Genomic DNA, 248,932 nt, shown 5'->3' with positions numbered 1-248,932 from the left:
AGCGCCCCATTCGCGCTCCCAGGCTCCCACCTAGAGGACGGACCCGGCGGTGCAGCCCCGGCCGCGGCTCAGCCCGCAAAGATGCTGCCGCGGGGGTGGGGGGTGAGGGTCCGGCAGCTGTGCAGCCCACCCTGCCACCCCCAAAGAAATACCTCCGAGGGGCTTTGGGGGGAGCAGGAGCCAACCTGTCCCGCTGCGCACCGCGCGGGGCTGGTCCTGCGCTGCTGCGGGACATCCCGCTGCAAAGACTTCTGAGCTACGCTTAGCGCAAAGCTGCAAATACTAATCCATTTAAAATTAATATTAAAAAAAATGCACGTTAATAATAACCTGTTGCAGCTTAAGGCATTTAGACAATTCTCTGTCTTTTGGTAATTCTTTATAATAATAATTAAATGACCTTTAAAATGGCAGTGGGTGGGGAAAAAAAATCAGTAAAGCCGAATAGCAATTCAACAACTGCTAACGCACATTGAAAATCAAGAAGAAAAAGAACCTCGCTTTGATGTTAAGGGATGAGAAAAAAAAAAAGTGGAGGAATCAAGTGCGAAGCTGGAAGTTTGGTCTTTGTTTGCACCGATTTACAGATCTTGTTGGGCAGAATAAATAGGGGGGCACTATAAGCCCAGCAGATCAGTGAGCAGGCCCCAGTGCACGGGAACTTCACCTGGCCTCAGCCCCCTGTGCCGGTTTCTTTGCGCCCAATGGCCAAACCCCCTGTCCCAGAGCCCGGGAGGGCAGAGCTGGCCAGGACACAGAGTTTGCTTAACAGGGAGCTCTGCCAGGGCCAGCAGCGGTCAGAGAGGCTGGGCTGGGACTGCTGAGGGCTTGTAGGTCCTTCTGAAAGCCCTTCCTGGGAAGCTGGTTAAACCATCCGTGTGTGCTCACAGACCAGGTCTGAAAAGCCAGGGGCTGGAGGAAGGTGCTGGTCCCCCTGCCCCACATCCACTTGCCAAGCAGCAAACATCCCCTCTGCCCTGCTCGCTTTAGGCACTGGCTCTGCCCTCACATGTGCAACACCAGGGCAGCTTTGGGACTGACCCAAGGCCATGGCTCCATAGAGCTGACCATCAGCAGGGCTCAGCAACTGCCTCAAACCTGGACAAAGGGACCAGTGTCCCCCCATCAGCACTCCTGCTTGCTAGGGAGATGGTGCGGCCAGGGACACGGCTGGAGGCACACAGCACCGGGGACGCATGCGGCCTTCTGGGTGCTTTGCAGTGGGTCCTCCGACCGAAGTGGGGGTGGGTGGTGGGGGCAAGGCCAGGCAGAGCCCACGCTGTCCTGGGAGAGGAGCTAGTGCAGCGCTGCCAGCCGCCAGCCCAGCCTCCTCACCAGTATCGCTGCTTTGCAGCCTTGCCTTGGATTTGCTCCCCTACAATACACGGGATTTATCTCTCTCACTTTCATGTGCCTTTAAGGAAACACCACTTTTTATCTCATTTCTGCTGCTTTTTATCATCACAAAGAGTTTTTAATGAAATGAGAAAGCGTCTGTTTCTGCAGGCCGGAGTGGCGTGGGTAATTTCAATATAAAACAAACAAGGCGGCTTTCAAAATTAAAATTTTATGTGTGGCATTTTCTCATTTAACAGAATGCACAAAGATGAGCAAAACCAATTAACAGGAGGTTGAGACTCAGCACTCGGCAAAATTAAACAACGGGACTCTGCAAAAGGAATGATTTGTTCAAAGAGAGCTGGAGAAAGGGACAGTGAGGAGGAGAGGAAGCAAAGCTGCTCTTGAAAATTCGCCACCTCTTAAAACAAATAAATGCAAACAAATCTGTATCTTACCTCACAGGCTTCAGAGCCCCACAGACCAGGTAGAAACACTGGAGAATGGCAAAGAATGTCTGGGAATGGCAGATTTAGGGGAGAGCTGGGAAAGCCCTAAGTCAGGGCTTGGATGCTGTGAGCGGTGAGAGAGGTTGGCTCCCCAAATGTACCTGTCCCGGCCTGGCAGCTCACACAGGGTGCCAGCCTCCTCCAGAGACCCTTCAGCAGGGTGCTGCTTCCTTCCCCAGCTTTCCCTCTGCTTTCAAATCCCCTCCCTCCAAGAAAAAAAATAAAAATCAGTTCCAGCAGAAGTTAAAGCTGGAGACAAAAAAGGGAACAAAGGTGGAGAGGAAGAAGATGGCTGAGCAGGAGGGCAGGGATGCTGCCACCTGCATTGCCCAGGCAACTGCTCTGCTCCTGCGCCGGGCTGTGATTAGTGGTGCAGTTAGTAACACCGTGGGGGGCTCCAGATGAACCATCTTAAAAGAGAGGAAGAGGTGGAATTAAGGCTAATCACTCATCAACCTGGGGGCTGTGCCTGCAGAGTTCAAGATTTACAGTCCCCAGGAGCAAGCCTGGGTTGGACTATGATTGCTGCAATCACGCCAAAAATGGGGATGGGGCTTATTTGCCTGTTTTGCACATAATTTGTGGGGTGAAGTGCTAAATTCTTTAAGGCAGCAAGGTGTTGGGGCATATTTAACCAGTGATTTAGCCTTGTTGGCCAGAGCAGGGGCTGCAAGTCCTGCCTTGCAGCATCATGCAAGTAGATGAGTCACAGAATCAGACAATCATTCAGGTTGCAAAAGACCTTTAAGATCATCGAGTCCAGCCGTTAACCCAGCACTGCCAAGCCCACCACTAAACCCTGTCCCTGAGCACCACATCTGCACGGCTTTTAAATCTCTCCAGGGATGGTGACGCCACCACTTCCCTGGGCAGCCTGTTCCAGCGCTTGACAACCCTTTTGGTGAAGAAGTTTTCCCTAATACCCAATCTAACCCTCCCCGGTGCAGCTTGAGGCCGTTTCCTCTCATCCTGTCGCTTGTTACTTGGGAGAAGAGACTGACCCCCCGTACCTACAGCCCCCTGTCAGGCAGTTGTAGAGAGCAATGAAGTTGTGTGTCACCTCCCCCTCCTCCCCCGAGCCTCCGTTTCCCTTTCTCCAGGCTAAGAAACCCCAGCTCCCCCAGCCACCCCCCATCAGACTTGTGCTCCAGCCCCCTCCCCAGCCCCCTGCCCGGCTCTGCTGCAGCACCTCGGTGTCTTTCTTGCAGTGAGTGGCCCAAAACTGAACCCAGCATTCAAGGTGAAGCACTGCCCTTTGCTGGAGGAGCAGAGACCCTCAGCCTGGTGAATAAAATACGGAGCGTCATTATTTACTGTGCTTCCAGTGCTGGTTCCCACAGAGCAACTGATGCAGGAGGCAAAAGTCACTTGTAAAGAGGGACAGCAGCAGTCCAGCCCCAGGCAAGAGCTTGCTCCTTTCACATAGCAGCTCTCAGCTCCTTGTCTGGAGAGAAGAGGAGATTCCTGGAAGGAAGAAGCTGGGAAGGGATGTGCTGAGCAGCTGTTTGGTGAACTCACAGCAGCCTGGGCAGAAAGAGGTCAGGAGCACTTCACAGCCACTTATGTGTGTGACAGAGCTAATGTAGCACTATTTCAGCCCAAAGCTATTTATGACTGACAGTCTGGCAGTGCCAGATGGAAGGAGGGAGCCCCAGGCCTGGGATTTGAGGGGGACACCAGCTCCCAGACAGCCTGCTCACCAGTCTGGCAGGGCAAGCCCCTTGCAGAGCTGCCCACAGCTGGGCACCCAAGGGTGCTGGTAGCCACCAGTCCAGCCTGGCTGCAGGAACAGCATGGGGCTCCCAGAACATGCCTGGGCACAGAGCAGAAACCCTCCTGTGTCTGGAAAATGAAACTTCTCCCCAAAAGAAGAGAAGAAAGCAAGCCTGTGGAAAGAGAGGAACAAGCTGCCAAGCCAGGTAATCCATCTCTGGAGCATCTGCGTCAAGATGATTCATGTCTTCCAATTTACTCCCAGCTCAAATCTAAAGTAAATCAGCCCGGATTGTTCCCCACCCTGTGCAGCAGGACACTGTGCCGAGTTGTGGAGGAACATCCCATCCATCCATCTCCCTGGTCCCACAGCTCCTGACTTTAGTGCTTGTCCTATGTCATTAGAGCCAAGCTGTTTGCTTGTTGATAGGTGAAGGGAGGAGACGAGTGCCCTGGGAAGGAAGATGGGATATGAAAGGGGATGATGAGAATGGATTTTTTTTTTTTTTAATATGTTTTTCTGTAGCAATTCCTTCCACGTGAAAATAGCCCAGGAAGAACATTATCAATATTAGTTCCCATCTGTAATAGGAAAGTTGTCTAAAGTCTTAATTACCTTTTTAAACTACTTACAGTTCTCCTGGCTCCTTCCCATGGCCTTTCTACTGGCCTAAGCCATGCCCACAGTGCCTCCACCAGCCCCCGGTGCCAGAGGGATTTGATCCGTGGGGGTGGAAGGGAGCACGGGAGCAGCTCGGTGCGCTTGGGTATCCCTCTGCGGAGCTGCTGGTGGGGAGCTGGATAGCACCCACATGCCAGCACAGCCTTCCTGGGAGAGATGGCTCCCACCGCGGCTCCTCGTGCCTGTGGGGGACTGACACCCTGCCCAGCCCCAGCTGGGGGGCTCTGTGCCCACAATGCCACAGGCACAGGAGCGGGATCACTCAGGTGGAGAGCCAGAAGCCCTGTCCCAGCAGCTCCCCTTGCTCTCACCTCCCCAGGGAGCCTCTTCTGCGGTTCCAAAGAGCCACGGAAAGGAGGATCTGGGGCCTCCTTCCTACATGGACCGCTGCCGAGGTGATGCTCTCCCAGCCCTCGGCAGCCCTGCCCAGCACAGGAGGGCCCTGGCACAGCCCCAGTCCCGCTCCCACATTTGCCCTGGGAGATGGGAGGGTGGGTGCTGGCGGGCCCCAGCGTGACACAGGGTGCAGGACACACTGTGGTTGTTGCAGCACCAGCAAAACTCACCAGCTGCAACAAGGCTTTTACCATCCCACACCTCATCCCAGCATGGCCACCAATCCCCCATGAGGTTTCAACAGTTCATCTACTGCCCGTGCTGTTTCTTCACCCTCTCCAGGCCAGCCCACCCTGCTTCTTGCCTCTGCTGCGTCCCGATTTTTCCTTCTCCAGGCTCCTCTTCCAGCTGGCCTCTCCTCACCCAGGCCCCCTCCTCTCTGCTTCTCCTTGTCTCTCCTACATTCAGGATGCTTTCTCTATTCCCTCCACTTCTTCCAGGTCTCTCTTCATCTCATCCCTCTCCCTGCCCAGTGCTCCCTTTCCATCCCCCCTCAGAGCTATTTAACTACTTAGCAGGAACCAGCCACAGCTGCACCTCATCCTCAACCAACCCACCGCCCCTGAAGCCAGCCCACAGCTGTACATTATCCATGTTAATTAACCTGCCTTCATTCCTCTATAATTCCTTTATACGATGTTGGGGTGGGAGGGCATGAGCAGAGAGGTGACACAGGGGAAGCTGGTGCCACTGTCCTTGTGTCCCATCCCTGTACAGTCCTGGGTGGAGATGCGCTGCTTTGGTGAGACCATAAATGCCATAAATCCATCTAGGAGCTTCTGGAAAGAAGCTGCAAAACAAAACAAAGCGAGAAGGCTGCTCCCCAGCCCTTGCCTTGTATTGGCCTCTCACACGTCATTACAGCTAATTACTGGCAAAGGGTCTGGGCAATATTTTGAAGGCAAGCTATGAGGTGCCCCGATCCCACCTTCAGTGGAAGCAGTCTGGTCAGGTTAATTTCTGTTGATAATCAGTTTGAGGGCAAATTTAACTTTCAAGTTATTGATATCAATTTCATGGCGTTTGAAAAACACTGGGAAAAAGATTTTCTCTCTTTAAAGAAAAATGTTTCAAGAATATGTGCCTTGGCCTCAGGGCTTTTAAAACTAAGTTTGTTTATATATAAAGTGGCAATTTTGGCTAAATAGGAGCTGACTGTAACATTGGTAATTTTGCAGTATGCCAAATGTAAAATGGGGGGGCAGAGACACCCACAAGGGTCACGGGCACCACCCAGAATTTCCCAAATTTGTGGTGGGTGACAAGGAGCTTTTGCTGTTTTGCTGCAGGAAAGCCGAGCAACAGAAGAGGGTTTGCGGGGAGCAAGGGAGTTTCAGCTTCATCTATGGAACTCGCCTTCCCCTTTTGAGTGGTTTAAATAGAGTTGTAGGTCCAACTGTTCCCAGTGGCATGAAGCGCCATCGCTGCCGGGACCAGTCGGGCTGCTCCCAATCGCATTTTCTGGTTATCGGGAGTGATGGCGGCTGCAGAGTTTTGGGTGTAAGCGGCAATCGGCCACGACCCTGCGGGGAGCGCAGGTTGGAAGCCACCAGCAGCTGCCGATGGAGAGCGCCTGTGGCAGCAGGGCTGGGAAAAACCTGCGTGGGGCTGAGGGTGACCAGCCCTCCCCGAGCGACCAGCCTGACTGCAGCCCCAGTGCAGGGGGTAGAGCTTACCCTTGGCCCCCCGAAGCCCCCCAGCCACAACAGCTCCAGTGCCCAAAGCCACGGGCCATGGCTTGGCAGCGCTCTGCTGCCCGCAGAGCAGGCTCAGGGGGCCGAGGCAGCGGGGGGGCAGCGGGGCTGTGTGCCCCCCCAGCTCTTTGGGCTCCCCACAGAACCCCCCACCAGAGGTGCTGGGCCAAGTGAGTTGCAGCTCCGCTGCAGCTCTGCCCGGCTCCGCAGCCCGGGGGAGCTGAGCTGACCGGCTTTGCTGGGGATGCTGTAATTAAAAGCTTTGGCTGGCAGTCCTGGAAACAGTGACAAAGTGCAGTAAGTCTGCTAATGAGCCAGGCACACTTTAAACACCAATTCACTTTTTGATGAGAGCACCGTTGCTATTCAGATGAAGTATTTATCTACTTGTTTAATACAAATCAATAAATGAATAAATTTGATGGAAGTGACATTTGTGCAGCTCCGCAGCCATTTGTAACTCATGTTTTAATGTTTTTTCTAACGGGCAATATTAGCTCTACACAGCTCAGGCTGCGAACTGAAAGCAGTGAACCCCAGCAGACCATCCTCAAGAGCTCCCCTCGGTGTGGCAGCCCAGGGAGTGCGTCCACTTTTACTTTCCCAGTTCCCTCCTTTCCCTTCGGCAGGAGCAAGCCAAGAGGGTTGGGAAGCAGCCTGCCAGCCAGGGCAGGAGGCGAAGCCAAGCTCCAGTGAGGTCTCAGCTGAGTGTTGACACGGGTTGGGAATCGTTTTGACTTGCTCTGTACCAGCTCTGCTCTTTGCAGGAGCTGGAAGAGCTATCCCTTAAAGCCTTATTTTCATTTTGCTTCTATTATTTTGAGCCAAAGGATTTAAAAATTCTTGGAAAATGGGACTTGCCTGCCTGGAAAACGTTGGACTCTGTAGAGCCCAGCCGTGTGTCATGGGCGAGGCCAGCTTCTGGGTGGGAAAATGCAAGAAAGAGTCAGGGAATTTCAAAACCAGAGAAGGGAAGGACCCAGGGCACCATCTCGCCCCTTTCCCTGCTCCAGGCCCTGTCCACCCCAGCAGTGACAGTTGTTTTTAGAGCAGTTCCTAAAAGGATCCACAAAGGAGATTTTTTAGCTGCTCTTGGGCAGCCCCTATCATTTAGCATCCTGCAGACACGGTTTCTGGAGCTGTGCCTCCAAAGTGTCCTAGAAAGGGTCCCCAGAAGAAATAATTTCCAGAAGGGCTGGCCTTTTATGTACTCCAGCCATGTTTAATTTGCTGAATATTTCATGTTGTTGTGTTTGGTAGCTCTTCTAACTCCTCAAAACTGTGAAGGCAAACTTTTAAATCTATTATCTTGGGCCATTTTGCATCTGTTACCCCATGGCTCCGTCCCAGCGCTGGAGGCACCATATGGCTTGCATTGTTATTAGAAAAGCAGCACACACGCAAAGAGCAGCAGGACTGAAAAAAAAAAAAAGGGTCTGGAATTAAAATTCACCTTGTTGCTAACTGCAGACTAAATGACTTAGCCGGAGGGACCAGGTATCTCATTGCAGTACTTAGAGCTGTGTTTATTTCTCTTCTGAAAGAGCCCTGAAATATTTCTGTATTGTGTCTGATTTAAAAACATAGGAGTCACTTCCACTCCAAGCGCAGCACAACGCTTGCTCCTGTTGCTAATGAGAGTGGCACAAATACGAGAGTGGTAAAACAGGCTCTAAATAGCACTTACATCTTTCATGATGTGGGAAATAAGAGTGCCACCAAAGGGAGCTTCTGTTAAGTACCGGCATGGTGGAAATAATCCGTTCATGTAGCAAACCCGCAATTAGATACTACCTGGGTGAGCCGCCCGTCATCCTCCAGCAGAACATGCTGTGGCCCCAGTGTAACCAGGCTGCAAACAGGGGTCTCCCGGACCCCACCTCCGATCAGCAGCAAATGTGCATGGCAGAATAAAACACGTCCAGCCTCGGTCTTTGGGCACAGCCCCTTCCCTGGGAGCCGGAGCTCCCCATTGAGCTGGGGGTCCCTGTTCAGCCTCTGCCACGGGGGGAGCGCATGCCCCATCCGAGGAGCGGGCACCCCCCGCCACCAGGTCTGGTCCCAAGCTGCCACCTGCTCCCCCAGCACCGTGCAGCAGCACCACGCCAGAGGGTCGTGCGAGGGGCTGGGAGAGCTATTTTCTGACCTGTGAACACAAACAACCCGTGTGCACGCAGGGCTGTGACCCATGTGCCAAGACGGCTGCGTCCAAACCCCTGTTCCCCTTGGGTGCCGTTAGGGAGGGCAGCAGGAAGGAGGGGGAAATGCTTTTGGGATGAAAGGCAGGAGGGTCCCAGCCCCTGCTCTGTGGTGGGCAGGGACAGGTAGTTTTCCATCTCTGCAGCGAGGAGACAGGCAGCAGCTGCTGACACAGCTCAGCCTATGCTCAGGTCAGAGCTGCAGCCGGGACCTCTCTCATGGGAGGTAACGGCACCTCCCCAGCCCGGCCCGGTGCTCCCCTTGTGTGCAGGAATCACCTTGCTCCAGCTTCAGGTTGAATGCTTGAGCAGACCGGGGGTTTGGCAACCATAAGGCATCAGTTGGAGGATGCTTCCCACTAACGAGATCTCTGAGGGTTTCTGCCTTTACCTCCCTCCGGTCTCCTCTGTATTTGTAACGGCAGCTGGGCTGGCACTGCCATCAGCATCTCCTGCTACCATGCCGCTCTTGGCGCTCGCAAGGGGCTTTTGCTGTGGAACTTGCTCCGCAAGCTGAAATTTGGCGTTAAAGGGTCTTTCTTCCACTTTGAAGTTGAAGTTAAGAGCAGATTAGAAACATGAGGGTCTGGGGAGGGAGCATGGGAATGAACAAACTCCCAAAGTGCATCGTTGCTCTCTGCACTGGGCCAAGTGGATCCCAGCATCAAGTGGATCCCTTCCCACACCGCCCTGGCCCTGCACTCTCCCAGCCACTCCCCAGCATGTCCAGGCTGGGACATCCTGGGCTTGTGTAAAGCAAGCTTTTAGCAACACAGCAGCCCACAGCAGCCACATGCACCCACAGAAGCTGTTTTCTTTAGGAGCTGTGCTGGCAGTGCTGTCTGCTCTTTTTGAAGTAAGAATGCACTGCTGCCTCCCCTGTGCCCACCCCAGCCCTCCCCTGCAGCATGGAGGGACCTCTTTGTGTCCTTCCCTGGCCAGGCTCTGCCTCGACAGGACAGGGCAGGACTTGGATTTCAGCTCCGATCTCCTCTGCTCCGTTTTATCCCTCTGCATGGAGGTTTTTTCCCCGAGACTCGTAGCCGTCTTTGATCTCAGAATATTGATGTAAATATTGTATGATCCTGCCTCAGCCTCCAGGAAACCCAGATGTTCAATTGATTAGATTTTAACATCGAGTTCAAGAACTCTGAAAAGCACATGAAATAATAAACTTGTTCCAGTGTGATGTTTCTCTGTTCAGGATCAAATTCCGGGTTAATTCATTATTCTTGACAGCTATTGCAGGAGACAGAGCAGTTAAGTAAACTAATTGTTGGGTGGATTCTGCATGAGCTGAAGTCAACAGGTCACATACAATTAATATTCAAATCAATCTGACACAGAAAGGCGCAATATGCTTCTCGTATCTGTGGACTGTGTGCAGCCTGTGAGAAGGATTGAAACATCTCACAGGAAAAACCGGGAGGACTTGAGGACCGAAGCAGGGAAGCTGAGATGGCATCTAAAATTGCAGCTGCCCTTCACGTGCATCCCTTCACAGCCAGCAAGATGTTCTGTTGGACCCCACCACTTCTGCCAGCTGAGACAGACAGAGCTTGCTTGACGTATCCTTATGCATAAGCCCCGCTTATGTTTCAAAAGCAGGAATTCCAGCTTTGTTTTTAGCTCTGGAAGAGACAATTGATCATCAACACCTGAAATGCTCGTTAACTGACAGCAGCAAAAGCTGTCTCTTACCTGGATGGAGAGTGGTGAGGATGAAGTCCCAGTAGGGTTAACCCTTATGATGAGGGAGGCATTCTAAGACAAAGGAAAGTGGAAAAAATTAGGTGTTAAAAGTTACAGTCATTTTTTTAAAGCCCAGCCAGGGACGCCTGCCTGCAGGCTCATCACAGCCAGACAGGCAGTGAAATTACTTGTCCACAGCTGTAGCAGGTGCAGTAAATGATCTGTGGCAGGTCACGAGTGTTACAGAATTGGGAACCAAGTTACAAAGAAAACAACATATTAATGAAAGTCATCTCTGGTTTACGTTCGAGCGGGGTCTCTCCCTTGATGCAGGCGACCCAGTGCAGGCAGCTGCCTGCTCCTGACCCTGCAGCTCTTTCCCTGGGGCTCTTCCTAGCCTTCGTCCTCCCCTGTGCCCTCTGGGGTCCCTGCCCTTCCCCAGGCTCCCCCCACTGCTCAGTTCTGTGTATAATAACCTCCCACCCTGCTGCAGCCCCAGCTTTCCCCTGCCTTTTCTGCTCCGCGCTGGCATCGACACCAGCAGCAGGTCTGTGTGTGCTCTGGCAGGAGCCTTCCTGTCTTTTATTTAAGTCTTCAAATAACCTGCCCAGGGCCAGGATTTGGGTGTTGCAGCCCTGTCATGATGCCAGAATCCCAGTGCCCAAGTGCAGGATGTATTGCTGAGGATACAGGAGATGGAGGGACCTTTCCCCAGCTCACACGTGCTGTGGGCATGGGAAAGCAGCTGCCCGTTGCTGCTCTGACACTTTTGAAGACCAAGGAAGTATCTTCATTTGACTTCAGCTGTTGGCAGCAGGGACCTTCTCTGCGCTTTCCTTAGCTTGTGGCCCTGCATCGTGCAAGGCACTGCCCCTTGTGCCATCCCAGTGATTATGGTGATTAGAGAACTGAAATATCCCGGCTGGCAGCACAGGGCAGCTCCGTGGCTCTGCAGGACATGGGCAGCAGTCTGCAGGAGCGACTGCGCAGGGGGGTTTATGGCTCCTTATGCCCGCATCTGGAGATAGCAGGATGAGGAATAGCACACAATTATGGCAGCTGTGACAGTCTAAATTATATCATGTATTATTGGTTACGCGGCTTTTCTAATTACTGGGGAGCACTGGTGAGGTGCCGAGACAGGCAGAAGACAGGGCTGACCTCCGAAGTACCCGTTCCCTGGCTCACGCGAAGGGGCAGGTGGAGGTACAGGGCTGCTCCATTTGCCGTTTGCTAAGTGCTGAGGATGGGCTCGCCGGGGCAGCACTGATGGTTTCCATGTCCTGGCCCCGGGCAGCTGCAGCTCTTGGCAGCGCTCAGGGTGTTGCTGTTTCTGCAGCCCACAGCAGCGGGTTGGCTGGGGTGAGTGGTGCCAGCACAGGGACGCCCCTTCCCCACGTTGCGAGGGTGATGAGAGGAGCTGCTGAAAATGCTGCAGTCCCCAGTCCTGGCTGTTACGATGCCGAGCTGCCTCCCAGCAGGAGCACAATGTCCAGATGGGATGACGGAGGCATGGGGCTGCACGTGGCCAGGTCAGGGCAGCAGCAGCGGAGCCAGAGCAGGGCTGGACCCTGGCACAGCCCTTGGCATCCCTGGCCAGCCGGGATCTCTGGGTGGAAAGCTGAGTAAGGCTGAGCCCAAGTTTTCTTAGAGTTCCTCGTGCCGTTGTTTAGACAAGTTTAAATGAGCTGTGATTAAGCTAATTTCAAGCTAATTAACTCAGAAAGATATCCTCCACTTTTTAAAATTCTAAGTGGTTGTTCATTAGGAGTGAGTGAACGGGTAAAGGCTGCGTCACTGCAGCACGAGGAGCTAAATGCAGAATGAGCAGCAGAGTCATTACTGAAATATGAATATTTGTTATCTAATTAAATGGCATAATTAATGGACTGTTACTGTACCGCTGCTGTGGGGACATGTACCCTGGTGCAGGCAGGCAGGGGGGAGCGGGGTATTCAGCTCCCAACATCCCACTGCCCTCCCAGCCGCTTGGCACAGGGTCAGCACTGCTGGACACCCCTGGGCTTGGCCCTGCTGCAGTGGGTGAGAGCTCTGGGGGAGGAGGTGATGCCTGGGGACCAGCCCGGGGTCTAGCCCGGCCCTGGGAACCCCTGCCCAGCACACGGACCAGGAGCCTGCTTGGAAATACTCCCTTCTTAGAGGCTTGTGCCCAGGGCAGCAGGCCATGTGCACCCTTCCCACGTCAGTCTGCTCAAAAACCGAGATGGAAAACCCAGCCCTAGCCACGCTCCTGGGATGGCTGCGACCGGGCTGCATCCAGCACTGCCGCGCGATGAAACATGGATGAAAACCAGACTGGGAGAGGAAGCTGCGGATCTGTCCAGGGAGGCAACACTGCCTGTGGGCTGAGAACAATGAGCCTGGTCGTGTTATTGCTGAGATCTAATGGCTTTTGTGGTTCCGTTTCTGGCTCACTGGAGCGTCACTTGATTGAATGCATGGAGGAAGGGCTGGGCAATCCCCAAACTGTCTTGGCCTTCAGTTCAGGCTGAGCGAGCACAGCGAGCCGAGCGGCGCGGAGCTGTGGCAGCCTCCCTGCCTGCAGCAGCTGCCTGGGCAGGCTGTGTCGGCAAGGCCTTGCAGGGAACGTGGTCTGGAGGAGCTGGGACCCCTCACCCAGCCCTCCCGCACCCAATGGTCTCCCTTGCCATTGGCAAATCCTCTTGAAAATGTGGCTAAAGAGCTGTGGCTGTGCCTGGCTCCCATTGCGCAGAGGCTGAAGTGACAGCGGAACGTCGGTGGGAGTTTTTCTTGAGCAGCAGCAGATACTCAAGTTGGTGAACTCTGCATTAAAAAAACACAAAGCCATTACACAGTGGGTGCAGCAAAGATCTAAACTGCATATCATCATAACTCATGAGTTTTCCTTTCCTGCCTGGGTCATTCTGCGTTGAATGGAAACCAGAGAGCTCTCTCCTTTATTCTTACGTCCTTCTCTCCACCGGTCTTGTTCCTTCAAGTGAAAAACCTGAAAATTCCTGAGAAGGTCATGAAATACAGTTACAATGGAGTGAGAGGCATTAGAGTGAAGGATTGATCCTGGCAGCAAAGCCATTTCCCTCTGTTGTGCACATATAAATAAATCTGGATTGTGTGTTGAGCAATGAGCTGCCTCCGCAGACGGGCTCTCGGCACAGGGAGGGGAGCGGCGTGCGCCCTGCAGCGTGTCCCTGTGCTGCGGGAGTTGGCTGCGTCCTCAGCATCCTCCTCCCTCAGCCCTTGAGAAGGGTTGGAGGGACTGTGGTGCCCCTGGCAGGACCGTGATGCTCTTGTCAGGACCGTGATGCTCCTGGCAGGACCGTGGTGCCCCTGGCAGGACCGTGATGCTCTTGGCAGGACCGTGGTGCTCCTGGCAGGACCATGGTGCTCCTGGCAGGACCGCAGTGCTCCTGGCAGGACTGTGGTGCCGGGTGTTGCACCTGTGGGTGCCAGCCTCGGTCTCTCTCTGGTTCATTTTGCAACCTGCTGTGTTGGACCGGGCACGGAGGACCGCCAGTGCTGCCCTGGCTGATGATGCACAGTGACACCCCTGCAAAGCCTCAGCCCCCGACAGGTGTGGGCTGTGCGGAGGCGCCTTCAGGGCTCCTGAAGGTTAAGAAAGGGCTTTGGAAAAGAGACCTGATAGTTCATGTCTGATTCATGAATAAATGAGTAAAGGTAATTAGAGACACTCTCCCTGGTGCTCTGAGCTCTCCAAAGCGCTCTTATTCCAGCTGCTCCATGGCAGCGGGTAAAGGTGCTGCACTGGGGATGTTCTTCCACTGTGGGTATTCTTCCACTGGGGAGCATCACAAAAAGAATTTCTCCAGGATTCAATACCGCGGAGCCAAGTGAACAAGCAACATGGAAACAATCTGACCTTGGGATCCTTATGTAAATTCTGCCCTGAGTTTTCCCAAACCAGACACAAACCCTCTGGGTACCTGGGACGCTCCATTTCCCTGCTTTGTCTGGACCAGTTCAGGGCCACGTGCTTCTTCACTCATGCCAGGGCTTAGATCTCCCTCTTCCCCCCGAGCTCTCATAAGTGTGTCCCCTGGCAGCCCTCCTGCAGGAAACGTGGTGGCCCAGCCTTGGGTTTCCCACTGCCCACATTCCTTCCAGCACCCCTCGGTGATATTACTGACATTTCACAGTTGTCAGTTTCAGAAATTATTTCTGAACTTTCCACTGCTCTTGGAGTCATAATAATTTATTCCTACATTTTCCCCCAGGAGCAGGGGAGTGGGAGCCACCATCCCTGTCAGCAGCTCCTTCCTCTGATGTCTTTGGGTTGGAACAGACTTTTTTCTTGATAGGTGCAAGTAATAGTAACATTATCCAGAGCCTGCCCACCCCTTTTCTGCTCCCATCAGGGGCACAAGGACATGTACCACTGTGGCTTTCACAGCGGGTTTCCTTCCTGCATCGCCACCCAGCTCGCAACGCAGGGCCGTGCTGGAGTGGCACAGCTCCCATCCGCAGGCTGTTAAGCTCAGTTTAAATGGAAAAGCACAGCAAAACATCTTTCCAAAGGGGATGTTAAATCAATGCTAAAATCTGTTTTGCCTAATAACGCAATGATAGGTTCTAGCAGGAGAGAAGACACTATTGTGAACATGACCCAATCCAAACTGTTCCTCTCTGCCCTTGCTCTCCTCCAAACCTGCTCTGACTAATCCAACCCAAGCCGCTCGCTTTGAACAGCTAACGGCTCAGGTCAGGGGCTGTTTTGCGCGTGAGAGCTCTGCTTACAAGACTCTGTAGTTTCATGCTAATTTGAGGTAATGAATTGAGCTTAAAAATCATAATCTCCAGTTCTACGATCTCTCATCTGTGGCTTCAGAGGTTTACAAAAGGTTTAGGGCAAACTAATTCTTTGTAGAAACTTGTGATTAGCAGTGATGAAGGGAAACACCACATGGTTTTGTAACTCTCAGAAGTGCAAAGAGATCTTTTTCCCCTCTGTATCCTGCCTTCTTAAAGGAAAGCCAAAGCAAAGTTGTGGGGGAAGAACAAAAAAAACCATCCCAGTTTTGGGACCTTGCATTCTGCTCCAGCTTCCCCTGCCAAGGCAGCCAGGTTTGCACTTGCTGATGCTCCCATGCTGCCGCACAATTGCTGAGCTGCCCAGTGCCGGGACACCTTTGTGCCAGGTGATGACCATGCTGAGGGTCTCGCTGCCTGTGGGAGGGCTGTGATCTTTACTGTCCTCTCCTGTGAAGGAACAGCCCATCTGAATTTATGTTCTTCTCAAAAATGTAGAGGCTTCAGCCAGGGGAGGGGACCCCCACTCAGCTCCGCGCCGGCAGGGTGCCTGCAGCTCTCCCCTCCCTTCTCCCAGGCAATTTTCTTCACCTGCTTCTCTGCCTTCTCTCAGCCTCCTCCTCCCGTGATGCTGTTTTACTCTGATGGTTCAAAGTTTCTGGTAGCCAGAGGTGGATGGAAGAGACTCAACCTGGGGCAGGTCCCAGCCCAGCCCTGTTTCAGCCGGGCATCGCCAGGTTTCATCAGCCGATGCCATTTCTTGGCCAGGCGCAGTGCAGGTCCCGGCGGACAGGGCAGGGAAGACAATAAGTCCGATCTACAAACATGATATCACAGAGAAAAATACCCATTTTCTGGGTTACGAAGTCTGAATTCTCACTGAGAGAGCCTCTCTGCTACGAAAGAGAATGCTGGGAACCGGACAGGTTTGCCCGAATACAAGGAGGGTCTTAAGATGAAATTAATGACTCTGCTGACATTATCTGCCCCCCGCCCCAGCTTGGGACCCCCTGATGCTGCTGGGGACAAATGGCCACACTGGGTCCCTGACACAGTGGGTGCTGCTGGAGATGTGCTACCAGCACTGGCTGAGGCCATGACCTGATCGCAAAGGGGACCAACTCAGATGCTTAAAACAAAGCAGGTGCCTGGCTGGGCAGAGATGAGATTATTACTGGCATTTAAATGAGGGTGGGTTGTTTTTTTTTTTTTGGCATCCAGTGAAGTACAAAGGTCTGGCACTACAGATCTGGGAGAAAAAGCTCTTCATTTGAATGTATTTCATAATAATAATGGCAACATATGGCAAGTGACATTTCAAAGCATCTAAATCTCACCAAGGCACAGGTAGGCCTCCTAAATGTAAAATATTCAGCCTGCTGCATTAGAAAATGTGAGGGAGACAGAAAATCCAGCACTGACAATGCTGGGAGTTAGAAGAGAGCCCCTGGAAAATGAATTAGTAAATGATACTAAAGTTCACAAATTTTTAAGTGTCTGAAGAGCGCGCTCTCCTGACAGCAGAACATTTCCTTTAAGTCTCATCATCTTGTAACAAATTAAAGGCAAACAGGCATTCATCAAAAGGGAATATTCTCAATTGTTATAGCAAATTGACTTTAGATTATTGCTAGAGATTGAGTGTGTCATAAGGTAGGGGGCCCTGGGCTCTGGCTGCCCGAGCAGAGCAAGTGTGTGAGCAGGGAGGACACTCACCCGCGCAGGAGGGATGGGCTAAGACACCCGGTTACACCACTGTGACACCCCTGCAGTGCTCACCAGCTCCCCTCGCACCCCCATTTTCTCCCTGGGAGAACTGCAACCCTTCCCTGGTCACTGGGAGAGGCACCAACGGATTGCAGTGGTGACACTGGAAAGGGACCGAGGGACCACCAAGCTGCCAGCGTGCAAGAGAAGTGGGGGAAGTTCTGGGCTCCTTGGAGGGCATCAGCGTTGCCACTTTGCTTTGATCTCTGCTCTGACTCAGCCACGTCTTTTCTGGGGCTGTTGCTGTTCCCCAGGTGTGAGGACGGGCTCTGCAGAGCCAAACAGGTCCCTGGCATTGCCTGGTCTGGGCGGCTGATTTGGGCTGGAGCACGGTGTGGACAGGCCAGCTGTGCCCCCTTGCTCTCCAGCCCTGCTCTGGCCCTTAGTCACCACTGCATTACTGCAATTTAAATCGATTGCCAGGGAGGAATTATTGATATTGCCAACTAGAACACTTAGTTTTTAATTACACAGACAGTAAAAATGTCCAAACTGGTTTCTGCTCTTCCATTTTCACCATTGAAGCTATTAACGGCTGTTCAGGAGGCACACTGCAGCCCCAGCCCTGCTTCTCAGCATATAAACCAATACACACACACACACACACACACACACACACATATATATTAAAAAAAAGTCCCTTTGCTCACCCAAGTGAAGTGCTCTGGTCCCTGGGGTGGGCCCTTTTGCATCCTCCAGGCAGGACCAGGATGGTCCTTCAGCTTCCAACTGCAGAGACCCCCGGGCGCTCAGTCCGGACAGGGCCAGCAGCTCGCCCCTCGCTGTGCCCGTTCCCCTCAGCGAGGCACGTCCTCGCTGCAGTCGGAGGACGCAGTAATTAACACACACCTTCTCAACACTGACCTTACGTGTCAGTAAATTGTTTTAGGATGGGCTATGGAGGCAGATAGCAGAAGGAAAAGAGTGCTTTTGGATGAACCTGTAGGAAATGTTTGCTTGGACAGTATCTTTCAAAGAACAGTCAGGAAACTCTGCTTTTTGTGGGAACTGAGAAGTTGTTTGGGCTTCCTCCCACTGGCAGCAAGGGGCTGCGGTGCCAATCTCCTGCTCTGGACACCCCGCTGCGAGGCTCCCTCCCTCCCTGTCTGTCTGTCTGTCTGTCTGTCCACGTAGCTACTGGTGGTGATCATCGTCAGCTTTACATTTGTTAATACGGTTGAACAAATAAATGATGGGTTGGTGGGCTGGTTTTTTTTACCATTTTAAAGCAGCTGAGATATGAGTAGGTGAAAAATGACAGATGAGCGGAAACAAATCCTCCAGAATCATAAAAAGATACCAGAGGGGGAAAAAAAAAGACTTTTTACTGTGATTGTGCAGAAAATCAATAAAGCACCACTACAAGGCGGTGCTGCAGATAACAAGCAGATTATATCAGTTTTCATGGAACATATTGTTTGGCAGGCAGAATGCTCTCAGAGGCTGTAATGGTGCATCATAATGTTTAAGTTAGTGTTGTTGGCTAGGAGATTTAAATAAAACCTAAATGCTGACATTTCTGATGGTTATTATTTACTCAATAGCCTGAGATGTCAAAACTTGTTGTCTTCAGTTTTCTAAGCAGGAGAAGCTCCAGGCAGAGGCAGGGGAACCTTACACAGGTGATGGATAGCCATTTCATCCTGTGCTTCAGCACAATCCTACGCAAATATTCCCCCCAAAACAGGTCTGAGGGCAGCTACAGGGACACTCTCCCTTTTGACACAGAAACAGAAAGGCCATGCCCTGAGACGCACAGCCCACCCAGCCACACGCCAGCTGGGGGCTACACCGGCTGGAGCCCCCCAGGAGCATCCCCCCGGGGCGAGCACAGTGCTCCATCCCTGTGCCGGAGCTGCCGCCGCTTGCCAGCCCAGGCACCCTGCAAGTCCACCTCCTACCCGCCGTGGGAGGACAGACAGGCTGGGTGTTAACGCGATGGGCTAATTACTGCAGGACTCCATGGTTTACCCTGCAAATCAAGTTGATCGATGCCATGCCAATGACAGAGGAGAAATAAGTTCACCCTGAGCAGCTAACCTTCCCTCCCCACCTCTAGATCATCTGGGACGTCGGATCAATAGAAGAAATACTATTGGTGCTTAAAGTCAAACGGCTTCAATCTACCCATCTGAAACACCATTATTTTTTCTCCACAGGACACGTTTTTAATAGGCCCATTGCCAATTGCAGGCAGTTGCAGAGCGCTCACTCTTATGCTAATTGCAAAGCTAATTGTTCTTATTGCAAAACCCATTATATAGTATAGTTATATTGCAGTTAACGAGATGTTTGGATTAAATGGCTCACTAAAAGTCAATAAAAAGAAATTTGCTTGACTATTCCTTTAATTTTTCAGATGCAATGTTAATACACTGTTAATTCTGCCTAAAGGCCCAGATTCATTACACTGCTTAAAGCAGGACTAATATATATATATATATGTATTGTGCAGAGGCATTAAAGCAGAACGCCAGAGCAGTAAGCACAAGATATCAGTGAGACGTTTTACAGCACAGATGCCAAATGGGCACGCAGTTGCCCAGCAGAGCTGACCCAAATGATGGCATCAGGTAACTCCAGTTTCCTGGCAGGGCAGCATCGTATCACGAACTGGCTGTGCTGCACTCAGGGAACAGGACCTGGCAGAAAACACCCTTGAACAAGGGGGAGAGATTGCAGTGGGAGAGGGTGCGCCAGCCTTGCAGGGACTGGGATGCGCAGTGGGATGCAGCGTGCACAGGCTCTGCGCACCCTGCGATGCCCCCGGTCCGGCAGCGATGCCCCTGGCCAGCCCCATGGGCAGTGCGAGCAGGTGGTGAGCAGAGCTCAGTGCAGCTACTTCAGTCCCACAGCCTCCTCCGTCCCTGAGCCTGATCCGGCTCCCAGCGTGTGCCGGCATCATTCCGTACCGCGGAACAGCTTGGGGCCACGGCCAGTGCTGCTGCCTTACAGTAGCTCCCGTTTTATTTCAGCTTACTAGCACTTTGCCTGTAATTTCTGAAAGCAGATTGTCAGCCTTTTGGGACACAACAAAGCACAGCAGGAGCAACATGAATATATCTCCTTTCCAAAATTAGATGGAAGAGCTCATAGCATTTTTAGAAAGAATCCCAAGCATATAAGCTCTGAGCAGAAAAGCCTTGTTTCACCTGTAATGAACTATAAAGAGTGAATAAATGCCTTTCATACTAACTTGTCTCACAAACCCCCCATTCCTACTTCATTTTTCTCATTGTTATGTGCACTCCATGAGATGCTGCCCTCGGGTTTTTACCTGTTACTCGAACACAGAGCTGGAGCCACTCAGAGAACAGCCAGACCAGGGACACTGAAGCCAGGTGGGCAGAGATGGGGGAGAGATTTCTGCACAAGGAGCATTTTCAAGGGCAAATGCAAAACAATCTGGTGAATATGGAGAATATTTTAAATAGAAGTGAATGTGTAAAGGAAATCCTTTAGTCTCACTTCCCACTTTGCCTGGCACGGGCTCCTGACATGCTGCCAAGCAAGATATGACAGAGAATTATGTCTTTAAATGTGAACAGAGGAGTGAGAAGCTGAAAAACAGAATAAAGGGGCAGTCACACTGCTGTTGCCTGAAACGAGGCTGATCCTAGCAAACCGATGGTTTAATTAGCTAACCAGAGCACAAAGTGAAACAGGAGAAATGAAGGATGCTGGTATCACTGGTTCTGTTTCCAAAAAGCTATAATTACGGGGTTTTAAAAGGCCAAATGCCAGGCACTGGCTTTCCCATAGCTGAGTCACAGGGGTGGCATCAAGCATCGCAGGCTGTGAGTGTCCCCGAGCAGTGGGGCTGCACGGGGCCAACGCCAAGGCTCCCACTGCCACCCCCCAGCTCCCCCTGCTGCCCTCGCACTTCTCAGGGTGTTTCAGGGCTCCTTTGTTCTAGGACAGAGTTACTGTGGTTCTGCAAATGTGCTCTTAAAAAATAATGACGCTAATGCACATGCAGCCCATTATGCAGCGAGGCACAATGTGCAGCACGCACGGCTTAGGTACTTCAAAGTGTGCAGCAGAATAAACAAGATGACAAGGAACCATGAAAGGCACCACATGAAATGAGATTTAACGAGAGTTCAGAGTCATTACCTAGATCAAAGTTAGAGAGGACACAAGCATATTCAGAAACTGGCTGTAAGAGCTGAGAGCAAAGAGCAGAGCTCACCCGTGCCCCCGTGCCCACCGGTGAGGGCGAGTGGTGCTGCATGGCACCCACCCTGGCACCCACCATGGCTCTGCTGGCTGGGGATGCTGGGTCCCCACTAACTGTGGCTGGCCTGCCTGTGTGGCAGCCAGGCTGGGGGCTGGGGACATGGTGGCAGTGGAGGGACCAGCCCTGGGCATTCACGTGCAGCTCGGAGAGCGAGGGTCGGAGATAGGTGCAGGGGCTGGGGAGCTGCTCTGAAAAGTTCAGGGTGGCTGAACTGATCCAGCGAAGGCTGCAGGAGTGAGGGCACGTGGCTGCAGGGAAAGGTGCAAACAGAAAGGCCACGTCATGTTTGACCTGGCACCAAGCCTGGCATCGCCACGTGGCCAGAGCCACCAAAGTCCAGGTCCCATATGGTCCTGGCCAGAGCAGGGAAAAGAGGGGAAGGGAGGGCAATTGAGGAGCCCCTTCTTTCCCCCTGCCCCAGCCTGGCCCCGTGCCCTGGCCCTGAGGACTTTCACAGGACACACAAGTGGCTCGGAGAGACGGGAGAAGCTGTGCTGCGTGTCCAGGGTGTGAAAAGGCACGTCCGTATGTTCTGGGAGCAAATTACACTACAATTAAAAATCAAGAAATAACAGCAGGGATCTCCAACACATACTTCTGTGAACACAAAGGAGAAAGAAGGGCAGTGAAGGAGCAGGACAGCTGCCATGAATATGCTGTAAATCAATTTAAACCCCAGAAACCAAGATCTCGGTGCACCTCGCCCTTCACATTCATGATTGAAATTGCTGCATTTTGCAAGTCCTGATTGTTTTTCCAAGTTACAGGGCATCATTCAAGAAAGCCAAGCTATGAAAAGCCTCCCACCATGTTTTATATTTGTCTCTGGAACTTATTCCAATAGCAACAGAAAGGAAAATAAAAACACAACTCAAGGTTATGCTCAAGACTCTGCTGAAAACCGTTTCCAAAGTCCCGGTTCCTGTTCCAACTGGGAAAAGACAAGGAGCAATAAATCATGCCCAAAAGGCAAATGGCAGCAATTAAAGTCCTCTCTGTGAGCCTGCCCGTCTCCAGGCCCAGCTGGCCCGCAGCCAGTCACCCGCTGCCCACCACCGCGCACCGACACGGCTGCTCCGGCATCTCCGGCTGCCAACAGACGGTGCTGCAGTGGGCAGGGGCCCGAACAGCACCACAGCTGCCGGCAGCCTGGGGGCAAGACCTCCAGCATTGCCAGGAGCCATGCGGCCCCCATCACCATAATGCCCTTGTGAAACAGCTGGCAGGTCAGAAACACGGCTCCAAGGGAGGCAGGAGCCTTGCTGCCCTCTCCCGCGAGCAGCCTGGCCCAGGGGACACAGGCTGGTGGGGTGGTCGTGACCTTGGTGGCACCGGCTGTGGATGCACCACGCTAATCCCACTCCTACAGCTCTTACAATCATTACTGTGCTGAGAAGGAGGAGAATTCTTCCTTGGTGAGGATGCAGCCACGCTGGAGGAGACAAGGGCTATGCCCTGGGCAGGATCCTGGCCGGTGCCCAGGCAGCACCTGCAAAAGGCACCATGTCCCCTGCCATGGCACTCGCTGCAGCACCCACCCGCCGGGTGTGCTGTGCCGGGGTGGCGGAGAAGCAGCCGGGCAGCCTGTGGGTGCCACTGGGCTCCCCCCACCCTGGCAGATCGGGCAGAGCCGCTCGCAATGGGAAAAGGGCCGGAGCATCCCAGCCAGAGCAACATCCGTGTCACAGCAGCAGCTGCCTCCATGTGAGCGACCTTGCTCCAACCAAGGACCAAAGGAAAACATGGAGTAAATGAAGTCTTAAAGTTATTCTCACATTAAATTGCAGGGAACAGGATTAAGCAAATGTCTCTATTACTTTCCAGACTCAGATTTGCGCTATAAATTTACATTGTTCTTAAGGAAATGGGTGAGCTTTGTCTAACCTTCCTTTGTACAAGGCTCTGACTGCAGGGCTGGCAGGGCTTTCTCCATCAGTCCTCCTTCCCACGTGGGTGTTTGGTGGGTCTGAAATATGTCCCTGCCAACCTCTGATAACCCAAACGTCTCCAGCTTGCCCCCTGCCCCCGGCACAGCCAGCGCTCCAGCCATCCACCCAAAGCCAAAATGAAATCATCACATTGCTGCAAAGCTAGAAACCCAGCGAGAGAACATAATGAATAATTTAACGCCGGTCCCACCTCAAAACCCAGCGGTGCAGGGAGCAATTCTCCCTCTCGATGGGGAGCTGCAGGGGAGCCACATTCAGGCTCAGCCTAAATATTGGAAACAGTTCAAGACGGGGCTTTGGTCAGCTGCTCCTGACCCTCTGTAAGCCCCTGACCCATGCAGCAACGCTTGTGGGGTTGCACATGCCCATGTGGTGGGTCGGTCAGCCCAGTTACCAACACAGACACAGCCCTGCAGAGCGAGCACTCATGGGGCTGGAGGAGAAAGTTAGTCCTGGTTTTGCTTGACCCAACCTGGACATGTTTCTCCTACCAGAGCATCGCTTTGCTGGCCGGGAGCTGGCGGAGCGGGGTCTGACGGGAACCCCAGAGCTGTTGTGTTTGTCCAGGACCTGAGATGGGTCGCTGGCCAGCTGATACAGCAAGCTCCAGCAAGCAGGGACAGGAGCAGGAGGCAGAAGATGATGATACATTTTACCTTTCGTAAATAATGAAAGCAATCAAGGGACAATATGTTAAACCGCTCAGTGAGGAAAGCTTTACTGCATGCCCGAGTTAAACACAAAAGCCTGGTCTTCCTTTCAGGCAAAGCTGCTAGCTTGTACTCTTACTGCTCACTATGGTTGGCTCACTCCTTAATTTTTAATAAGCAGGCTTCTGTTCGAAAGAGAGAAAGCAGGAAGGAGGGAAGACTACTAACTGCTGCTGTAAGAGAGCACCCTAGTTTTGGAGTGGGGATGGCCAGATTGATGTGAGGCAGCTTCGAGTCCATGAAGGACACCAGGAGCATTCCCAGGGCCATGGTAATGGGCAGATCTCCTTGGCTGGGTCATGCTCTGGATGGCAAACCCCCTCCGTCAGCCATTCCCCGGAGCAGTAGCTGGAACGTGGCAGGGTGCTGGTGTGCCGAGTCCCTTCAGTGACATTTTTTTCCACTGCCTTTCAGCAAGGGGCACCACTCCAGCTTCTTGCAAACTTTTACCAAAATACCACTGTCACTAAGCCTGGAGAGCAGTGTTAGCCCATGCCCAAAGGCAGGAAGAACGCAGTGCCTCTGAGATCCCGCGCTGCACCATAGCTTAGAGAGCCCGCCTTCATTACGGAGCTTGCAGTTCCACTTTGCATAACAGCTAATTAATTAGCTAATGACGACAAAGCTCCATCACTGCAGATCAGTCACCAGGATGCGAGCCAGCAGGGACAGGAGTGTTCGGGTCCTCCCTGGGCTCCCGGCTCCCACCAGGGCTCCTGCAGCCGGGACTTGCCTTACAGAGGGAGCCAAGCGGCTGCCGAGGGGCGAGGAACCTCCATGCCCGTAGGACCTCGCCGTGCCTTTTGCATTTCCCCATGTTCACCTCACCAGCCATTATTGCCTTGCCAAGAAACAAGGTTTTGTTCTGTAGGACTAATCTTCCGTTTCATTAAGAGCCGGGCTTGATTACTAAATTTTTAACTAGGGGAAGCTCCCTAGTCCATTACTGCCTTCTTCCCATGTTTATTAAAGCAATAACTTTGTTTTTAAAAGGGACATGTTTCCCTTGAGCTCTCTCACACTTTGGTGCCCTGATTAAAATATATAAATTAGAGAGTGAGCAGGTTTCTTGCTTCAAAGGGCTGTAAATTGGGTGGCTCAAAATCCTGGGGAAAGTCAGACCATGAAACGCTCCAAGATGGGTCTGCAGATGATTGCGCGTGAGATGAGAAGAGGATCAGGGTGTAGGTGGAGCAGCACGCCAAGGCCCTTATTTACAGCTCTGTACACTTTGTGGAAGTTATGATTAAAATTTCATTACCTCTTTCTTTTGCAGAGAAGAAGGGCTCTGCAGGATGCTCTGCCGGATGGCACAGCTCTCTGCCTCCAGAGCCTTTCAGGAGCAGCTGCCTCCGCATCCCCAGGCTTCACATACCCTCCAAGCTCTGCTCCATGTCCTTGCCTTTGAATTTTGCAGCCTGAATCAGAGGGACAAGGAGCAACTCAGGGTGCAGGCAGGGGCTAATGGGGCAACAGTGGTGCAGATGTCCCGCAGCAGTACGTGTTGGAGCCAGGCTGCAGGGATTAACCTGGAATAAAGGTTTATTCTAATGTGGTTTCAGCATCCTATAGGGGATTTGTTGCTTTAACCACATTGGCAATCTTCTTGCTTTAATTTCACTTCATCAGCAAAATGTAATTCATTTCAAACGGCAACACAGGGGATGAGTTAGCCTGATCATCTCTGGAGACCCTTGCTTCTCTCATAGCATCTCGTCCTGCTTTCTCAGCGGAAAAAAAAATGGCACACTTAAGACTGGATGGCTTAGAATCATAGAATGATTTAGGTTGGAAAAGACCCTTAAGATCATCGAGCTTCGTAACACAGCTGCTCCACAGTCAGTGCCTTTGGCATACGGATGTGCTTTCTGCACCTTTAACCTGATCACCCTTCCCATCTTCCAAGATGAACAAATTATTTAGAATACGCCAGCAGCCTGCTCTTCACAGCTCGTGAGGAGCTGCAGGTCTCCGGTGCTCTGCTGACCAGACAGATCTCTATTTCGCTTTCATTGTCAGAAGTACGGGGAGTTTTGTTCGATCTGGAAAATGACGGTGTGGGAGCTCTTTTCATGTAGCGGAGCCTAAACGTCAGAATCTCTTTCAACAGCTTTTTAGTTAATTAAACGGGGCACACGAGGGTGGCCTTGCACGGAGGGAGACCAATGTGGCCATCCCCATCTACTATCGTTCCGAGTGCTGCAGGGTGACTTAGTTTTCCCATTATTTTGATGATCTGGTCTTTCCTCTTGGATGGTGTTGGCGATGTTCCAACAGCTCTGGACCACGTAGGCGCCTTTTTGACATGAAGAGTTTGCTTTCGGCAGGGAACAGGCCTGAAATCCACGGTCTGCATTTGTCCGTTATAAACCCTGTAAAGTTCTTTTGATTGCCATGGCACTCTGTTAATTTAATGAAAGAATTTCAGAACCTGGCATTGGCTCTGGGGTGGGACAGGAGGGGACGCAGTTTGTTGCTGCCTGCAATAACAGGAGGTTTTCTAATAGCTACTAGAAAAGCCAAAATGCCTGCACAGGGCTGAGTGATATTTATCTGATGAAGGAAGCACTCAAGAAAAGGCAGCTTTAGGTTGATTGAGATTATTCAGAATTTGGTGATGAATTTAGAAAAAAAATTCAGACAAAAAAGAATGTGATTTTGTTAAGTGGTAAAGATATCAACATTTTCTAAAGGGAGCTGTGCAATTTTTCATTTTGAAATGAAATGATTAGGGACTTTATTTCCTATATTTACTGAAGAAAGGAAACCTTGAATGCCAAGAGCGTAAAAAGGTTTCATTTCACATTAACTCTAAATTATTTTTTAATTATTTCTCTAGTTCGCCGCTGTAGGGAAATAGCAGGGATTCATTCACACAGCTTTGTTCTCCCCCTTTGTTCTTTCCCGAGCTCTGCAGCATGCTTCCCACCCGCACCTGAGTCCCAATGACAGCGTCACCCCAAAGTGGAGTGCACTAGTGCTGGGGGGACATGCACAGCTCTCACCGCTCCCCTGGGATGATGGGGATCTCTGGGGTCAGCTCTGCACCCCCCAGGTACCCCCTAACCTACAGTTCACGGCTGCTGGTGCTCCAGTTGTGCTAGGAAGGAAAATGTCAGCAGCGGTCTACCGGGATCACTAGAAAGACCTGGGTTAGGGGTGCCTCACCAGCAATAATTGCATTGATTAAATTGTTAATGTACTTGCAGACATGAATTCACACATAAAGGACCTCATATGTAACACCTACAAGGGCCTCTCATCTGCACAGTACTTACTGTTACCAGTGTGCGTCAAACTGCGTGGAAATAATTCTGCACGATAAAATCTTGCCTATTCTGAGGGGTGCGAATCCATCATTGGCATATTTCTTTACTTCTGCTTTATTTCTTACTTTTTAAAAGCTGTGTCATTATTTATTGCTCCTATTTCAACATTGTGAAAGCTTAATGGATACTTTAAGGCTGGTACTGCTCAGACCTACAAACGCAAGCTGACGCATCGCTGCCTTTGTGTTTGGTTTTTTTTACATCACATGTAAATATTGATGGACATCATAGGAAATTCATAAATCAGACTCCTTTGACTGAAACCTGCTGGAGCAGCCTTTCAGCCTGCCGTGCCAGGTGCTGCATGGCCCGAGCATGGGGCAGTGACCCTCTGCGTGGCTGCGGCCATGGGTTCAGTCCCTGACAGGGGGGGGAAGGCCCTGGATGTGATGCTTTCCGTCCCACCCGGGGAAAGGGTGGCAGCACGCACAGCAGAAAGAACTGATGCTCCTTTGCTTTGGTGACAGGTTCCCTGAACCCCAACCTGAGATGCAGAAGTTGCGTTCTGACGCATGTGCTGGGGAGCTGCAGGGGTGTCATGGTTTAACCCTGGGCAGCAACGAAGTACCACACAGCTGCCTGCTCACTCCCCCTCACCCAGAGGGATGGGGAGGAGAATCAGAAAGGAATGTAAAACTCGAGGGTTGAGATAAGAACAATTTAACAGGTAAAGCAGAAGCCATGCACACAAGCCAAGCCAAGCAAGGAATTCTTTCCCCACTCCCCAGGGGCAGGTGTTGGGCCATCCCCAGGGCAGCAGGGCTCCATCACGTGTGACAGTTACTCAGGAAAACAAATGCCATAATGCCAAATGTCCCCCCCTTCCTCCTCCTTCCCCCAGTTTATATACTCACCATGATGTCATATGGTACGGAACAGCCCTTTGGCTGGCTTGGGTCACCTGTCCTGGCTGTGTCCCCTCCCAATTTCCCGTGCCCCCCCAGCCCTCTGGCTGGCAGGGCCCAAGGAACCAAAAAGTCCTTGATTTAGCCTAAACATCACCCAGCAACAACTAAAAACTCAGCACATTATCAACATTGTTCTCACATCAGAGCCAAAACACAGCGCTGTACTAACTGCTAAGAAGAAAATTAACTCTATCCCAGCTGAAACCAGGATAAAGGGTTTTCAGAGCCTGGGACTCCTGCAAAGGCTTCACTGGGAAGCAACTATTTCTGACAAAGCTTTTCCCACTGCTATCAGGGAGAAGGAATGCGTACTTCTGTGTGGTTAACGCAACAAACTGCCTGGCTGTCCTGGTGGCGAGGGCTGCAAAAGGTGCTCCTCCATCAGCGGGAGAGCGGGTGGTGGCAGGGCTGAAACATCCTTCATGGCTGCAGACCCTGCAACCCCGTCACGGCTCAGGGTCACCAAGCCTCGCTCTGCCCGGGACCCAAATCTGGATCACGACAGAAAAAATGTGTGTTCAGTCTCTGCCTGAACAAGAGGCAATTGCTCTCTCATGGCCATGGCCATAAATTGTGCTGTTTGGGAAAAAATAAAAAAAGAAGAAAAAAGGGGAGAACCGCTGACACAATTTAATTCTCTGAATCCCCAGCTCTGAAGCCAGAATGAAAATATCATTTTCTTTGTCCTTCATGTCCCGAGCACACTCTGTGGGCCAGGGGCGGTGGAAAGCTCCAGGGGGGATGTGCCTGCAGGAGCGACCCCGGGGACAGATGGCCGGCACAGCCAGCGAGCAACGGGTCCTGTCGGTATCTTTACATTATTACATTTTGATGGATAGGCAGATCAGGCATTTATATGAACTCTTTTCTGACCCTAAACTGCTAATTTATGCTCAAGTTCCCCTCTTCTATTTTGTTTCTACAAATTCAGTCAAGTGCTGATGAGATGAAGATTTAATGTCGAGCAAGAAGGAACAACCGTCTGGAATAAAAACATTCATCAGAGCACAAGATTTACAGGGAACACGCAGGAGAAAATGAGTCACATTTGATACTCACGTGCCAGTTGCTTCCCTCTGCCCAAAGCTGATGGGCAACCCCCTGGCTGCTGCCCTGCCGAGCACAGACCTCAGTGCTATTGGGGGCATTAAACGTCCCCCATCCCTCCCCCCCCCCGCGTCCTGAGGCCACCTGCACCCCGCAGCAGTGCTGGACAGAGCCCTGGCCCTGCCAGAGCCAGACCCACAGATTTCCCACATTCCTTCAGGAAAGCATCCTTCTCCTCTTAGGAAAGCCTGGCTTTCCTTTGTGCTCTGCTGGCTTTTCTGCCCTGGTTTTTTGTTTTTGTTTTTTTTTTTTTACATGATTCAGTCTCACACCATCTACAAGTCTGGAAAAATGGAATTTGGTGTTTGGCCACAAACAGTTCTAGCTGTTTTATATAAAATTGTATTTTTTCTGAGGCTCCCATGTACATCTGTATACATGTATTTGCACACATACATGTGCATACATTGTATGTATACATGAACCCCTCAACCTCCTGGCTCCTTTCAGTCTTACCCAGGGCCAGTGGTGATCGCACCCGCTTCATACGTAAACATCATAGATATTTGCCTCCTTCAGCAGAGAGATGCGACTGGACTTTTGTCTATTATCTTTCTGTTTCTATGGTAATAAAAGTAGCTTCTGATAATGGCTATTTCCTAAGTATAGTGAGGTTTGGTAATTTTAGAAGCATTATAGCACAGACTTCAAACGGTCGTGTTGCACAGGGTCGTTCTGGCTCAGGCTTTTAATTGCAGGTGGATGCAGGCAGGTCCTCGGGGTCCAGGGGAGGATGCCAGGCTGAGGTTTTTCTCATTATCGTTAGCTCATTCCCAGTAAGTCTGTTCCCAAGGGTTAGAGCCCCACAAGTGCTCCACAGGACTTTGCTCAGCCTCTGGCACGTTTTGGGACCCGTGCCTCTTGTGGCGGTCAGTGTAACCCTGCAGGAAGCCGTCAGCTGGCTTGTCACCCAAACAAGCCTTGCAACCAGCAGCTGATTTATTTATTAGCATTAGAAAGAAATAATGCCTCATATTTCCCAAAGACTGTAATACAACTGTGTAAAAGTGATATCCAATTAATGTACTGTGGGATGAAATCCAGCTCTGCCTGGATCATAAAAACGCCTATTGATTTCTGAGCTCTGCTCCCGGCTCCCCCAGCGCCGCATGTTGGCTCCCACATAAGTTGCCGACTGGGCACCTACGCAGACACCTGACCTGGCTTTTCAGCTGTTGCTGCTGCTGAAGCCCTTTGCCAGGTCAGGGATTTTTGGTGGGGAGCACAAGACCAGGGCCCCCCTCCTTCCCTGGGGTGTGTGGGGGCTGCAGCACATCCGCCCCCTCCCACGATGCTGCCAGATGCTCCACCACGCAGCCCCCTGCTCCCTGGTGAAACAAACCTAGCATGGGGAATAGTCCATTTTTTTCATACTTTCAGCGCTTAGTTTGATGAATTAGGGGTGATTCAGTTCCTGGAGCAGGTGGGTGCCCCAGCTGCAGCCTCACTGGGGAGCAGAGGCTCTTCCCACACTGTTCCCAGGGACAGCCCAGGAACATCACCCAGGCAGCATCTTAATGAACCGTGTGGCAGTGTGTAATTTAATCAACAGATCTGCTGAGAATAATTCTGACCTGCAGAATCAAATTTCCCCTACCCTCAATAAGCCAAACTTTAATATGAAGTGTGAACCTTCTAATTTAGTGTCATATCAAATAATAACTGTCGTGTTTAAACTGTTGCTAATACTAGTCAATCACAGATAAGAACCACAGGCTCCTCATCTCTCTTGTTACTACATACTTGCAATTAATATTTATAAAGCATGAGGGATTTTTTTAAAAGGGAATTTTAAGTTGTCCTTCGTATTTTCAGACACAGGCTGCAAAATTTATAGGCTCTCCTTCACCTACACTCTAAGAGAACTAAGCTCTTCATCTGACGTATTTATAATTTTAGCCTGTAGGGATAAGTCTGAAGCAAATCCCGGCTAGTGATGGTGGAGGGCTGGGGAGGGGAGAAGCTGCAGCCCTGGCCCCAGGTTGGAGGGCACCTCGCCCGTGAGCAGGCAGAGCCTCCCTGGAAGGCCATGGAACACCTGAATCAAGGTGCTGCCGCCCCAGGATCTGGCCATGTGGCTGGGAGCTGTACCAGCAGTGATGGGCACCAAAGCGACGGGCATCAACAGTGATGGGCACCAAAGCGACGGGCATCAACAGTGATGGGCATCAACAGTGATGGGCATCAAAGCAATGGGCATCAACAGTGATGGGCATCAACAGTGATGGGCATCAACAATGATGGGCACCGAAGTGACGGGCATCAACAGTGATGGGCACCAAAGCAATGGGCATCAACAGTGATGGGCACCAAAGCAATGGGCACTGACAGCAACAGGCACTAAAGTGATGGCCACCAATGGCCACGGGCACCGGCTGTGATGGGCACTGACAGTGATGGGCACTGAAGTGATGGGCACTGGCAGCAACAGGCACCAAAACGATGGGCACCGACAGTGATGGGCACCGACAGTGATGGGCACCGAAATGATGGGCACCAACAGTGATGGGCACCAGCAGCGATGGGCACTGACAGCGACAGACACCAGCAGCGATGGGCAGCAAAGCGATGGGCACTGACAGCGATGGGCACCGGCAGCACTCACTGCGGCTCTGCTGTGCAACATGCCACCGGCACCTGATCGTGGGCTTGGTTTCACAGTGGGCACTGGAAGTGCGCCTGGAGTTGAGGATGGGAAGATAACTTTTGGAGCTTTTGTTTAAAAAAAGAATAAAAAAAAAAATCCCAAACTTTCACCCTTTGGTGAAAGTTTTAATAATTTCTCATTGCTCTATGTGGAATCTTTACAATTATTTATTCACAAGATTCCTGAATATCTCATTGTGAAACTAAAATTAAAATTTCCCAATAGACTGTGGCAGAAACCCTTGCATAAACCTGATAGGATTTTCCCACAGTAATAAGTCCCTAAGGTAAAGTAAATTACAGAAGAAAATGTTTCAAAGTAACTGTTCCCAATTAAAACTTCACCCAGGGTTTACACTCCACAAGTACTCTTTTCTTTTCAACATGGTAAGCATAAAAATGACACATGCCCAGCCAATGAAAACGAGCCAGTAAATCAAGTGATTTATTTATTCTGGCTATTTAAAACACAGGCGCTAGGGACATGGGCTGCTGCGCCCCGTGCCCACAGGACTCGCACTAACGCACATACGTGCTCTTCCAAAGTCGCCTATGGCCAAGGGGGCTCTTATGTACATAGGTGCACAGGGCACGCAGAGACATGCGTGCAGTGACACCAACACACACCCACTGGGCACACAAGGGGACGTGCGGGCACCGTGCACACCAGCTGCCGTTACAGGATGAGGCTTTATCTGCAAAGTCCTCCCCGAGGCAGGAGCCAGGCAGGATAACATGGGGGTCCTGCGTGGGGAAAGCACGCGGGAAGGAAGAGAAAGGGAGGAGTGATGTTTAATCATCTTTTCTGTGCCATCTGGATTTAAGGATGGATAACGCAATGTTTTTCCTTCTCTGAGCGCTCACAAAGCCCAGCCTTCACCAGCTTGCTTTACACGGAGCAGCTGGGCATGCCTCCCTTGCAGGGCACACAAAGGGCTACGGTAGCCAGGGTGGCAAGAGCCGCTTCCAGTGGCCACCCCGCTCAGCACCCACATGGCGAGGTCAGGGAATGTCACCTTAAGGTTGTCACCCCTCCCTGTGCCATGGCATAACGCAGGCAGGCTGCCCAGGAGAAAGGCGAGGGTGGATGCTCTCATCCCGATTACAGCTCTGAGTCAAGAAGGACGTGGTACAACCTGCCCAGGCTGCTGCCCCCTGCCCCGCAGCATCGCTCCCTCTGCCCGCAGTCCTGCAGCATCGCTCCCTGTGCCCCCTGCCCCGCAGCATCGCTCCCTGTGCCCCCTGCCCCGCAGCATCGCTCCCTGTGCCCCCTGCCCCGCAGCATCGCTCCCTGTGCCCCCTGCCCTGCAGCATCGCTCCCTGTGCCCCCTGCCCCGCAGCATCGCTCCCTGTGCCCCCCTGCCCCGCAGCATCGCTCCCTGTGCCCCCTGCCCCGCAGCATCGCTCCCTGTGCCCCCTGCCCCGCAGCATCGCTCCCTATGCCCCCTGCCCCGCAGCATCGCTCCCTGTGCCCCCTGCCCTGCAGCATCGCTCCCTGTGCCCCCTGCCCCGCAGCATCGCTCCCTGTGCCCCCTGCCCCGCAGCATCGCTCCCTCTGCCCGCAGTCCTGCAGCATCGCTCCCTGTGCCCCCTGCCCCGCAGCATCGCTCCCTGTGCCCCCTGCCCCGCAGCATCGCTCCCTGTGCCCCCTGCCCCGCAGCATCGCTCCCTCTGCCCGCAGTCCTGCAGCATCGCTCCCTGTGCCCCCTGCCCCGCAGCATCGCTCCCTCTGCCCGCAGTCCTGCAGCATCGCTCCCTGTGCCCCCTGCCCCGCAGCATCGCTCCCTGTGCCCCCTGCCCCGCAGCATCGCTCCCTCTGCCCGCAGTCCTGCAGCATCGCTCCCTGTGCCCCCTGCCCCGCAGCATCGCTCCCTGTGCCCCCTGCCCCGCAGCATCGCTCCCTGTGCCCCCTGCCCCGCAGCATCGCTCCCTGTGCCCCCTGCCCTGCAGCATCGCTCCCTGTGCCCCCTGCCCCGCAGCATCGCTCCCTGTGCCCCCTGCCCCGCAGCATCGCTCCCTGTGCCCCCTGCCCCACAGCATCGCTCCCTGTGCCCCCTGCCCCGCAGCATCGCTCCCTCTGCCCGCAGTCCTGCAGCATCGCTCCCTGTGCCCCCTGCCCTGCAGCATCGCTCCCTGTGCCCCCTGCCCCGCAGCATCGCTCCCTGTGCCCCCTGCCCCGCAGCATCGCTCCCTGTGCCCCCTGCCCCGCAGCATCGCTCCCTCTGCCCCCTGCCCCGCAGCATCGCTCCCTCTGCCCGCAGTCCTGCAGCATCGCTCCCTGTGCCCCCTGCCCCGCAGCATCGCTCCCTGTGCCCCCTGCCCCGCAGCATCGCTCCCTCTGCCCGCAGTCCTGCAGCATCGCTCCCTGTGCCCCCTGCCCCGCAGCATCGCTCCCTGTGCCCCCTGCCCCGCAGCATCGCTCCCTCTGCCCCCTGCCCCGCAGCATCGCTCCCTCTGCCCGCAGTCCTGCAGCATCGCTCCCTGTGCCCCCTGCCCCGCAGCATCGCTCCCTGTGCCCCCTGCCCCGCAGCATCGCTCCCTGCCTGGCACAGGGGCTCGCCGGGAAGTGGGACAGCCTGCCCACGCCATAGCCCAGCCAGTGGCTGAAGCAGGGAGGATGCCTGCACAGCACCTCTCCCACCAAACAGGGCAGCATCCAGCACTCACACCGACCCCATCCCAGAGGAAGACAACGGAGGAACAGCCCAATGCTAATTGCTCCTAATGACAGTGGAGCAGGAACCCCTTGCCACGCTCTGTGCTATCTGCCAAGCTGGAATGGCCAAACACCCTTCTGTCATTTCTCACTTCATTATTCCACTGCATTTTTAAATTAATATCAATAAAAGATACATTAGAATTGCAGAAATCACGGAAATGTCAAACATCTCTCACTCGCTTTGGTAAGAACTTTGTTAAGTACCAAATGCAAATGTGCAGCTGGTGCCTCTGACATTTTGGTTCCTTTGCTGGCACAGGCTAATCAATTCAGTTTCTAATTTTAATTTTATCAGCAGCAAATCTGTTAGATTTTTAAGGCTTTGATGTAGGCCAATTCATTTCTAATCAAATTACCTATATTCTTAGAGGTTTTGCCAGTGCTCTCAGCAGTGCCCTGAGTTGCAGTCCCAGGTCTGCAGCCCATGACCTTGCCGGTGGCAGATGGGAGCGATGCCTCCTCCGGCTCCACTTGGCGAGGATGCATTAATTAACCCTTTAGTGGTAATGAGGGGGCAGAGGAGGCCCCCCCTCCTCTCACCTGCTGCCAACACTCAGCTGCAAAACTGTGCAGCCCCACCTGTAAACCATGCTGGGACCGCAACCCTTTCTGCTGGCTCAGACCTGCCCTCGCCGCTCACATCCCTTTGTGCCACTCGAGCTGAGCTCGGCACTGCTGCAGCTGTCCCCCCTGCTTCCCATCACTTCTCAGCAAGCACAAATATTTTTAACTAAGCTGAACAACGCTTGCCCATGGGATCCATGGTCATCGGCTTGAAAGTGAGGGGTCCTACCCAGCATCTCCAAGACCTTGTGGTCCCCAGTGTCCCCTGTCTGGCCACCACCTGGGGCAAGGTCCCTGGGCAGCTCTCTTCCTGGTCCCTTCCCACCCATGACCCCCAGCAGTGAAAATTAAGTCCCGTTTTCCATTAAAAAAGGGCCCCCGAGCTGCTGAGGGTCCGAGGATGTGAGCACAGTAGCATGTGCGTGAGGTGTTTGTCGCTGGGAAAGTTTCTTAACAACAAAAAATTGAGTTTTTAGAACTGCTAGAATAGGGAACAGAATTAGAAATATGGTTCCTCTCAGTGTCAGCTAATCTGCTAGTTAGATGCTGGTTTTTAAAAATGTTAGGTGATGTACAGCAGGATTTTGTATTTATTGCCATTTTAATTTTTTAAGCTTTTTTTATTTTTGCCTGCAAGTCTCTTTGACGAAGGGTGTTATTAGTGCGTCAATTAATGAACCCGGCTATCAAACTTGTGCAATGCAGCATTAAATAAATCTCAGAATTGATTGCTTTCCAATTTTGAACAGATATGTATGTGTCTATGTGTGCATATATAGATATATGCAGAAATATCTGCGCCTATGTGTCTGCTTGATTGTCAAGTGGGAATGAATCACAGCTAAAACTTGATTTTGCTTAAAGATACCTTTAAAAAGAAACACTCTTAAATATCAACATTATCACTTACAAGAAGAATTTCCTAGAAAAATTTTTTTTTTTTTTTTTTACAGCAGGGCTGGCACACCAGGACAGACAGGCGGGGGCCAGGGCTCCCGCTCCGGTCACAGCTGTGGCCGTGGGGACCCTGCCCTTGGCTGAGGCCCCTCTGCCTGCACCTGCCCCCCCCCCCCCCGCCCCTTTCTGACCAGGGACCTGATTCTGACTCTCGGAGGTGATTTTCTTACATAAAGCAGAATAATTTCTAGGGAGATTTTCAGGCCCATTTGCTTGCTGAGCGGCAACAGCAGGAATGCAGAGATTTGTGGTCTGCTGAGCTACACCCAGGCTTGTTGTCCTGCCGAGCCCTCAGCCACTGATGTCCCTTACGTGAGTGGCACGGGATGTTTGCTCTGGAATTGGCTTATTCCCTGCACCAGCCACATCTCCTCTCAGTGTTGCCGCCACGGGAAGGAATGCTCTGGGGAAGCGGTGCCCTTCCTGCCGGTGGCACGCAGGCTCTCAAGGAAGCGGTGGTGACAAGGGTGGGGTGGCTGGCCCAAGCTCAGGTAGTTTATGCGTCACCCCCTGCTCTCACTCCGGGATGCTGCGCTCAGCCATGGTGACGCACTGAGCAGTGCCACACTGCTCTGCGCCGCTCCTGGGGCACAGCACCGGGCTCGCGCAGCACCGCTTGCTGCCCCAAAGCTGCCTGAGGGACCGCCTGATTCCCATTACACCGCATTGCCCACAGGACAAACCCGATGTGCACAAAGCCTGCTCCTCACCCACCACGGGAGGGTCCCTGCCCCCAGGGCAGCATCGGGACAGAGCTGGGTGACCCCGGCTGTGCCATGCCAGGACACCAGAAACTTTGCCTCTGGGATCTTACTGCCTCTTTGTGCCAAGCAAATACCAGCGTGACATGTTAAGGAACGTGGCTACGGTTAAGCAATCTGCAACCAGACAGCATCTCTCAGGGATGTCCCCATGTGCCCAGGCGGCACCGAGCAGCTGCCTGGGCTGCCCCGCGGGGCTGGAGGACCCCTCGGTGCTCACGTCCCTGTGGGATGGATCCATGCCCACAGCTGCTGGCCAGCTCTTCGCCAGGGCTGCGTTCGACTTAAGAGGAAGACAGGAGGAGGAATTAGAGAAAAGTCTTACAACAGCTCAGCCTGTGGAGCAGAAATCAGAGCAGAACAAGGGAAGGAGCGTTTTTCTTAATCAGGAGAGACACCAGCTCTTTGTAGGCAGATTAGCCTTTTAACCGGCTCTCGAACAGTCAGTCAAACCCAATCCTGTCTCTCTCCTGACAGTTTTGCACCGCCAGCCAGCTCTGCTCATGCACACACTTGCCCTGCTTGCTTCCACCACTGACAGGAAAGTTTGTCTTCCCTCTCCTTTCCCCCAGCAAAGGAACCCCAGCCATTGTCATGACCTGTTACGCTGCAGAGCTATACAGGCTTTAATATCACTGACAAAAATATCAGCAACTTGTTCATTTAAAAGCCAGAAAAATAATGAGTTCAAGCCTGAGGACAATGATCAAGGTTGGGTGATACTTACCTCCTGTGACAGCTCTTGGAGGATTGCTCAGGCGGGGATCATTTTGCCTTGTTGGCACGGCTTTTCTTAGAGTAGCTGTTTTCCTGTGGATGCCAAGTTTTGAAAACCAGCCCTTGACCTGCATGTGCAATATGGAGCGTGCATCTCTGCCTTCACGCATACTTGTCTACTCCCACATGTCATAATCTGCATGTGCAACAACTGATCTCAGTGAAATCAGATGGCTCTGGGGCTCCAGCTCTGCCAGGCGGCCGCGGCACTTCTGACCAAACAACTTTTGCAGACACGTCCCGTGAGAAGCACGAGTCGGTCACCGCAGCCAGGGCAGCCCTCCACCCTCCACCGTGACACCCGCACCGGCCATCTGGCCCCGGGGTCCCAGCCAGGAGGGGAGCGGGAAGGAGATGGCCCCTTCGCTGGCTGCAGCAGGCACCCATGGCCCAGCACCCACGGCCCAGCACCAGCAGCAAGAGTGGCAGCATGCTGGTGTCCCTGGGGTTCCAGAACAAGCCCCTGGGGAAGCGCTGACCTGCTGCCGGGGGCAGATCCCCCCCTTACAGCACAGGGACCAGTTTTCTGCTCCGCCAGCCAGCCTGACAGAAGGGACCTGCCTTCTGGGGCACATTCTGCCTGCAGTGCACTGCAAAAGCCCTGGGAAGGGCTCTAATACAGCTCTGCAGCTTGCACTTTCGTTAAGTGGCTTGGAAAGGATGAGCTTTATTCTTTCAAGCCCAGAGGGAAGCAGTGAAGAGCATGTCCTACCACTGCTCCAGGTCTGTATCTGCACCATCGTTATCTGCGGCCGTAGTAATCATCAATCTTTATACTTTAATTTGTAAAACAGACAAAGAGGTTTGTCAGCCTTTCATGTGCTGAATGACAGGCTCAGCTCCCTCCCCCAGCACTTCCTCTCTGATTCACTCAGTAGAAGCTATTTTAAAATGTGCTAATGACAAAAAATACTTTACTCTTAAGAGTAAATAAAGAAACTCCCCTTTGGGGTATTTAAAGGGTTTTTTTCTCTGTGGGCCTCACGCTGTGAGCCAGGCCGTGATGCCCTGGTGAGGGTGCAGGGCACAGGGGCTCCATCCGTGCAGGGGACCTGGCTGCTTCTCCTTGGCGGCTGTGCTGGAGGCCGAGCGAGCAGCTGCGCCGGGCCAAGGGCACTGCCAGGGATGCACAGCTCCCACCTCCCGCAGCCCCTCATCCCACAAAACGTGGGAGGGTAAAGCTTCAGGGCAGCCCCCAGGCAGGCGGGCAGAGCCAGGAGGCACCGTCCCCCTGCAGAAGTGGCTGGTTTAATGCATCACGTTTCCTGGCAGGGGAGGCAGCAGGGTGGGACTGACACAGCTCTTCTCTGCAAAAGGGTTTAAATTTTGACACGGCGACAACCAACACTCAATCTATTCACGCAATAAAGTTTTCACTCCAGCCAAGGTTAGGGAAGCATGCCAAAGCAGGAGAACCAAATTACTGATTTTATCACTACACAAATAATTTTTGCCCCTTTTATGAGCTGTCCTGTTCCGAGACTTTGTCCTCCTCCCTCTCCGTCTGCAGCCACAGACGAAGTGGAAGGAGAAGGAAACCTGTCTCCATCTCCCCAATTTTCAGAATAAGTGAGTGGAAGCACCGGAGCCAAGATGTTTAAATCATGCATCCTAATGCGATGTTGCTGCGCAACCACAGCAGAGCAGCAGGCGTGCCTGCGAGCGGGCGTCCCGGTGGAGCAGCACTTGCATAACTGAAGTTTCTCTATTGACAGCACCGATGCCGCGCAGGCTTGTTCCTCCTCCCCGCGCCTTTCCCTCCAGGACAGCAGCTGTTGCTTGAGCAAGCCCAGAGCTTTTTTTACTTCATCAATCTATCCTGGCGGGCCTTCCATACATTCCTTGTTATTCTGCCTGACATCTGTTCGCGGTTTGTTTCTAATTCCTTACCCTGCTCCTCCCTGTCTGACTCTGGCCGTAGAGCCAAGACAAACTTCTTGCCCAGACCTCAGGCACGTGCAGCTTGGTGGGAGAAAACTTCCGCTGCACACACCTTGCACCAGGCGCAGGAGAAGTAATTTCTCTCGGAAGGTGGATCTGTGCAGCCCAGCCCCGGGCGGTGGGGTGCGGTGGGGGGCGAGTGGGGCCCCACGGCAGCCTGACACCCACCACCCACCCTGGCCCACCGGGCACCGCTGCACGGTTCGACAGGGATGTCTGCATTTCAGTGGGCAGCTAAATAACCCTTAACATCAGCTTTTTAAAGGACAAAGTCAACCTTGAGTTATTCTGGACACATGCAGGTGCAAGCCAGAGCCAAATGTTGCCCAAAGTTTGCAGGATGCTCTGGATTCTCTGGAACGAAAGGAAGATATAAACTAATGGGTGGATGCCAGCTGGTAATGGTAAGCAGATGGCAGGAAGACTGCTGAGAGAGGACCGGTTTATTTACTTGCTTATTCATTTATAGACCGTATTTTGGGAAAAGAAAATGAACCTGCACTCAGAGAGAACCAGCACAGGCACAGCTACCTGCGCCTCTCCCCACCCCTCCTGTGGTGGGCTCGTGCTCTCGGGTATTTATCTGCTGGTTTTGAAGGCTGGTGGACAGGGATCGGGCCCGGCCAGTCTTCTGCAGTTCTGCAAAGCTGGGCCTGATCCTAGAGCGGAGCTGGGATGTGAAAACTAATACCGAGCCCATCAGAACTACAGAAAACCAGGCTGCAAGGGACCGCTTGCTTACCCCAGGCAGGAGCAGCTCCACCACGCCATCCCTAGAGATGTTTATTCACCCTGTTCTTAGAAATCAAGAATCCCACACTCTGTGCAGCAACCTGTTCTGACACTGACTGTCCTTGAAGTTGAAAGTCTCTTTTGTTACAAGCATTCACAGCAAGGACTTGCTAGGATGCTGCTCTTTCCTGGCTTTGAGCCCCACTCTGCTTGTGCCTGCCCGCGAGACCCTTCAACCTCATTCTGCAGTAACTCCTCTGTGCCTCAAAAATGTCCCCAATGTGGGAAACCCTGTCCCACCCCCAACTGCTTTAAAGCTCACCTCTGACACCGACACCGGAACATTCCTGAAACAGCAGGAGAGCCCATGCACGACAAATCCCATACCGACCCCAGGGTGACCCAGGTGGTCTCAGAGCAATTAGCCCTGGGCAGCAGGGTCCCAGAGGGCTCACAGCTGATGGCCAGAGGGATCTGCCCACAAGAAGGGCCTTTTTGGGGGTAAAAATCTTCACAGCACACAGAGCTGAAGCTGGAGCAAAACCACCATGAAACCTGACCTTGCTACAGCTCACTCCCCCAGAGCTGCTGTCTCAGTGGCAGCAACACTTTTGCCTTCCAACTTGTATTTAATTACAAAACAATTAACAACAATTCAGGAGTCATTTAACACATGTGCCTGTCTCATACTCTACTGCAAGAGCTTCCTTTTGTTGCTCCACTGGCTTTTGCTACCCATGCTGAGAAGTTGCACAGCTCCACACCCTTTCTCATTCCAGCTGTGTTACGTTTCTCAGATCGCTGAATAAAACCACCTCAGGTCTGATCTTGTGTTCAGCCATCTCCAGCCTCAGCGACCATCTACCTGATGCCTTTAGTCACTAGGTTTAACGGCGGAACATGGCAGAAGGAGTAGATCCAGCACCCCAGGCTTCCCCGGCCCCTCTGCCCTGTCCTTCCCGGAACAGCACAATGATGCCGGTGGGTTTTGCTTCGAACATCCAGGAGGAAGGTGGTGATGCCCTGCCCAGCCCTGGCACCACGTACATCCCCACCTCAGCTGGTGTAGCGGCAAAAGGCTGGGAGCATGCTTGCCACCGCTCAGACGCGCTAGTCCAACCTCGTTTGCGTTGTTGCTAAGTGAGCTTTTCTTCCTCTGTTTTTGCTGTCAGTAATTAGCATTAATAATTCCCCTCCCTTCCATGGGGAATATGAAATAAATCCTCCCGTGAGCGTACCACCTCCATACTGCTCGGCCCCGCTTGCGTCCCACAAAGCCAAGTCAGCCTCCGCATCCCCACATCCCCACACACCCGCCTTCCCAGCTGCTGTTTCAGGGTGCGGAGGGGAGGAACCGCTGGAGGGGAACCCCCCACCCCCCACCTTGCCTCCCTGGCAGTGGGCAGGGACAGCCAGGGTGGCAGAGCCTCCGGCGAGGAGCTCACCCAGAAAAAACAGAAGATTTCAGGAGCCAGGAGAGGAGGAACGCGGATGGGGAGGAAGCACAGAGCCTGGCGAGCCCTCAGCACCCTCGGTGGGAATCCAGTCCTTGGCCATGCGTGTGTGTGCATGAGCTGACCTCAGCCCTGAGAGATACCTGTCTCCCACCCCACTTTTGCTGTACATTTCGCCCTTCTTGATGAAAAGAAGTTCTTTTCTGATTGAACTAATTATGCTGATTGAATTTCCTCCCTCTCTCTGTCTCTGAGTGTGAAAGGTTTCCTTAATTTGATGGGGGTAATTGTTATGCACACACTGTCAGATGTTAATGCAATTTCATGATTGACAGGTAATCAGCACATCAGTTGTACAAAAAGAGTGAATAAGTCTGTAATTTTATTTCCCCTGATTCCACTGTGTGGGATGGCAGGAAAATCTAAATTAGCAATCAGGGAAGGCAACCCTGCTCCAGAGCGAGCTGCTAACAGCCCAGGTGGATGGCTGGGGCTGGGATTGCAAGGTCTCACTCCTGCTCTGAGGGCTTACCTGCAAACACTGCTCACTGCTGAGCCTCACACGGCTGTGTTTCACAGGAGCTCATTTGGGGTTCAGATCTGCTCCCACCAGTGCCCGCATCCCTGCTCCCAGGGCAGCACCCACGCACAGCTCCAGCACGAGTGGGAACGCGCTTCCTGCGGAGAGAGGCAGAACCATCCTCAGAAACCTCAAAGTTTTGGTACCCCACAGTCCCGCCAAGAAACCCGTGAGCAATGTAAAGCCCCGTGGGCTTTGCTAAGCTGGAGGATAAAGCCAGGTGAGGATGCAGGGCTCTCGGGCCATCCCCCAGGGCGAGAGCACACACTGCTAATAGCTGCCTCCAGAGGAACTAAGACACAGAGGTTGCTGATGAGATAATTGCTGGCTGGGTGCTCCCCTGGGCTTCCCACCCCAGTAGTGGGGAGGGAAGGGAGCAGCTTGGAGATATTTTGCTTTGCACCTTCCATTCAGGCTGGTGGAGCTAAGTGACAGAGGAAGAACTAGACCGGCGCTCCCACTAGCAGCTGACAGCGTCTGCCCATTTCATTTACTGCTTGTCAGCTGCTGACAAGCCCCAGACAGGCAGGAGGTAGGAATGCCAAAACATAAATTTCTCCAGAACATTTTCTGAGGCTTCTTATACTCTTGTTTTTCTTTCTTTAGTAAGTCCATGATGTAATTTCTTGCTCATCTCCTAGCTTGAATCCCAGGGATATCACTGCACAACAGCACTGACTTGAAATGCAGAGCCGAAACGTGCGGACCCAGAGCGATTTGCTTTTGCTGTCGAGGCTGAGGCTTTTGTCTGCACACACGCCCCGGGTACAGCTGTGGGTGTGCAAACAGCTGTGGAGGGGCACGAGAAACCACACTGTGTCACCTGCCTGGGGGCAACTAGTGAGCCCAGAAACCCACTGGCAGCTGGAAGAGAGAACTGCAGAATAAGTAAATCAGTGACCATTGCAGTGCCCTGAACAATCGAGCTGCTTCCTCCCTCCTCTCCCCTTCAGCTAGAACAGACCCATGGTGGTTCAAACAAAAACCTGCCCCCCAGCAAGCAGGTGTCCTGGAACTGCCTGGCCATCGCAACCTGGCTCCCCCCAGGCACTCACCATGGCCAGGAGCTCCCGGAGGCCAAGGCCCCCCCAGCCGCCCCTCCCCGATATAAGGGTGAGCCTCTGGCCATGGGCAGGACCACAGATGGGGCTGGGGGCTCAGGGTCTGGGGCTTGCTCGTGGCAGACGACGGGGAAATGGAAAGGCCAAATGGGATGGTGAACAGCATCCACTGAATGCTGGCATTAACATAATAAAGTGTCAAATCCTGTGTATGAAGAGCTGGGAGTGAATAGCTAGATTTACCATTAGTAAGATTTATCTGAAATACTTAAAATTCCTTTTAGAAGGATTTTAGTCTTTAGTGAGGCTGGTTTTCTTCCCCAGAGCATGCATAAAACGGGCTATTCAAGGCAAAAAATCTGTGCTGATTCAGTTGCACAGCACTGCCCTGTACTTCAATAGGATTGAACAGAGTATAAGCTGGTGAAGAGCTCTGCCCGTAACGGAGATGATACAGGGGACTCAAGGAGCTTAGTGGTTCTTAGGGAAAGAAACAGGGTGTGAGAGGAGAAGATTAGAGCAGGACCTCACTGTAGTCAATAAATCCCAGGAAAAGAGAACGCTATGCTGGCAGAGCTCCCCTCATATTGTAGAACACATAAAACACCATCTCCAGCTAAAAGGATATTTGACACTGGAGAAAATTAGACAGATATATTTTTTTACTCAATTGTAAGTCACATGCAAAGTAAATTGCAAGGGGCAGCAGCAGGAGCAGCTGGTAAAGACAGATTAAAAATCTGATTTAGACAAGCATCTTCAGGCAAAAAAGATCCTTAGGATTAGGCTGCTAATTTGTAATCACAGATGGGGATGGAGCTGTGTTGTCTAGGCAGTGTAAATAGGCTGTAGGAGGAGCACCAGGCACTGCAGACGTTGCAGGCAGGAGTGGGGGAATGTGCCAGAAGGAAAATACCCATGTCCACAGAGACTGTGCAAGGGGCCGGGGTCACCCCAGGGCTCAGAGCTGCCCGGGGACCTGAGCAGTCCCCCCACCACACACATACTGGGATGGAGCAAATTACCCCCTCACACCACAGCAGAGAGTTGCTACAACAATAAAACCAGCACGTGAATCTTAGCTTCTTTTACAACCTAGAATAAAAGATTAACTACTAATTAAGCCAAACTACAGTGTGCTGAGGGCCTGGCTGCGGGGCTGGGGCAATGTAAATACGTGGGAGCAGCAGAGATCCATGTAACTTCTCTTCCCCTATGTGAAGGTAATTTCCACTTCAGCACAGTCTTAATTTGTTTCTTTTTATGACCTGAATCAGAATTTTTTCTGCTGATTTGTGCCTCAAATACTCTGGAATATTTTTGAATTGGTCAGGGTCAGGACCGATTAAGCAAATGGTCTTGAACTCTCCCGGTTTATGCCTTTCCAGGCACCAGCAGTCCCAGGCTGGTGGCTGGTTTATCTCACCGCAGCTATGGGGTCCGGTGCAGTGTCCCAGCCGGGTGTTTGTGGCCCACTGGGACCACTGTGGCGAGAGCAGAGCGGCCGCTCGGCTACATCAGATGCTGAGGGGCTCAGTGTCTGTATCTGCAGCACCCAGAGAAAATGTGCTCAAGCTGACGTGTCAGATGAGTCCCACTTTAATCACGAGCATCAGAGAAGTGATACGTTGCAATCAAAGTCAATGCAAATAATAACTAATAACGAAGCAGAGGCACCCCCTGGTCCCAGCAGGTCTGTGGCTGCTGGATGAGGCTCGCACCCCGGGCAGGGGCAGGGGCAGGGGTGGGATGCTGAGGGATCCCAGGGTCCCGCAGGCAGATGGGGACGCAGCGTGGGGACATGTGCCCCTGGCTCCTCTCTCCCACCGGCCCTGGCTCTCTCCCCAGGCTGGGCTGAACAAACTCACCAGGCTTTGCTTGCTCTTGCTGGATTTACCAGCTCACCCCATCCCCGGGCAGCAGCAGAGCGTTCCTCCAAGGGGACACGCAGTACTGCCAGAATTGCTGCAATGCTGCGGCTTCACCCCAGCCCAGCCCAGGTGCGGCTGCGAGCGAGCCATGCCGGTGGCCATGCCAGTGGCCATGCCGGTGGCCATGCCGGTGGCCGTGCCCGTGGCCAGGTGCGGGAGCCTCCGCTGCCCAGCAGAAATGCGGGAGCGGGGACTGTAGGTGGCAATCACATCTTGCGAGCCGGAGGGAGCCCGGTGCTCCAGCTGCCGGCTCTGCCCGAGGGAGCGAGCTGGGGAAAGGGCTCCACGCTGGGGACCCCCCTGAGCCCACCCACTTGCTGGCAGAGCAGCTCTCCTCAGGCCGGCTGTTACATGCATGCTGCGCTCTAACGAAGGGCCAATGCCATTTCCTCAGCAGGAATACTTTCTAGACAGGAATAACTTCCCCTCCTGATGCTGAGCCCTTGCAAACCCTTTTCCAGCTGCAGGCCAGGTCCTGAGCAAGAGCCCCCTGCCCAGCTCAGGCACTGCTGTCCAAACCGGGTCAGTGCACTTGCGCAGGCTGAGGTGCTGCACCACTGTGCATCTGCGCTCGCAGCAGCCTGTGCTGATGTTCACAGCACCAATGCAGTCAGTGCTGCATGGCAGAGAAATAAATATTATTCACCCACTTGAGTGCTAAATCATACAACCTTATTCAGTGCTTCCAAAAAGCAAGAGGTGCTTTAGCCACAGAGCAGCTGGCTTGGAGTATCTCCTGCTCCACCCTTGCGCACAGGCGGCGTGCCGAAGCCATGTGTGCAAGGCAGGCACACGCTTAGAAGGAGCTGAACTTTGCCTGTTGACTCCTGCTCTGCAGCTGATCACCAGGCACACAAAACTGCCGAGAGCTGGGGCATTCCCAGGTGTGGGGCTGGAGCTGGCACTGGAGCTGGCCAGCAGCCCCCAGCAGGGATGTCACTGTCCTGGAGCAGCCTGCAGCTGGACCACGGCATCTCTGCTGGAGGCACTTGGATGGGGTCTGCTGAGGCGGTCATGCATGTTCAACACACATAAAACATGAAAGCTGGGGAGGAAGGGGTAGAAAATAAAAGACATGACCGGTTGTTTAGCAGTTATGTTACCGAGTGCTGCTGGAAGCCACCTCTTGCTGCCACCTTCCAGCAGCTGACACCTCAGTGCCCTGCCTGGAGAGGGGCTGGGAGGGCCAGGATGCCTCTGCACGACATGTGGGGCAGTGCCTGAGCAGGAGCAGTGTGTGGCACAGGGTCCAGCACAGCTGCAGCGGCACCGGCTCTGCCCCCCAGCCCGGGGGTATGTGCCCGGGCCCACCCCATGCCAGCTCCCCATGCAAGTGCTCCTGCGGCCGTGACCTGCAGCTGCAATGTGACATGCAGTCTCAACACAGTGCCCTTGGTGTGACAGCTTCGGGAGCGATGACAGCAACCATAAGAGCAGGCAGGCTGGTGACAGGCTTTTAGTGACACTCTCCTCTGGCCCCACATGCCCGGGGGGCTGTGACGGCTCCGTGTGCCCCCAACACCTCCTTCCCGGGATGGATCCCACCTACCAGCAGCCCGGCAGTGGCACGCTTGGCTGGCTCACGGGGGTACAGCAAGGCAATTACAGCAAACAACTGGTTATGATTTCTTCCTGCTCTCACACCTTTGTGCTTTCTCTCACATGCACATGTGGCATTTGTGCTGCTTCTCCACTCTGGCACAGCCAGACGTGTGCTGCTACTGTCACAGACAGACACTGCAGGGCAGCCGGGGGGCTTGGCCACATTTAATCCCCTTCAAGCTCCTCACAGCACAGTTTGTCAGCTAAGGCTTCAATTTAAAAGCGGAAACCCCAGTTGTTTCTGAGTGTGGCTAACACTGGGTTATCCCACCGCTGGAGTGGTATGCACAGCCCTCAGCAGAGATGAAAGTCAGACCCAGGAGCTACAGAGCAGTCCTGTTTGCCAAGCTCCCCAAGCATGAAATAGCCTCGCAGTGGCTTCCAGGGCTGCCAGACCCCCCGCAGCGGGACGCAGCTCTGCCTGCGTGGGCAGCTGACCTCCAGCCAGACCTGGCTCTGCTACGGATCACCTGGTCAGGATACCCACCGCCGTGCCGGGGCCACCCCTTCCCACGGGGATGGCAGCTCTGCCATCAGCTCCGTCGAGTTAGCCTGTGGGTGAGCAGCCAAATATTTGGTTCTGATCTGGTTCCCATGTCTATGGTGAGAAATAAAACAATTTCCTCAGAAATTATTTGGAGGGGGTGGGCAAACCCCCCTGCTTTCTTCATTCCCCTTCCCCTGTCATGAAGAACGACTGACGCTGAATCTTGAAGGGAAAAGCAAGCACCTAAACCCCTCTATCTCTGAGCTGGAGGAAGCTGCTAAGGAAAACACTGGCTTGAAAAAGTGCTGAGGGAAAATCTTCACGAGCAACAGCAGCACAGTGCTCACGTGCAAGAGAGACAAATGCTGTCAGCAGAGCAGAGCACAGGGCTGACAGCAGCCCCAGGAGCATCTCAGCTGGAGCAGCCTGAAATTGCCAAAGTGCTTGGACACTAAAAATATGTGTTCTGGGGCAGCTTTTTCATTTACTGGTGAAGAGCAAAGAGCTGGAAGCAGGCTGCAGGGATACCTGCTAGTCAGTGAGTTGCCTCCCCAAGGGCAGCATCGCTGTTCAGGCCATGGGACACCCCACCATCAGGGCTGTGCAATCGCATGGCGTTGGTTTATGCTGGATGTGAAGATCTTACCATGCAACATGCTGGTCTCACACCACTACAGCTCAACAAGCTCAGCATGAAGCAGCAAAGGCAGGGGAGAGTGTTAAGTCCTTACCTAGTATTTTAATAGCATCACAACACTTGCATACATGGATAAGAGCCTCGTGTGAGAGCCGAGTGTTATCCAGCTGATTTTCTCTGCCCTGCAGCCCCTCTTGTCCTTGCCATGCCTTGCTCTCAGACTTCTCCAAGCTGACTGCCTCAGGCTACTGGTTTCACTGCAGGCAGCTGCTTTTTGCTTTCCATTTCCACAGCAGGAACCATTTACCTCCCCTGCACCCCTCTCCCCTGGCCGGGACCAAGGTGCCGGCTGTGGCCGTGGCTGGGTAGCAGCTCCGAGCATCCTTCTGGGGCAGCCGCAGCACCTGGCAGGGCTCAGCAGCTGGAGGTGGCAGTGCCGACCCGCGGGCTGAGCCCAAGCCGTGAGCTGCCTGGATTGCTGCCTTTGCGCTGACACCGTGCCATGGTCGTCTGTTTAATTTTATGCTAATCAATGCACGCGGGCTTTGTACAGTGCTTGGCACTGACAGTGCTAAGCTGAGAGTGACTCAGGCCAAAACCAGACTGAAGTCTTCATTTATCCACAACGCTTGAAAATCAGCACTGGGTAAATTAGAAGAAAAAATGTCATACCAATAAAAAACCCAGAAGTAGAAGCAGAACTGAAGATCCTCCTCTCTAATCACGCAGCTAACCTGCCCTTTCCTGGGGGAGTGCCCTAGGGCAGCACCCCAGCAATGGTGAGCAGCCGAGCTTCACTGAAACCATGAAGGAACTTCTTCATGGCTGTCATGGGTCCAGGCACTGGTGCTGCAGCAGGTCGGGGGCACCGGCACAGCTCCCTGAGGGGAGTTCTGGGTCAGAACTCACAGAAAACGGAGCTGCTGAAAACAGAAATTCCTGGAAGCTGTCCTCTTTCTTCAAAATATTTAGAATTTTTGACAAAAAAAAAGGCTGACAACACCCAAACTGACTCTTTTGGACCGGCTTCTCTCTCTCTGCAGTTTTCAGCCAACATTTTTCAGTGGGTTTTGGCAGAAAATCTTTGGGTTTTGACAGTTGTTCTTTTCTCAACGACAAGCTGACATCTTCTACTACTTTTTTTTTAGAATACTTCTGAGGTTTGGTTGTTGGAATTTGACTCAAGAAAAAGAAACTGATTTTCACCAGCCCTCCGATAATAAAAGTGAAATGATCAGTGGCTCCAGGATGATCCCACACTATGGGTCACGGGGAGCCATCAGGAGAGCTTGGGCAGGCGCCAGTGGGGAAGGGGAGTGGTGGACAGAGCGTGATCTTCGCCTTCGCGTTCCTTACAGCTCAGCCAGGAGAATCAGATTTACTCATCAGATATCAAACACTTCTGTCACTGTCACCTTCTGCCTGCGAGGCTGAGAATTCACTGACTCCTGCCAAGGCCTGGATCGAAGCAAGCGGCTGACGCGGGTTTCCCAGCTGCTGCCCTGGTTTTGAGGTCTCCTCTGGCCCAGACTGAGCATCGCAGAGTTCCTCCTTGCACTGGCCTCCCTCCATAGACCGAGAAGGCATCAGTCAGCCCCATTTGATAAAAATGTAGCCTTATCCTCCAGCACACTCGCAGAAAAAGCCCTAAATGCAGCTTCTCTGGTTCAGCTGCACGTGACTGAAGTGTCCAGGTTTGTTCCTGCAGCTTCCTGGGACTCCCCGGTCCCCAAGCTCCAGCTCCCACCTGACCGTTCATCCTCACCAGCGGGAAGAGGATGACCCCAGCTTGGAGGAACTTGGCTGTCACGCATGCGAATCATCAGCATTAATGTTGCCTTGACATTTTTTTTTACATTTTATTATATGCAGATGGACTCTGGGAATGTAGTTGTTTTAATTACAGTGAAACGCCAGGCAAGATTGGTTATGCAAGTCAATAAATCACTGAACTGCACTGATTAAACAGGAGTAATATTTTGAATAAGTGACTGTCTCAGGAATGATCATTACTATATTACATTATCATTCTCCTCTACGTGTATATTGCGAACAAAATTAAATGAAGATGTCAAGTTGCAACAGAGACTAGACACTAATTAAAATGAAAGCAGCTAGGTCCTTTTCCCCCTTTCTTGAAAGGGGAGACTGAGGAGCAAGAACCCCAGCGAACACTGACCGCCGAGCGGCTTTTCCCGTTGGTTCTCTGGGCTCACCTGCAGATGCAGCCGGCGGCTCTGCTCCACTCCTGGGAAGCGTCTGCAAAACCAGGTGACGGATGGAAGGAGGATTAGAGGAAATGTTCGTAAGGCAGAAAAGAGGTGGATGGATGTCCTTACGCCAAATGAATGTTCTGCCCAGGGAAGGGGAGCGCTCTCCATGGCTGGAAGAGCCCAGCCCAAACACCAGTTCGACTTTAGTCAAGAGACGCAGTTCCGCGGACATGCAGCTGGGTGAAGTTTGATGGCCCACGTTATAAATGAAGTGGGAGTAGATGATCTAGTGGTCCTCCTTAGTCTTAAACTCTCTGAAATTATGAATGGTATCAGATATTCCAAGAGAACATTATTTATTTGATCCAATTTTCACAGATAATTAATTTCTCAGAAAGTAACTACTACTCGTACCTTTAGGATGCATTGACGTGTTCGTTATATTTATAGCTTCTTCCTAGGTAATTACTAATACATAAAGAAACTGATTATGGTGCCTGCAATGAGAGGCAGCAGTCTCTTGAGGGGAATATACCAAATGAGAGAAAAGCCTGTATTAAACTAACTTTCCGAATTAACTATAATGGTGCGTCTTAGCCAGTTGTCAGAAAAGATACAAGAGAATAGAATCAAGGTGAAGTACTTTTGGATGAACATCTTTTATGCTGCGAAGCCTCAGCCAGGTGCTCGAAAGCCTTCCAGCTGACCTGAAGTTAAATCTTGCAGCAAACAGCGGGCTTTTCTCGCAGAGCTCATCAGCTTGCTCCCGCTCTTCCAAATGAGGTGGAAGAAGCCGTGGGGCTGGCTTGGCTCCGAAGGCTGAACAGCCCTGCCGTGCCCTCCTGGTGCTGGCAGTGCCCTGCCTGCCCCACACCGCCGCTGCCGCTGGGGTTGGGCTGCAGACGGGGCTGAGCCCTGGGCTTCTGGGCGCATCCACCTGACGCTGCGCTCCAGATACATGTTTTGTCATCAGCTGCACTAAATTGATTTTTTAGCACCAGCTGGCAGATGGGGTGTTAAAAGTCAGAAGTGCAATTTGGGGAGTTTGCAGCAGTCTGGAATGTTGTCTTTATTTATTTTTTATTACTCCAGCTCTTCGAAAGTCCTAGCTGACATGCACGATAGTCAGGGCTGTTACCAGGGCTGGTAACTGCTGCCTGTTTCCCGGCTGCTTATGTTTTCTACACCACAAGCTTTTATGTGGGAATCAGAAACACACAAGTCAGCCTGATCCACCTTGGCTCACCTCCGCTATTGTCTTCACTGTCATCAACATCCACATCCACACGCCTCCCTGCAGCCCCCCAGCAACCTGGCCATCTCCTTCCTGCCTCTTCTGCAGGTGCCAGACCCGCGTCCCGGGATGCGCTTCTCTGCCTCTGCCTTCCTCTGCCCCGAGACACTGCCAGCGGTTGGAAACACCTCCTACATGCTCATGCAGCAGGAACGGGGTTTTATTTTACACCGCGGGAGTCTCAGCTGAGCTGGAGCGGAACACTTCTGGTTAGCATCAAGTTGCGTTATCAATAAAAAGAGAATTGTGAACAATAATTTGGCGAAAAATTGCTCTCTGGAATGAAGAATGCCCTAGGGACTACCAGCAGCAGAGGTGAGCTGCTCCTGCAGAGCTAGTAAAAATGCAAAACCGCAGGCAAAAAAAGCATCTCCCGCAGCACGTTCATTAAGATAAGGTGAATTTTACAGGTAATTTCTATGTTATTTTTATTGACTTCAGACCACGTCTTATTTTCCTTGAAACAGTATTCAGATATATCTCATATGTGCCACACGCTGAGGTTTTTAACGTTCATTTCCATCTATTTCTCCTTCCTTTTGCCTTGTGGGGTTTAGAAAGAACCAGGAACGTCTCTTCTATGTTACAGGCTGGGCTTGCTGCAGCAAGGGCTGCACTTCGCCAGGGCTGCTCCCCCTGCGTAAACACCTTGATTTCCACCTCTGCACAAGAGCAGCAGCAAACCTGTGACTTGTGCACGTGGGTCAGGGCTAGTGCTGCTGCTGTCCCACCACAATCTGCCCCCAGATGTTGGCCCTGCGTGTGTGGCGTGGCTCCTGGGTCACCCCAGTGAAGGATATTCCAGGCGAGGAGCCTGACTTGCACTACTGACGTGAGGGTACGTATGTACAAGTAGATGAAGCATTTTTGTCAGTCTGAAATTCATCAGAATCTCAGAATCAGAATGGCCTGAGGAGGAGCGTGGGGCTGGCAGGATGGCAGAGGGTGAGGGCTGAACGAGCTCCAGCGAGTGTAAAGAAAAGGAACAACTTTCTGGGCAGCACAGGCAGATCTGACCATCAAACCTGGCTTTGCAGAAGCATTTATCCACAGGAGAGGCTCGTTTAAGCTCTGCTGGTGCTAGATGCAGCAGCTTTAAAAACCTAAGTGGCACATTAAATAATTCACCAAGCACCCGGCAGCATGGTGGGACCCCTTGGAAGGACACTGGGAAAAGCGGCAGTTCATAAAAGCATTTACAGCCCTTCACCAGCCAGGCAGGGATCAACACAGCAGCTACAGCCAGGAATGGGATACAGGGAGACATGTCCTCGCATCGCTTGCGGCTGGACATGGCACAGGACCTGCTGGAGGTCTGCCCTGCCTGGGACCTCCCCTGCCACCGCTGGAACCACGTCATGGGGTGGCTGCCTTGGACAGCTTTTGTGCTGCCTCCCATCTAATAGGTCTTGGTTTACAGGCCCTCGGTCTCTTTTTAATTGGATTTTGAGGCTTATTCCTGATTATGTTAATCTCTTCAGAAAAAGCTGTTTTCTAGCCCATTTGTACATTTACACCCAAGCAGCACTTGGCAGAGCAAGATCTGCTAAGAGCATCACAGCGGCCAGGGGAGAACGTGGTGTGTCCTTGCAGATGGCTCCAGTGGAGATTTCTGGCTGAGCAAGGGGAGAGGGAGAGCGGCAGGGCTGGGTGCTGCTGCGCGGCCCGAGAGCCTGGGGCTTCAGCTCCTGGAAGGAGGTGGCTGTTTCCAGCATGGAAGGCTAGAAGGTACCTGAGCAGTCTCAGTCTTTGCAACAAAGCAGGTGGATCCGAGAGGCTGCTGCCACCCCGCTCGGTGCAGCAGCACCCGTGGGTGCAGAGGGGTGGGATGGCCGGGACTGGGATGGGCAGGTGATGGGGCAGGGGTGCAGCCCGTGCGGTACTGGGTGCCCACCATCTCCCCTGCCTGACCAGGGACAGAGGGATAAAACCTGCTGCAAGCTGGATGGGGTGGGAGCAAAGTCCTTGTGGAGCCAGGAGAGGAGACGAGCCGCGGGCCGTGTCGCAGGGATGCAGGTCACCACTGGCACAAGACAAGGCGCTGTGGCCCTGGTGAGCCCGGGTCTCAACATACGACGGCACGTTCCCTGTGCAGGGAGAGAGCTCAGACCTGCGCTCCCCCTCCCTGCTCCCCCTCCCGCCACCTCCCCTGCGCTGCCTCTCCCTCTGCCTCCAGCTTCGGTTCTGCAATGGTTAAAACGCAGATATTGCCTTTCTGCTCAGTGAACCAAGTGATAGAATTGCAGTTAATGGTAATTTGAACATGTTTGGTCAACTAGAAATACATAACTAGATTGAAACATGAAAATGCCCTATGAATTTATACAACTGATGCATTTGAACGCAGTCAGCTGTTAACTTCATTGCAAGAAGGATGGTAGAAATAATTTGCAACAACCCACACATTTTTTATTGAACCTTTGCAAATAGGAATAATGTATCAAATGTACCTATACGTCTGCCGCACACCTACATACTACATCACTGCTCAGATATTAGTAAGCTGCAGCATTCAGGATCAGATATAAGGGGTTTTCAGCTACAAAGGATCTCTCTCTCTCATCCGACCTTGCCGCTTTGATTGCCAGAGCTCTCCCGGTGGCTGCGGACACAGTCACGGTTTGCTTCTCCTCCCTCCTGCCTAAGTCATGGCCCTCACTCTTAAGTTTAGCTTTGAGTTGCACATCAGGCCACCCTGCCCATCCATTCTGTCATTTAAAGATGACTCCTCTGCTATCATGTTCACATGCAGAACCAAGCATCCCAAACCTTCTCCCTGCTTGCAGCTGTCAACAGACCTGGACAGGATACTATTGGTTTTCCTAAGAAATGCGTCAGAGAAATATAAGCCATGCCTGCCTATTCCCCAGCTTCCCTGAAAGGAGGTGGGAGCAGATATAGCTGGGATCCCTCCACGGAAATTTATTCCTGTACAGAGCTTGAGGTATTTCATGCTAGAGGCACAGACCTGGATGTTTCTGCCAGGAACTGTTCACGGAATGGTTATCCAAACCTCCCACCCCCTCCCCTCCCATCCCTCCGGGTGTCACTTGTTCCCTGCTAGGTCTTTTTCCTATCAAGAGATGAAGCTCTTGGGTGGCCCGTCTGTGTAGCCCCTCACTGGTGAGTCTGCTTGTACAGCCCCTCACTGGTGGGTCCGTTTGTGCAGCCCCTCGCCAGTGGGTCTGTCTGTGCAGCCCCTCACTGGTGGGTCCATCTGTGTAGCCCCTTACCGGTGGGTTCACCAGTACATCCCTCACTAGTGAGTCTGCCTGTGCAGCCCCTCACTGGTGGCTCCGTCTGTACAACCCTCGCTGGTGGGTCCAAGGGGGAAAGAGAGAGGATGGAGTCAGGGTGATGCTCATGCCCAGTCATGCAGTGGGGCTGGGGCTCCGCATCCCTCGCTCATGAGCCTGGGAGGCTGGAGCCCAGTGATTGCCAATAAACGCTCCAGCTTTCCTTATATAGGCTTCACCATTTTCTCCTCTCATCTTGTTAAAGGATGTAATTTATGTTGTGTGTGTCCATTTATGAGCCATTATATCCTAAATGAAAGAAGAGACGAAACATATTCTCTATTTAAAGCCTCCAAAATAGGCCTGATTAATATGTCCAATTGATTGTTCAGCTGTTCTACTTGCTAATCTGCAAAAACTAATTAGGCAAGTGGGAAACCAAAATACTGGGTCATTTCCATCGTGTGCTAATGAATGTTCTTCAGTTTAGCAAATGTTTTGTTTCTCCCATGGAAAAAGAATAACATTGGAGATAGATCTGGCTGCCATATAGAGAAAGCTGTGCTACCAGTTAGATCTGTAATTGATAACTGAGTAGACTGGCCTGCAAAAAAATACTGACTCGCGAGGAAGCCTGTGTTTTGGGCCAGACTGCAAACTAGCTTTCTGGGTCAAACTCATTCAAGAAAGGTGGTACTTTAATCAGATTCCTGAGCTAATGGCCCTTCTTCCCCTCTCACATCACCATCCCAGCTAATAAAGTCTTTTTGCCCAAAGGATGCCTTTCCAAAAGCATCCTAGAGGGACTTCAGATATTCTGGAAAGATCCTCTTCTTCCCTATCAGAATTATTGCAGAGACTGTTTCCTTCAACTTGCCATTTGCAATTTGCTGCCTGAATAAGTGGATTTGCTTTTGGTGCTTCAATTTTGGAACATCTGCACATCACATCCTTAATTGTCCCAATTGCTAATGAGGCTGGTGGGACCTGCGTGATTTCAAACCTTTGCTACCTTAAAATGGGCACCTAAAAATGGGAACGCTAAAAATGGATGACTCCGAGTCAGAATAAGAAGGCAGGGAAAGAGAAAGCTGCGCAGGATCCGGGAAGGAATTTGTCTGCAACCCAGCAGCCAGGAGAAGCCAAGTGCTCATCTCCAAGTTTCATTAAGCCAAGGAGAGTTAGTTGAGATGCAAATGTATGCAATTTGTAAACAACCCTTTTTACTGCAGGTTAAAAGTCAGTTTCTGGAATCACATACAGAGGAGACAATTAAAGCAGCTCCCAGCCTGTGACTCGCACCAGATCAGCACGTGTAGCGCAGCTCTCCGAGAATACAGGGCCCTTCCCTGATCAGCTTTATCCCCTCTTGTTTGATCTGCAACTTCCACGATGAATATCTAATGCCAGCATGCTCAGTACCCAGGACTCCTTAAAACTGAATAACTGATTCCATTAAAAGGGCATTAGCTCTGTACGCTCATAATTAATCTCCTCAAGAGAACTAATAGTTCAAAAGACTTGTACGGCACAAGGACATTTTACATCACACAGCTCATTTTTCCTAATTGATTAACTTAAAGCAACCTCTAGAGCTGAGTTTTGCGGCACAGAATCTTTTCACCCCACACACAGGGAAAAAAAATAGAAGCTATCAGCCAGCAACTCCACCACATTCCTCGAGTCTGGCAAAGCAGAGCACGAGCCCAGGGTGCTCAACACGAGCCAAGAAAAGGCTTTCAGGAGCCCTGAGCCGGTGGCGCACAGGGACAGTTTAGAGCAGCACCCACCTCCTTTCATTCTGCCGCTCTGCTCCATCCCCTGGCGTTCTCCTGCAGCGTTTCAAAGCAGAAAGCACATTTGAAATGCCCTCGCTGCTGACCCTTGCACTTCCTCAAGCATGTTTTGGAGAGTAATGGCTCTGTGCTTGCAGATGTGTCGAAGCCAGATGCTGAGCCCGGGCTGTCACAAAGAGAAGGAGAAGGTGACAGCTTTAGCCTGTCTTGACTCCCTGCAGCACTTTCCTGTGGCGTTTGCTCCTTTGTGTCTCCCTTCGTGACATTTTCACCGAGTGCCTTGTTCTTGCCCCACTGCCAAGTCACAGCCGGTGCTAGCACACTTGACAGCCTGCAGCTTCCCTGGGAGACCCATTTCCCTGGGGGCCTGGGTACCGCAGGGGTGCTGCACGCTGCAGGGATGCTGCAGGGATTTCTGCCACACGGCCAGCGGTTGCTCTTATTTTTCTGCTTGGGTTTCATATCAGTGAACTCAGTGCTGCCTTGATCTGAGCATTTGCCAGTGGTGTGATGAGCGAGGCCCATCAGGCAGCTGGTTTTCCCGGGTACCCTACCACAGCGGGATACCCGCAGAGAGGGATGAGTGACCCTGAGGCAGCACCACTGGTTGCTCTGCAGGATGCCTCTACCCGTGGCTCCCAGTGCTCCCCTGCATTCACAGTGCACACAGGGCTGACACAAGAGCTGCTGCCCCGCTGGGGCATGGGGGCTTCATGCCCAAACCGGCGGGGCTGGGGCTACTGCCGGGTCAGGGAGGTGGGGAAAGGGGCTGCGTGTGGACACCTTGGGCTGCTGCCCTGGTTCCATCATGGGCTGGAGCCCAGGCTCTGCGGGACGATGTCAGAAACCCAAAGGGCTATCTCCTTCGTGGGAGAGGATGACGTCTTTCACCACCCTGACTAGCAGGAGGAGCACAGGCAGGAGGGCACTGATGTTACCTGGAGGTGCCAGATGAAGCGTCACCGGCAGGAGAAGGCAGCAAAGAGGGAATTCCTCCCGATGCTCCTCTACTAAAGGGCTAAACTCCCGTTAATTGAATGCCACCTTGCTGTGCCTCCCAAGGCTTGCTGGTGAAAACTTTTATCGTGAACACAGAGCTCTGTGTAGCTGATTATATCAATTACTTTTCAGAACATGTTCTTGATCCCAACACTGCTTCACTGGATCAGTAAATAGAAAGTGCTTTCAGAGAAAAAATGGCTTTTTTTATAACTGGCAAAGTCCTATTGCTGCTGATGAGAGAAACCACCCAGAGAGCATGGTATAGCACATATGATACATAACTAACCACAAGTATCATCTGCTAAATTGAAAACCGTAATGTTTGCTGCTCAAAACGAACATTAACGTGGCATTCTGCCACAGCTGCTCCCCTGGGGATGCCCACTTAGCTGGATGTTGCTACCATTTTTAAGTTTTTTGATTAACTTCTTATAATTGGAATTAGATTATAAAAAAGAAAGGAGTCATTTTACTAAAAAAATGAAGCCACAGGAAAGACGAAAGCAACAAACCCTGACCCCCAGAAAAGTCTTTGCTGCTTGAGAGATCCTGGCAAGGTGTTCCAGCTGGATCCTGGGGAGATCCCCTGGCAGAAGCCGGGGCTGGAGGAGCACAGAAGCCAGTGTGTAACACCACCCCACCCCCACCTCAACCACATTTCCTCTCTGCTCTTCTAATAGGATAAAGCAAGTGCATTAAAATCACAAAGAGCTGGGGATTTTCTGCTTAGGAAGGACTCAGGTATTGCAAAACAGCACCGAAAGGGACTGGCTACAAGCACTGATGGCCCTCTGCCCGGGCTCTGGGGGCAGGTATGAACAATTCTGGCAGGTGCCTTCCCCAAACGCCCATGAGCCCGCAGCATGGCAAACCTACCGCTGCGGCTGCTGCCTTTGCCAAGTCCCTTCCAGCACATAAATCACTTGCAGAAAAGTTTGAGCAGAGTTGAAAAGAGGGTTTTAGTCTTCAGAGTCGCACAGTAGCTGCCTGACTACAGCGCTGGATGCTATTTATGCCATGTTGACTGTTGCATTTTTTGCAGAGCTACATGTGCTGATCTTGGAAACTGTGGTTTAGTTTCAAGCTGAAATAATTTTCTCCATGTACCTCGCTTTGCCCGTGCAATCTGCTGCCGCACAGAGAGCGACGGGCTCTGAGCGTGGTTATTTCTGCTCCAGAGCAGGGCTGCACAATTGGCAGTTATTATTGCCGTCAGCCATGCCTGCATGCCAAGTCCTGGAGTGAAATCTCCATTGCACCCAATACCTCCAGGTATCCCAGAGCTATAAATGAAATACCAGCCCCTCTCCTGTGAAAGCTGCATATCGGCACCCCCAGCATGTGGCCGCAGACCCCACCTCGATGGCATGGGGCTGGCGCTGCACCTTGTCCTTCAAGAGTTCAACTGAAGCCAGAGGGGCTGCTGCTGTCACATGGAGCTTAATACCATCGCCTCCTCCCCTCTGACAGCTGACGTGAGCTTCTCGGTTTTACCCATGACACCCCAGTTTTGAGGGTCTCCCAGGGACTGGGCATGGGTGGTGGCAGGGGCGCATGGGCGAGCAGCCCTGCGGGGATGCTGGCGGGGCTGTCGTGGTAGAGCCTCGATGCTCCGCGGCAGCACTGAAAGATGCTGGAACACGGCACGGGGGCACCCAGCCAACACCTGGCCTGGAGGGTGGCTTGGGTGAACAGTCCCACAGGGACAGGTCCCCCACAGCGCACAGGCGTCAGCAGGGGAGGTGAAGGGATGGGAAACTGCCTTTCTCATAATTAAAAGACATTTTGAATGGAACCAAATTGCTCATGATGCTCAGAACCAGATATCGGGTGAACACGGTATATGCTGGCTTACAAACACCTTATTTACAGTAGTGCCTAAAAGAACAGACAGTCTTTAATAGCTGCTGCAAATGCTACATAATGATTTTCCGTTATTTAATTCTCCAAGAGGTTTGATAGCTTTCCATAAGTCAAGGTTTATTTGCCTTGCCTTGAATGTCACACATAATTCTTGTGGAAATGTTTATTTGCCTAATGCAACTTTTAGCGTCCAGGTTATTTATTCCTTCTATTTGTCAGCTAAAAGGAAAGCTACCTTTAGCCTCCAGCCTGATTACTTAAAGTAATACAGTGGCTCAGTCTCTTTCATCTTCCCAGTGTGACTGAAATGCATTTACAGCTGAATGGTTTATCACAAAAAAAATATATCTGATTTTAAAAAGTATACTACGTTTTAATACACTTTGTATTGCACATAAGTAATCTGCAAGCTAAAACCTGATCAGAAACATCTATTTTGTTAACCGTGAGGATTAACCAATAGAGGGAACATATACAGGGAAATGCAGAACGAGGCAACTACCAGTTTTTCATCACCATTATTTATGTGACGAGCCCCCACGAAGCCTCACTCATTGCACCTCACTGCAGCCCTGGAAAGGTACATCAATGGTACCAGTGCGGTCCCACGCTCACACCAGAGCTGCCCAGCAGCTTCCCCAGCGCCCGATGTCACAGCCTGCCTTTGCAGCTGCCCCCCTTCCACTTCACCAGGTTTTCCACTACAATTGCAAAGGCTCTTCCCAGGTCTGAGCAATGCGCCCCACTCTCCTTCCCCCCATCCCACGGCTCCCAGGCTCCCAGGTCCAAGGCAGTCCATCCACGTTTTGCTCTGTGTTTTCCTGTTCCAGCCCCAGAGTCCCGGCTCATTGCTCCTGCTGCTGCAGGCATAAGTAGCCCGAGCTCCCAGGAACCCGCCCGCTCATCGGCCTCCAAAACACGGAGCTGGTAAAAAAAAAAAAGAAAAAAAAATCCCTCTAGAAGAAATTACCGCATGTCAAAAATAATACTTTGCCCCCGGACTTTCTGCTCCCACTGACAATGAATCATCATTCGGCATTAAGCAGCCACAGCTTTGTTATTAGCAATCAATACCATTAAAATACGCCTAAAACTTGACTAAATGCAATTAAAGCACATCAAAGAATATTATACAGCTTAAGGGGTTTCAAAGACTTCCCAGTGAGGATCCTGAATCCCAGGCCTCAGCTCCTTGCACCTGGATGGAGGGAGAGACCGGCTTTGTCACCGTGGCGAACCGGGGCAGCGGGACCAGTGAGGAGATGCTCGGTGATGCTCAGTGGCAGCACTGGGGGGGGCAGGGGGGTGGACAGGGCCGCTACCAGCCAAAGAACCATCCCACTGCATCCGGCAGTGCCGCCCAGCACAGGCAGCGGCCCCTCAGCACAGCGAGCTTAATTTAGACGTCCAACACTGCAGAATTAACTCAGTGCAAAATAGCAATTAGCATAACAATGCTTCCTGCAATTAAGTAAAAAGGAGCTCCGTGCAAGAGGAAATTATAGAGTGAGGTCTTCTGGCATTGTCGCCTGCGAGCGTCAGGCTGGCTGAAGGGCTTGCTGCTGCACCGCGTCCTTTCTTATTCCTGGACACAGAAGAGGGTGTTTTTTGGGATGGGGACAGATCCTTCTGTCCGTAGTCTTATTTTGATGTGTTATTTGGGCAGGCATTAAAAACACAGCTTTGTGTGCAGGGTGAGAATGAATTAGACTTTGCAAGCAAGCTGTCACCTGCTCTGAGAGGTGTGAAAAAATTATGAGCTGCATTGTACTGGAAACTACAAATAGTGCTTACTCCTAGGAATAAACACATACATTTGAGCTATGAAATTGAAATTAAGTTGTATACAGAATGTAGATTTATTTGGTGAGTTTGCGAGGAATTGGCATATTATATAGTTTCACCCATGGAAATCAAGGCTCCTGCCTATCATTCATAAAAATAATCACATCTATTACCCTGCTTCTCCCACAGCTCCCGGCATTTGTATGTCTAACCCTGTCCACCCCTTCCACAGCCAACTTTAAAAGCCCGGAGGGCACAGCCACCACAGGGGCTGTCAGTGCAGCTGGCCCAGGGGCTCGGCCACTGGCCCCTTTCATTTATGAGACCGCAGGGCCAATGTGTTGAAATGATGCCCCTGACATGGTTTGGATGGGCTGGCTTGGGCTGGTGGGCGCATCCTGCTGAGCACCTCAGCCCGGGCACGAGGAGCAGCCCCAGCCGTCCTGGGAGGAGACACGGACCCTTACCCTTCCCCCCTCCTGCCCCGTTGCCCACAGCCAGAGTGGTTTCTGCCTCGTTTGCTTTCTGTGCTCTTAACGCGAGCAGAACAGACGGAGAAATGTTACCTATTTTTAGCCTCCCACACCGTACGTAGTATTTTCCCTTGGATGAGGCTGTCACAACACCTACTGCTCCCTGGGCCAGGCTGGGCAGCCAGGGCTGTGGTCACACCAGGGGCATCCAGCAGCACGCAGAGCTTTACTGGGACAGCTCTGCCGGGGAGCTTCAACTGCAACAATAAATTAATCTGCCAGCAAAGTGGCCAGTTAATGTCGGTTGCAGACAGCTTGTTTTTTGTGATGGCATTCCCACTTGCTGGGTAAGAGCTATTTCTGTAGGGAAATAAAAGGCAGAAGGCAACATGTGAAACCTCTGAAGACTGACTAGTCTTTCTGCAGAAACCCACAATCCTTCCTTCCAGTTGCCTGTGTTTCCCCAGAAGGAATAGTAACATGTTTCCCCTAAACAAAATTAAGCGAATGCTGTTTTCATCAAGTCCGAGCTCAGCCGTGAGATGTAGCTCCCTGAGAGCTCACCGGGACTGTGCCCGCATCCAACCACTATCCTACAGCATCTCTGCTGCGACCCCACTGATGCTTCCATCAGCACATCGTGCTACATCACCGCCTGCCTGCTCAGCCCGCTGCAGGTGCAAAACCCCGTCAGCAGCCCGGGGAAGAGCAGGCTGCCCACCCTCCTCATCCTCTGCAGCCTGGCAGCGCTGAGGGACCAGGGATCCTCCAGGCTTTGGCCCAGTGACAACGTGTCACCCACGTGCAACAGGGAGGTCAGTGAGGTCCTTGGGTGGTGGCAACCACAGCTTCCCTGAGCCTGGGGCTCACGGGTTTGATCTCTCGAAACTCAGTGGAAAATTCGGAGTCCTCTTCAGTTAGTTCAGAACTGAAAGCAATTATCTGGTGTGACTCACCAGCGCCCGGTGGTGCCTCTCTCTCTCTCTCTCTCCTTTCCCAATGACTGTTATTATGACCAGCGAAATGGTCCTTGTGAAGGATCTGCTACTTCTAACAGACATTTAATTGCTGTGGCAGCTGGAGGAGGAAGGTCACAGCACTGTTTCCAGGATCTGTTCCTTCTAACAACTCATTACCATAGGTGGGAGGACCCTCGGTTTGCTCCAGAAAACCCCACTCCCCTCCCTGCACCAGCCGGGCCCCCACTGACGGTGGAGCAGCCGGTGACTTGCTTCATGGATGATGTTCAACCAAAAGTCTGGTGGCAAATACAGCGAGAGGGACCCTGGGTGCTGCCGGGGAAGAGTGGCACGGCCGGCCAAAAGGTCTCCCTTGTTTCTCACTGAAGGCATAGGAAAGAGAACCCACTCGTAGAAACCTCATTATTTTGATTTAAAGTACTTCTTTGCAGCCGGTTGGTTGTGAAGGAGCGCTTCAAATTATTTTTCAAATTGGAGTTGCTTTTTTCATGCCACAAACATGCAAGGAATGTGATGTGAATATCCTGCGTTTGCTATAATAAGTGAAATTGCCGAAATCAATCAACCAGTGGCAAATGTGTGTATCCACGAGTGATCTGAAGGTTACCAAATGCAAAGCATTATTATTTTTAAAATAACTCTTAAAAAATGCACCATCTTTAGCATTAAAATTGCTTCTATTAACACGGTCCTCGTTGACATGTTTTAACGGTTTATTTCCCTTGTGAAAGCCGCACGAGCCTGGAGCTCAAACTGCCAGGGTTTGGTCACGCAGCGGGGATCGGAGAAGAGGTGGGGAGGGAAAATCTTGCACATTCGCACGATTTGGAGATCACAAGATCCAGCCCTGAGAGCCGCCGGGCTGGGATCCCGCTGCACAAAGATGAACCTGGCCATAAACCTTCTCCCATGCCTTTCACAGGTCACACAGGCTGGACCGCGGCGGCAAGGAGGGACCCCAGGGATGTTTTGTGGGGGACAAGAGCCAGCCTCACCCCCTGTCTTAACTATTTAAAGCATCAAAATGCAAACAAGGGGAAGGAAGCTGAGGATCTGCAGAGGGGCTACTATGTAATTAATCTTTAAACATTAAAAACTAAAATTATATCTTCCTTATTGAAAACAGGCATTTAAGAGCTCACAGTCCTGGAAGCATCTCAAGGGTAATGGCAGCCACTCATTAAAGCAGACAAAGGAAGCATGGGCTCTAATTTGTCTTTAGTCAACTGTCTTGGGCTTGAAGGCCATGGAGCTGGTGAGGAATGCTAGTAAAGTAATGAAGAAATTAAGGGGCTTCTAAAATTAAGCCAAACGATTTTACTTCTGTTGCATGAGGTTGATCTAAATATAAACAGAAAGGAAAGAAAACTCTATGCTGCTTATCTAAAGCATTAGAGAAAGTCTTAAGAATTGATCCTTGCACTTCATTTTCTAATTTTTATTTGATAGTTCTATCTTAACAACCAAGTTGAAGAAAATTTCTTTCTCTTCCTCAGTTGTTTTTAATTTACTATAAGTATTTTATTTAAGTAGAGACTTTTATTCTTGCCCAGAAAAATTTACCCGTTACCTAAATGGGCCAGTGAAATGATGCCACTTAGTAGTTTCTTCTAAAAATAAAATCTTCCCAAGAACATGCATGTTGGAGACTCTGGGACAGAAGCTCCCATCCCACCCACAGCCTGTGAGCAGCAGCAGCTATCAGCTCAGAGTATTCACCCTTTAGGACTTCATGTTGTGCCCCAAGAAAGGCCATTGAAATCAGAGGACCATTTCAAAGGATTTTTGATTATTCCCTGATATCTCTGGAGCCTGAAAAATGCTTAAGGGCAGGAGACCCCATTAGATTCTCCAAGACCAGCTCTGGGGTCCCCGGTTGCTGCTGAGGAAGAGCAGACCCTTTAAACAACTCCCCCACTCGCTTCTGCCCTTGCAAGCACTGAACAGCCCCATCAGTGAGCATCCTCCCCCCCCGCCGCGGGCACTGCACAGGACCCCTTGTCGTGCCCCTAAATACAGGGGGAGCAGCGTGCCTGGCTTTCAATAGCAGACTTGCATTTTACTCAGCACCCCTAGGGGAATAAAGCTTTTGAAATCTATAGGGTTTAAAATGGCCTGTATGGATTTTCTATTTCCTTTGCATGTAAGGATGGAGATTACATGCTCATTTCTCAGAAGCCGAGGAGCTGCACACAAAAGCCTTAACAATGCCTATTGTCAGGGGAGAAAAACATTCCCCATCCATCTTCGATCAGCTTCATCCAAGCCCTTTGAAATTGTGATTATGCTCCAGTACAATGATGAGTACGTGATGATGGGGGATGACATTAGGGACAGAATCAAGAGGTGAGTATTTCATTATGATGAAAATACAGGATTATTTGCCTGCAAAAAGCAGGCAGAGAGCTGCTCCCGCTCCACAAGCAGTTTCCAGGGTGCAAATACCCAGGTCCACGTAATTCACAGAAGCAATTTCTCCTCCAGACAGTTCCCTTTCATGCCAGGTCCTGGGTTCAGCCAGGACAAAGAGGACCTACACAGGACCGTGTCGGAAATCACAGAACGTTGGCTTTTGGGGCTCTGGGAAACACCTGCTATCCTTTGCGCTGAACATCTCTCAGTTGCTTCTGAAGTATTTCCATTTTCCAGCTGTTTCCTCTATGTATAGCCTCTACACCGATCCCCTGTTCTTTATTTAGTGACTTATGGTGTACTTCTACCCGCACTAATGGCATATTGCATTCACTTTAGTGCTGCGTTAATTCTTCATTATTAGTATCCAGAGATTTAATGATTGGCTACTTACTTTAAAATAATTATTTTTATTGTCAGTCATGTAAATCTAGCGAAATAATGAAGCATCAAGAGATTAGGCACTTGGTACTAATAAAACATACCACACAGGTAATAATAATATAAACAAGGTATGGGAAATAATAAAATATGTGAGAATTTATTTCTATACTTAATGCAATGACCTTCATGACTCTCTCCTGAGTTAGAGAATGACTTATTTCCTTCAACTGAGTAAATGCATTGTATTGTGGGATGGTTTCTGTTCTTTTAATCCCTCGCTTTCCCTTCCCATTGAGATACGATGCTCTCGTACACCTGAGCGTGCAGCTGAGACACAGAGACGCTTATACTATGACTGCTGGCTACTACAAGTGGAATGATCCTTCCCATTGACAGTCACTAGCAAGGCCTGGTACGGATGGTCATGTCCCACCTGCCTACACATTCGTCCCAGTGGAATATGAGGGTGATTCCTGCTGCTTCTCACAAAAGCACCACCTCCGCTTGGCATCGCTCTGCCTGTCCTGGAGCCGCAGGCAGGACTGCTGTCAGGAGGAGCACGTGTGATGCTCTGGTCTGTACCACACCACCAGTCCATTGAGTTCAATCTCTTGTGGGTACCAGATACTGCACAGGAAAGCAGCAATTACAGGGCAATGCCCGTCTCTTCCAGCACCAGCGGTTCCTGATCCCACACTGAGCTGTGCAAACGACAGTTGGGGTACACGTGTTTGTGAATGATTCACCAGGGTGTGGGGCAAACCTTTTCCAACTCGGAGACACCAATGGAGACAACACCCCTTCATGCCAAGTGTTATATAAACCCCCACCAGGGACTGTCACCCTGGAGAGCTCATGGTCCCCACAGACAAGACAGACAAAGTACCAGTAAGAAAAACTGTCGCCTAGATGGATGCAAGCTGCTGTGGCTTTCCCTGTGATGGATGAGCAGGTCCATCAGCACACAGAGCCTTTGGGGCAGACAGAAGATGCTGTCAGAGCATAAATCCTGTCCCTCCTCCTGTCTGGGTCACTGCCTGGTTCTGAGTCTTTCCTGAGCCTAAAAGCCTACTGCACATCGGTTTTGTGCTGCTAAAACTCATGCTGGTGGCTCAGACCCAGGCCAGGCACCACTTTAACCTTCAAACCCTGACTCCCAGGTTGGCCTTGCATGAGAATGAGAAGATGCGATTTTCTGCCTTAGCGCCTGGGGCTGCACCAGCTCCACACCTTCCCCTACTGCCACTGACACAGCCCATCCGCCCACACCCCGCAACAGCCTCGTCCCCTCCCCAGCTCTGGGAGCAGAGCCCCCCACCTCAAAGTGCCCAAACCCCCAGAAGTCAAGCCAGGACCTTCTGTGGGACTGGGAATCACGTCGTGCCTGCTCCAGAGGCTGCTCCTGCTCACGTGCACCTCCCCAAGGTACGCAGCTTAGCAGAACTGGTACCCTCGGGGTGACAGCAGCTGTTTGTTATTTAACTTTGCCAGGGAGGAGGAAGAGTGGGTGAGTGTCATTAGGCGACAGTTTGAGATTGATGAAGTGGATAATGAGAGACGCAATGACAGTATTTTTGTACCTCAAAAGGCTGCGTGTGAAGCGATCGTTTCTCCAACACCTCTGCGCTGTGCAGCTGTGCCGAGGCGCCAGACCCGGGCATCTCCGAGGAGAGCCGAGAGCAGAGCCCCAGGTCTGCTGCCTCTTCTCCATGTGCCACGTTTGCAGTTTCTTTTAAAAATGTTCATTACCCTGGTAAATGACCAGACAATACAAAGTGCTGACAAACCCAAACCAGTCTGCAGTCCGATGCGCTCCTGAACACCCGCTCCGGCCCCTCGGGCACCCCGCGCTGTGGCACTGAGGCGGGTGCTTTCTGCAGTCGGCACACGACAAGAATAAAGCAACTGAAGCTGGAACTTAATGAAAACCCAGGTGCTCCTCTTAGTACCATTCGTTTACTATTCAGCTCAACCTGCACACTGGGAAATTAGCTGCAGAATTCATTTTCTCAGGGAATGTCAGTTCAGATCTTGTGCTTGTTTCTGAGAAACAATTTTATCTCCAACTATGCCAGTTAGAAGAAGCAGAAGAACGTTATTCCTTGAAAACGAGTTGACAGGTCTTTCTGTGGCTCATGTTAACAGCACTTGCTCTAACCACAGATGAGGTTGTAATAAATTGCGTGGGAGAATCTGTCCCGGTCCCCAGGTAGGGAGCTGCGAAGCAGCCTGCTGCCTGTGGCACAGCTGGACAACACCCCATCCCCTCTCCATCACACCTGGCCACACACCTCCGTGCCCCTGATCCCTAACCCAGAGCAGAACAAAAAGAGCAGCAATGGGCAGCTGGCAGGGCTGCAGCGCCGGCACAGACAGAGCAAACACGGTCCAGCCCCAGCCGGTGCGTTGTGTCCACGCCGGGGTGCGGGGAGCCAGCGAAGCTGCGGTGCCAGGCAGGGCACGCTCCAAGCTGGGAGTGTCATTGATCTCCTGAGCATCCCCCAGCTTTTTGCTCTTAAAATGTTCTGACCTGCTCTAACCCTGGCATCCTTAAAATACCCCTCTCTCATTTAATGAGAGAGACTTTGCTACAAGAAGCCTGACAGCCCCTTCATTCCAGCCCAAAGGGGTTGAGAAATTGCTGACCCCTAGAGTAAAATGCTTAAAATCATTAGTGCCTGCTTTGGTGGCAGACTATTACACGCAAATTTCTGCTCGGTGATTAATTTAATCACAGTAAATGGTTCCACTGTTCGCTTTGTGGGAGTTGATGAAATAAGAAAATTCAGTTCTTTTCTGAGTTACATTCTTGAAAAGCAGATTTTTGGCACAAAGTGAAACTTTAATTTAATTACAAAATTAAACTCACTGGTACTGGAAGAAGCAGGGCCTCTTTAAAAATGTCAGGAGACCAGCCGTGGAAAAGAAACAACTTCATGGTACCTGGGCTGCCAGAGCCAGAACCCAAGCCTAGAACAGTAAGCATCGAATAAAATGAGAATCTGTGAGCATTCGCTAAAGCTGAAGTCTGTTCCTGCTACTTACTCATCAGTTTAATACAACTGAACAATGGAGTAAATAATCCATTCCTTCATAGAAATCTCTGTAGAGGAAATCTTTAATTTACTCGATATACTACACCTTACATATTGTGGTCCTGTGCCATTTCTTTGAAATACACTATTTTTCATTCCCAGCTTATGAAGAGATCACAGCACCGTATAATTAGAATTAATTGTATTTTTTCATGATGGACATATTTTTTTAAGCCTGGACTGGGAGAGGGTTGCTGGAGCCCTGGGCAGCTGGATCCCAGAGCAGAGGGGACGGACACGCCAAAGCCTTGGCCCTCTGGGCAGCAGGCTGCCCCTTCTGAGGGGTCTGTCACCCCGGGGAGCTGGAGCCCCTCGGTACCTGGGTGCCAGACATCTGGGGGTGCCGCAGCCCTTCCAGCATTTCTGAGGATAGCAAGCGCACCCTGAGGTGGAGCCCTGGCAGACGCTGGTTGAGCACACCAGGATTAGCAGCTCTCTTGGCTGTGGGATCTAACCTGTGTCCCTGTTTGACAAGTGGCTCCCATCACTTCTGTCCTCTGTGTCCCACTGAAAAGATTTTCTTTTCTTTAAAGGCGTCCAGGCTCCTCCTTTTCTTATTAACCAAGCTGATGAGCTGAAAGCTTTTACCCCTCCACAAGCCAAGGAAGCTGCACTCCTTCCAAACATGCCTCAGAGCTACATAATACCATCACCAGAAAAGGTAAAAAAAAGTCACAAACAATTATTTATCGACTCATAGTTTAAGAAAATGTTGTTTCCTCTCTCTAACAGAATAAAAGGAGCTCCAGGCTCTAATGCTATTTCTCCCACTCTTCAATCAATAACTTCAACAATAATTCAGCCTCGCTCACCCCAGCCCACATATCCAGTCTCATTTCTCAGAGCTTTTGATGAGTCTGGGAGAATAAAAGGATGTTGAATTACACGAACCGTCTTATATGCAAGTTATGTGAAAAACGCTGCAAACCCCCATGCACCCAGCTGCTCAGTCAGTCAATAAATTCAGCGGCGGTTTCCACTTTACGTGAGTGCCATCTCGCACCTGGCAAAGCGGGTTCCTTTTGTCGGAGCAGATGTCTAATAGGAGGCAACAGCTCCTCCGTTACGAGAAGCAGCCCAGGGGTGCTGCGGGCAGCATCCCTCCCTGCGCCACGCAGCCGTATTTCTGTGCATCCAGGTGATGGCTGCGTTCGGTGCCATCGCGGCCCCTGGGCTCAGCCCAAGCAGCATTTTCCTCGCCAGGAGCCCTCAGCCTGGTGAGATGGTGACTTCTGCCTCTGTCACCTGGCTTTAAACCGGCTCCATGGGGGAGTCAGAAGAGCACAGCCTTGGCACGGCCGGGCTGGTGACGAGACTCATCACTGCTAAATGCCAAAGTCGCTCCCGCTTTGCTGCTCAATCTCATTTTCAAGCCTTTCGCTTTACAGCAGGCTCTTGGCTTGCAGTGACATTCACAGCTCTCTGCAGCGTCGTGCCTCCGTTACACGTACGGTTATTTTGGTGGGCTCAGATAATCAGCTCTAGGATTCACCAGCTTTCACCCTGATAACAAAGGGCCCATAGGGGATGGTGGGGAGAAACTTCGCTCTTTCCCCCCTGCAAAGCTCATCTTTGGAGACCTGTCAAGGAGATCACAAAGGAAACATGGAAGCCAATAATTAATAAGTCAATCTAATAATTGAGATATTCTAAACCAGCAAGCTCTGATTCTAGAGGGTCTCAAGAAGCTCCCAGGCCACGTCGAAGGCACAGCAATGCTGAGGATGCTTAGCACCTGCTCAGGTGAGGAGGGTGGGTAACAACCCCTGCCCCATGCAGCCCGTGGCCATCGGCCAGCCCCCCACGCCAGCTGAGGTCACATCGCCTCTCTACCCAAACCCTGCTCAGCAAGGCAGAACGGCTCCTCATCAACCTCATCCTCATCATCTCCAGTGATGAGCGTTCACACTCTATCTGTCCCCCTGGTATCCCTGCACTGATAGCCACAGCATCGCCATGGTCAGACTTCACAGCACCCTCTAATGAAACATCCACAAGCAAACAAGCATTGCTGCAGCAGTTTTGTTTTACAGAAAGACACATTCCCCCCCCCCCCGCCTTCTTTATTAATATGATTAATAATTAGGGAAAAAATGCACCTCAGCTTAGGATAAAATAAATATCTGAATACAAGACAGGTCTAATAAACCTGGACAGAATTTATGATTTCCTCAGACATCACTTTGCGAGAGATAATGTTGCACAGTAATGCTGATTTGCTGGATGAGAACCGTATAATTTATCCTGTCAGTGAACATAAGAATTCTTGTCTGTACAGGGGATGACTGACGGTCTCATGAAAACTGGCAGGGAAGCAAATAAAATAATTTTGTCCATTAAAAAATATCTAATTATCATGTTCTTGTTTATGACAATGCATGAGGGTGAGGACTGTGTCAATACCTACAACACAGATTTCTGGTTTATGCTGAAACTTGCTTTTCATTTCAAAGTTTTAGAATTTTTAAAGCTAATAATTACAGCTGTTAGTTCTTTGCTGTGATGTAAGCTCTTCTTCACAAGAACAGCTCAGACACCTGAGCTGACATAGCTTTCCTCAGCCAGATCTGCTGGTAACTCACCCACCTGAAAAGCACAAGCTCAGGTCAGCTCAGAATTATCAAAACCCTGTGAAACAGCCTGTGCTGGGAGGCTCGGGTGGGCTTTGGGGGGTGTTCTTCCATATGCCTGTACCAGTACCTGCCTGCACAGACACGTGTGTTTGGCTGTTCCCATCACAGACTCAACGGCCCCCAAAAGGCTTCTGTGTGCTGCTCAGTGTCGCACATCTGCACATCTGCCTGCCTGTCCCGCTCCCCACACCTCCATGCCCTGCAGAAACCACGATGCTGCCCGTAATTAACACCTCCCTTTGGCAGATGAGGGAGACAAAGCAGCTCGGCCCAGGGGAGCGGGATCCCGCAGCTCCCAGGGCATCCCTGCCGGCTCCTGAGGGCTGCTGGGGTGCCCAGCACCGCGTAGGGCAGCGCTGCGCTGCCAGGAGCGAGGGGGCAGAACGACGCTGGAGGATGCTCTTGGATGCACCAGCAGATAAAGATGCTGCGCCCGACTTTGCAGGCAGCACATGTTCTGCTTTGCATCCTTCACTTTAGTGGTCGCACACGAACAAAAGCAGAGTTTGCCTCTGCGGTAAGTCCTGCAAAGCGTTATTCCTGCACATATCGGCAATGGCATTAGGTTCTACGGCTGATGGGGGTTGCTGCTGCAGCCAGCTCTGGCGGCTGGAGGAGGAGCGGGCAGAGGACCAGGTGGAGGTGATGCTGCACGGAAGAGCTCAGAGAAGTATCTGCTGCTCCTGCGCTCCCCCAGCCACAGTGTCACCCATGCAGAACGATTCCTTCCCCACCTCCTTGGTGGTTAAACCAGAGAGCTAATTAACATTTTTCCCTGAGAAAACCTGGCTGAAAGCAGCCTCTTCTACACAAAAAGAATACTGCTTTGGATTAAAGTCTGAGAGCTTTGACAGAAAGTAGTGTTTTCTTTTGCTTTTAGATTTTTGGAAAAAATTAATCTGTAATTTGATTATTACTCTCCCCGGTTTTCCCCTCTGTTTATTACCAAAAGAATACACCACAATGAATAAGGTTAGAGAGAGAAAAAGGAGGGTTCCCATCACATTGTCCTGTTTACAGGAAATTCTATAAACTTAGAAGTTACTGAGTAGGATAAAAAAGGCATTTATTCATTTTACATTAGACTGTGGCAAGAGAGAGAAACCATCATCAATAAAATCCTGACAAATCTTAAAATAAAAATGCTGTTTCTTTTTTAACTTTCTGAAATGGGAACAATTTTTAAATTACAAATGTTTTTCTATGCACTAATGTTTCTATTTTTCAGCTGGTGCTACGGAGCCGCAGCAGGCTGCTTGTGCAGATCAACCCCCAAAATGTCAGTCGGTTCAAACCTCCAGTGACTCCTGCTATTTTGGGGTAAACCTGGCAGGAGACACCAAGCGCTGCGGCGCTGCCCATCTATGCTTCTCCTGCCCTTCCACGCATCTGGAAGCGATAGTGCGTCTCTCCCAGGGCTGGCGACAAGTCCGGAGGTGCTGGTCTGCAGGCGGGTCCTGTCACCGCCAAGCCACCACCACAGTCTCCAAATTACACATTGTCTCTGGGCTGCTGAGTGTCCATCCTCCCCCGTCCTCATTTAAACTCAGGTTTGACGCAAAAATATTATTGCCTTTGAAATACCAAGACGTGGCACTGGCGCTGGCTGATCCGCAGCCAACAGGATGGTGATGGGGGCTGCAGGGGAGAATGCCTGGCACCAGCTCCATGGGGTGGGAATTTGGGCTGTTGGATTGGTCTCCAGCCTGCTCCCAGAATAGCTTTGAGCAAGAGAGAGAGGAGAAGTAAACAGAAACGGGGAAGTCGAAAAGTGATGTGCTGACAAGAAGTGCTATAAAAATCACTGTTTGCTGAAATTCTGGGAAGAGAAACAGAAAATACTCTTACATCTTAAAAGTCACTGCAGCTAAAAGCTTGAAAGGTCACAGGTTTTGCATTATTCTTGCTGCTAGAAGGTCTGCTAATCGCTGTTTAAGCAGGGTTCATTGGTGAGGAATGGTTTCACTGGCAGGGCTTGTTCCTTGCTGGGAAGAGCGGAGCTAGGTTAATAACACCTTATTCCGCAGAAAATTCCACTTCACTGAAGCATGTGTGAAAAGGACTTTGATTTGAATGAGGATTGATATCAGTCCTGCAAAGCAGGGCAACTAAAACAGCAACAAAATGAAGCATTTATAACCAAACTACCGAGCTGTGTGCTAAATTGTAAACTTATCGCCCAGGCTGATTAATTTGCAATAAACTGAGGAAAAGGTTTGGGCTTCTCTGCCCAGCAAAGATACATTGTCAGGTCGTAAAGCCTTCCTGGAGCCAGGCCTGCATGCGTGGGCTAATTGGCATAATTATGTCTGATAAATTGCCAACAGCAACCATTGCTCAGAGCGGAGCCGCCTCCGCAGTCCTGGGGAACGTCCTCGTCCCAGGGTGAAGAGGCAGCCAGGCCCCGTGGCTGCAGCAGGATCAGCCCCTATCTCCCAGGCAGGAGCTCCAGGCTGGTTCAGGAGCAGCGATAGAATTGTTCAGGTTGGAAAAAACCTTTAAGAGCATCGAGTCCAAGCAGATGGCCCATCCCAGACAGCCTTGGCAAGCCACGCACCCACCACCCAAGCAATTTGCCCCCTCACTGCACCGTGACACTGGGGCTGGACCAGAGCTGCGCAACCTGGGGAGCAGCTCGCCTTCCCCCCCAGCCAGCGACGTGCGAGGGATGCTGCAGGCACCGTCCCAGCCTGAGGAGCAGCTCACCTTCCCCGCAGCCCCCAGGCCACCTACACAAGCAGGTGGGGGGGAGAGAAGACCCCAGGCTCGCACCGACCTGACCACCAACTCCTCTACATCTACTGGAGGCTCTGAGCCAGGGCATGGCCACTGCCTCCAGACCGCTTTGCTGCCAGGGCTGCTAAGAGCTGTAGCACTACATTTAGAACACATGTGCTGGTTTTTTGGCATCTATTTTCTCTGTAAACCCTCTCTTACTTTCATATCAAAGCAGAGAATGACATGGAGGTGCTTTGTTGTCCTCACCTGGAGGTCCTGATGCAGGATAAGAAGTGGCAGGTGCAGCGAGGTAAAATGTCAGCAAGAGAAATTGAAAATAATAAACAGGTACAACAGTGCAATAAATAAAGGGGATTAAATCAGAACAAAATCAGGTGACATTTATGTAGAGCATCTTCTTTGCAGATTACTCATGTAGAAAAAGGTACCCGTATCATCACACAGCTCAGTTTAGCTCCATGATTAGATAATACTCAGGCAAACGACTCTCATAATTCTGCATTATGTGTTCCAGAGTGAATCCTGTCGGGTTCCAGAAACACTCTTGCATGCAGCTGGGAGTGAAGACACAGAAATACGTGTGTCCCTGCAGGTGGCTGGGGGGCTGGTGGGTGTCCCGGGTGGGCAGGAGCAGGCACAGGACGGGGTCTGGGCACGGTGCAGAGCCCCCCAGCACAGACCCATGCTCTCAGCCCAGGTTACCTTAGTCCTGTAAACCAGTCACTAGGGCTCAGCACATGCTAATTACTGAAGCATTACTTTATGGTTTGGTAACATTGTCTCCATCTCCTATGGCATCAGTGGCAAGGCTCAGCTGTCCCAGCACTGCCCGCTGCTGCCTCACCGGGCACGTCCTGGGCTGGGAGCAGCCGGCTGCAGCCAGCAGCCACTTTGGCAGCATCCCTCCCCGGCAGAGCTACTGAACACAGCCACAGGTTTCAGCTGGTTATGATCTCTCCCTGCCTGGGTACTGGTCTCGACACCCCTTCACAGGGTAGTCCTAGGTGCTGCAGACCCTTACTCTTTAAAGCGAAGAATAATTCTTTGCCACAGTCATGGTTATGTCCATTAAATAAAGACACTGCCCAGCCAAGCCCTGCTTGGGCAGAAACCGATTCCCTGGAACACACATCTGCTTTATTGCTGTCTTCACTCCTAAAGCCTTCTGCCACCTGCTGTGTTTGAAGCTCAAGGTACGAGACTTCAGGAAGGCCAGCTTTTCATTACACATCTGCACAGTTTAATGAGGCCAGAGCCCAATCAATGTCTTCAAGCACCACCATGATGCTGAAAATCATGATAATATGTGAGCAGTAACATCACCATATCATCGCTCTCTGATTCACAGCAAGGCGTTCAGGGCTATTCTTCTTGGGAATCTCTGTGGAAAGTGTACTTTGTGCGTGATAAGGGCCATAACTTTGCTTTATTTTTCCCCCCGTGCTGTTTTTGGCTTACACCCTACGTGGTTCTTTGTGTCGTTTTTATAGTGACTTATAATAGCCTCAGTGGAGTTAGCCGTGATTTACTTGTGAGAGAGACAGGCTCGCTTTTGTCTGCTTGGAGCTGGAGTGGAAAATTTCCCATTGTTGAGACTTGTATGGCACTTAGCTAAATAAAATCAAGTAAAAAATGAGGAAAACACAGACATTCACTTCGTATTAAATAATTATTTCTTCCTCAGAACACTGCTACCACTCTGTACTTACACACTCCTACAGCAGCTATTGCGGAAGGACTTCAGAGTGCTGAAGCACGTCCAGCACCTCTCTGCCCAGGTGTACGTTACCCACGTTAAATGGCAGACTTGCTGCTGGCTGGCCATCCCCTTATGCATCCACAGCAATACTGGTGACTGCAGCAGTGGTCCCAACCCACAGCCAGCCCTCGCCACTCCTGCTCCTCACTGCCAGCCCCGGCTGCCCGCTGCGGGGGTCCCACCCTGCCTCGGGGCACGGCAGGGCTCAGCACCACAGTGCGGAGCACGGCCAGGCTCCAACCTGCCCTTTGCCTCCATAGCTTCAGAGCAGGAGAGGAGCTGCGTGGATGCTCGTGTCCCCCTTTTTGCATGGACACATCCCGAGATGCTCCGCTAATAACCTGTGACCCACCCAGCCGGCTCCCCCGGGAACGCCTTACCGAAGCGCGGGCAGGCAGCTGGAGCCAACACACCCAGAACAAGGGGAAAGAAAATCCAAATTGAAAGATCCATTTGCAGACGGCCACTGAGTCAGGGTTCCATAAATAAAAGCTCCGTCTCCTCCTCCTGACCCGGCTGCAGGCCCCAGCGTAGCTGTGACCCCCCATGGTTAAGGCAAAGGCACATCTTCCTTTTACCTCTGTCTTGGGCTGTCAGTCTCGCCCTCATTAAAGCCAGAGCAATATGTCAAAGGTGGCAGCTCCCTGCTACTAAATTCCATCCCTCATAGCACATGTTCCCCAAGCCAGCACTTTGTGTTCGTTAAGGTTCATTTTCAAAGACGCCAAAGCCCGTACTCTCGGCTAAAGTGCAAATGCCAAGCTTTTGCAAGAGCTGAGGGGAAGGTGGGGGAGATACCACCATCATACCCTCTCTAAAAATTGATAAAAATAAGATTAACAGATGCCTCTGGCTGTGAGACTCCACCACTTGAGCATCACCAGCACATCTCCATGGCAACTTGCTTATGTGGCCTGAATAGATGTGTCGGGAAATTCGGGGTTCGCCTGGACTCCTGGGCTGTTTCAGCCCTGTCAGACTTCACACCCACGACCGTGGCAGCACAGGAGTGGGCAGGGGATCTGGCTGTGTGGCCTCAGGGAGCAGTGGTGGGGCCAGCTGCTTTCAAAACACCTTCATTTTTGCTGAAATTACCTGAGCAAATCAGAATTGCAGGCTCTGAAGCAGTGATGTGTCTTGGGGACGAAGACCAGCATTGTGGGTAGGATGGGGCAGGACTGAGTGGCATCATCTGAGATGGAGACTTCAATTCCGGGCTGGATAAACAGGGCAGGGCAGGGTGAAGGAGCCACGGAGTCCCTTTGGGCTTTGCTGCAGCACCCGTCCAGCCTGCTGAGGTGGCAGGGCTCACAGGAGAGCAGACAACCCCCGCACCCCCACCCCCTTCACCTTCCAACACATCCCAATAGCTGGCTGCTATTCGCACTTGCATGGACCCGTCTGGGTGGCAATATCCCAACTGATGCTCCACATTCCCTTTTAAAGTTTTCATCTCCCTCCCTTCTGCCGCCCCCCGCAGCTGCAGCAGCCCCCGGCCCCCCGCCTTTACCACTGCTCTCCTCTCACCGGTTGCTTCACTTGACCTTTGGCCATGAGCAACCCTCACTCTTGAGCTGCCTTAGCTCACACCAGAAAACAGTCGTGGCGTCACATGCACAAGCAAGGTGAAGTCCCTGCTGCTGAACCCACGGTCCCTGGCTTTGACCACAGCAGTGATTTCTCTTGACCACATTTTTCTGACAATTCTGTAGCTATATCCTTACAGCACGAGTGCAACAACTCCTCTTTCGAGAGATATTCTATTGAAGCAGGGATAGTAGAAATCAGATGAGCCATTTAATTCTCATGAAATTTCAGGTACAAGACAGAAAGGAGGTAACAGGGCAAAGCCTTGGGAAAACATCCAAAACTGCCCTCCCAGTTCAAACCAAGATTATTCACTTTGTCCCAGCCTTGTCCAGTACTACTTTTCTTTGTTTAACATTTACCTTTGTCTATATTGCCCTTATCACCCCTTTTTGTCGGTTTTAACTTCCTATTGCTGATAAATGACATTTAGTAAAGCACATGCTAATAAGCTAAGATCCTTCATTTCACCCGTGAAAAGATTAGTTATTGACAATAATCAAAGAGCAAACCTGTAGCTGTGCAAGTCAAGTTAATTCTGTTACACAGAAGAACATTGATTTGTTGTCGCAAAGCATTTGTTAACCAAAAGGCACTTCCAGCTGAAAAGGGAAGGATGGAAAAACCCTGCTGAAGTTTAAAGCTCTTGCTAATTAGAGAAACTTTGTTTTACAACCAAGTATGTTTTCCAACGAGAGAAAGCCAGAGAAGAAATCTGCTGATGTTGGTGCATTTCTCCCCCCTATAATGATGCATCTTTCAGTGAACATAAGCATATAAAACCCAGCATTCTCACACCAGGTGTTGCTATTTTCTCTTGTCTCTTTGCAAAAATCATCACTAGCGGCTGCCTGCCCATCCAGGTCCTGTCCTGTGGCGACTTTGACGGCACTGGCCATCCCAGCAGCAACGATGGTCCCCTGGGAACAATTCCTCTGAATGCACCCTCCCCTTTCCAACAGCGTACATAGTTTTATCTACTGTCAGTCACTGAGCTAACAGGCAAAGCTGCTTCTTTCAAGATAAAAACTAAGGAGGGTGCCCGTGCCCCAGCAGCCACCTCCAGCACACCAGCCAGGTCAGACCAACACGAGCATCTCTGCTCACAGGAGCACGGACTGTGCAGGGGCATCCTCAGGAGGAAAGGGAACTGCTTCCTCCCACCCAGCCCCATGTTCCCCTGTGTTCTACGAAGTTAGTTTTGCTTTTCAGTTACATTTATTTAAATGGAAAATCCTCAGCTTAAATTGCAGCAGGTTTTGTGATATTTAATATCCAAAGCTAGGAAAGGTCATGTCTGTCTGAAAATAAAATGAGGTTTAATCTGGAGATTGTGTGTGGCAGGTTTTTTATGAAAATTTGGTTTAGAAATAGATCTTAAATCCATAAGGTCACTAAGAGGAATGTTCTCCTTTCTCAGAGCTTTATGATTCCCATATCTCAGAGGAACAGAGGATAATTCAGAGAAGAGGAAAACAAAATCCCACACCTTTCCTCCGTTCATTTCTGCACCTGCACCCTGAACTACCTCCTGCTATACCCGTTCGTCGTGCTCCTCCTCTTCTGGTTTCAGATATTTGCATTTAGCGTGTGCCGAATAAGATACCTGTGTGGTATTCCTCCAATATTTTAACACTATTTTTCAGTACCTTTATATATGTTAGGTTCACAAGAACTGCTGTTTCAGTGACCCTGTGGTTCAGCCTTACAGAAGCTGTTCTAGGTGAGCTCGAGAACCTCATCTTTCTTAAAAAAAGTCACATTGCGTCCCGCACTGTGGGGGACGCAGCACTGCACCGCTCGAGAAAGAGGATTTACCCCCCAGGAAATTTCAGAAACATTTCAAAACCTCATCATTCCTCCCTTTTTGGAACAAGAACAGACCTCTGGGACCTTTGAGGCAGCCATGGGTCACCCCACCTCAGCTGGGGACATCAGAAATAGCACATGGGAAGCGCGTGAGCCCAAGGCGAGCAGGACCTGGGCACTGCTTCTGCCAGGGCTTTTCTCCAGCACAGCCAAGGCAAGGCCATGCAATCCCTCTGCAGCGCCAGGCGCGCTTTAGCTCGTCCTCCTACACCCTTTCTCACTGCAGCCTTTTCAGGACACTTGTCAGAAGTCAGCCCTTGGCTGTGAGTGCAGGACACGTCCCAAGCAGCTGCCTCTGGGGCACTTTGTGTCCCGCCCTGGCAGCTCCTGGGTGGCCATGGTAGCAGCATCTGTGAGGAGCAAGTCCACCAGACCCCAGTTAACAAACTCCTGCTTTAATGAAGGGGATTTTTACTGGGATGTGGCTCCAGGAGGAGGCTGGAGGAGTCTGACTGCCTGCACCCACTCCACAACAGCTCAGCAAAGACCAGCCTGAGGGTGCTACCTCCTGGCAAGCCCCCCCCCAGCCACCAAACCCCTGTGCTGGGAACCTTGCCGTAACAACCTCCTCTGTGTAACGGGGACGCCGTCTTTATTCCTCTGACAGAACTGGGGAATGTACCACGCAGCAATCTGAAAAGCATTCTAACAGATTTTTCCGAAACCCCCATATGCTTAGCTTAATTCTTTGTCCTTAATAGCACCTTGAAATCCTCCTGCCTGATGTCCCCCTCCAGCAGGATCTGTGTCCAGCAGCCTCATGTTCTGACATAGCTATGGCACAAAATACACTTTCACAGCTCTGCTTTGGGTCCAGGCTCCTCTGCCTGCACAGCAGCTGAATTCCCCTGCAAGCTCTTCTTGCCTGACAGACTAACAGAGTGCTCCATGTATTTAATCATTCATGTACTTAGCATTAGAGCCAGGGAATCACAAAAAACGCAAGGCTAAATTATACAGCAGCGTGATAGCTTCCTACTTGTGCATGCAGCACTTGAGTAATTGTACAGTCTGAGATCAGATGCTCACCCCTGTTATGCTGCTGATGAGTTGTGTCGTGCTTAAACATCATTACTCTGTTATCCTTGCATTTACTCTGAGCAGACTTGTGTCTGCTCATTTACTTGACCTGTTTAATCTTACACACACCGAGCTAAAACATGACCTGGGGAAAGGCACGGAGAGGAGCGTGCAGCTCTGCCTCTGCCAGACGAACCTCACTGGCCGGAGCGGCTGCCCTCAGCCAGGGGCACCGCGCAGAGCACGGGCGCACAGAGCTGTGGGACCCACTTGGTGCTGGCGGCCACCTCGCCCCAGCTGAGGGTCCCCGAGCTGGGCTGGGCTGGGCCAGGCTGCTGTAACCCCCGGGGGGGTCATCTATCTGTTGTCCCAGTGTTTTTGTGCACATGCAGTCTCTAACCCATGCAAAAGCGCTTGGACAAAACCCTACACTGGCCAAATTTGTTTATCAGCATCAATTTCTGGGGATGCAGCCTATTGCCTCTTCACAGAGCATCACCCTGCAGCCAGCACTCCTTTTAACTGTGAGAGGTAGGTACATGCGTCTGTTCAAACAAGTGAGCATTTTACAAAACCTTTTACTGGTATTTCTGTCATTCTGTTTGATCTTGTTAAGAATCAAAGAAAGCAATTACATCCTTAAACTTGTTCTATAAAACTGTAACTACAGATAAAACCACCATGGGTAACATATACTATAGCACAAACACAAAACAAAAGGAGCAAAAATGACGTGTGATCTTTGATGCCTGACTTAAGACACGTAGAAAGGAGCTTCAGAACTCCCTAAAATTTCAGATCCCTCTAAGACAGCTTGAACGCAAGTTGCAAAGTCACAGGCTTTTTTTCTGGCACTTGTGTACCAAGAACAGAAAATATCAGCAAGACCTACAGATAAGGTTTTCTTCTAATTCTAGATACATTTACTGATATGACTGCAGATCTGTGAGATTTCAAGGGCCCAAAGGGGAAGCAAAACAGAAGAAAAGAAAAAGCTAAGAAAGGAATTTCAGCTTTATAGGTACAGGGAAGAGATGAAACTCAAGGAATTATATGCATAGTGTTTCTTTTGCTGAGAAAATATTTTTTTTTAACTTTGGGTGAAATCCACACAGTGGAAGCACTAGCTATGACTTAAAAAAAAAATATCTTTTATCACCACGATGCCTAATCTGGTCCCACAACAGAACTTGTATGGCATATATACCCTGTGTTGGCTCTTTATGCTTACGCGAAGTCACTCATGATAGAGCCCCAGTGTGGGAAACTGGGCAAGCAGCACAGATGATATTTACTTTTCACTGAGCACCCGAATCCTTGCAAGAACATCTGCTCTAAAACAAGAATTACTGCAAAATAGAAATTCATTGTTCCAGATGACCCCAAACACCCAGCGCCCCTGGAACAGGAACAGCCAGTACCAAGGAGGAGACTTTGCCTACAGCAGGTGGGAAGCTCAGCCCAGGAGATGCTGGCTTGGGGGGAAATTGCATTGGTACAAGAGAGTGGTATGGCTCCAGGCAAAGCACTCTCTTTTTCAGATGTGAAGAGCAGCATTGCATGGTGAGGCATAAGTCAACCAAATGCATCCCTTTGTGTAGCCTGGGCTGCCACATCCCTGTCCATGCCGGAGTTACAAGGGTGGCAGAAAGCAACAGGTTGTCTATTTACAGCGCAGAGCAGGCAGGGATAGGAATCTCCCTTAAAAAAACCCAAAATAAAACAAATGCAAATAGTTCTAAACCCATTCCTGCAATGAAAGTCATCATGCATAATTCAGTGATAATGGAGACGTTAAAAACCCAATGAAGTCAGCCTTTAAATCTCAGAAATAATCAAGTGGCTGCTTCCCAGCCAGGAGCTGTCAGCTGGAAAGTCTTTGCTGTGGCCGGCACATATAGACCCCATCCAGGGAAAACCTTGGAAACCTGAGGCACTTCAGCACATCCCCCAGCAGCTCGGTGTCCCCAGGACTGCAGGGACTCAGGTCTGGCAGCATCACACCCAGCTCAGCTACCGCATTTCCACCCCCGTCTCTGGGACACCCAGTCAAGCACCCACTTTCCCCCTCTGGTCCCCGCACCCATTGCCACCCTAATCTCCTCCTGGCAGCACCTGGGTCCCGCAGGGCGGAGGATGGACAGCAGCAGGACCCCCCTGTCACACAGCTAAGCCTATCAGACTGGGAAAGCATTAAAACAGGCATTTGGAGAGGAAATGTGACACCTGGATATTACACGATGTAATGGAATCAGTCAGGTGGTAAATGTAGCTTTTAAATAGGTTTTGTGTTCCCCATTAGCTTGTCTGATGCTGATTAGTTCTGACGGGGAAAGGGCTGGTCAGCAGCTTTTCCTGGTGAGGCTGCTCCCGTGCCTGGTGCTGGGGATGCCTGTGGGATCGGCCACTTGCCAGGGTGGCAAAGGAGCTGAGTGGGACCCAAGTGCTCCCTGCTGCAGCATCCCACTCCCTCTGCATGGGCGAAGGCTGCCCCGGTCTGTGGGCACCCCTGCAGCACGGGCACCCTCCTGCCCCAGCTGCCCCTGCATCCCCCAGGTGGCTTGGGGAGACCTGGGGAGCCCAGGTCTGTCACCCCACATTTAGCAAGAGGGGCCCAGTGTGGAGGCAGCGGTGCCCTCAGATTAGCAGGCACTGAAAGGTAACGGCAGCAAACAGCAGACACTACTTGAGGGAAACTTCTGAAATTGTCTAATTGCAAATAAACGAACACAGTGCTAATGCATGCAAACAGCAAACACCCTGCACGCCGGCTCTGGAGGCTCAAGCCACGTATTACAAATGCTTGGTCTCAAATCAGGAGTATGTTTAAATAAAACACCTAAATATTATTTCTTCGTTATCTCCAAAACACAAACAGGTGGGAAGGAAAACACGGCAGCAGGCGGCTGGGCAGCCTCAGCCTGTGCCTGCCAGCTTAGACCCAACGTGTCCCTGTGGCCCTCATGGGAAGTTCCGCTCTTCATTCCCATCCACAGGGACACCCCCAGCACGGTCCCCAGGGCAGGCATCACCGTGGTGGCAGCTGCAGGATCGGGTCCCTGGGGAGGGTCCTGCTGGGCAGCTGCCTGGTGGGGATGAAGGACAAGAACGGGGCCTGTTTTATAGCCCTGGGGCATCTATCCTGCTCAAGCCAGGACAAGGCTCGGGGGGCTGAGCTGTGGCCTGGGCAGCCAGAGCGCTGCGTGCCGCAGAGCTGGCCCTGGCTGTGGCAGGTCCGGACAGTGGCCCCTGCCCAGAGCTACGGCACATGGCAGCAGCCGGTGAGCAAAGGCAGCGAGTGCCAGGGCCTGGCAAGCATCTCCAGTGGGAGCTCACCCCTCACCGTGGCTCCTGGCCTCCTGCCCAGCCAGCCCCCAGGGATGTCCAGACTGGTGGTGAGGGCTGTCGATGTACTGGTGAGGGCTGTGGATGTACTGGGACCAGCGGGCTCAGCCCTCAGGGCAGCCAACTCTGCTCTGAGTGACTCAGTGCCACGCTTCCACCAGCCTGGGTAACATGGGCTGGAGACAGAAACTGTCTGCTGGGTACCCTGGGCCCATCTGTTCTCCTTAAAAAAAAAAAAATTAAAAATTTATACATTCTGGAGAGATCATCTGTATAACTACTTTCTCCTTAACAATCTGGGTTTATGTCTGGTTTTTGCTTCCTCTGTGCTTTCAACATTTCACACCCATCCAGTGCACTCTCCCCTCCTCCCCTGGGAAGGAGGGATCACTCAGTCCTGAACCTCAAAGCTCTGCAATTTAGGAAGAGAAAAAGCACACAGAGGTCTTCTGCTGTTTATTCCACTATCAGCAACACGTATGAGCACTGTCACAGGTTTATCTAGTGCTATTATTCTGCATTTTTTTCAGCCAGACAAGGTTTGTGAAAAGGTTTTATCTTCATTCAGTTTCTAATAAGAACAGAGAGAAGTTGTGGGTTTTTTTTTTTTCATTGCTTTGCTTTATACTATGAGCTTTTCAGTACTTAACAGATTTTTAGAGCTACACAGCAACTGCCTTTATTCTTTTCACTTGCAGTTAGCTCTCCCATGTTTTCTCAGGATAAAGCTTATTAAAAATGCATAGAGAATAGAGGCTTATGTAGAAAAAAAAGCTAAGAAAAAAATTTATTTAATTGGAATTTGGAAAGAGTTGTACTATCACAGGTTTAAAATCCAAACCAGATTTCCAAACCCAAGCTGGTTAGATTTGCTTTGGCCCAAAACCTGTTTTTAAGAAAAGTGTTTAATGAAAGTGTTAAAGGAAACATCAAGTCTGAGTTTCTTAAAATTCTGCAGTAAAGATGTTCGAAATGGAAAAAGCCATTTGACTCAACACGTCTAACTTCCAGCCTAAGTGATCTCGGGATAAATCTTTACTTTTTATTTTCCATTGTCAGTGCATGGGCAGGTTTGTCGCACCTCGCCTGGCAGCTGCGAGGACAAAGCACAACCCCCTTCCTGCTCTGAGGAACGGTTCCTGTCCAGCAGACAGCCTGGGGAAACTTTTCTGCTGACGGTTTTGGTAGAAGGTCGTGGGTTTCCAGTGAGGGGTCAATGCCCACACCAGGCTCACCTGCGGGGTACCCCTCGGCACCAGCAGTGCCACTGACGGCCCCGCACCGGCAGCCTGACTGTCACCAGTGACAATCATCAGGTCCGAGGTGTCCCAGCCCCTACATCCCCAGATCTCCTTCCCCAGATGATGAGAATACCCAAATGACAGTAACATCCAGCTTCATTGTGATTTCCCTTTCTCAATAAACAGTCCATCATTTCTCAGGAAGGTTGAGTAAAAGTCAATATTTTAATTGTACTATAAGGTCTTTCACAAGTGATCAAAAATTTAGACTTGTTTCCTTTTAAAATGAGAACATTTATTCAAAGTAGGTAAAAGCATCCTCCTTGCCTAGCATGTTGCTAAGGAAAGAATATTGTTTTTTTACTAGAATAACTCCTGCTATATACGCAAGCACTGATGTATTACTGATATGCTGGTAATTTTCATTGTCTGTTTATGAACACAAGCCTAAAATCTTTCCCATTCAATCTAGTAAGTAGTATTGCCATATGAGTGTGTACTGGATTCTTAATCACTTAAACAACAGCTCTGAGAACTAATTAAGAGTCTTCAACGGACAGTAAATGTTACTCCATAGCTCAAACAGCAACGGGGGCTTCCCCCAAGACACAGCCCAGCCTTCAGCGCCGCAGGCATGGACGCACCACGGGCAGACGTTCCAGCAACACCAAGTTCACTTCAAAATGTCTGGCTCGAGCGGAGCACTTTTGCCAGTGTGTACGCTTGAGAGACTCGAAAAGTACAGAAAACAGTATCAAATAGGCCATCAGTTTTAGTTTTATCCTCTCTATAAAATACCTCTAGCAAAGCTCTGCAAGCAACAACAAAAAATTTAATAAATGCACTGCACTTTTTAACACCTGCTTGTATAAAGAACATAAAATAATACATAGTACTTTCCAAATTTACTCCTGAGCATCAACAACTCCTCCGTGCTGCTACAGCCTCCCACTCCGGCAGGGCTCCTTGGGCAGAGCCCCAGCCCTGAGGCTGCAGCCGCTGCAGCCTGCCGGGCTGTTCACCCTCCCCACCAGTGCAGCCTCAGCGCTGCAGCTTCTGTTGGGATCCTCTCTGCTTCTATTTTAAATGTGGCTTATTTCCCTTATTTTCTCTGTCAGACATTCAGGCGTAGCTAAGTGTTCCATCTAATCTGTCCTGTTTATGCACAATAATCCCTATTCCCACCGCACTTAGAGAATTAGGAAGCATAAATCATTTATACTTGCCACAGTAAGTTTTTACACAGGAATATTTGGGTCTCCTGAAGTGCCAGTTAAGAGCTGCTAAAACACAGCTTAAATGTGCCAGCACAGCAAATCCAAAGCGTTGCTTGTAAGCGTCATAAATGCAACGCTGATGCAAGGAACACTGTTTTTAGCTAAACTGCTCTGTTCCTTCTAGCTTCTTCTAGAAACCCAAACTTTAAAGTGATTATTCCAGCAGCTTGTAGAACTGCACAAAAGAAATCAGAAGGACTTTTCTAGGCAGCGTGGCAGCCAGGAAACAATGGCATCCAGGGGAACACAAACAAAATCCTGCTTCACAGGCTCTAACGAAATTGCCTTAAGGGTCTACCATATCAATAAAATATCACTGCAGATGTACCTAAGCTGGAGCCTTCATTGCCTTTGCTTTGCATTTCAGGTAACATTTCCTGATATTTCCCACTGGCTCTAGCCAGTGCACTGCCACTGCGGCTTTATGGCTGGTGCTCGGCATCCTGCTGCTGTAATCCTTCCTGCTCTTGCTCTGCTTCGGTGGTTTTTTGGTGGTTTTTTTTTTTTTGCCTGTGCCAACACAGGCTCTTTTAAGTGTCCCTTAAAAATAAAATGCTACCAGGACAGTGACTCTAGAGATGTAGATATATTTGCGATGGTTCCAGGCTGTGTCCTAAGGGGGGTCAGGAACAACTGCAAATTTGGCAACACACGTGGCTCCGCATCACGCTGCCTGGCTTGGCACCAGGCACCTGGAGCCCAGAGCATCCCTTTGCTCGCTGCAGGTGTGAGGAGGCTGACAAGCCCCAACGAGCACGAACAATCAACGCACACACGAAAAAAACCACCAGGCACCAAGACTGAATTATTAACCAGGGAACCCTTTTATCCTGATTACTTTCTTCCAGTCAAATAATAAATAAAATGGTTTCTGGGCCTTGGTCCCACATGCACTTTAGAAGCCTGGGAGCATCGCTTCTGCCTTGGACCCAGAGGTCCGAGCCACCCCCAGGGGTCTCCATGAACATGCCAGGGTGGGGTCCTGGAGCTTGGCAGCATCAATCTGCTCCTCTGCTGCATCACCACTGGCACCTCTCCCTCCCAAAAACCTCCCCGTCCTCCCTGCTGAGGAGTCATTACCAGCCATTGCTCCTTTTGTAAGGCTGGCAACAGCCCAGCCCCTAATCCACCTCCCTGCTGCTTTTCCTGTTGTTAATTGAAAGAAAAATAAAACAGGCATGCAATTGCCCTAGAGGTGAGAGGAAGAGTGGTACCTAGCACGAGGGTTGCGGTTCCTACCATGGTCACGTTCCTATCATGGTTCTGGAGCGGCACCGGTGTCGGTGGCCACCCGGCTGTGGGCTGCAGCCCAGGGGAGGCACCGAGCCAGCCCTCGGCTGGGATGCGGGAGCAGCTCAGTGGGATGAGATAGGCACTGGGATGGAAGGGCCGGAGGTCTATGGTGTGGAGACACCCCGTGTTACCTGGGGGAGGATGAATCCTGACAGACGAGCACCCTGCCTGGGAGGCTGCTGGCAGGATGGCTCCCCTGAGCCGGAGTGGTTTTATTTTCCTGAAGAGAAGTCATGCAAGTTGTCATGGAGCCAAGTTTAGTTATATTTGACATGTGGAAGTACTGGGGAGCCTCATCAGACACCAGAGGCACAGGTGGTGCCCACCAGCACCCTGCCAGCCAGGCAGGGTGGCCACTGGGGGGGAGAGGGGACCCGCAGCCAGAGCCAAGCCCACCCCCTGCTCCTGGGGCATGAAAAGGCAACGCTGGGTTCAGGCAGCTCTGCCTTTGAACAAACCCTGCGGCTCCAGCCCAAGCGCCAAACCCCAGCCTTGCTTCGAGGAAAAACCCACCGATTCTCGACTCTTACAAAATTCTCCCTTCTTAACGTGTTTATATCAGCCACAAATTGGCTGATTTCCTGTAATATGACAGCAGTCACATTAATATGGCACATTTGGCTGAGACTTTATGCTCTTAAAATCTGGAATTGAAAAGTTCTGGTTCCCACAGCAACCACAGGTAGCAATTATCCTGGTTCTGCAAATTTCCAGAACAGAAGGAGTATTTGCCTTCTGCAGCCCTCTTCTAAATGCACAGCAAAGGACGTGTTTCTGTGCATCAAAATGAATTTGTTTTTCTTTTTCTGTGTTTGTATCTCCCTTTGCACCTCAGAAATCTTTTCTATATCAACATTTTAGGACAGTTTTTTGTACCTGCTACAGAAAATAGATCCTCCTAAACCACATCACGCTTAATTTATTTCCACTTAGCTCTAGTCTTTGCAACAAATACAATTCGTTGCACCTGCTGCATCACGTTTTCTCTCTCTATCACATATAATGAATATCACCACAATAAAATTCATAGTTTGTGACACTCCTTATTAATACCAGCTTCTCACAGGAAAGAAAGATTACTGCAGCCATTATGAATTCATACAGATCTTGCTTTCCCTATTAGAAGACATGCAGCGATGCACACCACTTTCAAAAGAGGAAAAAGCCTTTTCCTGCGGGCTGATGGCACGAGCGCTGAGGAAACATAGGAGCAGAAGTTGGAAAGGAAAAACACGCCACATTGGCGCCTTCCCGCGTGGTGGAACGAGCGGCCATTGGTACTTTCAGCAGATTAATGCACTCGAAACGCCGTGCTCTCAATAAAGCAAGAGAGGAGGAAAAGTGTAGTGTTTCTATCAGGATTTTTAAGAACTTGCACGGCTCCCTGAACTCCCCCCAGTATATTACTGTGATTAACAGATGAGCGGCTTGCTAGGGGTTTAGCGTTTTATTTTTTCTTTAATTAGCCAAGCTCTCCTAATTAGTAGTCCTTTATCTCCAGGACCCCATCTCCTGAATGCAGATCAGTTCTAGGAAATGCTGAGTAGAACCCATGCTGCTACCTGGCCTAGTTTGGAAGATGCTCTTTCATTTGGTGAAGTTCAGTAACGTTGCAATTGCCTGGAAAACACTTACTGTCGCTCCCAACTTAAGATGCAGTTACATGCTCACTCTGCCGCTGCAAATTGCTTTTGGTTCCCTCCCTAGCCATCCTGCATTACTGTCTAAATTACAAAGATTGAAGCCTGCTTTCTAATCTACTCTTGCTTTATGTTTGCTACCAGGACCATCAGTTTGCTGAGGCTTCGTTACCAGCCCCATTAAAGCTGTTTGTATCCGTCCAGGTCAGGCTTGCAGCGTGTCAGCGTTCCTGGTACCAACTTCCATGCCCTGACCCAAGAGTTTGCTTCAGCTCTTCCTCCACGAAGCTCAGCTTGATGGAAGAGAAGAAATAATTACTGTCTACAGCTCAGCAGCCTGCCTACGTTTAACATGTATTAGTGTTGCAAACTGTCCTGATCGCTTTAGTACATTCATTATGTACTCGGTCCTCTTACAGCCAAGAAGCAGCACTTGATTTAAATTTTTGCTGTCAGATCTGATTAAAAATTAAGTTGAACACAGCTGTAGGAAAACTAAATTAACATTCTTTTTGAGTAGTACCATATAATTTCATGCAACAATTAATAAAATTGAGTCATGCAACTACTAATATATGTCTAGCAGAGCCTAGGGTTGGAATCAGGCAGGGACACATCACTGCTTTTGCACTCTAAAGGAGCTCAGGCAAAGGTACAGGCACAAACAAGGGAGCCCACTGTCATTTCAGCACTACAAATTAGAGGAAAATAAGATATTTGAGTTCTACAGAGCTGTGTTTCAAGGAGGCAGCTCTTATCAGGCACTCCCTCCTTGCAAGGTGGGTGGAAATTTCCATGCTCACTTTTACTTTAGGATTTTTGGAGAAAGTCCACAGAGTCAACCGAACAGCAGGTATGTCTGGAGATTCCTTATAGCCCAATGCCAACTGATAGAATCTTGTTCATCCTTCTCCCTGTGCAGCACACACTCCCTCCAACAGACCGCGCATCCCATTGCAGAAGACTTATGTCATCTCGAGGGGATGAGTGCAAAGTAATTTGTTCCCCCTCACCCTGAGCAAACCCACAGTGGCAGAGCCCACACCCTCCAGAAACTGCAAACAATGGGAATTCAACCCAGAACTGTAACCCGGCATGTCTCGCCTGAGTCCTGGCTGCTGCTTGCTCTGCTCCAACACACCGGTGATTCCCGGCTTTTAGCGCTGAGCACTTCAGGGTTATCACGCGGCTCTGCCTGTGAGCACAAGCAATCCAGGTACCTCTGTCTACAGGGTGCTTGGAGCCAGTATGTGAGCTTGGTTGTTTTGGAAAGGAGCAGCGGTCTTTGCCGTTTGATTTTAATACGACAGGGCCCAAGCATGGGGCTGCCTGTAGCAGAGCATCTGCCACGAAAAACAGCGTCTGAGAAAGCAGAAAATAGGGTGAGCCTTGCCCCAGTCAGGAATCAGAACTGGGCTGCCTGGCACCCTGACAGCTTCTCAGTGACAGAATTGACAGCGTGGGGAAACCAGCCTGATGGAGGGACACCCTTCTGAAAGCTGCGGTACGTGCCCAGAGCTGTTCTGTATGTCGGCCGCACCAAGTATCGATATATATTCTTGCTGGTTAATCCCAAGCAACTATCAGTTACTGAATAATTCACAGTGCAATGTTACGGAGCTGTCTGCAGCCTCCAACTACCTGCGGACCTGTCCAGCAGCCCCTGGAAGGACAACTAGAGCATCTAAACGTGCCATAAGGGCTCGCTTTACTCACCCTGCTCTGCCAATGTTAATAACTCGGTTTATTTGGAACAGTTAAGGGCATTGGGATATGAGATTTGCAGAAACATTTGCCACTTACTGTTAGCAAATATGGCTTGAGGCAAACCCTGTACGAGACACCTGCAAGATGCCACCGTGCCCAGCATGCCGGGGCTCACCAGCAGCGCCTGTGTGGGGTCAGCAATGGGAGCAATGAGAGCAGCAGTTTGCAAACCATCCCCACACAGGGCCGGACCCAGGGGAAGCATCCAGAGTTTTTTCTTCTCCATTTGTTTTTTTAGAGGAATGAATTATTCAAACACTAGTGATGAGTTTTCAGCTGTGACTACCACCCTCCCAGTTCCCAAAGGGCAGCATCACACCTCCTCAGCCCTGCCTCACCCCTGCCTCCAGCACAATCTTTAATGTACTGAAGCCTCTCACTGGACCGTGGCAGGATCAGGCTCAGAGCGTTGCTCAGAGGGCAACAGCTTGTCTCCATGGGGTCCTGCCCTTCACCACCAGCGTACCAGCTGTGCCCGTCCTCAGCTCAGCCCTGCGGCAGTGCCTGCCAGATCACCCACCCGTGACCCCCCCCGTGGTCGCTGCCAGAACAAGGGGGACATGCCACGTGCACACCTCAAGACAGCGATGATTTAACAACTCATTCCTTAAGCGATGCTTCAGTCTGCTCCCCTATCTAAGAAATGGCCAAGAGGATCTGTGATCCAGTAGAAGAGAGAGAAGGAACAACACGTTTTCTGCCTAACATGACCTGGCTGCGCCTTGCCCACCCACCCAGGCGTGCACAGATCCGTGCTCAGCAGGTCCCTCCAGCACCAGGACCCCGTGAGCAGACACCAACCCCACACACGTTACAGGTTGGGGCCCGACACACTGCAAGACGAATTGTCCGAGGCCACACCGGGTCTGTGATCGAGCCCGATACGAAGCTCAGTACCCTTAGTCTCAATCTCATAACCATAAAATCATTGCAGCTTTGCAGCGAGTCATAGCTAAAAACATCTGTAAAGAAAAACGTCCCCTCTCCCAAGAGGCCCAGCAATTCTGGACAGTTTCTATTTCTTTGCAGCTTTCACACTGAATGGAGACAGCTCATACACTGAGCTTTCAATACAAGGGCCATTTAGGATTGAAAAATTGAGATAGGTTTATATACGAAGTGGGAGCATTTCACAAAAACTCCATCTCTCACTCTCTCTCCAAGAATTATTGTCCTTTATTACACTGCAACAATGGAAGCATTCACTTCCTCGCTAAGGTGAGCACGATCGGTTCTCTTGTCATTTTACAAAATGGAAGAGGAAAATAATGTTGACCTGAAACCTCAGCTACAAGGCCAAGGGTGCCATGAAATGCTGGAACCCCTTTTTCTGCTGATCCCCGTCCGTCCTGGGGCAGAGGAGCACCGGGGAGAGCGCAGCAAATGCACCGTGCGATGGAGGGGCCACCATTAGCTGAACTCACAGGTGCAAGGTTCTGCGTTGGCAGGACGGGAGGATTCATTCAGTGACAGGGACTCTCTCAAACGTGGCAGCAATTTTTGGCCATTAACAGCATTCTGCAAATGTCATTCAAACTGCCCATCATTTCTGTAGGTATTTTTGGCTCTTGTGAGTGCTGAGGTTTATTGTGTAACCTACTCATCCCCTTGACTCTGTGCATCTATTTATATCCACGTCCATGCAGGCAGAGAAAGCTCTGTTTCTACAGGCAGCCAAGAACTAAGAAGCTGCTGGTCAGCAGGCTGCCCATCCCTGCCTGCTGTAAAGTCACAGACTTGCTACAAAGCAGCTTAATTTTAGAAAACCAGAGGCACAGTCTGGGCTAGGCACCCTTGCTTTGATCCAGCTGGATGAGACAGATTTAGAAATGGATTCGGGAGCACTTGATCTCACTCTCCTGTTCCCCTCCTGCAGAGCAGCTCCAAGGGCAGCCGGACAGGTCCTGCCAGGCGGAGAGGGAAGCTGCTGGGAGACTCCAGGTTGTGCCCTGCTGACCCACCCATTTCTGCCAGCCCCCAGGCGAAGGGAGCCTGTTCCTGGCCCCAGCAGCAGCTGCAGCCTCGCTGGGCTGCGTTAGTGGGTCAGGAACACGCTCCGAGGCGCCGAGGCACATTAGCCAAGACCAATATGAGAATTACACCTGACACAGCTGGAGACTTCTGCTACGAGTACCGACGTGTGTCACTGGTTTCTCTACAGCCGTGGAGCCAGATGAGGATTGCTCTGATGGGACCGAGTGTTGTGCACAGCCCTCTCCGCTCCTTGTGCTCCCTGAGCATCCTCACAGCCGCAGCACAGACCTCCGGAGGGGAAACCACTCGGCAGGCAATGACTGGGAGCAGCTGTTCGGTATTCAAGCACCCGTCTCACCCATTAGTGAATGCAATTACTGTACAGGTAGCTTATTATGGGTGCCAGCAATGTCTTCCTGCCTGTACTGAAGGGCACAGAGAGACACTACAGCACTAACGTACTACAGAGAGAAAGCAGAAAGGAACCAGATTTGAAATCACAACCTAAAGCCTTGGCACAGCTTTTGGCACTGTCGCAGGATCACTTGACAGGAGAATATGCACAGAGAGATGGCAGAAACAGCAAATTTCTTTCCATGCTGCAGCCATAACAGGCCTTTTAGATCTATTTTACATGTAATTGGAGGCATCTATATTAACAAATACACCTGGAGCTTGCTAGCAAACCACTGCTGTGGACCTTCTCTGCAACATGCCTGTTCACAGCACAGTTCTAGAAGTGCCATCACAAGACTGAGCAGCTCAGGCTCATCACTGTGCTCCGCTGCTGGGAGCTGGGAACCCTTTAAGTAGCAGAAACTCAATATCCTGCTGTATTACCCACACAGGTCCGCAGCCAGCTAGCGAAGCTGCATGACTTTTAAGCGCCTTATTAGATTTTATTAATTCTTCTCTAGAAAAAGTGCTGCCAAAATAGGCGTTGGGCAATTATCTGCAGACATCACTGCCACCAGGAATAAACATCTGCAAAGAGACCTATTGAAAGCGCCCTCCTCCCTTTGAAAATGTTCAGTCATGAGAATTTACAGCAAATGAAAGGAAACTAAGATGGGGGGACCACAGCAATAGGGGCAGAACCAGGGCTCCGCACTGGGAACAAACTGGTATTAGAGTAGGGAGGGTGCTGCATGAAGCCTTCTCCATCAGCAGACCCCCATCTCCAGCCATCACACCCCTGTGCACTGGAGCAGAGTGCCAGGTGAGAATCACAGCGCTTCACCCCTAAACCCATAAAAGCAAACAAATCCCATCTCTTCATCCTCTATATTTGGGGGTTCAACCAGCATCTCTGCAAAACAAGGCTGAGGGCCTGCTGGCCAGTCATCCACTGAAGGAAAATACTTCATCCTGGATGCTTTCTACCTGTCTGCTCAAATTCTGACTCAGCTTTTCCCTTAATGCAGAGACTGAGATATTTTCAGATGAGAAGTAACAGGTTCTGTATCCAGAAGCATGGAAGATAATTTGGCCGGACTGGCTGCTCAAGACCCATCTGTGGCTTGGACCTGGGGCAGCAGCATCCAGGCAGGACTCGGGTCCTTCCCTGCTGCAGTTGCCCAGCCTGCAGCCCCCTGCCTTTCTGAAGGTAGAAATCACCTCTGATGGCTCCAGCACGCTGTAAGAGGCAGGGATGCCTAGGGTACGTCAGCTGGAGAACATTCTTCCAGGGGCTGCAGCCCTACCCCAGCCAAGCCCAGCAGCAGCCTTGCCTTGCCCAGGAGAGAATTTTTGTTGTGTGAACCCGAGAAGTAGAACGGCTCTGCCTGGCTGTAACAGGCATTATTCATTTCTTGCTTAACACAGGCGCTCAAATTCTTCATCCCTAAAATTAATGCCAGGCTCTTTGAATCTTGCTCAAGGTGTCTTACCCCATCTCCCTTTGCTCCTTGCAATGTCTCTGCCCCAGAATATACCAGCCAAACATTTTTGCCTTAGGACTTTAGTAAGGGGAGTTTTGCCATAGCTTATTATCGCTAAAATTAAATGTCACCTTGGGTTTTCCTCGCTCACTTTAGCACACTCTGCTGCTGTCTTCTAAATCTATAAAAGGAAACTTTATGGCTCTTTTCTCTCTGCTTCTTAAAAACTGCATGCAAAGAAATATCTCCTTTTCCTTCTTCTTTTTTTTTGGGGGGGGGGGGTTTGGGGGGGTTTTTTTGGTTTTTTTAAATATGCAGAAACAGTTTGTGTTGCATGTTCATTGCACAGTGACCTTCTGGGAAAACTGGGAAAACTGCACAACTTTTTATGATTGATGCAAACTAGGTTTTACAGGGGCAAGAAAAGTATTGGAGGAAATGAAGATTCTTTACCAACTTCTCAGACCCCTGGGGTTTTCGCTCCGCTACTTCTAAATGAAGGAAGTGTTAACCTGTAATGCACTCCATCCTGACCTGCTTTCACTGCCTTAACCCTAAAACCAGGTATGTCTGCAGCTGGTGGGGCAGGGGGATCCCAGGGGTACCTGCACAGGTTCGTAAGGTTACAGGGATGTTGCTAGACAAGCATTTCAGAAACAAGGAAATTCCTTAACTGTTTTCTGGTGAAAGTTGTCTCGTCCCACAAGACTGTTGAATCACCCTGCCTGACATTCCCTTCTCTTTGACTAAGGTAGCGCTGGGGCAAGAAAAGCCACTAAATAACAGCCCTGCTCTTGCTTAAATCCAAGGGACACACCAGGAAGAAAACTAAACAAACACAAACTCCAAAATACCAAAGGAATGCAGAGAATCACAGTATCGATAACCTAATACAAAAGTTACATTTTTTGTTCCACTCACTGCTCTTTCAAACCCAGAGACATGGCTTTGAATGATGTGGACTCTTCCTAGGTACCACCAGGATTTCCCTATCTCTAATCATGTGCCATTTCCACAATCTTACTTAAAAAAAAAAAAAAAAAAGGTGCTAAATCAGAATCCTAGCACTCCTGTGGGCAATAGCAGCTGAAATGGATGTATGGAGAGAGAATAAGAGCTCATGTACAGTGACATTTCCCACTCTCTACTCTCTACCCTTCCAGCTTTGCCAGAGATGGAGGAATTTCCTGGTCGACTGGGTTATCAATGTTATCCGCCACCCATGGAGCTCTCCCCCTTCATTTCATCTCTTTCCGTACCTGTTTATACTTGTAGCTCTACAGCATCCAGCAGCAAAGATCTCCACTCTGCAAACCCCTATTTCCCTTCATTTTACGCCAGCTGCCCAGTAACATCTGTGGGTGCCTCTTTGCGGGAGGACTACAAAATCCAAATTCCTGGTGCCAGGGAAGCGTTGCACAGGACATCACTGCTCCCGCTCTCGCCTTCCCAGAGGTGACACTCATGTCTGTGTGAGTTCAGGGGTTACACCCAGCCCTTATTTACAGGCTCTCCAGAATCTACAGTCAGATTTACTGATTCATTTCAGGGAGGATCCCCAAGCAGCCTTCCCTTCGCCTGGGGCCAATCCTGCCTTTAAACCATTCTCAAGTCGATCCTTTCATCCTGAGAGAACACAGCTCCTTTCCCCCAGAATAACCGGGATACTTTTGAAGTTGTTTTGCCAGCATCCAGACTGAGCTGGGTTCGTTTTTAATGACATCCTTATGCTCCCCTTACACAGCTACAAAGATTGTTTTGATACTTCAAGAATATTTGACTCCCTAGTCAAAATAAAGTACTAGAAATTGAATAAAAACTACCCTTGGATACAGAAATCACTTATTAGCATGAACTTGTCCTGTAGGATGCAATCTGGACTGACTTCCCAATTAGCTCTGATATTGGAGTCTGCTGTTGGAGCCAACTGCACAAGACACAAGGCTATTAATTAACCGCTGCCGTTTTCTCCGGCTTTTGTCAGCTCCTAAATTGACTTTTCCTCTACGCAACACGTTGCAGATATAACACGAGAAGGCAGCTGGGGAAAACAGGTAGCACTTCCTTGCCCCGGAGCCGAAAGCACCGTTATAGTCTCATGTTAGTCACAAAACTGTGCTGGGAATCACCTGCCCACGGGGATGTTGTGCCAAGCTCCATCCTCGTCTCGGTGTTCAGCATCAGGTCTTATCAAGTTATTTGAATACAAAGCCTAAGGAGCTGGTTTCGGGTTGACAAATTTTCCAAAAGATTTCATACGGAGTTACTCCGAGAAAGGTGCACAGAAGCGCAGCGCTCTGATGCTGCAGATTTGGAGTTGTTACCAGCCAGGTGCATAAGTAAACAGGCACCCAAGAGGCGGAGAACACATTCTGACTGTATCTCTGCACTGCTAAGCCAGCCTGTCTCATGCTATTTTTTATTATTATTATTATTATTATTGCTGAAATGCATATGAATTAGTTCTCTGGGGGCTTTGCGCAACTTTTTTATTTTGCTATGCTGCATTTTCTTTTCCAGAAACCTTATTTTGATGTAAATCTTGTAAACAGGGGACTAGCGCGTTCAAATGCTGAACACAAAAGCTCTTCCAAAGAAGCAGATCAAAAGTCTGCAGTTGACTTAATGAAGGATAGACTGACAATTAGGTTGGGAAAGTCTGCATGGATTGTGGAGAGAAAAAGACAGATTTAAGGGTCTGTTAATTGCCTGGGAGTAAGAAGGAGAGATGCAAAACAGCAAGAAAGAGCGTGGGGGATGAACCCTTCTTCATTTTTATTACTGTAAGTGCCCTCGATGTAAAATGTCCATTGTTAAGGCTTGTGTGAAATGGCTGCACAAACGCTAGGTGCTAAAGCAAACAGAAAATTTAGACCATTAGAAAAATTGTTCAATATTTAAAGTGTTTTCTTTGCAATCAGGTGTACCCGTTTGGATTTCTTTTCAGGTTGTGCGCCATTCCCGAAATGACTGCTAGGGGATAATTACAGTACTTCTCACAAATGAAGTATAGACTATACAAGAAAAGCAGCCAAGCTGTCAATATCATGGCAATAACGCACAGACATCGTCTTGCCGTGACACTGAAAGCATTGATCCTCCCTCTGCTGCCACTAATGACGCAGAAGAAAACGAACCGGGAGGGTGAGGCTGCCCGGAGCAGCCGGCTCATGCTGGGGGAGCCTGGCTTATGTGCACGGGCGAGGTGGCAAGAGGATGCTCTCAGCTGTGGTTTGATCATCCCTGAAAGTTGGTTTTGCTTAGGTTTTGAACTTTGAAGGGATCAGCCATTTCTTTGCAGGGGAAAAAACCCAAACCAACAGCCGCACCTCTCGCTGGTTCTGCCAGGTGCCAGCATTGCACTTGCACACTCACGAGCAGGAGGCATCTCCCCTCGCCGAGCCCTGCTGCAGGAGCTGCCCGTCATGCCAAGCCCCACGGAGTGGTCAGCAGCGAGTGCAGAAGGTACAGACTCATCAGCCAGGCTACTTTATCATACAAAAGGGAGTAAAAATAAAACAACACTAAACCACAAAAATTGCATAACACCTGAGTGCAAGTAAAGGCCAGCAAATCGTCACTTGAGACCATCCTGCAGAAACCTGTCAACGAATTACCACTGCCCCTAACATGCTGCCAGAAAATGAGCAGTTACTGCAGTTTACAGCTGGAGAAGGTTACTGGTGTGGGATGAGACTCACCAGCACCACCAGCACTTCCCAGGGGCTCCTGAAGTAAGAAAGTTCGCTACGACATTAGTAATAAAAATAAATTCAGTATGGGAGTATAGGAAAACCAAACAGCAAGATCACATCAGTTTTACAGAAAGCGGATACTCCTTTTTGAGGCTGAGTATTAACAATTTGAAACCAATGAGAAGCCTGATGAAACAAATGGGCTTTTAAAGATGCCCAGCATATGCAAATAAGCTTTGGTAATGTTTGCATGGAAGGCACATTCGTATTAAATGTGAGTAAATAAAAAATTTCAGCTAAAACCAAGCAAGAATGATGAAGGTGGACTGCCCTTGGCCAGCAGCTCTGCTTCGGGGCCCGGGGGCAGGTTGGCACAGGCAGCAGGACTGAGCACCGGCATCGTTTGCCACGTACACGGTTCTGCCCTGCTGCTCCCCTCCCAGCTGCCAAAAGCTGGGCCACACCAGAAGGCCATGCCCGCAGCAGCACAATGCAGCGAAAAAAAACAATCCCCAAAGATCCAAAGTTTTATCTGGAAGCAAAGTCTGGAGCCAAGAGAAGCATTCTGCATGTTAAGCTCCATGACCTCATCTCTGGATAAAGAGAAGCAAAATAGTTAACATTGGAAAGGAAAAAGGATCCTGCTTTTGCTTTTATCTAATCTTAGCTGGACACAGTGGATTATGCAGAAAACCAAGGAAAGCAGCATAAGCAAGATCCTTTGGTACTTGAAATTATCCACATTATCTTAAAAATAAATCATGCCTATTGCCCCTTTGAAGTTCTGTCACTATTTTTAATCGCAGAGCTGGGGCTCAGCTTTTTTAGGTGAATTAATCAGTAATTTATGCTAATAGATTTCTGTGCTAATGCTGTATGCGTATCTCCGTATCTGTCTAGATGCCAGTACCATGATAACCACAGGAATATCAGCACATTTACTGTCAGCCCCTGCGCCGGCGAGCGGAGCACTGGTGCTGCATCACGGCTGAGCGGGGCCATGACACACCAGCAGCACGTACCCATCCTTCACCCACACGTGCTGGCTCATGTTCACCATGTTCTTCCCAGAGCCAAAAAACCATCGTATAAAGTGCTTGGAAAACCTGGAGATTTTTCATCCTGACAGGTCTGCAGGACCGTGCCCCACGCCAGCCGAGGGACTGTTCCTCACTGAGCTGAGTCTGCTCTCGGGCCGCGTGAGTGCTCTCCATCACGCTTACTGCCCTCTGTAACACCAGCACTGCTTCTTTCTTATTGACATATAAAAGAGCTCCCTATAAAACGTATTAGAGTTATGGTGCTGAAAGGAGAACATTTCAGCAAAAACCTCTGCGCAAAATAAAGCCATTTGAAAGAGCGAGCCACCGTGCTGCACACACACAGCGTCGGCGCTCCCAGGGGGCAAAATGCACCCCCACGCCAGACCATGCAATTAAAAGACACAACTTAAAATCTGTGCTTTTTGTCTTCTCTAAAAGAAAGGCCATCTGAGGCCAAGGTACCTGTTCTCAGTCTCGGTAGCATTCAGACACCTGCACAGGCAGGTAATAGCACATGGTGGGTCAGGGTATGTCCCATCCAGGTGACAACAATCACTCGGAGTCATTCCTTAAGATGAAATAGAGTTTCTTCCAATCACCCACAGATGCTGTGCTATGAATGTTACTTTTGGGGTAAATCCCACTGGCATACCCTCCTCTCTTCAGAGTGTGGCGGAGATGCTGAAGAATGAGTTTTCTGTTATCGACCATATCTCCTCCAGCTTCCAGGCAGCCATAAAAGCTGCCAGGAGCAGAGTGCATCAAAGAGCTGCACTCGGTGTCCGTATCGAGGACCGTGACCAGCAAAGTCACTTTGCTCCCAGCTTTACTGCAGATTTCTCTCCTTCTCTGTTCCAGTGGCCCTGGTTTCCCAGTCACCTCCACTTACTGGGAGGAGAAAATAATTCCAGCACCTTTGCTGGTGTTGGGAGGTCTGCATCATCCCTTTACCTGAATCACTATCTCACCCAAATCAAATCCATCCGAACCCAATAGCTATGCATATAGAAATATTTAACTGTAACATCTGTGACGGGCAACACCAATGAAGTGACATTCACGAAAAATCCACAAAAATGTTATTTATGTATTTTTAAAAGGACAAATGAGCAGGCTTCAAGCCCAAATCACATGCATCATCATTTGTATTAGTCAAGCACAGAAGTACATGCTTGACCTTAAAGCCTGTAAATGAGTAGCTCTTTACATTTGATATTGGCCCGTAGGGACCAAAAGCTGATTTGGTTTTGTTTGCAGAGATCGTGATAGGTGAACTGCGTCTGGTAACGGCTCTCGTACATCCCTCCCTCCCCAAAAGGCGCAGAGCCTGTGCCAGCAGACACCAGCCATCTGCTGACACCAGGCAAAGGGCAGCTGCAGTAAGAGCTGCTCCGTTGTCCTCAGCGGGCTCCTTGGGTCAGAAGTTAAATCAAACCCACAAGAACCTCTCTCTATTTTTCCTTCCTTGGCTTATGATAAGACTAACACATTGAATTTTAGTTTATTTTTGAAATATCTACAAAAGCAACACCTCCAGGTATTTTTCCACTTTCATTGTCACTTGAATGTCACTGGCAGCAAATGACGATTTTCCCCCGCTCATAATGGCCCTGGCACAAGGCCGTGGCTTACTCAAGGATCATTTCACCAGAGGCATAACATGCTAATCTGTTTAGCTCAAATTATTTACCCATACGATACATGTAAATCTGACCAACTTGCAGCAGCTTCAGGCCTTGACTTGTTTGTAAGTAACTTTAATCCCGTGATTATTTTGCAGCTTTGAATCTTTACTGTTAACAGAAGGATCTGAATAACAAACCCCTACAAACCAGAGCTTTAAGAGAAGCCTGCTCCTCTGAGCGCTCAGCTGCAGCACACCTGGTATTTTGAGAAATCAGAAATATGTAGACATTATTCTAGATTTGCCTTATTACTTGGTACTTGATACCCACAGCCAGACCTCCTCCCCGAGGACCAGCCCTGGACATGGCTCCAGGTGACGGCCATCCTGGCCCCTATGTAAAATCTTTGATAACCAGCAGGATGGCAGGTGTAATTGGCACCCCTTATGTAGGGCCACATTGCCCTGCAGGTGATGCCAGGAAACAACAAATAAAAAAGATCTGGTTTCACATCGTGTTTCTATTGGCAGCAGATAAGTATTTTACAAGGAAAGACATAAACACTTCCAAAGGTAGCCTAAAATAGCTGCCTCTTCTTCCGCATTTTCGGAGCTGAGGTTTGTTTGGTTTAGCTTACCCCAAACTGTTGCTGTGCACTTCTCTGCAGCATTATTGAGCATTTGCAGGAGGCTAAAAAAGGAGGAGCAGGGAAGAACTCGCGTCCTGCGCTAAGCAGACGCTGCCAAGCCCCAGCCCGGGTGCAGCAGCACGTGCAGGCAGAGCAGGGGCAGGGCTGGCATCCCTGGGACCCACAGCTCACGCTGCCACAGCCTCACCAGGTTTGGAGAAGAAACATCAGCTAAAACCTACTAAATCAGCAGAGCCTCCCCGTGAACCAAAGGCGGCTTTGAAGAGTCTCTGCAAAGCCCCGTGTCTTTACTCTCCCTTGCTAACCTCCGCTTGAGCCATTTCTCTTGCAAAGAGATTATACAAATGACTGGCCAGATCAATTTGGGAAAATTACTATTCATTTCTGTAGAGTTCTCTCTTATTTTCTCAAAGAAATAATTTCAGTACAGATACAAGTGAGGAATCACTTCCACGGTCTGGGGAATCAGCACCCCGTGACGAGCACATCCGCGGGTACCTGGAGCAGCCCCACCACAGAGCGCAGCGGGCAGCAAGCCTTGCCTCGTCCCACCTGCCTTCTCCTAACAGCAGGCACTAAAAATTTACAGTGAACCAGTTTAATGTAGAATAATGCGAAATGAATCCCTCAGAATACCTCACCTGTGAAGGGTGATTACATCTCTTTCATGTAAGGAGGACTTTAAATAATATTAGGTCTTACAGGCTTCGCCTCTGGTTTTGAGGAGGAAGAATAGATGTGTAACCTTCATGGATGAGGGACTGTATATTTATTATCTAGCAATGGAGAGATGGAAGAGCAAATAGATCTGTTTAGAAGCAAGCATGGAAAATGAATCACACAAGTGGAAGCAGTAACATCATTATTTGGCACTGGGGAGGGAAAGCCAAGTGCACAGGGGAAACCCCCTGGCTCAAACGCTTCTCACGAACCTGTGTAAAGTCTGAGTCTTCGCAGGAGCATCCCCCCTCTGCCCCCCCACAGGGGGCCAGAGCAAGGACCACAGGTCACAAAGCCCCACCACATCTACGTTTCGAGACAGTGCTGAAGTGACACAGAAAAGTCACCTCGCAGCGTTATTCACCCACACGGGGCGTTGGGAACAAGGCCCTGCCGACAGCACATCGCAGCCCTCAGTGCCCTGCGGCTCCAGGCACCTCCATTTCAGTCCCACCGGTTCAGGCATCTTGTGAGTTTGCTGTAAAACAGGACGGCCTTTTCAGACACGGCGCTATCCGTTACCCTGCCAGGCTGCAGAGCTTTAGGATGCTGGTAAAGCCAAGCCTAAACACCCGTCTCATCAAACTTGTCATCCCCTTGTAGAGACAGGGCATCCCCACTTTTTCCAGGACTTGAAAGCAAACCTGAGAGCTTGTTGTCTTGCTAAGGAGCTGATCCTGAAGCTGTGCAGTGACAGCCCTAGCACCCCAAGCACCCCCAGCTCTGGGAAGGGTGTTGGGATCCAGATGGGCTGCAGTCCAAGCCCTGCGGAGCCCCAGATGCTGCTCTGCTCCCGCAGAGCCACAGCAACACGGCAGCACAAGTCAGCCTCTTCCCAGCCTCTTCCCAGCCTCCCTGCAGGCACTGCTGGTCCCCAACAGCAACTAATGGCAGGTTACTGGGGATTTCGTCAGGCGGCTGGGGAAGGAGCTGCCCCCACATAACTCTCCCCTTCGTGTGAAACCAGCAAAGAACATGGAGATGCTGGCAGAGACGGAGCGTGCCGGCGCAGGGGGCATGGGGCCAGGGAGCTGCGCGCCGCAGCCTTCCCTCGGGCTCTAGGGAAGGTGTCCCGTTTGCAGGCTGGGATGACTAACCAACCCCCTTGAAGCCAACACCTACGGAAACACTGTTCTGCTTAAAACAAGGGTATTTTCCCATAAAAGCCTAACAGTCGTCTAGGAACGAGACATCTGAGCTAGGCAGCACTCTGCTTGCAAATACGGGCCTGGTATGTCACAAATAAAAGGTTTAATGGTAATAACTTCACCACAGAGGAAGGACAGCGAGGAGGAACTGGCAATAATCTCAGTGTTTGGGCAGAGGATCAGAAATGAATTGGGAAGGTGGTGGTAGCACACCCTGCATACCTGCCAAAAAATCAGTAGCCTCTGACCTGTAAGATTCATATCGGACTCTGAATTTATCCTATTTTTTTCCCCCTCTCTAAAGAATCTGTGGAATAGCCAGTTTCAATGGAGCTTGTGCCCTTTGGTGTAAACTTTCCCCAAGTTTTACTTCAGCTCCCAGCAACCTCCTATAGTAACAGGGAATTGGAAGGGAAAGAAAATGCATTAATAAATCCTAAATTAAAATCAAATATCGAATTCTACTGGAATTTGCTCAAAAGGAAAGAGAATCAATTGCAGCCTGTTCTCAGTTCTTTAAGGCAGCCTTATATTGTTTCTAACGAAACAAGAATCAATAAGAAATGCCTCTTAAGGTTCATTTTATGAAACTCAATACCAGCTATGCAATTTGGTTGACAATTATGAATGATCTGTTATGTCATCCAGCCCTTTTTCTGCTACCCAGCTTGCCAAAGCCTGCAATCATGTATTATTGCTCGCAGGTACATCTTTAAATATTGGTTTGCTTTCCACTTTTCTACAATGATCATTCAGAAATAAACTGAATTTGCTGATCAATTCCATTGACTTGAAAGCAACAGTTATTAATGCCTCCAGTTTGTTGCTGGCTTCTAAACTTTTCTGATCCATTAGTTATGAGCCCCCATTGACTGAAAACACACATCCTCACAGCATCATTTTTCCAAGGAAAAAACAAAGAGCTTTCTGCAGTCACTTTTCCCCAGGAGGCACAGTGTGGTTTTTAAAACCAGCACGAGATGATAACGTAATTTCACCACAATAACTTCCTTTGTGAGTAAAAGTGACAAAGCTATTTTTGAAGCGCTTCATATTAAAGAGAACCTCATTTTATTTCCAAATCGTGCATTCTTCTTCATTTCCCGCTTGTGTTTTCCTATATCTATCCACCCCAATCTGTAGGTGCTGGGATCCACAGGTACACAAACATGGGGATCTCTCAGCTGTTCTCTGCAAGGCTTCCAGAAAGGCAACCGGTTCGCTTGCCCCGGTGAGGCTGGCGCTGGCCGAGCGGCACAGCGTGCTGTGGGAAGGCAAGCCAGGCTTTGCCAGGCTCTGCTTTGGGCCACGTCCCCCAGCCCCCGGGCGGCAGCCTGGGGAAGAGAGGGCTGGCAGCAAGCCCCTTCTGCAGGGAGCCCGGCCGCCCTGCAGCCAGCCCAGCCACTGCAGCAGCCGCTCTGCCCTTGTCCCTGCCAGCAGCTCCACGCTTCCTACTGAGATTTTATTCTGGAAATGCATCGTGATCATTTCAAATATAGATACAGCTTTCTTAAAAAAAAAATAAAAAATTAGATTAGTTCCCCCCCCCCCCCCCCCCCCAATACCAACATCCTCCATCCCCCAATCCATCTCAGACAACCCTTCCAGATCAATAGGAAGGCTAGAATATATTAATTTTGGAACAACACGTAACCAAACGCTACATGTTGCCAGGGAGAATCCTCAGTGAGTTCAGTCCTGGTTCTGGTCAGACAGATTTGTATCAGATGAGGAGGGCGAGAGAGGAAACCTCCTCCTCCTTGTTCAGAGGAGAGCATGAATTAGATGCAGATCACTGTTAAAGATGCCCCCATTACACAACACTGATTTTTTTTTTTCCCCTCCTTACAGGAAAATTACATTCAAGTGGAAATGTACATATTTAGAAAGGCACTGTTAATCAGTGCAGAGCTGCTGGAGAGACTCACCCAGTCCCTGCTCTGAAGTAGGTCGTAGCAACTGCCACAGCATCCCCTCAGACCTGTTTACAATCCAACAGACCTGAGGGGAAAAGATGCCCCATGGAAATATATCTCATTTGTGAATCACACGGGCTGGGTTCAATTCCGCAAATCATTTAAACATGTTCTTAACTTAAAGCTAATGAATTGGAGTCAAAAGATACTTGAAGATCTAACCTGAAGGGCTCAGCACCTTGCAAGGTCAAATTTGTCCTTAAGGATTGTCAAATTTTGACTTTAAGGTCAAAGCTCCTAGGGATGTTCACAGACCTTATGCCAACACGCCACACAGGCGGGACACGCACCCCCACAACCCATTCCAACAAAGTTTACCATGGAGATTTTTAAAAAAACATTAGTTTTTACTAATAAAAAAAAAAACCAAACCAATTTTTAATTCTCCAGGTTACAAACTTTGCCATTTTCAGTGCAATTTCCAAATGCTGAGAGTGGTTATTATGTCTCATTTGGTGAGGAAGAAATGAAATCACTTCATAACTCCCCGACAGTTAGATGCCCTAGATATATCTAACCCTGCCAGGGAAATCTTATGCTTAGAGCACATCTAACATCAGCTGCTTTTCCTTCCAATTAGCTACTCCTAAAAACATCCTATTGATCCCAGCAGAGGATCATTCATTCTCCCCCGAAGGCTGCGCTGCGACCTTGCCAACGTTATGGGGGAGCACACGGCGTGCGCCCAGCACTGAGGGGAAGGCAAACCTGCACCCAGACCTCGGTGCCCCAGCACCACGTTGTCTCCACAGCACCACACCAAAAGCCATGGGTGATGGTGCCCTTATTCCTGCTGATGTGCTGTCCTGGTTTCAGCTGGGGTAGAGTTAATTTTCTTCTTAGCAGTTAGCACAGCGCTGTGTTTTGGCTCTGATGTGAGACCAATGGTGATGGCACACTGATGGTTTTTGTTGTTGCTGGGTGATGTTTATGCTAAATCAAGGACTTTTTGGTTCCTTGGGCCCTGCCAGCCAGAGGGCTGGGGGGGCACGGGAAATTGGGGGGGGGACACAGCCAGGACAGGTGACCCAAGCCAGCCAAAGGGCTGTTCCGTACCATATGACATCATGGTGAGTATATAAACTGGGGGAAGGAGGAGGAAGGGGGGGACATTTGGCATTATGGCGTTTGTTTTCCTGAGTAACTGTCACACGTGATGGAGCCCTGCTGCCCTGGGGATGGCCCAACACCTGCCCATGGGGAGTGGGGAAAGAATTCCTTGCTTGGCTTGGCTTGTGTGCATGGCTTCTGCTTTACCTGTTAAATTGTTCTTATCTCAACCCTCGCGTTTTACATTCCTCTCCGATCCTCCTTCCCATGCCCCTGGCTGGGGGGAGTGAGCGAGCGGCTGCGTGGGGTTGGGTTGCCGGCCAGGGTTAAACCACGACACGTGTGCCACAGCACGAGGAGGGATGAGCCACCCACGAGGCTGGGTTTCCTCAGAGCACAGAGAGACACAAGGATTTGGAAAATAGGAGGTGGTGGTGGTTTGAACTGCTGCCCGATTGAGGGGAAATGAAACTCTGTGGTCTGTAATTTCAAATAATTGGCGAAGAGTACAGAGGCTGTGCCTTGCCCTTCTTGCTTTACCAGGTGGAAACAAGAAAAATTCTTGATGTGGCTAAGGGCTGAAGCCCTGAGCCCCCGAGGCTGGCTGCAGGCACACCTCGCACTGCGAGAGAGTCAACAAGAAACACAGCATAAACAAGGAGATTGCTTCACATTACAGGAAGCATGAAAGATGCCTCACTGAAGCATTGAATCATGACTCTGAAGAGAGGGAGAGCAGGGGTGCTGCATTACAAGGCGTCCTGCCAGCGGTCCGGGGACAGCCCCGGCACCTGAACCCAGCCAGCCCTTGCTCAGGAGCCAGCCTGGGCACACAGCCTGCGGGCCCATCGTCCCGGGCTCTGCCACTGGCCTGCCCAGCACCTCCTTCAAAGGCAGAGATGAACCGGTTAGGAAAGCAAGGCAGCCCTTCTTGGGAAAGGAGAAAGGAGAGCGTTAGTAATTTTCCTTTTTAATGGTTTGTGATCTGGAGCATGTGATGTGTGCGTTCAGTGGTGGACTGGAGGAGGAGGAATGAGAGAGAGAAATTCCCCGAGGCCATTTCTGCTTATTCTCCTTCTTGCTTTTGGAGCATCCTTGGGGATTGCCCTTCTCACAGAGGAGTAGGGTTTGGAGGAGAAAGAGGGTGACACATTCTCAAGGAGGTTATTTACAAGTGTTCTTTTCTAGAGATCAATGTGTTGAGCCTGGTGAAGAATGATTTCAATTTTGCCTTTAAAACTTGGATCAAACAATGCTGACAATGCAAGCTTCCCTGCCATCCAGAGATTAAACTTGTTCTGCTGTTTTTAATGGGGGCTTGAGTGCATTGCTTGCCAGTGGGCTCTCGGCACCACGCTCTTTGTCTTTTAGCAGGTCCCGAGAACACACTGCAGAAACAACCAGTTTGTGCCTGCATATTGCTCAGGATGCTTCCAATGCATCAGTGCTGTGCTGGACCTGGGAGTGCCCCGCAGGACAGAACAGAAAAAGCATTCCGAAAACTGGGTGCAAAGACAAGATAAAATTATGGTCGTGGAACAAACTGCATTTAATTCTGGATTACTGCAGGCTCTTGCTATGACCTTGAAAAATTCAGTGATTGAGGGCATGATGGCAGTGTGAGGACGCAAGTGTCCTGTGCAGTGCTTGAGTTTATAAGAGGTCTATATTCAAACATCCAAAGCAATTTATAGCAAGAGGTACCCTTGGCATAGAGCATCTCCTGGGAGATGGCTGTCTAGCTGAGGTTGATCACCCTTGACTTCACCTAGAGCTGTTTGCTCCCTGAGCCAGCAATTAATGCCACTGCCTCCCCACCCCTAAGACTCGGTTGCTAGAAGCATACACCCAATAAAAGCAATAGGCTGCTGCTGAGGTGAATGACATCTCTTATCTAGCAGTAGCTGCACCTGCTTCCATAAGGTTCATTTTCCCAGCCGTGTGATGGAGAGTAATGCAACAAACTGGTGAAACAACCCAAGGATCTGATGTTTCAGTAATCACAGAACCCACTTCTGCTGGGTATTTGCAAGGACTCCCTGCCATATATAAATTCCTCGCCCAGGAAGGACCAGATCAAAATTCCAGCCTGTTCTATTGAGCACCTTCCAGCTGTGCAGCTGTAGCACGTGAACACAAGCCAGGCTCACCAAAGCCTTTTCTTTCAGAAAAGTAAATGTGCTCCTGCTGTTATCCTGCACATGATGGACAGATCATAAGCCCCTGCGAGGATCATATTGTGATATTTTCTTTTCACTACGAAAGCGATACAAGGGGTGGGTTATGCTTTGATGCAAGTTAAGGAGCATCTACAGACACTTCACTGAAGGCAGATGAGAACCTCCAGTCTTAGCAGCAGCACAGCAGCAGCTTTCTCTCCAAGGAATACTTCCCAAAGGCTTTGACAGCTTATTACTTTCAGCTAACTAGTAAATTGCAGTAAATAGGACAAGGTGCGTTTGTGCTCTTCTGGAAAAAGCCAAAATCCTAAAATATATACTTTACTGGTTGCAATAATGGGTGAGCCTTTCCCAACAAACTCTGGGAACGTTTGCTTCCCAACTGGTCCCCACTGCAGACCACAGTCGATTTGACATTGCACCATGCTTTTGCCTAGAGAGGGGAAAGTCCCTTCACCCCTGTTTTGAAAGCCCAGCACTAAAAGGCAGCCTGTGCCATAGAAGAGTCCTAAGTCTTAGCTAACAAGCTAAAATTATAAAGCAAAATTACATATCCATCATCTTATTCCCTTGTGTGTGGCCCTAAGCTCTTCCGACAGTGCCCAGGCTGCTCAAGCACCGGTCTGTGACTGTGCCGTAGCGGTGCTGCTCATTGCTGCAACACAAATAACGAGCGAGCACATACAAGCAAAGCTCCAAGATTTTCCCCTTAATCCTAGATGCCTTCAGCATTTCTCTCCTTCACCCAGAAGGTCTCAGCCCAAACTCGGTACCTACTCGGCGGGGTGCTCCCCTTGCTGCTCTGCCTCCAGCTGGAAGGACCAAAGGGGAGCGGGTGCGGAGGGGGTCCCGGGGGTCACCTCGTCCACCCCCAGCCAAGGCTTGCGCTCATTCCCGAGTCCCTTTTCATTGCCTTCAGGGAGGTAGTGGCTGTGCTGCGCTCTCTTTGCTTGCTCTTCATTCAGCCTCTGAATTGTAAAGCGTTATTAAACCTGTCCTTAGCCACTTCGGAGTAGCAGACAAGGCTGCCACGCTTCACCAGCAGTTGATTTATTAGTCAGTTCTGCAAGACTTTAATCTACTTGGAGGGTTGTTCTTTTTTTCTCTCCCCAATTCATAAATGTGTATCTTTATATTTAATCTCTAGTCAAACTACTCCTTACTTGATCTTTAAACTGTTAACGTGAGGGTGTGTAATTGCATCTCTCCGGGGCCACATCCTCCCGCAGCCAGTATTGGAGCCCAGCGGGCGCCAGGAGGGCAGAGCTGGAACATTTCTCCCTCACCCACTTTCAGTCTGTATCTCACTGAAATATGTGAAAGTAGGATATGAGAATTGTGACTGCTTTCTGGGAAAGATATATGTTCACCTCCAATCGAAACATAAAGGCACCTGACTTCCCCGTTCCCTTAGGTGTGACGTGCAGACAAGTGCCGATTGATTGATTTCGTGGGACTTTGGCCTTCATTTATTAAAAAGTCACAGTCCAGCATACAGCCAGCCCCCCCGACTCCGCACCCGGCTCGGGACAAAGCAGGCATCGCCACAGCCAGCAGAGCAGTGCATGCACTGAAGTGCCTCAGGGATTAAAAAAAAAAAAAAAGTAGGATTTTGACCAAATAAAAAAAATTGTGCAGAATGCATAATTTTAGCAAGACCTTGCTCTCCCTTCCCCCAGGGAGTGCTTATAAAACAAAAATAGTTATGCAAAATTATTCACTTTTTGCTTTTATATTTTAAAAAAGCCCCCACAAAGTACTCCTCTATATACAAGCACTTTAAATATCGCATGTTTACTGGACACAGTTCTGGGTTTTCTTTTACATTTGAAAAAAGCAGGCATCTCCCATAGAAAGTTATGGAAATAAACTATAACAAGAGGCTCGTTATTTTTCCTAGGGTTTTTTCACACCAGGTTTCAATATGCAAGTCATGTTCCCACCACGAAGTGGAAGGCCACGCAGAGCACAGATAAAGTCTAGTGAAGATTTTTTGCGTACACTGTCTAAAATTAAGCAGGTCTTAGTACCAAGTAAAACAGAGCTGATGGGGCTTTAAAATATTATTTTTCTGTCTCATCACCAAACAGAAGAGATGCATAGAAATAGCAGCAATGAAATTTAAATAAGGTATTTCAGATTCAGATTTAGAGTCATGACAAGAAAATAACTAAGTCCCGTACAAGGCACCTCCTCAGCCGCTGCTGGGCGTCGGAGCAAGGGACAAGGTGTCCCCAGAGTAAAGTCAACAGAAAATTCACAGATAGGTTTGTAGCTTCCTCCTGCCCCACCTGCATTTGGGAGCCCCATTGGCTGAACTGGGGGTAAAAACCCAACCAGCAAGTGCTCACCCACAAACCCATGGAAATGTTTAGGCTGAAAAAGGCCTTTAAGATCATCGAGTCCGATGTTAACCTGTCACTGCCAAGCCCACCACTAAACCCTGTCCCTGAGCGCCACATCTGCACGGCTTTTAAATGCCTCTGGGGATGGGGACCCCACCACTTCAAGATGCCACAGCCTGGTCCCCCTCTGCTGCGCTGAACAGGATGCATCCGGCAATTACCGGTTCATAAAGGAGATTAATTTGATCATCTTTCCAGGTGCAAGACAGACTTGGAAATAAAACATGAACAAATTCAGAGCCACGTGCCTTGTGCTTGGTTCGTGCTGAAAGGCTAAAGGCAGAGCAGCCCTTTCCAGCTCGAAGGCCACCCAGTTTCAGGTCTCTCACTGCTTTTGTTTCCAGCTGGATCTTTCTCATCCCTCCAGCTCTCACAGCATGAACCATCGTGTTAATCTGGAAACCCTGGGTGAATTTTGAGCCCTGCATCTGCTGCACAGCCAAAGGAAGCTTGTGAAAATGGTTTACAATTAAAAAAAAAAAAAAAAAAACAAAAAAAACCCGACACACTCAGCATGGCCTGAGGCATGTCAGCTTTCAGCTCTTCTATGAAGTCAGCAGTTGCTGAAGTTGCTCGTTGGCACAAGCCTTCCAGGGGCGGCTGGTGCCCGTCTCCATTGGCATCAGCTGGACACCAGCACAGCCAGTCCAGCCAGTGCATCCATCACCAGAGTTACTGGGGCAGCTTGGACAAACTGGGAAAGCCAGCAAACAGCTTACAAGACACATTTCAAAAACCAGTTTGTTTTCTATCTTTTGAAATTCATTTTCTCTGTTTTCTTAACACCTTTAAAATATCAAATAAACATCAGACTTAAAAAAAGATAATAAAAAGCAGCATTTCTCTCCTCCTGCAAAAAGGACTGCAACGTACGCGGGAAGCCTCCCACACTCCCCTTTCAATCCACAAATACGATGTGCTGCACAAACCCCTTCAGCAGGGGAAAACACAGAGCTTTCATTGCTTGCTAAGCTAGAAAGTGCCAAAATTAACCTTGTGCCCAGGCACCGACAGCCATGAATAACGAGTATTTAACTAGTGCAATGGTCCAGTTTAGCATCAGTTTTAAAAGAAGTCTTGCATCAGCTTAAAAGGCGGCCCCTGGAAGCCCATGCCGCAGGGGCTGGCTACGGGCAGGTCTCCTCGCATCTCTTGACCCAGTCGGGAGGTACATGCTGGCGACGGCAGCCATGGAGAGGTCATCCCTCTCCGACTGCCTGCATCCGTGCAGACGCGTTTGGAGACAGGCAGCACGGTTTTCACTGGCACACAGTTTAGTCACATGCAGCAGCTTTGAAAAACCAAGTAGGAAGATTTGTGAGCAGATTCTCACCCCCTGCACCGGCCCCAGTGCTGCTGCCCACCCCCAGCTCTGCCGAGCACCCCCAGCCCTGCGTGGAGGGTGGGCACTGGGCTCACCACAGCCTGTGGTGGCAACAGGCAGGATACAGTCAGGGCCACGCGTGGCCTCATGAATTGCCAACGCGTTATCCAGGCAGCAGGGTGGGAAAAGCATGTTTTCCAAATGTTATGAAGCCTGGGGTTTTAAGCTGAAATTGTATGGCAATATTTGGGGGGCGCCAAGTGAATGCAGAGTTCAGATGTCCAGGTGCCAGGTAAATACCAGGATCATCACAGCCCCCCAGGTCTCCTCAGAGCACAACATGGTACCTCCTCCTCCCCCTCCCACCCCCTCCTCCCTCTTTCCTACCCCCCATCCCAAAGGTGAGCTCACACAGTAGCTCAGGGCCAGGACATTCCCACCCCACCCCCAATTTTTGCCTCCACACATTACACACACCTCAGTCTTTCCTAGCATCTTGCCCATGGCCAAGCCCGCTGCTGTGGGGAAGCAGTTTTCTCCCGGCCATCCCATGCCCTTCCCTAGGCAGGAACCTCCTCATCCCCTAGACACCCCTAGGAAGGTGCCTCGTCGTGCCTTGTTTTTTCGGACTAGGTATGGTCAGATCCAGCCACAGCTTCCCCGCCCAACATTTAAACTTCCTCTGAATGTGCTGGAACAACCAAGAAATTGTGAATTGGAAACAGGCCTGAACTTGCAAGGGAATTGGGGGGGGGGGGGAAGCAAGCCTGACTGCAGCTGGCCAAATTAATTCCCAGCATAATTCCACTGAAGTCCGATTTTAACAGGCATTCGAAATAACATGCTCTTTTCTTGCCCTTTGCATGCATAGAGAAAAAAAAAAAAAAGGTATTAACAACTCATTCCAAATCTTTGCATGGGTAATTAGACATGTGGGTAGTAAAGTGCCCTGTGCACTCACAGGCTGGCAGGTGACCAACCTTCTGCTCAGCCAGTTGGTATACTTGTACAGGAGAAAAGCAGAGATACCCTTCCTGGGATTCATACAACGGACCACACTTCAAAGCCAACACGTTGAAAACAAATCACGTGAGATTTTATCAGAAAGCCAAGGATCATACCAAATTTTTTTGTAAACTGGTTCCATATAAAGATAATTGCAAGCGGAGTCTAATTCTGCAGTCTCTAATTTTCTTGTCTGAATAAGCAGGCATAATTTACACCCATCAGTTGCAAATGGCTTCTCCCACCAATCCTAAAGATAGAGGGCTTTTCTTTTTTTAAGAAAGAAAGATCATTTTCTACCTTTGCAGAAAGATGAAAAAATACATGCAAAGGCTGCCTGCCACAAATATGTATTTCCACTCAGCCTAGTTCAAAAGATTATATTGCAGCACAGAAAAAGGAGCACTTGATGGAACTGACTGGCCAAAACAGCTTCTGCTGTCAGGAGACGAACATGTGGCGTGATAAAGATAATAATTTAAACTGGTCTTACTTATTCATTTGTTCCCTGTTGCCCTTTTCAGCCTATACAACATGCTTCAATTGTACAAATCTGCTGGCTGCTGTAGAAGGCTGACAAGCAGCTGGGGGCACACGCGGCTCCGTTCGCATGCCCAGCGGGATGCTTTCCCCCTCTGGGCACCGAGGCGGCTCCATCCCTGCTCACCACCACTACATCACGTCCAAAACGGCTGGGCAGCTCTTCGCCTTCTCCCAAGTTTCTGCTGCCTCGGGTGACTGTGGGTGCGGATGCTGGGAAGCGCACAGCCTGGTCTCTCAGAGAGAGTACCAGCCCATCTCCAGGTTCAAAACCAAGACCACATCAAAAGAAGCAGCTGATCAAAGGCGGCCCTGCCGGCGAGGTGCCCAGCGAGGGTCCCGCTGTGAGAGCTCGCGCAGATGTGGCTGCCCCAGCATCAACATGTTGCTGAACCCCCTCCCACAGCCTCCCACCAGCCAAGGGTCCTACATTTCTGCTGTCGCCTCCCAGGTGAAAGCAGCCAGACCTCCAAGAACATGTACCCCCCGTATGGCAGCGTTGGTGCTGCTGACAGTGCAAAGACCCAGCTGGGCTCCCACTGCATGCGTGCCACCGCTGTGAGACAGGATGGGACCCTCAGATAGGGCAAACTGCAGCGTAACCAAGTAAAAAAAAAAAAAAAAACAAACAAACAAACACAAGGTTCCCCCTCCCCGCTGCCCCTCCTTGTTATTTTCTCATTCAAAGAGCCTCCATTAGCCCTAGTTAAACCCAGCTCCAGGCAGGAAAGCCTGGCAAACTGCTCTAGTCGTCATTGCTTTATTAAGGGCTGCGCGGTTCTTGTCTCGCCCCTCAGCTCTGCCCCAGATGGAAAGGGGACAGTGAAAGAAACTGGTGATGCAAATACCACTTGGGTGAAGGAAAAGCCAGTTCCCACCTCCTGCCAGCCTGGGGACATCAGGGACAAAACCTCCTACCTGCTGCCGCCAGCTCTGGCAGAAACCAGCCAACAGCCGGGACCCACTGGGACCCAGCCCGGTGCTGGGCTCCTGCGCCCGCACCAGGCGCTCGCTGCGAGGAGGGGGCAGGCACAAGGGCGGGCGATGCCAACTGCTTCCCGGCCAGGAGGGAAGAAGCCTTGTGATCTGTTCAGACTCACGGGCCCCACACATGGTTCTGATCTGAGTTTGCCTGTAGCAACAGCCCCCTGTAAACATCCCTGTATGAGAGCAGGAGCTAAGCAGTTGGTACCAACTCCCTTCTCATTTTCACAGTTTCTGCAGAGCGTTCCTGCTCTCTGGTTTGACAGGAGCTCGCATTCTCCCAGTGCGTTTGCCTGACTTTCACAATAATATATTCAGCAGAACTGGATACATTTCAAACCAGCTATTACACCACAGTATGTTCCAACACAAATATATGCAGTGTAGAGGAGCAACAATTCTTCTAGGAGCATTACTCTAACACAGATTGCAGAAAAAAAACACGTTTCCCTACCTGCTCCGACGCCTGCCCCACCTGCCTCGCTGGCCGAGGCCATACGGAGCAGCCCATGCCGCAAAACACTCAAACCCCCCCGTGAAACCTGCTCGAGGTGATCCTGCTCTAGCACGGGGCTGGACCAGATGGTCTCCAGAGGTCCCTTCCAACCCCAACCAGCCTGTGATTTGGTCACGATTTAGAGGGAATAAACCTGATAAAAATTTAACAAGTGGGAAGTCTCCAGACTTCCAAATCATATGTCCAGCGTCATGTTGTACAAGAAACAAACAGTTTCTGGTGTTTTCTTCATCTCCCACCCTGCAGTGGGGGATGCAGAGGTGCCTGGTGCCTCTGTCGTCACCCCGAGCCTCGCCGAGAGCAGAGCATCGCTGCAGCGAGAGAAACCCCTGCTCGGGCTGCGGGCAAAACACAATGCTTTTCCAATTGTGGGTGGAACGCTGAGTAGGAAAGGGAAATTTTTCCGCTCCTCCCCAACAAGCAAAACCTACCACAAAATTACAATAAGCTTGGGGGGGTAAATGTGGTTTCTTGCTGTTTGCTTTTGCAAAGAGCTCCTAGCAAGCGGGTGGTATCACTGCCTCATCCCGTCCGCTTGCAGGGAGTTAATGTCCTTTGCAGTAACAAAGCCCTGAGCAGCCCCCAGACCCTTGGGGCAAAGGGGGCTCCTCCCTGTGGGTGCTGTCATGCCCAGCCTCCGGCAGCCCTTGGCACGATTGCAGCTCCCCAGATGATTATTTCAGAAGGAATCCTTACTGTATCTAAACTTGCCATTTAAAAAAAAAAAAAAAAAAAAAGAAAATCTACCATGACATATGTAGAGCTGCAGGAGGAGTCAGAATTAAAACCGGAGTGTTAAAAGAAGAGCAGGGAGAAGAAATGAGTGCATGATCAGACAGGGGAGGGAAGAAAGGAGGGATTCTTCATCACGGGTGAACTTGTGAACCGCAGGCTTAAATTTAATTTAGCAACCCATCAATCAAGCTGCTGGGTGTCAAAGCGAAGGGCTAGCTGGGACTGTTTCAGCAGAGGGCACTCAAGACCCAGGAATCTGCATTTGCCAGTCCCCGTGCATTTACTCTGCCGTATTTTGGCACATGAATCTCGGTAATGTGAGCACTGGGCCTCATAACTCACATTGATTGTAGTTATATTACACCTGATGCATATAAATCTAAACAAAATGCATGTGGATGCAGCTAATTCAAATGAACCAGTTTAGATACCATTAAAAAAATAAAGAGAAGCCTCTTTTTCTTCATTAGCATGGGAAAACGCCATAGCTATAGAAATGCTTACGTCTCTTTCTGCAAGGTTCATACTTCTGCTGCTGCTCCGAAGCATGAATCTAATTTGAAAAGGTCCTTCGTCAATCAGCATTTTTCCCTAGACATTAATAATTCCAACATTTTTTCCACTTTTGTAAGCAGTTCCTTTTCATACTCGAAAATAAAAAGTCTTACCTCCGTAGTCTTTAGAACATCCATAAATCTACAGCTTTATTTGTATGAGAGAACGGAGATCTTTATGTATATAAAAAAAACCATAAACTGTACACAATTATCAGTCCTACTTGTGTAATAAATGGAGCTCTAAATACCACATGCATTCACTGTGAAGAAGGCAGCACGAAACCCTAACCCTTCCTAACAGCTTCATAACAAACCAGGAATAACCAAACAACTTCTAAATGGTACACCATGCCCACGAGTTATAAATACAGCAGAGAATTAGCACTAATTGATATACTATAAAATGATGGATTACCACATTAAAGCTATTTTCACAGGGGTTGTGAACTGGGCAAATACATTTTTAGCATCGCTGTAACAAATCATGGAACACCACCAAAACCCTTCTGCTACATTTGATTGTCCTTCAGGAAGGAACAGCTGCAGGTTCCCGAGTAAGGACCAACTTCCCCCCAGCCGAGCATCCCAAGGACCCGCTGGCCACGTGGGCCAGCCCAGCATCCCACCCCGAGCAGCACCAGGCAGTGCTTACCTGTGTGGTTGCCCCAGGATGGAGCTCTGGTCCCGCCAGATGCTCTGTTAGTCTTAAGATATGTTCTCTCCTTTTTCAGCCATTTTGTCTTTGCTATAATTATATGCTAACGACCTAGCTCCACCACAGCTGATGGAGAGCCTGGCCTAATGGGTAACGGCCGTTGCTTGCAGGTGTGGACCCCAGTGCAGCACATCCACAGGGAATATACAAGGTCAAATAGTCTTTGTGGGGGTGGGGAGGGGAATCCAAGGCAAGTGTGGTGCAACATCTAAGAGTAGTTTACCCTCTTTTTAATCATGACAGGGATCCCCTTGGAGGGCAGCAGGACACTGCCAGGAGCATGGCCAAGCCATATGCGAGGGACAGGGCTGGGGAACAGCACAGGAACTCAGGAATAGTAAGGAAGGAAAACACAACCCACAGACTCGGGATCTTTGGCAAAGAAAGGCCACAGAAACACCTAAGAAAGAGACCTGCAGCTGCGGAGCCCACCTCTGACTGCTGCCCAGGCGCGCGTGGCTCCGTTTGCTGCCTAACTCCCAATAAACGATTGCTCCTGGCCTGCCCTTTGAGCAGCACAGACTTCCTTCTCTGACCTACATACATGACGAGGACTATTCATGACCTCCATACACCCATCAGACACTACTCAAATAAGATCATAAGAAATAAACTATTTGTGCCGGTACTGCATTAGGATCTGGAGGCTGAAGCAAAGGTTAGAGCCTTATTAATGCCCAGCGCCAGCAGAAAAGCAAGAAGCAGCATCTCAGCACTAATAAACTAACAAAATATATCATCCTAGCTACATTTTAATTTTAACAGTCTGCAAAATCTGAACCTCTTGTCCCAAGTTACTGAAAATCAAATCTCTTTGCTATGTACTAGAGTCTGCAAAAAGTAAAGAGCAGCCACAAATGAAACAGCCCTCTCTGCCCTCTCCCTCCCAGTAGGTTTGTGGGACTTTTTTTATCTCCAGGTGCAAAAATTCACCAGGTTGTGACATTTAATTTTGTAACAAGTTCACAGAAACAGCTGTCCTTCATTTGAGCAGTAAGTAAAGAACATTTCTTCCATGCCCTTTTGCTAAATCTTATCTTTTTTGGTGTCGTGAGGGATAAAAATATCCTTAACATGAGACTCCTTTTTCTGTACCTGCCTTTGACAGCTGGTAGGATTTCCTGGTGGAAGCTGGAGCCTCAGCCCTGCCCACAGCAAACAGCAACAGCAGATCTCCTCCGAGACCGAACTTCTGCTCGGCGCTTTGAAGATGCTGAGCAGCGCCTTTGCCGCTCTGGCCTGGCTCTTAGGTGGGAGTAAGAAAAAGCCTCCTGCGTGGTGCTGCAACACTGAGGATCCAGGTCATGCTCAGGGGCACCTGCCCACGACCCCCAAGGCAGCATGCATCAGGCCACGGCAGGGGTGCCCGTAGGAAGGGTCACACCAGCATCTCCAGGAGGGGCTGGGCCTGCCACGGGCGTGCAGACCCCCAGAGACTCTTCCAGCTTTTCCTTACCATTCTGTGATGCTGATGGTATCAGAGACCCTGGCCAAACCCCAACGTTCCTGCAGTACAGGAGACCAGGCACCACTGCGATGGGCACAAAGGGGGTCCCCCCACGCTGCAGCGGGCAGTGGGCAAGCTGTCTGCTGTCAGATGCGACACCCCGGAACTTTTTTGAGTTTTAGACCAATAATGATTTGCCCACAACCTCCCCTCCAGCTCACACACTGAGGCAAAGGGAGGCTGGCACGGGCTGGGCACAGGACAGCAGCCAGCTCCGGGCTCGCTGCTGGGGAAAGCGCAGGGCAAGGAAAATTAAAAAGATGAACAGATAGAGAGTAATAGCATGTTTGTAAGAAAATTAAAGATTTGCTCTTCAGATGTTCCAGGCGATGTAGTTAGCAGACAGCTGGCAAATGGGAGCGGTTGGAAATGATGGAATAGATCAAATTATTTAAATGAGAAAAAATAAATTCGCCCTAGCCTAGTCCAGCAAGTTGACAAAGCAGCCTACTTCTCGGCTTCATGGGCAGCCCTTTGTCTCTGTCACCGAGGTCATTAAACTCCCGGCTGCGGAGCCCGGGCTGGGCGCCCGTCGGGGGGACACACCGCCCGACCCCCGCCCGGCCCGGCCCGGCCCGGCCCGAGCGATGCTGCCCCGCCGCGCCTGGCGGCCGGGACACGGGGGCCAGAGGGGACATAAGGGCCAGCGGCACCCCCGGGGGCTCGGGAACGAGGGGGGGGCGTCGGGGGGGAGGGGGCAGAGGGACTGCCGGGACCCCCGGTGGACCCCGCTCCGCGCTCCCGACGGCGCTGGCCTCGCCGCGGGGGAGCGGGCGGGTGCAGCGTGTCGGTGCCGGTGCGTGTCGGGGGGGTGGGGGGTGTCGGTGTGAGTGTGTCACTGTGTGTGTCAGTGTGTGTGTGTGTGTGTGTGCACGCTCCACTCCGGGGCTTTGCGCGAGCCGCGCGCATCAGTGGTAGGAGGGGACAGAGCCGCTCCTGCGGGCGCACCGGCAGCCCCGGCTCCGCAGGTGCCGCCCGACCGGCACCGGCACCGGCACCGGCACCAGCACCGCACAGCTCGGCTCGGCCCGGCTCGGCTCGGCTCGGCTCGGCTCGGCTCGGCACGGAGCGGCTGCCGCGGGACGGGCCGGCGGGGCCGCACTAAGATGTGCCATGAGCGGTCCGGCCTCGGCGCCCACCGGCCGCTCCGCCTGAGCCCCGGGCAGCTGCCGCCCGCCCCCCCCGCTGCCCCTGGGGCCGTAGGGCCGCGCCGGCCCGCGCCCGCCCCAACGATGCCCCATCTCTGGCCGGCGCTCCGCGGCGTGCTCTGGGAATACTGGGCAGCGCTCCTGGTCGGCGGCTTCTGGGGGCAGTGCTCGCACGGGATGCCGCATGTCATCCGGATCGGTAAGGCCGCCTCTCCCCGCGGGGACGGGCCGGCAGCGGCGCGGCCAAGTTCGCGGAGCGGGGCCGGGGCGGGGGACGCGCTGCCCGGGGCCGCGTCCCGGCACGGAGCGGGGCTGTGCCGCTGCCGCGGGGGCAGCGCCCGGTGCCAGCAGCCGCCTGGGCACGGTGCGGAGGGGTGCTGGGCACCGTGCAAAGAGGAGAGCGGGGGTGCTCAGCCCCCGGAGAGGGGGGATGCTGAGCCCCTGGAGCAAGGGGATGCTGAGCGCCCGGAGAGGGGAGATGCTGAGCCTTCAGAGAGGTGGGATGCTGAGCCCCTGGAACAAGGGGACGCTGAGTGCCTGGAGAAAGGAGATGCTGAGCCCCTGGAGCAAGGGGATGCTGAGCCCCCAGAGAGTGGGGGATGCTGAGCCTCTGGAGAGGGGAGATGCTGAGTGCCCAGAGAGGGGAGATGCTGAGACCCTGGAGAGGGGAGATGCTCAGTGCCTGGAGGGGGGGGGGGGGGGGATGTCGAGCCCCCAGAGAGGGGGGATGCTGAGTTCCCAGAGAAGCAGAATGTTGAGCCTGCTACAAGGAGGGCTGCGGTGCCCGGTGCAAGAAGAGGTGCTGTGCCAGTGCAAGGAGGGGTGCTGTGCCACTGCGAGGAGAGGTGTTGAGCCTGCTACAATAGAGGTGCTGTGCAGGGGTGCTTTGACCCAGGGCCAGAAGCGCCCAGCACAAGGGACAGAGCCTGGGGGGCCCCACATCACCCAGCCCTGCTGCCGGGAGGATGCCAGTGGGCTGGCTCCACCGCAGCCGCTGCTGAGGGCCAGGCGTGTTTCATTAAATTGCTGAGGTTCCAGGGAAAATTAATTTTTAATAATGTTACATAAAGTAATTGCACAGATAAAAGCTTGGGAAAGAGTCTACAATCTTTCTTTTTCTAATTAAACGAGATACTTGTTTTAAGCATGTCATGTAAAGAACAGCACTGTTTTTCTGTTACACCCCATGTACTTTGCCATCGGTACACACTCCCAGGGATTTGCTGTCTGCTCACTAAAAATTATAAGGACAGGTTTACCTGTCTTTTCAGTGATCAAATTCTAATCAAGAGAAACTAGTGAAAACTGAATAATTTGTGAATATTTGAAGTGGGAAAATGGTTCTTATTCATCCCAGTGCAACTGCACAGCAGCAATGTTAAAGCCAGGGAGAGAAAAATGCCACTCCTGAGGGACAGCCGCTCTCTGAAGTGAGACACTGTCACCTCCAGCACGCTTTTGAGCAACTGTATGTCCCAGATCGTCTCACAGGCAAGGGCTGGATTCCTGCAGGGTCAACATCTGCTTTCCCCTGGACTTCTATGAACAAGACACTGCAGGCAGATGTGGTCCTGTGCATGTTTGTAGTACCAGAAATGTTGCTGGAAAAGGTTCCTGGACCTGCCCCTGGGCCCCGGTGGCCACGGAACTTTTACTGGAGCCGAGGTGCTTGGTATGCTCAGCCACAGCCCGGAACAGCTGGAAATGTTTTGTGCCACAAGAAACCCCTTCCCAGGAAAGCTCCCGTTGCTGCTGATGGGGCATGAGCAGGGGCGAGGCATCCCACCGAGCCGTGGCAGAGCCCCCCTGTTTATCACCAGCCTGTCCCCTGCACCCTGAGAGCACCGCAGCACCGCGGGAGCATCTCTCTTCCCAAGGGGTCCCAGGGTACAGATCCCTGTCAGGACCCTAAGCTGTGTGCCCAGGGGGTCCTGTCGCAGCTGGGGTGCTGGGCTTGCGGCTCGTCTTGCTTTCAGCTTGGCAGCAGCGGCCTGATGCTGGGTGGGCAGAGCCAGCGTGGTGCCGGGCTGATGCTCCGGAGGAGGCGTGCAAGAGGCTGCTGCTGAGCGAGCTGGTGCTGGCAGGAGAATGGGCTGAAGTTGCTTGGGTGGGTGGGTGCTGAGACCCCTGGGAATACCAGCGTCGCTCGTGGGAGCTGTTCAGGCCCAGGAGTATCTCTGTGGCTCTGTGGAGATGTTTAGTCTCAAGTCCAGGCGCTTCAGTTGTCCTGAAAATGGATTTTCTAGATGGCTCAAAGCAATTGCACAAAAGGATAGAGGAGCTTTCAACCCAGAAAGTGCTGCCAGCCCTTCACCGAAATCACTGCATTTTGCTGGAGCTCTGCTCCCCTTTCCCTGGAGCTCCCTGGCTCGGCTCAGAGGATGCCCCAGGAGCAGGGTGAGGGGATGCTCGTGCTGGGCTGGTGCAAATGTTGGGCTGGTGCAAACGCAGTGAGGTGGCGTGCAGGCAGGCAGGCAGGCAGGGCTGTCCGCCACGGGAGCACTGCTGTGCACCGCCTCTGCCAGCACTGTCGTGTCTTCCACAGGAACGGCCTTGCTTTAATTAAAATGTTATTCAACAACAGTTTGTTTATTATGCAGTCTGTAAAATATTTGAAAATACTGTATCAGAAAACACCATCTAGATCTGCTGCACACTCAAAGTGCTCGATTCAGCTCCAAGTTTATACCGGAATAAGACAGATAACCGTGACGGTGTGAGTGGAGTTGCTCCGTGTTTACACCACTGTGACTGAGAGGTAGTCTGTGATGCTGCCAGCCCTGACTGCGGATGAGATCAGTGAGATTATACCTGTTATTAAGTGCTGCACTGAGCAGCTGAGTATTTGCAATATCATGCCCCTTATATAGTAAAAGCAGTGAGTGCAAGATGATTAAGCTACTGTAGATAGCCTATTTATCTAACCTTTCTCTTAGATTAAAAAGCAGTAGTAGCACCCCTTCAAAGTGACAGATGAGAGCTTGATGCCATTTTGGAGAGCCTGATGGCACCGGCCCTAACAAAGCAACGCGGGATGACTGGAAACGGTGTCACACGTGGAGCCTGAAGCGGCATTTCATAGCAGACCGATTTCAATTGCCATGTTTTGCTGAAGCATCACCAGAAATTACTCAGAGTGATTATTTTGATGGATGATGTGTTAGCAACATATACGTGGCAGATCAGATGGATGCCAGCAGTTTGGAATTAATAAGTAATAGTCAAAAATAGACCACAGGAGCTGTCAATCCAATTTTAGTATTGCATTTGTTGATTAGGGGTTAGTTTCTATTCAAGTGCTGCTGAGGAGGTGGCACCAAAACTGTGCAGCCCCCATGCCATTGTTTCCTTTGGCCACCCCTGCTCCTGCAAGGAGAGCCTGCCACCCCCTCTGCCACCCCCTTGGCCACCCCCCCTGTGGGTGGGTGGTGACAGGCAGGGTCCCCAGCCTACCCAGCACTAGGGTCACCCCAAACCCCGGCTTGCATGCTCACCTTGCCCTTCCTCTGCAAGAGAAGTGCACTGTGCCTGGGAGGGGCTTCATTTTGCTTTCTGCATTTTAAAAGAGATCACCTTCACCTCTGGGTTATTCCTTTTGTTCTGGGGTTTTTTTTACTGATGTTATATTCCCGCTGATATTTGTGGGAATAACAATACCTCAAGCATGTTTGACAGTCCCACTCTTGTACCACTGAAGTTGTTGTGAACAGGATTGGGCTCCAGCTAAGCTTTTAAACAAACAGTCCTGCACGGAGGAATTTATTGGATTTTATTTCTTGTAGTCTCTTTCTAAGCTGTGTTTGCATAGAGAAGGGGTCAGGACATCGATCGTTTGTATGATTTGCAAGTAACACAGAAAAGACAATCAAATTGAAGTCTGCGTGGAAAAAAAATCATTGATTATTTTATATAAATACGTAGAAAACAAATTCTGTGGATAATGATCCTCCTCGGTGTGATTGGCTTTTCTGAGGCTTATTATGCCTGTCTGGAATTTTATTTTGGAATCACCTTCCCACACTCTGCAAGCGAAGTTTCATTTTTTAAAAATAAAGGCAAAAGCAGGCTTTTCCAAGCTGAAAAAAGCAGTGTCCGCCGGGCTGGGAGCTGCACGGCGGTGGGGTGTGTGGATGCTGGAGGGGGAGCCCTCAGAAAGGCAGCGTGCCCGTCTTTCTGCCCAGCTGACGCTGGCTGGCCGGGTTGGCCGGGTCCCTTGGGCCAGGGTGGCAGGAGAGCCCCGCGGCCGCAGCCGGGGCGCCAGCGCTGGACGGCACCGGGTGAGAGCGGGGCTGAGCCTGGGCGCGCCGGGCTGGGGGGCTGCTCACCCAAGCGGGGGACATGCTGGCCGAGACGGGCCTTTTCACCCTCTCCAAGACGCCTGCCCCGCGGGTTTGCGGGCTGGCCGAGCCCCCCCGGGCTGAGCCCCGCGGCGGGCGCTGCCTTGGCCGTGCCCGAGCCCCCGCCCGCGGCCTGGGCGAAGCCAGGAGGGGTTTCGGCCCTGGCTGCTGAGGTGATGAAACATGGCGGGGTAGGAGCAGGCAGGAATTGCACTAAGATCGATACGCGCTTCCCCCTCCCCGAAGCAAACAGCTTCAGAGAAGCAGCTTCACAGCACCTGAGACCAGCCCGCAGGCTCAGAGATCATTAATCGGGGGAATCATCCCTGCGGCAGCCTGGCTGCCCCCAGCCCCGCCGTCTGCCCCCCACTTCGGCGTACGAGCCCGCAGAAAGCCGCTGGGTTTCCCCTGGCCAAGGGGCACGTAGGCGAGACCCAGGAGCAGGCTCAGCCCAGCCCTGCGCGCTGCGGGTGTGCATCTGCAGCGGCACCGACGGCATCTCGCACGGGTGCCTGCGGTGAGGGTCTGGCCCCCAGCCCTGCCGGGGCCCAGCGCGCTGGGGGGCTGCTCCGGGATTCTGCTCTCTGCGTGTTTACTGTTGCAAATAAAGTGCTTTTGTTTGGTTTTTCTACCCGTTTTTAAGTCACGCTATTGCCTTTGTGGCTTCTGCTGCATTTCAATGCGTATTTCTGTGACCACGCACCTATTGCGCAAGCATTTAATGGTTGATAAAGTTATTTCAGGTCATGAGATGCTTTGCATGTCAGATAACGTATTCCAGTAATTTCAGGAGGATACAACGGTGGCAGTGTAAATTGTTTGGTGGTAAATTAATTCTGAATACATTTGAATAACAATGTTACCTCTTTATCGCAGAATAGTCTAATTATTTGATCTTGGCATCCTCTTGAGAACTTCATACAGGAAATTAAGATCAAACCACAAACCAGGAAAAAATAGACCTTCATTCATCATAGGGCAGGAGTACCGCCAAAATAAACAGACCTACTTAGTGCTGGGCTGCTTCCTCGGGGCGGGCACATTCCCCTGGCTGCACCAGCACGCTGGCATCCCCCGTGGGCAGATTCATGCAGGACTCGAGTGGGGAAGGAGCCTGCGTGCACCTTGTGTGCGCAGCCGGAGGCTGCTCTGCCCTGTACCTGGCACCTGCCCCTGCGCCAGGGGACACCAGCCTTCGCCACGAGCGCTGCCTGCTCCTGCTGCCTGCTCCTGCTGCCTGCTCCTGCTGCCTTGCCCCTTCTGCTTTTATCACCAGCAGGTGCAAATCCACCGCCACCGCTTCAACCTTCATTTCTCCATCTCTGCATGTTTTTATTGATGAAACTAAACGGAGGTTGATATTATGAAAAGATTTCTGTATAGCCTTCTTGACACAGAACAATACTAAATGTGATTCAATCTCCAGCAAAGCTGGGTCTCTCTTGTTCTGGTAAATAAAGTGCTCCTTTGGTACAGATCAGTGGTTTCACTAAATTAGCAATCCTAAATGAAATCTAGCTTTTCCTTCTCTCATCTCTTGTCAGTGTGATGCCCCAAGTCCCTGCAGGGCTGGCAGCTCAGCCTGCGGGCCCAGCATCAGCAGAGGGCACTGCCTCGCCAGCTCCCACCCTGCCTGGGTGTTCCTGGCCACCTTCCTCCTTCCCGCTCCTCACCGCTGCTTTCTTGTATTCGCTATCATCCCTAATTTCCAAGCATTTGCATGGAGCAGCTCTGCCAGAATAGCTATGATGCAGGAGTCTCTCACGGAGACACAATATCAAATAAAACCCGACACTGCACAGGCTGTTTGTAGCAAGCATTAAGCCTCGTAATCCAATGTATTGCGTTTCTCCACCAGTTGTGCTGTGCAATCTCCTTTCCCTCATTTTGGCTAGAGGTTTAATGTGATGCTGTCTAGACTTTTTTTTTTTTTCCTTCGCACACTTAGAAGGCAGGCTGGTGGAAGTCTCTGGGTAAGGCAGATAACGAGTTGAAAGCACCAGAACTCAATGGGCAAGGGGGGGAGAGAGGCAAATGTTGGAGAGGAGCTGAGGGCTGAACACAAGGATAAAAACTGCGCTATGGTGATGTTGCCAAAGGGAATAGATGTGAAATGAGGAGTGCTGGTTGTCTTAAAGCCATGAGAATAGAAGTTGCTGCGACTGCAGATGTTGCTGTTTGCCGTGACTGCATGGGGGATCCTGACACTCCACCAGCGAATACTGTGGCTTCTGTGCCCCTGAGAGCCTCCAGCTTGCTTTGTCAGGCAGGGATCGACTCTGCTTGGGCTGATGTAGAGGGGATTCAGCTGTGCTGGGGCTTCCTGCCTTACTACTGTTGTTCATTAACAGTAAAAACAGAGATAATGTGCTGGTATTTATCACTTACAATAAAGCCTAAAATAGATGCAGGTCCTTACCACAAGCAAGAGCTTTTAAAGCAGGTGGAAGGCTCAGTTCACTGCCTTCTCTTTGCTCCAGCACCAGCTTTTCTCTGCGACTGCCTCTCTTAACCCCTTTTGCTTCTGACTCCTGCTGACCCCCCTTTGCTGTGCTGTCCCGCAGGGAACCTTCCTCTGACATTACAGCTTGGTTTCTCAGGTTTGCACTACGAGACACTCGCCATGTCAAGTGCTACCTGAGTGTTCAGCAGCACCAGCCCTGGTGCTTTAAATCTGTAGCAAGACATTGTGCACGAACACACAAATATGGACACAGCTGCTCTGTTATTTCTGGGAGGGAAGATAATCAGGAAAGTGCCATTCGGTTGCAGACACCGCTGAGGAGAGCCGTGCAGTACCCGTGCGTCAGAGGCAATCCCCAGTGCTGCTCTGAACTTCCCCCTGCACACACCAAATTGCTCAACCTATGCAGCAGTGTGAATAAGAGGGAAGCAAATACTGGCCATTGCTGTATCTGTATTATTTAATATTTTAGCCCAGGGACCTGGTCAGACTTTGGGTTTTGTTGCTGTGTCCCAGCCAACAGCCAGCACCCCTCAGTGCGGGCTCAAATTCACAGAATAAAATCAGAATTGTGAAGCACTGGGGGAGCAACTGGCATATTTGGGTTTGTCTCCTGGGGCCTGGGACATTCAGGAAAGCATTGTGACCTGGAAAACAGCAGGAAGGACTGGGCTTCCAAAGGCATGGATTGTGTGGGTACGGCCCCCGGGTGATCTTGGCTAGGCTTGTGCTTCTCCATCACCCGAGCTCTGGGGCTCTAGAACGCAGTCAGTGGTCCTGCCACCGCTGCACGACATCTGAGAGCGGTGCTGTGGTGTGCAGCGTCACTGCAGGTCACCCTTCGCCGGCTGCCACAATACAGACTATCTGCAGCACACGGTCTGGGGGGATTGCAAACCCCTCGGTACTTTCAGGTTTTAAATCGCAAGCTGGGCTGTGCTAATTCACCAAGGAAAGTTTTTTCTCCACCACATCTGATGCAGTGGACCCATCAGTTATTTCACTTTATGAGGCTGTTCTCTGTCACTTTGCACTGCGGTAAATACTCCACCAGCACGGAACGTGTCTTGCTGGGGATGCAGGAAAGGAGGAAGGCAGAGGGATCTCTGGAAGCTGGGCAGCCTGAGCAGGGCAGAGGAGCGTGCTGTGGAGCCTCAGGTGGTAGAGAGAGTTCCCTCGGTGTTCACAGAATTTAAAATAATGAGATGAAGAGGATGCTGTAAGTGTGGTGGAATAAATCTACCACAATGCTTAATAGCACAAAAGGAAAAGGGAAGGAAAAAGGAAATACAAGATTTCTGGTTTATTGATTAGAACTCCCCTAAAGTGGGAGACCACCCAGCCTGGCATCAGGAGGGGAGAGACTGCACACAACTACGCCCTTGAAGTCACTTTGGTGAGGCACAGGGTGCTGCATGACGGTGATAAACTAAAGATCTGGGAACAGTAGATTTTGGGGATGGGGCTCTGGTTTTCAGCTGCCATTTGCTCCTGTCTGTGCCTCTTGGATTTGTAGGCAAAGGCCCTCCCAAGCAGCCTGAAAGATGCTGTAAGACATTATGTCAGCTGCCTGAGCAAAAGCATGACTCTGCTATGAGATGGCTCATTTCAGTAGGGCACAGCAGGGGCAAGTGGAGCCATCCTGCCAGCCTCCCTGCCAGCCTGCCCAGGCCAAGGTGCTCCTCCACCTTGTACCGGACACCAGCACTGCTCGTGATGGTCTGGAGAGACACCACTTGGTGCTTGGCCCAGCCCTGCCTGGAACTGATGCACCAGATTCACCCACCTGGAGAAAAAGCCCCCCGGTTGCATTTTTGTCTTTGAAGTACAGCCTGGCCTTTTGCTCAAGTCACACTAAGTCTAAAGAGTACACCGAAATAAAGAGTATTTGCACCTTGGATTAGGAGTTTAGTCTGTGTAGTTACTGAGTCAGAAAAACATCCCTGTTCAGGAAGGTTTTTAAGCAAGCAAATAAACCAGCTAATATCAAAGGAATAAAACAAAGGCTGAAAATTACCCAACTGCTCAAATTAAATCTTGAATTTGGGCCTTGCACTTTGCTCATCGCTCTGGGAACGGGGCACCCAGGGATCCCCAGAAGGGGTGTATAGGTTCCCAGGTGCCATGGCACTAAGTGCATTCCAAAGGCTTTTGAGAGTGATTGATTTAAATCAGCCTTCCATCCCTGATATCTGCAAACAGTGGCTTCAGGAGCACTCATTAGTGCCACTGCAGCAGTTCGGGTTAGAACGGTGGTTCCTATGTCCAATAAGGAGTGGGAAGAGGCCATTGACTGCTCTTACACAGGCCACTGGATACTCATTAGCTGGTAATGACATTCGATTGCTACAGCATGTCCTTTGTTCAAACTGGGGGCTTAAGAGGTGAACAGACCAGCTCTTGGAACTCACCGGTACCCAGGTGAATAGGAACATAAGCCCTTCTTAAAACAACAGAGCTGGTACTGCAAAATCCAAATTCGATTAAAGATGTGGAAGTGTATGGTGAGAGAACCAGCGTTAGCTGTGGGCGGCTTTCCCCCACTTTAATGAATAGATGGCTGTCATCTCTTACTTATCTCCCAGGATGAAACAGTAAATAAAGTCTGGTATAACCCCCAAATTTAGCTGAGTTACGGCTGTCTATTGGGACTGAGGTGTTAGACTCGTTGGTTAGTTTTGCAGTGCATGCAAAGCACTCAGGAGGCAGTCACAGCAGGAATTTTAAATTCCACCCCCTGCGAGACTGGGTGCATGGGCTGAGGGAGTTCTGCCCTGCTGCCGCAGACGCTCTGTGTCACAAACAGGGCTGATTTTGTTACGAATGGAGCAAACGGCTACAGCACATGCTTAGCAGAGGATCTGAGAAGGGATTTTCCCCAGAAGGACAGACCCGGCCTTTGCTCTGGGAGCTGCACGCCCCACACCTGCACTGAGAGCTCTGCTCCTCGGGCACAGCGGCTGCACCGGGCTCCTCGGGCTGCACTGCAAACTGGGACGGTGTCTGCCAAAAATGAACCGCTCTGCTGCAAAGTTGGCCTTTAAGTCGTCAGTGAAGAATAAGTGTGTATCTGTATTGCTGTGGTGCCTGGGAATTTGGAAAAAAAATGGCTGTTCTCATTGCCATATACATAAAGTTTTTCTTTAAATTAAAACAGGTGCTGCTCAGCCTGAATTTCTCTGATTCATGCCTCGCTGAAGGGCAATTATTAATCTCTCATATTCTGAGCAAAGGTGGCTGGTGTATATCTTCTAGTAAAAATTAGAGCAGATCAAGACCGTTTCCTAATTCCATTGGCATTGTTATATACCTGGAAATATTTCTGACAGTGTCACAGGACTGCTGCTGTTTGGGTGACCGACCACAGCACGGGCAGCGAGAGGGTCTGGATCCTCCGTGTTGGAGGAGGAAAGACAAACTATTCTTGAAGAGCACAGTGTCAGCTACTCTCTCATTGCTGTCTTTGCCTTCTACTTTACAGTGCAGGCAGCAGAGTTTCTTGAGCAAGAAGGTGGTTTCCAGAGGACTCATGTATTAGCCTTCTGGGGCTGTGTCGCACCCGTAGGACACTTGGCAAATAGCATCTTGCAGCAGTTTTCAATCACTGCCAACGCATGACTTGGAGCAGTCGCTCTGCTTTCTGTGTTGAGAGTCACAGGAACGTTAAAGCACCCGGATGTGACCCGGAGATTTTTAGAAATAACTCAGCTTGGCAGTATCGTAGCCATAACTTGCAGGAATTTTTGTATTTTTTCCTCCAGAATCCTGTTACAGGAAGTTTATCACAGACAATTTCAAGCACTTTTCCCCAGAGTAAGCATCCACCATTAGGTATTTCCTTTGTAAAGCATGCCTGTTAGCTTGGCTTTTGCTGTTATTTATTAATACTGCTATAAGGCATTTCAATGACATTCTTTGCCTGAGTTTTTTAAAAGCCTCTGACTTCACCTAGTTCCTGCTCTTTTCCTTCAAAAGCAGAAGTAACTTGCTCCCAAGAAAGAAACACGAGACAAACCTGCCAAAAGCAGGGCCAGAAACCCTGCTGGCCAGATCTCCAGAGGGACACTGAGGTGGATGGTTTCTCTGAGTCCTAGATATTCCATTTTCCATTTCAGTTTTCCTTTGATCTCCTTTTTTCCCCTGATTCTTGTGGTGTTCCTGCTCCCCCTGCTCTGCTCTCACGGCACAGCCATAGCTCAGGTGCACAGGCAGGTTCCTCCCCTCCTTACACCGATCATTGGATCGTTTAGGTTGGAAAGGACCTTTAAGATCATCGAGTCCAGCCGTTAACCCAGCACTGCCAAGCCCACCACTAAACCCTGTCCCTGAGCACCACATCTGCACGGCTTTTAAATCTCTCCAGGGATGGTGACGCCACCACTTCCCTGGGCAGCCTGTTCCAGCGCTTGACAACCCTTTTGGTGAAGAAGTTTTCCCTAATACCCAATCTAACCCTCCCCGGTGCAGCTTGAGGCCGTTTCCTCTCATCCTGTCGCTTGTTACTTGGGAGAAGAGACTGACCCCCCGTACCTACAGCCCCCTGTCAGGCAGTTGTAGAGAGTGAGAAGGTCCCCCCTGAGCCTCCTTTTCTCCAGGCTAAGAAACCCCAGCTCCCCCAGCTGCCCCCCATCAGACTTGTGCTCCAGCCCCTTCCCCAGCCCCCTGCCTGGCTGCCACCAGCACCGTGCGGCAGCATCATGGCCCGGGGGCAAGCGCTGGCCCATGGGGCTCTGCCGGGTCACCCTGCCCGCAGGCACACGCTGCCGGAGCGGGGATGCGAGGAAGGGTCCCTGCCAAGAGGCTTGGGGAAGGAAAAGTGGTCATTTAGCACTCAGCTCCGAGATGTTGCTCTTTCATTGGATGTGCAGCAAAAGGTACATCAGGATTACCTTAAAAGTATAAGCTTTGTCTTTGCCTGTGCAAGACAGATTTATAATATTTTCTCTTTCTTTTTTAACACTGGATTCTTAGTGCAGACAGTGATTTATTGAATAATCAATTTCCTTATCTACGTAATACAGTAAAGTGATCCATCAACGCCAGATAATCAATCCAGCTTGGGATTTTAAGTGTGTAAGAGTGTATGTATGTGTACTTGTATATATATTTTCCTTCTGTATCATTGTCAGGCAAAATAACATCTCCCTTTTTGTGCTCTTTTTTCAGTGACTTTTGTTTATGGTGTGTAAAAGAAAACCACGACATTATATTACACCTTGTAAGTTTTACGGTACTTGAGAGGTTTATGCGGTATGAATGTAAAGGGCAATGCAATAATGCAAAGGGCAGTGAGACATTTTTAAGTGCAGAAGGATACACACGGAGCTGCAGAGATAAATCTGGGTGGATAATCATCCCACAGTGTCTCTCCTATTTATGAGAAGAAAAGACATCTACTGCAAATCATGCTTCAGGTCACTTTTGCCCTGGTCTCTGGCTCCACTTTGCATTATAGGCTGCTTAAATTGTTCTTAATCTAATTTGGGATCTCTGCCCCGGTGCACCGCCCGTGCTGTGCCGCGTCCTGCGCCCTGCAGAGTGGGCTCACCCCTGGTGAAGGACGATTGCAATTCCCCATCGCTTACGTGGTGTGTTGGCCTTGTGCGGTTCAAGGACTTGAGTAAATGGAAGATCCTTTGACTGTCCTCTGTTGGTCTAGAGAATTAACCATGGGAAGAAATAAGAGTAATCAAAATTACCAAGCCTGAGGCTTATGGCAGTTTGGATGAGGAAGAGGAGCCTGGGTTCAGCCTCCCCATGGTTTGTGTGTTTGGTGCTGGAGTTTTCTCGCTTTGAGCTGGGCAGAAAAATGCCTCCGAGAACAAGCCTGGGAGTTGTGGCAAACATTGGCCATACAAAGAGAGGAACTTCATGGCATCTTGCTGTTGTTAGATTTCTTAAACAATAAGGCAATGAATCCTTCTCAAATGTGAACATTCAGAATTCAGCATTTGTAATTAGCAGTAGAATCGGAGAAAAGATGTCATTACTTTCTGAGGTCAAGATAAGTTTTATACATAGGTCACGGTTCCATGTGCTTCATTCAAAAACCAATTTGTTTTGTGGGCTTACGATGGCAGAAACACTGATTATTATGCTATCTCCACATGTTCAGTACTTTCTGTTGCAGGAAAAGATTTTGCCTTAATTACTTTCAGTTTTAACCGCCTGGCAGGGAGACGACTTTCCTGATTTGAACCATCTCAGCAGAAGCTGAATGCTTCATGGGAGACTGGAAACGCCGAGAGGCAGCGGAGCCCCGTGGGTCCCCAGGGTGCAGGAGCAGGGTGGCCCTCAGCTCTCTGGCACCTTCTCCCACCAGGCACTGATAAAACCTGCACTCGGCAGCCCAAACCACAGTTTGCAAACCTAGGGCCGGGCCGCTCTGGTGGCAGAATGTGCCTGGGATGAGCAGAGGGGAGAGGAAAAGGGGCAGGAAAATCCACTGAATCCCTGTCTGTCTCCTCCAGCCACGCATTCTGCAGAACCAGCAACTGCCCTGGAGCTCGCTGCGGGGACCCGCGCCTCCCACTGCCATCACAGTTCCTTTTTTTTTTTTTTCTTTTGCAGTAATGCTATTCCCATTTTAAGCTGAAACAGGGACCTGTAAAAAGGAGGTTCTTGGTTTAAATTTCTGGTCTATAAAATCTTAAAGACCTGTTCTTCCTTTATAGGGAAAGAAAACCATTTTCTTCCTCATTTTATGCACTTCTCTTCTTACCAATTTTTATTTCTGCAAAATCAGGTTTTGTCATCTTTACTCTAGGTAAAGAAATTCAAAATGAGTCCTTGGACGTTTAGCTTCAGGGTGATGTCTAGGCTTGGCTCATAATATTTGAATGGAAATAGGATCTTTAGTTTCTTTTTATATTCATCTATATCACAGGGAAAGGGTTATCCAGAAAGCGTGTTGCTGATATCATTTTTTAAAGCGTAGAGCTTTTCTTTGCACCGATTATCAACTTCACTTAAGATTAAAGTTATAAATAAAAGTGTCAAAAATAAACAATCTTCAGTTCTTCTAGCAGCTCCCTTCGGTCCCAGTGGTGGGTTTCAAAAGACAAGACTGACCTGGTACATGTGGCTATTTATAAAAAGACAGTTATAGCCATGTTTACTTAATTTTCCTATACATTAATGCAGCGGTGGTTATTTGAGAAAAAAACATGAAATATTTTCTTGTCTGCAGTGTAACTTTATAGTGAAGTGCAGCAATTTCAGTTGCTGCATCCATTTCCCCCACGCAGAGGGAGAGCAATGGCACACCGAAATCTGCAACCCCGCCTGGTTTGCGTACCCTTATCTTGACGCGATGAATTCACATTTAGCTTTAGCACTTTTCGGAGGCAATTCTAACCTAATTAACTTTCACTCTTTCCCTCGCTCTCTTACTCCGAGGATCCCACACACACACTTTGAGTGAAACAACAACTCAACCACACAGATGAGTCGCAGGAAAACCCCATGGATCCTTCCTCAGGATTTACCCTTGGCAGCTGCGACCTGCCACCGAGTCTTGACTAAATAACAGCCTCAGCCCCCCCGCGTTGCAGCTCCCCCCATGCTATCCTCATTTTGGATGCTGAACTCCAGTCCTCACCCTCTGGCCTCAAAAGTCGAGGGAAGAAATTAGTACAGTTCAAATCTTGAACAAGCTGTACTTTCTCCTATTTTAAGAAAAAAACTGCATTCACAGGCTTCCTCAGCAGCTGGTTAGGATTTTCGCTTCTTGCCAGTGCTTGGAAACAAGATGCTCGGTATGTTCCTTATTTCCTAAAGATCCTGCAAGGTGCCACCGGGCTGGGTGACAGCGCTGAGTACGCCACGCTGCCTGCACCTCCGCGTGTCCGACTCCACTCGGAGGAGTTTACGTGCGAGTTTTTCCCCCAGCCTGGTGACCATCTATATTTAGCACTGGCTCGGGAGTCTGATCTATGTTTCTTGACTGCATTATTAAGGTCATTCTATGGTTACATGATTCTTTGTGCTTTGTGAGCGTGTGTGGGGAACCTATTTCCATATGAATTATGAAAGTTTATGCCAACAGGACTGTAATTCGTAAATTGTTATGACAGCAACATTTTGCAAGAAAACACGGAGAAACCAGGGTAATAAAACTTGCCATTAAGGGAGTGGACTTGTGCGTCCTGGAAAGAATTCTTGTCCAAGGATTATTTATGATCATTACACACCAAAATGTGTTTTTGCATTTTTATTGCTAGCAAATTACTTGTAAACCCACTAGGGAGCTAATGTTTTTTCCTCTGTGGCCATACTACTTCATTTTGGTTTTTTATATATACATTTTTGCTACCACTTCAGCCATCGCTTCTGATTTATAGCAACAATAATTATTTCTAAATAGCTTGGATGTTAAAGGGTTAACGCTCCTTTGGTTTCAGCTGACAAAAACTACATGACAGTGATGGATTTCAAAGGGAGAAGGGCTGGTGGTGCCTGGGCAGGTTGGATTGCTTTAATGGTGCTAACTACCTCTAATGGGGAACACGCATTATTTATGTTCCTCAGTAGCTTCTCATTAATTTTAGTGCACTTGGTTGAAGATTCCCAATTTCTTGGCTTCTTCCTTGGTGTTACCTGTTCAACAGTGCAGAGTAATGGAAGTGACTTACTTCAGAAAGGAGCATTCAAATTCAGATTGCTTTACAGGACAGGAGTAGGAGTATGATGCTCTGGGCAGCTCCCTGGAGAAGGTGGGAGCAGGGTCAAGATTTTGGAGAGTTTTCAGTCTCCCACTGGGGCCAGCCAGCACCGGTCTGCAGGGGCTCCATGCCCCGTGCATTGAGTGGTCAGCTCTGCATGTCCCACCTGCTCCTGTGCTGTGGCTGCTGGTGCTACAGCATCCTGGGTGCGACCCGGAGAGTACCACCACTCCCCTGCCCATAACGCCTGCTGGCTTTTCCAACCCAAGGTTACCAAAGGGTCCCTGTGCTCAGAGCCTCTGGTGCAGCCATCGCTGCTCCTGCTCCTGCTCCCCACCCCCCCCCCCCCCCCGCAGCCGGGCTGTGCACCGAGGTGCCCCCTCTTTACGCCCCCTCCTCCAAACACGCAGGCACTCGCTCTGTGCCGCAGGTGCTGGTTTACAGAAGAGCAGCATTTTACCCAATAACTCCTCAGGAGATGCTGATCATTCATTGTAAGAACACCACGGCTGCAGACAGCAGCAGGAAGCTCGAGATCAACCTTAATACGAAGGTTAAGCGAGTCCTAAATTATTCAGTGCCATGGTTACCGGGGTGATTACACCTCTTGTTTCTGATGTGCCATCTTGGAAAGACCCTCCTGGTGCAGCATAGGTGGGAGCTGCCTGCCAGGGATCAAAGCTTGGTGGCAGGCCACCTACTGTGGTCCTCCCTGGAGCCCCCTACCCCGACCTGCTATTCCCTGGACACAAGGACCAAACGGATGGAAACGTTCTGTAGTTTGGGGATTGTGGGACATTTGTGTGTTCGCTACCAATGTCAGTGACAAAACCAGCACACGACTAATTGCATTTTTGATCGTAATACAGCAATTTGTTAGAACCACATTTCCTTTACAGATTTTCAAAGCCTTATTTTTAGAAAAGTATTTTTTGATCTTCCGTTAGTTCCTGTTCTGCTCTGTTACAGACTCCCCGCGTGGCTTTGAGCAAATGACTTTGCTCTTCTGTACCTTAATTCTGTACTTGTAAAATAGGGCTAAGCGCGCTCCCCACATCTTTGGGCTGTTGTAGCCGTGAGGGTTTTAAAGACTGTGACACGTGGATGTAAATAGCTGAGATTGCTGCACCAAGGCAGTGCCTCTGAGGCAGAGCAAATAGACATGAGCAGGCACAACACTATTAAACTAGTGAAATACTGAGATTACAACCTGGGACTATATGACTGGGGTAATTCTGGGGAAAAAAAAGAAAAAAAAGAATCTCCTAAATACGCTTAAATGCTTATTTAATGTAGATTTAAAAACTTATTTATTGAAATTTAACAACTGTTTACTCAATATGGGACTGTAAAGCCTTTAAAACATACTCTTAATAATCCCTTGGTATTTAACTTATGTACAATAGTGTGTGCTATTACATCCCAATTAAATCCCTATTTGAGACACTTAATTAAAAAGGAGGCTATAATAAGCTCCCGATCATTTGGCTCCCCAGCCAGATCCATATGATCAAGGATTCTGCGCGTTAGTTGGTGCCAGGCGCATGCCGGAGCAGACGTGCCTGTCGCGCCAGGCTGTGCTTCAGCTGGGTGTGCGCCGGGAGGAGCAGGGATGCGGGGATGCAGCCTGGCAAGCCGGTGGCCGTGCACTGCTCTTGGGAGTAGCTCCTGCTCCATACAGGCTGGCTTTGATCCTGGGGTGTGGCAGAGCCGAGATGCTGTGGGAGAGAGGTCGGGCCATGGATACTTTATGCTTCTGGATGCCAGAGGTCTCCAGAATACCCCCTGGGGACCACTCAGGTCAAGGACGCTCTCCAGAGGCAGCAGCCGATAACAGTGGCTTTGGCTTTATCACTGGCTTGGGAGTCAGTGTCAGGCTGTTTCCCTGTAGGGGACATCCCCAGTTTCACCGCCCCATTTGGCCAGAAGTCCTGGTCTGAAGGAGCAACCTTGGAAGGGGCACCTGAGGCCAAAATATTGCGTGATGTCTATGGGACCTTGGAAATCCTGTGGTGTTGCCTCCCTGCTGGGTGCCTGCACAGCACTCGGCCCTGGTCTCTTCTGCCGTTGGGGATCATAGAACTGGCAAACAGTGACGTGCCTGTATCGTTATCCTGTCCTGTGCCAGGCTTTCACAGGCAGGCTGCATTAGAAAGAGCCCTCAGGACATCCGTCTGAAGACAGCTGCTTGCCATCCAGCCAAGTGACTTCTCTCTGCCTCTCCTTTAAAAAAAAAAAAAAAAAATATCCAATCCCCCTTTAATTCAAGCGTGTTTGAAATAGGAAGTGACAATAGCTTTGTGCTAGCTCCACAGCATGATGTGATGTTAATTTGTATAAGTGATTTTTTTTGCTTTTAATTATCAGCCTGAGATTTAAAACTGAGGGATACGAGGACCCCACGAGGCGTGCTTGACTGTTTCAAGGAGGGAGTTTATTTGTTTATTCAAGTGCTTAAATATAGCTCGCAATTGTGTGGTTGATACTAACAGTACATTGCAAAAAAAAAAAAAGCAGGATATGAAATCGTCATCCAGGAGCCTCAGGTCAGATCCCAGCTCTGACAGAGACATTGGGTAGCCTTAGGCAAAAGACTTAAGGAAAATACTGTTCCCATTTTGCATATGGTGGGCAGGATGTGAGAGAGAATAAATGCCGCTGAACTTGGTGGAAAGCATACTGTGACATTGGATCACTGGTGGACATTGGGTCACTGATGGTCCCTGTTACTTCCTCCACCTGTCCCCTCTCTACAGCCCCCAGGGTAAGGGCTGCCCGTGCCTGCCCTCACACGGTGCCTGAAGGAGACCTGGGCAATGCTGTGAGAGCAACGAGCGGCACAGGAGAAAAGACTGAGAAAAAATTAATCTGTAATTTTGTGTGAAGAGCTGCCCTTCGGTGTGTAACTACCCTCTCCCTCTGCCCCTGAATCCAAACGCTTCCAGAGGCGGGGAGCTTCGTGGGTTCATATAGCATGTGCTGCATCAGGGGGGTTCTTGCCCTGTCCTGCACCACCGCTGACTGCTGCGACGAAGTTATGCTGCAGTAAGAGAGGGGACGTGGGGACTAACAGGTTCCTAAGGCAGCTCCACCAGTAGCACCAGGACACCTCTGCTCTCCGGGTCACTGTCCAGGCCCTTGTGACGCCACTCGGTGCAGTGGCTCAGGGCCAGCGAACCACAAAGCAAACCAAATGGATTTACAGCTGCGGTGTCATTTCTCCTAGAGAGAACTGATGCCCTTGTTTCCTTTTGTAGACAGATAAAATAAGTACAGAGATCTGTGATGTGGCAGCTCTTTGGATTTTGCAGAGGATTTTGAGGCAAGCCATGGTTTATGAGCAGCCCATTAACAGTGCACACTGTGTCTCATAAAAAATCCCGTTTTCGCCATTTCAGCTCTACAGCTGTATTTCATTTGCAGTCTAAATCTAACAAAAGGATCAGCAGAGGTTTTGGCAGAGAACCGTCCCAGTCCTGGGAGCGGTAGCTGATGCAGCCGCGTCCCGGCAGGTCGGGGGCGAGGCTGGGGGGATGCAGGAGGGAAATGCAGGATCACTGCCCTTCCCTCCCAGGGCAACCCACCTCCACGGGGCTGCAGGAATGTGTTTTCTGAGGATCTCGGTTAGGAGAGAAAAGAGGCTTCCAAGTGAAAGGGAAACGTGAACCTCCTTTTTTGTTGTTGTTGTTGTTCCAACTCCTTTAAAATCATGTTTAGATTTCATGTATTGCTAATTACATACACTAGTGTTGTGTGGTATTTAATGCCAGGCAGTGATGGATACTCTATAATCTTATATGAGAGAGAGCACATTTGTTTTCTAAGGCTAACTGCACATAATCTGTTATTGTATAATGCTGAATACTTTGAGGGTTGGTGCCTTTCAGTGTTGAGCATAAAAGCCAGGCCTCCCCGACAATAACCTTCATTAATCAGGCTTCCCTAGCCTGCAAGCACTGGAGGCCGCGATGTCTTCTTTGTACGTCAAAGCTTGCTAGGATTACACGTTGAAAAGCCTCCCACCGATCTGCCATTCTTTCATTTTTCTTTATTTGCTTTAAATGGGAAAATATCCTCCCCGTACAGCTACCATCACTTTAGTTGCATCTTCACACTTCCCTTTTAAACTAGTAGACAGCTTAAAGGGGGGCAGGGAAAAGCAGCTGCAACTTGCTGGGAGCGGAGCGAACTTCGCTTAAAGAGGATTCAGCTTCTTTTGTTTTTTACAAGAGCTGTTGAGTGTTCAGAGCTTTAAAAAATACGGCCACTTATTCAGACTCCTGAAACATAGATTTAGGGGAGAGGTGTTTTGAGGGCTTGCAAGAGATTTAGAAGCACGAGTGAAGGTCACGCAGAGCTCTGCTAGCTGGCGAGCTTTCACAAACTCCTGCAGGAACCAAAATGTTGGTGCTTCAGCTCAAGGTTTTATGGCTGTCTGGAGTCCCTGGCTGTGTTTTTAGATATATCCCAAACTCCTTGACTCCTCTGAGCGGGTGAAAATTGCAAGACACAGGATCACTCAAGAATGAGCCTGCTTTTAGTTAGGTGATTAAATGTCGAGGCTTCCAGAGCCGCTTCCCAAGTGGAATCGCCCCTGCGCAGGGAGGGCTGAAAACCTGGGTTTGAGGAGAGCCGGACTGTGCCCCCAGGGACACAGCCTCTGTCGGGGCAACTCGTCCTTGGTTCTGGGCAACTGGAGCAGGGCAATGTGTGCAGCAGGAGGCTTTGCGGGTGCAGCACGTGGCGGAGCCATTGCTGGCCAGCTAGTGTGCCAACGTTGTCTAGGGGTAGGAGAGGCTAACGTTTCACGGTGCTCCTTAGGGAGAAGGACTTGTCACAGTGATTTAAAGCACTTTGGAAGCAACCAAAGCAGGCAAGGAAAGCCAACCAAACCTGGAGTGCAGCTGACACTTGGGTCTTGAGCAGTGTGTAACCTTGACCTCGTTCAAGTTGTGTTTTTCTCCTGGAAGTCGGTCTCGGAGCTCCCTCTCCATCCTTGAGGGGAAGTTTCTCAGTGGAGAAAGGACTATTCTGAGCTGCTAGCCAAAATAAAACTAATTGTTATATTGTGTCTGAGCAACTCCAGAAGTTGCTAGTAACAGCTATCTCGGGCCATTACGATCAATATAAATTTAGTTTTAATTGCTAAATATTACTGTAGAAGAAACAGTTGTCTTCCTGCTCTGAGTCTGCACAGTTGCTCTCCCAGGTTTCAAGATGCAGTGAAAGTTTTTGGGTTGGTTTTTTTTTTTCTTTTTTTTTGTTTTTGTTTTTTTTTCACTGTACGTTTCAAATGCTTCATTGTCAAACTGGTTAAAAGCCCTTATTTATAAAATGTGTGCGTCTCTTTCAGCTTAACTGAAAAGGCATTAAAATAACTGCAGCTGTGGAAAGAATAATTACAGCGAGATTTTGTCAAGGACTCTCTTGTCTGATGTTGCCATCTGTGACATGGTGAATGCAAAGATCATTTTAAACATAGGCAGTTAATGTAGAGAATAATTTCAGAGCTTTAGATATTTATGGTAAATTATTTAACTTTATTGTTTGGTTTTATGGCCTCATTATTCTGTGTAGTAAGGATCTCTGCATTTTGTGTTGTTCTGCACTTTGATTTTCACTTTGCGACGGAAAAGTACACTGCAGTAAAAGTAACACTTCACACATTTCAGAAATGTTTCAAGGAGACATCATATCAATCAGATTATTTTCATGCTCTTCAGTATCATCCTTGATGCCTTTTAAAAAAATCTTTAGAGAAAGATCTTGTTATTGACCAGGTGTTAATAGTCAGTCCTTCAAGCATGGGCAGTGACAGGGGCTTGTAAACACCACATTTTCGCATTAATTTTCTCCTGTCTCTTAGAATATTGTTTTTGAGACTCCCACTAAGAGGACATTGCCGCATTATTTCCTTCAACAACCCCCTAACTGCCAAATTAAGAACAGACTGTCGTGCTGGAAATGAGTAATTGGCTGCCAGAGACACAGAAATAGGGGACTTGGCTTTGCTGATATTTGCTGCTTCGTGAATGGGGCTTGCGCTGGAGCGAAGTCGACTGTGCTTATTAATCAAATTAGGGCGCGAGCAGCCTGTGGGGCGGGCTCCTGCAGGGGTGCTGGGCACTGCCATGTCCCGGGGCTCCTCTGTCTCCTGCTGCTGCTGCTGGGTGTGTGCCCACCGTCGTCTGCCTGTCCTGCCCTGCTATCAAGCTGGGGCAGCAGACGCCGTGCGAGCATTTCCCTCCTGACAGCTCCGGGCTGCGGTTCCTTCAGGCGGCTCTGGTGATGGTTGAGCACCTTGCTTTATGGAGGTTGTTTCCAGGAGACTGAGGTGGGGGTGAGGGTCACCCCAGGTATGGCGCTTGTGTCCTTGCAGCCCCCTGCCTCCGTTCCTCGCTGTAGCTCCTTACTGAAAAACTCCCCAACGGCTTTCAATGGGCAGGCTGGAGGTGGTTCTGCCTGCAGAAAGGAGGTTTGCTCCTTCTGGGAAACATAACGTGGCACCACCTGCAAAGCCTCTAACAGCATCTCCCTTGGTGGGGCTGCACAGCACGTCCTTAACCTCACCGTAGAGCACAGCCAGCGCTGCACCCACCCTTCCCTGCTCCTCCAGCATTTCCCCAGCCCAAGGATACCCAAGACAGCCCAGCAGAAGTATTTCGTCGGATGTGAACTTTTCAGCGGACTCAAGATCATCTTTCTGACAGCTGAAGGCCGCAGCTCGGCTGCGTGGCTGCGGTCCTTGGCAGCCACCTTTGGAGCATGCAAAATGGGAACAGGAAGGGATGAGGAACCCTCTTACCCACAGCCTGCCCTCCGCACCCTGGGGCTGTGTGTGCCCTCTGCAGCTGCTCAACATCTGGAACTCTCTGGCTTGCTCCCAGGCTCTGTCCATGCTAACGAGGACCACACCGCAGCCTGGCCACCTGGGGAGGCACCACCTTCTGCGCTGCCCACCGGCCTGGGCAGGGAGCCGGGGAAGGGGCACAGCTGCTCTAGCTCAGAGCACTGCCCTGCAGATAAACAGTTGTCTACCAGAGATGAGAGGTGGGTGGACCTGGAAACCATCTGAGAGAACCTGAATACTGCTGGAGGTGGGCAGGGAAAGGTCAGGAGCATGCAGCATTCAGACGTGTTGCAGCAAGCGTGCCAGAAACTTGGGTTTAGTGCAGCTGATGTGGCAGAGGTGGCCAATCCAGCAGCTGCGGACTTACTACAAGGTGAACCAAATTGGGAACAAATGTGTGGGCTAAGGACTAGTAAGGAAGAAACTAGGTAACATTAATTTTCCTATCTATAATACAGCCCCGGGGTGATTCCATGTTTGCCCTCAGCCATCAAGGTGACACAAGGAAGCCTTGCGATGATCTGCCTGCACCTCGCTTTCCACTCCAGGCTGTAAAGGAGGCTTCACCACATTTGACTCAATCTTTCACATTTCAGTACCTAAAATTAGACAGCTAGCTCCAACCCTGTACAATTTGAGTACCTAGCTTTAGGGAGGCCAACTTGCAAACATTTGGGAGCACCCAAAGAAATATCTAAAGAACAGCATTTGCAAACCCCTGGAAGCTGGACCTGCCAGATGTTCCTTTGTTTAAAGGAAAAGTGAGTTTGTGTACGCAGGTGTTTTATACTATTTAGTTAATTTTGGTAATGTGTCTATCACCGGTAACTTGCACTGCAAAACAACACGGATCTCGGCCAGCTGCTCCTCCCTTGGCAGCAGCAGGTAAACAAGCAGGCAAACAAGAAGTCTCCCAGAGGCAGGCCAGCTAGCCACTCACATCCCCGTCTTTTATTTCTTCCTCAGTCACCTGCACTGCCATGCAGGGTGGGAGGAGGCAGCCTGCTCTGTGTGCATGACATGCAGCGGCAGGGTGGTCCTCTCCCCTCTCCCCTCTCTGCTCCTCCAGCCACCACCGTGCCAGGTGCTTTCTCTGCTGGAGACCCTGCAGCTCCCGGACAGTTTAGACAGCACCTGGGAAAAGTCAAGGCAGCCAGATGCTTAGCTTTTTTTGGGAACAACTGAAGCAAATGGATTCAAGAGAATAAAATGCAGCTGATAAAATAGGGGCAGCACTTGCGGACAAAACGGCTGTCACCACTAGCAACTCTTTTTTTTTTTTTTTTCTCTGAGCACTGATGGTTTCTAAGCAGTAGCATATAAGAGAATGAGAATCCCAGGTACAGCTCAGCCCCAGATGAAGGGAAAATCCTGGGCCTGCAGTGCCCAATGCCCACCAACCTCCAGAACTGACCGTGGTGTAGGAGCAGAAAAACCTCAGTGGGAATAGCAAACTGCTGGAGCTCTGAGGCTGCCTCAGACAATGACAGCAGAAGCATCATCTTTAGGATTCCTGATTTCTCAAAGACTGTTTTTGTGATAGGAATGTAAAGGCCACAGAGGTACCTCTATGCAGTGAAATGTACTCATCACATACGTATTTACTTGCTTGGCATCTTCCAGTGCCTGCAAGGCCAAAAGACTTCACCCTTTGTCAGCAGTTATTTTGACAGATAGACGCAGAAGCCAGGAGCCAGCAATAGCTCCTCCATTTGAAAGGCTATTTTCTGCAACCTCATAGTTTGTGTATATAAAGAAAAAATCTATATAGTGTTTGTTTTGGCCATGTGGAGGCGGAGCAAGAGGGCCTGGTGATTAATGTAGGTGTTGGGTAAAGAGCGCAGTGAAACGGGCCAAGCTGACTCTGCCTGGTTCCTGTGTACAGACGACAAGGTCAGAAATTTCCCTACTCCCTCATTTTTGCATTCTGAATTGACATTTGTTTACAGCTGCTGCCTCAGCCTGTGAAGACACCATTGGCTCTTTTTGACACGATGCTGTTTAAAGATCTGTCTTATAGGAAAAGCCTTTCTCTGAAGATCACAGAAGCCTGTCCCCATAGGCCCCTGCCAGCAGCATAGGCTCCCTTTGTCCATACGTTTCTTTTCTCCATACATAAAGGCACAGATGGCCAATCCCTGGAGGCAGGCATGCAAACTTTGTGAGGGCACGTGTGTCGGGGTGTGCCTGTGAATGCACGCTTGTTTGAGAAAGAGCCCAAGTGTGCACAGAGCTCTGAGCGCTGCACTCGCTGCTGCCTCTGAAGCAAGAAGTAACAAACCCATCAGGCTTCGTGCTGGTTTTGTTGTTGACCTAGACAGCATTTTTCCAGCTCAGTACAACTTTAGTGTAAAGATGTGTAAATAGATATTCGTGTGTATGACAGCCAATACATGTCTGACAGTTGCAAAGCTCATTCACCAAGGTCCTTGGACCCGAAGATCAGCTATTACAAAAAAAGCTTTTTGCTCTTCTATTCATAGCAGTGCACTGTGGCTACACTGGGTCTGCTGATGAGTTTGAAGATACTTAAGAATCTAAGATACTAATACCTTCTTTGAATGTGACTTTGTAGCTGGCAACAATGGGAAATGGGGCATTATGATGGGATCAGACAGCTCTCAAATACGTATCAAAATACCACCTGGCCAACACGTAAGCCCTACACTGCATCCATCTAAAGCTGGACAATGGGAATGGGGAAGTGCAGGAGAACATTTGCACCACCAGCAGCTCCTGCCATACCCATGAAGATTTACAGCACAAGCACAAGTGATCAGCAGTGCAGGACTTGCTAATATGATGCTGGGACATGGGTCTGTCCAAGGCCTGTGCCACCTCTCACCCATCACCACTGTGCCTGCTGCACAGCCTCCACATACAGACACAGATTTTCCAACGCTGCACCGAAGTCACAGAATCCATCCCGGCAGAAACTCGGGCTCGCTGGCCCAGCTGCTGACTAAGATGGGCAGGAAAAGACTGCGCTTGCTCAGAAGCTAAAAGTCCTCATGCTCTTTGGTTTCTTTTCCTCTAGCTATCATACTTGTTCACTCAAATTAACATTCTTAATGCAAAATCTATTGGAACATGCCTTCCAGACTCACAGACATTTCTGTTATGGTCAGGATTAATCACAAGGGATAATTAGAGTATTAAATTAAATAATTATAACATTATGACTCTAATAACCAAATTCATGGATATTAGCTTCTGAGAAAAGACAAATATGGGAACCAGAGAAGTTTTGATAGATGCCTCTAGCTGCATTTATTTTTCTTTGCATTTTCGATTAAAAATTCCCAAACATGTGCCACACTGAGACAACTCACCTTAATTTGGCTGGCTTATGAGCCACGGGGCGGATAGCAGAACAGGCTGCTGCAGCAGCACTCCACAACCACTCACAGCTGCAGTAAGCCATACATCTAGGAATTGGTCAGTGATGAAGACCATGCTACACCAAGATTGTGCCTGGACCAAAAAGCTGCCTCCACCGTCCTGCTGGGGAGGTTTCAGGGAGGGGATGCTCCGAAGCCCGATACCCCCAGGCCTGGGTGCCTTGGGGCTGGGAGGCACGGCTGGCTGTAATGGTGGAGCTGGTACATATGGAGGGGGTTTACTTGTGTGGCTAACACCGTGCTCCTGCTCTGCTCTCCCTGTACACTGTGTCCCTGCCAGCTAAGAAACGTTTGGCCAGTCCTGCTGGAGGCCAGATTCAAGCTCAGCCAGCTCAGCTCCACGGGATGTCAGGCTCTGGCAGCATCTCATGGCCCCGAGCGCTACCTCCTCCAAGAAAACAGCAATTTCCACTGCCTCGGAGGATGTGATTATCTTATCTGACAGAGTCCCTGTGCAGCCAGGCTGGGCCCATCCTGCGGGACAGCCAGTGTCCTCCAGGGATGGGCAGCGAAGGGCCAGGGCTCACCAGCCCGAGCATCGGGGCCTCCTTGGAGCCAAGAAGTTTTTTGCACCACTAATGTATGCACAGTTGCTCTCCAATATTCGGTGCCATGCTACAGAGGAATAAATGAATTCATTAAAGTATTATGCAATGGCAAATGTTTAAAAATACCAAGTATGTACATTTACGTAAGCCTGCATAACAGCGTACAGTGAAGTACTGCGAGCTGCTGCTACGTGGATCTGCACAAGTTCTTGGGCAAGGGAATGCAAAGCCCTGCTGGGAACGCAAACTCCAGCACCGATCGCTATGCTGCACACACCTCTTGGGACGGGCCGTGCGTTAAACATGCAATGAAATTTAAAATCCACAGAGATTAAGCAATTGCATCTTTTCAACAATAGGTACTAATTCTTTATAATAGATTAGGATTTTTATCATACCATTCCTCGGTGATCTAGAGTACAGCCAAATGTATATAAATACGGAATATTTCCTCTATCAGGCAACAAAAGAGAGAGTTCCTTTTGGTACCTGGAAGCAGTTCCTATGATCTGTGGAACGAATAGTCTCAGCGTGAACTATTCATATGCTATACTCCGTATATAGTCCAGTCTCTCAATTTGCAGGCTACATATGCTAGTCTAAGTTTTAGTATCTCTCAGTTCCAAAAAAGAGATAGGACATACTGAGCAGTTACACATCACAGCTTGCATACATATGTATTGGCTCCTATGGACATCCAGTACTTTTTCTGTGCTGCACGCCGTCATGTCCATGCACAAGTTGGCTCAGTGCAAACCCATGCCACAGCTATCTACTTTGTATTTATGTGCCATTCTTGAGTCCGCTGCATGGAGAATACATTGCACCACTTTAATTCCCGAATTTCTTCATAATGATAATGATAAGAAATTTTTTGCATAGTTCTGACAAAGCAGTCAAAATCCAGTTGCAAATGCTGTGCTGCTTATTGATAGCTCCATAATACAGGCGAGGTAGGTTGCCAGACAGCTGCATTTCCTGGCATTTAAAAAGAATTCACTGTAATGTATTGTAATACATTAGCATAATAATTGGTAAGCATTCGCAGATGAATAGTTTACTGACTGATAGATTTTGTACAGAAACTGTGAAGGTTACATGGAGGGTGAAAACATTTCACTGTGTCAATGAACATACTTAATTTTTCTGGAAGTGCTATTTAAATTGTGCAGTGCTGGGACATTAGCATAACAAAGACATAATACATTAGTTTGTGCCGTAATAGGGAACACTGCCCTGCATTGGCTTCACCAGGTGACCCAGAAAAGATGGGGGTTGGAGTCTTCCCGTACCTGGCTACCGAAACGTGTGGAGGCTCGTCTGGAGCTGCAGCCGTGGCTCCCTCCGGCCCCGCACGCCTCCCCTCCCCTGCCGGCACCGGCCAGCTCGCCTCCCGCCTGCTTTGCCTTGCTGGACGACCGAGTTTGGATCCTTTTGGTCCATACCGGTTAATATAATTCGTGTATAATCAAAAGCTGCTTCCTTGCACCACTCGTCTTCCCCTGAGCCCAGACCCTCGCGGGTGCCATCCACCATCGCCCTCCCGGCGCAGCCCTGCACCTTCCCCGCTGCAGGGCTCTGCGGCTGGCGGTGGCGAGCCGAGCGCCGGTGGCTGCGGGGACACGGCTCAGCCCGCGGCCCCCAGCCCCGCAGGCTCTCCTGGTGCAGCCCCTGCAGCTCTCCTCTCCGGCCCCTTCTCCTCTCCCCACTTCCATTTTAAATCCGTCAGGGTGCAGACACGGTTTCCTGCCGTGCGTTTTCCTCACGAGTGACCCTCGGGGAACTCCAGCCCCTCCTGTAAGCCAGGGACAGCCCCAGTTCGGGGTCCCTGGGGTGGGCGAGCTCCCTCCTGCTCCTGCAGCTTTGCTCCCTCCCCAGCCCGGCAGCAGCTCTCCCTGGCCCGTGTCCCCGCAGCCACCGACGCTCGGCTCGCCACCGCCAGCCGCAGAGCCCTGCAGCGGGGAAGGTGCAGGGCTGAGCCGGGCGGGCGATGGTGGATGGCACCCGAGAGGGTTTGGGCTCAGGGGAAGACGAGTGGTGCAGGGAAGCAGCTTTTGATTATACACGAAGTGCCAGGCCTGTCTGTGCTGCCCCAGTTAGGGCACGGGTACAAAGATCTGCTAATGGACAAAATGTCATCTCAGATTGGGATATCTTGGCAAGGCTTGGATTCACTCCCAAGTTTTCTCTGGGTCTTCTGAGTTCTTGGGCATGAGCAGACATCACCTGGGCTCCCTTGAGGAATGCATGACATCTCTGAATAATTTACACCCTTTGGCTTCTGCTCAGTCTTTTCTTTCCCTCCTTTTACAGCAGACTGTCAGAATGACAACTATGCAATTAACTCAGAGAAAACCGAAAAGCTAATTGAAAGGGACAGAGCTGAATCTTTTGGACAGAAAGTTTTTGGAAAGCATTAAGTCAGATTTTTGCTTGCTATTATATATGTAAATTCCATTGGCATTTGGAATAAATTGGGGAAAACAGGTGTGAGGAGGAATGAAGTATTGCAGCATATGAGAAGACAAAACTTTCATCTCCACTGTCACCAAATGGAAGGAGAGCAAACACACGCACAGACTTTCCCTGCTGAGGGATCCCAAACCATTTTATCGCACGGTTACCATTCATCTCCACATCAGGAATATGTTTTTTAAAAAGGAAATAATCAAAGGTGCTTTTTGCCCAGGTGACAAACCAAAAATACCTTCTTTCAGCACAACCATTTGACCTGCAGTTTCTACCAGAAACGTACAGATTTTAAGTGTTTCAAGATTTCATCTGAAGGCCTCACGCACAGAAAACTCTGCAGTATAGTTCAATGCATTCCTTCCAGGAATGATGGAAGGATGAATCAAACTTCATTTACAGGGATCTTTTAATCTTGACATTTGTGGCTCTCGCTTTTCCTTCTCAGAAAGTTTTGATGGCATAAAGAGGGTAAGTGCAAACAGGATTTGTACTTAACTTCAAAATCTGACATCAACAAGACACTTTTCTGTAGATTTTTCAAACCATCCTATAACATGAAACACATGGCATATAAATTATGGATTAAGAAAATCTTCCTAGAGGTAAGAATATTTAATTGCTGGAAGAGGTTCCCTGTTTAAGACCAAGGATATTTAGGACTTTGGGGAAAGAAATCCACTGATGAGGAGCCCACAGCCAGACGGACAGACCCCCTGGCGATCTCCATCCCTGGCCAGACCTTTCCCACTCACCGTGCCTGAGCACTGACCCCTTCCCTCGAGAAAGGCAGAGTAAACAATTCAACAGCTCTTGCTCTTGTTGGTTTAAGTGTGAAAGCTTGTTCCCGACGAGCTGTATACAAATATGACCTATTTGACTCTCTTAGTCTAATTGGCAATAAGGAAATCGAAATGCAATTTATAGTAACAGATTCCTGCCTACTTACAGTTGCAACGTGTTTCATTAACGCTTCTGCAGCAATTTGCACTATTAAGGACACATTTTGCTTGCAGTAAGAAGAGAGAAAATGTACCAATATGGAGTATAACAACGGGGTCACCGTGCTGTGGTGCAGCAGCGCTGCAACACAAGAGCTTCCAGCAGAAAACTGATTAGCTGGTGTGAGGCGAGGCCTCTTGCGGGAAATGTTCTTACTGGTACTTTTTATTTGTATTATTTGTAGTTGCTAGGAGTCACTAAAAAGGGCAAGAACCCCGCTGAACAAGGGAGCAGGCGTGATGCACCCAGAAATGGTGTGTAATGGGAGGGGTGACAGCGGGTCCCACAGGCAAAGGTCTCAGCACAGCTTTATTTTGGAAAATGGGTAATGCTTCTAGAAACGCATCAATAATTACACCGAGAAGGAAATACAGTTCTTCTCGTTCTTTCTTCCACAGACCATTTTCTGTGTCTGTGGTATAACACCGTCATTCCTTCATATTTCTTAGTAATTTCGTTACGTTTTTTAACGAGAGGGCAGAAGAGAGAACCCCTTCCCCCACACACCTCTGGAGATTGTCCCGTGTCCTGTCTCACCACGCAGCTCACAAGCCCTGACTCCGTTGTGCTCTACCAAAGCAGCTTCAGAGAAAGCTCAGGCTCCTTGTGCTAAATAAAGATTTCCAAGGAGTTCAGAGCTGTTCAGACAACATCAGTGGGAACCGCGCCAGGACCTCGACACAGCTTTTCTGCATTACTGCCTCAGCACCGGCTCTAGCTGGTGCATAAGGCTACGCAATATAAAAAAATATACTTGATGCTACACACTGTATTTTTAGAGCGTAGTCCTCACCAAGAAAGGGCATCATATTGTGAGATGGTTTGTGAACCAAAATCTGCTGTTATTCCTGAATATACCTTCCAGTGAAGGCGTGAAATCGGCTCACAGGGAAGCACAGGGTAACTGGAACTCTTCCAGTCTGGCTTTGCTGAGGCTCTGGGGGAGACTGGCGTTTTCTCAAGGGACAGGCTGGCTCAGCGCAGCCGGAGGTCTTGTGGTTTGCTTGAGAATAGCTGTAAAAAATTGTATTTGTTAGCTGAGGACGGTGTCTGGGGAAGAGTTTGACTGCTAATGAGAGGGGACAAAAGCACATGGCTGCCAAAGCTGGGCAGAGGCAGGGCGAGCGGTGCGGAGCTGGTCTGGGAGCAGGGTTTTGCTCTATCGCTGACGGGAAGGGTGATGCCTGTGGCTCAGGACGCATTAAGGTTACTGCAACTTCAAAGGGAAAACCACACTCCAACACCAAACACTCATTAAATTTTACTTCCACTTCTTTAAAGGAAATCTATTATTTATTTCTGTTCAGATACATTTAATAATTAGCATGAAAGAGAAATCAAGCGGCAGATGGGGACATTCCTGGGGAAAATTTCAGTGCTGAATATTTCATTATGTACAAATGTAACTTTCAGCCCTTTGCATGAGAGAGAATGTGGTTTGCAGACAATGTGGGAGGCTGCAGTTAATTTAAAAAAATTTGCTATTTGTTTAACAAATAAATTGTACTTTATTAAAAACACAAGTTTTCAAGTAGTCCTGAGGAGTATGTTAAAACACATGTTAACATCTTCATGTTTTTCTGCAGATGAAACCAGAACGCTCCTGCAAATGAAAATGAGCTAAACCCTTGATAACGCAGAGAAAATCCTGAGTATAGCTGCAAGTGGGTTTGCCCATGACAGCAGTACCTTCTCCTCTCATGAAATCCCAGGGATTTCAGAAGAGTCGGCAATTCAGCTAATTTTAAACACAAAGCTCATTATATTTTACATTCAGATGAAGACTCCAGGTAGGGGTGTTCTCTACTCATGGGCTAATCTCATCATTCCTTAACAGAAAACACAATTCTAGCGATTTTGGAGAGGAAGGTAGACCATGATCAAATCTTGGTAAAGATGCCAGAATGGTCCCCAAACTTATAAAACGTTCTGATTTTCAGTCCATTGCTTCAGCGTTACTGGGAAAGGGTACGAAAAGGCAGCTCAGCCTCCCATGTGTTTTTGATTTTTGTGTTTAACTGAGTCGAGTGATGAGGAGATTCCCAATGATAATTACGATTTTACAAAAAAGAAAGGGAGATGAGTGCAGCGATGCTTGTCCTTCCACCTTTTCAAGGCCAGCGGGGTGTGCGAGTTGTGCCTGGCTTTAGACAGGACCACTGATCACTGCACTTAATTAGTTTCTGTCCCAAGGGAAGAACATTGAAAAGTCTCATTCTTGCTTTTGTTGCTTTGGGTGAATCACTCCCTTGCTCAAATTGTCAACTGTCAGATTGTAATCAGAAAATAATGATGCACCTGCCTGGCAGCAGCTCTGCAGAGCTGTGCGTGGGACAGACACCAACGACTTTTCGCCCCCGTCCTGACAGGGGTCCCTTTGTCCCTGGAGAGGGCAGGGCACCGGCCGGCACAGCCAGCCCAGCTCACCGACCCCGGGCCCTGAACACCCACTGCAAAACCAGGCAACGTTTGACCAGGTCTCTAGTGTACTTTTCATGAAAACATGTGCTTTCCCCACTTAAAATTTAACAGACTTTTCTCCCTCCCTTGTATTATTAAAAATCCCCGCCAAATTTGAAAGTTTAAAAATTAAGGTCTATCTTAGTGTTGTAAATATACTTTGCCAAAACCAGAGATGGTCTGTAATTGCAAAGGGCACGAATGCTGCCTGTGCGCCCTGAGCCCTCCCGGGAGGTGCTGCAGCTGGGAGAGGAGAACGGGTCCAGGTATTCCCACGGGAAGCAGCCAGCGCTGGGAGCAGCACTAACAGCATTCCCCAGTCCCCGGCTGCACACGGGGTCTCTGGTCGGCACCATCCCGTTCCCACCGTGCAGCAACGCTGGTGAGCCTGCCCGGGGCACACCACCACCGCGCTCCTGCCACTGCCGGCTGGGGATGAGTTAGTACCCTCAGCATTGAGAACATCCTAGAAATGAACAGCGCGGTGGTACGCTGTAAAGTTGTATCCTGATATTAGATGCTTTGCGCAACACACTAGGCTGCCCCCATATATATTGGGTAATAAATGCCCCTTTGGTAGGAGCAGACAGTATTTCATTGCAAAAGTAAAAAATAATAATGGGGGAAAGTGCTATCTCAGCTTGCTGCATAAACAGCTAAAATAAGCAATATGCAGGCATATCATTTGGAACACAGATTAATAATTTCTGTTCTGAGTAGTGGTAGCTAGCCTGATTTATTGTGGTGATGGTATTATGGTCCCAGACTTTATTGTCCTTTAAATTATACTGCAGTCTATACAGGAGGCAGACAGGGATCTAAATCAAGTGTTATTGCCTGTAAATTTGGAAACAAATAGTAGTTTTCCCCCCTTTAAATCACTGACTTTGTGTGTTTTATAAGGTGAACATTACGACTTTTTATGTGACCAAAGTTTTTGTTTCCCTGCTTTGCTTTTTCCAGCCCACGGCGTCCACCTCCGCTCCCTCCCCCTGTCCCCGGTGGTTTTGCAGCTGCAGCAGCCCTGCAACCGGCTCCATTTTCCTGTGTGGCGAGAGGGGCTGAGGAGTTCTGCTCCTCTGGGATTTCTGCATAAAGGAGATGCTTTTTATCTGACTCAAAGCCACACAGCTACTTAGGTAGCCCGAGTCGGATGTTGACTGCGGCTCCCTTCCTGCACGCAGGGAAGGAACCTTTGCATGCATGTATTTTAATAATAATTTGGCATAAACCAGACATTGCCTGCACCACTGGGAAAGCCCCTTCCCCGCTCGCAGGATGGAAATCCTGGGCTCTAGGTGCTTGGGGATGGACCCAGCCCCACGGCACAGGGGCACACAGCCCTGCAGGAGCACCTGATGGGCGAGGGGCCACGGGCACCATATCCCCCCTGCCCGCGTGCAGCAGGAGAGCCGTTGACGCTGCCAGGGGACTGAATGAGGGCTTAGAAACCTTCAAAGCTGATCTTTATTCCTCACCTCTTCCAAGGGAAGGGACAGCTGCTGATCTGTCAGCCACTTTCTATAAGAGGCCAGTGACTTTCTCTGCTGTCTGTGAGGTCCACTGTTCAGCAGGTAATTGAAAAGATGATGAGAGGAGCTGTCATTCCCCCTGTCAGCTCTGCTCGCCTGGCTGCTGAATTGCGATTCATTTACAGGCACTAGCGTGCTGTTTATGTTTTTGTCATCTTATACCTGAATGTCTGGATCAGACTTTTATTTTTGCCTGGCCTTTGTACTGCTCGCTGTATTTGCAGTCTCCCTGTCTGTTTGCTGTTTTGATTACACCACGCGCGCAGCTCGCTCCCGCTGCCACCTGAGCCGGGAGCACGGAGCGGAGGGAGAGACGGCTCGGAGAGCAGCCGAGATGAAAGAGCAGGGACCACCTGTGGCACAGCCGAGCTCAGCTCATCTCGCTGCAACACAGACGCTCCCAACTTGCGGCACAGTGCTCCTGCCAGCGCAGGAGCAGGGACAGCGAGGAGGCTCCACCATCAAAAGGGCCCTGTCGCAAGCGGGGCTTCACAACCACAGGGCAAAAGGCAGTGACAGCTGCGAAGAGCTACTGATGTTGTAAACAGCTGAGAAAGATAAAGGAAGGGGAAGGAAAGGGAGGGTGGGAACCTGGCGATGCAGATGGAGCAAAGCGGCTGGAGCATGGTTACAGCGGGACAGCATATGGCACATTACCAAGTTACCCCTTTTTTCAGACTTCCTGAAAAGCAGTATTTCAGCTGTCAGTTCAGCACAGGGGGATCCCGGCAGATCCGCTCCTTACCGACCCAGGGACTGAGAAGGCATCAGTTTGTTCCTCTGCTCCGTCCTGCATGGCATAAGCCTGGGATGGTGGGTTACAGGGACAGGCAGGGCAGTGATGACAGACATCCCCAGCCTGTGGTGGGAGATACGGACAGAAGGATTTGTAGCGGTTTTGTACATCAGTTGATGGTTGTGATGTTGCTTTGCAGACCCAGTGATGTATTAGCCTGGCCTCCTCTCAGACAAGAAGAAAAATGGGAGAGGCAAAATGTTTCTATATTTGTAGGTTTAGAACAAACCACTTATGTTAACAGAGCAGTTGTAACCATTAGGGAATCCTGGCAGCTCTAAAGAGCTGCAAAAAAGAAAACTTCCCCGAGCTCCTGTGAAACCTCAGCGGAGATGCTGGGTTTGATGGCGGGCTGTCCAGAGCAGGCGTGTTGGCTGGGGCAGCTGCAGACCCCGCAGCCATCCTGCACAGCCATGGGTGTCCTGCCAAAGCAACTGCCAGGCACCAGCACTCCTGGTACAGGAGATGAAGGGGAGATTCAATAAGCCAAGCAAGAAATGGGGCGGCACCATAGTTTGTTTGCTTACCATCTGAGCTGGGCCATATTGCAGATCTGATATCTGCTCTCCCAGTCTATCAATACCGTGTTTGCCAAACAGCTCTTGGCAGAGCCAGCAGACACAGCCCTGCCAAACTCCTCCCTGGCACATGGGAGTAATCGCATTGTGGTGGCAAGTGAAGACATCCCTGCACAGGGAAGGGGAGGGAGGAAGGAGGGACAGGACTCCGGCGCTAGATGCCCTGGGACCGATCCTTCACTCCCTTCTCCTGGTGAGAAGCCATGCAGGGGTGGGGGCTGTCAGAGGGACCACAGAGGGAGGAAAATCAGTCTCTGTGCGTCATACACTTCCTTTCCTAGTGTTTCAGTCTAACAAAAAGCTTTCTAGTAATGTAGTCTCCTATTCAAAGTCACATAAACCAAAGCCTTACATGTAAATAAACACAAGAGAAGACTTACACTATCACTTTATGGATGTTTTAGTTGAGCAAAAACCTGAGTTACATGCAGCATGAAATGGCCTTTAACTACTACAAGTGGGCTAAAATCCTGATCAGTAACCTTTTCCTGACTTCTTAAGTGCACAGTGCCCTCAGAGGGGAAACAACTATGCTACCTTAATATTTAAAGTTCCTGAGACTCCTCCTAGTATTCATTACTTCTCCTGTACTTCCAGGCAATTCAGCTTTCAGCAGCTTTCCAGCTTGTGCTGTGCTTTAGCAGAGGAGAAGCACTAGCAGAGCTGAGCAGCACACAGAGGCAGCACAGGCAGCTGACCTGCTGTTGTGCTGCCCGCTGGAGTAGAGACCTGTACTGAAGAGATGCAAAAAAGGTACAAAATACCACCGTTCCGAGGTGTAAGTGTCCTATGCTGCCCTTGCACAGGTAAAAACAACATTAAGAGGCCCCAGGCCTTGGACAAGTGACTGTGTTTTGCCTACCCTCTTCTGCCTCTTTGTTCAGGCACTCAGTGCTATGACAGACACTATCAAGGCTGAACTTAAGATGACTGAGCTGAGTTTTGAGCCCCTGCTTTTTGAGTGGGTTCATAAATTCAGCATCACATGATTTTTTTTTTTTCTTTTTTGAACTATAAAAAGCAGAATGAACAGTGCTGCAGCAGGGCATCAACACCAGAATGTCACTGTTGTGAGAGCAATTTCCCTCTGGCTCCTATTTTTAAACAACCCCCTGGAGTCCCTCCTGCCCACGTTCTGGTGAAAGCACTCCAAAGCTTAACAGGTTTGACGTTTTCATTTCTGTTTTCTTTGAAATCCCTAACGTGATCTGATTGAGCATTACAGCTTGTTTGCGTCCGATTGCCTGTGAATATATATCACAAGCCCTAACACTAGAAACACAAGGCAGAGAGGCTGTGACAGAGACGTCCTGATTAAGTGAATGATTGCAGATTAGCTGCTGCAGAGCCCCCCGTCTCTGAGTGGCGCTTTCCTCACGGCCCTTTCTGTAGATGATTTGCTCTCTGGGTAATGGCTTCTGGCATGTAGCGCAAGAGGCATGTTTTTATTTCATGAGTACCGCGGAGGCTGCTGCCCAGACTCCTGTGCTCCATTTTGCCAGTAACACAACTTTGCACTTTCCTTCCATCAGCTGCTGCTGCAAGTGCATTACAGATCCTATGCTATTTAGCATCACCCCTCAGCATCCCACTTATCTGGTACAAACAGTTGGGGAGCAAAACGCAGCCTCCTCCAAGTCAGCATTGCCCTTGACTGTATGACAGTGCTGCTGTGTCAGTAGATGGAGCTCATTCCAACCAGCGCCACTCTGGGAGCTCTCTAACCAAGAGCTGCTGTTGGGAGCACTGTCCTGTTATTAATACCCCATATATCCACATATTCAACCATTAGCAATATGCACCTCACAACTCCTCTCAGTTCTTGTCTCACAGCTCTGAAACATCATCTTCCACAAGCCCAAGTCTCTCGATGCACCAGGCCCTCTCTGCGGGGTAAGGGAAGGTGGCAGGCCGAGAGCAGGGCTGCTTCGTGCTGCTGCAGCTGGTTCAGCTGGAGATCCAGGCTGCAGCCGCCGGCCGCAGTGCTGCTCCCGTGCCTCCCGACCTGCGCCGACCCAGTTCAACACCCCCCTCCAAAGGGAACCACAGGAGCAGGGGAAGAAACAGCACCCACATAGCTTTGCTGCCTGCAGAGCTGCACACCTAACTCCAGCCCTTATCTCCTCCATAAAGCTTGTTCCACTTCCCCCTGCACCCTTGGTTTCAGCAAATCCATCACAAACAAAGCAAGGGCTACAAAGTCTGCGGAAATCTAGAAGCTTTTCCAAGCCCCATCATATTTTCAAAGGCTAATGCACTGGACATCATATGAACCTTGTGTCCCTTTCATTGCATAGCAACTAATCCTGCCAAAATTATTATGACGATTGTGGTAATTTCAGTGCTGTGGGTTCCTCCCCTGAAGCGACAGCATGGCGGGAGAGTGAACAGACTGTAGTATGTTGCCAGGAACACGTCAGTGTCCCCTTCACAGGACATATGTTCTGTGTGCTAACACATTCAGGGGATTCATTCACCTTTGATCTCCGGTTTATCAAGCTTCTCATCTCATGAGCAGATATTAAAATCTGGGTGTTAGGCCAGCCTTTGCCTAGGCGACATGCTGTGCTCTCAGTGCAGGACCTTTATACACGAGCAGCTCCAGCAGAGATGGCACCTATATGGCTGTACTCACTTCTTTCCTTTACTGGGAGGGACCCAAAGCACCACAGGGTTCAAAGAACCCCTGGCAATACGGCAGCACGCTATCATCTCTGGGAGCATGATTATAGCTAGTACTGAAAATTGCACAAAATACCTCCCCAATGATGAAGATTGCAGGGAGGCTGGGAAAATTACCTTTTTCATTATGTCTTAAAAATACTGCAATCTCAGCCCGGGCCTGAGATTCTAGGAGCTGGTGTGTTATTCAGAACAGCACTGCTGGAGTGGGCTTGCAGAGAGCAAGGAAAATGGACCCTTCTCCTAGCCAGGACCCCCATGACCACTGGTTTTAAAGCCCAACACTTTGAATTTACCATGGCTGTTCAAAAGCTTTCTGCAGCTCCCACTAAACAGCAGGAAATGCTGCAGGCACCCTGGAGGAGGCTTGAAAGAGGAGAAATTGGACCCCAACAGATGCTTTTGCAGGATCTCTGAGGGTGCTTTGCAGCCCTCCACTAACGCATATCTGGATCTGAAGGGGACCTGGGAAACAGGAGCCCACTGGAGCCAGGATGGGGAAGCATCTTGCTGCGGGCTGTGCCAGCAGCTCCTTACCGTGTGCGCATCCCTCCTGGGTGGCAGAGCAGTGGGAATCATGCAGCAGTTCAAACGCAGTGCAGATGAAAGCACCGATAATTCCCATTAGCAAAAAGCAGCTTACATTAAGTGGCAAGAGGACATATGCCGGGGTGGGAGTGCTGTGGTTGCCGGCCAACGCTCCGTGCACCATCCTTGTTACTGTAAGTCAGGATCTGCCGGCAGCTCTGCCAGCCGCCTCCTCACCACCCGCAGAGCTCGCACCCCAGAGCTGCCTGCTCCGTGGGGACAGGGCAAACGCGCTCCGCAGACTTCATGCCAGGCACAGCAAGAACTTGGAGACAGGCTGGTCAGACACCTGCAAGGGTGGACTTGGCTGGCTTGGCTCAACTCCTATCAGACTAAAGGAAAAACCTGTTCAGAAGTGTCAGGATAAGGTGCTTCAGAGACACAGAAGCAGCTACTTCCTTGTGTCAACCAAGGAGCATCCTTCTACTCCTCTGAGCTGTGTTTGGGCTCTAAAGCTAAGGAGAGGCACAGCAGGAAAAGGTCTTGCCCAGAAGGAGTCAAAACCCCCTTCATTGCACTGCAGCACTCGAGATTCTGTCAATTTAAAATATAGCTGTGTCACAGCTGACTCTCCGAGAGGTTTGAGATGCGACACATCAAGTCGTTTAATCTTTCTAAGTAACTTTCTGGTTCCGGGCACTTGCTTACACAGCGCTGGCACCAAAGTCCTGGCCGGCAGCTCCTGGGAAGCCCTCACCAACCCTCGCACCGGTGCAAGGGGGATGCTGCTACCAGGCAGCTTCGGAGAATTTACCAGAACATGGAGATGCATTTTCTTTGGCAAATCAGAGAAGATAGCTTTGGCTAGGAGCCCACCCCGGTTTATTGCTGACCTGAAGCCAGCAATAAAATTAAAAGCCAGAAACAAAACACAAAAAGCATAAAGGAAAAATATGTAATCATTCTTGCCCCCACTCCCACCCCAATCCTTCCCCATCCCTGCGAAATTACACATCCTACACATTCCTGAACCAAGAACTCTAAACAATACACTGTCTTTAGCTGTGAATAAAACAGAAGCCAGCACATTGTTAAGGCAGTTGGTGCTTCTGCTGGAAACAGAACTTAGTATGAAGTATACAAGGGTGGCACAGCCGCTCAGGTTCCTGCTGTTGCTCCATACATACTTACTCTGCCTGGGTCAATTTTTTGGTGTCATTTTTATCATCCGGTGAACCTTATTTCTTGCAACAGTATAATAGCAGGGTGCTAAATAATTTCATTAGGTGAGGGGAAAACAGATGCATCTTGGTTTTGAAAACATTATTTCCAATGAAATCAGCCAGGCAAATTCACTCTTAGGTAGTCTGTGCTACAGGGACACTTAAAAATAAAGGCTCCTCTTCTTTACTTGCTTTTCTAGGGCACAAATCTAATATATGACTTCCAAACTCTGGTCCTATTAAATTTGCACTGACTTTTTTTCTGGCTATCAAAAGCACAAAAGTGGCCCCAGACTCAGATGATTCGTGGCTATTTGGAGGAGCCAAAGATTTCCCCCTCTATGTTCCCAGACAGTAAGAAGCCACCAATTGTGAGATAACTGCAGATCTGCACAGTGCTTCAAGTACTTCAATTTGGTTTATACAAGTCAAGCTTTTTCAGACCAAGGGCAAGAAACAAAGGGGATGATTGTTACAAGACCTCCCGAAGGATGAGGGTCACAGCTGGGATGCAGGAATGATCGCACAGCGACTGATGGCTTGAGAAGGCTCTGCAAAGTATGCGACGGCATGCCTGCATGGCCACGGCCACCAGTACAAGCGCTCTGACTGCAATACCGAGAGCAAGTCCCCTGCACAGGCAGTGGGAATGCCTGGAACACATTGAGACACAAGCAAGGTTTCCAAAGCACCTCAGCATTTTATCAATGCAGCCCTCACCTCACTTGCCCTTCCCTCCCCCTTGCTCGCTGCATCCTACCTGCATAATGGATTCAAAGCATCTCAGGGCATGACCTTGTCTAACAAGGTGCCCTGCTGAGCGACTAAAGCACACTTCAAAACGATGAATATAAATGCAATCATAAAGATGCACTAATGCAGAAAAAAATAGCAAGTATACACAACCCAGCTGAGAAGTAAGGGCCAGGCTGACCCGAGATGTGAGCGATCTGCTTCCCTGTGGTCACCGGCCTTTCTCTCGGCACCGATAAAACCAGCCTGTAACACAGGCTTAGAGATTTGCAAGATGAAAGATGGGAGGATGATTGACAGGTTATTGATTGAAGGCTGGATTCAGGCTGTGCATATATGATGCATGAACAAAGCAAGACATTCAAAATTAATAATAATAATAGAAAGTCTCAGCTGCCAGGGGACATCATCCTCTTTTGCTGTCTGCTTATCGGGTTCCTGATGGCAGAACGGCTTCTGCGCTGGTTCTTTATCTGAATGTGCATTACGCTCAAGGCTGGGCAGAGCTGAGCCGTACCTTCTACTTCTCACCACGCTGCCCATTTGACTTTTGCTTGTTGGGACCAGTTCTAGTCCTTATGGGACAAAGCGGTTTCTCCTTCTGTCAGGATTAACTAAATATCAGCCCCTTGGCTAAACACACAAGTGAAAAAGCACGTATCAGGCACGCATAAAAAGCCTTTTTCAGCCGAGTTTCTGAAGACACTGTTTGAAGTCTGCATCTCCTATCAGTCCCATGGCAGTTGGATACCTGTGATTACGTACTCTCATCAGATTTTGGTGTTAATTGAAAATGCTGTTGAAAGCCATGTAGTGGTGTTGTGCTGTAGCCTAAGTAACCTCAGTGAGGTCTGAAAAAAGGAGCTGTTTCCTTTGAAGAACTCAGGGAAGAGATGTCTGTCACCAAGATGCTTAGAAATTTTGTTCTATTATTACTTTAGAAACAGAACAAACCTAGATTTGGCATCAGCAGCAGAGAGCATCTGGCTAGGTCAGTATTTCTTGCGTGGGCTTTTTCCATTCAGACAGGCTCTCCTGCACATGCATCTCCTGGCACTGTGCACTACAGCAAAATCATTTGTCATTACTACACAGCATTAAAACTTTTAGACAACAGTTATTATTGTCTTTCCATTAAACCTTGCTGGACGTGCAGGTGCTCAGAAAGGTCTTGGCTATTTGCAGCCTTGCTGGCTGCGTGCACCATCGGAGGAAGAGCCAGCACCGCCTGGTGAGGGGCTCCCAGTGTTTGGGAGAGGCACCGCACAGCTGCCTTGGTTCAGGATAAGCTCCAGCTGGAGCTGAAAGGACTTCAGAAAGGAGATGTCCTCCTGCACCTCCTCGGGCTGGAGAGCTGAAGCAAGCCAAGCTTGCTGGAAGTTAGTGATTCGAGGATGGGTTTTACCCTTTCGAGCACCTGCATTTCCTTCTTATTTTGTGGGCTACATAGAAAAAATACTTGACTGAGACACGGGGCTTCATGCAGAAATCAAGTAAAAGATATCGTATAATTTTGCTCTGATGGGAGGCTGAGTAATTTGGGCTGAATTTTCCTTTAAGTTCCTTCAGAAATGAAACCTGAAATGACAAGGAACATGAGGAAAATTGCTCCTGTGTATCTTTGGGAGCTGAAATTGCTGAGTATTGCGGAGCTTCATCAAATCCCCTTATTCAGGACACACTCTTGCAAAACTGGTAGACAGGACAGGACTGAGATTTGAAAATGTCACAAACAGCACAATGAACAGGCAAGGGTTCTTTTCTATCCAACATGTGCATAACAACTATGGTAAGCATAATATTTCAAGATGTTCCCTTGATTTTTTTAATGAATCTGTTGGCCATGTATACACCGTGTCTGCAAATAGATGAGGGGTAGTATGTTTGACGCAAGCTATTTTTTTCATCATGTGAGCTCATATATTCACAGAAGACCATTATTTGAGCAAATTAAGTCTATCTAGGTGCCAGAAGTACCTATTTTTTCATCCTATAGAGCAGAGAACATGCACTGGGCAACCTCCTAGGAGTTCAGCCTTCCATACCTTGTGAGATGGCATGATTAGCAATTAATGACCATTACTTTGGTGTATTTTCATTGTGTCTAGAAGAAAACTATCAGACTGCAAGCCAGGGGTCAGCACCATCACAACAGTTTTTCCTTCCTTGAGATGAACCATTGTGCATCAGAGAGGGCAGCCTGTGATGTACAGATTTGCTTTCTCTAGATCAAGGTCGTGGTGGGATCTACTTTTCTGGTAGGGCTGGGAAGCAAAGCTCTTCTGGTCTTGAGTCACTGCCAAGTACACTGTCCTGTGGGGGAAGGTCACGCTAACAGACAACATGCAGAATACAGCTTCTGGGCATTTTAAAGGGTGCACTTTAAAAATTAAGATATAAGAGTGCCTGCAAATATAAAATACCATGTACATGGCAGTGGATTTAGAGAACAGGCTCGATAAACAATAGAGCATCTGTTTGCAAAAAGCAGACAAAGCCAATAATCAGGCCTACACTTATTTTTATATCATAATTCACTGCTGGAGTGTGAGTGTCTGTGGCTTGACTCCTGATAAGCAGCAGACAGACAGAAATGTGGTCACCAGCTGGTGCTGCTGGCACCGCTGCCTGCATTGCAGCAGGGCTGGAGCTCAGGCAGGACAGAGCAGGACAGGAGCTGCTGAAGAGAGCAGAGAAAAAAGACAGCAATTCTATTTGAAAGGAAGGAAGGGCAGGCAGCTGAGTCATGTCCCTGGTGCGCAAATGCACTAGCGATCACCTCGTCACTGTGACACTCCAAGGGCGGTGGGGAGCCCTCACGGTGCGACAGGGCTGGCTGTGCCTAGCTCTGAGCTGTGCAACCTGTGCCGAGGCGCGCAGAGAGCTGGTATCAGGGAGGACGCGAGAGACTCGAGAGCCAGAAGAAAAAAGTACTGGCAAAGAGAAGAAAAACGACCCAAATACAAGTGACAAGTGGTGTTTGAGTAAGAAGCAGTGTCTTGCTGAACTCTGCACATAAAATGAGTGGAGAGAGTGGGAAATGTCTAAAGCAATTTGAGGAAGTTTATTGAATCCCCACAGGGAGCTCCAGATGGTTTGTGTGGCTAGCGTGGCTTTTGTTGCTCATGCGAAAGCTTCCTTGAGTTTTCAGGAGCATTTGTGAGAATAATAGTGTTTGCTTTTTCCTCTCCCTCCCTCCACAGCCATTCCCTTTCCCCACTGAAGCAGTACCAGGGGCCCCTCTCTCCTCCCTGGTGCCAGCACTGCTGTCAGCTAAGGGGGAAGCACATCAGTGTTTCTCCCCCTTTTCCGTGCTCTTTGGGAGTTAGAGACATCCTCAGTTCTGCACTTCTGTTTTATATGATGCTTAAAAATGTCTTTGGGGCCGCTATAATTAGGCAATCTGTTGTCACTGAGCTGGGGGCTGTTTCATTAGGTTTGTAGTTAGTGCTATGACATAGCATTCCCTCCGGGGATGAGAGCTGGGCTGCTCCTGACTCCTGTCACAGCTCCCTCTGATGCCACCGCAGGCACAAGCCTCCATCCTGTCCCCAGCCTCCAGTTGCATCTCTCAATAGTTCACAAGGGTCAGGTTTAAATCATGTCTACAAGGCCCCCTCGTAGCCCTGTCACATACAGTACAGCCACCCCTGTAAAGCCCACGTAATGGCATGGTACAGGTGAGACCACCTCTTCCATGGGCTCCACTTTTCCTGGTCTCTCAGCCTTGGGTTGGAGCACCAGAGCCAGGCGTTCAACCGGTGTAGAGCACACGAACCAAAGTGCAGGGGAAGCAGCAGCTCCGGAGCAGGCTGTGACTTTGCAGACCATCTCAGAGGCAGAAGTGCCTTTAATCAACCATATGTTCAAGCTATTATTTTCTTGCAGTTTCCAATAGTCTTCTTTCCCCCAGATATGCTGTGCTCTCACTGTATTCTACCTAAAGTAGGAAAAAAGTATTTGAGGGGGCTTCTTTGTCGTGCATTTTTAATTGGACTATAAATTCCACTCTGTTGTGTTCTAGAATGTTATTTTTATTTTCCAATAGAACTGTCTCTTCTTTGATGAGTGCAGAGATTTATTACCCAATTTCCAGCTTTATGTTTCCCTTTTGGACTGTTGTTTTAGCTGTTTCCTAGTTATACAGACAGCCCCTTTTCCCCGTCTTTTTATAGTTGAATTTCCTCAAATCCTTATTTCTGTGCTACTCATTAATACCCACTTCTTTTACTCGGTCTCCTCAGGATTCATCCTGGATCCATCCGTAGACCTACATTTCCACTTTATATCTTCCCAAGGATGTCTTTGAGCCTTCCATAATTAGACAATATATTGTCATTGGGCTGTGTGATGTTACGATGATTTTATGGCCATGTTTATGCCCTGGCCCCCCTGCACAATGCCTGCACAGAAATACTGAAAGGACATCTTACGTGTTTATTTTTATACACCCATGGAGAACATAACACCATGACCTTCAATCCAGCTTGTGGTTATTAATCAGTAGATAAAGCCACAGCCACTTACTAGAGAACCTGCCAGAAGTCTGCGCTATCAAGAGGTGCTTTAACAAAGTTTGTGTAATGGGAGGAAAACAGAGCCACAGTTAATTTAAGCACAAATACCTCATAACCTGGTAACTCCCAAGTGCTCTGCCCTAATGTCCTCCTCATTAATCAGTGCAGGCAGCGCACGGGCAGTGGTGACACGGGCAGGACAAAGCCGTGCTGTGGCGGAGGGCTGTCCTGCCTTGGTCAGTCCCACCCCAAGCTGCAGAGCGGGCATCCAGCAGATGTTTGTGGAGACCTCGAGTAATTTCTCCATACATCTGGTGAGCTGAACGGTCCAAGTGCCGCGAGTGGAGCTTTGCTGTGGTCCAAAAGAGCTGGGCAAACACAGCCTGCGGCAGCTTCTCCCCAAAGGGCAAAGCCCAGGAGATGCTGTGTGTCGGCCAGGTCACAGCTGAAACACAGACCAGGGCTGGCCCCCGTTCAGTGGGGTAACTTCCAGGGATGGAGACCCCGACTGTGAATACCTGTGTCCTTTCTGTGTGGCTGAGGAAAAAGGGCTCCAGTTGAGATAGCCAGGGTCACACAGAATTCAGCACAGCTCCCAGTGCTATTTCACCCCAGACCTTCTCTCTGCAGAAACGTCTCATCCTTCTGGGAGGACTGGTCCCAGAGAGCAGGGCTGAGACTTTCAGAGGAGCACACAGACAGACAGCAACAACCAGAGCAAGAACAGGGTGTCTTCAGGCCTCCCATGGCCTTCACCCCCCTGCGCCATGCCTGGCAGAGCACCTGGGCAGCAGGGGACGTGTGGCAGCTGGTCTGTAAGGTGCCAAACAAACCGATCAACGTGGGTGGATTCAGAGGTGGAACCAGCATCACCGAGGCCAGGCTGGAGAACCACAGGCAACACCGGAGCAAAGCACTTATCCTGACAGAAGCTGCAAAGCCCACAGCTGCTGCTTTCCCTCCTGCCACCCAACTTCCCCGATAACCCAGAGACAACCAGGTGCTTTGCAGAGACAGAAACGTGGGCAAACTCCACGCGGATGCACCTGGGGACACTACAGGAGGGATTGTGCCCATCACGATGATGTTCTGCTTGAAACAGGTTGGGTTTTAAATACCAGCCTCTGCATTGGCTATGGGAATCAGTTTGCTGACCTTTCTGCACACGCTTGCCGTATTTATTTAAGGAAAGCCTTTTTTGCTTCTAAACTAAAGAAACAACCATCAGCCTTTGATATTATTTTAGCCTATTTATACAAAGTGTATCTCCGTGCAGACTTCAAAGGTCACAGGAAAACTCTGGGAGTTAATTAGCCCCATTGTTTCCAATGCTGCCTCTGACACTGGGAAGATTCCTTGTTATTAAACCAGGAAAAAGCTCAGTTATTAGTATCTGATACTGCTTTAAAAAATGAAAATTCGCAGAAGGAGATTCAGCACATGTAGCTCTTCAGCACAGCTAAGAATTTTTCCCCCTTTTTCCCCCTTTTCTCCTGTGGAAAAGGCTGCCTTAGTTCCACTGGTGGTGGGTAGGCATCACGAGGATGAGGAAAGTTAAGAAAGGCATTTGTGTCTATCCCTTTAGCTCCATAGACAGCCCTCATATGTTCTCCCTGTGACCTTTAACTTGTCCCCCCCGCAGAAACAGACCTTTATGTATCTTTGTTTCAGCACTTAACAAGCAAAGATTATTTGAAGAACTCTTAAGGAAAAAATAAGTTTCTTGTTTTCATGCAGATACTCTGTAAGAACATGTTTCAGATTTGCTAGCAAGATATATTTGAGAGAGATCAAAAATACACGTTTTTATGAGTTCTGGAAGGGGAAGCTAAAAATAGCATTACTAACAGTAAAATCTGCATAGAAGGAAAAAGCAAGACCTAAGCACACACATCTCCGTAGCACTTTCTCAGCTCACGCCCCATCACTGTACCTGCCCCACCACTCGGCAGCAGAGCCAGGCCACCAGCCGATGGGGACATCTCCTCACCGTCCCCAGCAGAACGGCTGCCCAGTCACAGCATGAAATGGGAGCTGCTGCATCCCCAGCGGCCAAAGCTCCCCCGAACTGTCCTGCTGACTGCGCTAGCAAGGTGATCCTCAAAATGAGAGTGCTGGTGAGCCATCCCTTCATTAAGGGATAAAGAAAATAAGGACTGGGCTATCTCTGCTGCCCAATCCAATATGTTCACCCTTCCATTGGATTCTATTGGCCAGCTTCAATTGCCAAAGAGATTAACCTGGCTGCTCCTAGGATTTGTGTTTGGATTACTCTATAGGAGGAAATAAACACTTGTACAGTTGCTTAGGTGAGGGAAAATAGAAAGACCAAACTTACATTTCAAGCCCATTCACTTGTTTTAGCTGCACATTAATGAATGAAGTTCAGGCAAGCTTTTGCGAGCAAAAAAAGCCCTGCTGGAATAAACAGTTCAGCATGCTAATCCAGTCAGGGTTTCTGTGTTCATCTCAGAGGGTATTGCAATATCATTACTGCATTAAGGCTCAGCTACACAAAGCAGAAGGAGCAGAGGTTGAACCGGTGGGATTTTTGGTTTCATCAAGCCTGACATCTCTGAGATAACACATCATGTTCATCTCCATTTGAAAGCATTAATAAAAATCAGTTAGTTCAACATGAACACTTCTGGAAGAGCCTCCCAAATCCAAAAAAACCTGAACACAGAGCGTGAATGCACTGAAATTAACTCCTGTTTATTGGGGAAGCAAGCACTTTATTACTACAACACGGAAAAGGATTATGGCAATTAAGTTTCTGAAGTGAGCCCAGTAGGGCGCCATCAGGGATATGCCACGGGTTTTGCAGAGGAGGATTTGCAAGTTACTTCTTGTGCTGAAGCCCGGGTGAGGCACAGGGGCAGCAGCTCTGCCGGAGGCTCAGCACCCGCAGGCTGCTCCTCTGGACCAGGACACCTGGGGACAGACAGGGACAGACACCTGCTCCACCAGGCTCAGGTTAGGCAAGGCTCACCTGAGCTAAGCAGAGGTGGGCATACACAGCACCAGACTGCAAACCCTCGCTCTTGGTTGTCTGTGTCTTCAAAAGAGAGGTCACCTCTGCTAAGAAGTGGACAAGAAAGGACAAGAAAATCTGATTTCTACTACTCTGTGCATTTCCCCCAGATTTCAGCACTTCAGGTTGGATTAAGTTCCAGAAGTTCTGATGCATTTTCTAATGCTTTTCAGTTACAAAAAATGCTTGTTGTGCTGCCATCAGTTACCTGCCTGCACATACAAAGCCTCTGTTGTTACCAGATCATGTCACAAAGCATGCACATCTGAAAGGATCACACCAGCACCTGAAAGCACTGTTTGAGAAGGAGAAAAGCTGCAAACCAGCTCGGTATCAGAGCCTTGCAGTACTGAGCAAGAGCACTGTTTTGCTAGTTCAGTTGATAGTTTCCCTTTATATCATTTGCTCAAAGCCTTTAGTCATTTCTCCTCAGGAAATACTCCTGAAGTGGGGACATACAATGTCAAGCACAACTTCTCCTTCCACATTTGCCTCTCCTCAAGGGTGACAAACACCCACAGATCACCAGTACACTGGGAAAAGCTCTTGTCTAAATATAAAAGCATTTGCAAGCGAACATGAGTCCAGGCAGAGCCTCCCTTGGCAACCACTCTCCACGGGGAGACCTTCCCTCTGAAGGCTTCTCCCACGCAGCCGGGGAAGAGCCCTTGCAGTGCCTCCCGCTGCATTTCGTGAGCACGAGGGGTTCTCCCCCAGCTGCAAATGTGCTAACATGGCACCGATTTTATTCCCAGTTCCCGTCACTCTTTCATCTGAGGAAAGCAATTACAGCTCAGAAAAATCTCCACCTCGCTGCGTTGTGCCTGTCATCCTGGGGAAAGCATTCGCTGCCTCTGTCCCCCAGCTGCACTGGTGCAACCTGCTAATGCAGGTCCTTCATCTCCAGCCAAAGCAGAGCAAAACCCCCTCCAGGGAGCCCACCTCCAGCACGCAGGACCTGACTTGGATGATAGGGACATGTACATTACCTTGAATTTTTAGTCACTGCTAGCAGGTCACAGAGAATGCAAGGAAGAGAGCTATAAATTTACCAGTATTGTTAAATGGAGCAAATTTCCACCCTGGGAACGTTTGTCCTTTCTTCAGCCAAGTGGAGCTTTCAGTGTCCTAAAGCTCCTCAAGCTAATTCAAAAGAGGCATAAAACCCAGGATACCTGCAAAGTAAACTAAGATTTTTCCTCCCAGTGGTTTTCCAAGTGCTTTCCTGTGTGGCAAAGCATCACAAGTCATTACAGCACAGCTTCTAGAGACTTTCTTCCATTTGTTCTACAACATATCAGGAAGGCATTTAACAGCAGTTTTCCTTCCTTTAAAATGTAAAAGTGAGGGTTTCTTTCATTGTGAAGTGACAGATTATTTTTTTTAAAAGAAAATAGGTACCCCTCCCCAAAAAGCCTTCTTGGTCCTGATGCCCCACAAAGGGCTGAGAAGCTGCAGGGGTAGGAAGGAGAGTGAGGTTTTGGGGGCGGGGCTGGGGGGGCACCAAAGACAAGCTGTGGATGCAGGTCAGCAGGACGAGGTGCTGGTCTGCCTGTGCCATCCGTCTGGCAGGAGCTGTCTGCAGGCTCTGTAATTGCCAGGGAGTTTTCAGCCGGGGGTGATACAGGAGATGAAGCACGAGCGGAGCTGATGGCGTGTCAGAGCAGGAGTCGGGGAAATGCTGTGTAGCTGGCACTGGCAGGAGCTGCCCCTCCTGCCTGCAAGTGCAGACCATCAAATGGGAAGGTGACGCTTGCCACAGGTGGCTCAAAAGCATGGGGGGAGAAAAAGGAAAGATCTGAGCTGGATCTCTGCAGGAGGACAGGATGCTGAGGAAGAGGAAGCAATTCTTAGAGCTCACAGTCAGCCCCTTACTTTGTGACTGAGTTGTGAGTGTGGCCAGCTTGGCTGTTCGGTTAATCCTCTCACAGTCAGTTCAAAGAACGGCAACTGGGAAAGCTGGTTTATTTAATAGTTGTGAAGCACCTGGTACATGTGAAATGATTTCCCCAGAAGCCCAGGACGCTGCCTGATCTGCAGGGAAGAAGCAGGACTCCGCTGCCCTGCAGGTTCCTTGTTCTGTCACCCTCCCTATGCAGCTCTGCCGAAGCGAGTGCCTAAATTAAAGCATTGCTCCTGATTGTGTCGCAAGTATTGCAGCACACCCACTGTGATTCAGGGTTGTCTGTCACTGAAAATGGTTTTTCCTGGCTGTGATGGCTCCCAGGAGCCTGATTTATCCTGCAAGGTCACTGGCAGGACATTCCTGAGGACACAAGCCAGGAGAAAGCAGAAGTGGGGGGACAGCGGAGGGAGTTTATCTGCGGCACCAGGAAGATTTCCACCCTAAAGAGACTGTTCCTTCAGGCTGTTGGCTTTGCAGCAAGGAAGCTCTTTCTGAAGTCCAGCCTAAAATTTCCATCTGGTCTTCAATATTTCCACTGATCCTCCCAGGACCTGTGCAAATAAGAGCTGATGCCTTCTGAACACGTACGGACAGTTGTCACATGTCTCCATAGCCCTCACCTAGCTGGGCTTGGTCCTGTCCTGGAGGAGCTGGGAGGGGCTGTGGGGTAAAGCTCAAAGCAGCTGCCACACACCCTTAGAGGCAGCAGGTTTGCTCCCTGTGCTTACGGCACGTGTCTCACCCCACGTTGTGGCCACTGAAACGGCTCTTGTCTAGCAGGAGGGGACAGGCAGGTGTTGCATGGCCCAGAGCCCCAGCCAGCAAGTCACCAAAGCCTGCTGGCACGGGGGGAGGGAGAGCGTTCACACTGCAGGTAGGGTACCCGGGACTCGGTGCCAAACTCGCTGCTCGTCTCAGACAAAGAATCATCTTCCTGGGACTTAATCCTACCACCTGCAAGTTTTAAAAGTCACGTCTTTTTTCCCCTTGAATTCTAGCTGGTGTCTGTTTTTTTCTTTTTACACTATAAAGCTATAGTACTCTCTTTATACTACAAAGCTGAGTGAGACACTAAGCAGTAGGGTTATTCCAACTCGTTGTCTGGTGAGATGTGACTTAGGTCAGGCCTTGAAGTATTTCCATAAACAGTATTTAAGAAGTAAAATAAGTCACACTGCGTTTATTGCAAGTAGTTGCCCAAGAGGGACTCGAGCAAAGTCTGGAGCTCTACTCTGCTCCCCACTTATCCTCCATGCCTGGGGACACCCTAGTAGCTGCCCCTCTCGTGAAAGATGAAGGCTCTGCTTGGACATCAGTGAGGGGACGAGGACTGCACCCACCCCTTCACTCACACGATCATGGGGGAAAGGAAGGGAAGAGCACACCAGCATGAAGGAGCCTTGTATCTCCATGTTTTAATTTCTGATCTTCTCTGCACTGTTGCTACATTGCCGCAGCAAGGTCCACAGCATGACCAGTAATAATGCTATTGATTTCCAATGCTAACTCATGTATTTTCATTATTACAGCCCCAAGATGTTACTAATTGATTTTAATTAAGGGAACCCCATGAAGCCCACAGACTGTAGATGCTCACCCTGGCAGAGCAGCTGAGTTACAATACCACTTTAAAACGAGCACAGCACAGAGCAGGATGCGTACAAAACTGAACCCCCATGCCCCCCAGCCCAGCCACCTTGCTGGGCATCGGCTTGGCTGGTACGGCAGCACTGGTGCTGACGGCAGCTCTGCGGTGACAGCACGCTCACAAGCCATCGCCAGCCCTGCAGCGGCACAGATCCCCTCATGCTCAGCACAGCCACACTCAGCAGCTGCACACACAAAACCACATCAAGCTGCGCAGGGCAGAGGGTACATTTGCAAGCAATATATAATTTCTAGAGCAATATATAATTTCTAACCCTGCAGGTTCCCCCACCCACCCTTGGGACGTTACTGGGAGCGATATATTTGCAGTAGCTTAATTCCGGATTTTGCAGAGGGTGCATGGCAGTGACCCAACACTGGTTCATCAGATTCATGTGCTGCTACCCAGCAGAGTCCTGCTTGCTGCTGGGCTAGAAGGTGCTAGAAACATCTTTTCCAAATAGCCTTTAAATATATTACATGCATCATGAAGAAAACAATACATAAACCAGATGCTTGGCACTATAGTAGGGGATATGTCTGCAGCATCCCCTCCAAATTTGCTTTCAGATGGACCGTTCTACTTATTAATCTTGTTTTTTCTCACTTAGCTCTTTGAAACTGAAGATTTTGAGTTCTGCACTCAAGATATTGAGTCATCTGTGAATTAGAGGATAAGTCAGGGATGGTCCCTGATTCAGATCTCTGGCCCAGGCATGGCAGCAGTACCAACCGTGGGGCTGCTCCACAGCTCTTTGTCCCGCGAGTGGGAGAGGTTTGTTTTGCACAAGTCCATGTGGTTTCCCCACAGACAATCTGCTTACTGTAGACCCCCTGTGGAGAGGGGGGACGCCAGCTCACGTTCACTGGTTTATAAATAGGGTAGGAAATGGGAAACTTTCACTCTTCAGCTATTCTGTCAGAAATCTCCTTGAATATGCTTTTTAATTAAAGTCAGATTCAGCTCAGCTACATTTTGAGCTCCTTTTGCATCTCCCACTCACAAGCATCCCTTCCTGCCAAGCTTGTTTAACTTGTATCAAATCATTTTTTCCATTGAATTCATGCTGCTCTCAGTTTATAGCTCCCCGTTTACTTTATACCATACAACCATTGCACAGGAGATACCGACTTACCTGAAATGAAAGTAATGGCAGGAAAAAACCCCAACAATTCCAGGGGAAAAAGAAGGAAAAGAAAAAAAGGCAAGACAGTAAGGGGTTATTAACATCCCATGGGAAGCCAGTCTGTGGACCTTTCACAGCCTCATCTACTACTTCTCACCCTGTGTGCTGTCCCAACAGACCTAGAGCTAAGAGAAGGGCACGGAGACTGCGGTCTGAGCAGCCCCTGCTGTGCTCTGACTGTGACGAAGCTCTAGTGCCAGCCACAAAGGAAGCTTCCAGACTTCATCTACCTTCCCAGTCTTTACCAAGTGCTTGGCCAAAACCTGATTCCTTTGAAGGAATCTCTCAGCTACACCATGCCCCAGAGCTGGCAGAAGGTGCCAAATCCTGCGTCACCTCCAGGAAAGGCTCCAGGTAACAAAAAAAGGAATTTTTATTTAAAGAAAGTTCAACAAACACACCTTAGATCTACAGGTCTCCTTCATGCTCCAGTCCCCTTCCAGCTCCTCAGGCTCCCCCACCCCGCTGAGGGAAGCCCCAGGGAGGCAGAACCACCCACGCCAAGGCCAGGGCAGCCAGGAGAAAGCAGGAACCCAGCCGCAGAGCACAGCCCACGGGCACGCGCTGCTTTTCACTCTCTACTTCAGAGTTTATAAAAGAAGTTTTACTTCACTCAGGAGGTATCACCCCATTAACCCTTCCAGAGATCTGCTCCCACCTCCCCATGCCCCCTGTAACAGTTTGCTCGTTGGTGCTAACGAGGCATGTGTTATTGCTCATGTTTATGATTGGGTGATATATCTCATTAATTAGCTCTGCATGAATCAATAGGAGCCACTGAACACATAATCCTTGGTAATTCATAACGCTGTGGTTGAGGAAACAGTGTCCTTAGCGTTAAATAAACAGTGATTGCTATGATAAATCTTAGAATTATTACAAAACATCAAAGCTTTGGGGTTGGGTGTGAACAATTAAGTGGTTAGGTCACTGCTGAGCCGACAAGTGGTACAGTTACATCCATTGTTGTTGATGACAAAGGTGTGAAGCACTATACAATGACTAACATGCATTTTTAATTGAATTTGAGTCTATTAATAAAGTTTTCTTATTCCACCTCCTCTATAATTGGACTGGTCTTCAGATTTCCCCTTTCCTGAGCTCCCAAACTAATAATTTACCCACTTTAATCTGTGATTCACTTAGTTTGTTTAGTCATAATAATGAATATTCAGCTTCATTAGCACATATTTGGCTCAATTCATGCTGAAATGCATTCAGCTCTGTCAATGTGACAGTTGGATCACTGCAGAGCAGCCGCTCCCAGCCCTGAGCAGCGACGTGGTGTAACTGGCACTTGCTGCTTGTCACCTCTCCAGGAGCAGGAGGGGGGACAGACGAGCAGCCCTGCGGGGTGCCCGCAGCGGGGTGCTGCCCTTCCCAGAGCTCGGCGTGGAGCATCATGAGCCCCAGGACAGCGCGTGGGTCTGGTCCCCTCTCACCGCACAACCCAAACCCCTTTTCCCACAGGAGCCGAGTTCAGCAGGGTGAGATCAGGACCCAGCCCTGCTGTGACCACCCAGCTCCGCACCCCCCACACCAAGCCCTGACGTTGGGCAGAGGGGCCAGAAGCGATGTTAAGCCGTGCCCTGGGCAGCCTGGCTGGGTGCAGGCAGGGTGCCCACCCGTGCCGGGGACCCCACGCTGCAGCCGCGCTCACTGAGCTGCTCAGCCATAGGCACCGACCACAGCTCCGCACAAGCTGCTCTTTCATGTGCATCGTTTTCTTTTATGAGATGGAGAAGATTTTTAATAGCTGATTTTGATCATTTAAAGGGAATGTAAAATTCCTTTGCAGTCACACTGCTGGGCAGTTCCAGCGCACCCCTTTGCATCCCCTGCTCTGCATGTAGCTGTTTGTAAATTGAGAGTACAGATGACAGGAAAATAATGAAAGCATTTTTCAGAGCAGATCCTTTTGTCATTCCCTTTTTTTTTCTTTCATTCCCTGGAATAAAGTGCTGCTTTTAAGTCAGCAAATCTTTCAGCTGTAATTACCCTGGGCATTCAGAATTGACAATTAAGAAATAGGGGCGGGGGGGAGGGGGGGTGTAGAAGGGAAGGAAAAAGAACCATTCATAAAAAAACTTGAACATTGCACATTTACAAAGTGCCTACCCCAGGCAGATCTTTCCCACTGTAAAAGACATTAGTCGAGGTAGATTGTGAGCAGAGCAGCCCCCGTGCCCCCCACCACCTCGTGCTCCCAGCACACACAACAAGCACTGCATCCTGGCAAAGTCTGGCTTTTCTCTCTGTTTAATGGCATTAAGATAGGAAGATAAAAAGGCTAAAATGGGTGTCTAAATCTCCCAATTACATCTTTGGCTGCTCCTGAGCAGCAGCAGCACAGGGCTGCTCAATCACTCAGAGCCTTGCACTCCCTTCTGCATCACACACCTCTTGGAAACCTGTTGAAATCTATTACAGACCTTTGATCTCTTCCTAGGCAAAGGTTTTTCTGTGGAGAGTAGATGGGATTAAGCAGAAACAATTTTTCCAGATAACTCTGTGGGTTTTTCCCCTCTCTGCTTTCTTTGAAAAAGAAGGGGGTGGGGGAAACCAGAAGATGCTAACAGCAAAGACCCTGACGAGGGTTTGGGATTGGCAGCTTCTGAATGGAATCCATCTCATCAATCAAATTCAACATCTATCAGGAGCAAATTCTCAGCATGTGGCATAAAAATGTTGTGAAAACGAACTGTTAAATATTTAGGGCAGATGACAAACAATATGTCATAATATTTGCAGAACTGCATTTGCTATTCAATGCATCATCTTAAAGCCCTGATTTTTGAATGCATCAACACAAGAATGAGAAACAACCAGTTGACTGGTTATACTGTAAATGAAGTATAGGATTTAATTTAGATTTCTTGAGTCTAGTATTATATGTTACATGCCAGGTGGGTATTAACATTTATTAGCTGGGGCTTAGCAATGAATATTTTAAAAGATTTTAATTAACATGCAATAATTGTAATTTTACTTGGGTTGAATTTTTGTGTGAGGCTTCATCGCAGGATACTTATATCACATTTATACCAGGTGTATTTCTATTTCCAGATAAAACAGGAGCTAATAACTGCTAGGGAAGGAAAACGGACAGAGAACTTTAAAAAACACAGCCAGCCAAACCGTGTGGCCTCAATGTTGAGGACTTGTTGGGAAGAGAGTGAGCCCAGGCAGTGTCGCTGCTCCTCCTCTGCAAGGTTCACTCCTACATACAAGTTTTATTCTTATGAATGAATTCTTGTACTCATTCTTACACATGACATTTCAGACTGGGCACGGTCTGCTGGCTGGTCACCAGTTCGGGGGGGGTGAAGGTGGCCCCGAGGCAGTACCTGCTGCAGGGACCACCCCTGGTTTCAGTGGTTTTGTGCATGTCTGACGAGCCCCGGAGCTGGGGCTCCCTTAGCAGAGCCCAGAGATTTGCAAATTCCAGTTCAACTGAGAAGGCAATTTTTTTCCCCCCCCAAAAATAAGTGGTTTTGGTTTTCAACACCCTGTATGCAGTTTACAGATAATTTTCACAAATTGACCAGTTGGGCCCAGCTTGCACTGGGGTAAGTGAGAAAAGCATTTGCCTGCTGGGGCAGAGGCTGTGCTGTAGCACCCGTAATTAATCGCCTGCACGGGCACAGCAGCACCTGTAATTAATCGCCTGCACGGGCACAGCGCGGCAGGGCTGGGGGAGTCCGAAACCAGAGAGCATGTACAGGGAGACACGGTGCCAGTGCTGAGCTCCAAGGCACATAATAAAGACAAATCTGAATTATTTTATCATCCTGCAGGTTTTGTTACAAGCCCAGTCAATAACAGGCATGAGCCTGAATTTATTTCAGTGGTGGCCTTGCTTCTCTGCTTCGTATTTCGCTCGAGCTGTGCGCCAGATGGACATCACATCTAACACTAGATTATATCGCAGGCCAATAAAACACGATAGAAAAATATACTTACAGCTGTGTTGCCTAAACCCTGTATTATAGATCCTTAATAATTCTAAGCTTTCAAACATTTTTTTTTCCTCCCATATATTACAGTTTAAACCACGCTTATAGCCCAAAGCACAACTATAAACATGACATCTGAGCATGCTTGATTTATTCGGTCATTGGTGATTTCCAGGACATGTTTGCTGAGTTTACACAGCCTCAGGAAGGTTTCGGGGCAGGAGCTGCCCGTCGCTCAGAGCAGGCGAAAGCTCGGGCATCGGGCTGAGCCTGCACGGGTGGGCACGGTCCGAGCAGCGGGGTGTCATAAGGCGGAGGCACGAACAAATACCGTGGGTCAATTCCATACTTGTGGCAACCCACACACAAAACATCTGAATTGCTAATTAATCAAAAGTGAGCCCAAGTATTTGGTGAGGTATCTCATAGTGAGAACGATTACAAGGGGAGTAGCCCAAAGCTTGCAAGATCTATTGCAGAGAAATAAGCCTGCTTAAAGTAAAACTGTAGAGCCGGCAGGAGCCTTTCCCAGCCACCGCTGTGGGCATCACTGGGCTCCTGGAGGTTCTGCCTCTTGCGGCATTTTCAGCCTGCAGCTCACTGGTCACTTGTGGAGATCTGTGTTATGCTGTGAGCTGTACACTGGGTAAATTAAAAGTTTCTTGGCATTTTCATTGCCCTTATCTTTATAGGAATCTATTCTTAGGAGATTATAATGCTGCTGGTTTTTTTTTTTTAATTAATTGAGCCTGCTTAAAAAATAAAAATGCCCATTTCATTTTAATCATGTATTATGCAAATTAAAAACTTAAATATCATTAAAAAATCTGTTGCTAACTTAATTTATTTCTGCTGTACCACTGCTGAAGGCCTTTGATCTCAGATTAGTGCTTTGATCCGCTCCCTTGGTCAGGGTTACACACTGCTGCTGTGGTAAATGCTCTTTCTCAGATGTAAAACATGCAACGCCAGAACAGCTTGTTCAAAGGCATGGCAGAGGAAACATTGCCAATTAGGCCAAGTGAGTAGGAGCTGCAAACGAGAAGTTTGTTTCTAGAAGCTGCAGCCCATGCAGGTGGGTGCCCCAGCCCCAGGGGCTGAGCACTGCTGGGGATGCGGGTGGCTGTGCTGCGCAAGCCGAAGCTGCGTGGCCCATGGACCGAGTGGCTAATTCCTATCAGAGGTGGCATACCTTTCCAGACCATCCCTATCTACTTGTCATTAAAAAAACCAAGCCACCATATTCCATTAATTTCTCATTTAGTGCGAGTAAATTGCTGATACATGCATTTTAGCTACAGTGGTTTTAATCAGTTAATTTAACCAGAAGCATTAATAATGTATTTCTTTGCCACTTGACTGCTCATCTGTTAAACAGCTTACACATAGAAGAATGTCACCCCCTGTGACATGAAGTACCTAATACAGTGCAAATGAAATAGGATTTTGCATATTCAATAACAAAACGAGAAAAGAGGGAGACGCCGTCTCTTGGGAATGGATCGACCTGCTGTGATGGGCTTTCTGTCCTGGCAGGCAGGAAAATCCCTCCTTACGGGACACACACATTTTGCATATCTGATTTTCTGGCTGAATTCATTTTCTTGGCGTTACTCAGCAAGTACCTGGCCTTTCATTATGCTGCCAAAAGTGGTGGAATCTGAGGTCCTGGGAATGTTGCTTGGCCCATCGACTCTTCCCATCAGCTGCTGTGGGGTCCCCAGGACACCCCCAGAAAGGCGAGCAGTGCTGGGGGAGCCAGGCTGCGGGCAGGCAGCTGGGAGTGGGACTGTCCTCCTCTAAAATTCAGCCCCGCGCTGAAGTCTCCCAGCAGAGGCTGTGTGGCAGTCCAGTGGAGGCTGCCAGTGCCTTGGGGCTGTCATTAGGGTCAGAAATCTGAATTTTCATGGTTGCTTTTGATGGTGGGGGGGGATGGGGAGCTCCCAGCCACCTCGGGGACCAGGGGTACCGCTGTGTCTGTCCCTCCTCTGAGCTCATGGGGGGTTCCAAGCAGAGCGAGACCTGTCTTCCCTGCACCAAGTCTTGCCTTTTCTCAAGGGCATTAGGGAGCAAATCATAGTATCATAGAGCGGTTTGGGTTGGAAGGGACCTTAAAGATCATCTAGTTCCAACCCCCTGCCCCGGGCAGGGACGCCTTCCACTAGCCCAGGTTGCTCCCAGCCCCATCCAGCCTGGCCTCGGACACTGCCAGGGATGGGGCACGCACAGCTGCTCTGGGAACCTGTGCCAGTGCCTCACCGCCCTCATAGTGAAGAGTTTCTTCGTAATATCTCATCTAAATCTATCCTCTTTCAGCTTAAAGCCATTCCCCTTTGCCCTGTCACTACATGCCCTTGGAAAAATCCAGCAATATTATCCGGGGTGTTCATGACCCCCCAGCCAGGCCATTCCAGCAGGCAGACAGCCCGCGGCGGGGCTGCGCTGAGCCTCCCCTTGGCTCCACCTTGCTGTAGGGTATCGTGGACACGGGGAAGGCTTTGAGCTGGGCAGGTACATCATGGGCTTTGTCAGTCTGTGGAGGCAGAGCGAACCTGGGGCCCTCAGAAAATACAGCTGGAAATACCCTGGACCTGAGAGCCAGAGAAACTGCCGGGAGAGAAACGTCTGCTGGCGGACAGGCCTGATTCCTTTTTAATTCGTATAAAAGAGATGCGTAATGAATACAGGCAGCATGTGAGTGTAAGCAATCCAGACACACCGGCTCTGAGGTTAATCCTTTTCCTGTGTTCCGAGTCAGATCCTCCTCCTGGGTTTCTAGCAATTAGCATCCAGAGAGAGAGCAATGTCCATGGGCAGGGGACAGCTTGGGCCTGTGAGCAGCAGCAGCAGATTCCTGCACAGAGTCTCTCTTGCGTGATGCATGTTTATGAAGCCTGAAATTGCTTTGGATTCGTGGCTGTGCTGCATCACATTAAGCGGTGCCACACTGAAGTGACAGGGCTGATGCATCAGCAGCAGCAATTTAAGGGGACAGGAACTCAGTTCCTGCCACGCTGTTGTTCTGTCAAAATCAGTAACCCATTGACGGACCGAAGAAATTTTTTTCAGCTCTTTCCCAGAAGGTTTGTTGTGGTAAGTTTGCAAGTTCTGTTTACTGCCTTGGCATTGAGCCCGTCCATGGTCCTGCCTCAGGGAGCACATCCCGGGCTGCTGCAGTCTGACACGCACAGCCCGATGGGACCCCACGGAGGGCCAGGGCAGAGGGCTCCGCTGCACCTCCCGGGGGTGCAAGCACTTTCCAGGCAGTAAAAAGGGCTCTTGGCTGAAGGGAGGGAGTCCCCAATGTTCCTCGACAGTGCTAGGATGATTTTGTTTCTGTTTGGAGAACACCAGCTGGCATCAACATCAGATACAGGGGCTCCACTCAACTCCTGGATGAATGAGGGACCAACTCCAGCTTCAGCTGCAGTCACTTGTGGAACATTTTATAGTAGCAGCTCCTTGGGGAGCAAGGAGATATTTCTCATGAACAAATCTGTCACTGCTTTTATATATAGATAGATATTTATTTGTTTATTTACTTATTTATTTATTGTCTTCCGGATTTTGCTGCTTTCACTGCATTCATATTATTGCATCTGAGATTTTAACGGTCCTACGCTGATGGGCAGTGTCTGCGAGCTTTAGCTCCATTCCCAGTGCACAACCTCATGCTCCTGAGAGCTTTCATTTACTTCCCACCAGCATTATCTCATTTCTCTCCATTGGTATAACCACCGGCCCTGGAGGGACCTGGACCATGACAGTGAAATTCTCTCCACTGGACTGGTCAGATAAACAGAAGCATCAGTTCTCGAAGCCTTCCTGGGGGAGGCACATCTGGTGAGGAAAGGCTCTCCATCTTCCTGCCTCGGGCACCTGCCAGTGGCATCCTGCAGGAACAGGCACTAAATTGCGTGTACCGGTCCTGATCAGCCCATTTGCTAACATTGTCCCCAAAACACAGCCTATCAGAAGAGGACAGGTCGCCATGCCACTGCCAGCCCTGCTGCTCAACAGGAAAGACATTGTGTAACCTCAGAGAAAATAATACATAGAATACAGATCTCTGGGCACGAGAGGTCTGCGAGACAGGCAGGAGCTCTGGTGTCCCTGGAGGAGCTCGGGCTGGCTCCATCCTCACTAAGAGCCATTTCAAAACAAGTATTCCTTCCAGGATGTCACATGGAAAGAGACTGTCAGAAAGCTGTCTAAATGTGTTAACAACACTGTCAGCGGGGGAGAGAAAAGTGTTATCAGAAATAGTTGTTCTTCAAAGCTAAGTAACTCAGTGATTTTATAAGGAGTAAAAGATAAGAGATCACACCACACGCTGAGGGCTGTTGGAATTTTCTTTCCGAGAATGAAGCTGTTTGTTTTGTTAAAAAGGGGAAGAGGGGAGAAAGTGAAAACCTAAAATACTTTGACTTTCTTGACTTAGCTTTCAACAAAGCTAAAAATAACTCCAATTGCATTCAGCTTGCACAGCCATAGCTCAGGGTAAGCCGGAATGCTGGGAAAGGATTCCCATCCCATTGACCAGGCTTCTTTCTGGCTTGCTCCTGGGGCCCTTCCCAAGGTCTTCCAGCATCACCCCCTGGATGGGGGTGGAAGTAGGGCAGTGTGGCTTTGCTTGATGCAAACAGACTTGGACATGTTCTAATTAGCACCAGTGGGATTTCAGGTGTTTCATGGGATCTGGATTTTACCCTGAGCAGAGAGGCTAATTTTCTGCGACTCAGAGAGAGATCCCCTGTGTTTCGGGGCTAAACCTCCCTTCACGTGCAGCACCAACCTCATTCCTGCAGCCCGGTCCAGCTATTGCACTTCTGGTCTACATCGAAGGGAGAGTTCCAGGTGTTTGTTTTGGATTCTCATTTTGAATTTTTAAAATTCCCACCTCAGCAGCAATGTCAGTGGTCATCAAGTAAAATAACAAGATGCAAAGTTGATTCTAATTAGCGTGTTTTGCTGTATACTAATTGACATTCTCTGGAGAGCAATTAGCCCGCTTTACAGGTAAAAGACAACTGAATAACTATTTAACCTGCCTGGTGATTGATATTTAAAATCCAAGAAGTCAGGCGTAATCATGGATGACTGCATCAAAAAAATTGTAGAAGTGGTAACAGTTGGGAGCGTTTGAGCCTGTCCTGCCTGAGAAGGTATCGACAGTTTGTGCTGAGGTATCTCCTGCAAGGCTGACTCCCAGACCTGGACCCCACTGCACTAAAGGCCATAAAATATGTGGCATAAAAGGAGGTTTTCAGGGAAAAACACATAGGCAAACAAACTCCACATGAAGTTGATAAACCTCAGTGTGTGTTAAACGACACGTGGCGTCGCAGTAGTCTGTGGGCTGTATTGACTGGTCAAGGAAACAGCATGGTCCCTTCCAGGACAAATTAGGCAGAAAATATTCTCATGAACCTCAGGAGGACGTTCCAAAGCGTGACAGACCTCAGCACAGCTGTCTTTATCTGTCTGTAAAGCCACGGGAGGTAAAGAAAGAAGGAAGGGGAAGCGGGGACCTGAACAGACAGAGGCAACACCGGGAAATGGTCGTTAGCACCAGGTCAAGTGAGCAGCATCCATCAACCTTCAAGACATTTGAAATAACTTCAAAAATAGGGCGGAGGCAAAAATGGTTTAGAGAGAGACAGCAACACCAAAGGAGCTTCAATTTTACTCTCTCAGATTAAACTTGTTTATATGTAGTATATAAAAGCAGAAACTGTTTTGTTGCTGACTTTTTATAGCCCGTTGACTTTCTATATTTTTCTAAGTGTAAAGCCACAGTGAGGTTACTGTTGCAATACCCACATACCATCATTCTCTCCAGGAAGCACAGGGAGAGCTGACCCAGTTTGTTTGCCCAAACACTTTGCAGCAGATTATCCAGCCTCGCATTGTTTCATCTTTCCTGTTGAGGGTGGCGGGGGACGCATGGGGTCCCTCCAGCCCGGTGATCTGCCAGCTGATGTCACACCCCTCATTCTCTCAATAGCACAAGCTGATATTCTCCATTTTGCTCAAATGAAAAAGCTGCAACCATTATTTTGATAATTAGCTGGCTTTTCAAATTAATGCCAGTTATGCTATGTAATCATGACGAAGATTATGCATTAATCAGCTGTTTCAAGCTGGTTATTAGGCTCTTTAAATAATGATCGGAATGAACATCTCTGAAGGAGAGGCGCACAAGCCAAGTGGGACGGCCGCGTGCGATCCCCAGGAGCGGGGAGCTGCTGCTGTGCAGATCTGCCGTCAGGCACTCTCTGTCCCCTGAGTTTCTGAGAAAAAGAGCAGACTGTTGCATGTGGTGGCCACTCTTCAACACCTTCACAACTGCAGTAGATTTCGCATTGTACCAATATATTCAGCATCCTGCAATATCACCAGAAATACGTTACTTCTGCCTGTCTACTTTCTCATTGCTCGGCACTAAATTCAAGGTATTGGGTGGCTGCACAGAAAATTCTTTTCTGTCAAAAAGCCTATTATATCCAGTTGGATGTCTGGAACGTGAATTTATTTGGGATCAAACACCAATAATCCACATCCCCTGTCCTATATTCTATCATAATAAGACATGCTCCAAAGCAACCCTGAAAGCTCTGGGCTAGGAGAAAGCCTCATGTCAGCTAGTTGATAATCAATGTAACATGAACCCAGTTATCACTTCAGAATGATGCCAGAAAACAAAAAATCCCTTGCTAAAATGTTCTGGACAGTAAAGCTTTGAGCAGAAAGACAGGGATGAATCTCACGCTCACTTTAGTTTTGTTTATGGTTTCTGCTGTAATAATGTGTATGAACTTCCTCTGCCCTAAGGAGCTTAGACTGAGCTACCAGCATGTGCCAACTTTGATATGGATGAATAATTTTCCTTGCACTGGACAATAACCTCGTGTATTGGCATGATCCAGTGAGAATGAGGCACTTGGAAAATTTGCTAGGCTCCTGCCTAAACTGCTAGGCATTCTAGATCGAAAAGTTGGTCATAAATGACTTGCTGAAGCTCGCATGGGACTGAAATGGGTCTCCAGAATGAGCATTCAGCCTGTTTTTCTTTACTTTTCCCCCTACCACCAAGGTTAGTACTGAGATCAGTAATATTTTTTTCTACCACAGACATGCAGTGAACAGCTCAAACATTTCTGGATGTTTATAAATGTAAACTAATTACCACACTCACTTTATATCTGGGGACATAGATGCACAAAGTCTGCAGGGGAAGACTTGCCACAATCATGAGGAGCAGAAAAGTCAGAGGCTTCATGCAACTTCCTTTGCACCCGCACTGTGAACATCTCCAAGCATTGCTACTGTGGTTTGCACAGCCCATGGCGCTTTGGTCGGGTTCCTGGGAGGATGCCCAGAGCACGGTTGTCCACAGAAATGTCAACTTGGCTCTTGCCAAACTGGCATCTTTGCTAACACCAAATTGCCACAAAAACTAGAGGTAACGTGTTCTGGCTCCTGGAGGACGATTCATGCAGTTACTTGAAAGCTAGGAGGGCTGAGTAGACATCTGTTGTCTATAACAAAATATTTTAGGACTACCTTAAATTGAAGAGGAAGATTTTCCTTCTGCTAATGAACCCGGAGACCATCTGTTACCAATTGCATGTGCTTATCTCGCTCATCCATTAATTATTTTGGTTTACTTTTTAATAAGATAGAGCAAGGTTTATGTGTCTTTCCATGGTTCTGTAAGGGGCACAAGACGGTGCCTACAACTCAGACAAGGACACACAATTACATAATTTACACCTGCACTGAGTCACTTCAATTAGAGTGGCTGTCAGTGGGGATCTGAGGACAAGACTCACAGATACAGAGCCAAGAAACCCAGCGATACTGTGACATGAGCTTGTCGCCCTTGGGGAGGTGTAATGGCATTAACAACTTTTGAACACGGGAAAGCATGCATTCAAGATGTGCATTATTGAGCAGATAAGCTGTAGGGTAGACAAATTCAGAAGTCTCTGCTGGTCTGAATTAAGAACTTGGATAACTAAACATGAGGAACAACAGAAGATGAGAAGGGCACTAAAAATGGCACTAAAAATAGCAAGCAGCAGTGCTGCACTGCCTGCCCCCTGCGTGAGGACTTGGTGATGGGTGGACAAGGCGGGGAGGGGGCCAGTGTGGCACAGAGGGAAGGGCAGTGCCAGCTTTGGACCACAGTAACTCCTCATAGCAAACCTGGAGCATCTCTGCAGCTGAGCAATGGGCCTGTCCACACTTCCCAAGGTCTGGTCCTAAAGTTTTATGGGAAGGCACTCATCTGTCTCATAAAAATATTCCAAGGCTTTAAATTTGTCCCCTATTGCCCTGCAAAGCTGGTATTCAGAACATTGTCGTGAACCAGCATATGACAAAAAAAACCAAAAAAAGTTTGCATGTCTTTACTTCAGTCCAGAAAATATCCTGGAGCAAGCCTTGTTCAGCCTGCAAATGCCACAGCTCTGTCCAACGGTCATCTCGTCCTTGCTACGTAAGATTGTGAATCGAATTTACGTGGCTTAATGCTGGGTTTGTCTCGTCTTGCAGGAGGAATCTTTGAGTACGCAGATGGCCCCAATACCCAGGTTATGAGCGCTGAGGAGCAAGCCTTCAGGTTTTCTGCCAATATTATTAACAGAAACAGAACTTTGTTGCCTAACACAACACTAACCTACGACATTCAGAGGATACACTTCCACGACAGCTTTGAAGCAACTAAGAAAGGTAAGAAACACAGCACACTTCTTAGCAGCTTTGTGGCCATTTATTCATGGGAAAAAAAAAAAAAAAAGGCAAGGTTTCACTTGAGACTAGTCAGTGATCTAGATGAGAACTCCTCCAGGAGCTGACCTTCCAGAGGCATTTTAATATAAGGGGAACAACTATTCTTTTTTCCCTCTGCAAACCTCACGAAACTCCTTTCAGTGTTTGCTTCTAATCCTGAGCGAAGGTCCGTAGGCCATGCCTTTGTTTATTTTACGGTTTCCCCAGCAGTTTCAACATCCATAGCGCAGGTATTCTGTTCTCTTCCCAACAGTCATTTTTTTATTATCCGATAACAGCCGCCCGCTTGAATTACTGAAGGGGAGGGAAGAAATGGGACTACACAGCAAAGGCTGTGGGGCTGGTGACCTGAGGGCTTGCTGAGTTTGCTTCTGTTTTGGGAGAGATGAAACCTGCAGCCTACTCACAATTAAAAGAGGGGCGTCACCGGAGAGGGCGCATCTTCTCGCAGGCGAGCTCACTGGCTGCGCTGTCCCTTTTGGAGATTGTTTTGTTTTGGAGGTTTCCCCAGGGCTCTGCCTGGCACTGCTGTGCCGGGCGGCTGGCAGCACCCAAGCTGGCTGCACCAAGTGTTGGGACAGGAGCAGAACGCGCAGGACCCGCACCAGGGGCACGTGCATCCTGGGGGGACCCGCGTGCCTCAGCTGCTCTCTGTGTTCGTGCCTCTCTTGGGCTGGCAGCAGTTGCCTTCCTAAAATCTGTTAATGAAACGTGGCCATCGCAAAGCTCCTGCTGACAGTGCTAAGCATTCAGTTCGGAAGGACCTGCAGAGGCAGGTGAGAAATCACCTGTTTCTATTCCTCAAAGAAACTTTTACTTCCCCTCCCCCCCCTAAAAATGCAGCCCCAAATGCAATTGTTCTCTTTTAATTTCCCAGTGAAAACCTGAAGAAATCTATGAGAACCATTATTTTGCAGAAAAAGAAATATATTAAATTGATGAAAAAACGCCTTTGTCTGGGCAATTCTGATCATCTCAGGATATTTCTTTCACAACTCTGGAGGCTCAGCCATTTTTTAACACACCATAACCGTCATTGCCTCCTCTGGAAACACGCCTGTGCCTCCCACCGCTCCAGACCCCACCTGCCATAATTCCGCCTCTCTCTTCTGCCCCATCACTGTTGTGATTAGCTGCTGTTAGTGCCCAGAAGCTTGTCTGTCTGTCCACCGCTCCATGGTTTGTGCCCCCCCGGCTGCCCGGGCGCTCCCCGCTCCCACAGAGGTGCCCTGTACGACACTGACAGGATCGCTCCCTTCCTTTTCCAGCCTGTGACCAGCTCGCTCTGGGGGTCGTAGCAATATTCGGACCTTCCCAAGGCTCCTGTACCAATGCTGTCCAGTCTATTTGCAACGCCCTGGAAGTCCCCCACATACAGCTTCGATGGAAGCATCACCCTTTGGATAACAAGGACACTTTCTATGTCAACCTGTATCCCGACTACGCCTCCCTTAGCCATGCCATTCTGGACCTCGTGCAGTACCTGAAATGGAGGTCAGCCACTGTGGTTTACGATGACAGTACAGGTAGGTAAAGGAGGGGTTTTAACGGAGGAATCCAGGAGACGTGTTTGTTGTGGGTCTCATTTAGGAATTTTTCTAATGAAGCCTTTTAGGAGCAAAATGACGGCCCGTGCAGTGATCGGTGCACGGGGACACACTGGTTCCCAAGCCTTCAGGCGAGTGTTGCAGAAGGCCCTGGCATCCCTTCTGGAGCATTTCATTCACAAAGCGCTTAGGAAGTGGGTAACCCCCAGCACCACCCCAGCTGACAAAGGGTCAAGGGGAGGATTAATTGTCCGCTGGTGTGATCTGGCTCAGCATGGCTGTGTCTGGCACCGCAGTGCCCATTTACACAAGCAAAGACCTTGGTCTGTGGCTGCCATTGAGGGTGCAGTTTCCCAGCTAAAAGCAAAAGCAGTTCTGGAAAGTTTTTTGTTTTCTGGCTAATTCTATAAAACATAGCTGACAAAGTTTTTCACATAAAGAAAGCTGTTGATGGTTAAACAAAGCAAAGCACTGCACAGCACTATAGATTAAAAAAAAACCAAACCCAAACAAAAGACACATTGGATAGCCTGTCCAACCTAATTCCACTAAACCAAATGGTTTCTTTAGGGGAGGGCTGATGAGAACACAGTTTGACATTCCTGTTCTGCAAATGTGGGTCACAGTATGTTCCCTTCACGGCATATTCTAATGTATTTTTTCTACTATGCAGAGGAAAGTACTTCTCTTTTACTCCTTGCAATAGGCATCTGCTGAATTTCTTCTTGCAACATTAGATACCAATAATTCCTGCTCAGCTGCATCCAGCACCGCTTTGTATCTTCTGCATAAAAAAGAAATGAATTCTAAGGGTAGTAAGAAAGTTACAAGTTGTGATTAAGTGACTGTTAGGAGCTATGCTGTTCATAAATCTAAGAGCATACTCATTTTTTTCCCTTTGCTGTTCTGCATGGTAAATACTATGGATTTTAATTTGTTGTGTAGCTCATTATCACATTCTGTCCTTTCTCAAGGACACATTTGCTTAAGAAAATATGTCATGATCCCAGAGATGTCAAAGGTTAGGACCAATCTGCTGTTCTCCTCTTCCGATCTAGTGCAGGGACTACAGCTCTACCATGGCTGGACGCAGGGGCAGCAGGGAAACACCAGGAAAAGCCATTCTGCATTACAACAACCGCTCTGGAAGCTTCTTGGGTCTTTAACAATTGATACGTGATGCCTTGGTTTTGATACCTTTAGCAATGGCCATTTGAGGGAGGGAGGAAAGTCTTGACTGCATTCCATAAAACGATATAGGAGGAAATAACTTGCTGTGATAGCCAGCCTGCAGGGCAAAGGCAGATTTGTCTGTAACAGTGTGGGTTTGTCTTTGTGCGATGCTTGAAGGCCTTATACGGCTGCAAGAGCTCATCATGGCCCCATCAAGGTACAACATCCGACTGAAAATCCGCCAGCTCCCGCTGGACACCGACGATGCCCGGCCGCTGCTGAAGGAGATGAAGCGGGGCAGGGAATTCCGCATCATCTTCGACTGCAGCCACCTGATGGCAGCTCAGATCCTCAAGCAGGTGAGCGGGGGGTGATGGGGGCGAAGCAGAATTGGCCCCACCGAGGGACCCCCGAGTACAGGGCGGCCGTCCCGCAGGGAGGGCCCCGCAGACAGGGGCGCAGACCTGCAGCTTTCCCTCTGCCCACAACCCACAGCCACACTGAGAGCTACAACACACACACTCTTCAAGGATACTATTGGATTCCTACGGAAAATGTAGTTTTCACGGAAAACCTGGAAGTATCAAAAAGCGGTAAGAAGGAACCAATGTTGCGGGAGGAGAAGGTGCCAAGCGGCTGTGTGGAACGCAGCGCCGAGACCAGGCTGCTGTCCCGCTCCCCTCCGCGGCCGCGCAGCCCCAGCCCCTGCCCTCCACCCGCCGCCGTCTGGAGCCACGTTTGCTTTTCTCTTCCAGGCAGGGCATCAGGCAGGGCTCTGCTCTGGGCCACTTCTGTCACTGTTCATTTACCCCTGTACGAGCTTTTCATGCTTGCCGAGTTTAAATATCTTCTTTCCCGTCTGTGCTGCTTCATGCCCCCAGGTCTGTGAATACGTGTCCATACAGAGGGGCAGGGTACAAACCACTTCGTTTTGCTTAGCTATTTTCCAAGCTGTGCACACATCCTGCGTCTTGCTGCAAGCAGCCAGGACCGGGCCAGCCGGGGAGGGACAGCATCCTCTGTCCCTTCATGAGCACTGTGTGCAATTCTTGGACTCTAAGCCAGATGTCAGTGATTTTCCATTCATTTGGTCTCTCTCCTTTTTCCCCGAGTTCCTCCGTTGGCATTTTTCTTTTGCAGACCAGAAGGTTTGCTGCTCACCCCCGCTCCTCCTCATTTCCAAGTGCCTTTAGGTTGCAAGCAGAGGAAACGCTTTCACCAAGAATGCTAAGAACCAGCCACTGGAAGTGTTGCTCGTATCAGCCCAGCAAGACACTACCACATAGATTAAATAAATCCCCTGAAGGGCTGAGACAGCAAGCACATGGAAAGAGACTTCCCTTGCAGCCTGCCTGATGCAAAATGAAGGGAAGTGCTCAGAGAAATCAGAAAGCCTGGGAGGGATTATTAAAGAAAGCAATATAAGGGACTCATTGTCTCCTGCCTATTATTTTAACATGCTGGCTGTGTTTGGTGCTGTTCACTTATTATGCAGTTTATTATAGTTTATTGTACCATCTGCTCTGCTCATCACTGTGAGCACAGAGTGAGGAAGATGGAGGAGAGCAGGGACTAGGGGGAAAGAAGTCTTTCTAAGTCCTTCTGGCTGGTTTTGTGCGTGTGTTGCTTTTTCTCAGGACCCAAAGCCATGGTTTTCAGCTTAGCAGTATTATGTAGTGTATTTTTACTCAGGGGAAAAAAACTGTTCAATCTTTACAGAGTTTGGGAAGGTGCATAAACCCAACCCACATCCTGGCTGGCCTCTGAGCAGTTGCACGTGCCGGTGTAACACCAGGGAGGCTCTGAACGGTGAACACCGTGACCCTTGTGTCTCCCCCACCGTTGGCACTCACACCTGCTGGAGAATTGGGAAGCTCAGAAACCTCATCTGTTCCTAAATTTTTTACTCATATCAAGAAATGCACATCCAGTGGTGCCACCTTTGCTCGTGAAACAGCTTTTTCCTTTCTATAGGACGGGATAGAAAACCAGGCTTCCCACCCGCACTCCACGCTGCCCTCCTCACGCCCTGCGTCACACAGGCACTGCAGGTACGAACTGGGTAAAGCCAAAAGCACCTCCTGGAAGAGGGCAGCCTGCTTTCGCTTTGCCGTGTTAGAACACCACACGGAAACAAAACTGGCCTGCAAAAAAAGTCAGGGAAGAGTGGCCCAGCCTTGTCTGGCCTGGAAACAATAATGTTCATATATTATTGCTAGTGTTTACCCTTTGTAACATTTTGGTAACCACTTTAAAACAAAAAAAAAAACCCCAAACAGTTAGTTTTGCAGATGTTTGGGCTCTGGTGTTTGCTTCAGGCAAGGTCCTTGGAGCCCCTCGGCTGCACTGCCCACCCAGCACCACACAGGATGGCAAAAAAGTTGGCTCAGGACTTGTGCTAAAATTTCTACTGCTTGTTACTGATTTTAACTGTGTGTCTTTAGGTAACAGAAGGTTTGAGAAACTACAGCCTAGATACACTAAGGTAGCTCTGACTAAGCACGCACCATCCTGCCAGTCCAGATCTTGCTCCCAAGTTATTTAAGGTAACATGCTCCCACAGCACACGAGTAGCAGACTTCACTGATAATCTGGGCGGTATTTTTAAACTGGAGTAGTAAAAAAATCCCCCATGGATTAGTAATCCGTGAATAACCACACAAGAGCTGACACAAAGACATACAGATGACATTGCCACATACTGCTCCAGTCTGGGTTCCTTGGAGTGACTGAGGCACCAAACAATTTGTTATTTTACCCTTTTGGACAAAGAAATCATTGTAGAAACCTATTACAGAGCTAGGCCTGCTCACAAGACCTTCCTGTCCTACTTCAACTTCTCTGGCCTTGCTCATTTTTGGTCACTTGTTAATGTTTTACGTCTGTTCTCTGGCTTCCCAGCTTCTCTGTTCTCCTTGGCAGCTGTCTCTGAACAGTTGCTGCACTCTGCAGTGCACAGATGTGCCTGTCTTAACTTTAATGGAGCTCCCATTCTCATCCTGGCGATCGCCTGTAGCTTATCCACCAGGTTTATCATTTATTCATTTCCCCACAAACCCAGATGTATCCCGCACACAGGCTGCCAGTACTGGGGAGCTGGAGCTTGCTTCTTACAGCGGGTCTGGACTCTTCATCTACCACTGAAATGATCCAGCTGTAGAATCTGAACTGGAATCTCATGATTTACTCTCAATTGGTTTCCCCTCCTCCAAGTGATGCCTCACATACTGCAGTGTTGGTCCCTGCTCCTGCTTTTTGCACCCAAGGGTGCAGCTCAGCATAGAGCTATGAGGCAGCCCTGCAGACTCACCGACCAGGCAGGGAGGAGGGGGACGGGACAGCACGCTGCTGCAGAGACAGCTGCCAGGCTTTCCAAAAGGTATTTCCAGGCCAGGAAACGTGGTGGTAAAAACCACACAATAGACTTACATCTAGGCTTGTGATCTAGATCCTTTCCTTTTCCCTTGTTTTTTGACATCTCACTTCTTTTCAAACTGCCACTTCCTTCCTCAGAGCTAAATTCTGCCCTAGTAATTTTAGCAAAAATGTTTCCTGGGGGGACTCGAAGTCACTTTCCCATCAGTGGAGATTTTAAAGTGCTCTTGCATGTGTTTTCTCTAGAAAACATGCTCAGAGAGTCAGCATCACAGTCAAAGCCATGGGTATCTCTTTCCTTTTGCCAGCCACCAACTTCAAGGTGATCTTTCTCACAGACAGAAACACGTTCCCCTCCTGTTGTGTAGGGCCTGAACAAGCTCATCCAGCCGAGGTCCCTTCAGCCCACGGTCACCCTCCAACAAACCTCACAGAACAACATGTTCTCTCTAGTGCTCAGTTATGCAAATCTCAGCAATCTGCACAAACCATCCTTCATGTCGGAGCTGGCACAACCAGAGCTTGGGCTGGCCAAGAGCCTGCAGGTCTGGAGCACAATCTCCAAGGGCTGAGAGACGGGAGATGTTCCCACTCCCCACTCCTGTGCCTATACTTTCACTGACCCATTTGTAAACCAGGCACTAAGTTAGAATCTGGTTATTGGATGCAGGAAGTAGAGACACACAGGCAAGAGCTGTACATATTCATTATACGAATGGACACTGAAGGGGAAGGGATGCAGAGCACCAGAAATACACGTAAGAAATAAAAAGCCTTTTACTTAGCTTCCGAGCCAGCACACGGACTTGTAACCATAAGAACAGGCTGCTTGTGGTCATTCAGCATGGGTTTATGGAAGGTTGCTTGTTGTTGGTATCTGAGAAGGAAAGGCAACCCCCTTTCTCCCAGCCATGCCGACAGAAGCAAGCCTGTAGCCCTGGAGATTTTGCACCATGAGTGATCTGTGAGCACAGTGGTGTGCCACAGTGTCCCAGCCTTCTGTGGCACAGCAACACCCAGAAATGCCACCAGCCTCTGCAGGAGCTGGACACTGGGGCTTTGCTGCTGTTTCAGAAAGGTTCGAGGACCACAGTTCAGTTCAGCACTTAAGCACAGGCCCCTTGCTGGCTAAGCACATGCGTAACTGCTTCACAGGACTGATCAGAACCCAGCTTCTGGGTTCCTGGGCCTGTCTCCTGCCGCATTTACCAGATCAGCTCTGTAGAGGTTTATGTTGCATGACTGTTATATTCTTGTATCCACTCTTACTAACCTCCTTTCCCTACTCTCCTCAAGGCCATGGCAATGGGAATGATGACAGAATACTACCACTTCATCTTCACCACTCTGGTAAAGTATCTAATCTGTGCAAACACCTTTTACACTCACTGCTGAGCTGCAGTGGGGAGTGAGGAGGCAGTTCAGGAGGCAGGGAAGTGGGCTGGGTGTCCTGTCCAGGGCACGCATTGCACAGCTGCAGGACACTAAAGCAGTGGGGTGGGAAAAGACAGGGAAAGAGAGGTCTGGTAACCTAACAGGAGGTGAGAGCAGGGCTAGATTTATCTTCAGGTTAAAATCAGACCACAATGATTTGGCTGTAACATCTCCACAACGGCAGTATTGCCCGGTGCTCATTCTGAGATGTCAGTCTTTTCTTTCACTGCTTTTGGACTGGCTCGCTCCTTTGGAGCTGCTCCGGCTTTGCACAGATGTAGGTTCTAGGTTTATTTCCCTTCCCAGTCATTTTGATTTCAGTGCAGCTACCCACGCACTGAAGGATGAGCCCATGTGTGAACTGGTGAGGCTGTAGTCCCACAGACAGGATGTGATGGGGCTGAGTATCAGTAAGAACTGGGGATGTGCTCCTCTGTGTTCATCTAGGGCTCCCTTAAGAGCCAGGAGCAGCCCTGCTGTGGTCGAGAGCTCAGTACCACAGGTTTATTTTGCATGAGAAGAACTCAGCTTGAAATTAAGTCTGCTCTGGTTAAACACAGGCCGGTTCTTTGACTCCAGGAGGCATTTTGGTTTGGGTTTCTTGGCATGCCACTTCTGTTTCCATTTAGGATGCTATTGTCTAGTATACTGTTGAATTTTGTGTGATTTTGAAAATCCAATTTATCTTTTTGCCTTTAGGAAACAAACAGACTAAACCAACCCTTAAAAACTGCAAAATTTATTTTTCAAATGCAAAAGACATTTTAATTACCCCTGCTGCCATTATCTATTCCAGGCAGCTTTAAGCATTTCCCAGATAACCTCCTATTAATCAGCCCCAGCTGAGCCTAGAGTACATTTCATGTGTAGGTACAGCCTGGAGGTGGGAAAAGAAGAATTATAATAAATTAATAGATAAGCAATCACAATTAATGCCACTTTCCTGAAATAACAGTTATATCATGGGAAAGATATTTTAATCTGTCATTCCTTAAGGCAATGTTTTCCTAGCTTGCAATGCATGTGCTTCAGCTTCTACAGTACAGGACCCATGGGGTGCTAATGAATTAGTCTATTATGTTATACTGAATGTTTCTAAAAGGTCCCTAGTCAATAGTGAGCACAGTGTATCAACACTTGGCGTGAAATGCTTCAACATTTTGCTAGGCTGCAAGACTACAGTTCACTGACTTCAGCATGAGGAGGCCCATCAGCCTTTCCTACCAGAGGAGGAGGAACACTTGCGAGCCTCTGTCTAATGCATGCACAGCTTTTACATCCTGCAAAGTGTGACATCCAAGCAGTGACAACCCCTTAAACTCAACGCTTCTAGGAATTTCTGGGCAGCTTGTAGCAATGAGTCCTTGCAAATACCGAAGTTTCCCCACTGCCTGCTGTCACAGCTGCTGCAAGTTACAGATGGGCAGAAGCAGGTATCTCTTCCTGGGCTTTGAGTTGACATAAGCAAAACTTAGACACCCAGCCTGCCTGCTCTCGATGAGGTGCTAGGCCAAACCAGCCGTTTTCCACTGGTGTTGATAATCAGGTACTTGTTTAACTCCGTGTACCTGAGGGTCATGGCACAGCGCAAGTGCACTCACGACTGAACACATGACAGTTTGTTAGCCCAATGGCACTGCACATGCACGTCTCCCATTAGGGCCACGGCCACTCCTCCCAGCAACAGCTGCCCAAGCAATTCGTGCCCAGCCAGGGATCCTCAGCAATCCATGGAAGGCACGTTATCCACGAGCTGTTTTGCACAAGAGCAGATGGAGGATGCCCTTCCCGGACACCTGCTTTTACAGCTCCCTACTGCGCATGCTGGATTCAGCGCAGATCAGACCTCAGCATTGTCACCTACGACTGATGAACCAAAGCTGGGAATTCCAACTGGGGAGGTGGGAGAGCATATCTGAGAAAGGGGAAGAGCCACACAGAAATACCAAGAACAAAACTTGGTTAATGGTAGTAGGATGGAGGGGATAATTAATCTTAAGTACAGAAAATAATGAGTGAAAGGGAGTGTAGATGAGGTGGAAAATAGAACCAGATGTTTCAATTTGTGGCTGGGCAGCAGCAGAAAATCCAGAATAAACTGATATGGCAATTCCCCCTACACCTCCCCCTGTTCTGATACTCAGCTTATATTCTTAATTATCCTCTTAATTCCAGGAGATGATAAATCAGGTGCAGCTGAGATTTAAACGGGAACCAAGAAGGGACCTGATGGGAGGTTGGCTTCTATAGGAACCTGGTGAAATGAAGGGTCAGTGGAGAGCAGGAGGACAGGGAGGGCACCCAAAATACCCAGAGGATTGGAAAGGTGGCTGGGGCTGGTGGGCTGGCAGCTCTGCGATGGACCATGAGATCCGGAGCTTGGTGGATCAGATTTGTCACATAGAGTCACATTCTAAGGGGGAAATGATCTGCATTTTCTAAGGGGAAAAAGATCTGCATTTACAACAGAAAATTATTGCCCTACAACAATTTCCAGAATACAATCTGAAGTGTCTGACGAAAAGTCATGAATTCTGGAAAAATAAATAAATCTATTCCAGTGGGTCAGGCACAGACCACTGTACACCCTCACAACCAGATAATAGAAGCATCTGTCTGAGGTTAAACAACTGTATTTGCCCTTACTTACTGTAAGTCATTTAAAAGTCAGCATCATGGCCTGGTTTCCACAATGCCCTTTAGTAAAACGTGGAGGTTTGTGCTTGCAATTTTTCAGGGGAAAAAAACCCCAGACAACAAAGACCCTGAACTCTGTTGTGGGTGTGATTAATGACTCCGTCCCTGGCTGCACCTGCAGATTAAAACATGGCATCCATCAGCAACATGCCTTGGGGGTGTAAAGTCAGAGGCCAGTGCTTAAGGAAAATATCAAACCCCCAAAGCTTATTAAAGCAAAATAGCTATAAGAATTCCTTGCTCTCCCACTGAGAATGAAGTCTCAGTTGATGGCAAGTGCTGATTTTGTTATGCTTCGCTTAGGGCAGTGTTTTAGGACCAGTGCTTTTCCAGCTCCCCCGTGGGCAGAACAAAGCTCGCTGCTGACAGACGCTGTGTCTGGGTGAACCCACAGCATGGCTGGGTCCTGCCGGTGTAGCCACATTATACAAAAAAGCAACGGACACATAATCTCATGCTGTATTTAAACTCGTCTTTATAATCCCTTGTGAGAGCAATTAACACCATTCCCATATTCACACACACACACACACCCTATCGAAGAAGACAGTGGTGCTGCCTTTCTGCCTCCCCACATTTTTATTACCATTGAACACTTGCAGAAATTGTTCAGGATAAACTCTGATCAAATATGTCCCATCCAAAAAATGATTCTCATTAATGAAGCACCCTCCCAACTGCCATTCCCCACCACATTCATTCACGATCCCCCTCGTGTCAGCTGCCCTGGGTTTTGGCAGAGTAGATCAGCTGTGGTATGCTCTTGCCATGCTGTCTAACCCCAAACTACTCAGACTGGTTACTGAGCACTGAAGTTAATCCCTGAACTGAAGTTAATATTTAGACATGCAGCAGAGCCAAGAGATGCATTAAAGAAGTGTACTCGCAGAAGCCTCCAAATACCCCTCTCTCACTGTCTGCCAGGCAATGCTTGTGGGCTGGCTGCCAGCAGAGCTGAGGACTGCCTGGCTGTGGTTTTTTTAAATCTTATAAAAGGCACTCTCATTCATTTGCAGACTGTGTAGGCTGGTCGTAATGTCAAGAAATGCGTCTTAGTTCCTCTTTGATAGCCGTCTGCAAATTGGCATTCTGCATTCAGAGTTGTTTTGTCATCTGCAGCACCCTGTGGGCTTCAGCACTTACAGCAAATCCTCCATGGAAAGGCCCCAGGGAGCTTCGGGTAGAGGAACTCTGCCTCGTCCCCTCCCCCTTGCTCACAAGCCTCTTTTTGGGTGGTTACAGATAGCGATTCTGGGTTTCTCCCCATAATTCACTTGCCTCTTGTATGCAGAGCGTGGGCTCTTTGGCAGGAGTTTCCCTCTGCTGCGTGTGGGTGAACCTGCACATACGACACCCAAATTCCACTCACACCTACCAGTCCCTGCGAGCAGCGACTGATGGCAACAGACAGTACAACCCACCGAATTCGTGAGGGCATCGTCCTACCTCCCACCTTCTGCGGGCTCTGCCTTCTCACTTCACAGACACCAACCGATACAGAAAAGACAAACAAAACAAAGCTAAACAAAATGTTTAAACTGGTTTCTCTCTTTTAAGGATCTTTATGCATTAGACCTAGAACCATACCGCTACTCTGGAGTGAACCTGACCGGCTTCCGGATCCTCAACGTGGAGAACCCGCATGTGTCCTCCATCATTGACAAGTGGTCCATGGAGCGGCTGCAGTCAGCGCCCAAGGCAGAGCTGGGACTGCTCGATGGTGTGATGATGGTATGAGAAATTTAAACAAACCACGGGTGAAGTCTGGGAAGCAGCCCAGAGTGGCAGGGAAGGCAGGAATGTCGATTAAGGCCTTTATGTTATTCTTGTTGGTTCTTATACTAGTAACAACTCACCCCAGGTATCTTCCCCAAGGCACTTACTTCCATCCTTTAATAACTGTCCCTCAAATGCAGTGAGTTTGGCTGGTGAATCCTGTGCAGCCCACTGCTGTGTTAACACGACTTTTGCAGGCCCAGCTGCCAACGGACTTGCTAATTTTCAGACACTGTGCTCTTCCCCCTCCCTTCTTGCCAGTAAAAAGCTGCCCCCAGGACCAACAAAATTCAAAATTTCAGTTCCAGAAGGGGCTGAGCATGGTGGGGAAGCACCCTGCTGGGAACAAGAAGAGAGGGAGCTGCAATCAGCTGGGTATTGTACCCCTTGTTCAGACACAGCAGGATTTCTCCACGCTCGCCTGATGTGCAGATGCAGCGAGCGCTCGCTAACCTGGAAAGGGATGGGCTGTGTGTGCCCCAAACCCCAGAGCACCCAGGAAAGGGCATCATCTCTCTTCAGTAGCTCTCCACAAGTCCTGTTTCAGCTCAGGGCAGGACAATCGCCTTGCAAGTGCCTCTGCCCAGCCCTGGGAGCAGCACTGGGGACCAGAAACGCTCCTGTCCCACTGGACCAGCCAGGTCACCAGGTCCTGTCCCACAGGGGCTTGCAGGGCTCTGCTGCCATCGCCTCTCCACACAGACCCTGAGAGCAGCCGAGAGCCCAGCTGCCAGGGGCTGGGGGTGCAGCACACAGCTGGACGGCACCAGGCAATTCGCTGAGATTGATGCAGGGAGAAAGAGCCAAAGCTATGCCCAGAGATGGGCTTCACTGCAGCTTTGATGACTCCTTTTAGGGTCTGATGGCAGCTCTGCTCTGCTGAGTTACTGCTCGGAAGGTACAGCACCTGCTCGCCCATCTGTCTTCCCTGCGAGGCTGTCTCCGACCCCCGTAATTGCTGACTGGCTCCGTCCTTCCCTCTCCCTTCAGATCTGCCAGAACCAACCCCACAAGTGGCAAAGCCTCCCAGACTTTCACCTTGAAACGGTCTCTTGTATCCCTCCTGTTCTTTTTTTTTTTTTTCCTTAAAGGAGAGCCCCACCATTCTCCTCCAGCCTTCTACTTTTCTGCAGCATTGGCCACAAGGGCAGCATCATATTGCCCGCAAGGGTGCTGGGTTCCCTCCACCACCGCTGGCCCCTCTCCCATTCCCTGTTTGCTGCCTCAGAAGGGATCCTGCCTTTTATTTGTGTTTGTCTGCTGCCTGTCCCAGTGGGGCCCTGATCTCAGCTGGGGATTACAGTATGTAACTCACTTTGAAATTGCTTGGACATATTCTTACACCCCTTCTCCCCCAGCCCCAAATTTACAGAACCTGTCCCTGCTGCTGTAAATACGAGCCCATGGGATGCAAGTCAGGTGCCTGCTCTTCATGCTTGTGTGCTGAGGGAAGGGAAGGTCACAGGGATGGCTGCCAACATCGGAGGATTTTTTCCATAGCCACATCCTGTTAGATATTTGCCCAGTTGTCTGCTGTATTATTTTGTTTTACTGTGTTTCATTACGCTGCTGCTACACTCCTATCTGTTTTGTAGCTTTGTGAAGCCAGCAAATAATGTATTTTCACTAGGAGGTCTTACCATATCAGAGTGAAAAATAAATCCAGTTCTCTTGATCAGTGTTTGGAGGTGAGATAGGGCATCTCAAATTGAATCTAAAACCATCACATTACATGGAAGAAAAAAAAAAAAAAGTTCAAATCACTGAAATGCAGGAAGATGCTACAAATCTCTGAGGTCCTGATTTTGGTGACAGTTCAGGTCATTTTGGAAAATTCCATGCCTACAGACAAGCCATTTAACTTCTCTGTTCCTTATTTTCCCATGTATAAAATAGTGTGGATAATATGTTCTCATACAGGGTTTTTTACACTCAGAGAAAACAGACTAAGTAAGAAAATTCTATTACTGTCTTCTACATCCAGAAGTCGGTACTAGCCCCCTTGTTTGACAATACAGTAGTAAATAATCTAGAAATAACCAGAATAGATGTACACAAATGGCATTTTCACAATCTCTGATTTTAAGGCAGAACTATGATCTTTTAGTCTTAAGAGACACGTAACAGAAAAACTGTGAGGCTTTGTCATGTGCAGAGCTACGTGTTTTGAGGATGTTCTTTGCATGTGAGGTCAGCTTAGAGGTTTATACAAGCCTTGTATTGAAGCATACACATTTAGGGCAGTCTCTTGAGAAGCAGTGACTCTCTGGAGAACCCAGCCCTGCCCTCGGAGTGCTGTTTGCAGGGTTAGACACCCAGGAGGTGGGATGGTTGGCAGTGGACCAGGACAGAGAAACGCTTGGGTCCAGCGGGTGTTGGGCAGGGGGGAACTCAAAGGGGGTTCTTGCAGCTTCTCCTGTGACACTTTACAGATCCCTCGCTGCTTTGCTGTCCCAGTGCTTCCTTGCTCTGGAACCGCTATCGAAACAAATGCTGTTCCCCTTTAGACAGACGCTGCCCTGTTGTACGATGCGGTGCACGTGGTCTCCGTCTGCTACCAGCGCGCCCCTCAGATGACCGTGAACTCCCTGCAGTGCCACCGGCACAAAGCCTGGAGGTTCGGTGGCCGCTTCATGAATTTTATAAAAGAGGTAAAAGCATGATTTGCAACCATAATCACTTCCCACTAACACGAAACTTCCCCAACATGCAAGTACGTCCACATGTAGCAGAGAGGCTTGGCAGGTATGAAGTTATAAAAAATCCCCCCGCCTGGGCAGGTACAACTGGATGGAAGCACAGATATACACCAGGCTGCTGAATGCACCCAGAAAGGAAAAATCTTGTCTTTGCCTTCAAAATAACATCCATGCAGCCATGCCAAAACAAGCTGAAATCTCCCATGCTGTCACTGAGACTTGCCCTGGCCTCTTCTTGCGTCAAGAGCAGCTGGACCACGCTCTGAGGCCATTTCTTAGCAGAGCAATAGCCATTTGCCTTTTACAGGAACATTTGCTTGGGGTGCACAAAGGCCATTCAGTGCCACTAAATCCCAGTGGCAAAGCTGGCAGCGCTGTGCATCTCTGCCTGTGCGCTGATGAACAGTTTTGGCAGAGCGGTGGATTTAGCAAGTAGGGAGCCAGGGGAGTGAGGAGGCAGCTTCACTCCCTCTCTGTTTTCAGTCATTATGATTTCTCTCTGTTCGGCCCACGTAATTGTTTGTTTGCATCTGGCTTAAGTAGGGAAGCAGTCAAAGCACGGGTGTTTGTGAGCAGCGAGCTCACCAAGGGAGTGCAGCACGGGGAAGGTGCAGTGAGAGGTGGGCAGCCCTCCCAAAACAGCCCCTGAGCACGCACCCCTGCACTCACTCACGCCCCAGGTTTTGCTCTGTCTGTGAAAAGAAGCCCTCGCATTAAAAAAAAAAAAAATTAAGACAAAGCTGCAGGGAGGTACTGCAAACCCTACCAAATGTGTCTTTGTGATGAAAAACCCTTATTCACCCTAAAGCCTTTTAAAACTTCTATGCCTGTGGCTTTCCACATGGCAAGTTATGAAACTGACTGCAATATTGGGTACGTGATTGGGCCACATTTAAAAGGTTGGGTATAAAATCCCCTAAAGTTTTTAAACAGAAGACTAGAAGCGTGTTGTTAGTCGTTACTATGATTCGTGCTGCAGTATCGCCTGCAGACCCCCACAGCCCCCGACCACAGGCACGTAAGTGCAGTGAGAGCGTGCCCACCCCAGGTGCTGCCGAGCTGCACGGAGCACGCAGACGTAAGGCAGGAGAAAGCAAGAACGATTCCCACTGCAAGAGAGAATGAACTTTTTTCTTAATAGGCACTGAAGATGGTATCTCTCCTCTCTCTCCTTTCTCATGTTTTGTTCCCTTCTGCAGAAAGCCGCTCCAGCTGGCTGCCAAAAGAGAGTGTAAATAATTTGTTTGGTTGGCTCCTTTTGCAAATTACCCTGAGCCTCACACTCCAGTGCCTGCCTGTTGTTTCCCTTTCTGGCACCGTGTCAGCCCGTTGCAGGGATAAGCTTCCTCCCCGTTGCAATCAGAACACACAGTAATTGCTCTCTCTAAACTCCTGTAAGGACAAAGCAGCACACAGAGGGATGCCTCACCGCAGGCACCTGCTCCCTTGGCCCTGGGCTCCCCACAGACACCAGTACCACTCGCTTTGTGCGTGCACAGGCCATGGCCCCCACGGTACTGGACTGCCACAGTTGCCACTCCCGGGGTGAAGCCCTGCTAGTTCCCACTAGCCGAGGTGCAAAAGGGCCAGGACAGTGGCCCTGCCAGCCCCAGGGAGGCCACCCTCACCCCATGTGCTGTCAGGGCTCCCCAAGAAGCAGAGGGACTGAGCCAAGGGCAGGAGGCGAGGGGACATGCTCCTCAGCAGCCACCGCCTGCCCAGAAGCCAGGACAAAGGGCACTTGGCATTTGCCTGCAGAGACAGGGCTGACGCCAGTGGGATCAGAGCTCATGGGGGCCACGCCGCCACCGTGCCCCCCCAGCCCAGCCCCGGGAGCTGTGCAGCCCGTGGGTGCAGGAGGCGCAGGGCTCAGCACACAGCTGTGTTTGCTCCAGCTGGGTACGTTAAACGCTCCGTATCTTCCCTGGCTCCCAGGGGGCTCCGCAGGCTGTGCGTCCCACGGGCAAACCACCTGCCTGCCAAAGTGAGCAAACTGAGCACAGCCTTCCCCAAAACACAAGGGTGCTGAGGCTGGGAGAAGGCTGTCATTACTCCTCAGGAATTAATGAGGAAGAGCCAGAGGAGTGTATTTACTGGGAAACACGCCAGTCATTCCCCCTGAGAATACGTTATGCCACCTTCATCACACTGGGGTATTTCAAGCTCCCCCACCCATAAAGGAAACACATTTGTCAGAGAGGAGCGCGTGCTGAAGCGCTCAGGGGAAAGAGCCCGAGCCTCAGCTCTGCGCTGCGGAGCTGTGATTGCAAAGCAGTAAACCATGCCAGCAGCCTGGCACTCCTACGGGAGCATCCTCCTTGGGACAGGTACTTACAGCACATCCTAGCACTGTCCCCAGGCACAGCAGGCACCGTGTACCATGCTGTCCCTTAGCTCCTGCTCTGCTAACACAGCTAACACCTGATCTTTGAGGTGCTCTCGCCTCCTAAATCAGACAGATTAGTTCTGGTGGTGCTGCAAAGTGCACAGGGGAAAAGAAACAGAATCACAGAATAATTTTGGTTGACCTGAATCTAGACATCTTTACCCCAGGCCCCTGCTGGGAGCAGGCGTAGCTCCCAAGTCAGACCAGGCTGTGCAGGGCCTCATCCAGACAAGCATGGAAAATCCCCAGGAGTGGGGCTTCCCCACAGTGGGCACCTACCCCATGCTTGTACTGCCAAGAACGGGATGAGGGTTGCAGACACAGCGTGGGCCCACCAGATTCCCAGGCCTGTTCCAAAACAACAGAGCCTGCTAGCATGGACAGGCTCTTGGCCTCTTCTGCTCCACTTTCCATCTGAAAGGAGAGAGAGAAGAGTTCAGAACATTTTAGCTTCCACACACCTTGGAAGCATCAGCAGGTTTGTGCAAAAAGGGATTATTTATGAACTTGACTGGAGCTGTCCCAAGCCCAAGCTCCCTGCAGCCCGGCATTTATCAGTACTACAAGGATAAATGCAGCACACAAGGATGCCATGATAAATGCAAGCAGATTTCTACTGAGTCATCACGTCCTGGAACAGCTGGTGAACGCAAAAGGTGCAAACAAAAGCTGTAGCAAGGACTGCAAGAGAGTTAAGAGAAACTCCAGCTCTGTCTGCAGTCTGAACAGCAACAGAGGTGATTATTAATTAATCATACTCTTTGGGGAGAAAGAACCAGTATAAGGACTAATAAAAAGAACATGCAGTGGAGGGCAAAGGATTATTTATGATACCAAGTAACAGCTCTGCTACTTTTTCTCCCTTCCACAGGCCCAATGGGAAGGATTAACAGGCCGGATTGTCTTTAATAAAACCAGTGGTTTACGGACAGATTTTGATTTGGATATCATCAGCCTCAAAGAAGATGGTCTCGAAAAGGTAGGCAGGGTTTGTCTTATCCACATATAGTCTAACTCTGATACTCAGGCAACAGAGAAAATGGTTGCTGGTTGTACTGTTTCCAGGTTTTCTGGGTTTTATATAGAAGGATATTTATTTTGTGGGATTTCTCAGATCCTTTTCCATGCTTCAACCATGACTCACTAGCCCTGAAGCAACTTGCTTAGGATTATGGCTACTAGCTGAAGTGCTTGTGGCACTTTCCTGGGATAGTGGAAGCAGAAGAAACTTTCTGAGCAGCCATTAACCCCTCCCTGTCCAGGCCAAAGGTGGAAGGAATAAAGCCTGTCCCACCCCACCCATCTTGCTGGGCTTGCTTACAAAACCCTGATTTTTCCCTGAGGAGGCAACAGCTCTTGAAAGCATCATTTGGGTGTGATTTCCCACAATGGAAACCGCCTAAGGCTTGGCAATGGCACCCGCTTATTACAGCCTAGATTTTGCGGGATGTGGTGTGCATTTTTGTGTTATCTAAGGGACAATATGAAAAAAAGCGAATCACGTTTTTGCCTGGCTGGCTGGAGGGGTCTTGTTTGGTGGCCGTGTTTGCCCGGCCACCCAGAGGCAACAGGGCACAAAGGCTGTAGCCTCAGATCCTCTTAATTAGTGCAAATCTCCTCTGGGCACAGAAATGTGATGCTGATGTGCAAATCTGATTCTCAGGTGTTCGCGGGGATTTCATTTCCTTTTCTTCAATTACTTTAAAAAAAAAAAAAAAAAAAAAGCAAAAAGGCAAAGCATTAAAGCTCCTAGAACACGGGTTTCAATGTGAGATCATTTAAGACAAAAGAGAGCAGCGAAGTGAAGAAAGCCCAGCACAGCGGCCAGCTGATCCCAGCAGTGAGCAGTGCCCAGGGGCTGTGCTCTCATCAGGCTCCAAATAACACATGTGAGGCCACCGAGGGCTCCCGGAGCCTGACCCCTTTTGTGAGCTCGTCTGAGTCCCCGTTCTGCTAAAGGTGTCTTGCAGATTTACAGGAGACAGTTGGCTACCGGGCAGCAAATCCCTTTCTGGAGCAGAGTCTGCTTTCCAACACACACAAGGTGCTGACTGGCAGCCAGGGCTGAGTGCTGAGTCCTGTAACCTTTGGACATGGGGACAGGTTATGCTACTGCGGGAAATCCAGCCGGGAGCAGAGAGAGGGAGTTTTCAATTAACCATGCAGCAAGCAGCCCAACATGCACAGATGACTTTTCCAGGAATTAATCACACCGTGCAGGTAGGCAGTCCCCGGAGGCTGGAGGCAGCAGTTTGATCAACCCTTTGGTTCGGAGGGGACGGATCCTGTGCAGTGAAGCTCCCTGGGACCAAACAGCTTGACTTCCCCACCCCCCTTTTTTTACAGTTTGTTTTTCCTTTTCTTTGAAATAAACTGTTGCCACACTTTCACACCACAGCAGTAGTTCCTTGCTTCACATAAAAAATCTCAAGGTCACCACAGCACTCTCCTAGTGGGTATTTTTTGGTGTCAAATATGGAATAAAGAAAACATTTCAAATAAACCAAATGACCTTCAGTCTCAGCTGTGATCAACCAAGCTTGTGCAGGAAGGAGGCAGGAGAGGACCAGGGGAAGATGCTGCCCTCTCACAAGAACTGAGCAGGAGACAATCTTTGTAACCTGACTTCTTTTTTAACAAAATATTTTGTTTACAGAGTCTAAAATAAAAAACCCAAAACGTCTTTTTTGGAATACAGTGGCACTGACGGACTGCCAGAGAGCTGTGTTGGTAGAATAATAGAAAAATGTGTGAGTATTTGGATACCACATGAATCTAAATGTTTAACTACAACCGCAATATCTATCTGTCAAACTAATACTCCTCAGGTGTACTGGAGAATAGCTGGCACCAGCTGTATTTATTGCTGTGGTGTGTCACATAAAGCCCATAGGAAGCCGCCAAACCTTGATGCATACGCTGTACAGCCGTTCAACTTTTGTCTCCAACAATTCAGAGATTTCACAGTTCCCACTATTATTTTTTTGAAAGCTTCTTGTCAGCTCCAGAGGGGTTTTAAAGTATCGATGTCAAATCTCTGTTGAAGCTAAGTTTATGTCAATAGTTAATCTGAAATAACAAAATGCCAAACTACAAACAAATCCCGTATGGGATTGTGCATTATGTATAATAGCTTATGTTTGTTGAGCTTTAGGATTGAACTCCTGATCCTTATACCTCCTGGATGTTCCAGGGATTACAGGAGTATTAACCAGACCTAATTACATGTAGTTTGACTATCTGACTTGCACAGTTCTCTTAATGTACTTTTTTTCCTTTTTTAATATTTTAAACTGATTAATTCAGTCTTAAGTGCCATGTATTTAATTTTCTTAAAGAAAACTCAGCAAGTCATAGTTCACCGAGTCTGCAGTGCTGCTAGCATGGGCTTTATAGACTTGCTTCTCTTTTCCCATGCACAACAATAATATTTTGAGATTGCAGCGGTTGTGTGATCGAAGGAAGATATGGGGGATTGCTTAGGTTTTACCTGAAATATTTAGAGCCTTTCCCAAAGTTCATGGAAACTCTTCTAGAATTTATGACATTTTTTTGCCAGGCAGCTTTGCTCATTATGAAGTCTCTTTTTGGGGATGCGGTAAAACCAAGTTCTCCCCTTAGACTGCTGAAGAGGTTGAAGCTTCTTAAAAATAGCAATAAATAAAACATTGAAAGTTCCTGGCTCCCCAGTGGGTTTGAGCTGTCTGCCTTTGGTTTCTCTCTGAGTCCCATCTCGCAGTTTGACCCTACAGATGGATCATTCTGTTCCCATTTCCACGTGGAATTTTGTTTTTTCTCACTGTCAGGCTGGCTATATGGCCACCCTGCTCTGTTTGCTGGCAGCAGTCCATGTTCCTCCAGTTTTCCTGGCATTTTATCTCACTGTCACAGTCCTTTAGCCAGTCCTGCCTTCAAAGTTTGTTCTAAAGCCTCCCCTGCACCGCAGAGATCAGGTTAACAGGCTTAGAGTTGCCCAGATGACTTCTCTTAAATAGAGATATGTTTTGCTATTTCTGGATCAATGGACTTCTTTAACACCTAATAATTTATTAAAATTGACAGCTTGAGAAAAACAGAGCACCTCAAATTGATGAGGAACATAGCCATGCATACCTGTGTCCGTGCCTGAGCAAGTCTGCTGCCATTCCCTCCTCCAGGTTTGCTGCCAGGACTGCGACCACCATTGCAATGGACTTCCCTGGAGGGATGCCCAGGGCCCTTCCAAGGGGATGTGTTAGAAATGTCTGTCTAGTTTGCCACAGCACAGAGGATAGGAATGGTCCCTACCAGGGATTTGCAGAGCTGGTCAAGTCATTTTTAATTCTCCCCAGCAAGGCAAATTTGTGGGGAAATAAAAGAGAAGAAAAATGACCTCATATTGGTCGGGTTTTTTCTTTTTTTTCTGCTTTATAGTTGCTCACATTTGATTCTTCAGTGCAGTTTGACTGTTTATGCTACACAACACCTTTGCAAATTGTTCATCCAGCCCCTAAATTCCAGTCATCATGGTCGCCTTTCATGCACCTGCGTCAGAGGGCAGCCGTACGGGTTATTTATTATACATGTGCAGCCACAGTGACCTGCAGCTGAAGAGTTAATGCGAATCTTCCGTTTAGGTGATACAAGATGATAATTTGAGCTCTGCTTCTCTTTAATGCAGACAAAAGCAGCAAGCTCCATCTCCCAGGCCAGTAGGATGCTGAGAGCAGGAAAGGAATGTAAACCGCGTGTTCATGCGTTCATTTGCTTCCTTCATTTTAGGTTGGAGCGTGGAGCCCTTCTGATGGTTTGAACATCACAGAAATTTCCAAAGGACGAGGGCCTAATGTCACAGACTCGCTGAGCAACAGATCTCTAATTGTCACGACGGTCCTGGTAGGAGATTGCAAGCCTGTCTTTTTCCTCCATGCACAAATCTCAGAGATATATGATATTGCTGAAAATTTACAGTATCCCAGTACAGATCAGTTAGTCCCTCTGGAAAGCTGAGCAAGGGCACAGAGAGCCCCCACGTGCAGGCTGGGCTCAGCAGGGCACCGCAATGCCCACGCACCTGCACCAAGGTGACCCGCAGCATCCTCCGATGCCACCACTCCCGAGCAGGCTGCCAGCCAGCACGTGGCAGGCAGTGAGGCTGGCACAGGCCAGCTGGAACCGCCGGTGATCCCCATGCCCAGGAGGCTGCTACTCATCCTGGCTGAGCTCCTCTGCTTCAGCCGCCTGGCTGGGTCCCCGGTCCCCCTCACTCCCTGCATGCTGAAGAGTGCAGGTTTGCACGTGCTGAGCTCCAGGGAAGCTCCAAGTCACCCATTTATCACCAGCGCCTGGGCAGGCAGCAGCGCGGCAGCGGGCACTGTCAGATGGCCAGCACTGCCCACCTCAGATAGGAGCGTTCTTGTTACAGAAGAAAATACTAACAACAACCAGAGACCCTGGCTTAGCTGTGACAATCGTGTTTCTTTCCCGCTCTTAAGTACGTATTTGATAAACTAGCTAAGAGTAATGCCGTTATCCAGCAAACCACGGCTGCTTAACAGGTCTCCTCCGCTTCCAACTGTCGTGCTGCATTTTGTTATCACATTCACTATTGGATTTGACAGCAGGCATGAGATCAGAATGAATTTTTATTTACTATCTAATGGATGATGACTAGTGGCATTGGTTTCTATATAGCTGTATTACACAACGCAGGCTCATGGCATGTCACCAGGAAGCAAAAAAAATGTGAACCCTTGGACAGCCTGTTCAAAATTGGGCCTGATTATGGTTCTGCCTATAGAAATTTTCTGGCCCTTTTATGTTCCGTATTTTCGGGGACCATAAAGTTACAGATGGTAAAGAGCCAGCTGGGGATGCATTCCCCAGTTCAGAGCAGTGTGATCCCTCATGATGCCCTTGCCTTCTGAAAAGGACATGACCGGCTAAGAGTAGGGTTCTGTATCATAGAAGGAATAGGACCAAGAAAATGCCCAGGGGAGAACAGAAAAAAGAACCACTTGGTCCAGGGCAGAAGAAAGGCTGAAACCAAAGGGCTAGTATCCATCAGCAAGAGGTTAGCAGAACAGAAGCAGGCAGAATGTGAGCCAAATACAGACGCTGCTGCAGCTTTCATTGCAAATTATCCACTCCTTCTAACAAACTTCCCATTCACCACATAGTATTTGTTCCAAGGAGAAGTTTTCTTTAAGGTCCCTCTCTCCAAGAGTCAGCTACAGGCTTAGCTCATTGGCTATGCTCCGTAACACACCACTTTCATGTCCCAACATGCAGGGCAGACTTGAAAAGTTCCTTTCCAGTCCAAAAGTTTTCTACCATACCAGTCCCGAGAGAGTGCAGTGGGTCGTGGATACCGGGCAGTCTGCACGGGGCGCTGTTCCTGTGCCATGTGCAGTAGCAGAACCGGCAGCAGCAGCAAAGGTTCCCCACTGGCTGTAGTTACTGAAATGAATCATCACATCAGGAGCTACTGGAGAAGCAGTAGCAGAATGATGGATCAAAAGGCACTTTAACAATTGAACATGCATCAGAATGTAAAACTGCTTCTGTTGAGACCCTTGCAGCAGTGTGACTGCACTCAGGCATGATACACAAACAGTTTTGATTTGGTTTGGGCTGGGGTTTTTTCTTATACATTTAAGCATTCTTGGTGTGTTCAGAAAGCAGAAGTTAGGTACTGTTTTTCTAACAGGCTGAATGGAAAGACCTGCCATGCCAGGTTTAATTCATTGTAGCAAGGTAACCTAAAGTGCTGCCAGTACCTGTACATGGGAGATGCAAATTTTTAGGGCAACATGAATAACACATCACACCAAGTCACTCGGAGGCTCAGTGTTGGCTCTAAGGGAATTGTTCAACCCATGCAGCTGGAGAAAACTCACTAGAAGTTATGTAATGACTCCTCTTCCCCCAACCCTCTGTAATTAGAACTGTGTGCAGCACATCAGGGAAAATTCCTGGGGTGGGACAGCCTGGTAGCCCTGGGGAGAAGGCTGGAGGGATGGCAGCAGAGCTGCCTGCACTGAGACCTGGAGGAGCACCCGACTGCAGGGTGAAGCTGAGGGACAGCAGATAAATTCAGGACTGGGCTATCGGTGACAGCTGTACAGACAGGACTGAGGGAAACCAGAAAAGATGTATCTTGTCAGGGGTGAGATGCATGGCCAGAGCTGTGGAAATGCCTGGGTCTAGAGTGCGATAATCACTGTACCTCAAAGGCTACGGCATAATGCAAAACGATGGAGCCAGGAGGAGACCTGTCAGCCATCTGCCTTTGACATGCTTTTTTCAGGCAGCATTTTCATCTTGTACTCCACGAGCATGTACAAATTACGTAATGTACAAGGGTAATATCAGTTCCTATTAATTGTGCCACTCCTTGGGCCTGCACACGTGCCATGGGGTATCTACCTTGAAACCGCAGCTGTCCTGCAATTCCCTTGCCTGCAGGAGGAGGAAATGTGCTTAGACCTGAGTTGTGCAATAATTGTGGTTTTATATACTGGACTCTAAAAAATAAAATACAACCCTAAACTTTATTTGCATTTGCAACACCCCTTTGTACTCTTGCACTGCTGTAAATGATTGTAGGAAAGCCATAGGAGGAACCTTTAAAAGGGAAAGCATGAAAGGTTATTTTTTCCCCTTTTGCTCATATTGCAGTGACTTGTTGGAAGAGAAATATTACCCCAGCAGCCAGTGCCACTCTCCCCAAGCAATATGGGAACTGTGAAGTTATGAAATTGAGGGCACCTTCACTGAGAAATCGATTAGCAAACCGAGAGAGCTTGTGAATTGGATGTCTGGCCATTTTCAGTAATAAATTGTGAAATAGTCCGTGAATAAGTGGTTCACAGAGTTCAGAATTACCCCCTAGGAAATGTTTGAGACCTGAAGATATATTACTGAAGCGAGTGGCGTCCTAATGTTCAGTGCTTCGGCTGTTAAATATGTATGTAATCCCTACAGCGCTTCCCAAAATTAATAGTGCTTTATGGCTGCTCTGAAGCTGGTGTATTTATATCAAGATCCATAGATTCAGCTGATTCACAAACAAAGCACTAATTCCAGAGAAAAAAGCTGAGGAGGCGGCCAGGGAGAGCAGGATTTAACCAAGCTGTGCTGCCAAGCTAAACTCTATAGGCGTGATGTTATCGGTTTTGCTTTATAATTCTGCAAATCGAGCTTTGTGTGCTCTCTCTCGTCCCCACCCTGCTTTGAGGCCGAGCAGGCACCTCCTACCTGCTTGCCTGCCCACCCAGTGGGTGGCAGAGGTCCCCCACAGCAGAGGTGCAGGCTGGCAGATTGTGCTGGAAGCCAAAAACCACCAACCCCCAGGCCGGCACAGCCCAGCTCTGGGTCCTGACCCCCCTCCTCGGCATACCCACCAGAGACTGGGCACCTGCGTTCCACCAGACCAGGCATCTTGGTAGTACTCTAACTGGGACTCAGAACTTCCCTCCTGCAACTTCAAGTCCCCCTGTCCCCGTGCAATATCACAGGGACTCCAGCAACGTGGCTGCCTTGGCGGAGCAAAACATGAGCCCTCCCCTCACTGGCCACCCCGCAGGCAAGGACAGTAGCCTTGCAGATACCTTCAATTTGAGCCACGTGTTAACTGCTGTTAATATCTCAGCCTCCCTTTGCCTTCTAGCTTTAGCCTGCTGCCTACCATCTTTTGCCATTTCCATCTGTCCTCTACACATTTTCTCCCTCGGGCTCCCCCGTGTCCCTCGTCCTTGGTGACTGCCCAAGCCTGATACACACCCAAGGGCTGTGCAGTTTGCTGTGTTTGCGGACCTCACCTGCCAGCCTCCGCTAAAGGGGCAGGGATCCTTAGGGCAAAGCCCGCTATAAAGCACTTTATTAGTCATTTTTCACTTGCACCGGTCCTTGGCACCACGGTGATTAAAGACACCCCCCAACCTTTCCACAGCAGCCATAACTGGAGCAGATGGCAGAAACTTTCTCCGGGCAGCAGTAGGGCTGCATGGGGACAGGGTATCCCACCAGGCAGTGCCAGCAAAGAGGAAGGCAAGCTGAACTGGGGAACATTTGGGGCTGGCCACCAGCCACGCACAGCTCCCTCGCCCTTAACCCACCAGCCTCTTGCTCGCCGTTGCTGTAGAGAATAATAGGTACTGCAGTGCGGGTCGGCTGCATTTCTGCTGTGGGGGACTTGGGGTTGATTTTGCCCTCCCCCCATTTTGTTGTTTCTCAACATTCTTCATTTTTAGAGCATGAAATGGTTATTTTTCTCTCTGAAATCCTACCAAATGGGAAACAGTTGGCTGCTCAGAAGAGACAAAATTAAATTTTGTGGGGTAAACAAGGTTGCTAATTAGCTGATGTGCTGTGCAAAGTTAATTTATTCCCAACATGTCACAGTGCCAACCCTGTTTGAAGAGCCTGGGTCTCATGGCTCAGGCTGGCCCGCAGTGGCAGCCCTGCCTCCAGCGGGAGCTGGGACCCCGGCTGACCCTTAACGGGGACTTTTTGCCTTCCCATGTGCAGGAAGAGCCCTTTGTCATGTTCCGTAAGTCTGACACGGCCCTGTTCGGGAACGACCGCTTTGAGGGTTACTGCATCGACCTCCTGAAGGAGCTGGCCATCATCCTGGGCTTCACCTATGAGATCCGGCTGGTGGAGGACGGGAAATACGGGGCACAAGATGAGAAGGGGCAGTGGAACGGCATGATCAAGGAGCTCATTGACCACGTGAGTGAGGCCCATCTGCGGCATGGGCAGCCGGTGGCTGCCAAGGGGTGGCTGTGCCCGGGCTGTCCCCAAGGCTTTCTGCCTGGGGTGGGACAGGTGGCCACTGCTCGCTGGCTCAGGATAGCCACAGCAAGTGCCCAACCCCGCCTGGGCTCTGTGTTGCATCATTGGTCAGAAGAGTATCTCTTTGCCTGACTCTTCTAAACATTCATTTGGAGTTTCTGAAAATGGACTTTCTCACAGTACAGAAATGGCTGAAGCTGCAGAGCCTCGCCACCAGGCTGCTGCCCCACAGTGGGTTGCAGGCTGGGCACACAGAGGGGAGGGAAGAGCGTTCTCCGAGGTCAGGTTGCACACAGGCTCTCCTGAGCCAGCAGTGTGGCCGCCCGGGCACTTTGTGCCTGCTCGCATCCCCCTGAGGATGATGCTGCTCTGCCCCTGACAAACACGGTCCAGAGCACAACACCGAGCTGGCTTTGGGACCCCAGACATGTCCAAGACACAGCTCAGCTGAATCCAGATGATGTATCCAGACTGTAAGAGCAGGTGTGCAGGGGACAGTTTAATACTTTTTTTTTTTTTTTAATAAACACAGCTTATTTTCTAAAATCTCCTGGGACATGGAGCTCCCCCTGCAACAGAGCAGCTGTGCTTTCCCTTCTGCAGCCACTTCTAAAAGCCCATTAAACACCAGCAAAACTGTTGTGGCAGCTTTACTCTCGCAGACACCAAGAAGTCACCTAGTCTGAAACTTCAACGCACAGGCAGAGCTTGCTCAGTTTCCTAATTAGATACTTTGCCTCCAGGACATCCTGTGATCCCAGAAGCCCAGTTAGGGAAGTGAGGAAAGCTGGCATTTTTATCAAGCTCTGGTTCCCAGACAAGGTCTCTAAAATAAAAGATCAGGACAAAACTAATCTATGATCTCCTCACCACGGGCAGCAATATAAGCAGTCCTAGAGCTGTAACACAGCTCTCTTCTCCTGAATATCCTGGTCAAGTGGTGCAGCCCTCAGACCACCTCTCAAGTTCCTGGTTACGTTTTGAAAACATCGCCTAAGCAGAAAAGAGACAAAAATAATCCTACATACATAGCAGCTGCGATGCCTCTACAGTTCATGTGAGAAGAATATATTTGCTGGGTGAGTCACTTCAGTAAATGGGCTTCGCTGTGAATAGATAACAGCCCTGTCTGGTGGCGAGACTGCGGAGCTGGGGCTCAGGGATCGAGGTTGTGTTTCTGGGTTTGGCCTGTCTGCCCTAAATGACATTGGACAAGTTGCTTCTGTGCAATACTTCCTCCATCTGTAAAAGGCAGATGATAATGATTATGTCCCTTATAGGGACAAAGCGATGCTTAATCAGTTTAAGAAGAGCGCTGCAGTCCTTAGATGGCTCACCCCGGAGAAGCGGGAAGCGCGGCAAGGGCATGCAAGGACAGCCCTCAGGGGAGCGTGATGCTGTGTGGGGAATATGCCACAGGCTGTGCAAACCTGCCTTTGTAGTTTTGCTTCCAGAAAATTCTATACAGCTCAAAATACAGATTTTATAGTCTCTTATGCAACAGCCTGGTTAAGTTAGGCAAGTGACAGCATCCCAGTGGAAGAGACTGGTGTTTTGCTGCTCCGAATGATGTGTGTGACATAGATACAAGCAGACACAGAGCACAGGCTGCAATCCTTGGCAGTGTGCTCTGGGACATGGTTCCTGTGGCCCCACAGCCGCTGCTGGGAGCAGAGTCTGTGGCTCTCACTGTAGTGCAGGGCTCTGAAGAAGTAAATTGCTCCAAAGCAGGAAATACGATATAGGGAATAGAAGCCAGACCATCATTTAGTCTGAACTGTGTAACTTCCAATGTCCTGCAAGATGTTATGGGGCTCTTGGGAGGCTTTCAGCCATTCTCAAAGTTGTGGTCAGCTAAAAGAGACAGACCAAGAAGGTATGGGGAACAACCTCTTTAAGTAACATAAAATTCATGGTCAACCTGCATTAAAGTATTTCTTGGCTGACTATTTAAAAGCAAATTAACATGCAGCAACAGGAAAAGACCAAATTCCCTCTTCTTGCGTGTTTTACTGTAGCATCAAGTTTGAACTCTGCTTTCTAATAGGTGTGGTTGGGTGCACACCTTGGAGTGATTGATAACCATTGGCCAAACCCCACATGAAGCCATTATTTTCTTTATCTGCATGTCATTGCTTTTTATAGCAGTGTTTATATAAACCATTAAAAAGTGAAACAGCAAGCAGATGGGGCCCTTCCTCAGCATCAAAGCATCTTCAAATCTTGTGGGGAAAGGAACAACTGACGGGCACTTTGCAAAGGGAAAGTTCAAATTTATTTCACACCTAGCAGGAAGAGCATTGGAGACAGCTTTCAGAGTTGTAGTGATGAAAACAGGGCTGCCCACACTCTGAGTTTGATATCTGGGCTGGCTTTCCTCCATATTCAGTGTCTCCTTCTCGTAAAGAATTGGGATCGTTCACGTGGGAGCTTAAAGCAGGCAGGATTTTGTGAGGTCCCAACACCCAGGCCAGGATTAACTCTATGCAGGAAGTCTGCGCGTTGCTGAAGACCCACTTAACTCCTGTGCATCTGAGACTGAGATCCTGGGACTGCTGCGGTACACCAGCTCTGGTGGGCTGAACTGACGTGCAGGCTTGGTTGAATACCCTGTGCATAAGAAAAAGTGCTCCTGAGGTGAAATAAGGGGCTAAAATGATGCTTGCTATCCCTTGGAAGGTCTGAGAGCCATGGGAGTAGCAGACATTACGTACCAGGCATAGTCCAATCCGAGGCAGAAATTGGGTGAAAAGGAGAAGGGCAAAGCAAGGGGCAGCGCATCACTCAGGATGGCCTTCTGCTGGGCTGGGGGGTACAGCTGGGAGCTGGGCATAGGTGGCAGGCAGGGTAGCCCAAGCAGATGTGGGACTGTAGTGTCTCAGGGATGATTGGTGCCTACCACACAAAGGTGCAAATCACAGTGCACATGACAGAGGCCAGGCTGTTTACACAAGTGAGCTCTCACGGCTTGTTTTGGAGTCACGCATCATCCTTCTTCCCCTCTCCTCTCTGATCCAGACATGCCTGGCCATAGGCAGTAATGCCTTGGGCTACGATCCTTTGTAAAATTGCTTTGTTTCTAGTCTGGCCTTAAGCGTAAACAGGAAAAGCAACAGCAGTCGGAGCAGCTCGCAGCATGACCCTGTCTTCCATGTCCCCAGTAGCAGGTCTGGAGAAGACAGCCTCATGCAGTTAGATGCAAAAAGCCCTGCCCCGCTGCCTTTCATCTGCAGCTCATCTTTCATCACAAAAAAAAAAAATCCCTGTTTTGACAGAATTCAGTCCGTTCCCTGGAGAACTAGACTCTTTCCTCACTGCAGTTTGATTTTTATTGTCACTTTCCCTGGACACTCCTGCAGAGTCCTCAATCAGACGGGCCATGAGAACTGAATTTGCTCACAGTACTGGCATTTGGGGAGGTCTGGGGCACCCAGGTGACACGGAGAAGCTCCTGTGCCCAGCACCCATTATAAACAGGGAATGTGGCAACTGTCAGATCCCTTCCTTTCATCAGTAGTGAACTGTTACTGATATTTATTCATAGAAATTATTATTGATACAAGCAAAACTACACCATGCATTTGTGGGCCATCCATTCTGATTTATAAATTCTAAGTTGTCTGTCAAAATACTGTCTGCAAATCTTCCCTATAGTTTGTGGGCAGAATCACATAAAACCAGCAGAATGAGTCGTTCTGGACATTTTGCACAAACTTGTTCACAAATAAAACTTGTCTTCTGCTGAGACAGTGCATATCAAATTTCCTTTCATTCTGAAACTTCATGTGGGAATAAAAAAGGTATGGAAAATAACAGGGTTTCTAATGGAAATCCCTGCCAATGGTAACTATAGAAAAGATGTAATATCTATCCTTAGGGATGATTTATGACAGTTGATTTAACACTTTCACAATAAGTGGGCATTTATTGACAGTAAATTCTGGCAGAAATACATATTCACCACACTGCCACATTCCCTTTCATGTTCCTGCACTGGTGGATGTTTATTTGAAGTGCCATGAACTGGGGATTCATTTGGAAGCCACTGGGCCAGGAATAGGGAAAAAACAGTTTCGTTAAATGAAGGTCCTCCATCTCATGTTTAGACACTGCAGGAACTCATAATTAGGGGGCAGAAGCAAAAAAGCCAAAACAGCTGGCTGCACTTTCTCCTTTTGTGCCCAGCATCGTTAATTGGGTGGATTCATTTTTATCATGTTCAGTGATCCAGGTGATGGAAGCATACTGAAGTGTACGTTGGGAGCCCTGCGTTTTCTGCAGGTGTCTCTGGACCTGCCTTTCCCTCCCCTGGCTTGCTCACCTGCCAGTAATTCATAGGATAGGGCTTGTCTCTAAAAACATGGCCCTTCTCACTTGGATCCTACAGCCTGTGACATCCCTCAGGTACAATTAATGGCAGTTCCCTCTCTGAAGAACTTCCTTAAAGAAAAGATTACAAGAGTCCCAACAGGACTTTACAGTCCTCATTTCTCCTCTTTGGCTTACAGCTAGGTTTTCCCTGCCGACATCTGTTCTTAATTCCCAACTGATATTAAATAAATGCATTGACAAAAATTATGTCTAAATTAGGCCTGAAATGACAAGAGCAGCCATTAAGAGCTGGAGTCAGACAATTAACGCTGACCCCCAGCCGCACGGTGCATGTGGTGGCAGGCCGAGGTGCATCTGGGATGCTGCTGGGCACGGCCTCACTCTCCTCAAGCGTCACCTCTCACGCTGAGTGTTTTCCTATCCCTGGCCAGCCAGAGAGGAGGGCTGCAGGCACAGGGCTCTCGGCAGAGCGCTCCAGTGCCTTGTAAAGCAGCAGCCCCTCTGTCTCCAAGCCATGGGCTGCAAGAGAAACTGGCTGTCCTTTGTCATCCTCCAGCGCTCTGGGGCCTCTGTGCCCAAGGACACCCAGGTGCTGGCTCTGCTGCAGGGAAAGATGCAGGAGTGAGGCCAGCATGCAGCAGACCCAGGGAGGGGTACGAGGTGCAGGAGCATGGCACAGCAGCTGAGTAATCAAAGCAGGGAGGAGGGCAGAGAGGGGAGTTGAAGCGAGGTGGTGGGAGCAGAAGAGCAGAAAAGCACCGCAGCCCCAGCACTGGCAGTGGTGGTGGCAAAAAAGACTGAGGGATGAAAGTGTCGATGCTGCCAGACAGACACCTGAATAACAATTAAATTAGTAAAATATGCACTATTTATCTGTCTCTCAGACAACACACACATAATTAGTTTATGTAAATACCTGAGATTGGAAAAAATAAGCACAGAGGCAGCTTATTTTCTTGAATAAATATTTATCTTGGTGCTTATGCTGTTTGCGGGCTCTGCTGCGACTGGCCGTCACAGGCAGCTTTCCTCTGGCAGAGGTTGGGTGCTGCAGGATTTCCACAGTCACCGTGGCTGTGCAGGAGCTGTTCTGACCCACAGGCCACACTCCCCTGATAACTGAGAACTCAAAGATAAGACTTAGCATTTTCTGATAAAAGCCAATAGCTCTGCAGAGAATACGATCCTCCATCCACTGAACGCCCGGTGAACTCGCATCAGTTCCAACCAAGTGAAAATGCTGTAGCACTGGGTGAATAAGGAGATCCAAACCCTCCAAGGTGCGTTAGAGAAGCGTCTGCATTTGGTTTGTAGCTGCCTTGGCAAAATTCATCTTTTTGGCCTCAATTCAGCAGAACACTTAAGAACATACATAAGACTTGGAAGGCGTGCAAGCTCCAGTAAAACAGAAGCGTGTGCTTAAGTGGTTTTGCTGGACAACAGCCTTTAAGCCACTGGCACTTGCTATAATTTGTCATTTAAAAAAAAAAATCCATCTTACTGTGCAACAGCGTAAAAGTTGGGGCTGAGTGAAGGAAGCAGTCAGGGCCTGATAATTGACTTCCCAGTTTGTAATGTCAAAGCACGACAAATGAAAGCTTCACCCTTGGTGGGTTTTGATTTAGATCCTCTCTGTCAGCAAGTCCTTAATTAGAGGCCACCTTCAGAAAAATCTGCATTGATAAAAAGGATATCGAAGCGCAGCCCTGTACTGCCTTTAACAGTGCAGGATACCACACCAGACTGGGCTCCCTAATACATGCTCCGTTCTGCCTGCGTGTGACATTTACTGCCAAGGACACGGGGCTGTGATCAAATCACAGGAGCTGCTGAAATGACACAGTAAAATTTTATTTCTGCACTAAAAGCGTTTTGATCCTTGGGCATCCATGCAGATTTCTCTCTCCATTTTCTGTGGTAAAGCATAAACTCCTAGCTGTTACTTAGCTGGGTATATCATTTTGACAAATTTGGCTCAAGATCTTTCAGACAGGCAGTTGCTAGCGAGCACTGACCACAGAACTGTTCATTTGTTTCCTCCTTCAGAAAAATCTGTAGCCAAATCCTTCAGTATCTCCTTCAGTTTTCCCTGTTGAGTCAGGACACCCACACAGAAGCGACGGAGGAACTAAAATGCTGTATTTCTTTTGCTTCTTCTGCCTCATGACTTTAGAGACTGATAAGCCAAAATTCTCAAGTGTGCTGTAACGTGGGGAGAGTGGCTGAGCCGTGAACCTGCCAGGCACCCTCTGCCAGGACAGTACCAAGGATGCAGGTCCCGCTCCCAAGATGCAGAACTTCACCATCTCAAGCTGGACAGCCAGCATGGCCTGTCTGCTTCTAAAAACCTCTGTCCTTCAGTTTGCATCAATGTCACCATACCCACAGCTGGCACAAAACGGCTCACTGGGAAAATACTGTTTCTATTTTCTCTAAGTTTTGACAAATGCCAGTGATTGAAATGGGCACTTTCCATACCAAGCAGATTTAAAAATCTATTTCCATTTGGAAAAAGAAGGAAAGGGAAACAACCAGGGCTCAGCTGAAGAACCGTGTTTAAAAAATATTACATCATTTTTATCTTTGTTACAGAACTCCTGAAACACTTCTATTCAGGACCTATAAGCTACGTCCTTGGAGAGGAGATCCCTTTCATACACACACAGACATATGTAACGGGTAAAAGCTCATGTAGAAACTCTTCATATAGAAAAAAGTAATTAAAAATATTCCACTGACTTTCATCATAGATTTGCAAGGTCAAATGAGACCATTAGTCTGGCTTTTGTCCACAACTCACACCAGAGATCTTCACCAGTTTCTTCAGCTGTTTCTGTTGGAGTAAAGCATGTTCTAGCAAGACAGCTAATATTGATTTAAAGTTTGCAAGTAATGACAAATCCGCTATATCTCTAGGTAATTATCACCCATGGTTAATTTAGAATTTTAATTTTCAGAAGCAGATGTTAAATAAATCTTGCACGGGTACACTAGGCACCTGGCACGGGGGGAGGTACCTCTCAACTTCAGAAACGTAATTTATGTGCCTGCATTTCCTCTGAAGTCAATGATACCGAAAGAGTGATTTGCAAGCCCCAAGCAAGGCAGCTGACATTGAGGTAGCCTTGGATGTATTTACTTAAGGTTTTCCTAGGAACCTGAATGAATGTTTAGTGAGAGGAATGAACACAGCTCTTAACCAACAGAAAGGTTGTGTGTGGTTGCTCACTGAATCTAGCACAGAAATTACTAAATAACAGAAATAAGAGAAAGAAACAATTCATACAAGAAGTCAGGATGAAGAATATGCTCAGCTGAAATTCCCTGTGCAGCTCAGACAGTTCCAACATGACAAACTGTGAAGTCCACCATTAATTAGCAAAAGCATTTCCTAGGTGGGGCTTGCAACCATACGCACAGAAGAAAGATGTAAGGGGAACCGTGTGAGGTTTTCTCGCTCCCGCCAGCCAGGCAGGCTGCGAGCATTCCCAAACAGCAGCGCTCCTACCCTCCGTCACAGCTTCCTTAAAATGAGTCTTTCAAGCTGTATCAAGGAGTTGACTGAGGGAAAAAAAATTGAACCTTTTACATCATGCTGCTACAACATTACTTTCTGCAACTTCATTCTGGAGTGGCTTCCCTCCGCGACTTTCTCCTCTTGCAGCAATACCAAAAGGAAGGCCAACAGAAACAAATCATCTCTGCCAACGGTGGGATTTGCACACAGCAAACTCTCGGTTGTAAAGAGTTCTGTGGCAAGAAGCAAGCACAGTGAGGATCACAGAAGTTTTAACCATTGTAAAATGTAATTCTTCTGACCACTTTGAAAAGCCTATCAGAATGAGCTCATCGCATCTGGGCAAAAGCTGCGGAGACTGTAACATCTCTCTGTTGTCTGCACTGTATTTCATGAGCTAACATCAGCCAAAAATCTGTAAAATGAAAGTCACGGAGTATAATTAGCAAACAAAAGACCACGTTTTGCTCCCCAGCCCACTGGTTTAAATCTGGAACAACTCTTTTAAAGATGGCCAACACATCTACACCACCACCTCCAGAATCCCATCCAGTGTGTTTTGGAGACCCTGTGTCTATGTTGGGGTTTTGTTAAGTTGATAAGAAGCATTTATAATAACTGGACCATATTATATCAGTCCCAAGTTCCACCTGTCCTGTCTCAGGTGTTCTTGTGCCTAACGCACACAGAACGGTCCCTGGCCCCTCACCTGGAGGGCTGTGCGGGGAGCTCACAAGAAAGCTGCCCAAACACCGTCCATGACCAACGCAGCGCAGCTCTGGTGACAGCTTTGTGCTTGCCAGTACAGCAAGATTGCAGGTCTGAAGGGGAACAGTTGGTGCCAGGCACAGAGGGCTCTGCCTGAGCCAGGACAGGGGGCAGGAGGTGCAGCCTGGCTCTGGCAGACGCACAGAGCAGATGTACCCCCTGTGCAATGGGAAGGGGGAACCCCAGGGCTGCGCTTTGGGGCTCTTTAGCCCATTACTGCAGCGTGACTGCTGCAGGGATGGAAACGTCTTGGTTCCTAATGCCTTCTTTCTCTCTCCCTCTGTGTCTCCCTCCCTCTGCGTTGCACACAGAAAGCTGATCTGGCCGTTGCTCCTCTCACCATCACCCATGTTCGGGAGAAAGCGATAGACTTCTCCAAGCCCTTCATGACCCTGGGGGTCAGCATCTTGTACAGGAAGCCCAACGGGACCAACCCCAGCGTGTTCTCCTTCCTCAACCCCTTGTCTCCTGACATTTGGATGTACATCCTCCTTGCCTACCTGGGAGTCAGCTGTGTGCTCTTTGTCATAGCCAGGTAAGGGGACACTGGTGCCACCCCATCCAGCTGCTATCACGCCACATCTGCTGCCATGCAATAAGACACCCTCCCCCTGCCCAGATCTGTTTTGCTGCCTGGTGTGTTCAGGGATCCAGCCACCCAGTGGGAACCACAGCATTAAACCCACGTCATTAATGAAATTACTTTTGGTCCATTACCAAAGGCAGGCTGGTCTCTTGGTGTCGGGTTGCTCCTAACTGCCAGACTCCCGTGCTGTGCTCTCTTTCGGACCTGTATCTCAGAGTGTTTGTAGAGGTGATGCAAACCCCGTGGTGAGAATCAAAGATAAGCTATTCACAGGGGAAATCTGTTTCCTTCTTTGCTAACTAAAGCCTGCATTATAGCCTTTGTACTGTTTTACCATACTAAATGTGCTTGTGTTTGTTTGCTTTATTAACATAAACATGTAAGCCTCTTTTGTTGTATCAAGGCAGGCAGTTCCACACATTTTACAGACTTCCAGTACAAAAGAATTTTAAAACACACTTTCTTTTATGATTTTAGAAATGTTGTTGCCTTTCCATTTCATTAGCACCTCCCTGGTATAATGAAGGGTAATTTTCCTGCTCTATATCATTCACCATTCCAGCTCCTGTTAGGTCAGTTCTTACCCACTTTCTCCAGCAAGAAGCCCAGCCTCTCCGCTGTGTCCTGGACACAAAGCTCCCATGTCCCGGACCATTTTCAGCTCCTGTTTCTGAACCTTCCACCAGCAAAGCTCCCACAAACCCTTCTCTGTATCAAAAGAATGGAGAACCCGTCGCTAAGGATCAGACAATGTGTCTGTTAACAAAATTAATATGCATCTAATTAGCATGTTTTAAACCTGTATATTTAAAAGCATCATTTGCATAATTGCATGTGTTATTAATTTCACAGAGTCTTTGATGAGGCACACAGTCCAGGGCTGCTCTCAATACATGATTCCACCTTTTCAAACCAAAACAAAGCGCTTGCCTCCCTCCTGCCAGGCAGTCGCTCTCCCTGGCCACACACAGCCCCTGCTGGATGTCTAAATACTTAGGGTAAAAGCCTTCCCCGGGGAAGTTTCCTAAGCACAATCTGCAATTAGACACTCATTTCTCATTTTTTCCAGTTCAAGTTATGCCAGTGGTGTCTTTAGAAACCTCCCTGCTAACCACACGCCTGGGACTGGGGCTCTGTGCAGACCCTGCTAACCCAAGGGCTGCTGTGCGGTACTTTCCCCAGAGCATCCTTCAGAAACCAGCCTCTATCTAATCCACCGACACCAGATAGTCAAAGTAAAGATTAAATACAAAACTGCAGCAACCAGAATCCATTAACCCTCATGTTACAACAAATCTGCAATTTCCAACATCCCTCAGGTCCGTGGAGGCATTTAGAGATGATTTCCTGAGTTTACTGTGTAATATCCTAATTACACATAACAGCAGTTGTCAAAGCAAACTCGGCTTAGCAGACAGCATTAGCGCTCCAAACCATCTGGGATGGCAAAGCAGCTACATCATCCGATCCCTCCTCTGCAGAGGTGCAGAGCCGGAGAGGTTGCACTTCACTCTTTGAAGACACAGAAGGCCCACCCTGCTCAAGATTTTAACTGCAATTGTCCCCCTCCCTGGTCTTTGCAACGCATCTCAATCAAACGGCCATGCACCATGTTTCCAGGCACTTTCCTGAGGTCCCCCAGCAGCCGCCTGAGTGCGGGTGGCTTTGCACGCTGTGTTTGCACAGCGCCTGCTGGGAGCACAGGCCAGGGCTCTTGTAGCACTGCAGTACAAACAGCGACTCACAGAAACAACCTAACGGTTCCTTTCAGCAAGAAGGTGGTAGAACGCATGGAAATGGCAGCGCTTGTTATTACTGTATACTATTTTATAAGAGGATGGGAGTTGTGTTGCCTTTAACGCATCGCTAGACCTACCTGCCAGCTCTACCCTGGACCAGGCAAAATGCAACATATTTTGGCAAAACACTGCTGCCAGCTTTGTCCTGCCCCAGCTGAACGCACTGGGAAGTCTGTCTGGGACTCCAGGGGTCAGGATGAGGTCCTCTGCAGTTTTGCTTTGTGTCAGAGACAGAAGAACCAGACACTCTCAGCAGGAAAAGATATCCATCTTGGAAAATGAACCCATGGTAATTACGAGAAGGAAAAATATTGCGATGAGTGATAGGCATTCACTTTATGTCTCTGTTAGCCATGCAGAACATAGCTAGATGAGCTCTGCTGCCATAACGTCTTTGGCTTTAATGCCATAAAGTATTAGACTGCTTGTATGGCTTGGAATGACAATTCAAATACAATTTTGTGTTTATGAGCTTATTTTTCCTAACTCATATGATGGCCAGATCCAACCCACATTGTCCAGATCCCACTTTCAAAGCATGTTAAATGTGCAAATTATATTTGCACATGAAATTCATTGCAGTAAACACTGAGGAAGGCTGAAGGAAATACTAGGATGGGCCCCGATGTGAGAACACCTTAGATGCCACTTTGTACAAGCAGGAAATACAGATGCTGTGTTCAGAGAGCAGCAGGGCTGCCCAGCCTCCAGCATGTCCTGCCATCGGCAGCGATGTGCACGCAGCACCTGCCCTGACCCACCAAGTCGGGCATCCAGGCACCCCAGCCAGGGACCTGCTAACCCCCTGCCCTGCCCAGTGCTGGAGGGCACTCTCTGCCCGGAGAGGTGGGGGCTGGGCGAGCCCCAACCCTGCCTGTGCCCAGACATGTGGCATCTGCCCTCAGGACCCCAGGGTCTGTTCCAACACCCCTCTGCTGACTGCCCTGGCACGATGAGCACAAGGACCACTGGCCAGGCTTTGTGGCTGACGTTGAGGGATGAAAACCTGAAGAACTGTAGTTTAGTCTCTGGTTTTGTTCTGAAATTACCTGAAACAAGCTTCATAATCTCTCTACATCACAGCAGTTACAATGTAATACAACAGTTTTTCCCTATCAGGCTATTTTTTGGCTGAAATTGAACCTATAAAATGTTGCAGCTACAATTTCTTTTTCACATGTTTTTCTCCTGACATTTCTTCTGTCTTCCTATTCTTTCAAAGAAAACCAAGTATCTGGTTTAATTAAAGTTCTACAGGAATGACCTTTTAACGCATTGAGATGGAAAACAAGAGATTTTATGGGGAAATATTTACTGCATTCAGAAGCAACAGAAACAATATCTGCTTTTGACCCCAGCAAGGCCTCTAAAACTCAATTCTTAGGAGAAAACCACAGTCAAAATAGCAAAGCCTTAATTCAGAGACATGAGTCTCCTGAACTAGACACCAGAGTCCTCTGCCGATGCTATAATCATAGGTCAATGCCACTTAAAACCAACTTCGGGACTATTTAGAGGCAGGCAAAGGATGTATTTGATCCATCTACCCTTTTAATCAGTCTTTCCCAGTTATTGATGGAGCTGCTGCTCCTGGACCCACCCCAGCCCCCAAAGAGCCATAAACACCAGCAATTTAGAAGGCTTCATGGGGGTAATTTGTCTGGTTACTCTGGTGCAAGGTTGCAAGTGGGCTGTGCAGCTGCCTGATTTGAATTGTCACCCTTCCTCAGACTCACACAGCCTTCAAATTACAGCTAATCACCTTTGGGTGCACAACAGGGCAGGTGGGTTTAATATTCATCTTAATTGCAACAAGGACTGGGTCATCCATAAGAAATTTCTCTGTAGATGTAATTGAGACCCAAAAGTATTTTGCATTAGATCTTTAAAACTTCTTTGAAATGCTTCCATTTCCCTGCCAAAAAGGCCAAGAACAGACAAGAAAATAATCACAGTTTTTGATGAAATATTTCTCAGACCCTGCACCTGAGGAAGAGGGAAGCCGCAAGCCCATGATGAAGCTGGAGCAGCCCCCATTTGTTATAGCTTCAGCTGTATGGGGTCAACGAGCTCCACTCGCTCCTTCCTTCATTACCCCTCTGTTTCCACTAATGGTCCCACTTGCTTTTCAAGCACTGAAGACTCTGTCACTGCTTTGCAGTTTTCTGAATATTTCTCTGTAATTTGAGCAGCACCAGTAGGTTTTCACTCAGAAACCTTGAAGTTCTTCAGCGTGTCATCTTGTCAGGCTCATTTGATCTTACCAATTCCCTTTCTGTTTCATACTCTCTCATTGGCAGCCCAAGAAAGTTTTCATCTAATTCTTGAACTCTGGCTTTATTCAACAGAAAGAGCTCAGGTGCCATCCTTTATACACCTCTAGCATAAATTTACAGCAAGTTTCAAGGAACAGGCACCATGTAAAGCCAGGTCTGAATTCAGCCTGATTCTTTTCCTTTCTGGTTTTCTCTTATTTAAAAAAAGGAGAGGGAGGTGGGCAGTAAGAACAGCCCAGCCATTACCAGGACAAATGAGCCAGATTGTCAGGGTGCAGCCTGAGTGAGGCCTCTGGTTCTACACACCGCAAAATCTTGAGCAGGCAATGGTCCCTGCTGCAGAGAGGCAAGATAAAAGCAGAAGAAAAGAGAAGTCAAACTGTATCTTGCATGTGGAAAATAGAAACAAACAGTGAGATGGATATACCTATGATGAGCTTTCCTAAGACCACAAGAATTCGTGTGCATTGCACCCAGTCCATCCCCTATGATGGGGTCTGCCCCACAGACACAGCGCTTTGCCCCACTGAGTTCACATGCCCGGGGACCACAGCTCCGTGTTCACGGAATGTCCCCAAGTGTTAGGCTGCGAGGGGAGCCCCACAGCACGACTGTGCAGAGCAGAGGCTGGGGTAGGTGTTTGCCTGGGGGAGGTTTTTGTGCCAGGAGGGGGACCTGGGAGAGAGCCGTGGCTCTTCTTTCCAAATATATCCAACTGTCTGACTCAGGGCGCCCATAAAATTAGGCAACAAGACATCTCCTCGGGTAGCAGTGCATCTGGCAAGAGAATTACAGAGAGAAGTACCTCCTAATACAAACTGTGGGCTGGGCTTTGAGAAAGGGCTGTTGTGAAGCTACAGGGATTTCAGAAAGAAGCCAAGATGATAATTAATGCCTGGTTCAAAAGCAATTATTCCAATTATGTTTTTAATTTAATCTCTGCAAAATTTGGGACTCTTGGAAAATGCAAATAAAAAGCTCTAAAAATATTAATGTCTCTCCTGTCAAGCATCCTCCCCAGATCCTGGCTAAAAGAGCTACATTCATAGTGGCTCTTGCCTACCAATCCCAGGCAGAATTTGCAGAGATGATTGCAGAAAATTCCCTCGGTTTTGCCCATAAACGACTTACCCATGGGCGTAAGTGTTCTCCCACCACTTGCAACAGGGCCAAGCACTGCAGCAGTCCACAGTGAACCTACACCAACTTCCACTGCTGTGCTTGTGCCCTGACCATGCAGCATTCCTGCTTGTTAGGACAGTGCTTCTCACTTAGCTAAATCCTGCCCCAGTTCCCATGTGTGCTAGCAGGAGAGTCCCCTGAGATACTGTGGCTTGTCCCAGCTACTGCTGTAGATTCACTGTGGCATCTCTCCTCAGTTGATCTAGAAATGCCATTTTTCCTCACATTTTGAACTGTTACATACTAGAGTTTGTGTGCCCGCACCTTATCCCATCCCATAGTTACGTGTTCCAGTTGCTGTCACGTGATGCAGTATTGCATAGATGATGCAAAGTGACCGAAGGCACTGGGGACACAAGCTGAGATACCTCCGAAGGACCCGGCTTCCCAGGTTTCCTTGCTGTCTGCAATGCAGGACACGGGGCTTACAGCCACACTGGTCGCTTCGGAAAATCTTGGCTGAATTTGTCTTTTTCTTTAGTAAGCTACACAACTGAAGGGGTCAGCAGGCCCACACAGCAGCACGAGAGGTATTGAGGCTCTTTTTTTCCTGTTCCTTTAGGGTCTTGTCATGCCACATCCCGACTAACAAGCTCTTGCTTTCCATGTGCCACCGTAGGTTCAGCCCGTATGAGTGGTACGACGCTCATCCCTGCAACCCGGGATCAGACATCGTGGAGAATAACTTCACCTTATTGAACAGCTTCTGGTTTGGGATGGGAGCACTGATGCAGCAAGGTACGGCGGCACCTCCCCACCCTCACACCCTCCTGCCGGTTCTCCAGCACTGGCCTCTTGTCATGGCTTTTTAGATCTAAAATTCATGTTGTTTGTGACAGGAAAAAGATAAAACATCCAAACATCAGCACTGCCTCCTGGCTGGCCGCTGAAAGGCGGTGAGGTGCAGGAGAGGGGAGGCAGCTCTCCTCTGGCACCCCCGGGACCTGCTGTGCGGAAGCACTCACTGCCGGCGCATCTCGCTCCCAAGGGAGACACGCGTACGGCAGCACAGCACCCAAGGGAGCTGCTCCCTGGGGAGCCACGCGCATGGCAGCTGGCTGGGACCCAGGCCAGCAAGGGGCTGATGAGATACTGATCTCATCAGGGGGAGCCAGCTGTGAGCTCTCGGTGACTGTGTTTTTTCACTCACTTCGAACTTCATCTCCACGTGGACGCCCTCCAAGCCGTGCCTGCCTGGAAGGGATGGATACCTGGTGGGGGACGTGTGCCAGGGCTGAGGCCTTTCTGGGCACCCCAGAGAAAGGTCCAGGGTTCTTACACCAAAAAAGCCTTCTGATTTCTTATGTGTCAAAACAGGCCACAGCTTTTCACTCTTTCTGGGTTTGTTTGTTGGGGGCGGGTGGCACCTACCTCTATTTGTACTTTCAGCCTTCTGTGGATCAAAGCCCCCATCCCACCAGCTCACCCCACAGCTGTGGGGATAGAGTCATCGCTCACCCCACGAGCTGGAGCTGGCTGCCAGCACACACGTGCGGCTGCAGAACAATAATTACTATTAATGAAGCATGCACACTCTGGCAGGTGTCAGAAGGAGCAGCTCCTGAGCCTGCCATCTGGAAGCATGCAGCTAGATGATGGAGTGGTGGTGTGTTCGCACGTGTGCTGCTGCTGGTGTGCGCAGAGGAGCACCCACCCACCGTGCCCCAAGGAGGGATGCTGTGTTCATCTCCCTCAGCTGTTTAATTCACCAAACTCAGCAGCATCCCACAGATGCTGCAAATTCCTACTTCTGTTACTTCAAACAATTGGTTTAATTTCAGGATGTCTATCCTGGCTCACTGTTTTAAATCAACTTTTACAGAAGAAAGGGCATCTTGCCCTCTGGTGTGTCTCCATTTTTATCCTCATCTGGTCATTCTGCACATTGTGAAATGGCCTGAAACTCCCTCTGGCATAGGGCAAAGAGGATGGCGAGATGCTCCTCTCCAGGCACCTCTGCCTGGCAACCACTGCATGCGAGACTGAATGTTTTCAGTGTTAACTGGTGTAAGATACCACAATGACAAGGACCTTAGAAATGGGGTATGGATGGAATTACATTCATATATGTGGATGAAATAGAGAAAATCGAATATATATAGATAGAATGGAGTAAATCTGTTAGGAAGACAGCAGAGAGGGAGCTTCTGAGCAGCTCCGAATAAGGAACAAAATTCAGCTGTGATCTAATTGCAGAAAATCCAGGAATAGAAATAAGTGGAAAATGTCAAACATTTGTCACACTTTAACTTACCATGTATCAGTAGTCATACCCAGAGAGCAAAAGAACCACAGCATCGCCTTGGTGGCATGCATGGTGCTACTGCTCCGTGCTCCTCCTGCTGCCACTGCTGCAGTGTATAATAGAGATTCTTCCCAGATCTCAGCTGCCCTGATGGACAGTGACAGTTCCCAGCAAGACGGTTTAGCAGGATGAATCATCCTTTTATCAGATGCTGATAAATGAAAAAAGCTGTATTCTTTTAAATTCTATTCTACATCTAAGAAGAAAAATATTTCAAAGCCAGACTGATGTCACACCATCCTGTGCATCAAAGGGCAAGAGATGGAATGGGAAAGAAGCGGCATCTTGAGAAGAACTGAAGCAGCCATCAATATCCAAGGCTCCTCTGCTTCCCGGTGCCTCCTCGTTGCACTCCGATAGGAGAAAAGCTACGCTCCATGCTATGCTTTGATACCACTCAGCTTAAAATTGCTTTGCAAAGCCCAATCCTTATTGCAAATTCCAGGTTGGCTATATCTTCTGAACGCCGTTGTTTCAAACCCAAAACTCTTTCTGGCTTTAAAAGGTGTCTCGGGCATTTACAAAAATAGCATAACCCATTTAGTCCTTCATGTCTGCTCAAAAAAAGGCATTCCAGACCTGTTACACCTTTTATGCTGTAACATCTCCTGCTTCCCTACTTCTAACTGATATTCAAAGTGCTGGACCCTGATAGTTCCTTTCTCCCGTTGTTTGATTTTTTAAAAAACCTTGTGTATTTGAACACACTCCCTAGAGTGAGTCCTTTGAAAAGTAATCCATATAAAAGCAAAGCACTTTTTAAATGGCAGAACAAAACACTCATAAAAGTTCATAAATAGCTTGCTATTTAAATCTCATAAAAGCAGCCTAGTTAATTACTTCAGTTTGAATGTTTCCTGTAAATTGTGCACTGTACCCAAGGTCAGCAATAAAGGGAGAGGGTTTTTCTGCAAATGCTACAAAAATCCCACTGATTTCCTTGCATGCAAGATGTCTGGATAATTTGCCTCAAAACCCGTTGGCTTTAATTACATAGCTGTTACAGTTTTGACAGTGAAACCTAATCCTTTATATATATCTATGTATGTACGTAATGTACATACATACGTGCATACGAAATAGGTCCTTCCTCTCTGTTTCTTCTTACCTCTTTCTCCTTCCCCCTCTCCTACCCCAGGCTCTGAGCTGATGCCCAAAGCACTGTCTACACGGATCATTGGTGGCATATGGTGGTTCTTCACCCTAATTATCATCTCGTCCTACACGGCCAACCTTGCCGCCTTCCTGACGGTGGAGAGGATGGAATCCCCCATTGACTCAGCAGATGATTTGGCAAAGCAGACAAAAATAGAGTATGGAGCAGTGAAGGATGGAGCTACTATGACCTTCTTCAAGGTGAGACCAGGTAGAGGCTTTCTACCTTCCTGGCAGAGACACAACGCTCTCAGGCCAATGGGAGCAAGAACAAAGAACCAAAGACAAAAAGCCTCTTAAGCCACCACTCCTTATAAGCAGGTTGTTTCTGTCTGACATCCTTGTCAAGACTTTGGTGGTTTGTTTACCTAGATTCACATCATGGCTAAATCCCCCACGCCCCGTCGCTAACTGAAGTGGCAATTACAAAATCATGTTGATTTTACAGCTTCAGAGACTACCCAATGGTGGCTCAGACACCCTAAATTGAAGCATATGGTAGACACAACAGGACAGGCGTACCTTATATTAAAGCTCTACAGAAAAATCTTATATTCCTTAAAGTACCTTCCCTAATTCCACATCTCACCCATTGCAGCTCCTCCCTTGTCTCTGCAAGGACAGCTCACAGAGCCCTCGAGGCTGACCCGGCCAGCCTTCAGGGACAGGCAAGAGAACAAATGAAACATAAAGCTGGACAGATGTTACAAAGTGCCCTCTCTGACCAGTATTTTTTCCAGCTGAAATACCTTTCTTGTCCTTCAGGTATTCATATTAAAGTAGTCAAGTTCTATTAACCTCTGAAACTCAGTGCAAGGTAACACCACCAATGCATCAGAATTAAATGATATTAATTTATTCTCTTTAATTAATTTCAGAAGTTAGCCAACACGGCAGAGGAGGGTACTAAGAGCATTCGTATTTCACTATTGCTTGAAACTGGAGAAAAACTGAGAGGCCTAAAAAGACCTTTAAAACCACAGCTGGCCTACAAAAACACGCTTTTTAAATAAAAAAAAAAAAAAAGAGTGAGAGAATAAATTAATAGAAATGAGGGGTGATTAATCTAAGGAATGATCACCCTGGTTGGAGAAGAATTTAAATGCAACAATGAACACAGAAAACCATCTTTCAAGGAAAGTTTTGGCATTAACTATGCAGGTGGTGCAGGGCCCCAGCCACACTGGGAGCATCGGCCAGAGCTCAGCGCCGCAGCACCCGATCAATGCCGATACTCTCCCTGGGTGCTTTGTCACAAGGCCACAGGAGCACAGGCAGATCAGAGCCTTTGGCTGCAGGAATGGGGCTGCCTTCCCCCTGCACCTCCGCTAAGAGCAGCGCTGGGACACGTTCCTTCCCCCTCCAGTCATCCGAATTCAGAAGGAAATATATGGGCCAAAGTGTGACATAGTTCATGCTTCAAAAAGCAGGCTGTGCCTAGAATACTGCAATAATTTGAATAGGCAGAGTATAAAGGCAGCTAGACTGGGCTGTCAGCAGTTTAATTGCCAAGACTCATTAAAGGAAGCCAATGTGCTGAATTTTAACAACAAGGAACAGCAGCATTCTTCTGCAACTTTTCTTGGCTATGAGTTGGTTATGGAGACACTATACTTTCCAAATCTCCATGCTTACTTTGACAGACAGCAACACTGATTGGTAAAGAAATATGAAGGATTTAGTCTGATCTTTAATTAATTCTGGGAAATGAAAATGTTGCCTAGAATAGGAGGTTGCTGCTGGTTAGTTTGCTTTCTGCAGTGGCGCCAATGCATACAGTTTTGTCTTTGGCATGGTCAGATGCATTGTGTTACGTTCTGAAAGTAATATAAACCTAGAAAAGCTATCAGGAAAAGACAGGTTTTTTCTGTTGTGTTTTAACTACACTTTCCAATAAGAGTTTTATATGGGTATAAAAGAAAATTGTTTTTAAAAAAAAATAAATTAAGGACACGGTACATTTGTTGTTTCATATTGTTACCCATCAGAATCATTCTTCAGGCTTCTAACAGGCATTTAGTAGGGTGTATTAATGCCAGGTATTTTCCTTTTTCTTTGTTACTATTGTTGTTTGGAGATGAATTCTCAGGCATGTTCCCTCTGACAAATGTTTTGATTACTGGAGCAGTGAGAGCACTCATGCAGGGTGCCATGTTCACTCGTCCTTTGTGTACAGAGAAGTACAGGAGAGCCAGAATTTTTCCCACCCCTCAACGAGGTCTTTGCCAAACATCTGGGCAAACCCCACGGTGGTTTCAGAACGACTGCTCCGCCAGCACCACCTTCACGGGGACGCCTGTCAAACAGCACAAAGGTCTGGGGGACAGAGCCGTGGGCACCTCCAGCCTCTGCTGAGGGTCCGCACTCCCTCTGCATGGGGGGGGACTGAAGGAACGGCGAAGTGCACAAGTCTTCACATCACCTTCCTCTGCTCAAGCAGGGTTATCAGCAGAGACAGCCCCATGCAGGCTGTACGGCCATGGCTCTTGGAAAGCTCCTGGAGATATGGAGGTCAAGTCCTCCTGCTGTTGGCTGAACAGACCGGCACTGCTGGAACAAAACACTGACAGCAGCATCCCAACTAGGATCTCACTCACCTGGGGGGTTATTCACTAGGACTTAACCCACATTGCTGCCTTGCTCTGGTGTGAGTGTCCCACAGAGTAGTTCTCCTCACATTAGGAACTCACTCCTCCACTTCTCCATGTTAAAGAAGCTTCAAACCACACACACCAACCCCTCAAATCCACTGTGGCCATCACTTCCTTAGCTGGATCTCATCTGGGTCTGTGGCCCTCCCAGCACCTGGGAGGTCTGACAAAGCAGAATCGAGGGCTGCAGGAGGAGAGCACCATCCCAAGAACTAATCTTAGGGAACAACGGGAAACAGGAGGAAGAGGAAGGCAAGCGCCTTGCAGCTGTTCCCTGGCATGGCCCCCAGGCACTAACCAGTTTCCTGCCTGTGGTCAGGCTGACCGAGGCTTTATGCAGAGCTCACCGAAGACGCCGCACGAGTTTCCAACTGATCCAAGCCAACAGGCACCTCTGGGGCAGACCCACAGCCAGCGACCTTTTTCCCACAAAGGTTTTTGCCTGTGCCGCTGAGCTAACCAGTACAGCAACAAGCAGAAGAGAGCTTTACCAACCATATTGCCAGATTTTGACTTCATGAAAAGAACTTTTAAGAAGCTATTTATTCCCTGGTAATGCAGATCGAGTTACAGGAATAAACACAGATCAATTAATTTAGGAACAGCATCTAGTGTACATTATAAATCAAGCCAGAAATCCTTCACGTCTTGCAAAGGGTGTTGTCTCTCTGAACAAATGCCAGGTTTAACGTGCAGTTTGGCGTATGGGTGTGAGAGTGTGTGTATGTGTGTACATATATATATTCACTTGTACAGAAATGTTAAATCCTAAAGAGTAAGTATCTTCAGTTGGTGAAAATCAATTTATTTTTTCGTACAGGCTGGAATTGAAAATCTTAAGCCTTAAAGTTACTTTCTTGCCAATTTCACTGATAAAAAAGCATATATGTCTTGGCAAGATGCCTTGTAGTGGCTTCTCTAAACTATTCCATTAATTTATTTGGGTGACTGGTCTTGAAGCATTGGTTATTAAAGGTAGCTTCTGAGCTGTGACTCTGAAGAATGAATTCAGAGGCATTTTCAGTGTCATTGCAATTGCTGCATTCAGAGGGGCTGGTACTCAGATTTTCATACATGCATCTCATTTAGCACTAATGCAGGGGTTTATTAAGATGCAAAGGACAGTGGACGAGATTCCGATGTCTTTTATCCCGACCAAAATGAGAAGCTCCACTCACATGAGTCGGTGGTGTAAGCAGGAGAGACAGCTGCAGTGTTCAGCAGCATTAAACTATCGCCTTTGTTTATTAGTAATGATCTCCATCATTCCTAACATTCTGGAGCTCCCAACCCAACTCTGGAACTTCCCTGCCAGGAAGAAGTCAGTGTCAGGCCATTTATCTTAATGCTTCAGAGCAACCAAGAAGTTCCTCTCCATCTACCTTTGGCAGCAAAGCAAAGTTATCATTGAGGGGGAGCTGGGGACCCTACAGAGGATGCAGGGGCACAGGAGGGTCTCTCTGCCTGCCACCAACTCAGATATTTTTTTTTTATGCAGCCCATAAAAGTAAATGGAGAGGAAATTTGCACCTAGCCACAGCACGACAAATATCAGATCAAACCAGTAACTAACCCCAGTAAGGATTTTTAAAGGTAAATTACTTAAGCTGTAAAATCAGAGGTCTGCCAAAATAAACAGGACGTGCACACTCACACAAAAAAACTGTCCAGCAAAACAAACACAATTTATGTGCATTCTTTACTGACTATAAATTGCTACTAACGTGTTTTCACTTATTTGAATGCTGTGTTCTCAGGTGACATCATCCAAATTTCCATAAATAAGCAACCACCTTTGCAGTACAGCTGAAGTGTTCTGGGAGAAGCAAGTGGAGAAAGGAATGACTTTTCCTCTAATAGGAAAAAATGTATAGTGGCTGAATTAGGTGTGCGCTGGAGCACTGTACATTCCTCACCACGGTTACTCCTGCAATTTCTGATTGATGACTGCTCTCACAATGACTGACAATAGCTTCTAAATTGGACTTCTAACAAGTAGTCCGGTCTATCAAACTGCTAGTGCTGTGCTGAGAATTACAGTTGGTGAATTTTCACTTGGAAAAGGAGCGTCCTTATCTCATGTTAGCAAAGTTAAAGAAACTAACAGGAAATAAATTCCCAGTGAGGAGGTGGCAGGTTTGTGGACTATGGGAAGAGCCTGAGAATGCCTTGACCAGAGCCACATGTCGAGCCACCCTGTCCACACGGAGGGCCTGAGCTGCCCTCCCCGAAGGAGCTACCCCAGCCTTCCCTTTGGGGGAGAGGAGGCCATTGCAACAGCAGCGTGTGGCTGCGGGGGGACAGCCCTGCTCTGCCGAAGGAGCCCTGTGCTGCTGGGTCTCTCTTTCAGCTGTTTATTAGGCACAAGCAAGCAGCGACAGGGAGCTCTGGCCTCACGGTGAGCCCTCGCCCAGGCATGCTCCAGCCAGAGAGGGTGCTCGCCCTGCCATGGGTGCCCCCCGCCCCTGCCAGTGATGCCCAGAGTGGGGCTGGGAGCAGTGCAGCCAGAGCCGAGAAAGCTGGGCCCCTCCTGGCATTTCAAAACACAATCAAGTCCTTTCAGCTGGTCAGAAGCAGTGATTTAAGAAGAGAAAAGTGTTTTTTCTCTTCCAGGGAGCCCTGTCTCATGTAATTTAAGTTGCCTGAAGAGCTACAATGCCTCATGCAAGTCCTATTAGCTTCACTAAATGCAGTCTATTGATTTTTTTGCCAGTTTATTTTGCTCTACGCTTTAAACTGGGAGAACACTGATGTTGTTTAAGAGCTCTGTGTCAACACCCAAGGAGCATTAAATGCAGGAAGAGGAGAGAAAGGGAGAGCCAGTGAACCCAGAGGCCTCTGATGTGAACTATATAAATGTTAAACAAGTCCTTATCAGCAAGCCAAGTATGCTATTCATTTCAATTATCCATTGTAATGCACAGATATTTAATAATCCTTTTGGAGGCTACATTCTTGCTGCTCTTTGAGGTTTGATAGATGCCACAAATCTACCTTACAGGCACTGGTCCAGATATGCAAGTGAGGGAGATTATCCTGCCTCTTGAATGAAGTTTGCTCTGGCACATCCACTACTGAACGTTCATCAAGTGGATTATAACAAGCATGAGCTTTAACTGAGAAGAAATGAGTCCATGGAAATTTCAGTCAGGAGAATGAGCCCACGGGGTCAAAGACAGCGGAACAGCCTTTGGCATTGCACTACACTAACCAACTTTGGGGTGTCCACGTTTTGCTTAACCTTTGTTAAACATGCTGAAAAAAAAGGAGGTGGACAGGCAAAACATTTGAAATATAAAGCGTTATGGGGGACTTTTTTTTTCTTCGCTAATTTACCCTTATTTATAGTGGGTTTTTTATCAGAAGAACCTATGCTGCTGCATTTTGAGTGATACTGAAAAAATGAGGGGGAGATGAGATAGCAGTAGTTGGGATGGGATGGGGCTCCATCTCCTGCTTTCTTACGGAAGGACAGAGCCCTGAAACTGAGATAAACGACAGCTAAACCAGAAAGCGACCTTCTGCTGCAGCAACTCCTCATGCAGCTGCAGGTGAGCAGTCAGCCTTAATCAAGGCAAAGCACAAAGACTTATCAGCCCCTCCAACTTATCAGCCAGCTTCAGGCTCTTGCTAAGTAGTGCTGTGGAGGAGGGAGGTTTTGGCTGACTAAACTGCCTCTTATAAAATAAAGTGGCAAAAAGACGTCGAGGAAAAACAAGAAATTAGGCAGAAGAATGGCACATAAAGGAGCAGGCAGCAGCACGAATGCAAGCCTCAATATCCAGGTACTTTTCCAGAGCTTGAGTGGATGTATAGAGCTGGTTTGACAAGAGCTACATTCACCCACGGGAACAGTGTCCAGAGAAGGGGACACTTTAAGAGAAAGTGGATGTACCTTTCCTGGGGAGTCTTTTAGACTAAAGCCGGTTACGTCTTTTGTGACAACCTACACAGAGACAATTCAGAAGGTGGTTGTAGATAAAAGCTATATTTCAAATATTACAGAAAGACATAAAATAACCGTATTTCTTCTCACCCAACACATTTTTTAGAAGGAAAAATCATTCACATGAATAGTAAGCTAGAAAACATATTCTTCCTTTTTTGACAGAACGCCTGCTGATAGAGAAAGAATATCCATGTTTATTTTTTGCCGTAAGACAATCTTCTTGAATATTTCTATGCCTCTGTTTATGTGGATACGTTAAATTTGTTTGGCAGTTGCACATATCTCAGAGGAAACATGTTCCTTGCAATGCTTGAGGAAAGACAAAAATATAATAGAGCATATGCAATAGAGAAAAACATGCCCTCTGAAATGTTCTCTGTCTTCTCTCATTGTGAAGAAACATTACAAGATAACCAAAATTCTGGTTAGGAAACTAATACAGTTAAACAGATATGCCAATAGCCTGTCACACTAGCAAGTTCTGCAGGGCATCAAGGCAGGGTCTTGCTGGACCTCACGGAAGGAAAAGGATGGTTTGATTCCACCTACAGGATAAGGTCTCTGGAGCAGTGCCTCTTTTTGCTGAGCATCTGCACAACGTGAAGTGTGCTGGAACCTTTGTCTCTTTTATGGCAACATGAAGCCAAACAATGTTGGACAGTGAAAACAGAGAGATATTTAAGACAAGGTCAAATTGGTAATAGTTCCATTGTGTGATCTGTTCTCAAACTGGTATTATTATTTACTGAAAAGATACTAGGTTTCAGCAAATGGATTAATTCTTATTTTTTGGGGGGTGGGGGGGGGTGGTGTGTATCATTCTTCCAGAAATCCAAAATTTCCACATTTGAAAAAATGTGGGCTTTCATGAGCAGCAAACCCACAGCACTTGTTAAAAACAACGAGGAAGGAATCCAGCGAACCCTCACAGCTGATTATGCTCTGCTGATGGAGTCAACCACCATCGAATACATCACCCAGAGGAACTGCAACCTGACTCAGATTGGGGGACTCATCGACTCCAAAGGCTACGGGATTGGTACTCCCATGGGTAAGCAACAGCGGTGGGGTTTCTGTAGGTACCCCGGAGGGGGGCTAGTTAACACAAACAACAGATGTGATTAAGATAATCTGCTCCCAACAGCAAATTTCCACATAACAAGGCTTACACTGCCTGCCTGTTGAAAAGAGGTCTCAACAACCCTGCTTAATGCAGACACGTTCCCTACTTTGTGTGATTTTTGTCCTACTTTCCCTCTGTGTGTAATGGTGTTCCCCCTCCCCAGGGTCACCGTACAGGGACAAGATCACCATTGCCATCCTCCAGCTCCAGGAGGAGGACAAGCTCCACGTAATGAAGGAGAAGTGGTGGCGAGGGAATGGCTGTCCTGAGGATGAGAACAAGGAGGCCAGTGCTCTGGGCATCCAAAACATTGGTGGGATTTTCATCGTTTTGGCAGCAGGCTTGGTGCTGTCCGTCTTCGTGGCCATGGTGGAGTTTATCTACAAATTGCGCAAAACAGCGGAGCGTGAGCAGGTACTGATTTCCTCCGTTTCCCTACACCACCATTAGCCCAGCCGTTGAGGATTTCGCACACTGACCCCAGAAGGCAGGCAGGGAGACAGGCAGAGGGATTCAGCCCTGCCTCTGCTGCCTGGAGATCCAAGCGCCTGCAGCCCAAGGGCTGAAATGCAGCACCCTCAAAATGCCATCCCCCAAGGCTCATTGCTCTGTCCCCCTCTGACAGCCTCAAGTCAGGGGGGCAAAACATGTCTGCTCTGGTCAGGGTCATCTGCTGCTGCAGTAACTAGACTAGTAAACATCTGTAGGGTAATTTTGAGCAAGCAAGCACATAAGTAATGAAAATAAGGATGGAGGTCCCTGGGAGGGGCCTTTCTGAGCTGTTATATCCACTCGCCACTATCATATGCAATCGTGTCTCATATACTAGGCGCAATGCATACATGCATGAAGTCTCCTTCTCTTCTCCCCACTCCCATTCAAAAAGCCTCAAGGAACTGATCAGGGTCCACCAGGGAGCCTCATATTACCTTAATCAACTTTTTACAACACTTATACAAACAGCCCATCCCACCCGCAGTGGCTGATTAGTGCTCATGAAATGAGATGACTGCTTTTATGTTTTTCCCTCTTCCTTGTGTGTCATGGTACTCTAAGTGGAAAGTGCGTTTGTGTACATGACCAGAAATCAAAGCAAGCTGCCCACGTGGTGGACTAGATAGATGAAGGAAAACTGCCCACTAGCAAGCCCAGCAGGATTCGATAGCCCTCTGACTCCCAGCACATAAATCTGCCAGCCCCCCAGCAGGGATCACACAAAGCACCAGCACTCCAACAGCCGCCTGTAGCTCTGCCTTTCTGCAGGATTTAGTGCGTCAAAGGTACAATTCTTGCCAAAGGAGAGAGGGGTCAACCAGATGCCTGTGCTTCACTGAAGTCCCACTAAGCACAGCTGATGCCTTAAACGCAGCCTAAACCTCGTGCTTGCCCTCTGCAGAGCCTAGTTTCAGCACCCTCCTGTTCACGGCGAGGTTAGCAGAACATTTTGCCAGAAGTAATGGTGCTTTTTGTCCCTGCTTTCCCCAGCGCTCCTTCTGCAGCGCCATGGCTGATGAGATCCGGTTGTCGCTCACCTGCCAGCGACGGGTGAAACACAAGCCGCAGCCACCTGTCATGGTGAAGACTGACGCCGTGATCAACATGCACACATTCAACGACCGACGGCTGCCAGGGAAGGACAACATGACCTGCAACACTGGATTGACACCTGTGTTTCCCTAGGGAATGGGAATGGGGGGGGCGGGAGGGAAGGAATTGCAGCAGACAAGGCTGGATGCACTCTTAACTAGGAGGAAAGGATTAAAAAAACAAGAAAAAAAACAGAAAAAAAAAAAAAGCCTGGTTTGGTTCATTTCAAGAACAAGGCCTTTACAACACAGCGTCATCAATCATCGGCATAGAAGCAAGAACTTCAAAGCACGGACTGTAACATGGGTCTTGGGGCTTTTCTGTTTTGTTTTTGTTATTTTTCATTCCTTTTTTTTAACACTTAGATCCTACAGGCCTCATGGAGTCCAAACACACTACCATCCAGGAGTCTGATGTTTACATACTGAAAACACAAGGAGGCAAAACAGAATTGAGCCAAACTGACCCTCGGTGGGTAAGGAGGAGCCCCTGAGCAAGGCTTCTTTAGCATGGCAATAAAAAGAAACACTTTGTCAGGTGCAGCGTGAGCATCTATTCCACACTGACATACACAGTACATTTAGGATACATTGTCTGGGAAAGGTATCTGTGACGCACCGTGACGGTCAAGGCTGTGCCTTCTCTCAAAGCAGCTGACAATGGCCTTTTACCTCACAGCTGTGCTGGCTGTGGCCATCCACAGCTGGAAGTCCACGTGGGGGGTGTGGTGGCAGAAGGCCAAGTAGATCCAAGACAGCTGACTACGAGGGGGCAAGTAAGCCTGAATGGAGCTGAACTCCTGGCCAGGGATGGGACAGTGCAGCGTGCATGGGAGCTACTGCCATCTCCGAGTGACACCACCCACACACCCCGTGCCAAAGCCCAGCCCAGGGTGACACCGTGATCTCCAGGTCCTCAGCTCCTTCGCTCTTTCTGCAAAGCTCGGTCTCTTTGCAAAGAAGCACGGAAAGCGGCTGAGTCCACAGGTTTCAGCAGCAGTGGGAGCAGAGCTGTTTTGGGGAGCCAAATGGTACCAGTTTCCATTAAATTCAGCAGCACTGAACTGCAGCTCTGCTGCACTCGCACTCAGACCAGGAGAGGACTGTATGTCTGGTTTAGGACTAAATGCTCTCCATGGCATCAGAGACTTGAAAGACGAAGTAAAACCAGGACTGGCCTGGGACAAGCAGCACTGTGTGAGCCAAACCTGACACCCCTCCTACTCTGCCCCATGAACCGCAGTCCCTCAGGCAGCATCTTCATGTGATTTAAGCATCACACACTACAATGTTTTTAAGAAATCTTCCATGAACTGTGTTCTTACTTTCAGGTTGCTTAACCCAGAAGGCTGGTCCTGCAGATGAATTTAGTCAGAATTACCAAAGACCCCTCTGCTGACCTAAAGTAATGCTTGAGTAACATCACTCGGCTCCACCCCTACACAGGGAACCACATAGGTGGCCGGTGGGACACTCCATGGATTAATTTGCAAAATGAAACAAATGGAAATCGCTCTGCCCGCTGTAATCCAGAACATCACATGGAGTATTGCAAATGTGCTTAAAAGCTCCGAGTTAAACACTGGTGCTGAAGAAGTGAGCAACCTCCTTCCCTCGCACATGAAAGGGTGACAGTAACCTGCCACAGACTGCACTGCTGCTAGAGACCCCTGTGCACCCACCACCTAAATCCTGGTTTAGAGGGCAGGCAGGGCAGCACAGCGATGGAGCAGGCAGCGCCCGAGCTCTGCATCCCAAAATTTCGCCTTCTGTGTCACAGGCATAGGAGGTGGCACGGCCACCGCAGGAACCTGCAGCTGAACTGACCCAGTTTGCCCTCCCCCGGCTGCAAGGCCTTTCTGGAAAGTTTATCCTCGCCCAAAGGAACAAACCTGTCTATAACTGATTTCAGATAATTTTTTTCCCACCTGTTTCTGTTTGAGGCTCAGTTAGGAAGGTTACCTTTGGAGCTGACTAGAATTAGCAAATTAGCTCAAGGGGAGATAGCTGTTCCCTCCCACCCCATCACAGAACATAATTTGTCCTTATTTTGTTTCTTCTGTGATGTAAAGAAGCAACAGTGACCCAAAATTTTTTAAAAAGGTAATTTGTCATATTTTGACTAAAGATATGCAAAGAATTTATGTTAATTTTCACCTTTTCATAGAAATCATGAAAAATTAGGGATGAAAACTGCCAACTCAATGGGCATCATATTCTTAATAGTTTTCTGACCAAATACCTACAAGCAGAGGACAGATGGGAAGTATGGGTCTACTTCCCAAAGCTAATGACATTCTTAATGCAATTCTTCACAAATCCTTAGGCTTGTCAGAGTAGTAGATTTTGTTTTCTTTGCAGATTTCTAAGCTCTTAGAGATATTTATAATTAAGGCAGAGATAAAAACAAAGCCTGAAACTGTCTTTAAATGTCCAAAGAGCAAAATACCACAGAAAATAGCATTCATTTTGCTTCATGAGATTTTTTTTTTAATAAATAAATATTACTAATACCATAAACCCCATTTATTCATCTTTTACACCAGTTTGATTTGATTTTACTCACAAGCATCCCAGAGTGACAGGTGAGCATCTGGAATTACCGGTGTTATCTGCCAGCAAGACCAAACCCCACAGATCGACCTTTTCCCTTCCCTCTTTGCACTGCCCATAAATCAGCCAGGAAATAGCAGCTAGCTTCATGCATCTACATTATGGTTTTATGTTTAAATCTTGACCATTAAAACGTTTAACATTTAACAACAAGAAAATGTTCTGCACCACTCAAAACAAGGGAGGAGCGGGGGGAGCTGCCTGGGACCCCTGCCCGGCAGGACCACAGGCGGCCCCTTGCCCGCTAGCTCCTGCTCACTGTGAGCCAAGGGGGTTTCAGACCCCAGCCTTCCTGCTGCAAACCAGGGGCAGCTCCACCAGAATAAGCATTAATTCAGCCTGTTGTTACACTGCTAAGCAGAGACTGGTGTTTCTCCTGTTACTGCCATTTACCCTGTGTGCTCCTTTCCTTCATCCTGGGGAGCGTGGGAGCCCATAAAGCCATGCGGTGTTTAATCACAGAGGAGGAGCAACGAGCAGCGATGTGCTGGAAGACTTCAGAAGGGGCAGACGTGATGACAAAGTCTCCAAGCCTTCTACAAGCTATTTTGTGACCTGTTTGTGACTATCGACGACTCATGTATTAGAATTCATCTGACTTCCAACTTTGTTAAAATCAGTTCCTTTCTTCACTTGGTGGGCAGAGAGACTGAAAAAGTGAGGAGGAAATAAACTAAAAACAGGTTTGGTCTATTAAACTGTATCTAAACTGTTCACTGTCTTTTATCACTTGCTTTTTCCTTCCAGCTCTCCTTTGAGACAGAGCAGGGGCACAGCAGGTAGCTTTGTTTGGGGTTGCTTTTCTGTTTGGACTTAACCAACAGTGTGTGTTGGGTATACAATGTCAAGATGACAGATCCACAAAGAGACAGAATATGCAAAGGGGAACCAGCTCCAGCTCTGGGCAACCACTGTTCCCCCCTTGGCGGGTGCTTCTGTGGAGCAGGATTCGGCTGGACACCAGCACGGGTGGTCTCTGGGAGGGTCGCTGCAAATGGACCCCATAGATGCTGGCAGCTCTCACCCAGTGCTCACTAACGTGAGCCCCACACAGCCAAACTGTGCGGAGACCCTGAGCCCCCCACCCAGTGACTGTGGACTGTGGGGTGCGATGGCACTTCCCTGCGTGGGCATCGCTGGGGGTGCTCGGTGCTGGCCTGGCAGGAGCATTCCTGGCATCGGTGTTGCAAGCCCTCTGCTGTCCATACCTTACTTTGACATGTTTCTCAAAAAAATATTAAAAAAAGAAGAAGAAAAAAAATAAACAGAAAAGAGTAGGGGAAAAGGAAAAAAAGGTCTCCGTGACATTCAGGGGATTTTCCTTTGTGGACATGCAGAATTTCTATGAATATAGTTTTTTGTAAACATTTTGTAACAATTTTTGTTTCATAGTAACTGTGTTACTTGCTGATCATTCTAGGCTGATGTAAATAAACTTTCCAAAAAAAAAAAAAAAACACAAAAAGAAAAAATTCTGATTATTTTCCTTTTTAAGACACTGTGATATATCAAAGTGCACAGTTTGCTGTATGAAGTAATATGGTTTTAAATTTTAAATAAAAAATAATTTCTAGAAAATAATTAAGTTTATGCCTGTTTATACTCAACAACTCCCTTCCTTCTTGTTGAAGTTTTATACCTAAACCCAGCTGTTAAATGACATCCCCTGTCTCTCCTGATAGTCAGCCATAAAAAGGCAGTGATTAAAAAAAAAACAATTCCCAAGTTAACCCAAACATCTCAGAAGAGAGCTGCTCGCCAGAGGGGATCTGGGCATGTTTGGAAGCTGTGATGATGAGCTTGACCACAAGCCATGGAGAGGAAGATCCCCATTTGCTTCACCTTCAGTCAGGGGGAGGTAAGACAGACAATGAGAACAGCGTAGCTCTCCCTGTCCTTGTATACCTACAGAAAGTTTGGTATCAGACAAATAATTAAGTCCAAACACTCCACAAAGAGCCATCTGCAGCAACACTCTCCCAGCATGGTTTTGCCTGGAGGCTGCGTGTGCATTTCATTAAGGAAAGGTGCCTGAGCCCGAGACCCCTCGACAAGACCGCAGGTCCCCAGTGGGCTTCAAGGTTCATAAAAGCTCTGTTTACCTGCTTTCCCTTTCGATGTAAGTCAAAAATCTTATTAGCCTGATAAAAGCTGAAAGCACCCTAAAGGCCAATGTTTATTAGCCTGAAATCTTTATGACTGTGCTTTATTATATTGAGGCAGGGAGAAAATATCTGCGGTTTCCAGGATAGGACTGATGAGAGCGATCGGAGCTGTGCCATGCAAGGCTACAATAAAACAAACTCTAAAAGCAGAGGCACAGCCCTGGGGACAGCTCGCCCAGCTCCAGGCTCCTGGGGCACAGCAAGCCCTGCACTCCGGAGCCCCCCGCTGCAGAGGGGCATTGCCCTGGAAACGTGCCTGGGGTGGCAGGGCAGCATTGGCAGGCACTGTGTGCTTGCGTCTGTATTAAATAATGCCCAGAAGTTGCCATTTCCTGTGCACCGAGATTTAAAAAGGCAATTCCTTCCCATTTTAATTAATTTTAAGGGTCACCCTCATAAATCTTTCTCATCTCTATTCACTCGGGCCCCCTGAAAAACTGCAGCTTTGACACTCTTGCCGAGGAGGGACTTTCAGAGCACAGCCGAGTCTCACTTTTATATTCTGAATCCTGATCAATATGCAGAGAACATGTTCAAAAAGAAGGGGAAAAAAGGTAAAAGCAGCTGATGCCTGTGCAAAGCTGCTTCTACGTTGCTTAGCATGTGAGACCTGCTTCTGGGAACGAAATCCCTTCCCATGTGCCAAGGGTTGCAGTAAGGGAATGGCTGCTCCTGTCTGCCAAGGAAAGCACGGGGCAGGACAGGGCAGCACTGGCTGACCCTGCCCAGCAAACCCGCGGCTGTGTTAGAAATATGAGGAATTGTCAACATAAATAGTTATCATCAATAACGTGAGGCAGCAATTAACCTTGTCAGTCAACAGATCACCCTTTACCGACTGTGAACCCACCACCTCAAAGCTGCCAATCATGCTACAAATGAATAATTAATCAGACAACAGATTTCACTCACAAAAAAGGAGATCAGTTCCCTTTGACCACCAATTAGTCCCTCTGGGCAAAAGAGGGAAAAAACTGGGAAACAGTGAGAGACATATCTCTGCCCATTCTCCTACCTCCCTGTTGCATCCAGACACCTTTAGATATTTCAGATTTTCAGCTCAGCAGAGAGAACAATTCTCAGCAAAATTCCATTTTAAAGCAGTAATTGTACATCTGTGAGCAGGTGTTTTCCTGACCCTGGATGTCAGAGCTCTGATGCATCCCTGTGCCTGGTCGCAGGGAAGGACAGCTGACACGAACCACCATGACTCCTCCCTTGCACTCCTGCTCCCTACCCGGCAGCTATGAACTCTTTCCTCCTCCCTCTAATCAAACCAAACAAAAACTTTGTCGCTCAGGAAGGACTCAGGCAAGTTTGGACCTGAAGGTTTTCATAAGCAAAATACACCCCATTTCCTTAATGAACATTTTGGGATGGAACAGAGAGAATGAGGGCAGCAGGAAATCCAGCTTTGCCTCTAGTGCACTATGTGGGGGGTTTAACGGACAGAGACAGTCATTACATGGCAGAAGAATTGGGTATGCATCGTTAACGTACAGGCCCATAACAACCATGGAAACCGGGAGCTGTAACTACATATAATAAAATAAATTTCCACTTGAAAAAGCTGTTGCCTTTCAGGCATCGAGAACCTTTCAGGATCTTGATGAGATTCTCAGAAGTGGCATTATTGTCATCCCGAGCTCGCTCGCTGAGCATGCCAGGGGTGAGCATGGCTCATGCCACCACCACCTCTTGCTCCACAGATGAGAAACTGAAGCGATTTGCACCCCAGGGGAAGTCAGCAGCAGGGAGTTGTGGAGCCTCCTCCAGAAACCCCTCCATTATCCCTCCCTTCCCAGGAGGAACAAAGTGGGAACGGGGCAGGCTGGGCCCTGCAGAACCACAGGGTAGTATCAACAAGAAGCGAAACCCAGCAGAAAAGCGAGCTCGCCAGCTTGTGGCAAAGCAGCTGGCACAAAAAAAAAACCCATGCTGAGCCTTTGTTGGATGCCCAGCCTGAATCCAAACTTGCTTGTGACATTTGGAAGAATTTGGTGATATTTTCCTTCAACAATTTCTGTGCAGCTTCTGCATTTCAGCCAGGAATTGAAATATCAAACCAGCCATGGAGCCAGTGTTGTACATTAACGTTCTGCTTTTAACTAGAAAAATCTAGGATTGTGGCCTGGAAATCTGTACATCTCGCAGAAGCTCATGTAAACAGAGAAAAAGAAACAAAGCACAAAACAGCAGAAAAATGAAAGACATGCCCTACCCAGAGGGGCAAGGAAGGGCAGAAGAGCAAGAATCCAGCTCCATCAGCAAAAGGGTGGGCTGAGGGTCACGTCAGCCCCAGGGCAGCAGACCAGGACAGCACACGGATGCCCAGGGGATGCCACTGCACTCCCAGCCAGTGCCTGCTCTTCACACCCCAGCCAAAGCTGTGCTTCTGCTGCATGTTTGTAGCGTCACAGCTACAGACATATGGCTTTGGCTTTCCCCTGCATTTCCAGATATTTTAAAAAATTTAAAACTGCAGCATCCTACCCCAACCTATGAAAAATTTTCCTAAAACTGCTCTTGCCTGGTGTGCCCACTGTGGTGCCCAAGAACGCGTGTCCACAGGGAGATAGGGGAGCACACAAGGGCGGTCTTTACAATGTGAAAGAGCACCGAGGATGCAATCAGGACTAGAGCAGAATCAGGCCCCGCTGCCAGACTGAGTGAGCAGGAGCAGCTCAGCGAGGGGCATTAGTGCACAGGGACGTTTTCAGAGCTGAAAGTGCTGAGCAGTTTGCTGGGGCAGACAGGGCGCTGACACCTTTTATTTTAAGTAGTATCAATGGTGCTATTTAGTATACTCTGAACACCGACTGAAAGCATGATCTTAGTAAACAAGAACTCTTTTGGCAGCACCGAAGTAACATATGGGCTCTGTCTATAATGTGCCTTGAAATGTTTTTTGTAGATTAGCAGAGTGACTGTGATACAGCCAATACTTCACAACCCCAAAGACACTCTGCATTGGCTGAAAAGAGGACCAGGTCTGGAGTGGCTTCTTTTTGGGGGCATTAAAGGGAAGCAGGTGGAACCAGAACACGATCTCCATCAGAAGGCAAAGGGGCATCATTACAGGAGGAAAGGGGGGCACATGGCAGAGTACAGTGTTAGATAAATCATTGCAGAAAAGACCAGAAGTGTACTGCAGAAATATTTCAGGCATAGACCATCCCAGCCTTTTAGAGCTTTTTACCCTTCAGCACTAGTTAGCTTATTTTCTTCCTCCCCTGCTGCCCAGAATTTCTTTCTGTTTTCTACATGCATGCTGTTTACTCATTATGGCTTTTTTTTTCCATTAATGTGTTTATCTTTCTCCCTATGCTTTGTTGGACACACCATTCACTGCTTCTTTATAGCAAAATGTCTGCAACACTTTGGCAGTGAATTTTGCTCAGGGAAGTTTAGGCTGCTGCTAACACTGTCGTTATTGCGAGTATCATTAACCGTGGAGATTTGCACCATTTTTCCCCAGAGTCGGTGCCAGCCCCCTGCGCTCCTCAGTGCAGAGCAGAAGGGCTTTGGGTGCCATGGGGAAGCAGCCCGCAGGGGTGGTATCATGGTTTGCTCTCCTGCAGCGGGAGTGCAGGCAGGGGAGCAAGATCAGGGCACTCACCCCTCTGGGACTGCAGCAAGCTGCAAGCCCACAGAGCGCCCTGCTGCTCCCAGCTGCCTCCAAAAATTCAAGTGGGACAGCACAAGAAATCAGCAGTCCCCCAGTGCGCCCGTGCCTGCAAACGCAGACCTGCCCAGGCTGCTGTTCGTCCTGCTCTGGTGCAGAGCTGGAACAAATGCAGACCCCCACCCAGTGATGGCCAGGTCAGTGCCTGGGTTCTCACTGCCTGCTGCCCACATCATCCCATCTCTGGGGGTTATCTGCCTGTGAGTACTCATCTGTCTTCCCTCAGGACCAAAACAGGCATTCCCCGAGTCAGAAAAGCATTTGAGCAAAGGAGAAAAGTTTTGGTTCAGAGGAGACTTCAAGATGTGGAAAAGGCATGAGTTTTATTCCAAGTATTTCAGCAATATTGCTCTCCTGGTTTTGTGGCCTAGCTAAAACTGCTCTGAGAGACATAATTAAAGTGTTAAGAAGCATCTGTCATTATTAAAACAAAGTTGCTTTGCAATTTTACTATTTCGCTGCAGTTTCATTATCTTGTGCAAATGAGCTGACTATTCCCTTCTGCAGCGTGGGCTGCAGAGGGATAGAAGCCCCAGTGAGAAAATTTATTACCAGCCTCTCACTCTTGAGATTATCAATTGTAAATGAAGGAGCATAAATACATCTTCTTTAGCTGCTTATACCACATTAACGAACACGCTCCAAGCTAATGGCTTTTCCACTCTTGTCTCCTCAGCCGGGAACAGAGCATGGTGGGGAGGACACCTTTAGTTCACAGAAGCATTAGCGAGGCTTGAGTAGCTGGGTGTTAAGCAGCAGATTGTTTCTGCAATGCTAATCCCAATCTACCCTGCAGATGATCATGCAGCTACAATAGGTAATAGAATTGGAATAGTTTGTCTTTTAGCATGAATTCTGGTCCTCTTGATGCACTGCAACATAATCACACCCCATAGCCCAGCTCGCATTTCTAGCTTTACAGCTTGTTCATACACACGTCTAGATCTCCAGTTTACCTTGCTGCCTTAGTGTTTTCTTGGCACAAACCACACTTTGCCTTTAACTCCAAACCTCCCTGAAGGCTCTGAGCCTGTCAGGATCAGCTCTCTGTGGCTGCTTCTGGATGGGGAGAGACTCCCAAGCCCACGGAGCGAGGCCATGGGGAGCTCCCATGGTTGG

The 248,932-nt window shown here is 49.3% G+C and overlaps 1 protein-coding gene across 1 annotated transcript; it reads left to right on the top strand.

Moving 5' to 3' along the window:
* Positions 1 to 119,706: 119,706 nt before the first annotated feature.
* Positions 119,707 to 241,841, top strand: GRIK3 (glutamate ionotropic receptor kainate type subunit 3). Its single transcript, XM_055800682.1, has 16 exons — positions 119,707 to 120,127; positions 185,021 to 185,197; positions 186,526 to 186,783; positions 188,155 to 188,336; positions 192,649 to 192,702; positions 197,041 to 197,214; positions 199,767 to 199,910; positions 203,216 to 203,323; positions 207,106 to 207,219; positions 211,855 to 212,058; positions 221,050 to 221,273; positions 227,201 to 227,319; positions 230,025 to 230,242; positions 237,470 to 237,692; positions 237,928 to 238,178; positions 239,250 to 241,841. Exons 1-16 carry the CDS (start codon positions 119,887 to 119,889, stop codon positions 239,442 to 239,444), a joined length of 2,886 nt encoding a protein of 961 aa, XP_055656657.1. The 5' UTR covers positions 119,707 to 119,886; the 3' UTR covers positions 239,445 to 241,841.
* The last annotated feature ends 7,091 nt before the right edge of the window (positions 241,842 to 248,932 follow it).

The sequence above is a fragment of the Falco peregrinus genome, chromosome 3, assembly GCF_023634155.1.
Source record: "Falco peregrinus isolate bFalPer1 chromosome 3, bFalPer1.pri, whole genome shotgun sequence".
NCBI lineage: Eukaryota > Metazoa > Chordata > Aves > Falconiformes > Falconidae > Falco > Falco peregrinus.
Note: the sequence above shows the minus strand (reverse complement) of the source record. Positions and strands in the feature narration are given on the sequence as shown.

Excerpts from the sequence above, each read along its gene's own strand:
- GRIK3 (XM_055800682.1), top strand. The coding sequence starts at position 119,887 with ATGTGCCATGAGCGGTCCGGCCTCGGCGCCCACCGGCCGCTCCGCCTG. Across the intron at positions 186,784-188,154 it reads GGTTTACGATGACAGTACAG|GCCTTATACGGCTGCAAGAG; the intron begins GTAGGTAAAGGA and ends CGATGCTTGAAG. Across the intron at positions 238,179-239,249 it reads AAACAGCGGAGCGTGAGCAG|CGCTCCTTCTGCAGCGCCAT; the intron begins GTACTGATTTCC and ends TGCTTTCCCCAG.